Source organism: Brachypodium distachyon, chromosome 1 (genome assembly GCF_000005505.3).
Source record: "Brachypodium distachyon strain Bd21 chromosome 1, Brachypodium_distachyon_v3.0, whole genome shotgun sequence".
Lineage (NCBI taxonomy): Eukaryota > Viridiplantae > Streptophyta > Magnoliopsida > Poales > Poaceae > Brachypodium > Brachypodium distachyon.
In genome coordinates this window covers 40,382,821-40,664,642 of record NC_016131.3, presented here as the reverse complement: position 1 = coordinate 40,664,642, position 281,822 = coordinate 40,382,821, and the positions used below count along the sequence as shown (strand labels likewise).

The 281,822-nt window shown below is 45.7% G+C and overlaps 22 protein-coding genes, 3 long non-coding RNA genes, 1 other non-coding gene and 2 pseudogenes across 45 annotated transcripts; 12 read left to right on the top strand and 16 right to left on the bottom strand.

Moving 5' to 3' along the window:
- Positions 1-12,889: 12,889 nt before the first annotated feature.
- On the bottom strand, positions 12,890-14,418 carry LOC112271626. Its single transcript, XR_002964952.1, has 2 exons — positions 13,426-14,418; positions 12,890-13,126 (listed from the first exon to the last, which is right to left on the bottom strand). It is a non-coding gene; the product is annotated as an uncharacterized LOC112271626 (long non-coding RNA).
- Positions 14,419-21,239: 6,821 nt separating this feature from the next.
- Positions 21,240-23,358, bottom strand: LOC104581577. Of its 3 annotated transcripts, none has more exons than XR_729596.3 (4): positions 22,862-23,169; positions 22,450-22,566; positions 21,873-22,143; positions 21,240-21,734 (listed from the first exon to the last, which is right to left on the bottom strand). XR_729596.3 is itself a non-coding variant. In XM_024461270.1 (3 exons), the coding sequence occupies exons 1-3, from the start codon at positions 22,999-23,001 to the stop codon at positions 21,880-21,882; spliced, it is 525 nt and encodes a 174-aa protein (XP_024317038.1). In that variant the 5' UTR covers positions 23,002-23,358; the 3' UTR covers positions 21,743-21,879. The 3 variants fall into 3 exon arrangements, 1 of the variants encoding a protein (XP_024317038.1); XR_002964915.1 differs by lacking the exon at positions 22,862-23,169 and adding an exon at positions 22,696-22,783; XM_024461270.1 differs by lacking the exon at positions 21,240-21,734 and having other exon boundaries at positions 21,743-22,143; positions 22,446-22,566; positions 22,862-23,358.
- A 125-nt stretch (positions 23,359-23,483) lies between these two features.
- On the top strand, positions 23,484-26,249 carry LOC100845250 (protein FAR-RED ELONGATED HYPOCOTYL 3-like). The gene is made up of 7 exons (XM_010231564.1): positions 23,484-23,599; positions 23,837-23,880; positions 23,991-24,062; positions 24,183-24,245; positions 24,378-24,467; positions 24,602-24,655; positions 24,789-26,249. Exons 1-7 carry the CDS (start codon positions 23,491-23,493, stop codon positions 26,247-26,249), a joined length of 1,893 nt encoding a protein of 630 aa, XP_010229866.1. The 5' UTR covers positions 23,484-23,490.
- A 19,085-nt stretch (positions 26,250-45,334) lies between these two features.
- LOC104582199 lies at positions 45,335-47,251 on the top strand. The gene is made up of 3 exons (XM_010231563.2): positions 45,335-46,271; positions 46,361-46,537; positions 46,659-47,251. The coding sequence occupies exons 1-3, from the start codon at positions 45,399-45,401 to the stop codon at positions 47,040-47,042; spliced, it is 1,434 nt and encodes a 477-aa protein (XP_010229865.1). The 5' UTR covers positions 45,335-45,398; the 3' UTR covers positions 47,043-47,251.
- Positions 47,252-51,094: 3,843 nt separating this feature from the next.
- LOC100846690 (ERAD-associated E3 ubiquitin-protein ligase HRD1) lies at positions 51,095-58,094 on the bottom strand. The gene is made up of 8 exons (XM_014897797.2): positions 57,867-58,094; positions 57,151-57,744; positions 56,132-56,308; positions 55,902-56,051; positions 55,579-55,784; positions 55,313-55,454; positions 52,939-53,125; positions 51,095-51,485 (listed from the first exon to the last, which is right to left on the bottom strand). Exons 2-8 carry the CDS (start codon positions 57,681-57,683, stop codon positions 51,396-51,398), a joined length of 1,485 nt encoding a protein of 494 aa, XP_014753283.1. The 5' UTR covers positions 57,684-57,744; positions 57,867-58,094; the 3' UTR covers positions 51,095-51,395.
- Positions 58,095-61,244: 3,150 nt separating this feature from the next.
- Positions 61,245-64,544, bottom strand: LOC100846383 (protein FATTY ACID EXPORT 1, chloroplastic). The gene is made up of 6 exons (XM_014896816.2): positions 64,174-64,544; positions 62,381-62,579; positions 61,957-62,124; positions 61,731-61,777; positions 61,620-61,660; positions 61,245-61,539 (listed from the first exon to the last, which is right to left on the bottom strand). Exons 1-6 carry the CDS (start codon positions 64,342-64,344, stop codon positions 61,455-61,457), a joined length of 711 nt encoding a protein of 236 aa, XP_014752302.1. The 5' UTR covers positions 64,345-64,544; the 3' UTR covers positions 61,245-61,454.
- Positions 64,545-66,282: 1,738 nt separating this feature from the next.
- Positions 66,283-85,172, top strand: LOC100845882 (proteasome activator subunit 4). Of its 2 annotated transcripts, none has more exons than XM_024457341.1 (35): positions 66,283-66,647; positions 69,533-69,635; positions 69,728-69,840; positions 69,914-70,036; positions 70,974-71,075; positions 71,169-71,334; positions 73,199-73,315; positions 73,667-73,734; positions 73,817-73,918; positions 74,005-74,221; positions 74,457-74,684; positions 74,771-74,898; positions 74,991-75,108; positions 75,221-75,436; positions 75,494-75,664; positions 75,765-75,841; positions 75,920-76,137; positions 76,414-76,627; positions 76,738-76,817; positions 76,888-77,005; positions 77,082-77,252; positions 77,593-77,761; positions 77,841-77,884; positions 78,083-78,125; positions 78,199-78,344; positions 79,618-79,712; positions 79,872-80,767; positions 82,447-82,731; positions 82,813-82,908; positions 83,274-83,452; positions 83,736-83,817; positions 84,061-84,182; positions 84,280-84,372; positions 84,571-84,724; positions 84,799-85,172. In XM_024457341.1, exons 1-35 carry the CDS (start codon positions 66,487-66,489, stop codon positions 84,838-84,840), a joined length of 5,457 nt encoding a protein of 1,818 aa, XP_024313109.1. In that variant the 5' UTR covers positions 66,283-66,486; the 3' UTR covers positions 84,841-85,172. The 2 variants fall into 2 exon arrangements, with proteins under 2 accessions (XP_024313109.1, XP_003563925.2); XM_003563877.4 differs by having other exon boundaries at positions 66,284-66,647; positions 75,515-75,664.
- On the bottom strand, positions 84,886-101,409 carry LOC112269884. The gene is made up of 4 exons (XM_024457344.1): positions 101,277-101,409; positions 101,123-101,196; positions 100,803-101,031; positions 84,886-85,535 (listed from the first exon to the last, which is right to left on the bottom strand). Exons 1-3 carry the CDS (start codon positions 101,392-101,394, stop codon positions 100,843-100,845), a joined length of 381 nt encoding a protein of 126 aa, XP_024313112.1. The 5' UTR covers positions 101,395-101,409; the 3' UTR covers positions 84,886-85,535; positions 100,803-100,842.
- A 10,095-nt stretch (positions 101,410-111,504) lies between these two features.
- Positions 111,505-116,066, top strand: LOC100844634 (BURP domain-containing protein 11). 3 transcript variants are annotated; one of them, XM_010229438.3, is made up of 6 exons: positions 111,505-111,597; positions 112,309-112,425; positions 112,588-112,708; positions 113,280-113,453; positions 114,174-114,620; positions 114,922-116,066. In XM_010229438.3, the coding sequence occupies exons 1-6, from the start codon at positions 111,505-111,507 to the stop codon at positions 115,722-115,724; spliced, it is 1,755 nt and encodes a 584-aa protein (XP_010227740.1). In that variant the 3' UTR covers positions 115,725-116,066. The 3 variants fall into 3 exon arrangements, with proteins under 3 accessions (XP_010227740.1, XP_014753047.1, XP_010227739.1); XM_014897561.2 differs by lacking the exon at positions 113,280-113,453; XM_010229437.3 differs by having other exon boundaries at positions 113,280-114,620.
- On the bottom strand, positions 112,421-118,382 carry LOC112270198. Of its 2 annotated transcripts, XR_002962586.1 has the most exons (3): positions 116,247-118,382; positions 114,875-115,795; positions 112,421-112,761 (listed from the first exon to the last, which is right to left on the bottom strand). It is a non-coding gene; the product is annotated as an uncharacterized LOC112270198 (long non-coding RNA). The 2 variants fall into 2 exon arrangements; XR_002962585.1 differs by lacking the exon at positions 112,421-112,761 and having other exon boundaries at positions 114,721-115,795; positions 116,247-118,381.
- Positions 118,383-121,785: 3,403 nt separating this feature from the next.
- On the top strand, positions 121,786-131,358 carry LOC100845572 (uncharacterized WD repeat-containing protein C2A9.03). Its single transcript, XM_003563876.4, has 9 exons — positions 121,786-122,062; positions 122,881-123,048; positions 123,123-123,209; positions 125,485-125,619; positions 125,713-125,823; positions 127,467-127,558; positions 127,768-127,873; positions 130,359-130,445; positions 130,540-131,358. The coding sequence occupies exons 1-9, from the start codon at positions 121,919-121,921 to the stop codon at positions 130,951-130,953; spliced, it is 1,344 nt and encodes a 447-aa protein (XP_003563924.1). The 5' UTR covers positions 121,786-121,918; the 3' UTR covers positions 130,954-131,358.
- Positions 131,359-133,308: 1,950 nt separating this feature from the next.
- LOC112270197 lies at positions 133,309-143,206 on the bottom strand. Of its 7 annotated transcripts, none has more exons than XR_002962584.1 (7): positions 143,082-143,206; positions 141,854-142,139; positions 140,765-141,744; positions 139,452-139,659; positions 139,152-139,223; positions 137,110-137,223; positions 133,309-133,955 (listed from the first exon to the last, which is right to left on the bottom strand). It is a non-coding gene; the product is annotated as an uncharacterized LOC112270197 (long non-coding RNA). The 7 variants fall into 7 exon arrangements; XR_002962581.1 differs by lacking the exon at positions 133,309-133,955 and having other exon boundaries at positions 136,874-137,223; positions 140,765-140,863; positions 141,678-141,769; XR_002962582.1 differs by lacking the exon at positions 133,309-133,955 and having other exon boundaries at positions 136,874-137,223; positions 140,765-140,863; positions 141,678-141,744.
- On the top strand, positions 133,938-136,216 carry LOC112270196. Its single transcript, XM_024458052.1, has one exon. The coding sequence runs from the start codon at positions 134,522-134,524 to the stop codon at positions 135,962-135,964; it is 1,443 nt and encodes a 480-aa protein (XP_024313820.1). The 5' UTR covers positions 133,938-134,521; the 3' UTR covers positions 135,965-136,216.
- Positions 143,207-143,400: 194 nt separating the features above from the next.
- Positions 143,401-151,259, top strand: LOC100845271 (uncharacterized CRM domain-containing protein At3g25440, chloroplastic). Of its 7 annotated transcripts, none has more exons than XR_001405762.2 (7): positions 143,401-143,536; positions 143,616-143,964; positions 144,069-144,470; positions 144,578-144,594; positions 145,682-145,807; positions 145,904-145,992; positions 150,887-151,259. XR_001405762.2 is itself a non-coding variant. In XM_003563875.4 (5 exons), exons 1-4 carry the CDS (start codon positions 143,466-143,468, stop codon positions 144,767-144,769), a joined length of 1,014 nt encoding a protein of 337 aa, XP_003563923.1. In that variant the 5' UTR covers positions 143,401-143,465; the 3' UTR covers positions 144,770-144,814; positions 145,682-147,603. The 7 variants fall into 7 exon arrangements, 1 of the variants encoding a protein (XP_003563923.1); XR_002962390.1 differs by having other exon boundaries at positions 144,578-144,814; XR_002962393.1 differs by having other exon boundaries at positions 145,682-145,992.
- A 963-nt stretch (positions 151,260-152,222) lies between these two features.
- LOC100844963 (aspartyl protease family protein At5g10770) lies at positions 152,223-155,633 on the bottom strand. Its single transcript, XM_003563874.4, has 2 exons — positions 155,436-155,633; positions 152,223-153,726 (listed from the first exon to the last, which is right to left on the bottom strand). The coding sequence occupies exons 1-2, from the start codon at positions 155,530-155,532 to the stop codon at positions 152,471-152,473; spliced, it is 1,353 nt and encodes a 450-aa protein (XP_003563922.1). The 5' UTR covers positions 155,533-155,633; the 3' UTR covers positions 152,223-152,470.
- A 13,002-nt stretch (positions 155,634-168,635) lies between these two features.
- Positions 168,636-170,364, top strand: LOC100844330 (aspartyl protease family protein At5g10770). Its single transcript, XM_014896546.2, has 2 exons — positions 168,636-168,792; positions 168,910-170,364. Exons 1-2 carry the CDS (start codon positions 168,636-168,638, stop codon positions 170,184-170,186), a joined length of 1,434 nt encoding a protein of 477 aa, XP_014752032.2. The 3' UTR covers positions 170,187-170,364.
- Positions 170,365-182,376: 12,012 nt separating this feature from the next.
- Positions 182,377-183,324, bottom strand: LOC100844033. Its single transcript, XM_010231561.1, has one exon. It carries the CDS (start codon positions 183,322-183,324, stop codon positions 182,377-182,379), a length of 948 nt encoding a protein of 315 aa, XP_010229863.1.
- Positions 183,325-189,379: 6,055 nt separating this feature from the next.
- On the top strand, positions 189,380-192,032 carry LOC100843728 (aspartyl protease family protein At5g10770). Its single transcript, XM_010231560.2, has 2 exons — positions 189,380-189,559; positions 190,509-192,032. The coding sequence occupies exons 1-2, from the start codon at positions 189,397-189,399 to the stop codon at positions 191,777-191,779; spliced, it is 1,434 nt and encodes a 477-aa protein (XP_010229862.1). The 5' UTR covers positions 189,380-189,396; the 3' UTR covers positions 191,780-192,032.
- A 1,877-nt stretch (positions 192,033-193,909) lies between these two features.
- Positions 193,910-195,355, bottom strand: LOC100844655 (peroxidase 1). The gene is made up of 2 exons (XM_010229435.3): positions 195,070-195,355; positions 193,910-194,832 (listed from the first exon to the last, which is right to left on the bottom strand). Exons 1-2 carry the CDS (start codon positions 195,280-195,282, stop codon positions 194,077-194,079), a joined length of 969 nt encoding a protein of 322 aa, XP_010227737.1. The 5' UTR covers positions 195,283-195,355; the 3' UTR covers positions 193,910-194,076.
- Positions 195,356-207,502: 12,147 nt separating this feature from the next.
- LOC104582198 (glycine-rich protein 1) lies at positions 207,503-208,129 on the top strand. Its single transcript, XM_010231558.1, has one exon. The coding sequence runs from the start codon at positions 207,503-207,505 to the stop codon at positions 208,127-208,129; it is 627 nt and encodes a 208-aa protein (XP_010229860.1).
- Positions 208,130-208,140: 11 nt separating this feature from the next.
- On the top strand, positions 208,141-214,509 carry LOC104582197 (annotated as a pseudogene).
- A 549-nt stretch (positions 214,510-215,058) lies between these two features.
- LOC100843419 (protein IN2-1 homolog B) lies at positions 215,059-219,015 on the bottom strand. The gene is given in 6 exon segments (XM_024457957.1): positions 215,059-215,085; positions 215,188-215,264; positions 215,374-215,479; positions 215,582-215,679; positions 215,738-215,870; positions 218,926-219,015. Coding segments are annotated over 6 exon segments (531 nt in total).
- Positions 219,016-229,237: 10,222 nt separating this feature from the next.
- MIR7718 (microRNA MIR7718) lies at positions 229,238-229,792 on the bottom strand. Its single transcript, NR_126998.1, has one exon. It is a non-coding gene; the product is annotated as a microRNA MIR7718 (primary transcript).
- Positions 229,793-232,184: 2,392 nt separating this feature from the next.
- Positions 232,185-233,496, bottom strand: LOC112269838. The gene is made up of 4 exons (XM_024457169.1): positions 233,170-233,496; positions 232,979-233,053; positions 232,813-232,873; positions 232,185-232,697 (listed from the first exon to the last, which is right to left on the bottom strand). Exons 1-4 carry the CDS (start codon positions 233,364-233,366, stop codon positions 232,638-232,640), a joined length of 393 nt encoding a protein of 130 aa, XP_024312937.1. The 5' UTR covers positions 233,367-233,496; the 3' UTR covers positions 232,185-232,637.
- Positions 233,497-234,410: 914 nt separating this feature from the next.
- On the bottom strand, positions 234,411-236,666 carry LOC100844349 (epoxide hydrolase A). The gene is made up of 3 exons (XM_003563872.4): positions 235,981-236,666; positions 235,225-235,460; positions 234,411-234,888 (listed from the first exon to the last, which is right to left on the bottom strand). The coding sequence occupies exons 1-3, from the start codon at positions 236,560-236,562 to the stop codon at positions 234,639-234,641; spliced, it is 1,068 nt and encodes a 355-aa protein (XP_003563920.2). The 5' UTR covers positions 236,563-236,666; the 3' UTR covers positions 234,411-234,638.
- A 10,498-nt stretch (positions 236,667-247,164) lies between these two features.
- Positions 247,165-250,935, bottom strand: LOC104581576. Its single transcript, XM_014899204.2, has 8 exons — positions 250,689-250,935; positions 250,457-250,597; positions 249,917-249,997; positions 248,903-248,983; positions 248,773-248,811; positions 248,375-248,659; positions 247,774-247,968; positions 247,165-247,687 (listed from the first exon to the last, which is right to left on the bottom strand). The coding sequence occupies exons 3-8, from the start codon at positions 249,995-249,997 to the stop codon at positions 247,667-247,669; spliced, it is 702 nt and encodes a 233-aa protein (XP_014754690.2). The 5' UTR covers positions 250,457-250,597; positions 250,689-250,935; the 3' UTR covers positions 247,165-247,666.
- Positions 250,936-252,038: 1,103 nt separating this feature from the next.
- Positions 252,039-281,568, bottom strand: LOC100842507 (annotated as a pseudogene).
- On the top strand, positions 258,135-262,698 carry LOC100843852 (multiple organellar RNA editing factor 2, chloroplastic). 2 transcript variants are annotated; one of them, XR_729592.3, is made up of 5 exons: positions 258,135-258,564; positions 258,685-258,782; positions 258,866-258,931; positions 261,998-262,304; positions 262,384-262,698. XR_729592.3 is itself a non-coding variant. In XM_003563871.4 (4 exons), exons 1-4 carry the CDS (start codon positions 258,191-258,193, stop codon positions 262,141-262,143), a joined length of 684 nt encoding a protein of 227 aa, XP_003563919.1. In that variant the 5' UTR covers positions 258,135-258,190; the 3' UTR covers positions 262,144-262,688. The 2 variants fall into 2 exon arrangements, 1 of the variants encoding a protein (XP_003563919.1); XM_003563871.4 differs by having other exon boundaries at positions 261,998-262,688.
- Positions 281,569-281,822: the final 254 nt, after the last annotated feature.

The window sequence follows — 281,822 nt, the reverse complement described above, 5'->3', positions numbered from 1 at the left end:
TGGGCAATGGGTTGCCGCCATGAACTTGATCAGCGCCGGCCGACCAATGATCCCGTTGTACGGCAACAGGGTGTGAGCTACATCAAAAATGACCTTGCGGGGTGCCTCCATCTTCTCGATCGCCTCGATCTTCTGTGGATTGGCCTCGATTCCCCGGTGAGATACCAAGAAGCCCGGCAAGTGCCCCGAGTCTACACCGAACGTGCACTTCTCGGGGTTAAGCTTGAGCTTGATCCTGCGGAGGTTATCGAGTGTCTACTGCAGGTCGCCGACGAGCGAGTCCCCATGCCGCGACTTGAAGACGATATCGTCCATGTAGGCCTCGATATTACGGCCTAGCTGGAGTCCCAAACACTCGCGCAGAGCGTGCTGAAATGTCGAGCCCGCGTTCTTCAGCCCGAAAGGCATGCATGTATAACATTAGAAGCCAACCGGGGTGATAAATGATGTTTTCTCCTCATCTTCGCCTGCTGAAGCGATCCCCCCTTCACCAAGGGTTCGATCTCTATGCTTACTTGTGCTAGTCCCTGGATCGACTCACTAGCACACACAGTTCAAGATGTAATACCAAGATACAAAGGTCAAAAGTACTTTATTACATCGTATCATCCAGAACTTAAATTGTACTTACAAACTTGCATGACCTCTTAGGCCAGCATAAACAAATAATGTTCAAAACCATGACAACAATGTATCATGAAGCTGCAGCGGAAAGGTAGAGTAAAAGGGCATCATCTACTCCCAGAGGAGAGAGCATGTTGGAATGTAAGCACATGACCCATGACAAAATGACGAACCTCACTCATCGTCGGATCCACCTGCATTGTTAATTGCAGCCACTACGTGGTCAATACATTTGAATGTATTGGCAAGCTCACTAGAGTTATAAAGGACCTACCAAGTACATGCATAGTTTGGCTAGGTGGGGTTTGGCTATTTTGCATAAAAGCATCATTATTCAAATCCTATCATTTTTAGACAAATAGTTTTGAATTCTATTGGACACGGGGTAGAAACACCCATGCTCCTATTAACCTAGGCACATTGAGTAGAAACATCAATGCTCCTACCCAGTTCAAACCATTCATTTTATTAGGAAATTTGAATGAGTGAGACTTTCCTTACAGCTTCAATATCCAGTTGCTCATAATCGTCCGTAACCGGGGACACGGCTAAGTACTTAGTTTGACACTCTCGAGAGGTGGTACACTTTACCCACAAGAAATCGACGTGTTAATCCCTTGCTGTCCTCCAGATGGAGTAGCAACGGCATCGATTACAGGAATTTTCAGAACATATTTCCCCAAACCACCTGAGGGACGCGTTCCAACCTACACTGCTACATACCGATGTCACCTCGGATCCAGGTTCATATTTCTTACATCCATCCTGGCAGAGCCCATAATACCATGTGGTTGTACTGGAAGCTACTAAACAGGAAACTAGTCCAGTCTCTGGTTATCCCGGGTGGCATCCCACATTGTGACGTAGGCGCTCCCCGAATCGCACGGGGAGGCGACCATGGACGCTCCCGAATCACACGGAGAGACGACTCAGCGGGCCCCATAGAAATGGACCTAACGTCACGACATCCCAAAACTCAAAGCAGCCCACCCAGGACGGTTCATTGAATTACTTGTTTTGCCATACACTAGGAAAACTATATTTGTAATTCAATAGTATCACATTGTAATAATACCACCCTCGTATATTATCATAGCATAGCATTTTACTACTACGATGGCAATTGGTGGTGAAGTCATGGCAAAGGTATCATATACTACTAGGATAGATCATAGCTAGCATAGATACAATAATAATCCTGACAATGCAACTAATAAAATCTAGTGCATAATAAGATAATAGGGTAGATGATCAAAGTGAACTTGCCTTGATAGTAGTTGGAGTTCAAACACTCGTCACAATCGCAAGGTTTGCTCTCCGAGAATACTATACCATCAACAAACATATACACACACATAAACACACAATACAAACATGACAAAAGAATATGTATGCCATGATGCGATGCAAAACATGTGACGTGAGTTTGGTTTATTTTATTTCGGTGATCTGCTGATCCAATGCCTTGGGAATTAAACACATGTAATTAGGGTTTTTAAGAAAAAGCAAAAGCTAGGGTTTAAAACCTAAAATGAGGTTTTATTTGCATCTGCAAAACAATTTAATTCATAATATTTATTTCTCTGCCCCATTGGACAGAGGACATTAAAACAAAATTTTGGGCACTGGTTTCATTCAAAAAGGACTTCTAAATAATTAGCTATGATTTAAATGGCATAAAACCCTAATCTGTAATTTGAATGTGATTCAAATATTCAAATTTGAATTTGGACAGTGCCAAAAGATTCTACATTTCCTAAGGATTCCAAAAAGGTGTGGATCACTAAATTTGGCCAAACAGATTTAAAGTTGTGATCATTTGAAGTTACAGGGGCCTATCTGCAAAAATGCCTTTTATTAATCCGGGGAAATAAAATTACATTTTTATTTTATAACTCGGGTGCCACGTGGCGCATTCCTATTCGTTGGTACCGGTTCGGTTTAAATGAATAAAGACGTTCTAATCTACACCGTTGGAGACGGATGGACGGACGAGATCGATCGGTGGAAGCTCACCGGCGGGTTAGGGTTCCGGCGACGGAAACCGGCGGCGGCGCGGCGCGGGCGGGGCGGCGCGGGGGTGCTCCAGCGTCGGGGCGTGACGGGGAAATGGCGGGCGATGACGGCGCGGCACGGCGGAGACGGGGCCGCAGTCGGCGTGGGCTCGGGCGGCGCGGGTCGGCGCCTAGGACGGGACGAGCGGGCGGCGCGGTCGGCGGACGGCGGCGCAGGCACGGGCGCGGCCGCGCGGGGACGCTCCGGCGACGTGGGCGCGACGGGGAAGACACGGGGAGGTGCGGCGCGGCCCGGCGGAGACGAGGCGCGGTCAGGGACGGTCGGGGACGGCGCCGAGGACGAAGATGGGCGGCGGCGCGGGCACGGCTCCGGCGAGAAATCGGGGCAGCCCGGCGGCGCGATTGGATGGGGAAACAAGGGGGAAAGAGAGAGGAGGTCGCGGGGGTTATAAAGGAGTGCTCGGGCATGAAAATGGAAGGCCGGAGGAGGAGATTGCGGCGGCGGGCGCGCGAGGACGGCGGCCGGAATTCGCGCGCGTGACCGGCGGCGCTTTCCTTCGAGGAAGACGCAGCTGACAGGTGGACCCCACCTGTCAGCGACTGCGGGCGCGCGCGCGGACCGGGCGGTTTGGGCCGGTCGGGCGCGGTCGGACTGGGCCGGTTCGGCCCATTTTGGCTGGGCCGGTCTGGTTTATCCCTTTTTTTTTTCCTTTTAGGCCTTTTCTTTTTCTGTTTTTCTCATTTCTTTGATATCTTTTGTGTTTGAACTCCAAATTGGTCCAAATAAATTCCAGAAAATTTGTAAAATCATGTTCTACCATGATACAACTTTTTGGAAGTAGTTTCTCTTCAAAATAAAATATATAAAAATACATTTGCCCTATAAATGACTTTAGGGCTATATATCTGTTTGAATAAAATACTTTTTCAACTCCAATTAGTTAACCAAAAATTATGGGATAGCTTATATATGCATTAAACCCTTTTTATGCATCAACCCTATTGGTTTGAAAATTCAAAGGTTACAGGGATGTAAACAAAATCTCTTAAAGCCTTTTGTGATTCAAAATTTGAACTCAAACATGCAATTGTGGCATGATGCTCATGGATGCAATGCACATGTAATGGTTTGAAATTTTGGGATGTTACACCTGCCATCTTAATCTGATGGTAGCCGGAGAAGGCATCGAGAAAGCATAAAGACTCACAATCTGCTGTGGAATTTACTATTTGATCGATTCGGGGTACAAGGAAAGGGTCCGTAGGTCATGCACGATTAAGATCAATAAAATCTACACACATGCGCAATTTATTCCTAGCCTTAGGGACTACAACAGGATTCGCTAACCAAATAGGGTACAATACTTCCCTGATCGCCCCGGCATTCTTGAGCTTCTCCACTTCTTGCTGGATAAAGTTCTTGCACTTGCCGGCAAACCTTCTGCTTGACGGGCCGCGCGTCTGGCCGCACCGCCAACCGATGCTCGATCACCTCCCTGGGGACTCCAGGAAGGTCTGACGGCTCCCAAGCGAACACGTCAGAATTCCCCCGGAGGAAGGCGATGAGGGTGCTTTCCTATTTGTCGCTGAGGCTCGCACCGATGGAAACGGTGCGGGCCTCGTTTCCAGCTTGCAGGGGCACCTTCTTGACCTTGGCACCCTCCTCCTTCAGTTGCATGCCATTGCTGACGCGCGGGCTGGAGCGGGTGCTGCCTCCGGCATCCTGCCCGGGAGTGGCTCGTGCCTTCTTCTGTGTGGGCTGCTCACCCGCAAATGGATCCTCGTTCCCGGCAACGTCGTAGTCGCCGGAATCCGCCACTGCGGAGGTCTTTACGACCTCGCCCACGCAACAAGCAACGTCATTCAGGTCGCACTTGATGGAGAGTACACCGTATGTTGACGGCATCTTCATCACGCCATAGACGCAATGAGTTGCCGCCATGAACTTGACCAGGGCCGGCCGACCAATAATCCCGTTGTACGACAACTGGGTGTGAGCCACGTCGAAGACAACGTGCTCAGTCCAGAACGCTTCTCGGCACCCGAAAGTCACCGGGGGCGTGATTCGCCCCATGGTCTGCACCACTCCGGGGTTGATCCCTCGGAACGGGTCGGTGGGCTTCATCCGCTCTATAGGCAGCTGAAGCTTCTCCACCAACTTGGCGGACAGGAGGTTAAGGCTCGCCCCGTTGTCCACCAGAACCTTGGTCACCGTCACATTGTTTATGATCGGTGACACCACGAGGGGTATTACCCCTGATCCCAAGGGACGAATCGGATGATCGTCCGAGTTGAAGGTGCTCGGCTCGTGCGACCACCTCAACGGCTTTTGCGCCTCCACGCTGGGGAGGAGGGCGCAAACCTCATGAGTGAGCCGCTTCACGGCGGCGTGAGACGTGAGAGCGTACGCTCCCCCTTGGATGCAGGCGATGTCACGGGGCTCCTGGAAGACGGGCTCGTCGGTGTCGTCGCTGCAATCGTCCTCACGCTGCTCGGCACGAAGCTTGTCGCATCCCCGGGGAGGCCGGTCCACCGTCGCGGGCTTGACCACGACCCCCCGCGAGTTCTCCCTTGTCGCTGCCGCTGGCTGCGCCCCGGCCCGCTCCATTGTGGGGGTTGTTCGGGCAGTCTCGAGACAGTTGCCCGATATCCCGCAGTTGAAGCAGGCCCCGGCAGCTTGGTGTGGACGGGGCAGCGCGCGGCCGCCGCCGGCTTGCTCCCCGATGCTCCCGTCGACGCCGCCTTCTTGGTGGGCATCCGCGGCAAGCACTTGCTTCCCGCCGCATTTTCGGGAGCCTTTCTTCCCAGAGCCCTCGGGTGGGTTTGCCGCCGCTTTGGCAGCAAGCTCAGGCACTAGGCGCCATTCCTCGGCAATCGCGCATTTGTGCGCGAGAGCGTAGAGATCCCTAGTAGTTCGGATCCGGTGCGTGTTCAGATTCTCACGCATCTTCGGATCACGGACGTTGATGTCGTACGTGTTGATGATGGCGGCCACTTCCGCCTCTGGGACGGAGTAGGATGTTGGAGAACCTGTTGGTGAAGTCCCGCAAATGTCTCCCCCGGCTTCTGCACTACCGTGTCAAGCTCCGCCATAGTTCCCGGGTGCTTGTAGCCAGCATGGAACGCGTTCACAAACTGCTCGCGCAGGTCAGCCTAGGAGGCAATGGACACGGCGGGTAGGTTGAGCAACCAGGTCCTCGCTGATCCTTTCAGGACCATCGGGAACCAGTTGGCCCTGACCTTGTCGTCAGCATCGATAGCATGAATGCCCAATGTGTAGGTCAGGAGGAAGTTCTTGGGGTTCACGGTCCCGTCGTACGTACCGAGCGCTGGCGCTCGAAACTTGCGGGGCCATGTCACCTGGCGCAGCTCGCGGGAGAACACGGCGCAGCCGTCATCGGCGCCCATGGGAGTGTCTTCCTACTCCTCTGGACGCTGGCGCTCTACCTCGCGCCGGCACTGGCGCTGCAAGCGCTGGCGGAGATCTTCTTGCTGGCGGGCGTTCAGGATGCCTCACGCGTCACCTGGCGTGATGGTCGGTGACGAGTCCGAGTAGTCCTCGGGATCCTCGTCGCCTTGTCCTCCCGAGGGTGGAGGATGCTCTCCATGTCCCGGGTTCTATCCCCGACCCGAACCGGCCGGGCCGCCCTCACCTTGCGGCTGTTGGGCAGCGAGCTCGAGGAGTGTGTCCAACTCCTCCCTCCTCACGTCGTGCGCCGGCGTGCCTTGCGGCGGCTCGTAGCGCACCATGACACGCGCGGCGATGATGGCTTCCACTGGGGTCTGGGTGGGAGGCTGCCGGTTCTCCAACCTGCTGTTGTCCACTCGGTCGCCCGGTGCCCTCGAGTGAGAAGGCCGAGACCCTGCTGGCGTCGAACGCGACGAGCGCTGTGGTCATGACGCAGTTGTTGCTGCGCGTCCTTAGCCCGCGAGTGAGCTCGCTGGCTGGCACGTGCGACGTTGAGGTCGCCCGTGCGGCTGGCTCCAGCGCTATGCGCAGGCCCCCTCGGACGGTTGTCCATCGACGCCCGAGGGGGTGGCGGTGGAAGCTGCAGTTGTTGACGTTGAGGGGACCCCTGGTCCCCTTGACCTTGCGACGCGCGCGCAGAGTCATGGGATCGAGGGCGCATGGCCAGCGTGTCGCGCAAGTCGACCCGGGGCTCGTCTGCCTTCTTGGGCAGCATGGCGAGCTGACGTAGACGATGTCATTGGTGATATGGACATGCTAACCGTGGATACGACCTTTGGTACCCTCAATTTTATAATATTTGACAAGATTTATAATCAGGTGAATTCAGGTAGTAATTGTTTTCATTGTCATATTTATGAAGAGGCGGAGCTACTACTATCTTGTCTCGTTTTATTACGTAGGCATCTTGTCGAGCTTTTCAAGTCCAAGGTCAAGATGAGATACGATGGAGGCGAGCGGGAGGGCCAACAAGAATCAAGCATTCATACAGCTGAGAGGGAAGGATTTCAAGTGTACTTTCCAACAAATCAAACGGCACATGATTCGGAGCTTGCTAGAGAAAGATATCACGAATTAAAGTTGAATCCGATTCGGGTCCGAGCTGCCAGGAGACCCGAATTTGTTTTAATCACCCAGGCCGCATCCGGAGTCCAAATCAAGCAAACAAGTACTTGTTGAAAGGTAATTACAAGAACTTTCCAACGGATCTGGTCCCATCAAGAGATTTGACTCGTGCTGACTGTGACGGACAAAACAAGCTGAAGGATCTGTTTTTCTGTTTCCTAAAGAGTTGTAGTTTGTTAGGAAAGTTAGAGATAGAGTTGGATTTCGGACTCCTTATTCAAGGTGGACGAAAATATCTCTCCCTCCTCCTTTATATACCCCATGAGCCCCCCTAAGGAGCCTTGGGTTTTGTTTAGTTAAAAGTTAGCCATCGCTACTACTTCGTGTAATCGCGTGTGTCGGTTAGACCACCTGTTTTACCGCTTTCGGAACCCCAACTTATCATCTCGTTGAGACATTGGTTTGATATAGTATATTCGCAATTTTACATTGCATCCGCTATTTATCTTGTTCTTGCTTGTTCTTTGATTGCTTGCAGGAACAAATACCTTCGTGGTCAGGTTGATCGTGCCCCCGCGTGATCAATAACCCTCTGGAGCTGGTGTATCGATTGCTAAGGCGCTGCCTCCTAGGCCGTAGTCGGATCGTCAACGTCACCTCCTACCCAAATCGAGAGTTATCAATCTCATCGAAAGATCAGGCCACCCGCACCCGTATTACGTGGTATCAGAGCTTAAGATTGCTCGGTGAGATTTTTCCAGTTTATCCCTAGTTTAGATCTGTTTTTACCTATCGTCCAGAAAAAGCCAAACAAAAATTAGAATTAGTTACTTTGTCCTAAAACCAATCTGAGCCTTACAATTTTCACTTTAGTATTTGCATTGTTGAATCTTTGCTGCATTAGTCGTGTCGAGTTGCTAGATTAGATCGGATCATTTTTCAGATTTTTTTCTACTAGATCGAACTTGGTTTTGGTTTTCTTGTTCTTCGTGTGACGCAGGTTTCCTTCATCAATCTTCCGCCGCCAAACTTCCTGCCACACCTCCGCCATAATCTCCCGCCGCCACCATATCTTCCACCGAGTCCCTCTTCTAGTCCTACACCGAGTCTCTCTTTGAGGACAGTCCTACACCGAGTCCCTCATCGAGTCCTACACCGAGTCCCTCTTCGAGTTCTACATCGAGTCGGCAAGTAATAGTTTTCAGCCGCGAGTTCGAGTCCGAGTCCAATAAGGAGTGCTTTTGGAAAGTGTTTCATCATAGATCGAATTTTGTTTAGAGATCAAGTTGTTTGGAAAGTTGAAAAAAAAAGAAAGGAAAGAAAAAAAAAAGGAAAGAAAGAAAGAAAAAAAAAAGAGAAAGAGTTCGAGTCAGTTTCGGACCCGAGTTCGAGTAGAATTTTAGTTTCGGGTGGGTTTGACCGGTGTTCAGTAAAACGGGCGTATCTTTTGCGTACGAACTCGGATTTGGACATTCTTGGACTTTTTGGAAAGCTCACAACGAGGCGCATCAGGAAATATCCAGCGCGTTGCTCTGCACTTTGACCCTCAAATTCGGTTTGTAAGGTGGACTTTCGGAGCTTCCAAGTTTCTGCATCCGTTTGCCGACGTCGCTGCAGCCCGGTGTTTCTCAGTTTTCTCCACCGTCCGATATCCGTTTTGAGTGATCTTGCCCTTGCTGGAAAGCTTGTGTTGATACCCTTCTAACCCATATTTTTCCATATTTTTCTGAATTTTTCTTACTGCAGCCTTTGCTGTTCTTCGACAGACCGACGTACAGTTTTCAGGTCCTTCTTTTGCGTGAGTTTCTGGGGTTAAAAAAGAAAAAAAAGAAGAAGAAAGAATAAGAAGCCAAACAGAAGGCCACAAAAAGAAAAAAAAAGAAAAAAAATCACTGGGATTTACTTGTTGTGCCATCTTTCTATCCTACCTTCTTCAGTATCTAGGCTTAGATTATTTCTGTAATTCGTTCTTATCGACTCCAGCAGCTAGGACTAGCATTATTGAGCATATTTTCAACTTTGCATTGCTGATTTGATTATTTGCTATTCCTTGCTACTCACAAAAGCCTCCAAGCTCCACAGATTCTACACCTAGGTTGGTTTGTTATCGAGGCATCGATACATTTAATATTCGGAGGGCTTGGTCACGCCGCTGGCCATCACCTTCCTGTTTTGCATGGTAAGAACTTGTAAGAACTTGATTTTTAGCTTGAGAGTTGAGCGACTTGTAGCCACATCCTAGTAGTTGATAGGAACATATTACTGTGATTTGTTTCTTGTTTCCTACTAACCATGATAGGACTTACACGAAGCATGGCAACTAGACCGATGCTATCCCGTGACTGCGATGAGTGCTTTTCACCACGGCTATCCTCCACGTCTCTTGTTGATAATGCCACGGCAACGGTACAAAACAATCCTTCTAATACAATTAAATTGTGTGTACCTTTCTTTGAGGGGGAAAATGATGCTGAAACGTATATAGATTGGGAGCTAGCTTTAACTAAACAATTCACATGCTTCCATGTACTAGATAGTCGTAAGGTCCAAATTGCTAGTAGTAAATTTCGTTTTGATGCATTATCATGGTGGAGTGAGATAGTTAGAGAAAACAAAATACCTCACACTTGGATTGATATGAAGAAAATCATGAGAGAAAAATATGTTCCTCCAAGTTATGCTTATGAGTTGCGTTCCAAATTACGACGTTTGACACAAGATGATAAAACTGTTGATGATTACTACCATGAGTTCCAAATTTTAACCTTGCGATCTGGTTTAGATGAAACCGAACAAAAAAAAATGGATAGGTTTTATTGTGGGCTTAACTTTGATATTTCTTACATAATTGAATACGAAAAATATGACTCTCTATTGTGTTTGCTTAATCTTGCTCGTGAAGCGGAGAGGAAATTGGAGAGAAGGTGTATTAGAAACATGTTGAGCCTACAAGGTAATGATAAAGATGATTGTGTTCCTGAACTAAATATGACATGTGATGAAATAAATGAGATACATGTTGAATTTTCTGCACGATGTGAAATTGTTGATTTACATGCTGATTTGAGTGCACCTACTGCTGAAATTAATTCTTCTAATGATTTGATTTTACATATTAATTTTGATGTTGATGAGAATGAATCATGTGAGGAAATAACTAATGTTTTGGGAGAAGCATGTGATGTAGATAAATTTGGTTTAGATTGTGTCGAGTTAATTACACATGGAGTGATTGAGAACGATCCACCTAATAATTCTTTGTGTTCTATTAAACTTGATGCACCTATATATTTGTCACATGCAATGGATAAAGTTTCTGAGTTAACAATTTCAAAATCTTTTGCTGTTCATGGATACACAATTCATTTAATTGGACAACATCATGTGAACAATAACATTTTGGTGCATGAGATTTGCATTACTTGTGATAATTTTCCTCTCTTGGGAGAAAAAAAACTTTTGCACATGCTTAATCATTTTGATAGGACCTCCAATATAGGTGTTGATTATTAGCCAAATAGTTATTTACATGCTTGTTTGAATATTAGTGCTTTGACTTGCTCTAAATTTCAGCATATTGTAGTAACTAATTTGGATACTATTCATTACTATTCTCCAATGTTGGGATGGTGTAATGGTGAGCGGTGCAAACCAAATACAAGAAATCGTTTCACTTATAAATGCAAACAATATTGTCAATCTTCTTGCTGGAAAGTTATTCATCATGATTGTTTTACTAATTATCTCATGAGACTTTGTTATAAAAGATTAATTGTGCAAGAAAGGAGATGTATAAAGATGGATGACATATACATATACCATGCACACACTTTGTCTATTTTGTCAGTCTCTTTACAGCACAAACGACGCCGAGGACGGCTTTCCTTTCAAGAAAGGGAGGATGATATGGACATGCTAACCATGGATACGACCTTTGGTACCCTCAATTTTATAATATTTGACAAGATTTATAATCAGATGAATTCAGGTAGTAATTGTTTTCATTGTCATATTTATGAAGAGGCGGAGCTACTACTATCTTGTCTCGTTTTATTACATAGGCATCTTGTCGAGCTTTTCAAGTCCAAGGTCAAGATGAGATACGATGGAGGCGAACGGGAGGGCCAACAAGAATCAAGCATTCATACAGCTGAGAGGGAAGGATTTCAAGTGTACTTTCCAACAAATCAAACGGCACATGATTCGGAGCTTGCTAGAGAAAGATATCACGAATTAAAGTTGAATCCGATTCGGATCCGAGCTGCCAGGAGACCCGAATTTGTTTTAATCACCCAGGCCGCATCCGGAGTCCAAATCAAGCAAACAAGTACTTGTTGGAAAGGTAATTACAAGAACTTTCCAACGGATCTGGCCCCATCAAGAGATTCGACTCGTGCTGACCGTGGCGGACAAAACAAGCTGAAGGATCTGTTTTTCTGTTTCCTACTTCGTGTAATCGCGTGTGTCGGTTAGACCACCTGTTTTACCGCTTTCGGAACCCCAACTTATCGTCTCATTGAGACATTGGTTTGATATAGTATATTCGCAATTTTAGATTGCATCCGCTATTTATCTTGTTCTTGCTTGTTTTTCGATTGCTTGCAGGAACAAAGACCTTCGTTGTCAGGTTGGTCGTGCCCCCGCGTGATCAATAACCCTCTGGAGTTGGTGTATCGATTGCTAAGGCGCTGCCTCCTAGGCCGTAGTCGGATCGTCAACGTCACCTCCTACCCAAATCGAGAGTTATCAATTTCATCGAAAGATCGGGCCACCCGCACCCGTATCAATTGGTGAAGAAGCCGAGGATGCCGGCGGTCACCCGAAGTTCTCTGCACGCCCCCCTACCTGGCGCGCCAGATGTCGGAGCACGGGTCTCCGGCACCGGGGATGCTGGGCACCCCGTTGTTGTTCAGTGAGGGGCGAGGCGAGCGCTCCGGCGATCGCCGATGTCACGTAAGACACGAAGTGTAGACACTTGGATTTACCTAGGTTCAGGCTACCCGGAGGTGTAACACCCTACGTCCTGCTGTTTGTTCTATTCACGAATGTGTGTGTTCTTACAGATTCTCCCAGGGGTTTCCGAGGTGAGCTACTTGTTCTTCTTAGGAATTCTGCTATGAACGGGTGCAATACTACTTGCTACTGACTAGGGTTCGAACCCTTTGACTGATGGCATAGGTCCTCCTTTTATGGACAAGGGGATACCACAGGTGCCGATGCATGCAGCGTGACACGTTATCTACACTCGTGTCATTGCCACAAAACTTATTCTGCTGTAGATCCACGCTGGGCTTCATGCAGCGCCCAGGCCACTGTGCATTGTAAACAAAACAGTTCTTAGGGTAGCCGCTCTAGACTTGTTGGGCAAGACTAGCCCTGCCGATGTGACTCATGCCGGTGCATTAGATGCAGTGCGCCCGCTGTCTGGTCTTGTCTCCACTGCTCCGTCTGCCCCACCTGCAACCCCCGAAGCTCAAGTACCCGGAAGGTGCCCCGGTACCGTTGCCCGGCAAGTTGCGGGGTAGCGATCTGGTAGCTTCTCGGGTTCGCCCCTCCCGTGGAGCCGGCCTAGCGGGATCTCGTCAGTTGCGACCCACGCGTCCTGTACCAGTGGGGCCCCGTGGGCCACTGGTACGACACCTATGAATTCAAAATCCTATAAACCGAGTATACCCCTAATGTGTATAATCCTTTGGAATTAGGTCAATCTGGGATCAATTCTTAGAAATGTATGGTCTCAATTCTTATGAAACGAATGCTACAGGTAGGAAAAATTTCTAAGGGTTGAAACCCTGTAAATATCCTCTATATTTCCTACAAACCGAATGAGCTAGCCATGCCGTGTGCCAGAGAACTTCCGGAGCGATTAACCTAGCCCGAGCACCGGCTTCTAAATCCCCCAAGCGCCTCCTTGCGGGCATCGTTCGTTAGATGGTCTTGTTGGATTCGTTTGCTTTGACGGAAACAAAAGAGCATATCAAGTCCACGGGAAGATAACAAAAAAAAAACAGCACAAAAATAAAACCAAGCCGATGAATCTAAGCAGAAAAAACAAATAAATTAAACGATATTTGGGCCCAAAACTAAAAAAAAGGCTCCCAAGCCAGCCCACCACTGCTAGAGCTGCAAGTTTGTGACCCTCAGTGTACCCTTTGATCCTCTTTAGTTCAACCAAATGAACTAAAATTTTAAAATGACACAACTTTTTGAAACCTAGTTCATTTGTTTGAACTATAGAAGATCAAAAGGTACCTTGAAAGTCACCATGTTGCACCTCTAAGTCCACTGCCCCACACTGATAGTACCTAAAAATATCAGCACGAATCTCGCCACAGGCAACCTGGCAGCTTTATTAATTCATAATAACGTTGGGATACAGGTGATATTAGGAGTTGAGGAAAGATAAACATAGCGGCCTGGACGCAAAGCTCCCAAGTGCACAGTGGCGGATTTGAACCTTCCATGTCCGCATCAGAATTAGGAGAACATGAAACTTTTAAAAAAAATCTCATAAGAAAGTACATAAACAACAAAACAGTTTATCGTTGACTTCAATTCTGAAAAAAAAATACCAATTCGACATGTAAAACTCCAAAGACCGGGATCAGGATTGACAATATTCAAACCAAAAACGTTGCTACTTGCTTGAGCTAAAGAGGAAGGCGCTATTCTGACTTAGGACATGAGAAGTTATTTCAGGCGTAGATGTTCCTGAAGTTATTTCAGGGGTTGGATAGTGAGGGAAAAATCTATTAATTAGTTTCATGCCAGGGTGAAAATGACACATTCTCGCAAAAAAAATGAAACAAAATTTCTTCTGTTACTTTCTCCCCAGATTCGAACAAGAATGATAAAAATTGAAGTTTCCATAGCAAGATTGTTACTTGGGCTTCAAGATGTGGCTTTAGAGTTGATCGAGTCGGGCAGAGGCGGTTGCCATCGCCTGCTCGAGCCTGCGGCGCCAGCCGGCCCATGAGCAAAACCGGAGCCAGGGGCAGCCGAACAGGACCACTGGAGCATGATTAGGCGGGATGGAACAACGCGCGAGCGGCGAGACGGCGAGCAGTCCCTGCAGGCGAGGAGTCCCCTGCTGCCGTCTGCCGATGAGGTGGCGGCTAGGTTCCCTCTCTGCTGCCGTCGCGTCTCTATTCCCCTATCTTGTGCGCGAGCGAGCGAGAGAGAGGATCGATCCCAGGCAACGTGAGCGACCGAGGCTGCTAGAGACCGGATCGGATTGGGTTTTTTGGCCCATTTGTTCATCTAATTTCTGAGGGGCCGGGCCAAGCCCAAAACCTAACAATAAATAGGATGTCAATTTTCCCACGCCCGGACCACAGCACATGTTGCCGAGGGCCTAGCTCCACCCCTGCCAGTGCAGGCTCAGGGTGTGCGTTCGGTTTTTCGGTCGGTTAATATGTTCTTTTTAATACGGTTAGTACTTCGGTTAATACGGTTTGTACTCAAATCGGTTAGCGTTTCGATTATAACTATTCGATTTCGGTTCGGTTTAGGTTATAACCAAATTAACCAAAGTTGACACGAATTTGTGAGGAACATATAATTTTTTGGGTCATATATTCCAACACATGCACTGACTTGATGCGTTTCACTGGTTTTTTTTTTTAGCGCGAAGAAATTCCTCCAGGCTCCAGCGAATAACGTTCAAAAGGCTGTTGCAGCCTGCAGGTGCTAGAGACCAGCTTTCATTGACCTAGGAAGCCCAGATGCGTGTGGTCCTAAATTCCAAATGTATCTTTTATGGGCCTAAAGAAACTATGGCATTGGACCATTGGCAGCCTACTATTACCAGCACGGCAGAACACCAGAAAGGATCGTAGGTCCTCTTAAAAAAAACCAGAAAGTATAGTAGGTTTTCCGTGAGAGCTCTGCCCTAGCCGTCACCGTTGAAGATTTAGCGTTCCACTCGCTTCCGGCCGTCGTCTTGGCGCTGCGATGTGGGGGAAATCTCGGTTCATAAGAGTATCCAGAAGTGTTTGCTTATTTCAATTGTTTGTTTCCATTTGGCAGCACAATGCTGGAGGTTGCGAAGCCGTCGCAAATAAAGGTAACTCTGGTTTTTCCTCTGCTGTGGTGGTGCCTCAACGGACGTTGCTGCGGAGCCAGAGATTCTTAATCCCCGAGGGTTTAGTGTACCCGATCTTGTGGATCTTGGGTTTGTCTACTCGCAGATCCGTTTATACATATCTGCCTATTTTTTTGTTAGTGTGTCATGCTGCTTTTGTTGATTTTATCTTTTGTAATTTTGGAATACTTCTCTAGCGTTCTGATGAAGATCTTGCGGTACGACGACTTACATGTTTAGGCGATTATCCCCGAGCAGTCGCTGCAAGCGAGGAGTCCCCTGCTGCCGTCTGCCAGCGGCGGCTAGGTTCCTCTCTGCTGCCGTCGCATCTCTATTCCCCTGTCCTGTTCGCGAGCGAGTGAGAGAGAGGGAGGATTGATCCCAGGCAACGTGAGCGAGCGAGGCTGAGAGAGACCGGATCGGATTGGGTTTTTTGGCCCATTTGTTCATCGGATTTCTTAGGGGCCGGGCCAAGCCCAAAACCTAACAATAAATAGGCTCGCAATTTTCCCAAGCCCGGGCCACAGCCTAGGTTGCCGAGGGCCTAGCTCACCCTCTGCCCGTGCAGGCAACTAAGCACTAGCAAAACCGTTTTTGTTTCTCCGTCGTTTATGAAGCAGACAAGAAGAGATTAAGAAGGCAGACTTATATAGGCCAATAGACGGTCTATCATAACAAGTCCTTCTCCTTTATCTTCACTTCGTCTCCAAGTTCCAAGTTTGCTACTTTTGCCAGATCAAAACAAAATGAAAGTACAAGCGCTAGATTTCATCACACCTGATTTGGTGAGTTCGCTCATCTATTGTATTACCATTGTTTGTCAACATCAAAACAGGAAAAAAGAAGCAGCAGAAATTATGTGTTGTTCCGTCACCATCGTTCTATGCAGCTTCCCTCTTTCGTGGCCGTCCATCAGAGGCGGACAAATCCACACGCAAACCTACTTCCACCCCTCCCTTATATATACCTCGCTCTCATTCTCTCCCACGGGATATAGGCCCCTCTCCTCACGCCGCCTCCCCTCCCCTCGCGCCGCCGGCGGCCCTTCTCCCCACGGGTTGCTGTCGTCGACGAGATTCAGCGGATCCAAATGGGCACCCTGAGATCCGGTTGATCCAAACGGGAGCCCTGAGCTCGGGCGGATCTCGATTGCGGGGGCTCCTCACTCACATCAGGCGGATCTCGATCGACGGGGCTCTTCATCGAGATCAGGCAGATCTCGACCACGACGGCTCCTCCCCGCACTCACTGCTGCGATGGGTCCTACGCTGATCGTGATTCTTCGCATCTGTCAGGAGGGCGTTGTAGATCAACGCGCCAGCCAGGCCCTCGTTGCTTTCGACTGCAATCCAAAGGTGAGAATCAAATTTAATTCATCTAAATCTAGAACATATCTTGGGCCGGTTCAATGTTTATCGCAGGCTCCGTGCATCTGGCATGTTGTTTACCGTGCGGCCGTGCCAGCTGCTGCCAGACGGGCCCCGAAAAACACACTGGTCTTTGTAACGTCCAACAACAATGAATTGTTTGAATTCTGCTTTCTCTGTACAGTAAGCTTCGAGGAGAAGGCCCAGGAGAGGTACACAGAAACAGAGTAAAGAAGAGAGCGCGCGACAATGGCTCTTGATTCTGACGGCGGCGCCAGTGCCAAGAGGCTATGCGCAGACGAGGAGGGCAACCAAGGGGACCGCATCTCGGAGATGTTGGATGATCTGAAGCTGAAGATCCTGACCCATCTCCCGCTCAAGTCCGCGATTCGCACGGCAATGCTCTCCAAGGAGTGGTCCAGGGTGTGGAAGCTCCATTTGAATCAGGACGGTGGGAGTGCACATCCAATGATCCTCCACCACGACCTCGTCGCCCGCACCTATCCATCGCCAGAGCAGCTGCTCGAGTTGCTGGAGCAGCAAGGAGGGCGCCGTCTCCACAGCTTCTCCCTCATCGTCCAGACAAGCCTGATGAGCACCTCGTGCTTCAACCGCTGCCTGGAACTCCACGTCGAGCTGCGGAACTATTCTGCTCAGTGTAGAATCGTATTCCATTTCCCGATGTCGAGCAGGATCCTCGCGCGCCTCTCGCTCCGTGGCATCAGTGTAAGCCAGATCCACTATAAGTCCGCCCAGGACTTCTCCAACCTCGAGGTTATCCGTCTTTATGAGGTTGGCATCGTTGATTACGTCTTGATGAAAATGGTCTCCCTTTGCCCTGCTCTTCGTACTCTCGACTTGTGCTACTGCAAGGACCTCAGCGATCTTGGCAGGATTTTTCACTGCAGGAACCTCAGAACTCTCACTGTTGCGGAGTGTCCCAGAGTCCGTGAGCTGGGTATATGGACGTTTTACCAGCCGGTTTGTAGCATCCGCTCCTTTAGATACCGCGGCTCTTTCCTCTGGCCATTCTACCTTCCGAGGGTTGCCGTGCTAAGCGATCTTTGCATCTGCTACAATGTCGCCATTCCTGTTGATGTTTCCGGTCAATGGTTTGACAACACCCTATTCAATACTGCTGAACTCACCGTCCTCACCATCTGCAACAATGTCCTCCAGGTCTGCTCTTTTGCTTTACCCGGCTCATTTCATTTTGCATTGCAACTTAAATCTTTGGTTTCTTACTACTATTTTCCTGCCCCTTAGGCTGTGTCTTCCTTGACTGATGCCGGAGTACATGCTGGATTGGCCAAGGTAGCCAACTTTCAGAAACTGAAAGAGCTTCAGTTGATCATGTTTGAAATGAAGTCACTCAACCTTGCTGGCATCTATGCATTCCTCAAGAACTGCCAGTGTCCTATACTTGAGAGCCTCTTTGTGCAGGTAAACACATGAAACAACTTGTTGTGGTAATTTTGTTACAGGCATGTCTTTGTTGTGCTCTTACTTTATTCAAACGCTCCTTAACGATTATAATTTGTCGTTGCAGCTCCCAACTGAGAAATCTAATATGCCCGTAGTGGATGCTCATAATGATGTGATTGAAGAGCCGCCAGAGGATGTCTTAGAAAACCTTAAGGTCGTAAAGATCATGAACTTCAGTTGCGACCTCATTGCGGTGCAGCTGGTGCTTTTCTTTTTGAGGAAAGCTAACTCCCTCCGTGAACTGCTATTGGTTGCTCCGAATATAAATCAATTGAATGTGTCTGATATTCCTGATATTCAGCAAGCAGACCGCCTGCTTCTCAACGAAGCTTTGGCAAATGGCAAGTTAGTTCTCAAACCTGACAATACTACGCCCTATCCACTTCATTCAGAGGTCTTTGCAGAGCTTTAGTTGTCAGACAGCAATCGAGTTGTGGCCATGATTTTGTAGCGGCAGCTGGAATTATTTGTATTTCAAGTTTAGTGATGATGGTTATCTCTCGCATCAGATTTTAGTGGTGGCTTGAATTATATTTTATCCGTATGTATTTGAATCAGTTCCATGTCATCGTTCACAATTCATTAGGATTGTTTGATGATGAACCGTGTTTCAATTCTGAACTGACGTCTGGAATTATTATCTATTTGTAATAACAAATTAGTTATGATCGATCTTGGATATTTGTTCTCTTCTCATCTGGTCTGTTAGGTGTTGAGTATACAGTTTATGCAGTGACTTGTGGACATAATTCCCATAATTTGCTAGAAGTAGACTGATATAACATGATACGGCTTATGAAGTGTATGTTGTTGACCTACACATGTGTAGTACAAAACTAGAATTAAAGCTTTAAAACATGCTTCCTGTGGTATACACATGTAGTAGTACAATCCTGGAAATAGAGCTTTGTCCCTTGTGATATCCCTCGAGTGGAATAGAGAAGCAGCAACAAATTGCCATGTTTTCATAATACTTCATACTCTGCGATGTTAATGATTTTGTATCTTTAAAATTGATTTTAAATCTAGATGAAGCATAATGCAGGGGAACTTGAGATAATATTGTCGAATAAAAATAAAATGGAAGTACAAGCTAGATTAAACAGGGTGGTGTGGAGTCAGAGGTACCGCCAGAAGGAGCTTAATGGCCCTCTGATCCTAAATTTTTGACTCAAATTTGTCCAAACATGAATGTATCTATTTTTAAAAAGCGTCAAGATACATGTAATATTTCGACAATAATTTAGGATCAGAGGGAGTAGTTAATTTTGCCAAATAAAAATAAAATGAAAGTACAAGCTAGATTTCGTTGAGATTTTATGAGTTTGATGATCTGCTGTAAGATGTTCTAGCCTTGTCCTAAGTCAAACCTTTTAAATTTTGATAAAGTTTATAGAAAAATATATCAACACGTATAACTCTAAAAAAAATCCCGCCTTTTTCCCGCCTACCCGCGCAAACTCCCCACCGTGGGCAGTGCATTTGTGCCGCGTGGTGTACTTCGCGTCCCTGGAGGCAGTGGACCCGCGTGGTGCCGGAACCGTCACCGGAGTAGTCGCCCATCACCACCGATGTAGGCATTGCACCGCGGGGCGTCACCGGTGTAGACAGTGCACTTCGAAATCGACGGCGAATCGCGTTGCTCCTCACCCGCGGCGATGGCTCGACCGTGGAACCACGCTGGTGCACCGGTGCTCCTCATTCCGACCCCGCAGCCTCCTACTGGCGCGCGCGCCCTATAATAGAGTGTTGTTCGGTTTCAGAATATAACTACTCTTGGTATCTACGTTCATTATACATACTTATATACTCCCTCCGTCCCATATTAAGTGACTCAAATTTGTCCAAATATGGATGTATGTATGCATAAAAAGCGTTTAGATACATGTAATAAAAAGTCACTTAATATGGGACGAAAGGAGTATTTGATATCGCAGGTGTTAGTATAATTTCCTTATATCGTAGGAGAAAGATAGAACGTCTTATTTTTAAAAACAAACATAGTATTACCATTCTTCATTAAAAAATGAAAAAAAATGCGTTGCTATGTCACCATCTTTCTGTGATCATGGATAACATTCAGTCTACTCCCTCAGTTTACTCATTGGCAAGTGTGATTCTCAGGCAATGGGAGGCTATCAACAACAGATAGAACCAGAGCTTGGATGCGAACGCGCGTTTGCTCTAATGTCCAACAATTTTGTACCTACACGTTGAAGAAATAATATTCAGTCCACTTCGTGAAAATGAACATCAGGTCGACTTATTCATATTCTATTAATATGATGCGTAGAGTTCCAAAGTACCAAAGACGAAAAGAAGAATGGAAAACTCCTTTTTGTGTGATAACGTATTATCGAAGATGAATTAAAAATGGGCGTGGCTATTGAGCGGTTGCCTGTTATTTAAAGGAACCCCCTTAAATATCAGGCGCCTAATCTGAACCGTTTTTTCCAGATCAAACGGTCATATCGCCAAACCTTCTAGATGCACAGAACGGCCCCCCACCACCCCCCGGCCCGCCCGAGCTTTTTTGTCGTGAGTTTTGTTGGCTTCGGCTTTTTTGCCTGTGTTTTGTTTTGGGCTTTTTTATGGCTTTTTCTTTTAGAGAGCTCGTATCCTTTGTTTTGTTTCTCTGGTTTGCAGGCTCCTGGGCTTCTGGGCTTTAATTTGCACTGTACTTGTAGCCCCAACAGTCTAGAAACTACACTCCCGTCATGTTTGACCTATCCTTAAAATCCTGGTACATTTCCAAAGCCACTGGTTTAACGAATAAAGTTCTGGTATGTTTGGCAACTATAATTGCGCCAAGGACAAACTGTAAAAAACATCCCTTGCATTAAAAGGACACAGACACAGTTTAGAAATGAAGAAGCGGCGCATGGTTATCGCGAAAAAATGTAAAAGGGAAATTGAGAATGAACAAGAAAAAAAAAACCCACAAACCTCATGTTAAAAGCACACATGGGGCATGGGTGGATAAAAAATGGATTACTATAACTGTCTTGGTGAACCCACTCATAAAACCCCCTAGAAGTCCTCATATAGAGTTCAATGCCAGGTGATATATAATCCCTCATTTCAAAACGACAGTGCTGAACGAAAAATTCATGGTACAACTTTTTTTTTTCTTTTTTTCAGAAAGCAATAACTTTGACCCTGATCCTTAAAACCCCATTCTTCATCTTCAACTTTAGTAAGATCGTGCTCCCACTGGTGATACCAAGCACTCTACTTACGCTGTTCCATCCATGGGTGATAATGGTGTCCATTGCGCTTCCACTTATGAAACTGTTGTGTCTTTCTCCTATGGTGTTGTTGTAGAATAAAACTTTTCCTTCTCTTGGGATTTCTAGCCAGAATGTGACATCAGCAGGGATACCCTGGATGATAGTTCGTGTGGGGAGTTTACAACACACACAAAAAAAACACATGGAAAAAAAACCACATAGCAATGTCTGCGTCGGTCATCTTGGGTGCAACATATTGCTCCCTCTTTTTCAGTGCTTGCCTGGTGTTGAAATACTTGACTAACATGTCCATGTCATTGTTTGATAGAGCGTACATGTCTGTAAACACAGTTTTGTGTACTCTGTCACATCTATTAGAACTGACTTGGCGAACAGCTGCCAGTTTAAAAAAAAAAGGTGTAACACAAACAGAAACGAGTTAGCTGGGAAAAAATGAAAACAGTTTCTAAGAAATTTAAGAGCACCTGCAGAAACATAAAAAAAGAACACGCCAGAAACATATAGAAAACACACCTCGTGCTCATGCCAAGACCTTCGTATCATTATTTTCGTCGTAAACCTTGGCATTAAAAAGGCAACCATAACCTACAGCACTAAAATGGACTGAATCTCCAGCGCACAGATTCATGGTGTTTGCGAAATCCCTCCAGTAGGCACCACCTAGCAAAGTGCGGCCCTCAAATTCGTTGATGTATAGATCAAATTCGAACCCTGCGTCGTTCCTTATGATCAGGAAGTTCCTAGCATATGATTTTAGCGTCTCCTTAAAATAGCAGGGTACTGCCTGTGAAATTAAGTCAAAAACTGATGTCAGAAAAAACAAGGTAACAAATCAAAATCTTTTGTTTGTTTTCCTTTAGTTAGATAGATGGCACGACTAAAAATGCAGACAAAAAGCATCAAAAACAAAAGACCAAACAAACACTATTGAAAGTGCTGTGTGCTATGCAACATTCAGAACGAAAAACTACATCTGTTTTAGTAACCGTAAAACTAACAGAAAAGAACAGTTAACAAAATCAACCATGTCATGATATGCTTGGATGTTTATTGCATTTGATTGAAGCATTATCCAAGTGAGCATACATACAACAAAATCTTCAAACTCGGGAAGCAGACATATTTTGAAATCTCTTGCTCTCCTATCTGAATGTCGACAAGGCCCGTCTGCGTTGAGGCATACTGAACAAAAGTTGTCCATCTTCGGCTACAAAAATAGACATGAATACAAACCAGTTATGCGAGAATCATGCACCCCACCCCACCCCGCCCCCCCCCCAACCTCACAGCTTCCACACGCACACACACACACACCCGGCAAAACTCCATAACATACCTCAAAATATCCAAAAATCCGTTCTGAAGCCTAAAAACACTAGAAAAATGACAACCTGGGGTTCCCAATAGGTACGTAGAAAAAAAGACGCCCCACCCAAACACCCACCCCCGCTAGAAAAAAGATAAAACAACGCAAAGAGAAGGAGGGAGGAATCATCACTCACTGGGAGAAGCGTCGCCAACCAGCGCGAGGGAGAAGAACACCAGGGAAGGCGAGAGAAGACAAAAATGTTTGCGTCTCTTCGGATTGGGAGAAGAATGAAAAAGATGGGAGCACATGTAACTGAGCTCTTGGACTCCCCATAACCGGCCCAAACAATTTTGTCTCTTCCTCTTCCAATACCCAACCTAGCCCAGAATCAAAAGCCCGCGAAAAAAAAAACAGAAAAAAACAAACAAACAGGCCCAGACCCAGAACAGGCCCAGGCCGCACGTAGCCTCCTTTGTATCTTCATAAATGTCCGCCCCCCCCCGCCCCCCTGCGTTCTCACAAACCATTGCGGCGGCCGGAGCGATCAAGAACACCAGGGCACATTAAACAACCCCACCAGAAGAATCAAGATAGGAGATCAAGATATCTTGATCCAAGAAAGCAAACCTTCAGGCAAACGCGGACGAAAAGGCCACAGACGGGGATTCGTCCCACACAAGTTTGCCCCCAAAAAAATGTCGGAACCCCCATGAATTCTAGGCCAAAATCATCTCCCATCCACCCCCCCCCACCCCCCTTCCACCCCACCTAAACCCTCACCTGTAAGTGAATTCTCTGTTGGTGGATCTTTTGCAAGGACATATGAACAGCGAGGAAAAAGAGACCACAAAGATCTACTCACGCCTGGATGCGGACGAGACATCGTTCAAAAGAGTATCAACACTTGGGGAGGGGTACAGTACCTGCCAGGGTATGATCACATATCTCCCCCCCTCTCTTTCCTTGGTTACAATCTTCAGTATGAAAACAACCATGCCATCTAGAGATTAAAGGTCCAACAGCTAACATGAAGAACGAGTTTGAATCTGCAAAATTGATGAAGAAAACACAAAAAAAGAGTCATCAGTGATATACTCCATAAACCCAATAATGAGAAAGACATATGCTATATAGGGGCTGATTTATAATCTGGACATTTGTTTTGCAGGAATTTTGGATGCGTATGGTCCTTTCCTATTTAACAATTCTGAGGTAAAAAATCTCTAAGAAAAACAGTGTAACAAAAAAAGAAGACAAACCCTGATTACGATTAATAAAGACTACATATCAAATTTCTTGTTGACATGTATTAGCTGCTGCAGCTGCCAAGACAAGACTCTCTAATGCAATTGACAACTAGCTGCGCGCCCCAACAAAATCATCATGTGTATCAGGTTTGCAGGCTCGTTTTTGTAGCAGCTGTCATCACAAAAAAAAACATAGAAAAAAACAAAAAATCTGAGTCCAGATACAACAAAAAAAAAGCGCATTCATTAAGTTTCCTCTTGTTGCAGGTAAATGATAGCGAGCCAAATTTGTTAACAGGATCAAGCCAAACAGCGGTTGAAGACCTCATTGTAAGTGTGCATGTCATCTAGGAGGATAATAAACCAAGAAAAAAGAGCAGAAATCTAGATATGTAGATAACAAAATCAGAAAAAACCATTATGCTGCTAACTGTGTTATCGCTATCAATTTATCTGGTGTAGATGAATTTGTCACAAGGGGGCAACATGACATACACGCAAATGCTGCAAGGCATGGACACGCTGGGTGACCTAAGAGTTACTATTGCACAGGTACGACATGTGAAAAAAAATAGCATGGTCCAACCTTTTAGGTGGAAAACCCCCAAAAGAATTCTCCGAAAAGAAATTTCAAAATTAATCTAGTCCCTTTTCCATAACTGTTGTTCTTTTATTTTCTGTGTCAGAGTAATGTATGCCCGACGAGTGGTGGTATTTTTATTGAGCCCATGGGTGCAGAGGTAAAAAAGAAAAAAGATTGAACTCTGAAAAAGAGAAAAATAGAACATAAAAATCTTTGTCTGTCCACGAAAACACTCTAGAAATGAAAATCTGATATTTCTCCTTGATGTCATTTGCTGTTATACTTTACAGAATAAGATGTTCATGATAACTGGGAGGACTGAAGACACCTACCTGCGGACTGAAGAGGCTGGAAATGTTTCATGGCAGAGTGCATCATCAGAAGAAGAGGCAGGATCCCTTGACAAGCAATGGACAGAGCAGACTGGGAACATGGAACATTTGCCTGACAGACAAGGCATCATAAATCATGAGCATCAAAAAGGGAAATCAAATCAACAACAATTTCTGCATGTGGATGAGGAACCCAAATGGGCAGAGAACGCAAATAATACAGAGTTCAGATTAGATGGGTCAGACACGCATGGTAGCAGTGATCAAGAACGACAAGAAGACAGTGCGCATCAAGCACACAATGGAGAGAGCCCGCGGGACGAGAACACTAGTGGTCAGGGTGGGGGGGAGAAAGAGCAACTTGAAGAGATATTGAGTGAGGAGGATATCCACATATTTCTGGAAAATGAGCAAACAATCAGTAGTAGCCAGGAGGTGCGTGAAAGTCTTGTGCCACGCATGCGAATGCTCTTTGACACTGACAAAGAAGCTTTCGAATTCTATAACACATATGCTTCTGTGTGTGGATTCTCAGCAAAGAAAGCTTCAAATTATCACTCTCGCAGAATGAATGTAGACAAACCAACTAGATATACTTTCAAATGCAACCGTTCTGGTAAGGTTGTGGATAAACAAAAGCAAGCAGAAAAAAGAAGAGCTAAACAAATTAAAAGAGCAGAGGAGAAAGTAGTCCAAGGGTTGCAGCTCCAAAAGAAGAGGAAAAGAAACTTGCTCGAGGTGACTGATTGTAAAGCACAAATGGTTGTATCGCTGAGAGCAGGCAAGTGGGAAATCATAACTCTAGAGCTTGACCACAACCATGAGCTTAGCCCTCCTGATGAAGCAAGGTTCCTGAGATCACACAAACAGATGACGGAAGAAGAGAAGCTCATCATTCGTACATTCAATGCAGTGAAGCTGCCCACCAGAAAAATAATGTCTATACTAGCTTCGTATAGAGGAGGTATAAAAGCAGTGCCATACAACAAGAAATACGTCAGTAATTATAGAACAGCAATCAGGAAAGTAAACAGCAAAAATGACATGATGCAGGTGTCTGACTACTTCAGAAAAAGGCAAGCCCAGGATCCCACGTTTTACTGCGCAATAAAATTGGACAAGAACAGCACAGTGGAAAGCCTGTTTTGGGCTGATGGGAAAGCAAGGCAGCTGTATGAAGCGTATGGTGACTGCATAAGCTTCGACACGACATATAGGACAAATAGGTATAACCTCCCGTTTGCTCCGTTTGTCAGCATAACAGGACATGGCAGCAACTGTTTGTTTGCTTGTGCTATCCTAGAGAACGAGACAATTGAAACATTCAAATGGCTTTTTGAGACATTCATACATTGCATGAATGACAAGCAACCGGTGTCTATCATCACTGACCAAGATGTTGATGGGTTCGTTGCATGAAAAACAAAAAATTTCCTACGAGAAGTGCGGAAAAAATACAAGATAATATCTACTAGATGTAAGTAACAAGAGGGATTATGAGCATCATACCCTCATAGACCACAAAGCGTTACGATCACGGGATCGTTGTTGGCGTAGTGGTACTTTCGATGAGATCGATCTCAATGCCGAACGTACGGCACCTCCTTCATATCCACGCGTACGGCTTAATGTCGTCTCCTCCTTCTTGATCCAGCAAGACGAGGAGGAGAGGTTGACGAGATCCCGGCAGCACGACGGTGTGGTGTAGGATATGGTGGAGAGCTCCGCGGGCAGGGCTTCGCTGCGCACGGCAGAGAAGGAGAGGGGCTCAGGGGAGAGAGATCCAGCTGAGGGCTTGGTGTGTTCTCTCCCCCTGCCTCTCACCTCTATTTATATAGGAGGTGGTGGCCAGGGTTTGCCCCTCCTCCAATAAGGGGTTAGGGCCAGCCAAAGGAGTCCCGGAAGGATTTTTCCTTCTGCCCGGCCTCCCCACGTACGTGGAGTTCCACCACGTGGTGGAGAGCTCCACCGAAGGCTTCCTTTCTCCCAAATGGGCCTGCTTAGGCCCATTAGAGGATAATTAATTAGATTTCTCTAATTAATTACTACAAAGGTCCAATTAAATTTTCAGGAATAATCCGAAACATTTCAGAACCTTCCGAGAACTTCCGGAACCTTCTAGAATATTCTCGGTCAATACCGGAAAATATTCCGAACTTTTCCGAAACCCTGAAACAGCTTTTCCATAGATAAATCTTTATCTCCGGACCATTCCGAAGCTCCTCGTGATGTCCTGGATCCCATCCGAGACTCCGAATCAATATCCGATATCACCATCTATTATCTCATCGAACCCTAGCGACATTAAGCGTTAAGTGTGTGACCCTACGGGTTCGAGAACATGTGGACATGACCGAGACACCTCTCCGATCAATAACCAATAGCGGGACCTAGATGTCTATAATGGTTCTCACATATTCCACGAAGATCTCATCGGTTGAACCACGATGTCGAGGATTCAATTAATCCGGTATTCAATTCCCTTTGTCTCGCGATATATTACTTGTCCGAGATTTGATCGTCGGTATCACCATACCTAGTTCAATCTCGTTACCGGCAAATTCTCTTTACTCGTACCGCAATATAATATCCCCGTGAGTAAACACATTAGTCACATGCTTGCAAGCTCATTAGGATGTTATATTACCGAGAGGGCCCAGAGATATCTCTCCGTCACATGGAGTGACAAATCCTAGTATTGATCCATACAACCCAACAAACACCTTCCGAGATACCTGAAGAACACCTTTATGATCACTCAGTTACGAGATGACGGTTGATGTCCACAAAGTATTCTTCCAGTACTAGGGAGTGGCATGATCTCATGGTCTAAGGAAATGATACTTGACATAATAAAAGCAATAGCAATTTAAACTTAAATGACACGATCAAAAGCTATGCTTAGGTTTAGGTCTGTCCATCACATCATTCTCCTAATGATATGACCTCGTTAATAAATGACAACACATGTCTGTGGTTAGGAGATCTTAACCATCTTTTAATAACCGAGCTAATCTAGTAGAGGCGTATTAGGGACACGGTATATGTTTATTTATCCACACATATATTTAGTTTCCTGTTAATACAATTATAGCATGGATAATAAACATTTATCAAAAACAAAGAAATATGATAATAACATATTTATTATTGCCTTTAGGGCATATTTCCAACAGATGTAGCCATGAAGCAGGCTATATGTCAGGTTTTCACAAGTGCGACACACAGAAACTTTCTTTGGCATATAAAAAAGAAAGCAGAGGACAGATGCGCAAAAGCCTTTGCATCAAAGAAATATCTTCATGAAGAATTCAATGACATTCTGAACAATTCATTAACAGAGGAGGAATTTGAGGACTTGTGGACACGGATGATTGACAAATATGTTGTGCAAGACCTAAAATACTTACAAGATATGTGGTTGGACAGACGCAGATTTGTTCCCGTATACTACAAGAATGTTTTTTTTCCATTCATCAACTCAACTGCTAGGAGTGAGGGCACAAACGCTATATTCAAGGATAATGTGTGCTCAACTTATAGTGTGATAAGTTTCCTGGGTGAATATCAGACTATAGCTGAGAACATTGAGGAGAAAGAAAAAGAGCTTGATCACGTGACAAGAACAACTAACCCCTCATATATACACTGCTCAGAAATGGGAGATAGAGGCAGGCAAAGCATACAACAGAGCAATATTCTATAAGTTCCAGAAGCAGCTGAGATTTACAGAAAATATGCATATTGAAGAGGTTGTACGATTCGAGAAGTATGAAGTTTACAAGTCAAATTACCATGCAAAGATGGAATTCAGGTCTAGGAGGTATATTGTTGCTGTTGACATTAAAAATGAAGGATTTGCGTGTTTGTGTTGTAAATTCCAGAAAGATGGCATACTGTGTGCGCACATCCTGAAAGTGCTTGTACATCTCAACATACCACGGATCCTAGACAAATGCATCATCCAGAGGTGGAGGCCCAGGGATAGGAAAGTTGAAAGGGACAGAAAATACAATGTTTCATGCAGGGGCGGAGCTAGGGAAAAAATACTCAGGTGCACAACTTTGACAAGAACACAAATTTACATGCAATTTCGACCAAAAATCCCTTAGCCTGGTGTCCTGATGCTGCTAATCCATGGTGCACCATCAAAAATTAGATGTAGTTAGCACTAATTTTCTTTTCTGACCCTAGTGCCTGTGCACTAGGCAGCCTCCACCTAGCTACGCCCCTGGTTCCATGCGAGAGATACAACATACTCTCGCGCTGGTGCACATACATAAATAGCAGAAGGCGCGAGAGACAATGCAAACTACTTGATGCTTGTTGAGGAAGCAAAGAGAATACAAGAGAAATTGTACTCGAATGCTGCTGTGCGGGGAGTTGACAAAAAGATAGCTGAAGAAGATGTTGGAATAAATCCATGCCCCCCCCCCAGCATCAAAAACCCAGCTGTTGGAACTAAAAACCATTGTGGAAGGCATATTTACAAAACAGCAAATTACATGCAGCCATTGCGGGATGCATGACCACAACATAACTACTTGTTCAATGCTACATCTAGACAGGAGTGAGATTGAAAAACAGAAGAAAAGCAAAAAATCAGCGGCTGATAAAACTACAGGTTGACATATATACAGATATACTATATGTGCATCGTCTATTGAAAAAAAGATACTGCACAATATTATAGGGCTTTTTTTATGCATACATAACATGAAATTTCCCACAATTTTCAGGGGTGGCGCACGGTAAAGAGCCGCAGACGAAAAAGGTCAATAGGAGAGCTAGTGGTGCGAAGCTTACCACAAATGCTGGGGCGAGAAACAGCAGGAGCGAAGGCTCGGGGAACACTGTTCATGCTGAGGGAGCTGAGCACATCCTCAATAGAAGGACCTTGAAACAAGCAAGCCAATAATGGATATTAACAAGGTCAAACGTAACCCCAGGAAGAAAAAAGATGACTCCGCATAAAAAGAGAGGAAAGAAAGGGACAAGCTGCAACAGATTACTTACATTTGCTCGAGCCGAATACACATCACTGCTCCATTTATGAAAGATTTCTATTACTATTTGTTCAGGTGTTACCATACTGAGGACCTAGTATAAAAAACCCCAGTTTGGTTGATGTTGTGCCTTTTACATTTCATAAGAAACTTGTTCCTCGTTTTGACTGCAGCAGTCTGTCTGTTCACTCCCCCTCGTATGAACTATAAAACACAGCTCTACGTGCATGATTAGATCTTTTACTGAACATATGATCAGCAGCAAATAAATAGGGGGCAGAGAAAAGAAAGGAAAAAATAATTATACTGAACTTTTTCTTTGCACTATTAAGCAAAATTTATGACATCATTCTGCATGCACCAAGAAAGGAAAGGATTACAAAAACAAAACAACAACAATCCAAATCTGTCATTGCTGGTGTCGTTCGTTTCGCATCAAACAATACACAAAAAGGCTAGCACCGTAGAGTTCTGGAAAAAGCACAGACATGCTGTGTGGAAAACTTAAAAAAAACTCCTTTCAAAACAGCCATGTGCGTCCGGGAGAAAATGGATTCTTCACTCCTCTTTGATCGAACTGGTAGAACTCACACTACTGCTGCAAACCAAAAAGAGAGTAGAAACTTTCATTACAAAACCATTTGCAGCAGCAGTAATAAGCAACAACAAAAAAAACTGGTGCGAAACAAATACATACATCTTCAGAAAAAGTCGTAACCAGATTCTTTGCTTGACCTTCGATGTTGTATTTTGAGAACATCAAACGGTTAGCTAGCTTCACTCTGAAATTAGGGACATCTGATCTTGGAAAAACACATGCTTGATGGTTCCTTGGTGACCAAAGTTCCATAAATTTCATCACATAGATGCCGCAATCATCGCTTCTTGGAAAAAAAATGGTAGGATGACATAACGCCACAGGTTAAAAAAAAAAGAATTATGCTTCAAAAGTGGAAAAGGACTACTAATAAGAGAACAAATGCGATGATGCAAAACTCACGAGTTTCCTTGTGTTGGTACTTTAGGATACACTATATGAAAATCACTGAAAGGCTGTTGCTTTGCTCCACTCTCATTCCACACATCTATGAAGTTTGTGATCTGCCATGGAAATTGCGGAACAAAAATTTACGATGAGAAACATCTATAGAAAAAAGAACAATTAAAAAACAAAACAAAGGATATAAGAAAAAAAAATCATATACCATCATTTCCCTGATTTTGTGGTGGTAATCACTGTGCGCCCCCATAAGAGAGTCCAGAAAAATGAATTTCTCATCAAGCACATCAACAACAAATAGGAACCAGTGCGATTGCCACAACGATGGGAAACAAAGCTGTTAAAAAAGAGCCATAACCGCAGTTTAGAAAAGGAGATATTACATACGCCAACCACCCTGATGAACTGTCACATACAAAAAGCAGTGAGAAAAAAGAGAAAAGAGAAAAAAGAAAAAGAAACAATCATACAAGGTCTGTAAGGTGTAGAGGGTGAGCAGAACCAGCACCATCGAAAGAGTACAGAACTAACTCCTTCATATATTGTTTCCTCCCCTGTTTGCGTACTTCTGCAGGAAGTATTCGTGAAAAAAGAATATCATTGCATGAATCACTGAAGACCACTCAGAAAAACACAAAAGCAAAAAACAGGAAACAAAAAAAAATAGTAACAGGAGGTCAAAACAAAAACTGTAGAAACAAAAATGAAAACTTACACTGCTGCAGTGGAAGAAGCAGCGTTTCTTTGATCTGCCTGGATGATTCTCTCTAAATAATTGGCGACAAAAAGCATTGATTATGTTTGCTTCTACCCACCCTCCATTCTTCATCGAGTTGCCGAACGTTTGAAGCAAGACTCTCACATTGTCGATATTGAATGCAAGACGGCTGAAAACAGAAAAAAAAAACTAAATCATCTCCAGCATACAAACTATGTCAAAACAAAAAAAATGAGAAAAAAAAGAACAGAAATTAAAAACAAAAAAGAGCTTACTGTTATTATCTTCATTGCAGGCTAATATGACCATAGCCGCATAGAACCTGAACTCCGCTCTAGTTGGTGGTTTTGTCGTTACACTATCGTAGGGTGAGAACATGTATTTGCTGGGTTGTCAGAGCCTTTTAGGATTTGCATTTTCCTTCCCTGGTGGAGATGCGCTGGTGCCAAAGATGTAGCGTCTATCGTGTCTTACAGAATTGTAGTGTTGGTTTGATATGTTTCCAAGTACATTGCAGGTTTCATTGAATTTCCTTTCGCCTACACATACGACTTCAGGAGATAGCTGCACATGGAGGGCACAAAAAAGGGATACACCCCAAAATGAAACAATGAAAATAATAGGCTTGAATATTACAACCAAAATTACTGGAAACAAAAAATGTGCAACTCATAAAATTTGGACGGAAAAAAAAGAGTTGCACATCATCAAGCAAAATGATGTGTGTGACCCAAGACAGATGTTTGTACCAGACAAAAAAATGCGTGGAACTCATACATTTTACACGCACAGTTGCACATTCTCGAGGCGAAAAAGTGCAACCCCAGGACATGTATAGAGACAGAGACAAAATGTGCAACTGATACAGTTACAGATAGTAAAATATTGACCATGTAACCAAACTAAAAAAGAAAGAAAAAAAGAACCGAGACCCTCCTAAAAAGGCAGTTGAATACTCGTGCATAGATTCCATCTTTTTCAAAAAAAAAAATCCACTACAGTTGCGCATCACCAAAAAAACAGAGAGTGTGCAACCCGTTGGGAGATGCACGTGGAGATGAGCAAAAAAATGCAAAAATCGTATAAAGGACTACTACTAAAAGTAGTTGCGCATTCTCAAGGCAAGAGTGTACAACCCCAAAGCTGCTTAAAAATCTTGTCTGCATAAAAATAGGACAACTAAATGAAAATCATATAAGGTAGAAAAAAAATACTTCCAAATCTTGATAGTTGTCTGTATAATCCATTTGATATCTTGTTTCTCCTATGAACACTACTTCTGGTGATTCCTGTTGTACAAAAAAGTAATTAGATGCGATAGAAAAAAATGAAAAGAAAATGATAAGATAAAAGGCAAAAACAGAAACAGAAAGAACATATGGCCTTACAGATGTGCCCTCAAACAACTTGGTTGGTTTTATAGGTGACACTGAAATGGTTGAGTAGTAATCGCCATAGCTTTTTGGTTTCTGAGCACACTGTATGTGTAGTTCGCTTTCGCACTGGATTTTGCTTGAAGATAACTGTGGCCCCTGTGATTAAAAAAAGGAAGAAAAGAACAAAAAAACGAATATACATCAAGTTTGCAACATAATTTGGATTGAGGCTGGTATGGAACGGAAACATAGAAAAAAGATTATACCAAGCTTATTCCTTCTTTCTTTTTTGCTTGAGTGCCACGGTATTCGCTTCCGTCTTTATTACTACCATAATTCTTTCCCTGAAAAAAAAAGATCTAGACAAAATGAAACTTCGAAGGAAGATGGTAAACAAAACAAAAAGAAAGAAAAAAAGCAAAAATACATGAAAAAAGATGCAAATCAATGGATTCACTAAGTACCTGTTTGCAGAGTGCAGCATTCATCGTGCTAGGTTGTGCCATAGGAACATTATCTTGGTACTCCTGACCCACCAGCCTCCTTAATTCAGGTTCTTCGATGAAATTGCCGTTGTCATCTAGAAAATCAACCACCCTAAAGGATGGCATAGATTTATCATAGAAAACGTACTTCTTTTCCCCTGTTTGTAGAAAAAACAAGAAGGAAAAAAAGTAAACATGAAGCGCAAAAAACGACAAAAACAAAACAGGGAGTGCATTTAAACACGTGGTATATTGAAAAAAAACACGAGATACACACAAGAGAGAATGAGAAAACACTGCACACCTGCATTGCTGGAGTGTGGTTGACTATCTTTTGTGCTGCTTTTTAAGAAATCTGCCTGCAAACAATTGAAGAAAAACAAAATATTAATGAAAAAATCGCCCCAAAACCCCCAAACCCGCACCCCTCCCCACAAACAACCCCCCCCCCCCACCCCCACACACACACACCCGCAAAAAAATGAGCATATAAAAACATGAAATGGAAGTTTGGACTAGAAAACACATTACCTTGCTTGCTAAGGAGAAAATGGTGCTTGAAGTTATATCTGCATGTTTGTCTTCTTTGATTGGTCCATTAGCACCATCTGCGCTATCTGTACAACAGTCATAAAATGGATTCACGAAAAAAAACATAAGACGGAAAAAAAGATAAATACATGTAGAAGGTAAAACATCAACAAAAAAAAGAAAAAAATGTTGATAAAAAACATACATGACTTCCTCTCTACAAAATGCCTCGTTTCTAATTTTCGTTTAACTCCATTTGAATTCCCTTCAGTTTCCAAATCATTGTTAGTTGTTCCCTTTTGGGAAACCATATGCGCTAAGCTGGCACTATTTTCTGTGTTGCATATGGCATCATGCAAGTTTATGTTTGAGTGCTTCCCTTCTGATCCTTTCACTTCACTCTGGTCCCTGTCTTTTTTGCTCTGCGCAAATTCCAGCCTGACTGAAGAATTATTATCTGTACTTTCCAGAATTACAGCAATGAAAAAATAAAAAATAAAAAGAAAAAATAGATTAGCATGAACAATAAGAAAAATTAAACAAAAAAACCTAAAAAAACATGACATGGACTGAACCACAAAGATGGCCAGCGTGTAAAACAAGGCATACCTTCTTGTAAAACAAGATGGCATAAATGCCCATCCTCTAGTCTTTGCCTGCTGCTAGCATGTGTAATATCATCTCCCATATCATCATGTTCTTCAGAATAAACCTTCAAAGTCTTTTCCGATTCGGATTGCGCCTTAACAGAATTTTCTTCATGCTCAGAATTTGCTGCCACTTCTGTTTGCAAAAATGTTCTCTTGTTGCTCAAACAAATCTTTAGAACATCCATGACAAGATTTTGTGCCTTCACATGGAAGCTGTGATTTTCACCCACCATATATGACTCAAAGCAGGAAACAATCTCATCTTTAACCTGTATAAGAGGCGCGTGAATAAAAATGAAAACAAGTAAGAAAACAAAATACTCATATACAAAACAGGAAAAAAAAGAGAAGAAAAACAGGAACAGAAAAAAATATAAAAAGTGCAGATAAAAAAATCAGCTAAAGAACTTACTGTTGGGATGAGCTGCAAAGGTTCAATCGTACCGGCAGCCAAAAAAAAAGAATGGAAAAAAAAGGCATAGAACAACTTACTTTGCGAGCACCATACTTCCCGTTTTCTTGCAGGTCCATCTTGCTGAAATCCTTGATCAAATCTGCCTTCCAAACATAAATCCTTGGCAAAGTGCGTGGTAATTCCAGTGACCCAAAATCAAGATTATCCAGACATCGTACCTAGAACAAACAAAGGAGGCAGCATTGTCAGATGACACTGGAGGACAAAAAAAATGAAAAAACAAACACATGCATGGCGCGCAAAAATAAAAGTAAAAGGAAAAAACATATTAAACATTAAAACATAAAAAGAAAAACAGAAAGATACCAGAAATAAGGGCAGAAAATAACTAACCGCAAGATGGTATATGCATCCTCCAAGTGTGCTGGATAAACGAAGCACCTTCATCTTATCTTTTTGGTATTTGTGAATATAAGCAAGAAGCCAGTCGTGCACAAGGTTGCACCATTGCAGGTCCTTTATCCTCTCAATATCTAACAGAGCGACTAGATACTTTGTGCTTGGTTTAGTGCTTGATGTTGGGCATAAGAAAGTGGACAAAACAACAACAAGGAAACACCTCACGAACTGATCGCCGTCGACGCTGCTGGTCATTATCAGATCTCCAAAGAACTTGATGGTAGGCATCTCTGTATGACCGAAAAGAGCTAGAAATTCACTTTTCACATTCAGATCATCTAGTGGGATTGGATACTTCCCCAATGGAATGCCAAAAACTTCATGCACATTTGCTGCCCTAAGCGTGATTTCCTTTGAGTGAATTGAGATGTACTGCCCTTCAACATTTGTGTTGTCAGCAATGTATTGAGCAAAAAACCTAGGCACAACACATCAATCAAAAAAAAGCAGGCAACCAAACCCGCATCCCTGATCAACTTCTTCTTTTCCTCACAATTAGAGAAACTCTTGATGACTTCAAACAGGTAGCCAACATTACACCGACTTGAAGCCCTTGGAACGCGTACTTGAAAATCTTCATTTACAGGCTTGGCCCCCAATCTGGCACGCTGCACAAGCAAAAAGATATAACGAAAAGTAACTATAAAATCACAAAAATAACAGTGCAAAACAGGGAGAGGAGAAAAAACCAAACGTACTGGGCAACAGAGCAACAAAAATAGAAGAGAAAAAACCAGTAGTTGCAAACCTTCTTTTTCTCTTGCCGGCAAGTTTGCCTCCTTAACTTCCTTTTTAGACTTGCTGTGAGCTGAAAAAAAAGGAAAAAATATATAACAACGTCGAGCTTGGTAAAAAAAAATAGATTCCAACTTTGTATATAAAATCAAGTTAAAAAAATCGCAAGAGCATGAACTTGCATGTGGCCCGTAAAAAAGAAATATGCAACACACAGTTGCGCATCACCAAAGCCGGTAATGTGCAATCCACAATTTGGGCACAAACAAAAATATGCAACTCATGCATTTTGCGCAGCTGGTCAACCACATAGTCATAAAATGCTATGAAAACACCCCTCAGGACTAGTAAAAGTCACGGGCATGTGTTCCGTGCCTTTCAAAAAAAAAGTGACACATTGCCAAACCATTAGTGTACAACCCAGCTCTTAGGTGTAGGCGCGACTCATAAAAAAAACAAGGTTGCACATCGTGGATCCAAAGGGTTGTGAAACCCCATTGCATAATCGCAAAACAAAGGCCGTATATCAAAAGGAATGTGCAACTCAAAATTTTCGGGTGCCGCAAAAAAGGAAAAAAATACAGTTGCACACCTTGTAGGCGAGGGTGTGCAACCAGTTTTTTGGAGGAAAAAACACAGTTGCACAGAAAAAAATGTCGAAAAAAAAGAAGACTGTGCAACCCATTATAGATTCACTCGACCATGTACAAAAATACAAAAATGTGCAGCTCATAAAATATTCAGACGAAAAAAAAACCCAGTTGCAGATAATCAAAAAGCAGAGTGCAACCCCCACCATGACATATGTTGCATAACACACAACAACCAGTGTGCAACTCATATGTTACATATGACAATTACGCTTTCTTGAGGCTGTATTGTGTAACCTCCCCAGACCAGATATGCAATGACAGAGACAAAAAATGTGCAACTGATACATTTACACCTAGATGTATGCGCATGTAATTCAGCTAAATAAAACGCGTGACCATGTACCAAGAACCCCCAGTTGCACATAATCAAAAGCAGAGAGTGCAACCCCCACCATGACATACGTTGCATAACACACAAAAACCAGTGTGCAACTCATATGTTACATATGACAGTTACGCTTTCTTGAGGCTATATTGTGCAACCCCCCCCAGACCAGATATGCAATGACAGAGACAAAAAATGTGCAACTGATACATTTACACCTAGATAGCACAAACTGTTCCCATTGCAGATCCGCGTAACCACGTGCCAAGAACCAAAAATGTGCAACTCATAATTTTTCAGACGAACAGTTGCACATCATCAAAAAGCAGAATGCGCAACCCCCCATGACAGATGTTGCGTAACACACAAAACCCGGTGTGCAAAACGCATACATTTACGAACCAGTTGCGCTATCTCGATGCTATATTCTGCAACCTTCCCAGAGCAGATGTACAATGACATAGACAAAAAAATGTGCAACTGATACATTAACACCCTAGATGTAGGCGAATGTAATTCAACTGAAAAGAAAGAAAAACAAGAACTGAGGCCCTACTGAAAAAAAAAGTCAGCAAAAAGACTCGGTCATAGATTCCATCTTTACAAAATGGAATACAGTTGCACATCGTTGAAGGCAAGAATGTGTAACCCGTTAGGAGATGCACATGGGGATGGACAAAAATGCAAAAAAGCATACATTTACACCATGTGTTGTGAAAAACACCCCCGCCCCCCTCATGAGCACATAGCTCAGGGGCAGCTGCTGGAAAAAAAATATAAAACCCTAAGGTAGAAACAAACGGAGAAGAGGTAGACAGGTAATTTCATCCATGGGAATACAGTTGTGCATCAACAAAACCGAGTTGCGCAACCCGTGGGGAGATGCGCATGATGTGCAGTAAAAACACCCCACACTAGATAAATTGCATTTTATAGAAAAAATCATAGTTGCAGACCAGAAAACAGATTCGCATGGTGCATGCAAAAAAGAGTGCAACTAAAATACATTTTCGCACAAAAAAAAAAGAGCACACACATAGACAACCGACTTGGAATGCAAAAAACAGAAGAAAAAAAAGTTATGTGAGTAAGTATATCTCTAACAAAACCAACCTACGTGCACCAAAAAAAACAGAAAAACAAGATGCGAAAAAGGGCAGCTCAAAAACACTTGCTCCATTCCCAACACAAAAACTAAGCAAACAACTTAATTAGCCTAGTGTGGCATGAAACAGTTGCGCAAATTGCAGAAAAAAAAAGGGATAAAACTGTAGGAAATGACTAGTAAATTTTGTGGGACTATATTGTGATGAGCATACAGTCTAGACAAAAAAAACACTGCACAACTTACTTTGTTAGGGAGATAACATAACAGTTTCATCCTTTCATATAAACAATCTGCCTAAACCCAACTCAAAATGTATATTGATGGCTCTGAGCATATTATGTACCGTCCCCTCCCCTTATTTATGTAACACACAAATGATGCCAACAATTATACGCTGTTTCAATCCAATAACGTCTGCTCAGGTAGTGTCCTAGGGTTTCCAATCCAATAACGTCTGCTCAGGTAACCCTAACGCCCATGACAAGGTTGACATCGGAGAATCAAGAGATTTCCGGGAGTGAGGAGCACTTACTAGTTGCGGTGCTTGCTGTTGTTTCAGGCGGCGCTACCACTGCCGAGATCACCGACGGCGCGGGAGGGAAGAGGGTGGCAGAGACTGAATCTCACAACCCGCACCCACCAACTCCCATAACCCCTCCCCCCGCTCCAGGTTTGTGGTTGGGACTGTTGTGGTTGTTTGTCCCGGACAGAGAATAGACGGGAAAAGAGAGAAGATGGGAAAAGAAAGGAGTAGAAAACGAACATGAGGTGGCGCAGGCTCCAAAAATTCAAAAATTCAAACTCAGAAAAAAAAGGTGGGCCATGCATGCCGCTGAAACACCCCTCCCCCCATCTCCATTCATCTTTTTAAACCGAAACACGAAAAAAAAAGTAAAAAAAGCAAAAAAATCCAGCCCACGAAAACAAAACCGGCCCGGCCCACGAGACAAGCATACGAACGAGAAAAAAGACAAAAAGTGGGCCAGAAGCCAAACGCCAAGACGCCAGAAGCCGCGCGCGAAAACAGTCCAGAAGCCGCACGCGAAACAGGCCAAAAAGCGATAACGGAAAAAGCCACGTCCCTCCACGCCACACCCCCGACAGCACACATCTCCGCGCGTTTTGATCGGACGATTCAGCCGTCGACCGTTTTTTAAGAAGAAATCAGGCGCCCTTTGCCCAGCAAAACGGATTAAAAATTGGGCAAGTCAGTTCAAATTGCTTTCAGTTGCAATCCAAATGTGAGCATCAAATTTAATTCATCATCAAAATCTAGAACATATCTTTGGCCCATGCATGTTTACCGTGGGCTTCAGTTTGTTTGCCGTGCCAGCTGTAGCCAGACGGGGCCCCGAAAACACATTGGCCTTTATAAACGGCCTACAAGGCACAGTGCGCCTTCTCAATTTCCCTTTCTCTCCAACAAACAGTTTAGCTTCCAGGAGAAGGCACAAGAGAAAGAGAAGCGAGCGGGGAGCCCCCGGCAGTGGCGCTTGATTCCGACGGCGACGCCAGTGCCAAGAGGCTGCGCGCAGGAGAGGAGGGAAACCAAGGCGATGTATCGGACGGCGACGCCATCACGAAGAGGCTCCGGGTAGACGAGGAGGGCAACCAAGGCGCTGACACGGTGGCGCTCGAATCCGATAGCGACGACACCACGGAGAGGCTGCGCGCAGACGGGAAGGCCATCCATGGCGATGCGACGGTGGGGTTGGCGCTCGTATCGGACTGCGACGCCGGGGCGAGGATCCCGCGAGAAGACGATGGGGGGAGCCAAGACGACGACGACGCGGCAGCAGGGGCGATGAAGAGGGCAACCGGGGACCGCATTGTTGTTCACAGGTCCTCAAACTCACGGCTCAGTGGTGACACACACGCACACGAGGTGTTCGATGAAATAGCCAAGAGAAACAGAGCAAGAAAACAGAGAAAGACTCAGGTTTGTTCCAGGGAACGAACGCCCTTCATTTTTTTTGTGTTTACGCAATGAATGCTGGGTGTAGCTTCCTGCAACAAATGCAGCAGCTAGCTTATTACATGGGCAGGGACATACTCTGCTCCACACATGACTCTACAGTCATCAGGTCACTGTTGCCATCACCTAGACAGCAACACGATGGTTGCAACTACTCTGCAACTTCATCAGTTGCACAAGTACACAGCAGTGCAATGACTTGACCAAGACTACAAGTCTCTGCCCATACCTCAACATATGATGGCATGGTGACAAATAAACAATTTACACATTGACATGATTAACTTCTAACATTCACCCCCTTAATCTTGGCATGCTTCAGGAACACTCACCGTGTCAATTCTGCTTCTCAGCTCATGGAACTTCAAACGACCAAGGGACTTGGTTAGAATGTCAGCAAGTTGATCTCTAGTCGCAATGTATTCCACCTCAATTCTTCCATCTTCCACACATTCTCTAATGAAGTGAAAATGTGTGTCTATATGTTTACTTCGGTCATGGTGAACTGGGTTCTTACTCAGTGATATAGCTGATTTATTATCAACCAACAATTGCACCTCCACAGGCTCCTTTCTTGTCATCTCTGCAAGTAGACGGCTCAGCCAAACACCTTGGCAAGCAGCAGTTGCCGCTGCAATATATTCTGCTTCACAAGATGAAAGAGCAACAACTTTTTGCTTCTGTGATAACCAGGAAATTGGACATCCACCAAGGAAGTACATCACACCTGTAGTGCTCTTGCGATCATCAGTGTCACCAGCATGATCACTGTCACTATAGCCCAGCAAGCTCAGTTCCTCGCAGCTCTTGCGCACATAGCTACAACCAATGTTAAGAGTACCACGAATGTACCTTAAAATCTGCTTCACTGTTGCTAAGTGCTGGGTTGTTGGACACTCCATATAGCGGCTGACAATGCCCACTGAATATGTGAGGTCCGATCTGGTATTTACCAAGTATCGAAGGCTGCCCACAACACTTCTGTAGTATGTTGCATCGACCTTCTCACCTTCTCCACTCTTGCTTAGCTTTAGCCTTTGCTCCATGGGAACTTGACAAGCATTGCTCCGCAGCATACCAGTTTTCTCTAGTATTTTTGATGCATATGATGTCTGGCTCAATTTGATGCCTTCTTTTGATTGCTTCACTTCTATTCCCAAATAGTAGGACAACAATCCTAGGTCACTCATGCTGAACAAATCAAGCATTTGTTTCTTGAATTTTTTCACTTCATCAATATTTGAGCCGGTGACCACCAGATCATCAACATATACTCCAACTAGTAGCCGAGCACCTCCAGAGCTTCTCACATAGACATCATGTTCAGCTGGACTTCGGACAAATCCTAATGAAATCAGGCTTCTGTCTAGCTTAATGTTCCATGCTCTAGGTGCTTGCCTCAGCCCATACAAGGCTTTTCTTAGCTTGAATACTTTCTCTTCACTTCCTTTCTGCTCAAAGCCTGGAGTCTGCACCACATAGACTTCCTCCTCTAACTCCCCATTTAGGAAAGCAGATTTCACATCTAAATGATGTATCTCCCATCCTTCTTGAGCTGCAACTGCAATGAGTAGCCTTACTGTTTCCAGCCTTGCTACCGGTGCAAACACCTCATCAAAATCAATTCCCTGTCGTTGCACATACCCTTTAGCCACCAGACGTGCCTTGTGGCGAATGGTATTTCCTGCGGCATCTTTCTTGAGTTTAAAAACCCACTTCAGGCCAATAGGACGAACACCAGCCGGAAGTGTGGTCAATTCCCAAGTTTCATTTTCTTCAATTGATTTTAATTCATCTTCCATTGCAACCTTCCATGCTTCATGCTTTAAGGCTTCGGCATGATGTGTTGGTTCATCTTCTCCGAGCATATACAATTCTAGCTGTCGGACATGATCCATGTCAATAGGAGTCCAACTTGGAGATGTCTCATCATACAATTCATCAAGAGAACGCATTCTCAATGCACTTTGTGGAGTTTCAAATTCAGCAGCTTCAGACATTTCTGCCACACTACTTTGATTTGTGGCTATACTTCCAGCACTAGCCACCACAGCTGAATTTTCTGGAGTTCCCATACCCCCCGAATCTGGTGTCTGAGCTGCATGTTCTTCAGTTTGAATTTGTACTGGATCAGCAGAGGTGGAATTGTCTACTTCTGGTTCAGCGTGAACCACTAAGTATTCTTCAATATCACCATGCCTGGGCAAGCCAGCAGCGTTCCAGTCCCATCTTCTTCCTTCTTCAAACACTACATCACGTGAGACACAAATTCTCTTTGATGCCGAATCATACAATCTGTATGCTTTTGTGCCCTGCTCATAGCCAATAAACACTGTGGGTATACTCCTATCAGCAAGCTTCCCACCTGACGGTCCAGTTACCTTCACATGAGCCGTACATCCAAATGTACGCAAGTGCTCAACACTTGGTGTCCGATCACGCCAAGCTTCATACGGTGTCTTTCCAATGACACTTTTGGTGGGCGACCTGTTCAACAAATAAACAGCCGTCATCACTGCTTCTCCCCAAAACACCCCTGGCATTCCCTGACTCTTTAGCAGACTTCGAGCCATTGCCACAATTGTTTGATTTCTTCGCTCAACCACTCCGTTTTGTTGAGGTGTGTATGGTGCAGTGAGTTGCCTTGTGATGCCTCTTTCTTCGCAAAAGACATTGAATTCATTCGAGGTGAACTCACCCCCTCGATCAGTACGCAACATTTTCAGTTTGCTGCCTACTTGCAATTCTGCTGAAGCTTTGATCTTCTTGAATGCACTAAAAGCTTGATCTTTTGACTTTATCAGGACCAGCCACATATACCGGCTAAAGTCATCAATCATCAGCAGAAAATACCTGTTTCCAGCAGGTGTACAAGGTGTTATTGGACCACATAGGTCTGCATGGACAAGAGACAATTTTTTAGTTGCTCTATAGGATGCTTGTTTGGGGAAGGATGCACGTGGCTGCTTGCCGATTAAGCAGCCATCACACACTTGTCCAACGTGATTAACAAGTGGCAATCCTTTCACCATGTCATGTTGAGCTAGAGACTTGAGTGCTTCAAAGTTCAAATGCCCAAACCGGGCATGCCATAACCAGGCCCTTTCTGCAACTGATGCAAGCAGACACACAGGAGTGCTCATCTTTAGATTTATGGTGTACAATCTATTCCTCCCTCTTGGTACTTTCATTAACAGACGTCGATCTCTATCAAAGATCCTGAGGAAACCTTCTTCCAGAACCACTTTATAGCCATGCTCCTCCATCTGTCCAAGGCTAATGATGTTGCTACGCAGCTTGGGGATGTAGTATACATCAGTCAGGCCTCGGTGACCACCATTACGTGCAAGGATGAGCACTGTACCTCTTCCGGCAATTTCCACAACTGACCCATCTCCAAACCTGACAGCCCCAACAATGGTTTTGTCACGTTCAGTGAACTTCTCAATCGACCCTGTCATATGATTGCTTGCACCTGTATCAAGGTACCACTTATCTGATTCTTCTCCTGCATTATCTCCTAATTTTGGCTTCACTTTCTCCTCATTCAGAAACACTCTCTCCTCTTCTTCATTACCTTGCACTACAACGAATGTACTAGCAAGTAACAAAGCAGGATCCTCATCATGCACCTCAGCTCCTAATGCCTTTTCTTTCTTTGGATTAGGACATTCTTTTGAGAAATGGCCTTTTTCACCACAATTATAACACTTAAATTTTCTTTTCTTTTTCTCACCTTTTGCAGCTTGTGGAGGCTTCTCTGCAGCCTTGCCGCGGTTGGCACCGCGACTGCTACCTCCATCACTTCTTCCGCTGCTGCTCGAGGTTTCAGCACTGCCACTCGACTTCCTCGACGACCACGACTCCCACTGCTTCTTGGACAGCATCAGATGCTGCCCGTCGACGGGATTGCCGAAGCGCATACGCACACACGCTCCTCATGCGCCTTGAACCGGCCGAACAGGTCCTCAACAGTGAGCGTCTTCAAGTCGACATGCTCCAGCGAGGTTACCAAGTGCATAAACCTCGCAGGCGCAGCTTGGAGAATTTTCTGGACCACCGTCAGCTCCTTGACATCGTCACCGAGCGCACGGATGGACGACACCATCCTGTTCAGCCTCGTCGCGAACGCGTCCACCGCCTCTGTGTCCTCCATCTCCAAAGTTTCAAACGCCTTCCGCAAGGTCTGCAGGTTCGTCTCGCGGACGCGGTCGTGGCCGACGTTCATGACCTTGATCGCCTCCCACGCCTGCTTCGCCGTGTCCTTGCCGGCGAGGGATGGCAGGACGTCTTCCGGCACCCCCTGATAGATGGCGAGGAGGGCGTCGCGGTCCATCACATGGTCGACGTCCTCGGAGCTCGTCGCCGCCCAAACTCCGGCCGACTGCATACCTACACGCATCTGCATCGCCCAGAGTGTATAGTTGCTGCGTGTGAGCTGCGGGTAGTTGATGGACGCCCGGGACCTCATCGGCAGCGCCGCCGGCACCGGAACAACCATCCCTGGCTTCTCTTCCACATCAACCTTCTTCCCTTTCACCGCCGCCAACTCCGCCTTGGTCCCCTCCGCCTCCAGCCGCGTTACCTTTAACTCGGCCAGCGCATCCTCCAGCGCTTTCTTCAGCTCCTCCGGCGTCGTGGACATCGCCGCCGACCGCCGAGCCTAGCTCTGATACCAAATGTTGTTCACAGGTCCCTCAAACTCACGTCGCTCAGTGGTGACACACACGCACACGAGGTGTTTGATGAAATACCCAAGAGAAGCAGAGCAAGAAAACAGAGAAAGACTCAGGTTTGTTCCAGGCAACGAACGCCCTTCATTTTTTTGTGTTTATGCAACGAATGCTGGGTGTAGCTTCCTGCAACAAATGCAGCAGCTAGCTTATTACATGGGCAGGGACATACTCTGCTCCACACACGACTCTACAGTCATCAGGCCACTGTTGCCATCCCCTAGACAGCAACACGATGGTTGCAACTACTCTGCAACTTCACCAGTTGCACAAGTACACAGCAGTACAATGACTTGACCAAGACTACAAGTCTCTGCCCATACCTCAACATATGATGGCATGGTGACAAATAAACAATTTACGCATTGACATGATTAACTTCTAACACGCATCTCGGGGATGGGGGATGATCTGATGCTGGAGATCCTGACCCTTCTCCCGCTCAAGTCTGCGATTCGCACGGCGGCGGTCTCCAAGGAGTGGTCCAGGGTGTGGAAGCTCCATTTGCAGGAAGGTGGGGGTGCACACCCTTTCGTCCGCCGCTACCACCTCGTCGCCCGCATCGAACCATCGCCCAAGCAGCTTCTCGAGTTGCTTGAGCGGCGAGCAGGACGCCGTCTCCACCGCTTCTCCCTCATCGTCGAGACAAGCGTGATGGCCGCCTCGTGCTTCAACAGCTGCCTGGACCAGGTCGCCAAGTGCGCCGTCGAGGACCTCCACGTCGAGCTGCGGAACCGTACAGCTCGGAACAAATTCGTATTCCACTTCCGGTGGACGAGCAGGTTCCTCGCGCGCCTCTCGCTCCGTCGCACTAATGTGTCTCAATCTGTTGATTACCGGACCACGGTCTTCTCCAATCTCGAGGTTATCCGTCTTTACGAGGTTGGCATCGATGATGGGGTCTTGATCAAAATGGTCTCCTCTTGCCCTGTTCTCCGTACTCCCGACCTGTTCTACTGCAATAGGCTCAGCGATCTTACCTGGTTTTTTCTGGAGAAGAACCTGAGAACTCTCACTGTTGTGGAGTGTGCCCAAGTCCGTGAGCTGGATGTATGGCCGTTTTTCGAGCAGGATTGTAGCATCCGCTCCTTTAGATACCGCGGCCCTTTCCTCTGGATATTCTACCTCCCGAGGCTTGCCGTGGTGTTTAACGATCTTTGCATATGCTACAATGACGCCATTCCTCCTGATGTTTGCAGTGAATGGTTTGACAACACCCTATTCAATACGTCTGAACTCACCGTCCTCACCATCTGCAGCAATACCCTCCAGGTCTGCTCTTTTGTTTTACCGGGCTCATTTCATTTTGCTTTGCCATCACTTAATTCATTGGTTACTTATTAGCCCTGCCCATTAATTAGGTTGTGTCTTACTTGACTGATGCTGGAGTACATGCTGAATTGGCCAAGGTGGCCAACTTTCAGAAATTGAAAGAGCTTCAGTTGATCACGTTTGAAATGAAGGCAGTCAACCTTGCTGACATCTATGCATTCCTGAATAACTGTCACTGTCCTATTCTTGAGAGCCTCTTTGTGCAGGTAAACACATGTAATACCTTTCCTGAATCGCATTGCTTGTTGTCATTTTATTACATGCATGTCTTTGTTCTGCTCTTACTTCATTCAAATGTTTCCTAACGATTACAATTTGTGGCTGCAGCTCCCAACCGAGAAATCTTATGATGTGATTGAAGAGCTGCCAGAGGATGTCTTAGAAAACCTGCCCTTGCTGGATGCTCATAATGATGTGATTGAAGAGCTGCCAGAGAATGTCGTAGAAAACCTTAAGGTGGTAAAGATCACGAACTCCAGTTCTGACCCCATTGCAGTGCTGCTAGTGCTTTTCTTGTTGAGGAAGGCCAACTCCCTCAGTGAACTGCTACTGGTTGCTCCGAATGGCCAATTGAATGTGTTTGATATTCCTGATATTCAGCAAGCAGACCGTTTGCTTCTCGACGGAGCTTTGGCAAGTGGCAAGTTAGTTCTCAAGCTTGAAAATACTGCACCCTACCCACTTCATTCAGATGTCTTTGCAGAGCTTTAGTTGTGAGTCAGCGATTGAGTTATGGCCATATACATTGCAATATCATAGCAACAACCGTTTGGAGTTTTGGATAAGCTAGTGGCAACTTCTGAAGAAACTAATAGTGTGTCAGTATTTGTTCTGTCCATTCGGATATTATCAAAGTTACTGAAATGCATGGTATTCCAATGCCTGCTTACTTCTCCTGTTACTACTCACATCTAATGCTTACTTTGTAGGGTCCAGGCAAACATTTCCATACTTTGTACTCCTCCGATCCATATTACTTGTCTCAAATTTATCCAAATATGGATGTATATATTTTTAAAAAGCGTCTAGATACATATAATATTTCGACAAGTAATATGGATCGGAGAGAGTAACTCCCACCACCTTAAGCCAATTGTTTTTCTGGCAATAGATTTGTCATTTTTATGTCAGCTGCTGGGAGTTAATGGTACCGGTAGGATTCTTTTTGGTGTATCTGACAGAAACATGTACATAGTCACTGGTATGTCATGTTGTGTTCGAGAGTTTTCTTGGGGATTTCCCGTATGTGTGCGCTGCCTCTTTGGCCAGGAGATTTTCTCAGGTGGCGATTACCATGCTCCTAAGTTGAACCATCTACGATGCTGAATCTTGCTGTCAGGTTCATGTTTTTAGTCTGGAACTTGTGGTGCTTTGCAGAAAGGGTTTAGGGTTTCCACTTTTCTGCATTTTAAAATTTCTGAAAAATGGAAAGATAGAGTTTCGAGGGCCGCTGAGCCATCACCTCCAACTCCAAGGATTTATTTCCTTTCTTCCTGGATGGCCCGACCCCCGCGTCGCCCTCCTCTGGCGACACAGGGGAAACCCTAGTCGTCGGCCGGCCTAGGGGCCTCCTCCCTCCCTCACTCGCACCGCCGCCGCCGGAGAGGGTGCCGGCGAATCCGCGCACGCCCAGGGAAGGCGGCGGCGGGGCGTTTTCCTCTCTCGCGCGGGGCTGCTGCAAGTGGCGCGGCACGCGGCAGCGAGCTACGGCGAGGCACGGCGCGCGGCAACGTGCTGCGGGCGGCGAGGCGGCGCGTGTTGCAGCGAGGCGCGTGGCCGCGGGCGTGATGGCCAGTGGCTGCGGCGCTCTGGCGGCGCGTGTCTTGGTGGCCTGCTGGGCCGGCTCCGGCGGCGGAGGCGCCAGATCCGGGGAGGGCGGCACCAGAACCGGTGCTGGGCTGGGCCCCGATGACGTCATGCGTGGTGGGGGTCGTGCCTTTCGGCGGGGGCGCCGCTGATTTGGGGCTCGTCGGGGCTGCGGCCCTTCGGGCGTGTCCCCCGATCTGGCGACGGTGGCGCGTGCTCCGGTGAGTTGGGCGGCGTCGTGCAGCAAGGCCCGGTGGCGTGCGCGGCATGGCGTCGGCAGGAGCGGCGACGGCCTCCCCACGGTAGAGGCGCCCCTGTGGTGGCGGCCGGGAACTTCGAGCCTGCTCGAGGCCCATCTGGTTCCGGGGCGGGCCTGCTGTTCTTGACGCTGCTCCAGGTGCGCGTGGAGCCTGATGTGCTGGCGCCTTTACCGTGGTGGTGCCGGATCCAGGCAGCGGTGGGCTGGGTCCTCACCGTCCAGTCCCCGTCCCGGTGGTGGTGAGATGGTGCGCAGTCTCCTACTCCTCCAACGACGTGGATCTCGTTTCTCTAGGACGATGAGGCCACAAGGCGGATCCTTGTTGCGTGATGGGCGTCAGGGCTGACGGCAGGGTCGAGAGAAATCCCTGCGTGAAGCTGACGACGGCGACGCCCGCGGGCGCCGTCACCTCCTTGGAGGCGTCGTCATGGCGCTGCCCGTTCTTCCTCGCCTCGAGCACCGGGGGAAACCCTTTATTCGCTCTTCGGATTAGGCGGCGGCGGCACATCAATGTTGTTCTCCTCTTGGGGGCGCCGTCTAGGTGGTTCGTGGAGTCCTTGGTGCAACAGTTGGAGTCGGTCGGCCACCGCTCGGAGCTTGGGCTTCCGGGGCGCTATGTACGCCGTCGTTGAAGCTTCTTCTAGGTCGACGCCTCCTTTGGTCAGGTTCAGTCCCGCCGTTCTCTCGCCGACTCATAGGCGTTTATGGGCGGGCGGTGCGTTGGCTTGTGCCTTTCCGGAGTTGGAGTTGGTCTTGGAAAGTTTCCCTCTTCGGTTGTGACGCGGCTTTGATGTTCGGTGTATCGCCCCCTCGCCATTCTTGTCGGGAGACGATACAAGACAAGTCCTTATCGTTGTTGTTGTATGGTGTGTTGTAATCCGTGTGACGTTGCGTTTGTATCGTGTAGCCTTTTGGCGTTGTACGGCCATCTTGGCCTCTTGGCCACTTCGTGGTGTTGTAACTGGCTTTTGGCCACCTACTTCTGTAATCGATGATGCGCCCCTGAGTCGCATTCTTGAAAAAAAAATCCTTTCTTCACAGACAAGCGCCCTTCACCAAATTATGAAAGCCGGAAGTGTGGCCCGTACACACCTCGCGAGCACTCCACCTGCCCACCTAGCTGTATATACAGCTGAAAATGCAGGTGCCTAATGCCAGTGTATTCAAATGCAAATGTTATACTCCATCCGTCCCATATTAAGTAACTCAAATTCATCTAAATATGTATGTATGTATACCTAAAAAGCGTCTAGATACATGTAATATTTCGTCACTTAATATGGGACAGAGTGAGTATATACAGCTGCAAAAAAAAAAGGAAATTATCTAAATGAATCTATCCAAGTTGCAATATATCTTTCCCTTAGCTCTATGAAACACCAGATTGAGTTTCTCTTTTAAGATTTCCGTGCATCTGAGTAGATTTGGCTGAATTCTGAAAGTTAGAAGTCATTGCGAATCTTCCATATACTCCAAGCAACCGATGATGCAATTTTCATATGAAATTGCATCTGGAGATGACGCTTAATAACACTGGAATTTTGATGAACCGAGTCTTGAGGTATGAATTCCGGTGAGATATCTTCAGCAGGCAAATGCAGAAGGACACTCGAAGAAAAGGTGGTCTAGTCTCCAAGTGATGCATGCCACATAGAACACAATCATATGATTGGAGGTGAAAGTTTCTCTTATGAAGCATGGCTCTATTGATTAGGAGAAACCAGATAAATTGTTTGTGTTTTAGCTCGCAACATGATTTTTCATTTCCAAGTGAATGTGGCTTGGATAACAATGTGTTCAATAAGAGAACTATATGCATGAGATGTGGAGAATCCAGGCTGACTTCATGGGTATGACCACTGGTCATTTTCCTGAGTGATATTCAGTCCATCGAGAAGGTCATTAAGTTGATATATTGAGCATGAGCCTCGGTAGAGATAGACAGGCGGAAGATATTCTTAGGTTAATGGCAGCGCTTTGTTACAAATAGTACTCCTCTATCAACTTTGGGACTACAAAAAGAACACACGCACTCTCAGCTTCATCATGCCCGGCAGATTGTGTGAGATCATGGGCCATCCACTGATAGACATAAACAATGGAAATCAAAATAAACCGGAAAACTAACACCTTAATATCATGAACAACAACACCAGAAACAAAAGGAAATCAAAATAAACCGGAAAACTAACTTAATACCACAAACAACATCACTAGATAACGACGGATCAGTCTCCAGATTCTTCGATCACAGTCTGAATCTGGTCTGGTATCATCAGATAGAGAGCACACGCGAGCGCACGCGATCGTAATATATGGACATCTCAATATATTTTAATGTTTATATACGGAGTATTAAAATATGGACGTATCTATGTATTAAAATATGTCTAGATACATGTACTCCCTCCGATTCTAAACTGTTGTCGAAATATTACACATACCAGACGTTTTTTAAGAATACATACATACATATTTGGATAAATTTGAGTCAAGAATTTAGGATCAGATGGAGTAATATTTTGAAACTTAATATGAACCGAAGGAGTAATAATTTTCGAACCTTCTGTCGTTAAAATCTCGTTCCCGCGGCTTAATTCCCTTAAACCAAGCGGCGCAAATCACACTTTTGCAGCATCCAGTTGGAGAGTACGAAATAAATGGCATGAAACCAAAGAGTAGAGCTGTATAGAGGCGATTTTAAAAAAAACAATGTTTTATTCCGATGGCAGGTACGAAATTCCTTTATGCATATGTATTTGCCTAGTCCCACAGTTACTGTGAAAGTCATCGCCACAATATATCTGCATTTCTATCTTACGTACAATCCGTACTTGACAACAAGATTTAGGGTAAGCAAATTACCAGATAAAACAAACGAACAGCAGATGTTAACAGAGACTGATACCAAAATCAACAAGACATCACGTCAGTCACACCTCAGGTATTACCAAATCTCTATGTACATCCAGATCCCCGGCTTCCCCGTATTTACAACTTCACTCATTTTCCGGGTGCTTAGAACTGCCATTGTTAGTTGCTGATGGAGTAGCCGCTTGCTGCACCATTTGCAATTGGATGTGCAACATCTGGGAGAAGAAGTTGTGAGTTCAGTTGGCGATAGACAGTGCATCAAGGAAGGATAAAATATCACAAGATGTCATTTATTTATTTTCCGAGCAAGCGTGTCATATGATCTAGTTATTTCATCGCATTGGTAAGTGCCAGTTGTTAAACAAACATTTATCCGCAATGCCACAGATTATAATCACACAGCGATGACAAAGACCATCTGTTTGAAGCCCATGTACCATGTTTAGTCGTATACAGCTATTTGAGGATTATAGTTGCCCATAGAACAAGTTAAAAGAAAGATACCCGAAAGTTGCATGCTGTTCTTCAGGGTTCTCTAGAATCTCTAGAAAAAGAAATTGCTCTATCCTTCAATAATAATGAGATTTATGTATAAAAATGAGAATACTACTAACTCAAACCAAATTTAAGATAGGAGGAATAATCTATGCAGTATAATGAGAAGTACTACAAAAATAAAGACTCTTGTTTAGAACAGTGACACAGAATATTATCTTTCCTTTACTTCAATATTCCTATTTAAAATGGATCAACATAATGTATACATAAGCGAAGTAACATAAAACAAAATAGGAATTCGCAAGATGGAGAAAACCATTGTGGTTACTATAGGTAAGAGTAGCCCAAGATAGTAATGAACCAAATAACTAAAAATAGTAACAAAGAGTTGGCATATATAGCGCAAATCATATATAAGATGGTACTGAGTATCATGCAGACCACTTTAGTTGAATATCAAATCCATATGACAAGTCGCCAAATAAATGTAAAGGTAGTGCTTAATACTCCCTCTGTCTCATATTAAGTGACTCAAATCTGCCAAAATATGGATGTATCTACTATCTATACCCAAAAAGCGTCTAACTACATGTAATATTTCGTCACTTAATATGGGACGGAGGGAGTATAATTATCTCCATGTAAAATTTCAGATTCAGTTATTGGGGTTCTAAGAGAAAATGGGACGGGAAAAAATTACAGAAAAATTCTTCTTTGTTTCTTTCCAAACTCACGTGGGGTCCACTAGAATTTTTTTAGGATGATGCAATATGCCATATACTATATCCTCAGAAAACTTGAGATTTTCACATTGATTTGGTACTCAAACCAAAGATGTTTGAATAATAGTGCATGATATGGTTTGCACTAGATATGTTCACCACAGCGATAAACATAGCAAGGGACATATCTGGTGTAACAAACTGTCTGTGTGAAATCATGCAAACTCTCGCATGACTCCTTGGATCATTGATGCTAATTGAATGGTCTAGATTCAGTAAATGAACATAGGTTTCAGCTCTCATTAACAATTTTTGAGCATGTGCTTGTTATTCAGGAAGTTGTCTATCTGGGGACAGTGTACAACTTAACCACCACTCTTCCTCTAGTGTCATTACAAATACCATAGTAAGGTTGAAGCAGGTTGCATTAGGAAAAGACGCTTATTACCTCTATCTGGCTCCTTATAGCGTTTTCATATGCCTTTTGCAGGGAAATTTGAGGGTCTCTACTGCTTGCTATTGAACCAACTGGGCCATGTGAATAAAAAGGACGAGGTGCTAAAGGATTGCCAGTGGAACTGCTTGCTTCTCCTGATTGTGAAGTACTTGATGTGGCATGCAGAGGTGATGAGTACCTGATAATTGAATAAATGATACTTCAAGTTATACAACTATAATGTATAGGACAAAATTAAAATAACCTTGCTTCGTAGTCTATCGGTAGAATAATAAAAGCAGTCGAACACAGTGGCTAAGACAATCTTCGATAACTAAGTATTAAGAAAATGGTTAACAACCAAGTCCAAAGAAGCTATTTAAGCCAATATTAACTTGCTCCAAAAAAGGGGGAAGCTTGGCACTGAATAAAGAAAGTTCATTCAAACTTGAATTCAATAACCGTAACCGTAAGTCTTAAGGTGTTTCCAGGTTAAAAAGATCACAAGGAAATTTTAGTTTTTCTCCTAAACGTGCATTCATCTCTTTTTTGCCATTTTGCACTGCTTGGGTCCATGCCTCAGTGAGACAACACCGGTGCAGAAACAAAATAAAAATTGCACAACCCAAATGAATAAAAGGCTTAGTGGCAAAACGAATACTATCCCAAAGAGCATAGCCTATTTAGGAAAAAGAGCAAGTTCTGCCATCTTTATCCAGCATCCTCAACCAGCATCAACATAGCACAGGTAAATTTTGTAGTTCATGAAAAAACATGAAAAGTTCGCAAATATGAAGGATCTTCTTTGGATTGAGATCCACTCTCAACATCTTTAGGAGTTGTTGTTGTTGGGATTTCTAAGATTAATGTAGTCTTGGGGTGTTGTCGTTGCCAAGGAACTGGAGAAACCCAACAGACAGTTATTGAGCAATTCTTTGATCTTGATTTTATGTCTGCACATATAACACACCGGATATTTTTCTTTGGAGCTAGCTCGAAGGAGACATGGGAAACAAGGTCTAGATTATCAGACGAGAAGAAGAGAACAAATTTGGCTCACATGCATGTGCCCATGCAAATGCTTAGCGTGTCCATGGTTTGAACTTAAGGTAATCAGTGACTTCCTCCTTCTGAATTTATAGGTCGTTTTAGTCCACCCACCCCCCAAAGGCAGAACATGCATGCAGTCCAATCAGTTGGTCTAATGAAGTGAGCCTCCCGATTCTCCTGATTTTTTCACCTCATCCGATTCCTTCACCTTCATCCATCGTATTCTTCAGCGTGGAGAGCTCTGAAGGGCACAAGAGCTTTTAACATGGGGATTAGCTCACTCTCTCGCTGGCCGACAGTTCTGCGCCTTTTGCGGCACACGGTAAATTTCCAATTGGCCAGTTTGTAATCGGGTGTGATTTTCTTGGTATTCAGAAAAATTCTAAAACGACCTATAAATTAGAAAGGAGGGAGTACCACATAAATTGGAATGGGTGGCATATCCATGAAAATTTAACTTGAGAATTTGCAATTAATTGCAATGCGGGTGTGGCGACTGGAGGCGCCAAGGAACAGCTGGAGCTGGACTCAGACCATCTAAGGGACATCTAGACCCACGGGCAGATCGAACCGTCATTCGACGCGGCGGGAATGAGGAGTACCACCCCACTACCGGCAGCAGGGTTGTGAGATAGTCACCGCACCATCCTTGGAGGCTGAGACGCCGAGCCTCATAGCTTGGCTCATCGGCATCAACAGCCTCCCCAACTCCTCCCCGTCACCGGGTCTCGAGAAAATCCCAGACTGTCCTTGTCTGAGTGCACTGGTACTCCAAGTTAAGGAGGTAGTCACCAGAAACCAAGCACCGACGTCGTTATCAACAGTGCCATCGGCGATGATGCGCATGGTGTATTTATGGAAGCCAACCACTATGAAACGTGGTTTGGTGAATTCCCTGCTTTTGTAAAAAAAATATGTAGCTGGCGATATGTCCAGCCTAGTGGCGTAATGGAATAGTGATCTGTTCCTTCCAAAAACAACAACGCCGGCGATGATTGTGAGAAAGGAAGGGGGTGTTACTGCAAAAAGACAAACACTCATACAGCTCATGGATGTCAGGATGTGAGGCCCACAGCTCATACGCACCACATCAGCATAATATGTTGGGTCTCGCATATAGGACCACATAACGGTGTAAGGACCGTATTTGCAAGTACAGTGATCCAAAAGGGCATTTTCTGAGCTCGACGACTAAATCAGACCGTCAGGACAACTTATGACTAACGGCGCATTTCAATGTTAGATTTCTTAGCATAACTCATGGATCTCTAGCAGAATCATGCAAATTTTACATAATAAACTCTTCCAAATGCAACAATGATGATGAAAAATATACCTATTCAAAGTACTCGCTGGAGGATAAGCAAGAGATCTCCCATATAAGGATGCAGCTGAAGCAGCAGCCTCAAGTTTAGCTTGGTGCATGTTCACGTTCTCACTTGGTGCTTCTCCCGAACTCGGATTACCAGTGCCTGCAGCTGTTTTCCATGTATTGATAGAATCACATACAGAACTGCTTGCACAATGTAGTGCTAACTGATACACATTGTTAAGTGGGAAAGTGTGGAACATAAAACCATCTACTAACAAAAAGAAGCTCACCAGGCTGAGCTCCAGGTTGAGCTCCATGTTGTCGTGCTGATGCCGCACGTCCATTATCCGGCGGGATAATTGGAGCTCTACATGTGGGGCAAGTATGTTGGCGCTCTAGCCATGACCTCAAACAGTGTACATGGAACAAGTGCCCGCAAAGCAGCTTCTTTGCAGTGGTCATCTCTTCGCGACAAATAATACATGTTGCATCGCTCCTGAATATATATATATATGTATGTATGTATGTATGTATGTATGTATGTATGTATCAAAAAATCTAAATCACAAAAAAGTTCCATCAGAAACAGTACTAATGAAATAATGTGACTCACGCATTGAGCTCCTCTGTTGTAGCATCTGGAAAGCGTTCATTCATATTGGAAGTTATCTTTCTGTAGCGTACATAATCTGATATGCGAATTCTGAAATTGCGGAAGGTCTCATAGAGCTCACGAATCAAGTGCAGTGGGACACCGTAGTTCCTGATGGCAGAATAACAGATCAACCATAGATGTCCAAACTATAGTAAGATAAGGGCAAAGGTCATATTGAGAGAACTTACAGAAAGATTGCTATGAAGAAGAGCATATATAAAGACAAGTGCACAAGGTCACTGATGAGCTCCAAATAAAATGTATACACTGCCTTTTTCTCCCATTGACCTTCCATTAGCATGTCGCTGACATAGAATACATATTTCACGAATGTTGATACTGTGGACGTTGCTAGTATCATATACCTGAAACATGATTTGCACATGTCTGAGCTACTTTGTAACATAAACAATAATCTGCATATATTGAGAACAATAGAAGTATAACCTCAGGGAATAACATACTCCCTCCGTCCAACAAAAGATGTCTCAAGTTTGTCAAAATTTGGATGTATCTAGACATGATTTTGTGTATACATGCATTCAAATTTAGTCAAAGTTGAGACATCCTTTGTTGGACGGAGGGAGTATTAGACAATATGATTGTGAACTTGCCTCAAAAGGCTTGTCCAATGCTTTAAAAGCAACAATCAACAACGAAATTCAACGGCTGGGTAAGTCTTACTAAAGTTTAAACAATTTAAACATATGATTTGCACCATTTTGACTTAATATTTACTAACCTATCATCCTATTGATGCATCTTCAAGCAAAATACATATACATAGTACTACCTCCGTTCCATAATTCTTGTCGAAATATTACATGTATCTAGACACTTTTTAGGAATAGATACATCCAGTTTTGGGCAAACCTGAGACAAGAATTATGGAACGGAGGGAGTATATAACTAGAAACTCTAGCACAATTCATGCTTGCTTGTAGGTGTTCTGAAGAACATTAACATTTGCTTTTCAAGGGGTGTTATATAATCATTGCTTTCATGCAAGGTGGCCTTTTCATGGAACAATGCATAGTACTTTCACAACCCTTTCAACGAATTGGTCTCTAACCAAAGCATGTCTTCAATATTTAAGACCTAAGGCTTGATGTTTTAATTGAATTTGGTTTGATGGGTACCATTTGAAAGACGACGTGTTAAAAGTACGAGCACACTTCAGAGTAAAATTGGATTTGAGAGAGCTTACTCAAAGGAAAAGAAGATAGCGACAGATGCCTCACGCTTCTGTATCAGTGACCCCAGCGACTTGGACAGGAAGAGGCAGTCCACAACAAGAAGGAATGCCATAAAGGACACGATCCTTATGTGGGACAGCATAGGCACGGAGGGCGTGGTCTCAATGTACTCGACCCTCTTCTGTGCAAGCCAGTGCAGCGCCTTGACGAGGAGCAGGGCGGCGACCATGGCAAGGAAAGCGACAGAGAAGTCCTGGCGGAAGATGGTAACCGCGAAGAGGATCTCCACGACTTCCCTCCATGACTGCTCATTGAGCCGCTCGACCTCGGCCTCCCGGAGCGTGCCCAGGAAGAGGCGCTTCACGAGCTGCCAGGCGACGCACATGGCAACGAGGCCCGTGTTGAGCAGCAGAACGAAGCAGATCTTGGACGTGGAAAGGTAGACCATCGCCGGGTAGAACTGCTCCCGGCTGCTGAAGGCGTAGTACACCGCCGACATCGTAGCCAGCAGGCTGAACGCGGTGTACGTCTGCAACCGGATCATCTTCGCCACAGGCAGAGGACCCAGTAGAGCGGTACGGCGGCCGCCCTACCTTGATTTTTGCCTGAGTTACGAATTGGAGAAAATTAAGGAGATGAAACGGGCAGCTAAAGGAAGGGCGGAATCGGTTCGTGGGGCGATGGGAGGAGAAACGGTCGGGAGCGAGAGAGTAGAAGGGAGACCAACCGGCGGTGGTGGCGAGGAGGCTGCGGCGGCGCTCGGCAGCGGGATGGGCCAGAAGGAAGGAGGGATGGCGGCGCTCGCGTGAGGAGGAAGACGGGCGAGGGGAGGGGTCTAGGGCGCTCGGCGCGGCGGCGTGATGTCCAAACCAGGAGGGAGAAGGTGCGCGTGCGGACTGCGGAGAGAAGGAGGTCTGATCTGCAAAGCGGCGGCCAGCGAGATGTGCCGGCAAACTTTGGGGAGGTCGTCTGAAAACCGGTGGTGGCGTGTAGCTGACCAATGAGTGGTCTCCACGTGTTGGTAAGACGTGTCCTTTTTGGGTAGCGGCTCCTTGTGGTGACGTGTATTTTCTAAAAATAAAAAAAGCCAATATTTATATTATGTTTATAAACTTTTAACCATTTATATTGCATTAAGGAAAGATTACATCAGCGGCAGCGCATTAAAAAAGACAAATAAACCGTAAGTCGGCTCATCCCAACATGAGCAGTTAGGTTGTGATTGACCCGATTCCGTGATGCCCTTCTGTGATCTATCGATCTTCAGAAATTTAATCTCCTCGACAAGTCCAGCATGTCGTGATCTATCGCGAGACCAAGCCGTTATCATAGCAAGAGCTTGTGTGCGGGCCATACCCACCACTATACATAAGTCAGAGTGCTGACAGACAAGAAACATGCCCTTCATGCATGCTGAAAATATTTATGTGTATACTATGTACTTGCATCTTTTCATTTACATTTCCGGTGTTAGGTGAAGGTGACATGTATGTCGTGGCTTTCTTTATTCGATTTTTTCAATCTGCCTAGCTATCTTTTCCCACGCGAAAAAAAAAACCTGATCTCGTTCCTCCACGAAAATAAACATCCACTTCACGCTGTATGTCCAAATGGCCGGTTGAACGTGTTTTAAATTAAAGTAAGCATAACGATTAGCTTATTGAACTTTTCGAGAAACCAAAAACTCAGGAGGGAGGACATACATTCTGTCCAAGCAGCTTTTTTTCGAAGAGTAGATCATTCCTTCGGCCTCTATATCAATAAATGCACACATACGCTTAATTGAACCATGGTCTGCACACTGACGTCTAGATCACCACACGTACATAGAGATCAGCGGCGGTCGCCGCCCAGCAGCCGGAGACACGCCGTCTCAGTGCGCCAGCCACCACCCCTGCCGCCACCGCCATCAAGTGCCGCGGAAGATGGTGCCAAACTGGTGGTGGATGTGGCCAAACTTGAAGAAGGACAAGAGAGGATTGCAGGTGCGTGGATGCGTAAGCAGCATGATTTCAGATCTGGTTACTTAAATTCAGGTAGTTTGCAAGTTTTTAGAAGTATCTGATTTTATTATGCCTTGATTTCTTCATTTGACGTTGTGGAATATCCACTGTAATTGTTTGCTTTCTTTTGTGCAAACTGCCAAAAAGGTGACGAAGTGCAAACATTATGTTGGTGTATCAACATTTCTTCAGCTGCTCCACTACCCTCTTCTATTTCGATGATCTTTGAGTTTTTTTTAAGTAGATCTTGAGTTAGTTAATCAATCTTTATGTGAAGAAAATTTAGAACCGACTGAAAGGCTAACCATCTTGATTTTCTGGTGCTTCCAAGTTCGCATGAGAGATCGGCGCGGAGTCCAAGGTAAAACTAATGTGTCAACGGAGGGCAAGGAGGAGGATAAGCTTTGTTATCTTGCAAGGCACGCCGCACGTGTGTGTGAAGGAGCTAGCAGAGTAGAACCGGAGAGGGCTCTAGCTTGGAAGAAAGATAGAGAATGGCGTTATGTTCTTCAGGGTATGTTTGATTTTTCATGGCACATGTTTTAACCGGGCCCATTCACAAAAGAAAATACTTTGATCAATGTTTCCATACATAAATATACATCATTATATCCCTGTAGCAACACGCATGTACCTCATTAGTATGAGTAAATTATGAGAAAAGCCACAAAATACCAAAGGACAGGAAACAAACTTAAAAGAATACACAAAACAATGGTGGACTTACGAAAATTGAGGATTTATAATTCATGATGTTGCAGCAGGTAAAATGAGAGGATGAACTGTCCGTTTGGTGAACATATTACACCATTGGTCACTCAAATTGATGTCTGTACCCCGTTTCCTCGACGTTATCATTTTCTTGTGAATGATGATCATGTTACATGTACAGTTTTCTGAATATTGCTGGGAACAAGGTTGTCAAAATCGATCACGTGAACAAGGGATGACAAGGATTGACATGCGGCTTGAAATTTATAGAATCAATTCAACCTGTAGATCGCAGATTCTGTAGAACTGTTAGTATCAGACTCATAATCATGAACGATCACAAAAGCATGTAAATTCTCATTTACTTGTTACCGGTGCACATTATAATTTTCTAATCCATCCGTCTAACAAAAGATGTCTCAAGTTTGTTAAAATTTGGATGTATCTAGACATGACTTAGTGTATAGATGCATTCAAATTTAGTCAAAATTGAAACACCCTTTGTTGGACGGAGGGAGTATTTGGTTTTCTTTGCCTCACTCTAAGTAGAACATATTACTTCCTCTCTGTCTCATATTAAGTGACTTTTTATTACATGTATCTAGCCGTTTTTTAGGCATAGATACATTCATATTTAGACAAATTTGACTCATTTACTATAAGACGGAGGGAGTATTATTTGCAAATCGCACTTTTAAGGTATCAATGTATATACTCCCTCCGTCAAACAAAAGATGTCTAAAGTTTACCAAAATTTGGATGTATCTAGACATGACTTAGCGTATAGATGCATTCAAATTTAGTCAAAGTTAAGACATTCTTTATTGGACGGATGAATAATTAATTATTCTTGGAAACATCAGTTAAGTTCAGTATCATGTGAATAAATCTACCCAAGCTAACGTAATTTATTTAAATCCAATGATGTATTATGAACTTATGTAGTATTTGAAATCATATTTTATTTTATCAAAAATTGCATATAACCATGATTCTACGATATGGCCGGCCAAACCATAAAATGGTCTACATACCTTATAGTACAGTGTTCGAAAACTGGTGCACCCAAATTGTGGTACTCCTTCCGTCCAACAAAAGATGTCTCAAGTTTGTCAAAATTTAGGTGTATCTATACATGACTTGATGTATAAATGCATTCAAATTTAGTCAAAGTTGAGACATCCTTTGCTGGACGGAGAAAGTACAATATTTGGCATCGTTTGACACAAACCGAACTCTTGTTACCGAGAAGATGACCAAAATTTTGGTGCAAGATCTCAGAGTTAGTACTAGATGTTGGAAGGAAACAAAAACTTGGCTTGGTTCACGGTCTCACGGGGTCACACAGACCAAACAGGCCCGATGCACACTATCTGCTCAGTATCCGCGTATAAGGGTAATGCTGAGTAGAAATTCATGTAGAATCTAGGCAAATCTTATCTGCTCCGATTCTTCCATTAGGTAACAGAGGTACTCAAATGAGCTATGCTAGAACACAACTTATTATTTTTGGTGTTGTACAGTAAAATGAAATAAAAGACATCCTATGATCGGTACATTTACTAGAACACAGATTCGTCCGCCATAGGACTAAAGGCGACTTATATCACAGTAGCTGCCTTCTTCTTTGGCGGTGGATTTCCCCCAGCAAGTAAAACGTATGAGTAGAAGCAAATCATCGCGGCACTGGTGACATGAGAAGTTGTAAGGACAGAGGATGCTATGATCAGTTGAAATAGGGTAAGCAAGAGATAATGGAGAAATACCTGAGTGCAGCATAAAAGCCCCAGGGAAGCAGCTTCTTCGTCTGCGACAACAGTCAACTAATCAGAATAAGATTCATTAGTTTTTTTTTTGTAAGTGATAGTGTCACTTACCGTGGTGTATGCCTGACAATGCTTCCATGCTACTGCAGCAGCAACAGCTGAAAATGATGGCAGAGCAGGTTAATTAGCATAGGTTGTCCACATTTGGTTCTTGGCGTTTAGTAGCAGATTACCGGGGTCCAGGATAAAGTATTTATACAATTATCACTATTGACTGTTCAGACATGCATGCCTTTGTTAACTGGAATTTGTTAGGATGATGAGGAAATTAAAATACCTGCTTGTGCCAGTATGAATGGCAAGCTGGATTTTCCACTCCTCCAACCCTTGAGACTAAGCACAGCAAGTGCCAATATAGCAAGGCCAGGTGCAACACCAAAAGTAAGACTTACAGGACTCCTCCAAAATAGAAATCCAACAAGGCCCATGGAAAATAAGAATCCGCCTGAATTAAGGAAGTTGTAATCAGTATAAAAAAAAATCCAAATGGGCCAAGATCAGGCAAATGACCAATGAGGCATCATACAAGGATAACATAATATAAGAGCATTTAGCCAGCTTTCAAAAAACATGATGTAGTAGTATATTACAAAGAAGTATGTGACATACTGACATATCTACTGAGAGAAAGGAGGGCTAAGACAAAATAACCAGGTTACTTTTAAGACTCAAGTAATGAAGCAAGAAAGTTGAAATCATACCAAAAGGAATCCCGAGACAGAAGTCATGTATTATTGCACTCTTCTGTTGTGGAGCGACTTCCTGGACTGTACCTATCTCTTCACTAGCAATAACCGTCGTGTTTGGCTCAGGAATTTCATCTTCTGTGTGCACAGGAGCAGTAGCGTGATCAATGGGAAACCTAGTACATTTTGGCTTCATGCACATTGTAGTCAACAGCTGCAATGCCATAAGCTACACCGTCAAAAGAGGAAAAGATTTCTACAGAGATAAGTACAAAATTTGGACGAGAGTAGTGGGCGAATATGCCAGAATGTGCCTAGAAAGAAGAATGTCATGTTACAAGAGAACTGAAATACATTCTTGTACATGAAGAAAATTCATGGGGTACAGGTACAACTCAAGATTGTTTTGGTAAAAAATATGTCCTCCAAAGACCATAACAAATATGACAATGGAATATAAAATATTGCACAACTATCGTAGCATAGAAGGAGGTAAGAGCTGCTTCAACCTGAATGGTATTTGCCTAGGCGGAACCAAACAATCTATATAGGAATCCAGCAAAATGCAGCAACTTAAGGTACCCGGATCTGCACGTTCGATGGAGCTACTCCGGACGCCCTGGCGTTGGTCGATGTTATCCTACGGAAGCCCAGCTTTGATGCCCACCTGGTGCAAGGCTTTGCACAGGTTGTCTCAGCATTCAAAGCCCGCAGATCCCTAGCATGGATGGCAGTAGTCTAGCTGTATAAGTTTCCTTTTTGTTTTCTGCTCTTCCTTGTTGTTTGATAGGTTGGCTAAGCTGTGCTGTTTTACTTTTCTTTTCTTTGCCGTTTTTCCGAATTCTAAGGCCAGCACCATCTTGGTGTTTTCTTCTAATGAAAATGACATGCTCTCATGAGTGTTTGAGAAAAAAGAAAGAAACACCAACTTAAGATGAGCACCTGGTTTATTCCTCAGACACATAGCAACTGTTCCATGGACCATAGTCCAGAAGGATTGCTGTATTAGCTGCACCAATCCCTTCTAGAATTCCTAATTCATACAGCGTGACTGTTCGGAGAGATGGCCAAGTGCATGACTGGGCTACGTCCGTTTGACCAGTCACGCAACCGTGCTTGAGCTGAGGTTATGGCGTGCACGTACGTGGGGTCGTGCCTGTCATGCCCTAAACATCATCCCCTGTGATTTTCTATTATCACCCATGCTTCGAACTAACCAATCAACCGCCAACCCTTCATTCGGTGATGCTGAAAACTCAATCACGTGGTGCTACATTTTCGAGGCAAGTCTATCTAATGCCTCTACCTTGTTCTAATTTCTAAGGCCATGTTTGTTTGGGCTTCTGCTTCGGTTTTTGGTGCTTCCAACCCTCTAAAAAGCACTTCTCCCGTCTACACATGAAGCAGAAGCACGCCCGGCATGTACACTTACTTTCCTTATTAACTCTTGCAAACAAAACCAAGTGTCAGCGTGTCCCTCCAGGCTCCAGGAACATTGACGTTTGTGATTTTCTGAAATTCATGTAAGAATACCTGGCATGGTGTAGTTTTATATTCATCTAGCGTCAGGTTTCAACGCACCATTTTTCGCAATGTCTAGCAAGGGGTCTCTTTCTACTAAGCATTTCTTGGCGAGGACAATTCGCACTCAACTCCACCAAAAACACATGGTACACTCTGCAAAATCGCAGCGTCCAGCCTCTCTCCAAATTTTTAGAAACGTATACATTATCACAACCATCGAACCGTTGACAATTCTAGATCCAGGGAGCGACGGAGGCCAAACAGAGACAAGAGCGAGAACTCACCTTCGGGGCGACACTAGCGGAAAGGCCATGGAAGGCTCCTACACGATGAAGCGACGCTGCTGGGATCCTAGACGTGGAGAGCGGCGCGAAGCGGAGGATGGCGCCGCAAGGAGCCGGCCACCTCCTCGCCGTCCCCGGCGCGGCCGATCCGCGGAGCTGCGCCGCCGCCATGGGAACTCGCGCGTAGGGATCGAGGGGTTCTCTCGGAGCTGGTAGGAGGCGGGATGGCTTGTTCCTGGTTCTCGGTGGAGGCTGGTGGTGCGAAGGCCAGAGGAGGAGGAGTCGTTGGCCACTCGGCTACTGCTCCTGCCCTCCCCGCCTGCCTGTTTCCTTCCTCGGCGGCGACTGGACTGGCAAGTCGCAGGCAAGTCCCACGTGGGGCACGGAATGGAACGACAGACGTGGGCTAGATGGAGAGGAGCAATCGGCCCACGAGATGCAGATGTGCGTTTTTTTTTGTTTTTTGACAGATGGGTTGCGTTGAGTTTCCTATTGTCATGCGTCCCGTGCAATTCTTCATGTTTTATAATGAAACCAACATTGTTAGTTTTATTATGTGAAGGCTGGGTTCTGATACCTCGAGGCGAAGAAATACCAAGTGATTGTGAACGGAGGCTCTGCATACAAAGGCACAATTTGTGCTTGGATAATTGGTCTCAGTGGAGAGATATAATCAGCTCGCCAATCATAAACTTCCATGGGTGAAACCGGATTGGATATTATTCGGCTAAATCCGGTTCCGAATCCGATGATATAAGATATGGGAAGAGAATATACCTATCCGATCGGATACGGTACCGGAGATCGGATATTTTATTCGGATACCGTGCAAGCATAATCCGATGGATACGGATTATCCGGAATTTCAATCGGATTATCTCGCGATAACAAATAGGATATTATCCACTTTTTACTAAATTGTCACGTATGGGCCATGGCTAACGGCCAAAAGCCCACTTACTTGCCCATATACTAACTGTTGTGTCCTGGACTTGTTCACTTGTATGTGCTGATGGGCCATGGCTAACACGTTAAGATCTTCTGCCCCTCTCTCTTTGCCCATACGAACTGCCGCACTTGCTGATTCTGAAATGTGAAAAAACAAAAAACTGCTGCTGCCTGCTGGACTCTTGCTCACTTGTACGTGCTGATGTGCATGCACATCTGGCAAGATTTGCCAACTAGCCAAGTAAGACATGCATTGTGTGTCTCTGTGTGTACTGAGATGGTTGTGCTCATCTATTATTGGTTAATGGTTATTATTTCTATTTGCGCATTATCCGATCATAATTATTCGTTTCCGATCCAGTACCGCTCAGCTACCGTACCATATCCGTTTCTGACAAGTTCCGTTATATTCCGTATTCGTTTCCGCATCCGAATCCGCATCCGTACGGTCATTATCCTCCGAATCCGATCCGTTTTCACCCATATAAACTCCGGCGGCTCATTTTTGTGTTTAAGTTGTCTGTGCACTTGATTGTTACGTACGCATAACAACTGAAACACAAGAATGAGCCGCCGTTAGAATTGATGTTTTACGTTCGCTTGCGAGGACGGCCGACTGCATGGCCCGACGTGAGCTTGCGTATTTGCCGAGGTAGAGACCTCGTTCTTGGACATTAGTAGGAGAAGTCAGAGTCGCCAGATCAGGAGAAGTGTTTGTCTGACGACAGTAACTTCTGCATGCAACATCAACAACTATCTTCTTTCGGCTGCGCGTGTTGACTGAGTGTGGATGGCCGGGTCGGACAGTTTGATCTTTAGTGTGGTCATGTTTCATGACGAGCGCTATGGACATTTGTTAGTTTTTTTTCTCGGTATTTCGTAATTAACTGGACAACTCTATTCTTCTTGATCAATGGATCGAGTCGGAAAGGAATCGGTTTCGAAAAACAACGAGCGGCCGGAGTAATCAAACAACTTCAATTTACTCTCGGTTCCAGCCCTACTACTATATTCGATCTGCGGTTCAAAGAGAGTGCACAATTAATTGCACCCGGAAATATTCAGAGCATAGAATAAGAAAAAACTCGAGCAGTCCACCGTAGACCCAGTCCACCCACCACCAGGCCTGCGTCAGTGATACAGCCTGCCTTGCCTTGCCAGTGGAGCAGACGCAAAGCACCGTGGTCGCCGTAGTCGCCCTCCGGCCTCTCGGTCGTCGTCTCCCTCCCCTGCTCGTCTTGGAGGCGAAGAAAGAACGCGGCCACCCATAAATACCCTCCCTATTAAACCCAACCCCTAACCTACCACCCATTTCCGCTTCGACTCACAAACCCGTAGCAGCGATCCGACGGGCAGAGTGGGGGGATGCACCTCTACAACGCGTGGCTGCCCCCGGCGGTGGCTGATGCTGCGCGGGGGGAGGCCGCGGCGTTCGCCGGCGCGGTGCGCTCAGCCAAGGACGCGTGGCGCCCCGCCGACCCCGATTCCGCCTACGCCACGCTCAAGTGGATCTCCGTGTTCGACCTGTAATTATCTCGAACCCTTCCATCCGTACCGATTCGATTCGATTCGATTTGCTCGGAAGGTTCCTACGATTCCTCTGTTGTTGTTGTTGTTGTTTTGCTGCTGCTGCTGCTGCTGCGGGGAAGATTTAGGAGGGGTTCAGTGTTTAGCTGAGTGCAGACTTCTCGTTGGCGTGACGTGATTGCCTTTGGGTGGGGGAATCGTTGGCTGCACTAATCTCAAGCATCCACTCTTGGTGCCTGTTTGGCTATGTCGGCGATTTGGAGATACGGTTCATCTCACCAATGAAACAAAGAGTCTTTCACGGAGATTTTGGAGAATCAGGACAGCTAACTGGTGATTTTCGAAAACAGCTGTTGATGGCTTTGTGAAGAGAGCAACCTTTCATTCAGACAAAGAAATCATGCATACAAGAAAGGGCAGGGTAAAACACTTGTCACAAGGCTCATGTCATACAAGTAATAAGCCAACAAACAGAATTTGGAGATCTTCCATAAAATGGCAGTAAAGAAACAATGCTATGATGAAATGCCACTCCAAAGAATTGCTCAACAAAATGCCACTAAAATGTTTTCAAAGCTTTACTATCATATGATATATGTACATCTCTAGTCCTATAGGAGTATTATAGAGATAGGGATGTCAATTGGTGGTGGCGGTCCATCACCTTCAAGCCATTTATTTAGACTTCTCAACAAGGTTCTATTAATAATAAAACAAATTAGACCACCTAAAGCCCCAGTGTATTGCCCAAACTTAGCCTATGCAACATGCTCGTTCATTTACTACTGCATCCGAAATTTGTTGCAATTTTTTTCTATGCGAAGATTAGTATAGTGACACTTATAGTAAAGCTACCCCACTTTTGGTAGCAAACATGAGCACCATTTCATCCATTTGTAACGAATTGAAAACTCACATCTGAAGGGTTGGTGGACAGACTATCACCACCGAATGACATCTTTATAAGAGTAAGATAGCAGGTTGGATTGTTTGATTTGATATCATAACATATGATAGCACAACATTCTCGTTAAACATGTAATGCATTCTTTTTATTCCATAGCAATACGTGGGTATTTGCTAGTGTAAATAAATAATGGGAATGTTGCCAACCTCACCCTCTCATACAAAGGAAGTGCGCAGATCCGTCAGCCCTCTTATGCCATCTTTTCTTCGTGGAGTTGGTTCTTCCATTTATTTGCTCAACAAACAAAATAAACTCTGGAGCAACTCTCAACAAATTGAACATACCTTTTCTTCTTTTTGGTGCACCTAGATATGGTAGCTTTCTACTTTATGATATTTTGCTCCTTTATTTTCTCAACCAACAGAACATCCTCTTGTGTAACTCTCAACAAAGTGAACAAACATTCCCTTATGTTTGGAAAACAGAAGTCAGATTAAATTTTATATATTTGTAAAGATAATAAGATATAAGGTTGGAAAGAGATAACTATTATCTAAATGCTATTCTAACATGTTTATCCGTGAATATGTTGATGAAGTTAGTATCAATGCATGTGGCCACTTGCCTAGTTTTGTAGTACGTCCACTTTGTGAGTTTCCACCACTCCAATTCCAATTCTTCTCCCCTGAAAATGTATAATGCCCATATGCTCTTTCTTCTCAAAGTCACACAACCTTAACTTATCCATGGTTTTCTAAAAAGTTACTAAGCAGTACCTGGTGGGCCACCCGTGGCTGCAAAATGATCTTGGAGTCGGGACTAGATTGATAGAAGCTGGTCAACTGAGATCAAGGGGCTTGTGGGGTCTAAATGCACATCATATCACTAACTTTTTTTTTGCCAACTTCCCTACCGCCTATTTTCTGCCAATAAATGCATGTAAGCACATACCTCCACCCCCTAGCGGAGGAAATGGTGGTGTACTTTGATAAGAGGACTTTCGTGCAGTGTTGTGTACCAAATGCCACAATGGTGGCAGTTGTACTTGCATCTATATATTGTTCGACCAATTCATTTAGCCACTATCTTCTCTAACGTTCCAAGTGACAATGCATACAAATGAAGTAGTGGTCGCATTAAGATGGATTGAGTAGGTTCTGCATGCATGTGATGGAGAGCCTTGGTGTTTGCCAAACTTACAGAACAAGAAACATAGGGGCAGTCTGCATTTTTCACACGAGATTACAGAAGGAAATTAATGCTGGCAATGTGGTGGTTTATGACAACCCCGTTTGCCTAACCAGCATTACCCGAAGTGGCATAGTATGTTTGTTAGGGATAGGTACTAGGGGGCATCTGGTCGTACCATGCAATTACTGAATAACATCATATTAGGTAGTCATAAGATCCTATTGCTAAGAAGGTACCCCCTCCGTTCCGGTATACCGGGCTGTTCTCTGTGAAATCCTGATTTCAGATTATGGGGCCGATCTCCCGTTTTCCGTCGTTCGAAGCGATCCAGCGCATCCCATCCTCGTAAAAACTACTTTGCTTTAATTCTGGGAATAAGTAGGCATTGATTTTGATTTAATTAAGGGAAAAGCTAACCTACACGGTCCTCCTTCCCGAGAAAATAGCCACGTCTTGCTTCCTCTCCTCCAATCCAGCGCTAGGTAGTTGCATGTGGTAATTATGGTGAAAGCGGAGGGAGGCCAGGTGCTTCTAGCACTAAACGAGGCCACGTCTTGGTTATGGTGAAAAACAAGAACAGCCCCATATACCGGAATGGAGGGAGTAGCAATTATTTATGATTCGATTCTATTTGTTAGTGGCTAACCTGGAAAGTGCATCTAGTGCCCCCTAATGGGTTTTGGATGATTTATGACAAAATGTTTAATGTCTGATTTGGCAAATAACCAGGATTGCTGTTCATAGGAATTTAACTAATGTTAATGTTTGATTTTGTTATGGATTTAGTTTTATCAAAGCAAAGAGTGATGTTGCTCCTGAGGACATCCATGCTCTTGTAGAGCTTGGGTTTGCAGTATTTCATGCATCACAGAATAAGTTTGTTGTTCAGGTAATGTTCTGCAATTATTCATCTATCTGTGGTTAAGATGTTTTGCTCTTTGGTGATATCCACATTTTTCTTGGTACATAATTGGTAACCAGATAAAATGGGGAGGTTTGCTCATCAGGCTTCTCAAAAAGCACGTGAAGAGGCTTTCACTTGATGTGCAATGGAGGCCACTTTATGAGACATTGATAAGGACCCATTTCAAGAGGTACAGTTTTGAACACACTTTTTCTGGCATTGAAAGAAGTACCAGAAATAACAGACTGCCATGTTTGTTTCAGAAACATGGGCCCTGAGGGCTGGAAAGTAAGACAGCAACACTTCGAGACCATCACATCCTTGGTGCGTGCCTCTAGAACTTTCTTTCCTGAAGGTGCAGCTGCTGAGGTTTGGTCTGAATTCAGGTTCGGCAGCTTCTGCTTGGCCCCACATACTGCTGTTTTCTTGCCGCTTTGATATTTTTAATTCCTTGGCATTCTATCCGGTGAAAATGTGAATTGGTAAAAAACTCTGTCAAAATCCAAGCTGGAACTCATCTTGTTTGATCGACCAGCCCATGAACAGAGAGAAACTAGATAACCTTTATTTTTTTGATTATTTCTTTCATTGACCAGAAGGCCAGAAGTACGTGCATGCATTGTTTAATTGAGACTTTGCTAGCAATCATGGCAAACTAACTAACTAACAAATCATATCTTTTAGGAGATTTTATCCCCTAAGGGTGACACCTAATCAAATAGTTGATGCAATCTTATCTCAATGAATGTAGACAAAATGTAAGGATGCAATCTTTTCTAACCAGCTACCACAAACCTTACTATATCTTCTGAAACAGTTTATTCATGAAGAAATGGTGCCTAGTGTTGGGCCAGTTTTGGGGCTTAAGTGATTCAACTACGCATACATGGGAAATGCTAGAGTATATGCAACTTTAGGGAAAGTACCTCGCCCATGCAGGCTTGGAAGTTGGAACCCGTGATATCATATTCCATTTCTAGGCACTTCCAAGTGCTACATTTGTGCATAGATTAGGGGCTTAGATCTCATGCTTGTGCTAGTTTCGGGGACAAATATTGCAATTCCTACCATTTCTTTTCCATGATATGCTCAATAGGGAACATCCAAAAAAAGCAGCTTGAGACTTGTGTTATATTTGCACTCTTTTTGTTCCTTGCAGTGTTGTAATCAATGTTGTTGCTATCCACACTACTAGTATTGTTTAAATTTGGAAACTAGCACAAAATGTGTTAATTTGTTCCTTTCACCATAACTGGAAATTTTTGCTTGGCAATGTTCTTCCAAAATTGAACTTCCTTACCTGATACTGTATTGGAACCACAGGCCCTTGCTGGAAAATCCATGGCATAACTCAGCATTTGAAGGTGTTGGATTCCTTAGGCTGTTTCTTCCTGCAAACATATGGAACCAAGATCACTTTACGATGTAATTGGCGTGGGCAAATTCTGATCAATAAGCTTCTGTCCCTTATGTTACTGAACATCTATTTCTGTAACTAACTTTGACACTGTTTTATAGTGATTGGATTGCACAATGCCTTGACATTTGGGACTCAGTCACAAATTGTAACTTCTGGGATATCCAATGGGCTTCCATCATAGCACGTTGTATAAAAAAATCCAGATCCGTTGAATGGGAGACGTTTCTGCCTCTATTGTTTACAAGATACTTGAACATGTTTGAGGTATGTCATGGCTCTCAGCTTGAATTCTCAGGTACCTTTTTCAATGGGAAGATTGCAGGAAAGGCCCTGATAGGTTTTCTTAATATAGTGAAAACATATACAAGGTAGGGTATGGGAATGCATAAACAGCTATTGTCAGGGAGAAGAAAGAATTAGGCAACATAATCAGCCCAGCTAATATGGAGAGCCCTAAACTCTCCCTAAGTCTAAAGGATTGCAAACTGATCTCTCCTAAAAAGACATTTCCAGGATCTAACACTTGTTGTGACATTGTCTAGAATCTTCGCATTAGCTGTTTCCATATATACCACACAATAGTTGTAAAATATTGCCATGAACTTCTCTTCGAAGTTGCTGCGCCTGTGCAGTATCATCTGTCCAATGTCTTCAATGTCAGTCCATTGTATGCCCAGACTGCCCAGTTTATTCCGGTGTTCGATTAGGAGGAACCGTGCAATGACCTTGAGCTTGCTGAACACATGGACTTGGATATACATTTCAGGGAAGGGTTAGATTGGATAGTGCCAAAAACATTTTCATAGCTCTTTTTTCAAGGAGTACTTAGAGTTGCCCCAGGTGTAGGTTGAACTGTCATTGCTGTCAGCAAATTGGAGGGTTGTTTTAATTCTTTGTATGCTTGATGAAAAGCAAACATGGCAGTACCTATTGAAGCGTTACAAGTAACTGTATTTTCTGTCGCTCATGTTCTCGTGGGGATTGAAATATTCGTTCGTTGAAATTAAGATGCTACTTTTCCTGAAACAGATTAAGCTGTTACTAGTTTGATTTACTTTTGCATGTCAGATTCCATCCAAGTATTTCACTCTTGCATGAAGGTGGAATGAGGTTTTGTACAGAGGTGGTGGAATCATAATGTAGTATTTCTACAATAGGCATTGGCGATATAGATGATGCAGCTTGCTCCTGTTTGGAAAACATACAAAGTTATATGCTCCGGACGATTTTAAAGTAAATTTCCAAAGTATTATGCCAATAAGGTTACGTCGATACAAGTTGATATCAGATATACCGAAATTATCATTCTTCAAACATCTATAGAATAACTGGTCATTCACTTTTCTGATGCTTTCTCCCAAACAAAGGAACTACTACTTATTTACATTAAAAAATAAATAATGGAAAAAATTACACGGTGAGGACCAAGTGAAGGTAATGATTGGAAAGACAAGTACAAAATCACATCAAGAAATGTTTGTTTTGTGACGATTTCCCCTGAACAAAATATCTTCTACTTTCTTAAAATACATTCAAGGAGGAATAATGGTAAACAATTTTCCTTGTCTTAGAGGCTTGACCATATCTTGTCTGCAGTCTTTGTATCTGCCTGAAAATTCAAATTGCTAGCGCTTTGAAACAAAGGCCATTACATTCTATTCAGTGGTATGGAGGTCCATGTATCATTACTAGATTCACGGCTTTCTGGTGACTGTTTTTGGCCAAAATAAAGGTGCATGCGCTGGAATGCTATAGCACAGGAGCGCTGGAACAACCACAGTGTAGTACCAACCACACTTTGTGCACTACAGCCTACTCCTGAAGTACTATAGTGCTCTCTTCAGAATACTAAAGCGACTATAATGCTTTCTTGGATCTCATAAAATTTGACAACCTGAGTCAAGCTGTCTGTCTTTTCTTTCGTCGTATTGATATATGCCAAATGTTATTAATACTTAGGTTTGTTATGTGAATACCAAACAATATTTATATCAACGATACATTACAAAAGCTTGTCTTATGTTATTCAACCATCAGATTTAAAGTACCACTACATGGCAAATCCATTGAAAAAGGATTAAATAATTTCTTTGCAAATACATTGATATATTTCTGTCTTTGTGGTTAGGTTCCTATATCGAGTGGGAATGGGTCATACCCCTTTCCAGTGGAGGTGCCTAGGAACACAAGATTTTTATTCTCCAGTAAGACCAGATCACCTACCAAGGCAATTGCAAAGTCTGTTGTAAGTTATTTGTATCCCTTCAACTTTTTTTCTTCATCTGACAGGCTTATGGAAGATAATTTTTGCACTTCAGCCTCTAATATTTTATGTTTTTGGTATGGTAATAAACTATTCACTAGTAATGTGGCCATTTATGATTTTAATCACTTGTGTAGTTGATTAGCTAGTACAAAGTTTTGTATATTCCACTGAAGATGGTGTTACCATCCTTCTCGGTTTAGTTCATATGGAACAAACTTTCCAAAGGAAACATATATATGCTACATTACAATATTTTCTAAACAGGTCAGCTTGTTCCACTGTTTAAGGAAAGCAAGTTTGGACTTGTGTTAATTTTGTTCTTTGTTGCAGGTGTACCTTTTGAAGCCTAAAAGTCTGGCACTGGGGCAATTTGAGAAGCTCATAAATTTTCTAGAACAGTTTGTGTTCTGTTCTCTGTACTTTCTTTTGCTTGTTTACTGGCTCTTCATTTGGTTTTAACTTGTGTCTTCCTGGTGTTAGGTTCTATCATCCATCAAATGGGGGTCGTTGGACTTACTCATTGGAGCGTTTTTTGCGTTATCTTGTTTTTTACTTTGAAAGACGCCTTCAAGATGAACAATTGTAAGGGACCAATCTGAACTTGGGCTTCAGCTTAAAGGATCTTCTTATTGCCTACATTTTCATCCGATTCGATATTTTCACTGCAGTGACACAGTGGATGACAAAATTGAACAGTTTTGTCTTGGAAAGGAAGAGAGAGCTATTTTTGTCAGAGTACTTTTGAAATTACTGGATCGTGGTCAGTATAGCAAGGACGACTCTCTTGCTGAAACAGTATCCATTGCAACTTCAATCCTGACTTATGTTGAGCCATCCTTGGTGCTTCCGTTTGTTGCAAAAAACTTCCAACTAGCCTTAGAGACAGTAAGTTTTACAATATTTATGCAGCATATGTGATACTCCCTCTGACCCATATTACTTGTCTCATATTTGCCCAAATGTGGATGTATCTATGTTTAAAAAGCATCTAGATACATGTAATATTTTGACAAGTAATATGGGTCGGAGGGAGTATTATTTTTGTAGAGCTTGGCTGTCGTTGCTACCTACAAGAGTCGTTTTCTGTAAAGCAACCTAACAGCCTTATTTTTTCTGACAGACTACTGCCACCCACCAATTAAAGAATGCCGTCACATCTGTTGCATTTTCTGGACGTGCAATTCTTCTTAGTTCTGTATGTTCATCTGAGTTGGATGACAATAGCACCGTTGATACACTCAATGATCTTATCGTCACCTCCCTTTCAAATGCATTGCTTGGTATGGATGCCAATGACCCACCTAAAACTATAGCTACGATGCAGTTAATTGGGTCCATCTTTTCAAATGTAAGTCTTTTCTACCTTGTCTGCGCAAAACTGTTTTTATGGTGATGGTGTGTATTGTTTGGCTAATTATCATTTGGTGCTGATAGCTGGCTACAGTTGGTGTTAGTGATGATGTGCCTGCCTTCCTCCAATCCTCCGTTCTATCAGATTGGCTAGACGAATTCTTTTGTCGGCTATTTTCCGTGCTTCAGAATTTGGAATCTAGTAGTCCCATGTAAGCTGTCTCCTTTATTTGAATTATGATTACTACTACTGTATTCTTTTTCAGAACAAGGTAAATGACATTTTTTCATTTGGATTTGGCAGTACTGAGGGTTACCAAAGCTCAATCATGTCTGGAACTTTTCTCGTTGAGGACAGCCCACACTATTTTTGCATGCTAGAAATACTTTTGGGAAAGTTATCAAAACCTTTATTTAATCAGGTACTGCACTTTAGTTAAAAGCTCCAGTCTCCACCTCCTTGTCTTGAATTCAAATGGCTTAAACATGCAAAATTCCTGTCATGCTCATGCTTCCTGCATTTCCAATTGACAGTCCCTTAAGAAAATTGCCAAGTTCGTCAATGCAAATATCCTTCCTGGTGCTACTTCAGAAGTTGGACTTCTTTGTTGTGCCTGCATCCATTCTTATCCCGAGGAGGCTTCAGTCTATCTTGTAAGGCCTATCTTAATGACAATCATGTCTTCTTTTGAAGACACTCCAACAACAGGTTATGTTGGAAGAGAAGTTTCTAACAGTGTGGCTACTAAGGTTTGTTCAAAACATAAGATATTTATTGTTAGAGCTCTTACATGCATCACACACCAGTTGCATTGGATGCACATGCAGGCTACACTTTCTCCTGCTCTGGAAACAGCATTGGATTACTATCTAAGGGTTTTGGCTATATCCATCAGTTATGCCGGTCCTGTCTTACTCAACTATAGAGAAGAATTGAAGCACATAATAACATCTGCATTCCAGGCCCCTTCATGGAAGGTTTATATTTCCTCTACCTTTCATACATTTGGATAGACAGTATACCCATTATATACTACATTTTGAATGATGGATTTCCTTTTTTCTTTGGAACAACTAGGTCAACGGAGCTGGTGATCATCTCCTGCGCTCTTTGCTAGGAAGCCTGGTGTCATATTATCCAGTAGATCAGTATACGTAAGTTGAGCTTATATGTACTTTACTGTTTTCTTCATTTAGAAGAAGTTATCCAATGAATTCCTTCTATTTTTGTAGGCCATTTTCTTGTCATCCTATTGCTAATATTATTGAACCATGGGGTTGTTCAAAAGCTCATCCAGACAGGGAGCTTGAAATGCTTAACTTCCCTCCAAAGTGGCATGATCCCAGCCAAGATGAACTCTCTTTTGCAAATGAATTATTAGGGTTCCATTTTCAGTCAGCTTTGGAAGAACTTTTGACTATCTGCCAGGCGAAAGTTCATTCTGAGACAGGTATATATATATTCTAGTTCTGACCTCGGAGGCAGTCCTGTATGCTTTTCTAGTTTGGTTGTGCATGTAGAGGGTACTAATTGCTCACAGGATTTCTGTATAGAAGAATCAGTACATGTATGTTCATATGTTAGTCTCTGTACGCTGATCTATCTTGTCAGGAGGCTGATTACACCAATCTATGTTAATAATTAAATTGTGTGCTTAATTTTCTCTTTTAGTCCTCTTTCTGTAAGTGTCCCCTTGATATTTGGTTGTTTTGTTCTACTTTGGCAGGAGATGAGAAGGAGCACCTAAAAGTAACACTATTGCGCATTCATTCTGCATTGCAGGGTGTTATGTCGTGCTTACCTGAAATGCGTCCATCATATAAAGATGACAAGTCCAAGGTAGTAGAATCCAATTTCTTTATTGCGGGATCTTCTGGTAGCACTGTTGGCAGCTCAGAAATGCGTGAAAAGGCTGCAGAATTTGTGCACGTTGCTTGCAGGTCAACATTTATTTTTACTTTATTCGAGTTTACTAGCTAATCCTTTTGAAGCTTATTTTCTCTCATCCTTTGCTAATTTATTGTATCAGCATTTACGTTTCTTTATACAGGTACCTATTAAAGGAAAGAACTGATGATAGTATTCTCCTAGCACTTGTAGTACGCGTGATTGATGCTTTGGTGAACTATGGTATGGTAGCTATGCTTAAAAACTCATGTTCATTACTTTTGACTGTTTATGTGACAGTGTACTGCTGTAGGTAGCTTGGAGTATGAAGAATGGGCAAGTCATGTTCAGGCTTGGAAATTAGAGTCTGCTGCCATCATTGAGCCTCGATGCAACTTCATTGTTCCATTTCACGCTCAAGGCAAAAAGAGGTATGTCTGTCCTGTTTTCTGTAGTATGATCCCACTCCATTGATTGTGATCGAAGTTAATTTTTTTGTTCTTTTAGGCCTAGATGGGCACTTGTTGATAAAGCACACCTTCATAATACGTGGAGATGTGCACAATCATCATACCACAGATACCGTACAAATGCTGATGTATCTCCATCTAGTGTCATGATTAATTTGGTGACTGATCTCCTAGATCTCTCGCTGCACAACTACGAAACTGTTCGCTCGTAAGTTCTCTTTCTTTCTCTCTCACTGTATGTATTATATGTGACCATATAGCTGCAACTTTTGTTTAGGATTTAGTACGTACCATTTGAATATTGCCATATTAACTGGAAAAACTGTTGTGTGCATTCTGACTAGAGTACTTATTTTTCTCTCTATTTTGTAATGTGAACAGCATGCAGTTCTGGATACTGATTTGTTCAATGTCTTTGTTTCACTGATATTAACTAGGACCTTGTCACATAAAATGAAGTTTTGATCAAAGGATTGTGTGGCCATGCTGCAATGGCCTACTTTAGTTTGTTGGCGATGTTTCCATTTTTCTAAATTCTTTCAATGCAGGTATGCTGGAAGATCTCTAACAAAATTGCTGAAGCGCTGGCCTTCTCTAATTTCTAGTTGTGTTCTCATCCTGACCGAGAATTTGCGCGACTTGAAAGCCCCTGAACATGTGGTGCTTGGTTCTTGCAGCATTCTTGCATCACAGACTGTCTTGAGACACTTGACCACTGTATGTCTATTCACAGTTTGTATGGTTTATAGATAAGTCATCGCAATAATGTTGATAGCATTAACTTTGTTAAATGTAGGATTCTATTTCCCTCTCTTCATTTATCATGGGAATTTTGGAAAGGTAATTGGCAAGTACTCTAGGTTTCTCCTATCATTTCTGACAGTTTAGAACTATCAATATGTTTCGCTGTATATCTCACAAAAGAATATCAATATTTGGCACCCAAAAAATAGGGGAAAGAGAAGCATACGGTATGTTTTTGTCAAACAGGGCACCTGATCGATATCAATGTACTAAAGCTAATTCTTTTCTCTGTAGCTCTCATCATGAAACGCTGAAGTGTCAGAAAGCTATTACCGAGGTATATTTCTGTAAAAGAACAAAACTATGAGATAATATTTGCCACTGAAATATTCTGTATGTGATGTTTACAGCTCTTTGTGAAGTACAACATACGTTTCGCTGGAATATCAAGGAGTTTCTTCAAGAATTCTGAAAGTCAGTCTGACAAGCCAGGATTTCTCGGATTATTTTCTCAAATCAATGCTTTGGGCTTTGAGACTAACAGTCTACATTGGCGGTAAGAAATTTGCATATGCTGACCAAACGTTCGAGATCTTGAAATTTTGACCTTGAAATATTTTTGATCTTGCTGATGCAAATACGTCAAACATTCTCCATCTATTATTTTCTGGAGTTCTCTACTATCTTTTCACCATAGAGAATTTCCCAGTAGGTCTGTACTTTGTTATATTGACTTTACCCATCAACAAAGTCACCATGCCCACAACCTATGCTGCTTCATCCCGATAGATCCTCCTCTGTAGACTGGTCCTCATATTACCTGAAAGGTGTCGTATTGGAAGTCTCCAAAACATAACACTAATTTTTTATCATAACAAAACAAAATTGTGTATTGAGAAAGTAATTTAAGAGACAAATTTATGCACATGATTTTAAGTATCCAATCCAAATCACATGTCCTTGACATGCTAGCAGAAACTGAACTTTGGTTTTTGAATATATTGGTATTCGGAATTCAAAAGTTTGACTTTACCTATGTCTAAAAGACAGCTTGTTGTATCTTGTTCCTTGTAATAATATTATACTCCGTACTAACCTGGACAAAGTGAATCATCCGGCATGGATAAAAAGTTGTACCCCCTCCGACCCATATTACTGGTCAAAATATTACATGTATCTAGACGCTTTTTAAACATAGATACATCCATATTTGGGCAAATTTGAGACAAGTAATATGGGTCGGAGGGAGTATATAATTTGCTCATGAAATATACACAGGTTTTTCTATTTATCAATATTCTTGTTTACTTTTGTTTTGATTAACAGCCCACATAATATCGCAGTGCCATTGAGCAACTTGTATACAATTAACATATTGTTGATCTCTAATGGCTAGTCATAGGGTATACATTTTTTAAATTGAAGCTGAATAGCTGAGTGATTAAGTGAAAAGACCACTGTGCAGTGTTCTACCATAGCCCAAGTAGCGTGAATGCTACTAGAAGCTTGTTAGCTCGAATAAGTCTTGCCAGTTTGAAATGCATATTTTTCTTGGCTTCGTAACTTTGTCTTGTTCTGGCAAAGATTGCGAATCTGGCGATGCTTTGCTCCAACAATTTGCTCTGTATCAAGCTTTCTTCTTTGTTGATTTGTCCTTGGAAGTAGTCCATACATATCACTCCCAACGAAAATAACACTGAATCTACCTTTCGAATACTTTTTTTTTGAAAGAATTAATAATTTGATCTCATTTGTAACTATCATGCCAGTCTATCAGGATAGACCTAACTATCTTCCCAACCGTGTAAATATATTTTGTATACTTTCAGGTATAACCTGATGGCCAATAGAGTACTTCTGCTGCTAATTTTGGCATCTAGAACTGAGCCTGGCATATATTCACGAATCCTGGCAGAAACTGCTGGTATGGATAGCTCGCTCTCGTTGTAGTTTCTTTTTGTAACATGGAGATGAAGCATGCATTTCATTTTCATTTTTCCCATCTGCATCTTCGTAAAGATGAGATTTGGTATTTCATTCACAAGTTTGTCCTTCATTGTTTAGAAATACTGTTTTGTGTTAGGTCATTTCTTAAAGAATTTGAAGAGTCAACTCCCCCACTCGAGGATGCTTTCAATATCTGCTCTGAACACCCTATTACAAGGATCACCTCATAAGACATCTGTGGAAGATTCACAACCACTGGACCACCCCGAAGAATGCAACATGTTGGCCACAGGAGAAATTTTGAGTAACATAATCCAGGAGGAAGGATTCATGAATGACACACTAAACAGTCTCTCTCATGTCCATATTGTTTCTGATAATGATGGTTCATCAAAAGCGAGTTATGGAGCTTCATCTTTTCAAAGCGGATCTGATAAAGCAATCACTTACTTCTATTTTGATTTCTCCGCCTCTTGGCCATGTACACCTAGTTGGATTTCTTTAGTGGGCGGTGGCACGTTCTATTCCAGCTTTGCTAGGATATTCAAAAGGCTTATACAACAATGTGGAATGCCAGTAATGTCTTCACTTCAGAATGTGCTGGAAGAATTTCTGAGTTCTAAAGAAAGATCAAGGCAATGTGTGGCTGCTGAAGCTATGGCAGGCATGCTTCACTCTGATGTCACTGGGAATTTGGAGTCCAGCAGCAACTGGCTGATGCTTCAGTTGCAGAAGATTGTGTTAGCTCCATCCGTAGAATCAGTTCCTGAGTGGGCAGCTTGCATTCGATATTCTGTTACCGGGAAAGAAAGATCTGGAACTCGTGCCCCAGTTCTCAGGCAAAAAGTATTAGATTGCTTATGTACAGCAGTTCCTCAATCTGTAGCAACTAGCGTACTCTTCAAGAGATATTCTTTTCTGTCTGTTGCTCTAATTGAAATTTCTCCACGTAAAATGTCCCCAGAAGAGGAGCAGTACCATGCTAAAATTCTCAATGAACTGCTTGACAGCATGAGTCACTCATCTGCGCAGGTAATGTTAGATCACTTCAGCCTGAGTACTGTTGAATTGTATAAGTGGATCGCCTAGCCCTTTCCATCAGATCGGTCTTTTGGTTACGTTAGCGTGTGAAGCTTGACAAGTACCTTATTTATTTTGTCTTTATTTGAGTTTACATTATGTTTGCACCTAAAAGTATTTCTTTAATTTATGTAGCACATTCAATGCCTTTTTTTGTTCTGGAAGAACTTGTGTGAGTGTTCAATGTTGTATAGCACATCTTCACATTTAGGGTCTATGTCGATAGTATGCATATTTGCTTTACAGGCAGGTTCTAGTATTTGATGTTCCTGTAAACTGGGTCATGCTTATATTAAGGCTTGAACAATCTTCTGGTGTGATTGACAAATATGCTTATATTAAGCTTGACCTCTCCTCTGGTGGGCTGGCATAATTGTCAGGCCTGTCCACACTACTTTTGGGCTACGGAAGTATGCTTGACAAAGCTCCTTCTACATCTCAAATTGACAAAGTCCATGAATAGATTTCATATTATTAGTATTAGCCCTCGTATAACCCATAATCAAAATGCATCTTTTATTGTTAGTTGCAAGATTAAACTATGCATGCATCTGTCGTCAGGTTTCAATTTGTTTGGAAATAATGTGACATCAAATACGGTATTCAAATACAAGGTCAAGTTGTAAAGAAGAGAGATGCAAAAAAAGATGAATCAAATATTTTGTGCACTAGATACTTCCCATGACAATTGAAAAAAATGGTTGGCATGCTAGCTCTCAAACTGTACATGTAAAACGAGGCCAAAAAGAATAAATGGAAGGATTATAATATGTATAGAGCAAGCAAATCAAGTAATAAACGATGAAGGATTATAATTTTGTTCGTAGGTATACTAGTAGTAATTGGTGCAAGTACTAATTGGCCGGAGATAGTTAATTAGCTAGGCCTAATAACCTATGTGCATGCTCTTTAGAGTCTTAGTACAGAACTACGGAGGGGCAAAGCCTAGGCTAGAAGAAAAATGCCATAAGTTCATAAGGCTAAACTATTCCCTGCTGATTGCTAAAGGCCTCTGATGCTCTCCGTGTACAGCTCGACAGCTGCGTTCTCCCGTCCCCTTGTCTCAATTATGTTAGATCACTAATTCTTCATCTGCATGCATGGCCACAATCCTTGGCGATCTTGCTTTCTGCCTCGTTGAGCCGTCGGATGCAGACACGCACGACTTTACAATCCCATGGTGATGCTACAATCCGTACAATTAAATTTGTCAATCACTCATCACTAGCATGTATTTACTCAGACATTTGGACCTGTGCTTGATATCTATATAATAAACTGAGACTTCATATATTGTGACGTTTTATTGTTTGTGCGATTTTTTTTCGCCCCCCTCATCTTCAATTCCTGGCTCCGCCCCTGCCTGAGCCGCCACACTTTTCAGAATCAAGTCCTCTTTCAAAGGTTATATCAGAACCAAACTACCACACGTATATCACCATAAATTCCTTCTAAACTCCCCTTCCCACTTGTGCTGAACACAATGTAAGTAAAACTGGATGAGTTAATCTTGTCCTAGGGCTAGCTTGTTTGACAAGTTACCAATAAGAAATGGAAACCACATGTGTAAAGATATTAATAATTATTTAGGAAGAAAGCAGTTTTATTCATTTCATTTGTTTTGTGTCCAGGTAAGAGAAGCGATTGGTGTGGCTATGTGTGTTGCATGCTCAAATGTGAGACTGTCTGGATTGTCTGGGCCTGCATGTTCACCAGGAGAACTTTGTGGGGATGTAAGCATGGCTGAACAATCAGGAAATGAACATTGGTCTAAACGTCTGACAGATGGAGCTACTGAATTATCTGTGAGTATACAGAACAATATTCAGTCTAAGCAACTGGACTTGGCATCAGATTCAGGTGCTGAAAATGGCTTGGACAATAAAGACGAGGCTGACGCTAAAAGAATGGAAACGGTACTTACTCCATATATTTCTCCAGGTTGAAAAGTGCACTATTCCATTGCTTCAGTCATGGCTGATGCCTTTGTTTCACAGATTTTCCATTTCATGATTGCATCTCTGAAGTCTGGGAGATCTTCTGTTCTACTCGATGTTATTATTGCGCTATTCTACCCTGTTCTATCATTACAGGTATACAATATGGTAACGCTGCCATAGTGACATAACCCTTTCTTACATGAATGGCATTTTGCTTGCCCTCTTGTTTTTTCATGGTATCATGAGAGAAATAACAGTGAAGGTGAATAAATTTGTATTCTGATTTTCGAATAACCACATCTTAAAAGTGAAGTCGATTGCTTTTCTTTCTTAGGAAAATCTGAAGTTGATCATTGATATTAAAATTCTTAAAAGGTTATACTTTCTTTTGACCAAAAGACAAACATATTCACAAACTTTGGGTGGCTTTTTCTTTCTCCTCTGTTGCTATTAATTGTTAGAATTGCAAAATTTATTCTAGCACTTGACTGTCCTATTGTGCTTTTGGCTTCTTGCAGGAAACATCAAATAAAGATTTGTCATTGCTCGCCAAGTCAGCTTTTGAATTGTTGAAATGGCAGATTTTGCGACGTCCTTTTCTTGAAACGGCTGTTATGGCTATCCTTTCTTCAGTCAATGATCCTAACTGGCGAACCAGATCTTCATTGTTATCATATCTCAGGACCTTTACATACAGGTTCAAGTCCTTTCTATTCGCTGCTATTTTAGCTAGTATTGGAATAAATGTTTTAGGCCACAATGTGTTTTTCTTTGCTAGAGGTCATTGCTACAGACAGCACACTGATTTTTTCTTGTAGTGTAGCTTGTGAAATGTATTACGGAGTATGACCTATATTTGTCTTGCAGATCTCTAGTCTCTTGATGAGATAATGTTTCTTTAGTTTTCGTGTGGCTTTATGATTCTCCCAGTGATCTGGGAGCTAACGCAAAGTTAATACATTAACTTACCTTTATCACAGGCACACATTCATTCTTTCTGGCTCAGAGAAATCACAAATTTGGCAAACAATTGAGAAGTTACTTGTGGATAACCAAGTTGAGGCAAGTATATATGTTCATCTGACCTGTATTCACCAAACATTTTCATTGTCCCTATTGTGTTATTTAAGATATTAGTACGATTTGTACATCTGACACAAAACATGAACTATATCAATGTTTCTACGCCTAGCCTTTACCTGGGCTTGAGGCATGTACATGAACGAACTGTTTTTGCTAGAGCTCCTCTAAGTTTAGTGAAGATACCTGCTGCTAACTGTATGAATTTTACTGTTCTATATTCAGGTCAGAGAGCATGCTGCTGGTGTTCTTGCAAGCTTAATGAAGGGTATAGATAAAGATCTATCGAAGGATTTTCGCGATAGATCATATGCACAGGCCCTACGTATCCTTGATACAAGGAGAAGGTAAACTTTCTATTGATTCCGATATTACTAATTTTTTTCTTGTCACCATTTGTTGACCTTCTAACTGTCTAATAACCATTAATATTTTCACTTGCAGAACTCCCAAATTGGTTCACTCTGTTGCTACCATCCATGGTGCAGTACTTGCTCTGACGGCTTCAGTGCTTTCTGTCCCATACGACATGCCGAGGTACTCCCATGTAATTTTTACCTTATTTGTTGCTTCGATGGCATACATTTTCCTTGACAAGTAGGCTGTCCTGTGAGCATTTGATCTCTTAGGTTTTGCGCTAGCAACAAATCTGTTGGTAGTTCTATTGTTCCATTCTTGCATGCATCTGTGATACGTTTTGTGAGATGGACTGTGGCCTTACCCTGCTCTATGCAGCTGGCTTCCTGGTCATGTAACACTGCTTGCCCGCTTCATCCGTGAGCCGTCTCCCATAAGATCTACTGTGACAAAGGCTGTTGCTGAGTTTAAGAGGACACACGCCGACACTTGGAGCATCCAGAAGGATGCCTTCACAGAAGATGAATTGGAGGCAAGCTCAAAACCTTCCATTACTGCACAATTTGATGCTATTTCTCACAGTTTTGCCCTATTTTACGCATGCAGGTTCTCCGTGATACTTCGTCCTCGTCATCATACTTTGCTTAGATTCAAAGACTGATCTTTCAATACCGTGATAGAACATTTATGGATTTTGCCAGGGAGAAACTAGTTGAATCAGCGATAGAAAACATATTATGAGTTCCTAATCAATGAACCGCCAGTGGTGATAATAGTTGCATACTGTACAATAGTTACTTTCGTGAATAAAGTAGTTATACATCAAATACGACAAAAGCTTGTCAACTTAAAGGTGAAATATCCTCCAGCATCTATTTATTTTGGTAGTACAGGGATATATTTCTTCCGTGACGAAATATTACATATATCTAGACGCTCTTTGGTCATAGATACATCCATATTGGGAAAAATTTGAGTCACTTGATATGGGTGGGAAGGAGTCCGTACAAGATGCATGTGTTAAGTGCACTGCAAGTTCAACACACATTTTTGCCTTTACATATTCCTCGCGTTTCCCCTTTCCGTGTATTGTTTCTCTGGTCTTCTACTTTCGTAACATATACAGTTTAGATTTTGCAAGATCTCCCATAGTCCCATGAGCAACTTTGGCACTTAATATCTGCTTGAATATGTAACCAAATAATCGTATTATATTGTAAAAGCAATAATCGTATTAATCATGACATATCAGGTTAAAATGAGGCATCTTCTGCAAATTTGAAAATGGCCACCTGAACTATTGGATCCCGTATTAACGGTCTGATGGCCCACCTCCGCCTGTTCTGCAAATGACAAGAGTAAGAGACGTTCGTAGTAGATGAACTTGGCATCCGAAAACAATTTAGTTAAACTTGACTTAGATATACAAATACGCTATGACTTGAGGGCGTGTACAAAAAAAAAAACTACGGTGACGTCAGCTTTTTCTTAATTTTGCCACGCACGATAACTGTTGATGTGATAGAGAGAAGTGAAGAAAAGACATGAGCTTACTCTTAGCTAAAAAGATAATTTCTTCACAAGAAGGATAAGGCAGACAAAAAGCAAATTCTTTATTGTACAAGATTTCATCTTTTCTTAATATTTATTTAATTATAGGCATTTACTTGTAAGATATGACTTATTGACAACATGTTTGATGTCTTATCTAAATGTCGTAGAATACATAAGAGAATGCAGTCTTATCAACCGTTATACATGTCCTGGGGTATGCAAATACGGTCCAAACTACAACTTGCCCCGTATCCGGCTGACCTGGATGAGCTGACGTTGATGAGCAGGTGTTGCACACGCGACAAGGGGACAGTGTTATTTTTCCATATTACCTCGTAGAAATATTGTAATCTCATAGTTCGTGTATGTTCCAACGAGCATATCATGACATATGAGGTGAAAAATGAGAGATCTTTTGCAAATCTGAAATATCGACTTAAACGGGCACCCGTTTAGCCCTCCCATGCAACCTTTGACAGCGGAAAGAGAAAAAGATAAACCTGGAAATTGTGCGGGAAGTGATTAAGCGGGCTTTGGCATCGTCCGTATTGCGCGCCGTTGACATCCCTACCTGAACTATATGAACGGTCCGATTGCTCACATGGGTCCCTTTTGCAAATCATCCATGAAATTACAGGCTCTGCCCTCCCTCTCTGTCTTACTCTCTATGGATGGCATCCACGTCTCCGTATGATTGCAAGTCATTCCCATTCTCTCTTAGCGTGTTTGGTGGCATCAACGAAGGGATATGGGAGTTTTAGGAAGTTTCTAGGAAATATAGTAAAAGAAAAGTTTCTAGGAAACTAGACATGGAAAATTGATTTTTAACCTCAACCATTTGTTTGGTATGTGATGAGAAATACACATGGGAATTGAGGAAAATCTATTTATGTATTTGCTTGTTGGGAATTCACAGAGCGTAAGCTTAAGCGGGATAACATAATTACGGTGAACAACCAAGATCATTTCTGGCAAAAAGTTCCTTTTGAATTTCCGAATTTCGTGTTAAGTCCACGTTACAAGTCTAAACTAAACTAACCAGTGAGTTTACATTACTCTCTGAACTCTATATTGGTTAGAACACAACCTCCAAGTACTCATAGGTTTAAATTACACCCGTTGCCCAACCAAAATATGGTTTTCACATATATGACAGGTTTTGGTGGAGCCAACTAACTTTTTTGGAGAAAGCAAAGAAGCCATGTTTCTCAACCTACTTTTAAAATTTCATTTTCATTGGACAAACTATCAATAGAAAACATCATATTATGTTCGAGGATTAAATATTAAATTAAAAAAAGTTACTTGAAAATTTTGATTTTTTTACAAAAAATCATAAGTTTTAACTTTAGCCTATTGTTAAAATTTCAACGCATTTCAACTAATTATTGAGGAGAAAATGTGGCAATCAACTCGGTCAAAACCTGCCACGTATACAAAAACCATATTTGCTAGTTGAGGAGGGCGGGGGGTAACCTAATCCGTATGAATAGTTGAAGGTTGTGTTCTAACCGACATTAAATTAAGTTTAGAGAATCTATATATATATATATATATATATATATATATATATAATCTCATATTAATTGGAGTTGGTGGTGATGGTACGGTCGTCACCGTAGGTTAACTTCGTTAAAATTACAACTAATATGCCACTATCCGTTATTTTCTTTTCCTCCAGTTTTTTTTCACGATTTCTCCTACTCCGTCTTACAACCGACGTCACCACACCCGCATGCCGACCTCGACGGCACCATGATTTGCCTACACAGAAAATAAAAATAAATAATTTGCGATTTTGTTGATCCGTAGCAACGCGGGCACACGTGCTAGTAATTTTAAATTTGCGGTTGCTACGTTCGGGCTAACGTGGGCTCGTCCTCGCACGTTCTCCTCGTCACCACGCGCAAAAAGGATCTTCAGGCCAATTTACCCGACACCACGCGCGTAGCCTCGTCCTCGCACGTTCTCCTCGTCTTCTCAGGGCCGCTTCCTGTTTCTCCTCCAGGCACCGGCGCAGGGCTATCCCCAGTTCCCAAATCCCCCTTTTCCTGCTCAGTTCTCACGGTCTGGTCTCATCCACGGACTGCAGCAGCAACTTGGCTGGGGCTGGGCACGGGCAGCCCCGGGCGGCGGCGGCGGGTGCGGCCACGCGGCAGGACGCGCGGTGTGCCTGCCGCCGCTGAACACACGGACTAGCTGAACGCCCACGACTGCAGCACGCGGACCGGCACACGGCTTACGGCCGCCTTGGCCTGTGGCGAAAGCACGAGCACGGCTGCTGCCTCCGGCCAGAAAAATGAGATGAAGAAATTGTTGAATATCAGTCTGCTCCTGATTTAGATAACAGTGGGGAACAACATTGCAGGCAGCTTGCTGCTGCAAGTAGAACGAGAAATGGCATAAAAAATTGAGCAGTTCTCCAATTATTCATTCTATTAGTTATCTTTTGGTCATTAAATGTGATTTTTTTTTCTTTTTGAGCACCAAATCTTACCTGTCTACAACATGCAGATATTTGTGCACTAGGTATTTCTGTGAACAAGATAAATATATCATTATTGTGTCGTTGCCACTAATTATTCTTTATATATGTTCTCACTTGGCATTTGGATCGCACCCTCTTATGTTTTGGTCAAGCTCCGCCAGTGTCAGGATTGCACTATAAATTTAACTGTTAAAAGTGATGGAAACTAGAGCTCAACTCTGATGCCCCTCGTCTAAACTCCTAGAATTTTTCGCATCGTTGGCCGGGGTGAAAAAAAATGCTAGAAATGGCCCCCTCTCAAACGAAATGCTAAAAATGACCTGGCGGAAAGCCTAGAAGGTGCCACGTCACACGTTGTGCCAATGGCATTGGAGGAAAGTACTTAAATTCAATTACATTGGAGGAAGGGCCTTAAGTCCAATTGCATTGGCGGAATGCCTATGCATGGGCACTTTAGGGCAAACGGGCCCGCACGATTGTTCTACTTTTCGTTTTCTTCTTATACTTATTTGTTCTAATATTTGTAAATTTATTTGAATATACAAATGAACTCAGATCTTTATGAAATTTTGAAGGTAAGTTTAGAATGGTGTTACCCACCTGCAGTAAAATTTTCGATTATTTTGGAGCAACCTTGAATTAAACAAGATTTGAATTCAAATAAATCCCAGAATTTCTAAGTTTGCTCCAAAATAATTTAAACTTTTACCCTAGGTGGATAACAACATTTTAAATTTATCCTCAAAATTTTATAAATATCTGAGTTCGTTTGGATCTTCAAATAAATTTTAAAAATATCAGAACGAGTAAGTATAAGAAGAAAATGAGAAAGAAAATCAATCGGGTGGGCCCGGCTGCGCTAAAGTGCCCATGCATAGCCCTTTCGCCAATGCAATTGGACCTAAGCCCCTATTGGAGTTAAGCACTTTCCTCCAATGCCATTGGCACGAAGTGCTATGTGGCATCTTCCAGACCTTCTGTCAGGCCATTTTTGCCATTTCATTTTGAAGGTGGTCATTTTTAGCGATTCCATTGGAAAGGGGGCCAACTGAGTTTTTGCTTCTAAACTCCCATGTCCACCAACCAAAAAATGATTTAATAGGCCATATATATTTTCAGGAGTAGTACGTATAATAGATCCACCTCAACCGGCATGAATGGAGTATAACAAAATCACTGTTGATAAACATACCGACATAACTCCTTTGGGCCGGGCAACCTGACAGACGATAGCTTAAGCTGCAGTGTCTGTTATCTCCATATTAAACGACCTTACTAAACCTAGCAAGTCACTATTTCAAATTTGAATAACTACGAGCGAGTTCCACGTGGCGGATTGTTTAAAGACAATAAAAATCGAAGGAACTAAATCTAGTTCTTTCAACAAAAGAAAAATATGCTTGCTGCTTGAAGAAATTAGCGCAAATCGATCCTTTGTCCGCAGTCAGAAAGCGGATTGGCTAAAGCCCACATGCAAGACTGAAAGTTTGTCGACTCTGGAAATGAACTGTGCGCTTGGCATGCATGTTTTATTTTCATCTAGTATAGGTTCGGTAACAAAGGATTAATCACAAAGGGTCTTTTCTAATTTCGATTAGTGATGCAGTTCCCGTACTTCTCACGGTTTAGTAAAACTATGCTACATGTAAAATAGACCACACAAATTCCCTAAAAATAGTAAATTTGACTATACAAAACCAGTATTGCATATTACAACCCGTTTGGTAACCATCGTTTCATTTCATTTGGTAGAAATAAAATAAAACGAAATTCAATTTTTGATAAGATTTCATTTGGTTGAATTAGAATTCCTTGTTCAAAAATCATGTTTGTCTACCACATGGATTTGTAGAGTGAGAAACAGTTCCAGATAAATGATGGATTTTGAAGAGGAATTGGAGTTAGTCATAATGCAATTGCATGAAATTTGAGATTGAATTCTTGTGACCAATTCCATGCTAACCAAACAAGTTTTTTTTCTTTCTGAAATTCAAAATGAATTCCAAAATTCTAGACCCAAATGATGGGTGCCAAACGAGATGTTAGTGGTATTTGCCAGTAATTAATTTTATCTCAACTTTGATGGCAAACAAACATCACCATATCGTGCTTTGTTTTATGTGCTGATTTTTATTTTATGTTTGGGCTTTCTTATTTGTTCACATAAGGGTTCTACCTTCTCCTTTTGTTTCTTTCTTTTATCGAGGAAAACTAAATTCACGTTTTTTAAGGAAATATTACACTTGTTCTAAATTAAATTTGCACGGTAAATATTTGGAATTTTTAGGCAGTAATACTGTTTGCTTTTATTATATAAAATGCAGTTTTGCTAATTCTCAATTTCCTGAGAGATTCTTACAAGTATAATTTGATTCTTTTTTAATCTCTAATTAGTGTCAAGTGTAATTTTGTGTGCTAAGTTTTGCAACTGCAACTTAGCTTCAGTAATTACAAGTGTATTGTTTGTGCGTTTTCGAGTTGTATGGGCGCTGCAACTGAGTTGCACAATGGTTTCAACTATAACTTTCCTAATTGCATAACTGTCATTTGTTCAGTTGGAGTCGCACCATGGTTGAAACTGTGAATTCAGTCGCATGGAGTCTGCAACTGTAATTTTTTAAATCACACCCATAACATGGGTTTACAATTGTAATTGTTTCAGTTGCATCAGCAATTTTCTCCACAATGAGGTTGCAACCGTAACTTTGTATACTTTTCAGTTGCACAGTGATTGCAACTATAATTGTTCCAATTGTATGGTGGTTTCAACTGGCTATAATTTTCCTAATATCATTGTTGTTATTTTCTTTTGCTCACCGTGATTGTTGCTAAGATTAGGCAGTGGTGCAGCATAGGGGAATGAGCGTAGAGCTTCCTACAGAGCAAGGATATTTTTTCCATGTGTTTTCTTAGAGTTTCTTTCATTATTATTAATATGCTTTTCTAAAATTCCAAGTCATATCCAAGCAACATAAATTATAACCAAACTATTTTGTCACACAAATAAAACCTAATCCTGTTCAGCCCAAATAGCGGACACTAAACAAAGCCAACAAATCCAAATTTTTTGACAACATTGACCTAATTTAGTGGGATTTCCTTTTTTTACCCTATTTAGCAAAAGTTCTGCCAGTAATAACCCTGTTTGAGCTTTTAACATGAATCACCTATGTTCCGACAAGTGGATCGTGCCATCTAGTTCCACCCAATCGCCGTCAATGCTACCTAACCTGAGGAGGTTGTTGATCGCCAACGCGCCTCGGTCCTGGGACGTCTCATGGCCTTGCAAAAACCAACCTAATCCGTCCAATTCACGATCCGATCCATCAAAAGCCTGCAAGTCTAGGAGGAATATTAATGGTTTTGATTGCATCTAACTCCGATTCCTCCTCCTCTCCTAATCCAACTCCGCATCCGTCGTCATCATCTTCTTCTTTCTCTGTCTCTCCTGATCCATGAAGCTCCTGCAAATGGCGGTGCCCGTCGGGACGAAGCTTCGGCGTGAGGCTCTACTTCTCCGCCTACAACTGGGTCGTCTTCTTTAGATGGTGTGCCCCCAATCCATCCATCCATGCCTTGGATTGGATTTCTCTTGCTTCCTTCTCTTGGTTTTCGCTGGAAGATTAATTCTTGGATTCTTTGCAACACGCAGGTGTTGTACTATGCAGTCTCAGCTGTAAAAGCTTAAATGTGCACTACAACAAATATGTCTTGTAGAGACATTTTCATCGAGGCAATGTACTCTTTGTCTCTACTTAGAGACAATTTTGAGGCAGAGTTTCATGTAGATGCATTCTATGAGGCGCTATGGACAATGTCTTAAATATAGAGACACTACTTGAGACATTATGGTGTAGAGACATTTTTTGAAGCATTTAATAGATTGTCAGAAAACTCATGTAGAGACATGGTTTTGAGATACTTGAGGAAATGACCTTACGGTATGGTTAGAGACACTATTTGAGACACATATTATGTTGTGTAGAGACATTCTTAGAAGGTTTGAGACATGTAGCAGACTACTCATAGTAATTTCATTAGAAGTATAAGCAAGAATTGGTATCAGATTGAGATGGCTAGGTGAGTGTGTAGTTTTCCTTAAAGTCTTGAGTTCGAGGATTGGTTTCAATATAAATTTTTCAATGCATATTTTCTAGCACATCACTATAGAGACACAATTTTTTCAATGCATATTTCATTAGAAGTATAATGTCACGTTGAATGTAGAGACAATATAGTGTCTCTATGAAATGTCTAAAAAGTGTAAAGACACAATGCAATGTTTTTATGAAATGTCGTATTGAACGTAGAGACAGTATGGTGTCTTTATGCAATGTCTAAAACAATAAAGACGTTTTCTTAGTGTCTCATCACACATAGCGACACTGTCCCCCTCCCCCCCATGGGTTGGGTTCGGCCTGGGGGCGTCAGCTAACTTTCTGGCCCGCGCCGGCTAAAAAAACAATTTGGGTAGCACCCCTAAAAAGTTCCCAACGCACGGTAGCACCCCTAAAAAGTTCTCAAAAATTTCAAAATAAATTAAGTGGTTTCATAAGATATGTGTCCACCATGTCATAAAGTTTCAACTCTAAATTCATTATACATAGAGAGAAAGAAAAAAGACAAATGCAAACATGAATAGTATCAGAAATTTTGTCTTTTGTGTTTTTTATCTTTTTGCGACCTACTCACATTTGAATTTGTCTTTTTTGTTTCTCTATGCATATAATGAATTTTGATTTGAAACTTTGTGACATGATAGACACATATCTAATGAACTCACTCAATTTATTTCAAAAAAATTTAAAACTTTATCGTGCGTCCTATGCGTGGGAGCACTCGATATCTTCTCTGCCTCGCCCTTATTAATCCCCGAATCCCCAAATCCGTCTACTGCCTCAATCGATCTCCCTAGCCCACAGAGGCAGTGGAATCCCAAGAATCGAAACCATAATGGCCTCCAGATCGACAACCGACTGTTTCTCCTCAAATTAGTGGAATCCCAAGAATCGAAAGCATCGTGCGACATGTACTCAGCTTGGCCACCTCGTCGACAAACCCGCGCACCGCTTCTGTAATTGTGAGTACCTCGTCCGCGTGTCGCGCAGCACCGTACTAACGAAGTACACCGGGTGCTGCACCAACCGCTTCCGCGGTGCTGAGGTTGCCAACTCGGGGGTGGTCCCCAGGCCCGAGGCGGTTGTCGGGGGCCGCTCAGCCCCCAGCCCCGCAACCCCAGTCCCCGGAACGTCTTCCTCCCTCTCGGCAACCAGCACCGAGCTGACCACCTGGTCAATCGCGACCTCAGGTACTGCTTGAGTTCCCGGAACGCTGCTTCGGCCTCGGGAGTCTAGTCGACTGGACCCTTCTTCTTCGTTACCCTGAAGAAAGGCAGGGCACGCTCGCCCAACTTGGAGATGAAACGTCCCAGTGCGGCAACACAGCCGTTGAGGCGCAGGACATCTTTCACCTTGGGGGAGGCCTCCATCTTCTCGATAACTTCTATCTTGGTCGGGTTGGCCTGTATCCCCCTGTGTGAAACCAAGAAACCCAGAAGCTGCCCGGAGTTGACACCGAAGGTGCACTTATCGGGGTTCAGCTAGAGCTTGATCCTGCGGAGGTTGTCAAACGTCCCCCGCAGGTCATCAATCAGCGAGTCCCCACGCTTCGATTTGATGACGGTGTCGTCCATGTAGGCCTCCGCGTTGCGGCCTAGCTGGGGCCCCAAACATTCGCGCAGGCCGCGCTGGAATGTGGAGCCCGCGTTTTTCAACCCGAAAGGCATGCATGTATAACAATAGCAGCGAACCGGGGTGATAAACGCTGTCTTTTCCTCATCCTCGACCGCCATCTTGATTTGATGGTAGCCGGAAAAAGCATCCAGAAAAATCAGCAAGTCACAACCAGCGGTAGAATCAACTATCTGGTCGATACGGGGTACAGGGAAGGGATCCTTGGGGCATGCGCGATGAGACATGCGAAGCTTATTTCCTGCTTTAGGCAGTACTACAGGGTTAGCCAGCCAAGTGGGGTACAGAACTTCGCTGGTTGCCCCGGCAGCCTTGAGCTTGCCCACCTCTTGCTTGATGAAATCTTTGCGCTCTTGTGGTTGCCGCCGGATCTTCTGCTTGACGGGGTGCGCATCCGGGCGCACCGCGAGCCGATGCTCAATCACCTCCCTGGGGACTCCGGGAAGATGCGACGGTTCCCAAGCGAACATGTCGGCATTATCCCGGAGGAAGGTGATGAGGGCGCTTTACTATTCGGTGGTATGGTTTGCACCGACGGTAACGGTGCGCCCCTTGCCGCCGGCTTGGAGGGGCAGTTTCTTCACCTTGGTGGCCTCCTCCCGGAGCCCCTGCCCCTTGCCGGGGCGCGAGCTCGAGCCTGCGCCTCCCCGGGCGAGCTCTTGCGGGGTAGCACGGACCTTCTTCGTTGCCGGGGCATCGCCCGGCGAGCTGTCGTCCCCGACGGTATCCTCGTCGCCGGCGTCAGCTGCAACAGCGGCCCGGACGACCTCGCCAACGCACCAAGCCGCGTCCTTGAGGTCACATCGGATGGAGAGGACTCCATAGACGGACAGTATCTTCATCACGCCATAGGCGCAATGCGTGGCCGCCATAAACTTGATCACGTTGGCCGACCAAGAATCCCGTTGTAGGGCAACGGGGTATGCGCCACGTCGAACACTATGTGCTCGGTCCTGAACGCTTCCCGGGACCCGAAGGTGACCGGCAGCGTGATGCGTCCCAACGGGCGCACGATCCAGGGGTTCACCCCCCGGAACGGGTCGGTAGGCTTCAGCTGCTCCACCGGTAGCTGGAGCTTTTCCACCAGCCTGGCGGACAGGAGGTTAAGCCCCGCTCCGTTGTCCACCAGCACCTTGGTCACCGTCATATTGCTAATGATCGGTGAGACGACGAAGGGTATTACCCCTGAACCCAACTGTCGCGCTGGGTGATCGTCGGCGCTGAAGGTGATTGGCACGTGCGACCACCTCAGCGGCTGTTGTGGCCCCGCATCCGGCAACAGCGCGCACACGTCGCGGGTGAGGCGCTTCACCGCGGCGTGGGATGGGAGAGCGTAAGCTCCCCCATGGATGCAGGCGACGCCACGAGGCTCCTGGAAGCCCAGCTCGTCGCCGCTGGTACAGTCGGACTCGCGCTGCTCCTCAGCGCGCGCCCTGTCGCGTCCCCGGTTTGGGCGTTGCCGCCCAGCGCGGGGCTGATCGCGCCCCCCTTGGGGTTCATCCCTGCCGGCACCACTGCCGGCCGGCCTCGGCCCTGCTCTGGGGTCGTTCGGGCAGTCTCGGGAGAGATGCCCGATATCACCGCAGTTGAAGCAGGCGCCGGCGGCGCGGCGCTCCTCATGGCACTGCTCCCGCCGCTGCTTGATCCCCTGCAGAACGCGGCAGTTCTGCGCGTCGTGGGTGGAGTTGCTGTGGATGGGACAGCAGGGCGCGTCGCCCTGCTTCCCGCCAGACCCGCCACCCGGCGAGGCTTTCTTTGCTTGCCTCGCAGCAGGAGCCCCCGAGTCCACAGCGAGAACTTGCTTCCCGTTGCGCTTGCGGGAACCCTTCTTCTGCGAGCCCTCGCCAGGGCTTGCGGCAGCCTTAGCTGCTAGCTCGGGCGCTAGGCGCCCTTCCTCGGCCATGGCGCATTTGTGCGCCAGGGCGTACAAGTCCTGCGTCGTCCGGATCCGGTGCGTGCTCAGCTTCTCGCGCATCTTGGGATCGCGAATGTTGATGGCGAAGGTGTTGATGATGGCGGCCGCCTCCGCCTCCGGGATGGAATAGTAGAGGTTGGAAAAGCGGTTGACGAAGGCCCGCAACGTCTCTCCCGGTTTCTGCACGATAGTGTGCAGCTTCGCCATGGTTCCCGGGCGCTTAGAGCCGCCCTCGAACGCGCTCACGAACTGCTCGCGCAGGTCCGCCCATGTGGCGATGGACCTGGCGGGCAGGTTGAGCAGCCAGGTTCGCGCTGATCCTTTCAGGACCATTGGGAACCAGTTGGCCCTGACCTTGTCGTTGGCGCCAATGGTGTGCATACCCAACATGGTGGTCAGGAGAAAATCCTTGGGGTTGGCGGTCCCGTCATACGGGGCCACGTCACCCGCCGCAGCTCGCGTGTGAACGCGGTGCAGCCGTCCTCGGGGCCCAAGGGAGCGTCTTCCTGCTCCTGTGGGCGCTGGCGCTCTACCTCGCGCCTGCGCCGGCGCTCCAAGCGCGGGCGCAAATCTTCCTGCTGGCGGGCATTCAAGATGCCACGCGCATCGCCCCCGGAACGATGGGCGATGAGTTGGAGGACCCCTCCGGGCCCCGGTCTCCTTAGCCTCCCTGAGGAGGGGGAGGGTTCTCCCCCCGTCGTGAGGCGGGTGGCGCGTCTCCATGCTCTGGGTTCTGCCCGTGGCCGGAGCCTACCGGGGCGCCCTTGCCTTGCGGCTGCTAGGCGGCCAGGGCGAGAAGCGCTTCCAACTCCTCGCCCCACGTCTCGTGCGCCAGCGTGCCCTGCTGCGGCTCGTACCGCACCATGACGCGCACGGCGATGATGGCTTCCGCTGGGGTTCGTGCGGGGGGCGGTCGGTTTCCCGAGCGACTGCTTCCCGCTCTGGCCTCGGACGCCTCCGGGTGCGCAGGGTGCTAACTCCCAGGGGTTGCCTGCGACGCGGTGTGGCCCTGGTGCCGCTTCCGCGGAGCATCCTCGGCCCGCGACTCAACTCGCTGACCGGCGCGGGCGGCACCATGCCCGCTCGCGTGACTGGCCCCGACACCGGGGGCAGCCGGTCCCCTCGGCCGATTGTCAGCAGACGGCCGAGGAGGCGGTGGAGGCAGCTGCATTTGCTGCACCCTCGAGGGCTCGGGGTTCTCCTGAGCCCCCGACTCGGGTCGCACGTCGTGCGACCGCGTGTGTGCCGCTGGGGCTTCACGCGAGTCTATCTGTGGATCGCCAGCCCGCTTGGGGGGCATGGCGGCTAATCTCGTCGGCGAGGAAAGCAAGGCCGACGTCGATGCCGACGCCGCTGTCGGCGGTTACCGAGAAGCTCTACTCCCGCGCCCCCTACCTGGTGCGCCCGATGTCGTCGCACGGTGCTCCGAGACCGGGGGCGTGCGGCCACGGCCCCCTTTAAGGTTCGGTAGGGGCGTCTGGGCAGAGCCCCGGCGATCGCCGGCACGGCCGATGGGGCCCTGTGGGACCGGCGAGATGGAGTGCTACTGGTGCGCGCTAACCCAAGAACAAACACACGCACGTTTTTACCCAGGTTCGGGCCACCCGGAGGTGTAAAACCCTACGTCCTACTTGTCTGAGCTGGTATTAGTTTGGAATTGAGTGTTTACAAATGGCTGGGCAAGTTCCCGGGCTTCCTCTCAGTGACTAGGTACTCCTTACTACCCTTTGCCAATGCTGGAAGCTATGAGCTGGTCGAACCCAGCCCCGATGTCTACTAGAGCCAACTAATCTTCTGCCTAGCCCTTGCAAACGTCCCCCCCTGACCGTTGGCATGGGTCCAGCTTTCATACTCAAGGGAATGCCACAGGTGCCATGGTGCATGAGCTACAAGTGTCCAGCGGGGAGGCATACAACTCCCCCCGGTGAGCTGGTGGCGTGCATGGATGCCACCTCCGCTGCTAGGGGTCTAAAACCCTGGAGTAGGATTGGACAGTCACTGTTCCTTTGATCGGACGGGTAATGACCCGTCGGTCGGCTCGTTTACTGAGCCGTGCGCCTTACTCCTTGCCCTGGTGGGACCGCGCATCCCACGCCCGTCACGCGGCCTCGTGGCGCTGTCGACCTGGCCATTGGGCGCCGCGCCTGAGGCGGGGGCAGGTGCCCGGGAACCCCCTGTCCCGGCAAGTCGACCCCGGGAAGCACCCGGGCCCAGCGCACCTGGGAACCTCCCCCGGGAAGCAGCTTTCCGGGAGGTGCCCAAGCGAGAATGTTCCCCGAAGACCCGCTAGCCCCTTCCGGGCTGGTAGCTTGCTGGGCTGCTCATAGACGCTGCCCGGGATGAAATCTTCCCGGGAACTCGGGAATGGGGCCCACGCGTCGTGCAGCGGTGGTACCCCGGGTGCCACTGGTGCGACATATGGTGCCATCTGCGGGCAGTCGTAGTCCTTGTTCACCTGGTTGATCACGAGCTGGGAGTCTCCACAAACAACTAGGCGCTTGATGTCGAGGGCGATCGCCGCCCATAACCCGGCGAGCAAGCCCTCGTACTCCGCCGTGTTATTGGTGGAGTTTGGGAAATTGAGCTAGACAGCGAACCTCAACTGGTCCCTTGTTGGTGACTCGATGACGACCCCGGCGCTAGCTCCTTGGAGACTGAACGCGCCATCAAAGTAGAGGACCCAGCGGTCCTCATCCAGCCTGCCGGGCAGGCTGGTCTCCAGCTCATTCTCTTCCACGCTTGTTGACGTCCATTCCGTCAAAAAGTCCACCAGGGCCGTACTCTTGATGCTCTTGGAGTTGGTGAAGTGGAGGTCGAAATCCGACAGCTCCATCCTCCATTCGGCCACCCTCCCGGTGGCTTCACGGTTGGTGAGGGCTCACTCAAGGCAGAACCCCGACACCACCGTGACACGGTGCGCCTGAAAGTAGTGGCGCAGCTTGCGGGATGCAAGGAGAATCCGGGCGCACCGCTAACCGATGCTCAATCACCTCCCTGGGGACTCCGGCTGTTGCAGCTCCGCGTCCGGCAACAGCGGGCACACGTTGCGGGTGAGGCGCTTCACCGCGGCGTGGGATGGGAGGGCATAGGCTCCCCCATGGATGCAGGCGACGCCGTGAGGCTCCTGGAAGCCCGGTTCATCACCGCCAGTGCAATCGGACTCGCGCTGCTCCTCAGCGCGAGCCCTCTCGTGCCCCCGGGAGGGCGTTCCCGTCCCGCGCGGGGCTTGCCGCGCCCCCCTTGGGGTTCGTCCCTGCCGGCACCGCCGCCGGCCGGCCTCGGCCCCGCTCTGGGGTCGTTCGGGCAATCTCGGGAGAGATGCCCAATGTCGCCGCAGTTGAAGCAGGCGCCGGCAGCGTGGCGCTCCTCATGGCACTGCTCACGCCGCTGTTTGATCCCCTGCAGGATGCGGCAGTTCTGCGTGTCGTGGGTGCAGTTGCTATGGATGGGGCAGCGGGGCGCGTCGCCCTGCTTGCCGCCAGACCCGCCACTCGGCGAGGCCTTCTTCGCGGGCCTCGCAGCAGGAGCCCCCGAGTCCGCAGCGAGAACCTGCTTCCCCCTGCGCTTGCGGGAACCCTTCTTCTGTGAACCCTCGCCTGGGCTCGCGGCAGCCTTGGCCGCCAGCTCGTGGCCGATGGCCCTACACAACTTGCAAAGTAACGTACCCTAGATGCATGCAAGTCAAGGACACATGCACGCACGTTTTTACCCAGGTTCGGGCCACCCGGAGGTGTAAAACCCTACGTCCTGCCTGTCTGAACTGATATTGATTATAAATCAGGTGTTTACACGTTGCCGGGGGCAGGGTCCCCGGGCGCTCTCTCCTTTCTTACTGAGTGCTACTTACTATTCTTGAGCTAGAACTAGTAGGAAAACTAGAACCCAACTGAATCGACCAGAACCGAACCCCCTGACCGCTGGCGCTGGTCCTCCTTTTATACTCAAGGGATACCACAGGTGCCGCGGTGCATGCGTTACAAGTGTCGAACAGGGAGGCATACAACTCCCCCTCGGTGAGCTGGTGGCACGCATGGACGCCACCTCCGCTGCTAGGGGTCTAAAACTCTAAGGGTAGGATTGGACAGCCACTGTTCAACTGATTAGAACGGGTAACGCCCCTCCTGTCGGCTCATTTAATGCGCCGTGCGCCTCACTCCTCGCCCTGCTGAGACTGCGCATCCGACGCCCGCCACGCGCCCACGTGGCGCTGTTGCTCTGTCCGCTGGGCCCCACCCTTGTGGCGGACGCCTGCGCCCGGGAACTCCCCCTCTCGGCAAGTCGCACCCCGGGAAACGCCCAGGCCAACACACCCGGGAACCCACCTCCCGGGAAGCGGCTTCCCGGGAGGTGTCCAGGTGGGGATATTCCCCGAAGCCCCGCTAGCCCTTCCGGGTTGGTAGCTTGCCGGGCAGCTTGTGGCTGCTGCCCGGGACGGAATCCTCCCGGCAACTTGGAGACGGGGCCCACGCGTCGCGCAACAGTGGTACCCCGGGAACCACTGGTGCGACCGTATCTATCATCGATGGCGTCCTGTGTGTACGGCTCCCAGACAACCGCCTCAGGGTGCAACACGTCGAACTGCTCGTTGAATGATGGGTAGCAATTCCTGACCTGATCGTGTGCAAAGCGTCTCTGTAAAAAATAGAAGTTAGCTTCATTCATGGTTTATGTAAACTAATGTATGAATTTCACATTCGACATACCTTGCTCCGTGTCCAAATTTTCACGAAAGTAGGCAGGTCGATGTGTTCTAAGTCAAACAACTCCTGCTCAGCGTTAGGGTGATCACCCGTAACGTCTGGTCGGCCGATAGAAAACCTCTCCCACGACCAGAGCTGCAACAATAAAGGACATCCAAGCAGGGCTGACTTGGGCGACGCAAGCTGGCAAGCGTAAAACATACCTCGGTACGTAGCCGCTAAGACGGCCGAACCCCAACTCCTCTATGTGATGTCGTCACCACAAGTTGCATTCGCGATCTCCACTGCAATAGGGATGTAGCGTGCGCTAATGGTGGTGACGTGGTTCTCGGTGAACATCACCTTCCCGAGAAGCCACATTATATATGCCTCAAGGCTCCGAGTGATCTGAGGCTCAGTCATTTGGGTCTCTGAATATCCAAACTTCTGAATCTGCATGCAACAAAAACCAAGTGTTAGTAAACCCATGCAAGTATATGAGGTATGCTCTTAGATATATTAACTTAAAACACATCGATCTAACCTGGTAATTAAGCAAGCAATCTAGCTTAGGTCTGTGAGCCTCCGAGGTGAGTGGCCCGGCTCCGGCAAGAATACCTTGAAAACATAGGGCACAAATTAACACAAAGTTCCACATAGAGTACAAATTAAAACACAGGGCACAAATTAACACATACCTTGAAAGCGTATTGCCATACCCTCCTGCCAATCAGCTGGTGCCTGCAACGGTCCTATGGGATCACCCACCAATGGTAGTCCCAGCAGCATCGACACATCCTGGAGAGTAAGAGCCATCTCTCCCCAGCGAAAGTGAAACGTGTGAGTCTCGGACCTCCATCTGTCCACTAAGTAGTTCAGCAGCAAGTGGTCAATTTGTAGCCGTGTAGAGTTGAAGTCTCGTCGCTCACCCTCTACCATTTCCGCACGAGTTGTCTCAACAAGTCGTGCGAAAGGTAAAATGCCAGCCCACTTCAAACTGCATAAATAAAATGGACATGCAAGAGATGAATAAATAAAATGGACATGGAAGGGATGAATAAATAAAATGTAAATGGAAGGGATGATTGAATAAAATGTACAAGCAAGGGATGAATAAATAAAATGGACATGCAAGGGATGAATAAATAAAATGGACATGCAAGGGATGATTGAATAAATACCGCTGAATCCAGGCAGGGTGTATCATCTAATTTTCCTTAGGAGTGCGCGTGACAAGGGGCTCGACACTCCCAGGATGCGCCACCAATCGAGCAGCCCGATGCTTACTCTCAATCTCCGGAGATAGCAATGATACTCTCTCCATTTTGTACCTGCAACATTTATAAACATAGTTAGACATACAAATTAAAGTTAAGCATAGTTAAACCGAGAGTACATATTAAAACATAGTTGAACAAAGCGTACAAATTAACACACAGTTCCACACAGAGTACAAATTAAAACATAGGGCACAAAGTAACACTTAGTTTCACAGAGTACAAATTAAAACTTAGTTCCACATAGAGTACAAATTAAAACATACAGCACAAATTAACACATAGTTTCACATAGAGTACAAATTAAAACATAGAGTACAAATTAACACATAGTTTCACATATGCATGATAAGCCAAGTTTCTTCCTCTCCCTCATCGTCCACGTCTTCCTCTTCCACGGGCAATAGCTCCACCATTACCGAAAGTTGGACAATAAGTGTCCCTGTGGCCAAAATTGTTGCATAGAAAACATTGTCGTGACGGTCCTCCGGCTTTAAATTCATCCATATCATTTCGGATGCGCCTGGACGGGCGTCTGCCTGTGCCTGTCCGCAGTAGCCCGGGGTCAGGGATGTACCGCCTTTCACCAGGGATTACCTTGTTGAAATTGCCCATTGCAAGAAACCCTAGCATCTCACCCGTCCATGTGCTAAGCACAGACTCTTTCAGGTAATAGGGAGACACAAATGAGATTGCGTCCATCCCTAGCTGCCCGCAAGTAGCAAGTACATGTGAGCAAGGAAGGTGAAGCAACTTTGGTTTGTTGCAGGTGCACTCACACGTAGGCCACACTGCATTTCCAATCTTCACCTCCTATGTCCTCAATTCATTTCCAACGCTGAACTTCTCAGTTGGCAAGCACACCTCAAACCTATGTTCTTGATTACCGATGGCGACGACAGTATGAGCCCTAGGTTTTTCCATCTTCTCATCCATGGACTTCATAATCTTTTCACAATACGGTGTATTTGGGTTGTTCATGATATGCATTTTAGCTCTTTGGCGTCTTTCTCTCAAGTACTTCAACGTGCCATGGAAAATACCCTCGACGATGGTTGTAAGTGGTAAAGCCCTATTTCCCCTCAGGACAAAGTTGTATGTTTCTGCCAGGTTAGTAGTCGTGACGCCGTACCTAGCGCCATGTGTGTCGTGCAGCAAAGACCACCGCTCCAGAGGCTCGTGCTCTATCCACTGCTGAAAGTTTTTAATCTGCCTCCCAACCCTTCTCCTAGTGCCGGGTGGGTCAAACCCTGGCAAGTCACAAAGCCCAACAGGTTCTTCCTCAGATGGTCCTGTTCCAACTGCTGTCTGTGCAGCCATTGCTGCTACATGTGCTGCTACCGCTGCGTTTCGTGCCGTTGTCCTCTCCCTAACATGTGTTTTCATGAACTCATCAAGATAACCACGTATCCTAGTGTACTTCCATTGTTGGTTCTGTTTGCAGAGTTTCTTGAATAGATTCATAAGTGACATGTTCCTGAACTGCGAGAAGAAGTTGGCCCCCAAATGCCGCATGCACCAACGACTCTGCATGTCCTGCCATAGAGTTTGTTCATCAGGCCCAGGGTTTGTCAGTGTCCTTATCGCACTGAGTATGCCTGCATGTCTGTCATGAAGGATGCACACATTCGGCTTATCATGCACAACTGCTCTCTTGAGCTGCCTGAAAACCATAACCAACTTTCAGTGTGCTCACCCTCCCCGAAAGCAAATGCGAGCGGAACGATTTGATTGTTGCCGTCTTGACCAATGGCGGTCAAGATCTGCCCCCTGTATTTGCCAGTGAGAAAAGTGCCATCTACGCATAACACCGGTCGACAATGATGGAAAACTTGGACGCATACACCGAAAGTGAAGAACAGTCGTTGCAGCACCCTCACAGTTGGATACTCTGGGTGCAGGAAGTGTTGGATGTCGACATAAGTGCCTGAATTACGGGCTTGCAGTGTATGGAGGAGGCGGACAACAGAGTCGTACGAGTCGAAAAATGAACCAAATCTTTCCTCAAGAGCCCTCTATTTAGCCCTCCAAGCCTTGCCATAGAAATGTTGTACTTAAACCTTACCCTGACCTTATGCATGATGGCCTTCACTTCCATTGCTTTGCTCTCCACTATCTCCGTGTAAAGCAACCGAGCAAGAAGCGTCGACGAGAGGTTACGATGGTCTTGAGAGATACTGGGAATGACACATGTGTGCAACACCAAGTCACTCACAACCCAATCTATGTCATACTTAGGAACATAGCCATGCACCCTCCTGGGACAATCTATTTGTTCGCACTCCATTGTAAGATATTTTTGTGAAGAGACTGTTGTTTTGAAAACCCTTTGCGTGGACATTGCCCAAACAATTATCGCATCCTGCAGATGTTTCTTGTCAGGAAATCTGGCACCCTTCGCAATGTTGTTCTGATGATATTGCCATGCAGAGTCGTGCCCATCGTTCACGGTCATAGCTGAAGAGAAGTGCTGATTCCATGATGCAGGAATCGGCACCTACTCTTCGTCCGACTGATGACTCATCGTCATAAGAACTACGACCATCTGTATCTTCATCTTCCATCTCGTTCTGCAAGTGACCATCTTCTTCGTCTGCATCTGCCTCGCCAGTGTACTCATCCTCTCCTACTGCCCCGGAGCTCTGGCCTGATTCATAACCACCACTTCCAGCATTCGACACAGAGTTTGCATTGGACAAGTCATAACTTGATTCACCCTCGCCTTCAGCTGGATTGGTCTCATGAGCGACAACCTGGATTAAGGCGACAGGTGTAGTTCCCCTTTTCTTGCAACTTTCTAACCAGCGCACCCACTTTGATGTCCGGTCTATCAGCCTCAAAACCCAGAAAATATTTGAATTTGACTTGGTCCACAATGCTTGCACACGGACGGTGTATGTTACAGGATTGACCGCTAAACATCCTACCAACCATTCCTGCAACTGACTAAACGTCCATGTTTGAGGGGCCGCTAGATCCAACTCCACATACTTAAACTGACTCAGATCAGCTCCGTGCTCGGTTGTTAAGACAGTACCGGAACCGCAGTAAAAAACAAACTTCACTACACCGAACATCTCTGATGCCTAAAAACATGTTTAGACGCGTCAAATACTAAGCAATACGTCATATAAAAAATATTATGACGCGTCAAATACTAAGCAGTACGGCATATAAAAAGTATTATGACGCGTCAAATACTAAGTAGTACGGCATATAAAAAATGTTTAGACGCGTCAAATACTAAGCAGTACGGCATATAAAAAATATTATGACACGTCAAATACTAAGCAGTACGACATATTAAAAATATTATGACGCGTCAAATACTAAGCAGTACGGCATATTAAAAATATTAATACGCGTCAAATACTAAGCAGTACGGCATATTAAAAATATTAATACGCGTCAAATACTAACCAGTACGACATATTAAAAATATTAATACGCGTCAAATACTAAACAGTACGGCATATTAAAAATATTAATACGCATCAAATACTAACCAGTACGGCATATTAAAAAAATTAATACGCGTCAAATACTAAACAGTACGGCATAAATAAAATCTAACCTAATCAAAACATATTACTACCGGCCATACTATTTGGACGGGTCAAATACTAAGCTGTACGACAGATTTAAAATATTAATAGGTGTCAAATACTAAACAGTACGGCATAAAAAAAATCTCGTCTATCAAAACATATTACTACCGGTCATAATATTTAGACGCATGAAATACTAAGCAGTATGACATTAACCGTTGTCAAAAATAATGAGCACCACCAAACGCTAAAACATACTTCTGGCATCACCACCATTGCTCCAATCAAAACATGTACATTGAAGCAGTACACACGTATCCTCATAAACATCATGTGTCTAAGCAGTACACACGTATCCTCATAAACATATACATTATAGGATAAATACGTGAGAGATTAGGATTTACCCTTGAAGCGTGTGAACCCAACCTCGAGCAACCTCACGGTCACCGGATGAGCACCACCACCTCCAAACTCCTCCAAACCACCACCATTGCTCCAACTTTGCACCACAAAATTAGCTCCACATGGCCAATGAAAACAGTAGATCGAGGTGTCTTTGGGTGCCAACTAGGTAGGGGATGCGATTTTGTGGGTTAAATGGGATCAAAATGCACTAATTTGGGCTAGAAAATGGGGGCATTTGAGGAGGAAATGAAGAACACAGAAGAGAAAGCTGGCTGGGAGAACGAGCAGAGGAGGAAGAAGCTGGCTGGGCTACTCGGGCACGCACGGGAGGGATGGGAAGGGAAAGTGAAAAAGGAAAAAGGGAAAAGATTCCGGCCATGAACCCACCAGGCCGCTTTCGGCCACAGCGAGGCCGACTGGCCAGTCGGCCTGAGCGAAGCCGACTGGGCTTCAGTCAGCCTGGGCCAGGCCGACTACCTCGTGGGGGCCCCGCGGGCTGAGCAGGCGGCCTGCAGTCGGCCTGGCTGAGGCCGACTGGGCCTAATCGGCATGGGCCAGGCCGACTGGGCCCATTCGGCCTCGCCCAGGCCGAGGCCGTATTATTTTTGATATTTTTGAAAATGATTAAAAAAATCGTATTATATACAAAAAATTAGCGCTGAACGCATGGGTCGCGACGGCAAAGATCCCGCAGGATCGGCTTCCCGGGCAGGACGAGCCCGGGAAGCTTTCCCCCGTAAAGCCAACCAACAGGCCTACGAGAAGACACCCACTGGCAAGACCATCATATTGGAGGTTGTGAGTTCTGATTCATCGGCAACGTCAAAGCGAAGAGGGGTACCTTCCTCCAATAGCAACCTGGGAAGCACCATCCAGGCACGGTCAAGGCATGCAGTCCCCGCAACGTTCCCGGCTTGAGTAGTGGAGCGCCTCTCGGCAACCTTCGCTCGGGTTCACAAGTGGCGGCAGCGGAATAGTGAAGATAGGACATTAAATGCTCCGACAGAGTCTAGAGCGGCGAGTCTAGTCTTACACAGTAAGGCTACGGCGGTTACCCTATAGATCATTTTATTCATCGTGAGAAGTAGTTTGGGCGCTGTATGAAGCACAGCGTGGTTCAACAGTGGAGGGTTTCTTGATCCTTCGACACGCGTTTAGCTAACGTGTCACATGAAAAACACTGGCGCATGTGGTATTCCCTTGAGTATAAAAGGAGGACTAATGCCACCGGTAAAAGGGTTCAGATTTCGACCAATTAAGTAGACTGCAAGAGAGACAAGTAGAAAAGCCCGGGAACCCCCCGGCAACGTGTAATCCCGCCACATCGAATACAAAGCCTGAAGAAGTACGTAGAGGTTTTACACCTCATGGTGGCCGAACCTGGGTAAAACCACCGTGTTACACTTCGTGTCTTTGGCCACGCCAACGATCGCCGGAGCGATCCCCTTCGGCCTCCACCGAACCAAAAAGGGGGTGCACGGCATCCCCGGTGCCGGAGTTTCGGGCTCCGACATCTGGCGCACCAGGTAGGGGGGCGCGCGGAGAGTTCTTCGTGACCGCCGGCGTCATCGTCTTCATCCGCTCGCTATGCCGCCCAAGAAGTCAGACGAGCCCAGGATTGACCCGCGTGACGTGCCCACCGCGCGCACTCAGTCGCACGACGTCACGCGGGCGTCGCGGGATCACAGGGACCACGGGTCTCCACAGCATCAGCCCCAGCAACCGCCGCAGCAGCGGCCGCTGCTACCACCGCCATGCCCTCGACCGTCATGGACAACCAACCGAGGGGATCTGCAGCCCCCAGCGCCAGGGCCATCCGCACGAACGACGCCGTCGTCCGTCGTGTCAACCCGCGAGGCCACTCGCAGGTGGATAGGGAGCAGCACCATTTGCTCCACAACCTTTCTGCGTCGCACGCGACGCCCTCCGGATCTCTACCCTCTCGACGGGGGGCCAAGGAGATCAGGCGGACGACAATGGGTTGGGACACCCACCGCCTCCTGCCCATACGCGAGCAGAGGCCATCGTGGCCGCGCGTGTCTTGGTGCGCTATGAGCCGCCACAAGGCACGCCGGCGCAGGATGCATGGAGCGCCGAGCGGGAACGAGCCGCGGGCTCGGTTCGGGGCGAGGCCAGGACCCGGGGCATGGGGATCCGACCCGCGCCTTCGGCCCGCGCACCCCGCCCACCGTGGAGCAGATCAACGTTGATCCTGGTAACTACTCGGTTGATTCGTCACCGACCGTCACGCCGATCGACGCCCGGGGCGTCCTGAACGCCTGACGAGGAGAAGACCTGCGTCAGCGACTGCAACGCCGGCGCCAGCGCGAGTTTGAGCAAAATCAGGCCGAGGAGCAAGGAGACGCTCCGCTCGGTGTTGACGATGGCTGCGACGCGTTTACCCGCAAGCTGCGCCGGGTGACATAGCCCCGCAAGTTCCAGGCGCCTGCGCTTGATACCTATGACGGGACCGTGAATCCCAAGGACTTCCTCCTGACCTGCACGTTCTGCATGCATGCCATTGGTGGTTCCCGATGGTCCTGAAGGGATCTGCGAGGACCTGGTTGCTGAACTTGCCCGCCGAGTCCATCACTTCGTGGGCGGAGTTGCGCGAGCAGTTCGTGAACGCGTTCCAGGGCGGATACAAATGCCCGGGAACCATGGCTGAGCTGCACAAACGTTGTGCAAAAGCCGGGTGAGACGTTGCGGGACTTCACCAACCGATTCTCCAACATCTCCTACTCCATCCCCGAGGCAGAAGCGGCTGCCATCATCAACACCTACGCCATCAACGTCCGTGATCCAAAGATGCGCGAGAAGTTGAACACGCATCGGATTCGGACTACTAGGGATCTGTACGCCCTCGCGCACAACTGCGCGATGGCCGAGGAAGGGCGCCTGAACCTGAGGGCTTCCAGAAGAAGGGCTCTTGGAAGCGCGGCGGGATGCAAGTGCTTACCGCGGAGCCGGGGGCTCCACCAAGGCCTACGAAGAAGGCCGCGTCGGCCGACGCATCGGGTAGCAAGCCGGCAACAGCCCCTCGATGCCCCATTCACGCCAACGCCATGCAAGACGCGTAGGATTGTCGGATCCTACAAAACATCAAGGAGAAGCGCGAGCAACGCCACGAGGAGCGTCGAGCTGCCGGGGTCTGCTTCAACTGCGGCAACATCGGGCATCTCTCCCGCGAGTGCCCGAACAACCCCTGCAACGAGCAGGCTGTGGCGGCGCCGCTAGCGGCGACAAAGGGGAGTCCTCGGGAGGTTGCGGTCGAGGCTGTGGTGGCAAGGATCGGCCTCCCTGGGGACGCGACAAGGCTCGTGTTGGCGATCAGCACGATGACGACTACAGTGACAACGTCGACGAGCCCGGCTTCCAAGAGCCTTGCGACGTCGCCTGCATCCATGGGGGAGCTTATGCTCTCACATCTCACGCTGCGGTGAAGCGGCTCGCCCGTGAGGTGTGCGCCCTCCACCCCAGCGTGGACGCGCAACAGCCATTGAGGTGGTCACATGTGCCGATCACCTTCAACTCCGACGATCACCCCATTTGCCATCTGGTGTCAGGGGTCCTGCCCCTCGTGGTCTCACCAATCATCAACAATGTGACGGTGACCAAGGTCCTGGTGGACAACGGAACAAGCCTGAACCTCCTGTCCGCCAAGCTGGTGGAGAAGCTTCAGCTGCCGCTAGAGCAGATGAAGCTCACCGACCCGTTCCGGGGATCAACCTCGGAGTGGCGCAGCCCATGGGGCGAATCACGCTGCCAGTGACTTTCGGGTCCCGAGAAGCGTTCCGGATTGAGCATATCGTCTTTGACGTAGCTCACACCCCGTTACCGTACAACGGGATCATTGATCGGCCTGCAATGATCAAGTTCATGGCGGCGACTCATTGCGCCTACGGCATGATGTAGATGCCGTCAACGTATGGCGTACTCTCCATCAAGTGCGACCTGAAGGACGTAGCTTGGTGCGTGGGCGAGGTCATCAAGACCTCCGCTGTGGCCGACCCGGGCGACGTTGACGTTGCCGGGAGCGAGGACTCGCTGGCGGGCGAACAGCCCGCACAGAAGAAGGCGTGAGCTGCCCCCGGGCAGGTTGCCGGGGGCAGCACCAGCTCTGGCCCGCACTTGAGCAAGAGCAAGAAGCTGAAGGAGGAGAGCACCAAGGTCAAGAAGGTGTCCCTGCAAGCCGACAACGAGCCACGCACCGTCCCCATTGGTGCGAGCCTCAATGATAAATAGGAAAGTGCCCTCATCACCTTCCTCCGGGAAAACTCCGACGTGTTCGCCTGGGAACCGTCGGACCTTCCCGAGGTCCCTAGGGAGGTGATTGAGCATCGGTTGGCGGTGCGCCCGCAGGCCCGCCCCGTCAAGCAGAAGGTACGCCGGCAAACACAAGAACGGAATGACTTCATCAGGCAAGAAGTGGAGAAACTCAAGAATGCTGGGGCAATCAAGGAAGTGTTGTATCCCACGTGGTTAGCTAACCCTGTTGTAGTTCCTAAGGGTGAAAATAAGTTGCGCATGTGTGCAGATTTCACTGATCTTAATCTTGCATGCCCTAAGGACTCATTCCCTGTACCTCGCATTGATCAAATTGTAGACTCCACAACAGATTGTGACTTGTTGTGCTTGTTGGAGGCTTTCTCCGACTACCATCAGATTAAGATGGCGGTCGCGAGGACGAGGAAAAGGCAACGTTCATCACCCTGACAGGCTGCTACTGTTATACATGCATGCCTTTCGGGTTGAAGAACGCGAGCTCGACGTTTTAGCGTGCCATACGCGAGTGTCTGGGACCCTATCTAGGCCGCAACATAGAGGCCTACATGGATGACATCGTCATCAAGTCTAGGTGCGGCGATTCGCTCATCGACGACCCGCAGGAGACGTTCGACAACCTCCGCAGGATCAAGCTCAAGCTCAACCCCGAGAAATGCACGTTCGGCGTGTACTCCGGGCACTTGCTGAGCTTCTTGGAGGTACCCCGTAACTTTGTATACTTTTCAGTTGCACAGTGATTGCAACTATAGTTGTTCCAATTGCATGGTGGTTTTAACTGGCTATAATTTTCCTAATATCATTGTTGTTATTTTTTTTTGCTCGCCGTGACTGCTGCTAAGATTAGGCAGTGATGCAGCATAGGAGAATGAGTGTAGAGCTTCCTACAGAGCAAGGATATTTTTTCCATGTGTTTTCTTAAGAGTTTCTAAAATTCCAGCTCATATCCAAGCAACATAAATTACAACCAAATTATTTTGTCACACAAATAAAACCTAATCCTGTTCAGCCCAACTAGCGGACACTAAACAAAGCCAACAAATCCAATTTTTTTGACAGCATTGACCCAATTTAGTGGGATTTCCTTTTTTGACCCTATTTGAGCTTTTAACTTGAATCACTTATGTTCCGACAAGTGGATCGTGCCATCTAGTTCCACCCAATCGCCGTCAATGCTACCTAACCTGAGGCGGTTGTTGATCGCCAACGGGCCTCGGTCCTGGGTCGTCTCATGGCCTTGCAAAAGCCAACCTAATCCATCCAATTCTCGATCCGATCCATCAAAAGCCTGCAAGTCTAGGAGGAATATTAATGGTTTTGATTGCATCTGACTCCGATTCCTCCTCCTCTCCTAATCCAACTCTGCATCCGTCGTCGTCATCTTCTTCTTCCTCTGTCTCTCCTGATCCATGAAGCTCCTGCAAATGGCGGTGCCCGTTGGGACGGAGCTTCGTCGCGAGGCTCTACTTCTCCGCCTACAACTGGGTCGTCTTCTTCAGATGGTGTGCCCCCAATCCATCCATTCATGCCTTGGATTGGATTTCTCTTGCTTCCTTCTCTTGGTTTTGGCTGGAAGATTAATTCTTGGTTTCTTTGCAACACGCAGGTGTTGTACTACCCAGTCTTAGCTGTAAAAGCTTAAATGCAATTTCCGTTTTTCACTTTTGAGTAAATTCCAATTAGTAAAAATAATGTTAAATGGGGTCATCTGTTGTAATTATTTGCTAAATGAGGTAAAAAAAAATGGAAAGCTCACTGAATGGAGGCAAAGCTGTCAAAAACTAGAACTTGAGGGTAAAAATGGAATTCACTACCATAGAACCTGTCACAACCTCTTTTTTACTTTGGTGTCTGTTGGGAATGGCAAGTTGTTAGTTGATTGAAAGTTATTTCAGAGCCTATATTTGGATGAAAACCTTCTCAGCCCTCTTAATTGTACTTGCACAAATCAGAATGGATAGATCATATAGTTCTTAGTGTTGTCTTAGAAATAATTATTCCTCAACTAGCAAAACCGTTGTCTATATACCTGTGTACGCCTGTGATGTCTGTTATCAGATCTTACCGAATGTGATCACCCAGTTAATTATTACAGGTTAAACAATGAAGAGCAAGTTCCTCGTGGTGTATTGTTTATTAGAGAGAAACCGTGGCAGATACTGCATCAACGTCATACCAGACCCATGCATTCTGTTTTGTGCTATGTTTTGCAGGTGGCCTGTACGATTACACGTACCGTCGTACCATCTCCATCTGGGTGTATAAATAGGCGGTTTCACATGCAAATGCATAACATGGATGTCCTTGTGCCACTCATCTCACTCCTTCTGGTAAGTGCCTTGCATTAGTTTATTCTTGCCCAAGTTGGACATGATCGACCCGAGTACGTACATTCCGTGAATTGCACTAATAATCGTGCAAATGAGTCTAGAGCATGGAGTTTATTTTAACCCACGTTCCACTGAATGCACTAATTTCAATGGTGATTGCAGGTTGTTGGAGCCGGAGGAAGCAGAGCTAAGAAATCCGAGAATGCAGTGGGGTATTGGCAAAGCGTGCTTCCCGATACTCCCATACCCCAAGCCATACTCGACCAGCTAATACCTCTTGCAGGTTAAGATCTCACTCCCTCCCGTCCTCTCTTTGAACAAAATGCCTCTCTTCCACTGTTCCACAAGGCAGGGTGGAAAAAAACAGAAGCTCAGTTGAAGACTCAAAGTAGACTTTTTTTCCCAGAAGTTAATAACGTTAGAGCAAGGGTACTCCCTACTTTCCGAAAAACAATATATGTCTAGAGAAGTAAGTTTTTTTCAAAAAGAGGAATAATCCCGGTCCCTGCATTAAACGATGCACACAATCAATAAGTAAACATAGTGTCTAAAATTACCTAGCAAGCCCTTTTGTACCCATGGAAATCAAATGATTTCTTCCGTCTACTTTTCTTGCGTGCTGCAAGCTTAAAATGGTTTGCTTCGTTTCTGATGATGACTAATGTATGTGCACAAAAATCTCAATATAACGCATTTTGTGTGATTTGAGCATATTAATTATGCACAAAAAAACTATCTGTTGGTTGCCCCATGCATGCTTTGACTGCCTTGAGAAGTTCATTTTATGCAACCTGTCTTCACCACTAACCTACTGATAAGTATTATCTACATTTTGTTCGCCATATGTGCATTAGTGCGTGGCTCCCGAGACAGCACGGCTATTGGTTCTGGTAACCTTAAGTTTTTCAATGAAGTGCGGAAAATTGGACATGATTATGAGGGGGTCAAGTCAGAAGCTGGCCATGTTCATGTTGCATCTCCAGTTGAAGAGGGCTTAAAGGAGGTATCTGTGTCATATGGATCCCAAGGTAAAGTAGATCTAAAGAAGGGGATAATAGTGCCTAAGCAGAAATTCCCTAATAATTTGAAAAAACTATCAATGACACATCGGTCACAATATAGAGGGGAATTAGAAAAAATCGTTGCAGCACTTAGACAAAAAGTGGAGGAAAATTTAAAGGAAGTGTCGGTATCATATGGATCAAAAGATGCCGAGGATCTGAAGGAAGTCTCAGTGTCATATGGGTTAAAAGGTGAAAAGAGTTTAAAGAAAGTTTCATTAAACCCAAAGAAGATCATTGCAGCACATAAACCACACATAGGAGAAAATCTAAAGGAAGTGTCTGTGTCACATGGATCAAAAGATGCAAAGGTTCTAAAGGAAATCTCGGTGTCATATGGGTTAGAAGGTGAAAATGATTTGAAAGAAGTTTCAGTGTCTTATGGTGTAGAAGGTGAAAAGAATTTAAAAGAAGTCTCAGTGTCTTACGGAGTTGAAGGTAAAAAGGATTTAAAAGAAGTCTCTGTGTCTTATGGGGTAGAAGGTGAAAAGGATTTAAAAGAAGTCTCAGTGTCAAATGGGGTCAAAGGCGAGGGTATTCTAAAGGAAATCTCTGTGTCATACGGAGTAGAAGGTGGGCCGTATTTATATAGGGCAGAACAAGAAAAGAGTCTAACTAAAATATCTGTGCCATATGGAATAGAACAAGAAGGAAAGCTAAAGGAAGTCTCTGTGTCATATGTGTTAGATGAAGGCAAAGATGAACATTTATTGAAGCAAGATGAAGAGGATCCAAATAAAGTTACAATGTCATATGGGGCAGAACATGATGAAGATGATCCAAATAAAGCAACAATGTCATATGGGGCAGAAAATGATGAAGATGATCCAAATAAAGCTACAATGTCATATGGGGCAGAGCAAGAAGAAGATCCAACAATGTCATATGGGGCAGAGCAAGAAGAAGATCCAACAATGTCATATGGGGCAGAGCAAGAAGAAGATCCAACAATGTCATATGAGGCAGAACATGATGAAGTGGATCCAAATAAAGCTACCATGTCATATGGGACCGAACATAAAGAGGATCGGAAGAAAGTTTTCATGAGATATGGAACACATATAGAGGGTAAAAATAAGCGCTCCATCTTTGGCAACCTACTCCACAAACTAGATGGAAGTACATCAAGCAAAGGTAAGCATTTTTTATAATTCCCATGTCAATTTAATTTACTGGTTTTCATAGTGCGGTTAACATCTCTAGCTAGTTAATAAAATTAGATGACCAACCTGTATAACCAAGATGCCATAATATTGTACTATATAACTAAGAAAGGCACATAGTCTCGTGGAGATACAAGATAACAAAAGTGTGCAAAAGAAAAATGCTATTTAAGTTATTTAAATATCCAATGAAGATACTGCAGATACATATTAATCAATGCTTACCAGTTACTCCGTCCATGCGTTTAGATCAACATTACGTGCTGTTGCAGTAACAGGAGGGGAAAGCCACCATCACCACCATCAGGTCGACGCCCACACGCACAGGAACAGAAGGCAGCAGCAGGCAGACGTGTTTTTCTTCCACAACATGCTGCGGCCGGGTTCCATGATCACGCCGACCATCCCACCGACAACCTCTCTGCCGATGTTCCTTCCCCGCCACGTTGCGAGCTCCATCCCGTTCTCCACTTCACGCCTCGCCGACATCATTGCGATGTTCGCCCCGGCGTCACTCGCGATGAGAAGGGAGATCCGGTGGACACTGGACACATGCGAACACCCACGAACGCTCCCGGGCCAGGCCGCACGCTGCGCCACCTCCCTTGAGTCCCTCGCGGACGTCCCGGCGTCGCTTCTCGGGACCCAGGACATCCGCGCGTTCTCAGCTGCCAATCTGCCAGTCGAAGCCCCAGGCACGTCAGCGCTGCGCAGCAGGTACAACGTCACCGCCTTGCGGAAAGTCTCCGGCGAGTCAGAGGAGATCGTGACATGCCATGACCTGACGTACCCGTACGCCGTGTACTACTGCCACACAGCCAACCCGACGGCGGCCTACATGGTGACGCTGCAGCTGGAGCCCAGCGAGGAGGGTGGAGCCGCCTCGCAGCCGGCAGAGATGGAAGCTCTCGCCGTGTGCCACCTCGACACGTCGCAGTGGAGCCCGAAGAACCCGTTCTTCGAGCTGCACAGCGTCAAGCCAGGGGATGTGGCTGTGTGCCACTTCCTCACCAAGCTCAGCATCATTTGGGTCCGGGCCGCCGACCAGGGATCAGGCACACGTGCATCCATGTAGAAGGAAAGTTGAAACGCACGTGACGCGCGTGCGTGTTTTGGTGCAAACTCTCGGTACGGGTACTGTGTGACCTGTCGCAATTGTTGTACCTGTATTATATTATTGTGCTTTACATCATGTATACTACGTGCAGTAATGTAATGGAGTGTCCAACTGTGTCGCAACCAGTAGTGCGTGCAGTGAAAGTTGGTATGGCAAGTAGTGTCATGTACCTACAATGTGAGTCCAGATGGTACTTGCTAGTGGAGGACCATTATGTACTATGTGTGTGCGAGGCACAAAATGATATATTGTACTGAAGTTATTATATAACTAGATGATGCCCGGACTTGGAGTACGTAATTTGGGGACGATCGATAAAAATTTGGTCAATATAATGATGAAATAAAAGGCTACAATTCTACAAAACAATATTTAATTAAAATAAAACCTGATGAGCAACAATTAGAGAAAAATGGTATAAGAACTGTTTTATTTAGAATAGGAAACATAATCTGAGCTCTTGAATAGTGTTAGACATACCTGTATATATGCCATATAATAAGTCGTGTGACTAAACTGCAATTTTCATCTAGATAATAGAGAGTAGATCACTTATATAGTTCAGAAATTAACGCCACCAAACAAAGCATGTGTTTTGCTTCAAAAGTTTCAACAGCTCTTGGTGTCACCTGCAAAATTTTATTATAACTATTTCTGGGAGATGATTGAAACCATAGAGAAGAAAGACAGCTTACTACGTTATATTTTAGCAAAGTAGTGAATGAAACCAATTGGCAATGCAAGGTGATTCCGAAACAACAAGCAAATTCATCTTTGTCCATATGAATTATGTAACCGAAATGATCTGCTAGCTCTTCAGATCTACTACAAATGTGATAAACAACAACTGCAACAAGAGTGGTAAATAACACATGAGAACAGTATGCTACAGTATGACACGTCTTTCATAAAAATAATCTGACCTTATGAAAGCTTTCATGTCCTGCAGATATAAACCAATTAGCAACTGCGGGAAGGTAGCGGGTAAAACACAGAAGAACACCTTGTTGTGCACCTCGAGCATATATTATTTGAGTATAAAATAGTATATATCTAAGAAGAGTAGGTCATTAGGTCATAACTCATGAGATAATAGCACATATCCAAGATGAAAAGATGGAGTAAAATAAGAAAGTCAATACTTGGCAGTGCAACAACGTTCAGATTGGTTGATAGACAATACCTGGCGGTTTCTCACTTTTATGTTACCTGCGACAACAAGCGCACTGATGGAACAAAGCAGTACACGATATATATGATCGTATCATTCCAATTAAGTTTTCTACTTGCAGTAAAAAAAAATTCTACTTCACTGTATGTACTATGAAGAAAAACTAAAAATTGAATTGTTCTTGGTTCACAACCAACATGAACAGGGAGCAAAATAGCTTCAGAGTTGCCTCTTACCTTCGTATGCACCGGAACAATCTCATATCTGATTTTTGTATTTTGTTACCATTATCTACCATAATGACCCGCGACAACAAACGAACTGATGGAACAAAGCAATACACGATATATATGATTGTATCATTTGAATTACAATTTGTACTTCACTGTATCATGAAGAAAAACTAAATGTTGAATTGTTCTTAGTTCACACCCAACATGAACAGGGAGCAAAAGAGTTTCAGAGCTGCCTTCTTACCCACCGGAACAATCTCATGTCTGATTTTTGTATTTTGCCACCATTATCTACCAAAATGACCTGAAACAAAAACTGACTAACACCTTTGCCAATACTCCCTCCTTTTTACAAAAAATGACGCCCACGCTTTCCAAGGTCGAACTTTGACCAACGATTAGACCAATTGCATGTAGATTATATGTTACAAATTTAATATCGTTGGAAAGGTTTTTAAAATAGGAATCCAATGATATAATTTTTGTAACAGATAAATCTCAAATCATTAGTCTAATAGTTAGTCTAATTGTTGGTCAAAGCAAAATTTTGAAATGCGTGCGTGCCATTCTTTGTGAAATGGAGGGAGTATAAAATAACCAAAGAATAGAAAACACAGGAAATCTTGAACTCACTGTACCTACTTGCAGAGGGAAACCTAGTTCAACATGTCTTCTTCAAAGCAAATCTTTGGGGCAAATCATCAAACACCATCTGTGCAGGAGATGGAGAACCTGGAGCAAATAATCAAAAAATCTTCTGTGGAGAAAGGGAGAGAGTCAAACCTGGGAAACGTCTTGGGTGGAAGTGGTCGGCAGAGGAGTGCAAGAGGTGAACAACTATTGTAGGCAGGGCCAAGGCGGAGCGTGGTTGGTCGACCAATAGCTACACTACCCCCACGGGCGAATCGCGGCCGCGCCCTGTGGACCACTCCGCCACACCCTCCTGTGTCTCGCGTTGATCAGGCCCGCGCGCCACCATGCCTCGCCGCTGCACTCCACCGCCCCCACCCGCGCGAATCGACGGCGCATCCTGTGGACCTTGCCGGCGCACCTTCCTGCGTCCCCATTGAGCAGGCCATCGGCGATGGTGGAGAGGAGATGAGGAGAGCTCGGTGAGGAAGAAGATGAAGCGCAGGGGACGGCGGCAGGCGAAGCAACGCACAGACTAGATCGGGTTTTTCCCCTTTGCTGTTGCGTTTTCTCCATCGTATGGGCTGCGAACTTGGCCCAGGGCAAAGCCCATTCATACACGTGGACATCAACATTATCGGGACGCCTGCGCCAAAAATCTGACCAAGCCCGTCCCCTGAAACCAAAAAGAAGCCGGTGTGGCCCATCAATTCATCCAGCGGCGCTCCCTACTCAGAGGAGGACTAACGGGGACGTCGGATGAAGCTGAAAAGCAGCAGGGTCACCCTTGTCGGCAAGACAAACGAAATTTAGGGGCGACGTATTGGGGGTGTGGCGAATTGTTTGCGCCGGCGCCTCCCATGTGGCGATACACCGAACGCCATATGAGGGGCAGAAGTGGATTCTTTTACATAAACAAAATAAAGATCGGGAGGAGAGACTGGCGATGGCTGATTCATTAGTTTGCGCCATTTTTCGGTCTGGCTGGCGCCATTCATTGATAGAGTGTTCCATGTCAAGATGTGTTTGGGCTCTCGCGGATGAGCAGTTGGGCGAGCATGTGGGCGCTTCTCTGAGCCCTAATGCCAAAGAATGGGTTTTTCATCTCATGGAAACTGTGACACATGCTAAGTTTGTTGAGATCCTGCTGACGCTCTAGGCGAGATATGGTCTGCATGCCAGAAGGTGATCCACGACGAAACTTATCAGAACCCTGTGACTATACGTGGCCATCGGGCGTCCCGGCCCCAAATGGCCGCTCGTGGCCCAAGCGCGGCACCAAAGCCCAATCTGGCCGGCCCGACACGGAAGCCGACGGGCCTGGAAAAAAGCGCCCTTCAGACGATCGGCCCAAGCAGGCATGCGGCCTTTTTTATCACGTGGCAGCCTGAAATTGGGTCAAAAATCCTGTGCGGTGTAACTTGGCACAACAACTAACGTGGTCTAGTGATCAGGAGGTTGACAGTATTGGGCCTACCAATATTTATTTAAGGGTTGAGATGGAGTGTATTATATCTAAAAAAAGAAAAATAAAATTGCTAATCGGGCCGCCCGGCCGGTCTCGGCACAAACGGGCCAAGCCCGATGGGGCTTTCGGGCTTTTTTGAAAAGGTCGGCTCGATGGACGCCTATACCTGTGACGATTCATGGCTTCATTACCAAACTGAGATAGTGATGGCCTCTGTATGGGGTCCTCGGCACGGGTGCTTGAGGCAATTACTGATCTGCCAAAGTTGGAGGCGCTGGTGTGCTGCTAGGCCTTGTCTCTTGCCTAGGATCTTCAAGCCAGCAAGCTCTACATTGCTTCTGAGTTGCTGAAGTAATTAAAGGCATTCTCGGCGGGAATCGGTGTGCTTACAGTGCAATCCTTCTAGAGATCACCGTTCGGAGACGGGAGTTCGATGAAGTAATCTTTGCTCATTAAGGGCGGGCTTCTAACATAGATGCTCATACCTTAGTCAAGAGTTCTCTTTCACACGGTAGACATTTGTGGCTGATTAAGCGTTGGGATGATGCAATTGTACCTGTGTCTATTAAGTAACGAAGCCGTGTGTTTCCCTGGGAAAAAAAGATCGGGAGAAGAAGAAGACTAAACGAGATTAGACGTCTTTGAAGAAAGCTTTCATGTTCGACGGTTCCTCTCGTCTTTGACAACATATCTAGCGTTGAGAGATGGGGAACCACGGATTAACGTCTCTCATCTAGCTTGTTTTTTCTTATTAGGGTTGTGGGTTCTTTACGGTGGCATCTTGACGTGGAGATGACGTAGCCTCAAAGATTGTTGCATTCTCGTTCTGGTGTAGGCGGCACAACCTACTCAATGAAGTCAGTGGTTATCGTGGCTCATCTTTTGGTGTTTTTGGTCTTTTTCCTTTTCGATTCATCGACGAAGCAGCGGTTCCACCGCTTGCTTTACAAGGGGTGTGTCCCCAGCCATGCTGCGTTCAACGATCTTAAGTTTCCATTGTCTGAGGTGGATGACTGATGAGGCTTCTCAAAACCTATAAGAGTAGTCCAGCTTGTGCAAGAATGTTGTTCTGCAATTTCGTCACCGAATACAGAGCAATATCAAGATGGGAAGTATGGACCTAGCAGTGTTTATTTCGAAGAACCGTGATGAATTTTTTAGTTTTATCAAGGATCTTTGTTACTTTTGTTCTTCTCAATTATATCAATGTGGTGTACTTTCTTTTGGGAAATAAGCCAGATCGTTATACTACAAAAAACTAAGGGGACCTCCTGTGAGAGAGCGAGAAGCTGCATTTCCTAGATAACCAGTCCTTGAGCCATGTTGTAATCGACGGTGTGAGTAAGCACATCGGAATGTCTTGCACACCGCCTCCCATAGGACCCGTTGTTATTGTCGAAGTAGGCGATGCTTGATTCGTCATCGTCGTCGATGCCTCATACAACTTTTCTGGACCTCGTCCAAATGCATAGCTTGACCTTTCATAGTTGTTGTTGCTTCCCATGATACATAGTTAAGATTAGTTAAACAATTAGGTTGCTAATTAAATTGTCAGATTCTTTTAAACATAGACCCAGATACAAATCCAAAATGCCCGAATAAATGCACATCTAATAGCGATATATTAACTTTTTTTAAAATTAATCTGAATAGTTAATAATTTGTATGCAACAACTACTACGTCTAACGAGAATTTATAATTCTTTTATCCATGTATTCTTAAAAAATGTGATGATTGTATATATTTAAAAGCAACTCCGCTACTCTGATTGACACTCTGACCAAATTAGTTTTTGTGTAGGATGTGATTACAAAGAGGCCCAAGCTAAATCCAGATAAGTGAGTTGTGTTGTACCAAGGAAGCCTGTCTGACCTTGTCAACTTCAGCGGTATTAACAAGTGACGTGACTCGACGAGATTTGCTGTACAATAAAGAACTACATGCAATGTCGAAGCCGAAAAAATGGCATTGGGTTCAACATTGTTTGCATTAGTATAAATTTTCACCAATAAACAATGATAAAGACTAATGTAACGAAGACTTGCGATGTTTTATTGGGTTCATTTGAAACCAACAAGTGTATGCTGGCTCCGTCCGTGGCCGTGCAGCGCAGACTTTCGACTGCACGATCATAATATGTTCATCTCACTACTGGTAAGTTGACTGAGTATTTGTTGGAATCAACGTCATAAATTAGTCGTGGAAAAATTGTGTAGACAAATTAATTTGTTAAGTCAGATGAATTCTGAAACCACTACACGACTGCCGTAAGCAGTCTCCGCTCTAGTTTCTTTTTCACATGGGCCGAAGGCCGAAGCTGATCCATGCGATCTGCTCATCTGTCTCTTTTCTTTTCCTCTTTTCCGTCGTGAGCCCACCCCTGCGTCCTTCCGTCCCATCTCGCTGCCGAGCGCCCCAGCCCCAGCCCCCTCGCTCGTCTTCCTCCTCGCGCGAGCGCCGCCACCGCCGGTTGATCTCCCCTTCGAGTCTCTCGCTGCCGACCGTTTCTCCTCCCATCACCCGACGAACGGATTGCGCCCTTTAGCTCCCCGTTTCATCTCCTTAATCTCCCCCAATTCCTAACTGAGGCAAAAATCAAGGTAGGGCGGGGCCCTACCTTTGCCCTACTGGGTCCTCCGCCCGCGAGACATGTCTCATCATCACGACAACAATATTGAGATGGAGGATGATTTCGACATGGACGACCCAGTAGATGACCTTGCTGGAGATGAATACCACGAGCTGGAGGATAGGGATTCTGACTCTGACGAGGATGATGAGTATGCCCATGCTGTATGTACTTGTCGATTTTGTTGTTTCATTTGCAAACTAGTTGACAAGTACCAGTACTTCATGCGTGTACCATTATTCTTATGGTATTTTATGTAGGGCAGTAAATCTTCTTTAGCTAATTTATTCTTGTTGTTGACTTGTGACAGTATATTAAGCAATGAAGGGCTCAATAGACTTCGAAAATATTGAATTACTGTTTTGTTAAGTTGGGCATTGAGACACCGCACTTTCAATGGACATCTGCATCTATAGCTTTGTGTTCAATTGCCCTAAATGTATTACATACTCCACTTCATGTGCTTGGATATGTTTGTTTTTAGCCCAACCTCTTGATCTGCAAAATACTCCGTACTTGGATAGCCAAAATTTAGTTCAAGGTTCTGCTTGCCCATGAGTTGGTGAATATTGACAGAAATAATGAACTAGAGCGGACAAAGAAGCATTGGCATGCCAAAAAGTTAGCAACCCCATCCGAACAAAGTCCAATTTTTTTGGTATGACCAGTAAATTCGTAAGGTAGATTTTGTCCACCATAAAAATATACCTGTAATTCTCAAACTGGCATACCCAATGTTTTCTCTCTTTTATTTCTTAATTGTCATGAAACTTTATAGTGCAAATTAGTGCAGTCCAATTTGGCGAGACTGGAAGGTAATATTTTTCCCAGTAGTTCTTCAAATGAGTTCCAATTTATATTTTAAACACCAAGAGTGAAGATAAAATATGGCATCGAGTTTGTATCTGCATGGACCTTTTTTTCACTGTTTATGTTATTTGTATAGTCACTGGAATGCTCTAAAGAATATCTGTTTCTTTAGATTTATAAGGCATCCGACACATCAGCAGCAGAAGCAAGACGTGGAAAAGATATTCAAGGAATACCATGGGATGAGCTGAAAATCACCAGAGAAAATTACAGGCAGACCAGATTAGAACAGTACAAAAACTATGAGAACATACATAATTCTGCAGAAGCAGCAATGAAGGTATACCTTTTAGGTAACTTACTTTCTGTGGGAGAAACTATTCTTACATTGTAATCTATACTTTGGTAAAACAGGCATGCAAATCTACTGAGAAAGATGGAACATATTATGAGTTCAGAAGAAATACTAGATCAGTAAAATCTACTATCCTACACTTTCAGGTGAGTGCATATACACCTTTTTTTTGCGATGAACTTGCACCCCTTTTTATACAGTAGAATTAGAATATACATTCTTCATTTTAATAAAGATGGTTTGCTACCAATTATTACTAGACAAATAGTTATTTGAAAACTTATCCATTGTACTATAGAAATTTTTTCCAAAGCTGAAATGGTGTGTTAGTCCAATTAAAATTTTCTTTACTTATATGAATATGCTGCATCACAGAAATTTTGCTGTAAGGCTGTAACAATGTAACATCACAAGAAATTCTGTACCACAGTATCAACACGTGCCCTTTAGCCAGAAATCTGATCTATAATGTCTCTACAATGAGTGTAAGAGTGTTTATCTCTAGATAGCTATTGTTTTTTATGCATGGCTCTTCAGAAAGAGGTTTTGTCTAAACCTTATAAATTCTAACCAACCTACCCTCCCCCCATGGGGAACACGGGTGGCGGCCCAAACCCCCTTAGCTTCCACCCATCCTTATCGTCCCCATCCCCCCAAGCTAATGTTCAGTTTATATTGAGGAAGATATTATAACTTGACCAATTCTCACACGAATAAAAAAAAGAATCAACCTCACGTCCAGTGGTTGACTGGTATTTCATACGCATACATCCAAAATTGACATCAGGCATCAAGCACACTCGCAGACCATCAAGAAAACGAAAAGAGAAATACATCAGCCAATTAAACGGCAGTGTCCATTAAAAAAGTTCAGCGATTTGCAATTTTTTGTAACACGTAGGGGTGATCCCGATGAAGCGAATCTGCAAGTAGAGGTGAGGGATGTAGGACATGCACCGAGTCAATCTTGTTCAGGAGGGGAAACGCCATGGTGCAAGGTGAAGGGCCAGGTCCGCGGGACGGCGGCGGCTAGGCACCGCCTAGGGTCGTGTTTCCTTTTCCTTCTAGGTGAATGGGAGGTAGGAGACGGAGGAGTGTGTTTGAGTGACTAGAAGAGTAACACAGGGGGCGTTTTGTAAAATGTGCTTTAAGTGGACGGTGTGCATCCCGCCTAACATTTTGGCCTTGGCCCTCTATTTAGGATCCGACGGTTGTAAATGCAAGTTTTCAGATTTGCACTGGAATGGAGTTTTCACCTGATACTTCCCACTGATGGTTGGTTGTCCCTGTGGTGCTTGCGCAGCGGTTGTGGTCATGATCAGGTCTGCTGAGGTTTGGCTGCCGCTGCAGGCTTGATGGATGTTGATTGCTTTGTACTGTGTCTAGGTTCTATGGTCCCTTGGTCGTAGCCTAATTGGATGGTTGTACTCACCAGTCCCGGTTTCTCGCTGTGCTCGCAACTCTTAGGCCGTTTAGAGATGTTCTGGTTTTTTCGGCCACATTTCTCGGGCCATGCCTCAACTTCTGAGTTGTAAAACTCTTTCTTCCTTAATGAATATATGTGCAGCTCTCCTGCTTGATCTCTAAAATCCTAACCAACCTGCATCTACTTTTCGTCAGTTCCTTATGATTGCTTACATTGTACTCCCTCCGTTCCATAATTCTTGTCGAAATTTTACATGTATCTAGACACTTTTTAGGAATAGATACATCCATTTTTGAGCAAATTTGAGGCAAGAATTATGGAACGGAGGGAGTACAATGTACATGTAATGTTCAAGTTCACTAAATTAGATCGCAACTGTACATTTTTTTCATAATATTTCTGTTGATAGTTAGAACTGTTCAGTTGTTTAGGGGCTTACCCTCTTCTAACATCTGGTGACACAGATGGCAGTTGCCAGGGAAGGGTAGTCACAGACCCTGTCACTGACACCTGATATCTTTAAGTCCATGCCTGACTATAATTGTAGATTGATTTCTGTAGAAACAGTTAATTGAAGGGGTACCTAGTATATCTTCGATTATTGATTTATCTAAGCGGTTCTTCTGTGCACAAGTTACTAGAATTTTGTTAAATTTCAGCAAAAAATTCCAGCCACCTTCCACAGCCCTTGGATCTTCATCCAAGGATTGACTGCATGAAAATAGAGTCCACCAAGTGTTCCTTACGAAATTCTGGAGTCTATTTGGCATGGTAGCATCCATCCATTAATCACCATGCATACTATTCTTTGAGAAAAAAAAACTGAAATCATGGTTTAACCTGTTCTAGGTTCTATTTGTTTCATGATTCTGTGATAAGGTTCTATTAAGTAATTTCGTTCAATTGGTAAAATAAAACATGAAGTCTGGTGCTTCTCAGTTACGATGACGCTTGTTTGTTTTCCTTATTTTAATTGAGTTAAACTATGGTTTCAGCTGAGAAATTTAGTATGGGCTACATCAAAACATGATGCCTACCTAATGTCACATTACTCGGTGCTGCACTGGTCAGCCTTGACTGGCGTGGACACAGAAATTATGAATGTCCGAGGGCATGTTGCACCGAGTGAGGTAGGTTGATAGTTCTTGGCTAATTTTCCTTGTAGGTTGCATTTCTTTGCTCACTACCTCTATTAATGCTATTTTCATTTTTTTTTATTGCAGAAGCACCCAGGAAGTTTATTAGAGGGGTTTTCTCAGACTCAGATTACTACGATGACAGTCAAGGATAATTTGCTAGTAGCTGGCGGTTTCCAAGGAGAGCTAATATGCAAAGTAAAATTTCTGTATCACAGGGCCGGGCCGGCAAAATTGGGGGCCCTGTGCTAAACGCTAAATGGGGCCTCCTACCTCACTAGAAAAATATAGCTAATGTGTTACAATAACATATATAATATCTTACATACTCCCTCCGTTCCTAAAACAACGACAAGTATTTAGGAACGGAGAGAGTAGCATTTTACCTCCTACCTCACTAGAAAAATGTAACTAATGTGTTATAATAACATATATAATATCTTACATAGCAATTGGATATGTTAGAAATCATGCCTATTTTAACTCCTAGTTGCATAATGTTTATTTGAATTAAATCTTGCTCACTTTCTCTTTTATTAAGCTTTTGGACACCAGATTCATGCTTTCTAAAAGCTATGATTCAGACCTTGAATTCTTGAAACACTAGATACAAAAGATGCATAAAACAAAATTAAAGGCATATTGATCAACAAAAAATCAAACAGAAAGCAGATCTCAAATGGGTACCGGAAGTAGATCCTCCCAAATTGCTAATCAAGCCTGTTGCTAATTGCTTGCTGCTAGAGTGCTAGTGCTCTGCAGATCGATTGGGTAAGAAAGAATCTGAAGCCGCAGTCCTGCGCGATGGATGAGGAGAAAAACAACAACCGGACCAATTGGCCGTCGACGATTGGGATGATGGGATCGGACGAGGCGTTGAGGACGGCCAGACTGCAGATCGATCAAATAAGAAAGATGGCGCCGTCCCACGCGATGGAAGACGAGAAGACGCAGTGCGGCAGCGACGCTGGAGTCACGCGAGCGCTCGGGCTACCTGAATCCCTGATAAACGGGCTGGCTAATGCTTAATGGGTTACAGCGTAGCACTGTATAGCAGTAGAAATTTTGGGCCCCCCCAAAATTTGGGGCCCTGTTCGACCGAACAGGCCGCACTCCTGTCCGCCCGGCCCTGCTGTATCACATTGTTTTTGCATGCATCCTATCAGTTCTGGATATTTCTTCATCGCACATGATTCAGATAACCCAAATTTGTGGATATCTGCCTCTCGCCATGCCATTAACCTCACACCTTCATCAACCTTGGAGCTTCAGCCTGGACCGTCTGCATCCACCTCACTCCTCATCTCCTGCCCCCTGTTTGCTGCCAGATAAAACCTAACTTACTTTACGACCTCGACACTGGCCCCTCTCTTATTCATGGTTCTCACGGAACTGCAGTCACCCAACGTGAACCTCCTAATTCCAATCTGAAGGTCTGTGTGACCCGTGTGGCAGATACGATGGCTTGTATTTTGGGAATAAGGATTGTGTGAAAGCACTCTTTTTTTAGAAAAATCATTAATTTAGGTGCTATCTGCCATTGGTGATATACCTGAGAACACTATATTAAAGTTAAGCTTGTTACATATGATGAGGTCCCGCTACCTCTCTCTTGTTTGCTGGTGGCTATGTGCACAAATGTGCTGATAGCTATATTCTCGCGTACTTGCTAGTGCACCACCTATTTAAGTTAATTGATGCTTTGCAATTGCAAAAAAATTGAACTCGTGATACTACACATTACATTCTGTTGAGCTTGAGGTCGTGAGGATGCTGAAATCTCTTAGTGAGCTCTTGATTCTGATATTTCGCTGACGTTCACCTTTGTTAATGTGATACAGCACCTTGATCGGAAAGGAATAAGCTTTTGCTGCAAGACAACATATGATGATAATGCAATTACCAATGCAGTGGAGATATTCAATACTTCAAGGTAAGATCATACTGGTTTGTTAAAGATACAACATTGTGGAGCATCCTTAAAGGATTAGGAAACTAGATGGATAGCAGACACAAGATTACTCATCCTGGAACTTCTTCAGCAAAATGTCGGGAACCAGCTCATATCAACAACTGGTGCAAAATTTTCATTGGAAATTAATATTAATACTAATGTTTTTCTCTGGTCCATACTGTTTTCAGTGGTGCCGTTCACTTCATCGTTTCTACCAATGACTCTGGTGTGAGACAATACGACATGGAAAGATACCAGTTATATAAGCACTTCCGCTTTGAATGGCCAGTGAATGTAAGCTCTGTTATGCACATTACTGTTGACTTCTTTTGTTTTTTATTTCTTATTCCATTATTTGTTTGGAGCACTACTTCAATATCTTTTCTTTCTGTGTCTTCCTGAAATGATTCCTGAAACAAATTTGATACAATATAATAAAAATCTTATGAAGATGCTTTTTTGAAATAGTCTTGATAAAGTCATTTGCAACTTAATGTTGCTATTATGGTGTTGACAATCCTATTAAAACATGCACATATAATTGCTGATGGCAGTAGCAAACTAGGTTAGATAATACTCCCTCCGATCCTAAATTGTTGTCGAAATATTACATGTATCTAGACGCTTTTTAAGAATAAATACATCCATATTTGGGCAAATTTGAGTCAAGAATTTAGGATCAGAGGGAGTAATATATTTAACATTGTGCTCCCATCCTTGATATAATCCATACCTTGCTACATTTGTCTGTGGTTTTCTTTGCCGCTGTTCAAGGGATAAAGACAGTCATGGTATGTTATGAGTTATGACCGAAGGTAGTAGCTGTAATGATTAAGGAAACTTGTATTGCAAAGAAGCCAATACACCAGTACATGTACACACATAAGTGGGAGGAAATATTCAGGAAAGTTCTTATACAGCAAGGATATTACACAACTAGTATATACATGTCTTACACCGACCTGAATCTCATGATGGGTTACCTATGTTGAGTTGAGAGTGAATATCTAGTGCTCCCACCTTGAGGTGCTACGTACTACCAACGCACGGTAGCACCTCTAAATGCTACTCCCTCCGGCCGGAATTACTTGTCGAAATATTACATGTATCTAGACGCTTTTTACACATAGATACATCCGTATTTGGGCAAATTTGATACAAGTAATACCGGTCGGAGGGAGTACTAAATTTTTGAATTTTTTTTGAGTCGATAAGATGTATCTATAGGCTCACAAAATTTCGAAAGCAAATTCGATCCACACATAGAGAAACAAAAAGACAAAACCGACGTGAATAGTGTCACTAAAAAACAAAAGCAGTAAATTTTCAGACACTATTCATGGCTGCATTTGTCTTTTTGTTTCTCTGCTTGTGAATCAAGTTTGGCTGTGAAATTTTGTGGGGTTATATCTTGTCGACTCACTCAATTTTTTTCGGAACAATTTATGACTTTTTGGAGGTGTTTTCATGTGTTGGTAGCACGGTAGCACCTAAAGGGGCGGGAGCACTGGATATCCCTCGTCGAGTTTAGACAGGTAAAAGTTGTGAGGTGCTCGAGCCTATGCGTTTGTGAAGAAATCTGCCAACAGAAGCTTTTACTGAAGAGCAATAATCTTATCCTGCACCTGTGAACCAAATGTAGGAAGCATCAACACTGATATGCTCTGTGAGCTTGCTTCACCAGGTCTCGAGCTATGCTGATAGCACATGTATTGCCAAAACAAAAGAGTTTGTGCTGAAAAAAAAAGATCAAAATCCTCAAGACCATTGTAGCCAAGTAGCCTTTATTGTCAAATGAGCCATCACTTACAACTCTATATTCAAGCGAAGAAAGTGTTGTCTACTTCTTTGTCTTTCAAGCAATGAGAGAAGCACCTAGAAAAACATGATAATAAGTAAGAAAAGTGATAATTCCACCAAGATATCACATGTCACGAGATTAAGAATATGCACTAGGTACGAAATTTCATAATGGGTCATGCAGAAACAAACAAGACTCCCAAGAAGATTACGATAACCAGTAAGATCCTCAAGTGGCTCACAGGTGAACCCTGAGATCCATGTGGAGTCTCAGTAGTGCACAGATCAAGACAAAATAACTAGTTGAAGTAAAGACTAAAAATATGAGTGTCACTTGTGATAGATTATGGACCATGTGGCCTTCCATCTCGTTGTCTCCCTTCGTCTTCTGGTTGAGAAGGTCATTCTGGGTGGCCGTGGAGTTGTGGAGAGACCTGCTGCCCAGAGCTCTGGCGCTTGCACATAGTTTGAGGGAGAAAAATGGACTTTTTCCAACCCTAAAAAACGTCTCTTCATACGTAAATAAGGGCAAGGAAACAGAGATACTTGGGTTTTCTTGCTTGCTTTATCTCTGGTGAAGTACATTTATACAGAAAGAGAGGAAAACAGACTGAATCCTAATAGCTAGAATCTATCTTTAACTTGAAGGAAACTAAACTAATCAAATCACTAATTCAAATGAAATAGACTTGGTGGCGAATGCGATTGTTCCATTATTGACTCTTCTGGATGACGGTCACCAAACAGCCCATGCCATAGCCTTGGGCGGTTGTCCTTGTATAAGGCAGTGCTTCTCTCTAGGAATTCAGCTACATACTCGCTAATTTCGGTGTCAACTGATAAACCAACCGTTACATTATCTTTTCCACATCTATTTTCTGGATAATACGAGAACTAATTTCTTGTGTGTTAGCATCAATACAATTTACTTTTACTTTTTGTTTCAAAGTTCCAATTCCTGACTATCTAATGGGTGCAGCATGCGTCTTTGAGTCCTGATGGAAAGCATGTAATCATTGTCGGGGACGATCCAGATGCTTTGCTTTTTGACATTAATTCAGGAAAGGTAAATCAACATGCACATATGTTAGGTTTAAAGCATTTTACGAGTCTATCAATGTATCTTAAGTTAATAATATAAATGAATTATATCAAAGCAGGTTATTCATTCCATGAAAGGTCACTTGGATTTCTCATTCGCATCGGCTTGGAGCCCTGATGGCCAGACATTTGCCACTGGCAATCAAGACAGGACATGCCGGGTTTGGGATGTGAGAAATCTCTCGCAGTCCCTCCATGTCTTGAGAGCTAACGTTGGTGCTATAAGATCTATTCGCTTCACATCAGATGGTTGCTTCCTGTCAATGGCAGAGCCAGCAGACTTTGTTCACATCTTTGATGTCAAAAGTGATTATAATAAGAGGCAAGAGTTGGATTTCTTTGGTGAGATATCTGGTATGTCTTTCAGCCCTGACACGGACACACTATTGGTTGGTGTCTGGGATAGGACCTATGGCAGCCTACTTCAGTTTGGGCGCCTCTATAACTCCTCGTACCTTGATTCGCTATTATGAGGTCAAAGCAAACAAGAATTGTGCCTCAGTTGTGCCGGATTTCATCTGTTGCTGATTAGGTATCCTGGAGTTAACTTGGTCATTCGTTAATAATTCTTATATCCCGTTGTATGTGTACATAAGAAATGTATACAGCCATAGCCTGCTTTGAGGTAGGAGTCATAGGTTAGATTTCTAGGGCTAGTTGGATCCATGAATTTGGATGTAACTTGTGTCTGGCAGTTCTATTGTGAACATCTCCTGTATCGACCGGAACCGGATGCCTCTGATAGTTGCGATCCCACAGTCGTGCGGTGTAGTTTTGGTTGTGTTGAGCTGCTATACCGGAAAGGAATTGTTCAGTCTGCTGAATTCACAATACTTTGATTTTAAACTTGATACTCCCTCAGACCGATATTACTTGTCTCAAATTTGCCCAGATACGGATGTATCTATGTGTAAAAAACGTCTAGATACATGTAATATTTTGACAAGTTATTCCGGCCGGAGGGAGTATAATTTTTTTTGGCTCATCAGTATATTAGGTTTAATTTGTTTCATAAATCCGGACGTTGGATGGGATTCTGCTTCTCTGGCTAACCAATGAGCAACAAAGTACGGTCTTTCCAGCGTTATAGACACCGATGCAAAGACAGGTCGAATCAGTTTAGAGATCTTCATAAAACAAAATCAGCATAGAGATAAGTTATCTTTAATTATTTTTATTGGGCGATAATTTTTTCTTTTACCAAACAAATAAGACATCTCTTATTAGCCAAACGGGCGATAATTTTTTCTTTTACCAAACAAATAAGACATCTCTTATTAGCCATCAATCACATATCATTCTGGTCGATTGCCGTGTGTTTGGGGCACTCGGCAAAGCCTTGTTAGCTCTGGGTGAGGGCTTTGCGAATGTCACCCTACGACCGACACACACCTTAACGGGGAAGACCCACCTCGTGGAGTGTTTTATATCAAGTTTTGGCAAAGACTGTCGTGAGCAAAAGTATAGTATTGGGAGGAAAAAAACAAGGGACAGAGAATAAGGTGGCACATGGCCAAATTGTTTGCCAAGTGCACCGACCGACACTTGGCAAAGCACCGTGTGCCAAGGACACAAGGAGACGATATCTGTCCTCATTATTTGGCGAGAGCGGGCCGGCAACACTTGTTGGACAAGAAGAGGCACAATGGTCAATGGAACCCGGAGGGGTGTCGAGCCTAGTTGCAGAGTTCGCTCGTTTCGCCAATCAGTTGTACTATACTGACTTTGTCTACCGCGCAACTGCCGCGACAGGGCTCCTTCAGTGCTGTAGCCCGACATCTGCTGCGAGACTACCTCGGCAAGAACGCTACCGCTCCTCTTCTTCTTCTGCCTCGGGCTGCCTCTTCATAGAACTTGCAGGCTGCAGTTCCCCCCCACAGGTTAATGAACCAACATCTGCAGCTTCACACAACATACTAGAAACCCACGCGCACGATCTGGCATGCACTCGTAACGAAATTTCCTAATGTCCTGAAATCTCTAGGAGTTGCCCTGTTTCATTGCTGGGTTCGTTTAACCACGACGCATCTCACGACACCTAGGACATCTCGCCTCGTCATTTTTCAGACCAAAACTATAACCCTAAACTGCATGCAATCCAAGACTAAACATGCTTGTTTTGACACTCATATAGTGCATTGCGCGCTTATTTTGACATGCCTGTCCGCAGCACGCATCGGCATGACAAAGCTTCATGGAGGGTTTGCACAAGATTTTCACCGTGATATGGCATTCACTAGTCGGGTGTGTTGCCTCCTTGTTGTGTGTTTTATTTGTTGGTGATTCAACCTTGATTGGTATGAAAATTCTTGTCATGTCTTCTCTGACTAGACCTGGCAACGTCGGCATGTGTGTGCCTGTCTTTTTATTCTAAGAAACATCGATTACGGTGAAGACACGCACACATGCATGCCCGCACACCACCGCACACACGAGCTCACACAATGCCTATAGAAGACCGAAGTCGGGGAGCGTCTGGATGTTGACAAAGTCACCACTTGCACCCTCACTGTTGACAGGTACATTGCTTACCACTTGAAGGATAAACTGCTGAAACGACACACACAAGGTGCCAAACCTGGGATTTGATCCCTAATTGATTGAGGATATAACTATGACAAACCATCCAAGCAATGGTTGGTTCTAGTATATCTCCTTGAAGGCGCTTCGCAAGAGAAGCAATTTAGTCAGAGGTGCTTTTGTCTCATCTTGTGATCACGATCTGCAGATGTTGGTTACTTCATATATTCTACATGTAACTTGATGCTTTGGCCTTGATGCTTGACATCTTTAATAATATTATGACTTTGTACATCTGAAATACAGAGGCCAGGAGGTTCTAACCTTCCTTAATAAAATAAAATGTCAGAACATACTGATCGTGCAGTTTGTGTTTCGGTATGAGTAATATGCTTCTCCCTCCAATCCATACCAACCGCTGATTTGATTGGAGGTAGTACTTCATAACAATGTAGGAAGGAATTTACACACAAGTTAGGACACAAAACTGCTGTGAAATTGTGAGTTTTGGTGCAAGGAATAATTTTCTCATATTTTGACATGGAACATCGGCGGTATCCAATCAACTCAGAATAAACACGTTTTAGAGTGTTATTATTTTTCACGAGTAAATAAACGTACTTGTTGGGTCATGTTTGCAATAATAGGGAAGAATATGTTTCTGTTAGCTCTACACGTCGTATATGGAGATAACACTGAAAACATGGTATGCAATAAATTAGTAGTACCTCCTAATGCAATTTTGGAATATAAAAATTAATCAGTAGTTATTAATGTTTGCATATCTCAGGAAAAATGTGATGATGGATAAATCTGGTAACAATGAATTCAATATCCTTCCCTTGGCATTGCCATTAGTCCTCCAGGCCATCGCACTGAATTAGAGAGCCGGAGGGTGAGTTCGATGGCGAGATGTTTAGCTATTGCCACCAGAAGGCAGAAGAAGAGCCCAAGTCTGTCTTGCATACAGAGTACAAAGTCCATTAATACAAAAAATGGCTACGTTTGTAAGGCACAGCTAATTCAGCACAATAAACCTGGGGCATGTTTTGACCTCCACTACAAGTGTAACTGACAATGTACCATGAATGCTGGCCAGATGGGGCCCACAGTACAGATGCGACGTACTAGATTACCCAGCTTCTCATCCATCGCTGTGGGGCCAATTCCATGACACATAGGACAGTATGAAACACATCCGAAAAAAAAGAGAGGAAGGAAAGAAACGGATCTAGTCAAATCAAAACCGCAGCTGTTTTTCTTCCCAAAAGAAAATAACCAAAGTTGGTTCCAGGATCACAGAGATACTCTCGCTGCGGACTTCCATATTTGCATATATAAAGATTTCAACCATTATTGATTACTGGGGCCAGCCAGAGCTGCTAGCGTTCATATATGTAGCCCAAGAGCCGGCGGCTGCCTCTACCACTTCCTCTCCTTGACACCGCCGAGCTACGCCAAACGCGGTATCGCCTTCTTCCAGACCCCTCACTCCGCCCTCTTCCTCTGGATCCCCTCTACATGAGTAGTAACAAGAGCAACCTGCTCTGCGCCTTGGTGTTGCTAGCTGCGTGTCTCCGCTTGCTCGCCGGAGACCTGCTGATCGCTGCTCAAATTGGAAACGGCTTTTTGTGCCAAGATCCAATCGGGAGACCACCGAGCAGCCTCATGTTGAGCCATGACGAGCTCAACGGCACCAACGCTGCTGCTCCTGCCTTCACCCAAGAGGTCCTCCATGAAGAGGTGTTGTTGTCAGGTGATGATGCGTGCACCGGAGGCGAAGAAGGAGTGCTATTCGGTGATGAATATGCACGAGAAGAGGTAGAAGAGGGAGAGATCTTGCCAGTCACCGGTCAGGAGGTTGATCTCAGCGATCAAGATTGGGAAGAACATGGAAGTGTTGGCGATGTCCAGTGTCCAGAGTGCGGGAAGTACTTCAAGAACGACAAGTCCATGTTCGGCCATCTCCGAAGCCATCCAAACAGAGGCTACAAAGGTGCGACACCGCCCACCAAGCCGAGTGCGACACCGCCCACCAAGCCGAAGAAGCTACTGCCGAACGACGATGGAATTGCATCGCCGGTTGACAAGGTCAGGTATAGCCAGCGCGATCCCAATCTAAACTCGTACGAGGTACTGGCGGCCTATGTGATGCTCACGCTCAAGTCCTCCGACGATCAGGCAGCTCCGGTAGCACCAGATAATAAGAGGAAGTACGAATCAGGTGAACTAGATGTACCTGAAGAGGAATTAGTGATGAGCAAGGGTGGAGCAGATGTGATGCTCAGCAACCATTATGGCAGTTCAGCTGCTGACAAGCCGGGAGATGACGCGGTGCGCCGCAATAACCATGACAGTGCTGTTGCCGTGTTGGCAGGATCTGATATGGTGCTCCGCGACGAGCATGCCAGTTCCGTTGCAGGGATGAACGCAGTGCTTCACAATGAACATGGAAGCTCCTCCGTCGCAGAGGTCCCAAGGAAGGCGTGGAGGAAGAAATCCAAAGAAGGAAGAGAGGGGCATAGGAAGGAAAAGGGTGTGCGAAGTCCCAAGGAGAAGCGTCCTTACATCTGCAAGCATTGCCCAGCAGAGTTCCCAAGCCATCAGGCTTTGGGAGGGCATATGGCTGCACACAACAAGGAAAAGAGGATCCAGGCCCAGATTGAGCAAGCAGCAGATGAGGCACATCTGGGCAAGGTAGAGCAGAGCCTCAACAGGCAGGAAGCCAATTGCGGCAGCGACGAAAGCAGGCGAGCTAGTCTGCCACTGTCCACCAGAGAACTGCTCATGGAACGCTACAACACGTTATTCCAAGAAGGCTGGCAATCCAGGCAAGGCTACGTGAGACAACACATTGACAGCAAGGATGGCGATTCTCCAATGATAGCGCCGCTGGTCATTGCTAGGGATAGGCACAGGCTATTAGACATTGACCTCAATGTCGAGGCTCCTGAGAAGGAATAGAACACGCATCTTTTGCGTGTTTTAGGACAAAATCAGAAATAAATGCTAGCATGCTGTAAGCAAGCAAATTACCATGTATCTTGAGAGAAGCTTGAACCTGAACAACCAATATTTTGTGCTCTCTTTAAAGCTATACTTGCCAACTATACCAGGACATAATACTACATCATGGCATGTGGCCAAGGTCTAAACGAGCTAAGTTCGCTGCAGCTACGGATGCAAGCTGGATCCCGTTTCTAAGTCAATTCTAAATGCAAAGTCAAATATAAGCAGGACCCTGCTTGCATCCCTAGCTGCAGCACAGTCAGAACGGTTAATTTACTTTATGTACTTCCTCCGATCCATAATAAGTTTCTCAGATTTAGTACAAAGTACAAAGTTGTACTAAATTTGAGACACTTATTATGGATCGGAGGGAGTAGTTTATTTATAGGACCGGACCAATAAATTCAGCATCGCGGATCAGAATTACCTTGAGATCAAATTTCTCAAACAGTAGAAGCTTATTTTGCCGAAAGCAATATATATCATCCGGTAAAAAAAAACAATATATATCACGGCCCTTCGCATTATCCTCTAAATCAATTATAGGGCTATATCATACACTTGATTTATCAACCAATAGACATAGCACGGACAAGATTTTCTGATTTTGCTTATTTTTACAGTTTACATAACGTTCTGCTCAAATATATTAAAAAACCTCTTGCATAATACAAAATAGAATTCTATTCTTAAATACATTAATCTGCTACAGTTGTAAAGTCAATCAAATATGCAAGCGAATAATATTGTAAACAAGGTACAAACCAAATTGTATTTTAATACTCAAAACCTCGATATAATGTTCGGTACGAGAGATGTTGCACAGAAGATGCTATTAGAGAGTCGGGTGTACACAATTCACACTTTTTAAAATAAATGTATTATTGTGGTCGCCTTATTTCAAAGCAAATATGTAGGAACATAACGCGATAAATATTACAGGACACAATTAACATATACAATGAAATGTAAAAAGTTCTTGAACTCGCAGCTTAATTTTCTCATTAACCTGTGGTACGGAAACTACATGCTGAACTGATATGTTCACGCATAACATAATGCTTGTAGTATTCCCTAATGACCAAAGTAAAACAACTTACCTACAGGAACATGTTTAATGAAAAACCTGAAATTCTCCACGTGTACCCTTGGGGAAATGAAGTAGAATCAAAATAATGTGAGACCATGCAGGCAGTCCTTCTGGAATCTGCACCCTAATATAAAAAAGGGAATTTTGAGGATGTTACATAACAGCTTAGGAAGATTGAATTTGCTCGCATATAATTCTTATATGATTTTAATTTTTTTGAAAAGTTATTTGGATACATGTTGTATTTTGTAGGAAAGAATATCCTATGATTATCTAATATTTTGTCAGAATTTTCCTGATTTCTCTGTGTTTTCCTTGTCTCTGTTATAGGATCAAACATGTGGCAACAAGAAGAGGGCACAAACAGAAGTGAAAAAAGAGAGAAGGGTATTTTTAAAAAGGGCGGAGAGAAGATTAGCGGTCTGATGAGTGGCAAAAAGTAGATTAACATTAAAGCATTTATAAGCCTTTTCAGTACATAGACAGCTCCAAAAAATATATCAAATAATGAAATAATTACTTCTTAACTTGGTATTTCTTACATATAGATGCAGCTAGTTACTAAATACTAAGTCTGCTGAAAAGCGAAATTAGTGTGCAGAAAACACAAGGCTTCAAGATGATCAGATACTTGAAAATCACATCCATGTATTTGTCTCGAAAACTACTTTCACTATATGATATTTAGTTTATTGATCCCTGTAAGAAATAAATGAACAATGTCGCACCAGTGGCACCCGGGGTACCACCATTGCGCAATGTGTGGGTCACCTCGCTTGCTCCCCGCAAGGACGGCACCCCAGGCAGCGCGGTGCGAGCTGCCCGGGAAGCCACCAGCCTGGCAGGACTAGCCGGGCTGCGGGGGTTGCCCCGGATGGCAGCGTGAGGGTTCCCGTCAGGGCGCCCCCTGGGAAGGTCACTTGCCGGGGAGGGTGTTCCCTGGCGCAGGCGCTTACAACAGGGCCGGCGCCCAATGCAAGCAGAGTATTGGCACCATGTGGCCGCCCGGCAGGCTCCTTTTGTGCAGGGTTGGTCAGGGCGTGTAGTATGGCACAAGCAAGCATTAAATGCTCCGACAGAAGGGTGGTTCCCTGTCTAGTCAGCCCACAGTGAGTGGCTCGTAGTGAATCTAAGGCACGTACCGCCCTAGCTATAGCACTTTGCACCATGCATGCATGCCAGCCCAGCAAGGGCAAGCTGCTTAGGGTCTTTGCTCAACACTTGTCCCCCATGCACCGAGGCACCTGTGGTATCCCCTTGGGTATAACAGGAGGACCAACGCCATTGGTCGGGGGGTTCGGTTCTTTCTAGATTACACTCCAGTGGAGTTTGAGTAAGGGTCTTTAGCCCAGAAGTAGCAAGTAGCCACTTAGCAGAAAAGGGGAGAGAACGCCTGGGGTTTCCCCCGGCAACTTGTAAACACCTGTTCATTGGCTAATACAAACTCAGAAGCAGGATGTAGGGTTTTACACCTCCGGGTGGCCCGAACCTGGGTAAACAGGTTTGTGCATTGTACGCTCGTCATTGGCCTCGCCGGCGATCGTCGGAGCGATCCCCAACGCCCACTGCCGAACCAAAAAGGGGGTGCCTCGCATCCCCGGTGTCTAAGCCCCGGGCTACGACAAACAACATATAAAATCATAGAAATAGTGGTCAAAGTTATGTTCTGGAAATAATGTCAATGTCCGAAAAACCACCTTTTAGGAAGCTGGCGGAGTAATAAGTAAAGGTACCATTTGCCTCTGTGTCAAAGTGCAGTGTAGATGCAAGTGATTTTCCTGTAGTTGTGGTAGCAATCCTGACCAGGTCGCATTTCATACAAACTGATTTGAAGATGAACAGTGTACTGTTCACGCCTGGTCAAACCAAGTGCCCATATCGTTGCCATACTTGAAGTACAAGGAATGACTCAGATACTAACTATTTGATGTATTCTTTCAGAACTCTCAGCAACTAAAGACATAACTCACCGTGACGTCATTTTCCATTATTCCATGAGTTGAAAAGAAGTGAAAAGTGCAAGACGAGAAACTTTTGTACTAAACTCCTTACCATACTTCGTGCATTTTGAATCCTGGCCATACTCAACGCGCCAATACAGGTGTGTGTCCATCAGTCTTATACCTGTATGAACGCAAATAGAATAAACATAAACAGCAGAACATGCTCTGTTTCATTAAAAAGACATGTTTACACACACTTAAGCAACAAGAGAAATAGCCAACAACTAATTAATGAAAATTAGAAGGCAGCAACTTATTAATGAAAATAATAATAACAGAAGTGCACGTGTCCAATTCAATTTTATACGGAAACACATGGAGAAGGCTGGTGTAAAAGAATAAGACTAACCATGGCAGCATGGACATAAATCTTCTCTCAAGTGTGAGTCGTTTTTTGTCCAGGGGTTTACTACCCAAGAGCTTGATGATAATTCGAATATTACCAATCATTGCTTCGTAATTGGCGCGCTACTTGTCATATGAATTAAAATCCTTAGGCTTCACAGAATGCCAAAGAAGATACTTGGCAACAGGGCTATCCTTGTGAATGCTCCCAGCTGGTGAAATATGACCAATCATGACAGTGTCACCGAAGCTCAACAAGCAGTCAACAAAAACAATTGAATGCACAGTCTGTGACTTGCACTGTCATTAAAAATAATTAGAATCATCGATGTAAAAAAACAGTTAGAACACCATTAATAAATTAATTTATATCATTAGAAGGACCAACAATATAACAGGAGTGGAGTTCTATTGCTAATTTCAAATTAATATTGTGCTAGCTGAAGATGTGAATGTTAAGCCAAACAATTCAACCTGTATACTGTGATGTGCATTAGTTACTTTTACAGCAAGCTTACTTACCTTCTAATCTTGCTTGGTTTGCTATCTGTCCCAAAAGAAAATTGGTCAATTGCACTTTCCAGTTCCGATCGGCTTGTAACATGTCGGTTGTATAATTTTTAAGAAAAGATGATCTTGTGCATCACCATTCAGCATCATAAGCATATTGTGAAATACAGAGGTCCTCCATTTGAGGAAGGCGGACTGTTCCTTGTTTTTCTTGAATTTCAGTCCCATATTGGACTTTACTGCATTTTTGGACCTCATTAATTACATGGTCTGCTGGAATCTAAAAGCAGAAACACAGAACTACATACAACTAGAAATCACATATGGAAGGAGATACCACAGGCTAAAAAGAGGCTCTGATGGAATCCCAGCTTTGGAGGCTCGCCTGTACGAAGGCACTGCTCAGACTACCGCAACACTCGAGGCCTCCGGACCCCTAGTTTCAGCTGCAGTAGACTAGCTGTAAAGTTTCTTGTTCTCGTTTTTGGCCCTCTTTCGGTTTTTCTGTTTTTCATTTTCTTTTTCTTTTTCAGTTACTGTTTTCTGTTCCCTTGCTTTGTTTGTTTCTTCTTGTGCCTTGTAAGACTCGCGCCATCTCGGTGCTTTATTCTAATGAAAATGATCCACCCCTAGGGGCGGGTCCCACAAAAAAAAGGGAAGGCCACCAAATTCAGACACTCTATCACACATGCTTGCAAGGTAACAAAGGGCAAGCACGCCGTTACAATCCAAAGTAAAGATATTTTTGGAAAGCCCTGCACAAAAATATAATTTTATATGAAAGTTTTACTAACAATAGATGCATACCTGTAGAACTATGCGTGAGGGATTAAATGGGACCTTGCTTCAGGGAGGTCTTCTCCCAGCCCATGATATTCTCCCTTATCCTCCTCAGCAATTTGGAACCTGTCGCAAGTAGAACACAGATGGTGTATGACAGTTTATCTGGAAAAAAACATTACCAGGCAGTACATCAAGTGATCAACTTCCTTATGACATATTCAACATAAGATCAATTATTTCCTATTAGTGGGCAACAATAACAATTGTACTGCATTCCATCTGCTCTAAAGACCGTATTGTATTAGAACAGCTTCGAAAATGCAACTGGGACAACCATTTTCGTTATACATTATTACTCCCTCCGTCCAACAAAAGATGTCTCAAGTTTGTCAAAATTTGGATGTATCTAGACATGACTTAGTGTATAGATGCATTCAAATTTAGTCAAAGTTGAGACATCCTTTGTTGGACGGAGGAAGTACTATATTTGCAAGATATAGTTAAAATGCAATGTTGTGGAAGTATTTTCTTAAGAAAAGTCTAGTCACATTAGCATGGATACCATTGTTAAAACCAAAGAGTACGAAAATACTGCCCAATAAGTAACTGACATGTGATGTGCTCCTGGTCCTCCATGCCAAATTCTCCGAGGCAAGAGTACTTTCTTTTTCCGAGAAAATGCAAAGTTTGCGCCTTGATGCATCGATAAAAAGAATACATAGTTACAAGCCTAAGATCAGGCCATAACTAGGGGTGATCATTCAGTTCGGTTTTGAACAATTTTGTGACACATTATATAATTTTGTTTTATAATATTCAGAATCAAATGAACCCAACTAAATTTCTAATTTTATTTTATTTGGCTTTGCATACATCAGAAATGACAAAATAAATAAAATTCAGTGTAACAGTAGTATAGCAGATGCAGCTTCAGTACTTTGCCTTGTTGTGATAGCAGCCTCATTTTTAGTTGTTGGGGTAGGTGCACGCATCTGTTGAGACATCTGATAAACATAAGTAGATAAATCGCTGAAATAATAAATACACAAGTCATTGAGATGAACATACATAGGTTTTCCATGTATAAGATGTGAGGTTTTGCAGAATACAAACCTTGTTGTGAATTTTCAATTTTGATACTCGAGATTGTGGTCAGCCAAGAGATTTAGAAGATGCCTTGTGCAGCTGGTGGCCGTCCCAGGGTATGACATGCATGTAAATCTTGAAAGAGTTAGGCTTCCGATCTTGATTATATACTCCCTCTGATCCTAAAATCTTGGCGTGGAATCTCTGGTGCTGTCTTTTTAACCTTGACTAGAGTCCTCGAACCCAGGTGGGTGGGTTCATAACCATGTGTGCCCACCATTGCACCTCGGGAGACCTTCTCAAATCTCTCGCGCTGTCATGCAAATAGTACATGTTGCAGCTACAACATTTACGTGCAAGTTTTTTCTTGTGGAACAAAAGCATAAAAAGTAGAGGAGTACATGCATGCATCGGAAACTTTGATTGGTTCGGTACACCAGTATGTCACAACCAACCAAACTACACTGAACAAATTAGTGTACATTCATTAAACGAATCAGGGGCGGAGGTAACACCCAGGCCAGCACGGGCCCTGGCCCCCCCTAAGATTTGGAATTTGTCGTCAACCCCCTTCATAACCTTTATATGGTTCGGTTCTTTTTATATACGAAAATTAGGCTCGCCCTAGCCCGAATAACCGACCACGCAAGACAGACCATGACCAATGGCTGTAAGACAAACATACAACCGGCACAACAAAACAACTATCATCCTAGATGCCGTCGACACATGTGCACAGGACACGAAACCTACCAAAGCCTCTGCCACAGGTGATGTTATATCCAATTTGTTTTTTTATAAGTAAATTAGCAGGTGCTCTGCTATTGCATTAAGAAGGAGTAGAAACTTGTGTTACAGAAAGACCACATAGGTCAAACGTTGCAATCCAGAAGCCAAATGCACAAACTTGTGTACAGCTTAGCCAAATGCACAAACTTATGTTATTACAACATTGCATATTTTTTTGAGTTGATTTGTGTGAAATTCTATTTCGCGGAAGGCGCATTACCAATTCCTAATTCGTTGATCACCGAGGGCGGGGATGCTGTAATGCCTGCCACTTCAGGAGGCCCGTCAATGCGAACCTAAATGGATTGCGGGCTGCACATAATCATCAAAGTTCTTGATTCAGTTAACCCCCTTCCCCTTTGCGGCTTTGTCAAACGATGAACTGGAACGCCGCCGGCGGAAACACAACTCGATATTTAAAATCAAAGCAAAGAGTACAGAAAGCGGAAAAGCTGCATATACGAACCGATCGAAGACGAGGGGAGCAAGAATGCGACGAGCGGCGGGCTCGCATTCGGCGGAAGGCGTTGATGTGGGAGGAGGCGTCGAGGTCGAGTTTGCTTTCGTGTCGCCCCGCGGCGTGGCCACGACGGCAAATAACGGCGGCAGGAGGAGACAGAAACTAGCAAAACACGGCCCTAGCAGCAGCCGGGCCGGAATAACCGCTTTTATGGCCGGACTAGGAAGGAGGCTCGGCCAGAGCCGTCGGTTCTGATTGTCCGGCCTTTTGGTCGGTAAGGCAGAGATATAAGGCCCATTACAAGCCCATTTAAGAATTGCTCCCCCAGTTGCCTAAAACCCTTGGGCGTTCTTCCTGCCGCCGGAGCCCTCCCTGCTCCGCCCCGCCGGCATGGCGTCGCTCGTGCCCCGGCTCCTTCGGCGCCGGACTCTGCAACCCGCCCAGGTTCTACGCTCTCTACGGTACGTCGCGTCTCCGTCTCTCCGCAGTTCCGTTAGCGTCTTGTATTTTGGTTTGATTCCTCCATCTTCTCCTGATAAGTGATTCTTGGATGCGATTGCCCGACGCGAGCTCCCCACGTCCTGCCCCATTGCTCCACTGTTCCCCGGGGGATGCTGGGTGTGTGTTAGCTGCACGAAGTTGGTGGTTTTACTCGCCTGTGAGGTACGGGAGCACGGCGGTGACGCTGAACACGGACGGTGGCTTTGCGCGGTTTTCGGTCGGAGACTCGGGCACGAGGCAGAATGGGGGTCAGAAGCAGCCGCCGGCGAATAAGAAGAAGATGTCAAGGAAGTCCAAGGTCAACCAGCTCAAGTGGTTCCGACTAAAGGCTAAAAAGAAGATGAAGTCGCCAAACCCCGAAGTCAGGATAAGATACAAGCTTGAAAAGGTCGCTTAATTTTTAACATGTTGCTACTTTGTTCCCTTTCTTATGTAATTTTAGGAGAAATGCTTAAATGCTGCATTGTCAATTTGACATGTGAATTCATTCAGGCTAAGAGGAAAGAAGAGTGGCTCATTGAGAAACTTAGGAAGTATGAGGTCCCGAGGGTTCCGGAGCCAGTTCATGACCCTGAGATTCTGACTGAAGAGGAGAAATTTTACCTCAAACGAACTGGGGAGAAGAAAAAGAACTATGTCCCTGTTGGGAGAAGAGGGGTCTTTGGCGGTGTTGTTCTAAACATGCACCTCCACTGGAAAAAGCATGAGACTATGAAGGTGGTCTGCAAGCCCTGTCGGCCTGGCCAAGTGTATGAGTATGCCGAGGAGCTGGCGAGGCTCAGCAAAGGGACAGTCATTGATATTAAACCCAATAACACAATTATCTTCTATCGTGGAAAGAACTATGTGCAGCCAAAGGTTATGTCACCTCCTGACACTCTTTCTAAGCAGAAGGTAATCATCCTGTACCGGTCAACCTGTTTGTTCTCTCGGTATTGTACATGAGCATACTACCTTTTACTATGTTCAATTGACTGACCTTATGTATCCATGCTACATAGGCCTTGGAAAAATATAGGTATGAACAATCTCTTGAACATACCAGTCAATTTATTGAGCAGCTGGAGAAGGAGCTTGAAGATTACCAGAAACATGTCATTTTATTTAAGAACCGTGACAGAGCTATTCCCGAGAAAATAAGTAACAAAGATGCTATTGTTGATGACCTCACAACTAGTTCAGATACTGAATAATCATCTTCTTGATCAATCGACACCTCAGGTCTTTACGCAATGAAGGTTTGATATGATATTGCTACTCTAAAATCTTAGGCCACACTTCCAAACTTTTGAAAAGACAGGTATCGGCAAATTTTTGGTTGCAGCCACAGAGACAGACCACGGTTGTGGCACGCATCCCACCTTCCGTACTCATTTTTTAGGCAAATTTTGTCACAAATGCGGCGACCTATTTGGCTGCCACAAATAATTTGGCTTGCATCATTGCGGCACAAAACTGTGGTATATCGATGCCACAAAAATGTGGCTTGCCGTACTTGTGGTACAGAAGTTTTGTATATGGTCGGCTGGTCACTACAAAAAATATGGCTTGCCATACTTACGGAAGGCAACCAAACAATGCATGTAGATACGCAACTTAATTGTTCATATTAAATACAAATTCTACCCTCAGATAGGGTGCAATGAAAATTTTATAGCTTGCTTTGATACTTGGATTCAGGTAGGATGAATAGACATAGCATTTTCATGACTGTTAAATCTGTTATACTCGAAATTAATAGTCCAGGTATTGGTAGAAAAGCCATTTCTTTACGTCCTGTTATCTCTTGGTTTATTATTGGACTAGAGGTCCTACAATTACCCAAATGGAGTTAAATGATCTATACATTCATCCAATGGAAGATCATCACTTAAAGCATTTTGTCTTCATAAGGCTGGTAGATAGTACAAAATTATTTTTAATTCCAGCTAGATTTTGTGCTAAAATATAATGTGATTTGTTTTATCGAACTGTTTTCAGGATCCTATGATTATTCCGCTACCTTTTTCTTCTGGGATCCTTTAAATTGCCTTCCACCGTCTTCTTTATATGATTTTAAATACGTGGGACTTATAATTTTGTAATGGACCTTGTGTTCTGTGTAGTTTTCTCAAGCTTGCTCTTAAAATGGAAAAGGAACAACTAGTTGTTCAAGCCCTGAAGTAGTGCTGCAGCACACTAGGAGGGATCAAGTACCATGAACATAATTGTTTGATGGGTCACACTGCAAGGTAGTAAAGTTCAGACTCTGCATTTCCAAACTACGAACTTACATCAGTTATGGATGCTAGTGGGTGAGATGAGTCCTATTTGCAACCTTGCATCAGAAATGGGCTTCCTTGGAGCTTCAAGCTATTAAAAATCAATTTGGGTGTCTACTGGAAATGGATCTTCTCAACGGCTCAAGTGGAAACCAGTAAGTTCTCACCCAGATCTCCACGAATTAGGTCATAGTAGCATACAGCAGATAGTTTTTTTTAGAATGAAATTTCCTTTTGTTAGGTTATTAGTTACTAATATCAAGAGTTAAGTTCAAGTCTTCAAGATCATCTGAAATGTATAATACTTGTGAACTGTCCAGCAATTGGACCAGCCTAACCGTCGTAGTGGACTGACCAATAAGCAGTATAGATGAAATATTATCTTTGGGACTTTTTTGGTAACATCTTGGGGACTTTAGTTGGAAATTTCCCTGTAAAGTAACAAGTAAACAAGAAACATTGAAAGCTCATGGCTTAGAAGAAACCGTTTGTACTCTTACATTTCTGGACAAACTAAGTTCAGGATAGAATGACGTTGAAGCTTCGAAATTCTTGGTGCTGTAAAAAAACAAAAGAAAACTTTAGAATGAGCTACTTCCACCACATAATTAGCCATTGACATTGCGAAGTCATCTCGAAATGTGTGAATTGATCCAAAGTATTGATACTCTGTAACCGGCACTTGGCAGGTTGCCTCACCTTGCAGAGATTATACAGTAATCGGCCCTGTAACAGATTATTTTGTTATTTGAAGTCAGTATTTGTAGATATATATGCGTATAGCGTAGCAATAAGTGTCACAGCAAGACTTTTTGAGCAACAATTAAATAGTGTACGTACTTCTGCTGAATCAAAAGAAACTGCTTGTACATGTCAGTAATTTAACACAACAATTCGATGATTACTTAAAGAGTTCAAGTTGCACAACTTAAAGATAGAGCGACACCACCACACTACAGCAACAACAGTTTAGAACCTTCTAGAACAGATTAAATTTGCAATAACATGCAGAAAAAGAATTAGAGAGGAATGACATTAACATGAGTACATAAATACCAAATACAAGACATGCAACTTTTGAATGGCCTTTTAGCTAATCATGGCTGATTATGCCTAGTAATGGACCTGTTAAACCTGGTTGTACCCAAACATGGTAGAAAATACTAATATACTATTACTAACCTTCAAGTGTAAATCTAAAGGCTAGGAAAAGGATGGGAGTTCAAAAGGAATTGATATGGTGGAGTTGTGGTTGTTAACAGATTCGAACTTCTATTGAAGATGGACTATTGTACATGAAGTCTGAACAGTGAACAAAATAGTCTGTTGTGTAGCATTTGATGTAAATTTTACAATGCAAAAAGATTTACCTAAAACGGAGCTACGGATCAAAATTATAAGCTCTAGAAGTAGGCTAATCAATGTAAAGGTGCTGTAAAGTTCTGCCGGAATCATGTCGCAGTAGAGAATCGGCAAAGATGATTAGCCTACTCTAGAGCCTATAACTTTTGATCTGCAGCTCCGTTTTAAGTGAATCTTTTTGCATTGTAAACTTAGATCAAACTCTATGCAATAGACTATTTTGTTCACTGTTCCAAGTTCATCTATAGCATTAGAAGTTTGAATATGTTAACAGCCATAACTCCACCATATCAATTCCTTTTCAACCACAACCTTTTCCTAGCATTTAGATCTATACTTAAGGTAGTATTTGTACAATGTTTAGGTACTGTTATATTGGTATTCATGCTTTGTATGTTCTTTCATTTGGAGTTTGTTTGGAGTTATCGAACAATGTGTTTAGTATTGTTATTCATTCTAGTGTAACTGTTCTGAGTGTTGTGCGGTTCAGGAAGGATACACCAGCCCCGAAACAAGCAAGTTATGCCTTTGATCATATAGACACCCATATTTGCATATGCTATGTTGTTGATTAGAAAGTTGTAGAAATGCACTTGTAGGTTTATTTTTGTACAAGTAATTGCAACATGCGTTTGCAACTTGTTAGCTACTCCCTCCGTTCCTAAATTATTACCGTTGTTCTAGTTCTAGTTCAAATTTGAACTAAAACAACGACAAGAATTTAGGATCGGAGGTAGTATATTCCCAGTAGCAGGCTTATAGGTCTCGTGTCATGCCACCAATTACCTTAGGCCATTATTGTTCTCAAATTGTTGCTTAGTATTATATTGGGTGGGAACAAACTTGTGTTGGAAAAGTGTTTTCGACTGGGTGGAATTTTATGTTGGTGACCAGGTTGGCTTTCTGCAAGAGTTGTAGACCCCAACAACAAAACATTCAACTCTTTTTTAGTGGAGCCCAAAGGCTTACCGTACAACCACTTACTAATATGGCTCTGGCTTAGTTAAGTATCTTGCAGGTAACCCTTACTTTGGTATCGCCATTTGGATAGGGGCCAATGTGCTCTTAGTTGAGCGGGCGATGCTAGGATAGGTATAGGAGGCTGCTAGTAAAAGACTTCGTCACATCATTTCCCGGTTGCGCACACTTGTCTTGCAATGACAAAAAGGAGTGATGTGTTAGATGAGGAAAGTGTACAAACCTCTCGAGAGTGTCCATCTGATCGATTAGTCGTGCCCTTGAATACATGCAATTTTTGAGCCGTGAAGTCTGGAAAAGTTGGGGATCTTCTAAGTTTTGTTTATAAAAAACAGAAACAGTATCTACAGACGGGTCTGGGATTAAGGGATGACGCCATAGTGCATAGCTAGGTCTTACGAGAGTTGTATCCATATATGACCATATGTATATTTCAAAACTATATTGTATGAAATTCTTATAGTTAGAGTTTTCAAAGAAAATCTTAAGATTTGGTAAAAAAAAAGGTCTAGTAGAGCCGTATCCACATATCACCATATGAGTATTTCAAATTCCAAATACTGGCTTTTGCAATAGAAAACCCGGAAGCTTATTTAGGCCCTATCCTTTAAGCATGTACTTTTTTCTTGATTTTTTGTTACGCCTTTCTCTAAAATTAATAGGCCAGGGGTTTCCTTCCTAATGTATGGTCAAAAGATTTGGAAATCTACAGCCTACAGGGAGCACTTATAGGCTCTGCATGCATGTGGCCACATGAGATTTGTTTTAAGATGTCCAAGCTTATCTCATACTCCTATTTGCATGCTACCAAGAGCTAGATGTTTGTACATAAACTGTCTTTGTGCCCCTTTGTAGCTTGTACATAACTCTTTCCCCCTACTGATGCATCAAGATGGCAAGCTTTTGTGCTTTTATGAAAGAAAGAGAAAGAACTTTCAATCTGTTCTATTTTGAAACTTCCTTTGGTTGGAAATGAAAGAAGATAGTATAATAGGTCCAAACTGCTCAATTATGTTACATTGCAACGTACCCACACAAATTGTTCTGTTTTTCCTTCTTTGGATAATCATGTTGTGGTGTACGATGTTCTACCAAGGTGTCAATTGGCAAATAATTCTATTAGTAAGCTAAATGTCAAGTGCTTAGATAGAGTTGACAAGAGACTTGTACAAATCTAAGAGAGCATTCAGTACATTCTTTTTCTTGATCAATTTGACAAACATGAGATGCTACAGGCATTGCTGATTGGCAGCAAGTGTTAAAACAAGAGGTCATACAGACATCTTGCATAGTTTCCTCTTGGCCACATTCTATGTACCAAGCTGGAGGCCCACACACTTCTGTCCATTTTTTATGCTCCAGCTGTTTGGCCACATTTTGGAGCGGGAGCTCAAAACCCTATAGCAGAGTTTGGCCAAACTGGACCTGGTTTTTTATATTTTACATTTGATCTAAATACTTAGAAGTTCATGCCCTACAAATCGATTTTGAACGATTCCTATTGTCGTTAGTCAGTTAATTAGCATCAAGATCCATAATCTTAGAAAGTAATCAGTCATGATGTTGAACTGATCATGGTGTAACGTTTTGAACCATCTGCTTTGCGTGATACAGATACCTTTTAATTTCTTTCTCCCTTGCGGGTTATTGTGTGTTTAGCCAGAAAATACCGTGTTGTCTGAATTAAACATTACTTATGTCGATTTTGTTCTTTCGTAACTAATATAGTATACACTAACATGCTATATAGTCCATGAACAACATACACGAAAACTCCTTTTGGAGCTCAGGCAGTTTTCTAAAACTTTGAAAATTATATTTATAAGTTTAATTTTTTTTCAGAAATATGATACATGTATATATGAATGTATACTGCTTGCCAGTAAGATTTGATTGAGAAATATTTTCATTTGTGGGCGAGCTTTGTAATATGAGTACCTTCACGCTTTGCTGAAATGTAAGGGGCTATTGTTAGGATTCCCTTTCTTAATACCATGACCAAAATGAACTCCGGCTTCTATCATCTCTTTCAAATTGATGATCCAATATCTTGTCATTTTTTCACACGTCCTTTTGTTTATTATTTCTATCCTACCATTACATTACGGAATCTTTTTTTGAAGATTAAGAATGATCTGCTACGCGAAAAAAACAAACATGTGTATCTAAATAAAGAGTAATATCTGCTACTCCCTCGGACCAATATTACTTGTCTCAAATTTGCCCAAATATGGATGTATGTATGTTTAAAAAGCGTCTCATGTAATATTTTGACAAGTACATCCGGCCGGAGGGAGTATTATAAATCCACAAATTTGTCTTTTGTGTAGATCACATTTAAAAGAATTTATTCATGAAATTTTACACATGCGTAATATGCATTATTGTTTTCAGAATTTTTAAAAGCTTCTAAATATCATTATCAATTTTGTTAAAAAAATTGGGCTCCAAGGAACCTGAGCTCGAAAGGGCATGCACTCATGAGCAACATTCCTCTAACATGCATCCCTAGATTTAGTTACAGTGTGATGTACAAATTTACTGCCTCTGATCCTAAATTGTTATCGAAATATTATATGTATCTAGACGTTTTTCAAGAATAGATACATCCATATTTGGACAATTTTGAGTCAAGATCAGAAGAAGTACTTTTCTATTTTGCTGAAGATGTTTAATCTAGTGCTGGTACTGATTGTGCACTTGTGACAGAGGAAGCTGGAAGACGTGGTACTATTCTAATCCACTGGTGCTCTTGCACACCTTGTTTATACGTAACTTGTTTTTTCAAGAGCATTTGGTACGACAGTTTGAGGTCAGCCGGATGGCCGTTGAAGAGCTGATTTACAAACTATGTTTGACAGTTTGAGCTTAGCTTATGTTGAAGTGACGACGTATTGGTTATTTTGGCTGCGAAACGTGGCGTGTTACGTCATAAACTTTTGTTGCTTTTTTAGTATACCCTCTCATCCTAAATTGTTGTCATGGTTTTAGTCCATAACAAAAAGTAGCCCTGGGTTTTCCATGAGTCAATTATTGACGGCTGCACCATCCAAACCAATTCAAATATATCTGTTGTCCTGTACTCCCAAGTTTTCATTTTAGGTTTTGTTACGAACGTGTAAGTTTTAATTATGCAAAGGGCACGGCAACAAAAACATTCGTCAATGGAAAATGGAAAGCCAAAACAAAAATGAAATGTTGGTTCCTACACAGTGGTGCAGCGGTTCCCTCGTTAAAGCCATTAAATCTAAAAGTGCGTGCAGATGGATATTTGCTACTCACTCCTGCTACGTATCTTGTGAAAACTCTTTGTCCAACGAAACCCTGAAAACTTTCACTGTGGGCTGTTGGGTTAGATCAAAGGTGGGATTCCCACGGGTTTGAAAATCTGAAAACCAAGTTGTACTTCCTTCGTCTTAAAATAAGTGACTTAGGTTTGTATAGATTTTTATATAAATTCATGTCACTTATTTTGGAACGGAGTGAGTATTAAAATTGAGATACTTATTATACATCGGAGGGAATAATCACTATCCGATTTTTGAGAAAATTGCACTGTAGGTCCATTAACTTGGAAGGATGTACACCATGAACTTAGCAAGTTGGTTCAAATTAGTCCAAATTGACGAATTTGACCCAATCTACGTCATGCTTGCTGCCGACGTGGCCATGCGAGATGTTTTTCACAATTTTGTGATTTTGCAATTATGCATTTACCCCCACCCCGACCAAGTTAATGTACCTGGAATGCAATTTCCTCATGATGTTTCATAAATTCTGCTACGGGCTGGCGTGTGTTAGCTCACTGTCAGGTACGTGTATGCAAGGAACGTATGTTTGTACCGATAATTAGATTAGCCGTGCAAATGTGTACGACGGTGCCCAAATTAGTGAGGATCTCTGGGAGCATCAGACGGCTCGGGTGAGGAAACCATGGTTCATCCAACAATTTCCGATCATAAAGAATGGCCCAAATCTTGAGGCGATTGCATTTAGTTTTTCGCACGTGTACTGAACAGAAGAAACCCAGACGCCGCAGTTTACCTATGCTTCAAGTTCAAATATTATTTCACATCTTGCTTTATTACCTTCACCAACATAATAGTATCACCGGTTCACCATCATTTACCCTCTTTCACGTGTATATATATAGAGGCTAGAGCAACAATTCCATCTTCTTTATCATCTTTTACATGATTGTATCTGCAAGGAAGTTTGTTGACGTGCCCTGCTCCGGCGGATAGGCAGCAAAAGAAGCATTGCTGCCCAAGTTAAGTTCATCCGAGAAATTCTTCAGCTGCAGCCGCCGGCCGCGAAGCCGATCCTGGAGCCTTTAACATCGTAAACGACGCTGAACGTCTGTTGCTGTGTGTTCCCGATGATGGCCGTGCTGTCGGTGGGCGCGAAGGCCAGGCACGTCGTGGTCTCGTTCACGTCAACCAGAACGTTCCCCGGCGTCAGCCTCAGCGTGGCGCCGCCTGCGAAAGCCATGTTGACGGCCGGCACGGGCAGCTTGGCCACCTGGCCCTTGAAGCATGTTTGGAGGATCGAGTACGCCGGCGCGCTGGGCGCCGCCAAGGCCGCGCCCACGGCTTTGCTCAGCGCCGTGTACACGGGCGTGGGCAGACGCGTGATCACCGTGCCCGAGTCGATGATCGTCGGCAGGCTGCCGTACTCCGACGAGGGCACGGCGAGCGGGCTCCCGGCGACGGACATCCCTGCCAGGCTGACGAAGTAGAGAGATGCGTCGAGGGAGCTAGACACCATTGACGTGTACGAATATTTCCCCGGGTTCTTGTTGTCCGAGTTCGACCCGAAGGACAGGTACCCTGCCGATGCCGCCGCCGACGTCGGCAGACAGTAAGCGAAAGAGTTGCCGACGCTGGGCGCGAGCTGGGAGAGCAGCGAGAGCTTGTTCCGTGCGAGGCCGATGAGCCCCGCCGCGCGGCCGAAGAGGCCCACGTTGTCTTGGCCGCAGCCGTAGTAGAAGCCCGGGAAGCTGCCGGAAGAGCTCAAGGACACGGTGTCCTTGCTGAGGTAGCCGAAGGAGAAGGAGCCGTCGCCGTAGCTGGCCTGGTATTGGCAGACGCCGGAGCCCGAGCAGGAGGAAGGGTTGAGCGTGGCGGCCTGGAGCTCGGCGCACTGCGGAGCCGAGCAGGGCACCGCGGCGTAAGTGCTCGACGCCCGCGGGTCGTAGAGCGGGCCGGCTTGCGGGTGGCACGACACGGCGCAGGGCGCGCACTGGAGCCACGTTAGCGACGACCCCGAGTCGACGACCATGACGTAGGTGGTCGTCGGCGTGCCGAGGCCGAGCCGGGTGATGTAGTTGCCCACGCCGACCGACGCTCCCGAAGCCAGCGGCACCGAGGAGGCGGCGACCCAGTCTTTATCCTTGGTGGCGAGACGCGAGGCGAGCCCGGCGATGCGCGCCGCGTCGTGGGTGATGAAGGCGGAGAAGGGGAGGTCCGAGGAAAGAGGCGCCGGCGAGCAGGGGCTCTGCGGGTGGTGCAGCGTCTGGTGCAGGCCCGTGCTGTTGAGGTGCTGGAAATCTGCAATGGATTAACAACACCTGCGTCACTTTCTTCAGATGTTTACTATTTTACTGAGACTTTTATTTTGACACCAACCATTTTACTGAGGTTTTAGTTACGATTCTATATCCACATTTTTATGATTTTCGCACGGATCACAAATCAATGTCTTTCTTGATGCTTGATGAGAATGCACAGATATGTGTATGCATCTATATTTGCACAGTGAGAATTCAGATTTTGTGTGTGGTAAAATATGGTTTCTGTTTATTTTTTATATAGGGATGAGGGATCCCACCATAAACTTATGATTGCTAGCCTCACCATCAAACTCGCAGCTTTGCCGTGCCGCCGTGAGCCGGCCGCTGATAATTGTGCCCCATATTCCGGTCGATCGTGGCACGCGACCGTGACGGACCACCGAAACGGAAGAACTGCTAGCTAGCTAATGTAATGGTGCATGGCATGTCACCCTCCATCGTGCCTCTTAAGCACACACAAGCAAGCTTATCTAGCAAGGAGGCCGGAGAATCCGGCCTAACACCGTGTCAGTCTCTGTTGAATTCTGTCACAACCCGTCAACCTTGTGATCCGCTCGTAACCAAACACCAAGACCTTATCACCCTGTTTATATTTCCGTCAGTGATAATGGAAAGGGGGGGAAACCCCAGGTGGAAAAGACCTTATCACCGTGTGACACCCTGTGATTCTTTTTGTTTGTTTCTCCCGGAATCTCAGTTGTTTTCGTTCTTCTCAAAATGGTAATTTTGACACTGTACGGCTGAATGTCCTCTGCCACATATTCGATCAATCACTCACAGGTTACCAACTAAGTTGTATTTTCTTATCTCCGTTTTTGAGAAATTCGGATGGATTCTAGTAACCCAAAAAGTCCAACGTAGGACGAAACCCGTCAAACAGAGTAAACTAAATTGATGATTATTGTACAGTTATGGGAGAGAGAATTGGAATGGTTCACGCTAACGTCTTATTCATCATAATATAATATCAGTGCGGCAGTGCCACTGCTCCGGCTTGTTTTGTGGACATTTTTTCTTTACCTAGTACAGTACATAACTGGTACTACATGTTTTTTGAGTATTGAAAGAATCATAAGAGGAGCATCTAAAACCTAGTGAAATCCAAAGAACCTATCCGTGTTTTATTTTGAAGGAAACCTGTCGCTGGATTTGTGGCCTTGTCTTGAACTCTTGCGTTTGTGTTTGCAAAATGAACTGGTATATACGAGTATAATATATTTTTACAACTCTAGCTTTGCATGAACACACGTACGTTAATACGCCTGGTGAGTAATCTATCAAATAGGAGGCTAATCAGCTTGCAAAATTCTCCCTATCTGTTCTATGCCATCTATAATTGACTATATCTAATCCATGGCCTGTTGAGTAATCTATCAAATTTGTTCTTGACACGGAGAGAAGCCAGCCGGTCCTTGCAAATACTCGAAAAACAAGTGATTGCAGAGGCATAGATACCAAACTGTTGGTCCACCCAACGTTCGAAAATCAAAATCGTCGATCAACCAGGACTAGCAATTCCATCTACTTGTCATGGACGGTTAATGTTAGATTCTACAAAATTTACTGTTTCACTATAGGCCGGGCATCTTAACGAAAACTAGAGGTATCTAGTGATGAAAAGTTCAACAGACCAACTGAGAAAGCAGAGGAAATGAGGGTCATTGATTATTGAGTACTAGGGGATACCATTAATTTGTGAGCTGCAGATATTGGTAATCTTCCTGGTAGGAGTTGCGGCGGGGAAGAGGAGAGAGCAAGCAAGAAGGAGAGGAAGCAACTTCATGATATGTTGCCGTCTTTCAGCTTCTACAGTTCTACTTCTTCTCGAGGCCGTTCGGGGTGGTTCAGTGGTTGTTCTTGTGGCCTTTATATAGAGAAGATTCTTTTTGGTTTTTGCAAGGAATTATACAGAGAAGATTCTATGTGTGTGTGTGAGTGAGTGGCTGTGAGAATCTTGCCAGCAGCTTTACACAGAGAGTTTATCATGGTCGATTTATTTGAGATATCACCCAAATTCTTAATTTTTGCAGGGGGCCTAAATGATATATTGGGGTAAAGGAATACATGTTTAGTTTTTTCGAGAAGGAGAGGATCTCCGGCCTTTGCATGAATCAATGCATAAAGTGTTACAATTCACGGATTGGATGGAGTAGAGACAAAAATCAGCAAGCAAAATAGAGTGCATGAATCGTCTATGTATTGTATAGTCTATTAGTGGACTGTCATCCAGTCCTGTTGAACATACACTGACTAACCATCTTTAGTCGGTTGCATCTAGAAGCCATCCTGCTGATCAATAGGAAAAAAGGCATGACCACAAGCGAATCAAGTGGATAACCTGTAAAAAAAAGAGCAATTATAATCCTGTTAAAAGTAATACTCCCTCCATTTCACAAAGGTTGGCATATTTTGTTTCGTTAAGACAAACCTTTGACCAAGAATTACTCTATTAGTATGTAAGTTATATGATACGAAATCATGATCGTTAGCAAAAACTTTTAAACACGAATTCATTGATATAAATTTCATGTACGAAAAAACACATATCAATAGAGTTTTCGTTGGTCAAAGCCTTGTCTTAACGAAACAAATTACGCCAACCTTTGTGAAATGGAGTGAGTATCATTTCAAGTCTAGATATAGCCCAACAAAAACACCCACACGGATTTGAGCTTTTCTGAACCTTTGAGCAGATGGTCCAACTAGAGATCTGTGACACCACGTTGGGTTGTCAAGAGTTTCATTCACATCATCCAATTACTTTCCAGATATCATATTTCAATTTTTATGTTTTGGAATTAATAAGCAGCAAACGTTCTGCCTTTCGTCTCCTGGAGCGAACGCTCTGTTGTTCGTCCAATCATGAAGAACATTGCTATAATCGTGTCACGTGTCGTGGTGGCAACTTGCCCTGCATAAGTGACAACTTTGGTTCTAGAGTAGTGTAAATTTCAGAAAACCACGGTTTTGGGGGCAATCGTCTAGCCGAGTCTCAGTTTTTGCTAATTTGTCAGCAGAACCACTCATTTTCGGTCAGACTGTCTCAATTAGCCCAAAACACGGATTTAAGCCCATTTGGCAAGATTCCTGACTGGTTGGCCCACCTGTCAAGTGCCATGTCGGACCTGACCCGACCCGACCTGGTAACCCGTATTTAACTCCCCTTGGCCCACTTCTCCCGATAAACCGTATTTTCGGGTCAGTCGTGGCACCTGATGGGTGGGGGGCACCTGTAAGGAATCCCGTCAAACTGGCTTAAACATGTGTTTTGGGCTAGTTGAGACAGTCTGACCGTAAATGTGTGATTTTGCGGGCAAATTAGCAAAAGTAGGGCTCGGTGAGACAACTGCCCCAAAAACCTGTGGTTCCTTGAAGTTACTCTTACTTCTATGATGGTGACAACTATAGTTATGTGCGGCAGCAAAATTAACACGTCGTGCGGCAGAGAAAGGGAGCGGACGTTCGCTCCCTATGCTTCCTTTATGTTTTCATGTCACATGGAATGGAAGCTTTAAACTTCATAAAGTTTGTTACTTAGAATTTCAATCTCACATTCACACTACAGAACTGAAATTTAGTGGATTCACATGGACTTGCAGACGAATTACTTTTCAGATTATTGTCAAGGAGAAGTGTGTAGGCGGGTCCCATGAAGTTTAGACAAATAGTTTCATGAAACTTTAGTGTTTTAAATTTGAAAATCATGTTCAGACCATAAAATTTGCACGTGATTATTTGAAAATTTTGGAGATGAGAGATGGCGCATGGAACAATGAAGGAATTACTGTGCATACTGATACGGCGGTAAGTTTGTGCGTGGATCTAACTACGAGCCATCTATCCATCGAGGATTTTGTAAGAATATTTATGTGGCCAATGTAAATTATGGAGTGATTCTAATAAGAAAAGATTAGTGTGATGGATGCTAATTTAATTGATTAGAATTATGGGTTTTAATTCCTTCTTTTCTCCCTCTATTATATCTTCACAACGATATATGTGTATGTGTCAGAGCAAGTGCACGTAGATGCATGTATAAATGAAGTACTGGCTGTCTGGCTAGGCTAAGCTAGTAATCAATTAGAGATTACATGCATCGGATGGGCAAATACAAGTGCACGTGGGTATACATGTGAAGGGATGCATGGAAGCGTTGTAGCTTGCATGCAGCCGGGAGCCGCGTAGTTATATAGCGAAGGAGTTTAGCACGTGAGAGATTAAGCAAAGCGACGGCAAGCCACGTGCAAATGCGAAGAGACGTTCTGCTGTTTCCAAAAGATGCATCCGTTGTTTAACAGATGCGTCTGCAGGTGGAGACGCCGCGTCGCTTGGTGGCATATAAATATACGGCCATCGCTCAGGCTATCTCATCGTTTCTTCTGCATGGCAACACAAGTATTACTCGCAGATCAAGCGCTGGCCATACGCCGTAAGGCTGTTCTTCATCCATCAGAGGAGCATGTGAAGGGAAGAGGTAGAGAGAAGAAGAACGTACGACGACGATGACATTAATCTCGCAAGGCCTCGCAATGGAGCAAGGTACACTCGGATCATCATTTTTAAAGTCTCTAGGATGTTTCTGTTGAATCATTGGTATTGCAAAAGATCCGCAAATAAAATTCTATTCCGCATACAATTGGTATCAGAGCATGGTTGTGGCAACACTTTTGATTCACATATTATAGTTGAGAATTTTTGATCCGTTTTTCCGTCTCTCTGTTAAAGATTGGTTGCCATATATTGGACTGATCTTTGCACTCATGCTTCTTATTGGAAAATATATAGAAGGGTTCCTGACCCATTATATGTGTATATGTTTGTTGCCGTTTCACAACATTGAGTAGTAGCACATGTAAATGATCAGATCTCCGGCAAAGTCTTGTACAAAATGAGATTCTGGTTCCTGTTCATATTATTATTGGACATGAGAAAACCAACACGTTGGTCTTATTGTTACATGAAATTATGCTGACTAAATATTTATTGAAGAGCACGCTTGTTAGTCACCAAAGTGTCCTTGCGTTGTATATGGTTTGAATATTAGTCGTGCAGATTGTCTTGATGCTAATAATTGATGGTTTGGTTCCGCTGATTAGTTGTTACGCTATGCGATCACCCAAAGGTGGCCATTGCAAGAATAATTAATAGCATAAAAGAGACGAACAATATACTTGAGAGATATATATTGTTTATCCAAAGATAATGTGTATATTTTTGCTGAAGTGTGGCTACGTCTGTTAAAGTATTAGCATCACTGTTAGTTCAGTTTTATATTTAAGTTTCATCCAAAGATGTTCTTAAGCATATGCTTAAATGTTCTTGTTCGAATTAATGAGTGAGCACATTAATTTGCAGCCACTGCCAAGGTTCCAGTGAAGTTCAATGGGCTGAACTATGCCGAATGGGCTGAAAATGTCCGGTTCCAACTAGGAATCATGAACCTAGACAAAGCAATAATTTTGGAGCAACAACCCGCAGCGCTTGCTGATGAAAGTACTGATGATGAGAAGAGTCATCATGAAGCATGGGAGAGGTGTAACCGACTAAGCTTGAATTTTATGCACATTATTCACAGTTGAGAGTTTTCGGTTGCACCGCTTATGTTCACGTTGATAAAAGTGCAGGTGGAACACATTGATGAAATTGTTGACAACGATGATGCTCAGGTTGATCATGGTAATGATGATGGAAAAATGATGATAATAATGATGATATTGTTCCACCCTCACCACCTGTTTTGCAGCAACCCACATGGTCTATTGCAGCTGACAGCCCAAAAAGGAAAAAAGGTCCACGTCCACGTTTAATTGAAGAGTGTGATTTTGTTTATTATGCTTTGAGTTGTGCAGAACAGGTGGAGCATGATAGTGAACCGGCCATATATAATGAATTTGTTGTTTCCGACGACCGTGTGAAGTGGTTGTCTGCCATGCAAGAGGAGATGCAATCTCTTGAGAAGAATGGCACATGGGATGTTGTGCCCTTGCCTAAACAAAAGAAGGCCGATCGCTGCAAGTGGATTTTCAAGAGAAAAGAGGGTTTGTCTCCTAATGAGCCTATGAGGTTTAAGGCAAGGTTAGTGACAAAAGGTTTCAGTCAAATACCAGGTATTGATTACAATGATGTGTTCTCTCCAATGGTAAAGCATAGTTCCATTCGTACGTTCTTTGGTATTGTTGCTATGCATGATCTTGAGCTTGAGCAGTTAGATGTGAAAACTGCATTTTTGCAGGGAGAGTTTGAGGAGGAAATATACATGGACCAACTTGAAGGGTTCATAGTTCCTGGTAAAGAGGAGTTTGTTTTCAGTAGTTCTCAGTATGACAGTTGTGTCTACATTAAATTTGTTGATGGATCACCTATATACTTGCTGTTATATGTTGATGATATGTTAATTGCTGCCAAGAGCATGAATGTAATCACTACTTTGAAGGCACAACTAAGTAGTGAATTTGAGATGAAGGATCTTGTTGCTGCTATGAAAATCCTAGGTATGGAAATCAAAAGGGACAGAAAATCTGGATTGCTATTTCTTAGTCAGCAAAGTTACATTGAGATAGTACTTCACCGTTTTAATATGCATGATGCAAAGTGTGTCAGCGTTGTCAGCGTTGCAATGTCCAACTTCTGATGAAGATATCGAGTATATGTCACGAGTTCCCTATTCTACTGCTGTTGGTTCCTTGATGTATGCCACGGTTTGTTCACGTCCTGATTTATCACATACTATGAGTTTGGTCAGTCGTTTCATGGCTAATCCTGGTAAAGAACATTGGAAAGCTGTTCAGTGGATTTTCAGCTACCTCGGTGGCACATCCAATGCTTGCTTGAAGTTTGGCAAGACTGATGAGGGACTCGCTGGCTATGTGGATTTAGATTTTGCGACTGATTTGGATAAGAGGAAATCCCTCATAGGTTAAGATGGTCCGTGAGAGAACTAAGCACATTGATGTAAATTACCATCTTGTTCGCGATGTTGTTGCACAAGGTAAATTGAAGATATGCAAGATCGGCACTCATGATAATTCTGCTGATATGATGACAAAGCCTGTTCCTATTGCTAAGTTTGAGCATAGCTCAAACTTAGTTGGTATAACTGTTTAGCCCCTAGTGGCTGTTGGCGCCGAAATTGTTTTCTTTGTTGATTCAGGAGTTGTTGATGTTCATGCTAGAAGGAGGAATTTGCTATAAGGAGGAATTTGTTTGAAGGTGGAGTTTGTTAGATTTTGATCCACATTCCCAGGGTCGAAAGTTCTGGCCCAACTTCCGGCCATTCTAGGCGCCGGAAATTCTGGCCCAACTTTCGGTCGAACCTCCGGTTGCTCTTTGTTACTTTTCGAGAAAATGCGAAACTTGCTGCGGAACTTTCGGATATTCAAGAATAAGCAGAACTTTTAGCTTCCAACCGGAACTTCCGGTGTGTCCGTTAAGAATTTTTGCCCGAATGCTCCTGTTATATATACCCCTTGTAAGCCGCCGTTTTGGGAAGAGTTGAGTTCGTGAAATCTCCCTGGCGGTGTAAACACTCCCATATCATGAAGTTTCGCTGGCTGGCGCCCGTGGTTTTTCCCTCTCGTTGTTTGAGAGGGTTTTTCACGTTAAATCCGTGTGTCCTTGTGCTTTGATTTCTTCGTTGCTTGTCGCATTCATAACACTTTGGATCAAGTAGGAGCCGGATCACGGTGGCCCTGAGGAGGGTGGCTGGTTGTGCTCTGAGCTGATGGAGCTAGGGAGCAACAGGATAGCGGCGCTTTCTTCGCCGTCGACCTCTAGAGTAAAGAGAAGACGCTGGTGGTCTACCTCAGGGACGAGGAAACAAGGCATGTCAGGGACACGTGCTGGTTCACAGCTGAGATTTGTACCAGCAGATGGTGTTCCGGACACAGCAGAAGCAGTACATGTGGACACAGGCCCCCGCCGGTGCTATACGAGATAGACTGGGTGTTTAGCTGAAGTATGTTCCTCGACTCTGTTAATTGAGCTGTAAATAAGGTAACATGTGAATCTCTAATTCTCTATACAAAGATGCAATGTAAGATTTCCTTTTTGGTATTCTTCTCTTGTTTGAACGAAAATAGAACTTTAGTGGTTAATCGTCTAGAAAAAATATGCATTCTGGAGCATATATATCTTGCAGAAGTAAATCGCCCAACTTTGCTGCTTCATGTGCGACTTTTAGTTTCACTAGCTAAGTGGCTGCGCATTGCTGCATCGTTCAATATATTATTCTAAAGCCCGTTTGGTAACCATCCTTTCATTTCATTTGGTAAAAATGAAATGAAATCCAATTTTTGATAGGATTTTATTTGGTTGAATTGAATTCATTGTTTAAAAATCATGTTTGTCTACTACATGGATTTGTAGAGTAAGAAACAATTCCAGAGAAATGATGGTTTTTGGAGAGGAATTGGATTAGTTATAGTACAATTCCATGAAATTTGAGATTGAATTCCTGTGGCCAATTTCGTGCCAACCAAACAAGTTTGTTTCTGGAATTCGAAATGAATTCCTGAATTCCAAGCTCAAATGATGGATACCAAACGAGCTATAACAAATAATTGTACACAAGGAGTTCTATTTGTATATGCGTATGAATTTGTTAATTTGAATGGATTTGGGGTTCCTAATTTTGGAATCAAGATGATATTAGATTACATTCGATTAGGTGTGGCATAATTATTGGAATGGTGGAAGATGTACCATCACCACCAACTTTAAGTTAATAGATTGTAAGATAAGAGTAAATACAAGGTGGCACGAAAATAGATTTTCCGTAAGATAAAAGACTAGGTACAAATAAATATGAGGATGTGAATTCTAGATGTAATCCTGTTTTGCCCACTCAATTATTGATAGTGTCCATATAAAACCTTGAACTACAAAATCGGGCATTGGACCCCTCACAACTTTCCAATTTGTCTACTTGGACACCCCATGTCTGTTTTGCATGTGTTTTTCCCTGTTTGAGTTGCCATGGCAGCACTTTGATTCGGCTGACTGCAGGGGCAGGCCCAGGATTTTGACACTGGGTATTCAAAATTGTTCTGAAATTTACCGGTCAAAATTGTTCCGAATATTCATTGGTGAAAATTTTGCGTCTCTAATCGAAAGATCCCTGATGTGTTGTCCTCTTGTGTGTAGTGTAGTGCGTGTGTGTAGCTGTTCCACGGCGGAAGTGCCGAAGAGCGGAGCATTAGCCAACCAACCTAGCCGGCCAACGCCCAAAAAGGGGAAGCCGCGAGGAGGCGGAAGAGAAGTCGCTAGGTTGTTGGATTGAGACATGTTTGTTTTGGGATTTAAAAGCAGGCGAGGAGGCTCGAGGCATCGATCGAGGTAGTACGAGATTATGAGTATCTAGTAGACGGTCTGCTTTTCAGCGATCTAAATTCCTACTTAGACCATTGAGCCAATTTGAAGGAAGGAGGAGATAGATGACTAGCCCATTTTAGGGCTCAATGCTTGAATACATTGAGTTTTAACCCAAAGTATTTTCTACATACATACATATATAGTACATAGCACATATATTCATTTTTTGCAAAAATATCAAGGGTATTCAAGTGAATACATTTGAATTGAGCTGGGCCTGCCCATGGCTAACTGCCATGCTGGCCGAGTGGAGGGTGTAGTTGTTCCGTACGCTAGACGAGTGGAGGCCGTATTCCTTCCTTGTTGTTCTTGAATTCCATTCCCATATAGGAGTTTACTGCATTTTTGGACCTCATTAATTAGATGGTTTGCTGGAAACTAAAAGCGGAAACACATAACTACATCTACACCTAATAATAAAGGGAGGAGTGTTTCCTTCGTCGTCGTCCGCCAGGCATATTTCGTTTTGCCCCCTCCGGTTTTCAAGAATCAACCCACGGTCCGCACGTGTCGTTTCTCCCCAGTCGGCCAGTCCCCACGAAACAGATCCTCCACAAGAGAAGGAAACTCTAGGCCTTTAGAAAATCCTCCGCCACCGTCGCCCAACCCGGTGCCCTTGCCGTCACGCCGCCCAATCCGACACTCGCTCACTGCTCCGCGCCATCCATCCAGCGGCCTCCTGCACTTTGTGACGCCCGATGCCCGCGGCACAGAGGCGGACGGCAGCGCCGGTGGCCTGAGAGCCGAGCGACGACGGCTGTGTGTGTCCAGCTCCTCCTCTGCCCACCGAGCACCACCTGTACCCTCCCCTGCTCCTCCTCGCCTCTGTCCGCTCCCCGTAACCCTCCCGCCCATGCGCCCGCGGAACAAGCACATCAGCTCGTCGCCCGCCTGGCCTCACACCACTGGCTAGGTGTCGTCAGCGTCAGCGGCGGCGGCCTCCACATTCTCCGCCGACCTGAGCGTGGTGCTGCGAGCGCTCTACGCGCATGGGGAGCTACCACATGTGCTCTGGCTGCTTTAGTCCTCCCCGGAGCCACCCGACGAGGACGCGCGAGTGGCGCTCTTCCACCTCTGCGACTGGCGCCGCGCCGCATCGTGGAGCACGGGTTGCGCGCGTGCCTGTCGCATACGCCACCTTCGGGCTCCGCCTCAGGAACGCCATGCTCGTCCGGTTCGGTGAGTCGTGGCACGCGTGGAGGGTGTTCATGAAACTCCCAACTGGGATGTGAGTCGAGGTCAAAGTGTTGAATGCACTCGTGACTACGTATTCCAAGTGTGGTGATGTTGAGGTTATGCGGAAGGTGTTCGACGGATTGAATCTCATGAAACGCGATGGTTGATGGACTTTCTGAGAACCATGAATGTGAGGCTGGGCTGGAGTTATAGAGGATGGTCAAGTGGAGCCGAATCTCATGACGATAACCAGCGGGACTGTGGATTATTGTCTGACCTTGATTTCGCAAAGGAAATATGCATGCATTAGCTGCAAACAGAAGCTTTGCCTGTAACTCCTTGATTCTGCAACTCCTTGATGTCAAATTAAATTTTTGTTCTTTCTATAAACATGAATTTTTATGTGAAGGTGTCTAAGAAACATGAATTTTTATGTGCAGGTGTCTAAGAGGACGTGGCAACGCACGGGCACTGTACTATCTAACTAGAAAGCACATATGAAAGGAGATACCCTCTGGCTAAAAATAGGTTATGATGGAAGCCCTGCCAATGCTTCTTTCGGTGGAACGACATTCTTAAACTTATTGATACTTTCAAAAAACTGGCAGTCCGCACAATCAAGAATGGTGCATCTATCATCTCCTGTTAGGATAACCGGAAGGGAAATGCCTTGGAACATCTTTGGTCCCATCTGTTATCTTTTGCCATTGATTAGTAGAACGCCCGTGCGTTGCCACAACTTCTTAAACATATGCACATGTAATTCACGTTTGTAGGCCTGTCGCGCACCCACATGTGGTTAGCTAGAACCACAGGTGGCAGCCGGGAGTGGAAGTGAATGATACGAGGACTTGAGAGATATAGATATAGAGAGAGAACGAGAGATTAAGAAGAATAGAGAGGGTTACCTGGATCAATGACATGGCGGGGTTGATCGACGTATGTTACGGATTTGAGTGAATGTCTGAGATTCAGTGCGGGTGCGACTTTGCTAAGTGCCTCTTTGCCGAGTGTCCCCAAAAGGCACTCGGCAAATCAGCTGCCTTTGCCGAGTTTCTTGAAAAGACACTTGGTTCGATCTTCAAATATGAAGGTTTAAACCCTAAGTTTATAAACTTCTTCCGAGTCCGTTTATTTTGTGAATCATTCATGTAACATTTTCAAATTTGTGTAGTGGCTTGTGCTATTTACCCAAGCTTATTGATACATGCATTTTACATCATCATTTTTTTATCATATTAGCTCATTATTTGTCTTATTTCTGTCTTATGTGTGTATGTGTGTGCGTGCGTGCGTGCGTGTGTGTGTATATATAAGGACCTCTCACAAGAGCTCGTGCATGCCAACTTAACTATCAGGTACTTTCGTTTCTTGGAACGATTCCTTCCATACATGAGAATATGATGCTGCCTAAATCAGATGTGTTTGTTACACTTAGGAATGATGGACCTAGCATGGATGAGAGGGACAAGCACTGGAGCATGATTACGCATGGAGAATATGACAACAAGCGTGTGAGGATTGAGATCATGCCGCAACGGAAGATTTCAGAACTTTGAAACCACCAAAGGAGAGATGAAGACGTGGGCGACATATAGAGTTTTCCAATTCATATTTTCGTCCACGTGAAGATATGGTGCTGCGTCACCTCAAGTTGGGCCAGGCCCATGTAAACCGACCTACAGAGGGTTCGGCCCACTTCCCAAGGCTGGCCACATATTGTTGGAAATATGCCCTAGAGGCAATAATAAATTTGTTATTATCATATTTCATTGTTCTTGATAAATGTTTATTGCCCATGCTATAATTGTATTGATTGGAAACTCAAATACATGTGTGGATAAATAAACAAATACCGTGTCCCTAATACGCCTCTACTAGATTAGCTCGTTGATTAAAGATGGTTAAGGTTTCCTAACCATAGACATGTGTTGTCATTTAATAACGAGGTCATATCATTAGGAGAATGATGTGATGGACAGACCCAAAACTAAACATAGCTTTTGATCGTGTCACTTAAGTTTAAGTTGCTTATGTTTTATTATGTCAAGTATTATTTCTTTAGACCATGAGATCATGCCACTCCCTAGTACCGGAAGAATACTTTGTGGGCATCAACCGTCATCTCGTAACTGGGTGATCATAAAGGTGTTTTTCAGGTATCCCAGAAGGTGCTTGTTGGGTTGTATGGATCAAGACTGGGATTTGTCACTCCTTGTGACGGAGAGATATCTCTGGGCCCTCTTGGTAATATAACATCCTAATGAGCTTGCAAGCATGCGACTAATGTGTTTAGTTGCGGGGTTATTATATTACGGAACGAGTAAAGAGAACTTGCCGGTAACGAGATTAAACTGGGTATGGCGATACCGACGATCAAATCTCGGGCAAGTAATATATCGCGAGACAAAGAGAATTGGATACTGGATTAATTGAATCCTCGACATAGTGGTTCAACCGATGAGATCTTCGTGGAATATGTGGGAACTATTATGGACATCCAGGTCCCGCTATTGGTTGTTGATATTTGATCATGTCCACATGTTCTCGAACCCGTAGGGTCACACACTTAACGTTTCATGTTGCTTGGGTTAGATGAGATAAATGATGATGATATCGAATTATGATTCGGAGTCTTGGATGGGATTCTAGACGCAACGAGGAGCTTCGGAATGTTCCGGAGATAAAGATTTATATATGGAAAGTTGTTTTCAGGGTTCTGGAAAGTTTGGAATATTTCCCGGTTTTGATCGGGAAGCTTCTAGAAGGTTCCGGAGGGATCCGGAGGGTTCCACCTTGAGGCCCACCTATCCCTGGGCTAAATGGGCCTGTGAGGGAGCACCCTGGCCTTAATGGGCCGAGGGGCTAGCCCACAGGGCCCATGCGGCCAGGAGGAGAGTCCTGGCCGCGGGAGAGTCCTGGCCACGGGATAGTCCTGGCCGGCCACGCCTCCTCTACCCCTATATAAATAGAAGGGGGGCAAGGGAGAGAGACACCCCAAGCTTTCAGTTGGATCTCTCTTCCCTGAGCCCTCCTCTGCTCCTCTTCTCACGCGCACGGCGTAGCCCTGCACGTGAGAATATTCACCATAGTCACCACGCCGTCGTGCTGCCGGGATCTCGTCTACCTCTCCCTCTCGCTTGCTGGATCGAGGAAGGAGGAGATAACGTGAAGCTGAACGTGTGGATACCAAGGAGGTGCTGTCCGTTCGGCACTGAGATTGATCTCATTGAAAGTTCCACTACACCAACAACGATCTCGTGATCGTAACGCTTAGCGGTCTACGAGGGTATGATGTTCATGATCCCTCTTGTTACATACATCTAGTATATATATTCTTGGGTTTCTTCCGCACTTCTCGTAGGAAATTTTTTGTTTCCTATGCAACGAACCCAACACATATCCCTCTATATAAACCCATTCTAGTTCATCGTTTAGACGGGGATTTTGTTTAGTTTAAGACCCATTGCTAATCTTCGCCACAGGCACGACAGTCAAATCGACCTCCTGTACTACGCACTTGCAGAATCCCACCTATAAAGCTTCATCTTTATTCGCAATATCTTGATTGCATCTATTGTTCTTGCTTGTTCTTCGGTTGCTTGTAGGATTGATCCTTCGGGATCAGGTTGATCTAGCTCCGGCGTGGTCAATAACCTCAGAAGTTGGTGTAGCGATCGTTAAGGCGCAACGTCTTGCACGTTTGTAGTCGGTTCGTCAACGTCGACCTCCAACCAAATCGATAGCTATCTCCTCGTCGAAAGATCGGGCCACCTTTACCCTATCAATATATATCATCTTATACTCTCTCCGTCTCATATTAAATGACGAAATATTATAATTATCTAGACGCTACTTGAGTATAGATACATCCATATTTTGGCAAATTTGAGTCATTTAATATGAGATGGAGGGAGTACATGTTTTTAGATGATTTGGGGATTTTCCTATAGCGACGGATGAAACGCACTCTGCAGAGACACCGCCACACGGCAAAATCGCCATCGTTTTCATTTGGAGAAAATAAAGCATTATTCGATCCCCCTATTCGATCTCATGCATCGATCGCACCCCGCTCCCTTCTCGTGGCCATCGCGTCAACAAAAGTACATCATGATAGGACACATAAATTCTTAATCCCCCCAAGGCAACGACAATGTTTCTACTCAGCTCCTCCAAGGTGCAGAACTCTTGCAGACCACACCGGACTATTTTATTATTTGTTTATCGTAATTGTATTTGTCATGCTTGATATATAAGCACACGTACGTGGGTACGTAAACATGCCTATTTAAGGATCCGAATCACCGGGACGACGTAAACCTCCTCTAAAGTTGAGCAATGGCGTCCCAACGGTCAGCCCTGTACTTTTTGCTCGCGTTCCTTCTTTTCTGCGGCCCTTCTCTGGCCGCTTCGCCACGCTACCTCTCCGTGAGCGTGGACTCGGTGCTAGGTTCCCGGGCTCAGGCCCCCTGCTATGATCCCGACACATATGAAGGTATCTGAGAATTGTTTCACCAGATAGGTCCTGCAATTCACTACAACATGCCCATTTTTCAAATGCTTCGCTTGACCACAAAACAGTAAGTAATGTAACCAGTGAAACGTTTCACAGCCCCTACTTCTGGGAACAAGCTCTCGGTGCGTCCCTCTTGCGGCGGGACGAAGCGCGACATCCTCGCACACGACAGAGACCGGCTTCGCACCGTCCGCGAGAGGTCGTCGTCCTCCTCCTCTTCCGCCATGCCTCCGGTTCCAGTCACCTTCCCTCCTATCATCCCACTGACACCAGGCCCCGCGCCAGCCGCGGAGGCACCGGCCACGACCATCCCGGACCACACGGGGACGAACCTCGACACGCTGGAGTTCGTCGTGGTCGTCGGCTTCGGCACGCCGGCTCAGACAGCCGCCATCATCCTGGACACCGGCAGCGACCTGTCGTGGATCCAGTGCAAGCCGTGCTCGGGCCACTGCTACAGGCAGCACGACCCGGACTTCGACCCGGCCAAGTCATCCTCCTACGCCGCCGTGCCCTGCGGCACGCCAGTGTGCGCGGCCGCGGGCGGCATGTGCAACGGCACCACGTGCCTCTACGGCGTGCAGTACGGCGACGGCTCGTCCACCACCGGCGTGCTCTCCCGCGACACGCTCACGTTCAACTCCTCGAGCAAGTTCACGGGCTTCACGTTCGGGTGCGGCGAGAAAAACATCGGCGACTTCGGTGAGGTGGACGGGCTGCTCGGCCTTGGCCGTGGCAAGCTGTCGTTGCCCTCGCAGGCTGCCCCGTCCTTCGGCGGCGTCTTCTCCTACTGCCTGCCGTCCTACAACACCACGCCGGGGTACCTCAACATCGGCGCGACAAAACCCACCAGCACGGTCCCCGTGCAATACACGGCGATGATCAAGAAGCCGCAGTACCCGTCCTTCTACTTCATCGAGCTCGTCTCCATCAACATCGGCGGCTACATCCTCCCCGTGCCGCCGTCCGTGTTCACCAAGACGGGCACGCTCCTCGACTCCGGCACGATCCTCACGTACCTCCCTCCGCCGGCCTACACCTCGCTGCGCGACCGGTTCAAGTTCACCATGCAGGGGAACAAGCCGGCGCCGCCGTACGAGCCCCTCGACACATGCTACGATTTCACGGGGCAGGGCGCGATCGTCATACCCGCGGTGTCCTTCAACTTCAGCGACGGCGCCGTGTTCGACCTCGACTTCTACGGGATCATGATATTCCCCGACGACGCCAAGCCGCTCATCGGCTGCCTCGCGTTCGTGTCCAGGCCCGCCGCAATGCCCTTCAGCATCGTCGGCAACACGCAGCAGCGTGCGGCCGAGGTGATCTACGACGTTCCATCACAGAAAATTGGTTTTATCCCGATCAGTTGCTGATTTTGAGTTTTGGTTGATAAATGAGTGAACACTGCTATCGTCCATTTGTTCGTATCTCTGTACGTAGTGTCGTTTTCGTTTTCCGATCCGGTGTATGAATAAGGGGGTGTGGCGATGCGTGGTTTTGTTGCTCAGTCGACTTTTATGTATACCGTCTCTGGTGTACCTTTTTGCCTTGGCTGGCTGGGGTTCGGGCTGTCTAATTTGCGAAAGACATAACGTTTTTTAGGAAAATACTGTAGGCCAAAAGCCTACTGTGAATATATTAAAATGAAGGGAGAACAGTTAATATGTACAAATTGAAAAGAAAGGAAACTATCTAAATCTATCTATCCAGCTCTTGAAATTAGCTGTATGCATGGTAAAGCAAGTTTAACTCTTCTTTGAAGATCTTCGTGCATCTGAAGAGGATTGGTTGAATGCCCTGGAAAATAAAATCATTTCGAATTTTCCATATGATGTAACCAGAGTGGGATTTTCGATGAAAAATAGTTCCTTCAGCTTGTTCTGGAGGGCCAAAAGAATGTTGTGAACAAAATGGTGATGGTTAAAGTCTCGGCTGATGTATTTCCAACATGCCACAACAAATGGGCATTCAAGGAAGAGGAGATCTCTGGTCTCAATACTGTGACTCCCACATAAGACACATTCATACGCGGGGTGTAGCATAGCTCTAGTGTTTAATCAATTGATTAGAAGCAAGCAAATAAAGACTTTGTGCTTGAGCTGGCGGCATGATTTTCAGTTCCATGTGAAAGTAATCTGGATATCAAGTAGGGTTTTTATTTCCGTGCCCTTCCTTCCTTAGCTGTACTCAGAAATACCCATGCCTCAAAACTGAGCTCGCTTCTACACCTGCCTCTTTGGCGATTCCTAGCAAATGCCTTACGGAGCACTTCCAAATGGTCAAGCCCCTTTGACCGTTTGCTTCCGACAGGTCTGCCGCGGGCAGCGCTGACAGGTGGGGCCAAAGCGGCGTTCTGATGTGTGGGGCGATGAGAATGCAGCGCAAGCGGGCAGGGGCTTAACGGGTCCGGTGTCCTTATATGCGGGCCAGGGCGCGGCATGACGGGTGGGGGCGGTCGGCTGAGCTTACATGTGGGCTGACGCTGGAATGACAGGTGGGGCGGGCGTCGATGGAGCTGACATGTGGGCCGACACCAGGAATGACAGGTGGGGCGGTTGTGGGAGCTGATGTAGGAGGTGTGTGAAAGTTTTGACAGGTGGGCCGACGCACGGTTGACGGGTCGGACGAGCATTTATACAAAAGTACAAAAGACAGCCATTCCATATATAGTGGATGAAAGTTCATATATTTATAGATGAAACTAGTACTAGACGATACTAAAAGTACTTTGCATAGATATTTAAAACTAATAGATCATCTACTCGGAGTCGGAATCCAAGCGGATGATCGGCGGAGGCGGCGGGCTCTAGCACTCGAGCGACGGCGAGGCTGGCTGGCCCAGGGAAGGCGACCCCTGCTCCGCCGGCTCATCCTTGACCTCCACGAAGGGCGCCGGCCTAGGTGGTGCAACGAGCCCCGGTGCCGGTGGCAGCGGCGCATGTAAGCCGACCTGAAGCGCTGAGACGTAGAGGGCGTGGTCGAGGTCTGGCCACATCCCGAGCTCATCGAGCTTTGAGGCCTCCTCCACCGCCTGCAGCTGCTCGGCTTCCTCTTTGGCGGTGAGGGGCTCAGGCAGTGCGTCCTCCTTCAACGCCTCCAAGGCAGCGAGGTACCGCGCCTCCTCCTCGTCAGCCTCCTCATTTGGCTCCAGCAGAGCCGAAGCATCGTCCTCCTCCTCCTCCGTAGGCGGCGGCGGACCAAGCTCCGCCGTCGTGAAGAAATAGTTCCGCCGGCGGACGTCGTGCTCCATCTGGAACCAAAGGTCCCAGTTAGGAGAGTCCGCGGCGAAGGCAGGGTGGCGGTAGATGTTGGGGGGCAGTGCCGCCCGACGGTGCCGGATCTCATCGCGGCGCGCCCTGCCGGAGGCCGGCACCGGAGGCACCGGAACCTTGGCTGGGTTGAGGTGCCAGCCGTGCGGCAAATGGACGTCTGGCCATGGCACAGGGGCGCTGCGCTCCCAAAAATCCCGTGCCATGGCCACCGTGAGGTACATCTGGTCGCGAACCCTAGACGGGGTAATGCGGAAGGGCGACGGGGTCGGCGCCAGCGGCGAGCGTCCACCGCGAGCGTCCACGGAGAGCTCCCGACGATGACCCGGCCTCGTGGTCGTTCCTCGACGGCGGCCAGTAACGCTTGGGGGGCATGGAAGCTCTAGGGATTCGGCGGTGGAGAGTGTATGGGGAAATGGGGACGACGGGGACGATGGGGACCCCGTTTATTAAAAAAAGCCGGTGTTTGGCTGACGGGTTGGGATAGGGAAGAAGGACAAAGGGTTTGACTGCTTGGACCAGCAGGACCGCACCGCCTGGCTGATGAAAACCCGGGCCAAAATTGCGGCCCAAAAGCGTCCGGACGGACCACAAAGTTGAGTCGGTGTGGAAATGCGTTGCCCAGACAGCCCAACCGGGCACTTAAGGCATTTGCCTTCAATTATTTTGGACAATTTTGGAGAAACGACCCACATTGAACTACCTCCAAGTTGAATTCTGATTGCAGAAATGGAATCCAAATGGAAAGTTGTGCAAGATGATGAAATTTCAACTTGATTTGAGAAAGTTGACATTTGTTGACCATCGAAAAAACAGCTACTTACATGCCCTTTGCTATACCTGGGCATGGGTGGCCCGGCCCGGCCAGACCAGCCCGAAGCCCGGCGTCCTGGGCCGGGCTCGGGCCTCATTTTTAAGTCCCAAGCCCGGCCCGAAAGCCCGAAATGACAAAAACAGGTATTTTTTTAAGAAAAAATAGGTATAAAAAATCATTTATTTATTCCGAAAATAATTATTTTAATGATTAAATGGACTATTTTTGGGGTTTCGGGCCGGGCCGGGCTCAGGCTTCAGGTTTGACCGTCGGGCTTTTATGAAGCCCGGCCCGAACCCGGCCCGGCCCGAGGTTTGCCCAGGTATACCCTCAGCACACCCAAATGGACAATTTTCGAGGGAGCTTCAAACTTCCACTTCCTCCAAATTGATATCTGATTGCACCAATGGTAACCAAATTGTGTTGCAAGTTCGAATCAAAAGAAGCCCAAGTTCATTATTTGTTTCGTACATACGAATCAACCGATGCATACAAGGGATCCCATCACACAAACCCTCTAACTAACAATGCACACACAGGATAGAGAATACAGCACGCAGCAGCATCCACAATGAGACAAGCTACATCTTTTTTCTCCTAAACCTCAACTCTGCCCTGTGAATCTTGTCCTTAATCTTCCCCTCTGTCTTCATTCTGAAAATCACCCCCCTCAACTCTTCAATTTCCTTGTGCATCTTCAGATTCTCTTCTGCGATATGTCTAATGAAAGTCGAACACTTCTTACATTGTTGGTCAAACACCTTCAGTTCATCAGAAACGACGACAGAGGCCAAATTAAAGAAAATAGAACAAAATAATGGGCTTTACCAAAGAGGAGCGGAACTACTGACCGGTATTGTACATTGCGGTGGCGTGGATGCCAACGCATCCGTAAGCCGCATGCCCATTGGACCCGGGATCACTGATGTCCACCATGACGTGGCCCTCGACGTCCGCCTCCTACCTTCCCCCCGCCGCCTCTACCTTTGTGGCCACCCGCTACAATGGAGTTAGGGTTAGGGATTCGAAAGGAGAGCGGGGAATGAAATAGGAGGACAGATGGATTTGGTGTGAGGGACTTCTTTGTAATACGTATTTGGCACGGTGTCTATTTTGGAAAACCAACAATAGCTGTGCCGCGTCGCGTGCCTAGTGGCCTCATCCATCACCCGCCCTCCCCACCCCTCCCCTCACCGTGACCTAGCCGTCGCCGATGCCGCGACCACCATCTTCCTCGGCAGGCAAAATAGAGCCACGAACACGCGTGCAACCCATCTATCTTTGCGAACTAGGATCCATATTTCTTTCCCCCCACGGCTGTCGGCAACAATTTGCAGCCTGAAGCTGCCACCATAGTAATTTCCCAAATTTGAGCTCCAGATCCGTCCCCATGAGCAGCTCTCATACAGTTCACAAGGTGATTTCCCCCCTCCCCACCCCTGTTCTTTGCCGAAAGAAGTTCACTATTGATTTGTCCTGTGCGAAAGTGTTTGCAATTCAAAGTTCTGTAATTTTACTATAGGATGATATATGATTTGAGGATCCTAATGTCCTGTTGGCCTTGGAGCTTGGCGATTCTGAGAATCGGGCTGAGGAACAGCGTTCCTTTGTGGAAGATGTGCTGGATGAGAAAGATGCTTTGGTTAAAGAGAAATGTTCTCGGGCATCCATGGTCAGCGAGGAGAAGATGCAAAAGAAGAAGCTAGCTGATGAGAAGATTTTTCTGGAAATTGAACTAGCTTACCAGGACAAAGTGATAGAGGACCTCGACAAGCAGCTAGAGGAGATGAGGAATCAACAGAATAAAAACAAGAAGAAGATTGAAGAACTGACAATTTGTTTTGCTGCATCTTTTAGTGCCGCATTGGCGTTCGGGGCTATGTTATTTTCTTTAGCTGAGAAGTTGTAGAACAAATGAGTATTTGTATGACTGCATGTTGCGGAAGTGTAGTGAAAATGTTTGTGTATGTACTATTAGAATGATAAGTGACTCTTGATTTCAACTATCTGTGTTTGATCGCATCAATAAAATAGTTATGAACATAAAAGGAACGAGGAAGCTGCTCTGAAATGTTCGTACTATTAAGCCTATGGAGCAAAATTGAGCAAGGACAAGAACTTCAGATAAACATATTGCATTGAAGTGATGACACGTAGGGAAGCACATTGCAAAATAGTCTTACATTCATAGGGGGTTAACATTCGGGCAGTTGAAACCAAACTAAAATGGAACAAACTTAAACTAACTTAAGCATCCGACCTAACTAACTTAAACTCCATTCCTTCAGTTGTGGTAGCTGAGAATGCAGCATGCCACAACAATGCCGACTATAACTGCTCCTGCAGTTCCCAACCCCACTACAGCAGTTGTCCCGACCGGCGTCTGGAGGTGCTTCTGCGTAGCAGCTCCTGCTTCGGAGAGCACCTGGATGAGGTCCACATCATCGCCAAGAAACGCAAGCAGCACGTGATGCCCCTTGTTGTTGCCAATGAAAACAACGTTCTCGTTCGGACCAAGTTGCGCGCCGGGGCTTTTACCCTCCACGTCACGGCCAACCTGAAAATGAAAGTTCGGAGTGCCGTAGGTGGCGTGGAAGAAGCGATGTGTCACGCGAAGGTGGTGGCGGAGGTAGCAGGCATAGCCAGCGTGCCGGCGGCCGCCAACGTGGCGGCCGTGACGACGTACGAGGCCGCCACGGGAGCTAGGCGAACTTGTTGTCCCCCGACGTTGTCGAGCATCACCAAATCATGGGGGCACGCCTTCTTCTTCGCGGAGGGCGTAGCAGCCTTGGCGGGGCCACGTACCTCCGGCGCAAGCTCCTTCTTCTTGCGATGGCCAGCGGCTCCAACTGCCAGTCCTTTGCGCCGTGGGCCGGCCGCTTCAGCTTCGGCGACGAGGAGGACCGCGGCGATGTCGAGGTCCTCGGGCCTCGTTCTAGCTGGGAAGACGGCGCGCGCGGCCTGCTTAGGAACCCTAACTAGCAATCGGTGGAGGAGACCAGCGGGGGAGCCTTTCATTTCATTGCAGGGCAGGATTTCGGTCGACATTGCGAGCTAGGGTTTGAGTTGGCGGCGGCGGCAACGCGGGTTGGGCTTTGGGATGGGGAGAAGGGGGCAGAGGAGGAGGGGATAAGAAGGGGGATTTTGTACTATTTTCTTGCGGGAGAAGAGAAAAGGGAGAAAATGGAGGGCCCGGCTATGGCTTCTGTTCGAAGGAAAGCATCTCCGTCAGCTTGAGCTAATCGGCAGCGATGGAGGTTTAGTCAGTGTGTTATGTTCTGCAATTGTAATCAACAAGGAGAAGAAGGAACCTTTTCTGATAGTGGAGCCAGGGGCCATTGTGGCCGGCCACAGGAGGCAGTCGGGTCTTTTTTAAAATTGGCCGGCCATTGGTTGTGTGCTCGGGTCTTTTTTAAATTAGGCTCTCAATTGCAGGGCAGTTAATGTCCTTCCGTGATGTGATTGTTGCCTGGAGGGGTTGTTTACCTTCCTGGTTGTATGCACGGGCAGTTTCCATCCACGGTAGTTTGTAACGCGAAGATTTGCATTAATATTCCCGCTCAAAGCCTTATATTAATTAACTTTATTAGGCTTTGTATGCAAAACATGGATGTCCGGTCGATCGGCATGCACGCATGAGAGGCTGCAATGAGGCTGCACTACCGCGGATATGGATTGCATGCAAGACCGCAACTGCCTCATGCATGGCAACGGGCGAATATGAACAATCCATGCTAGCATTGGCACGGGCACACGCACGCATGCGCATGGCAACTGCCTCATGCATGGCAACCGGCAACACGGAGGGGGTATATCCTTCGTGGCAAACAAGAGCTGCACGCTGCCGCACGCACAAAACTAACTAGCCTAATGCCGTGCCCTGCACTGCCACGTAGAAACATTAAACCGTAAATAAGCAGAATTAATCAACCAAAACATAGAGTCAATCAATGCTACCACACTTACAAGTACATGCAATGTTAAATCGTGCTTTGAGAACGAGACAACATTTTGTTTCGTGCGTGATTAGCCGCAAATAAACTATCGGTGAAAGTGACATCAAATGAGTGTAAAATATAGTGTTACCAATCCTACGACGATTATTATGTCCAAGAAACTTGGAATGACAGTTGGAAATTGCACCTATTTGGGTCCTCGCAAGTGGGATTTCTCCTTTCGGGCATTTTGAAAAAACACAATAATATGAAATGTGAATTCCATCATATAACTTACTCCAAATCAAGTTAAACTTTGCACCATGTCCACACATGACATGCAGAAGCACCATGTCAAATTTTGTTCACTTCTGACATGGTTTGCTATTTTTTGAAATCTAGATTCACTCAAATTTGGAAGTTTGCTACCAGATGTGTGAGCAATATGTAGAACAATGATCCCAAAAGATTTACATAGCCTTATGAGTTCATCTCTAGTGTTTTCACCAAGTCTCAGAATTTCTGGACTTGAAAAACTATATTTCGTACATTATTTGAATTTCTGAGGATTTCGGGCAGAAAATGAAGAATTGATGAAAATGGCCACAATTGAGTGTACACCGAATGCAACAAAGCTACTTCTTAACCAAATATGTCCAAGAAACTTGGAATGACTGCTGTTTGGATGGAAATTGCACCTATTTGGGTCCTCACAAGTGGGATTTCTCCTTTAGGGCATTTTGAGAAAATACAATAATATGAAATGTTATTCCGAAAATTCTGAAAACTTGCATGGGCTCTTTACTTGTCATTTGTTACCACCACAAAAAAAATTCAGATCAAAATCATTTGTACACCATATGGTTGTTGTTGCAAGTAGCGCATGACCATAAGAGGTTTTAGAAACTCTAGGGGAGATGTTGGAGATTCAACCAACATTTGTGAATTCCATCATATGAATTCCTCCAAATCAAGTGAAACTTTGCACCATGTCCACACATGACATGTAGAAGAACCATGTCAAATTTTGTTCACTTCTGACATGGTTTGCTATTTTTTGAAATCCAAATTCAGTCAAATTTGGATGTTTGCTACCAGATATACGAGCAACATGTGGAACAATGATCCCAAAAAAATTTACATAGCCTTGTGAGTTCATCTCTAGTGTTTTCACCAAGTCTCAGAATTTCTGGACTTGAAAAACTATATTTCGTACATTCTTCGAATTTCTGAGGATTTGGGGCAGAAAATGAAGAATCGATGAAAATGGCCACAATTGAGTATACACCCAATGCAACAAAGTTACTTCTTAACCAAATATGTCCAAGAAACTTGGAATGACTGTTGTTTGGATGGAATTTGAACCTATGTGGGTCCTCATAAGTGGGATTTCTCCTTTCGGGCATTTTGAGAAAATACAATAATATGAAATGTTACTTCGAAAATTCGCATGGGCTCTTTATTTGTCATTTGTTACCACCACAAAAAAATTCAGATCAAAATCATTTGTACATCATATGGTTGCTGTTGCAAGTAGCACATGCCCTTAAGAGGTTTTAGAAACTCTAAAGGAGATGTTGGAGATTCGAATAACATTTGTGAATTCCATCATATAACTTTCTCCAAATCAAGTGAAACTTTTCACCAAGTCGACACATGACATGTAGTAGCACCATGCCAAATTTTGTTCAATTCTGACATGGTTTGCTATTTTTTGAAATTCAAGTTCACTCAAATTTGGCTGTTTGCTACCAGATATACGAGCAACATGTGGAACAATGATCCCAAAAGATTTACATAGCCTTGTGAGTTCATCACTAGTGTTTTCACCAAGTCTCAGAATTTTTGGACTTGAAAAACTATATTTCGTACATTCTTTGAATTTCTGAGGATTTCGGCCAGAAAATGAAAAACATGGATCTTTACACAATTGAGTGTGCACCCAATGCAACAAAGTTACTTCTGAACCAACTATGTCCAAGAAAATTGGAATGACTGTTGTTGGGATGGAATTTGAACCTATTTGGGTCCTCACAAGTGGGATTTCTCCTTTTGAGCATTTTGAGAAAATACAATAATATGAAATGTTACTCCGAAAATTCTGAAAACTTGCATGGGATCTTTATTTGTCATTTTTTACCACCACAAAAAAATTCAGATCAAAATCATTTGTACATCATATGGTTGCTGTTGCTAAGAATGTTGCGGTGTAAATTTACTCAATTTTGTATTTTACCCATTAACATGTGGGTCCGTTTCCTTCCCTTTTATCCGTGGAGCAGCCGACCAGTTGCTCATTCTTGCCTCTTGCGATCCCTTCCATCATATTAAACCGCAACGTTCACCCACTTCTCCACTCACCCGGCCACCCCTTTCCATCTCCACTCTCATCTCACCGCACCGCCGACCGAAGCCATGGCCATGAACAAAAGGAGTGCGGATCCGCTCGAGGCTGACGGCAGGGAGGTTAGATCTAATTTTCCCTTTTCAAATAGAATGCGATTTGTCCTTTGTGTTGTTCTGAATCTACTCTCCCTCAGGCACACGTGCATCCTCGAGTCTTTGGTCTAGAGGCCCCCGCTAAGGTACCACTGCTTCCCATCCCTTTTTGTCTCCTGATCTTTGTGGTGATGCATCGATTAGGGACCACTTTTAGGGTTTTGTCCCCTTTCTAAATGTGGATCTTTTCCTCGTACCCCACATCGAATCTATCCTATTTTAGTAAATTTGGATCTGTGTTACCATTTGAGAATAGATTCTTGTCCCTTTCTAAATCTTGTGGGTTTCGGGTCCATTTGATAAGAGAATATTTTCCCATTTCTAACCCTAGGGTTTTCTCCCCTTCCTAATTGCACAGCTAATCTGGAGGGTTTTTTCCCCTGAGGAGTACGGAAATATGGACGAAAGGGAGAAAACTAAGGCCTGGAAAGTCCTCGTCAGGCAAGAGCTGGTAATTTTGTTCTTCCTGTGTCCCCTATATCCATAGTTGTAGTTTGTGTTAGTTAGTTATAGTTTGTGTTGTTTAGTTGTAGTTTGTGTTAATTAGTTGTAGTTTGTGTTGTTTAGTTTGTAGTTTGTGTTAATTAGTTCTAGTTTGGATTGATTAGTTCTAGTTTGGGTTAATTAGTTCTAGTTTGGGCTAATTAGTTGTCATTTGGGTTAATTAGTTCTAGTTTGGATTAATTAGGGCGGATAGTTTGGGCTAATTAGTTGTAATTTGGATTAATTAGTTCTAGTGTGGGCTAATTAGTTTCTTTCAAATTGGCCCAACAGGATGCAGGTGGCAAAGCTTGTGCCAAAAAGCTTTGGCGATTCATCAGCCCCTACCTGTTTGTCCAGCTGTGAGCTGAGGCCAAGGAGGTTGTATGGTCTGAGTTCACGGGCCACCTGAAGTGGCTCGAAGCCTAGGGCAATCAGGGGGAGATTGAGATGATCGCCGAGCATGAACTGAACAAGGTCAAGATAGTTCAACCAGACATGAAGGTAAAAACTGCCTCATAGATCAATCAGTTTGCATGCACGCCTTTTAATTTTGTAGGAAGCAAATCCACATTTTGAATGATGTGATTCATCTTTTACAGGCATGCATGGATACAGATCCTGCTGACCAACCTGATGTTGAAGAAGACGATGATGAGAGCATCAAGGAGGTCGCCACTGAGATCTATGATCTCATGGTTTTGGGAGTCTAGAAGCCGATCGTATCTCAGAGGTTGAGCTGCCCATTCTGTAGCCGGTTCAGGAACGTGGCATTCTTGAGCGTGCTGCAGCACGTAGAGTCCTACCACAGCCAGCAGGAGCCAAATGCTGGGGGCAGAAAGGGCAAACACACGGGCCTAAATTGGTACCTGAGGGCCAACGTACCTGCCCATTTCCAAGACATGATGGCTGCAAGAGATGCGAAGATGGGCAGGGTGTAGGCCCCTTAGTTGACATCAGCTTTATCTATTCCAAGTGATGTAGTATGTCTGGGGATGTCCCCTTATACTTTGTCGGTTTGCCGTTGTGTTATGCTACTTATTCTAGGATCCTCTGTATGATCCCATCGTACTATGGTTTGTTGTGTGTTATCTGTTGGTCCGCCACTACTTCTGTTATACTGTATTTTATGGTCCTCTGTGCTGGTCCTCTGTGTTGTGCTTTATATTTTGTGTTATATGTTGGTCCTCTATGCTGTGCTACTTCTGTTGTGCTGTGTTTTATGTTGGGATCTAATATCGAGGCTTTTCTGCTCAACTACAGTGTTTACAGATACAAAGCTAAACTCACGGTAGATTCCATGACATGACAGATTCAAATACAAATTCACAACTTCAAATACAAAATATAAGTTCACATTCTTTTCTTACTCCTTGTGTTATTCGCTGGATTCACCTTCTTGCTCCTTGTGTTCTTGTGAATATTGCTATGTGTAACCTCTTTCTTGCTTCTTTTGGGCTTCACCATGGGAACTGGATCTGGCTCTGCGTCTGCCTCTGTCTCTAGAGGTGGTGAGGGTGTACTTCCAGTAACAGATTAAAATGTATTGTTGATTTCTATTTCTTCGTCCTCCATAGCTTCAAATCCATCCCGAAATTGTGCTTCGAAATCATTAGCAGATGTTTCAATTCCTTCATCTTGGTCAATAGCCCTTTTTTTGCCATTCTCCCTGCTTATTCTTGAGCTGTTGACAATAGATATACCGATTAAAGATATAAATATTGATGCATGGACAATTGGCTTAGGAAAAAGAGGAGTGAATGTAAACATACCAATTTGTTCTGACAACTAAACAGAGCTCAGGGTCATCTTCGATGTCTTGTAGATCCTCTGCAACCTCTTCAGATGCCTCAACATCCTCTGCAACATCATTATCCTCTTGATATGCCTCATCATGGCAATGTTCTTCTTCTTGAGGTGCTTCATGATCCTCTCCATTTTGTGCATCCCAGTGCTCATCTTCTCCAAAAGATGGGTCTACTGGGTTTGTACATAGCCTAGCTATGTGCCCTAGTGGTCCACACCTTTTGCACTTATGTCTTCTAGGCACACCACCCTCTGCACTTGTTCTTATTCTGTTCTTCCTTGGCCTTCCTGCTAGTCTAGTCAAAACTGAAGCGTTGAGCTTGAAACATGGATCCACGATGGTCCATTGGTCTTTCCCCAACAGTGCATGTACATTCTCAGCATATGTTGCCTTAAACTTGGCAACAAAGAAGTAATCAGAGACATACTGATCAACCTCACCATCTTCACCACCAATGCTAGTCATGAAGAACAGTGCATGTATGCATGGCAGCCCTCTGATCTGCCATTGCATGCAACTGCATCTCTCACCTGCTAAATTCACTGGATACCTCCATTCCCTACTGTTACTGTCAGTATAGGTCACATCAGTCTCAAGTGTTGCTCGTCTAATGCATTTCATCCTCAATCCTCTTGACCCGGCATGCAATGACTTGATCACAGATGGGATAATGACATGGCCAACATATTTGTTTTCTGCAATTCTTTTACGCAAATCCATCTTCATCACGATCATCTTCCTAATCTTATCAAAAGCTTACTATATCATGAGACCTTTGAATGACTTGATCCTTGCATTGAAGCACTCTGCAAGGTTGCTGGTAACATAATCTACCTTGCAAATCTCATTGAACTTGCTCCTTGACCAAACCTTCCCATGATGGGCAGTCATGTACTCTTCCACTAATGCATTTTCTGCATATAAAACTTTCACGTGGTGCTCATGCTTCCTCAAGCTGCAGGTGTATGTTGCTGGCCAAAGGTTGTCAGTATAAACTTTATCCCTGAATTTCTTGGTGAAATTGGCAGTTAGGTGCCTCATACATTCCCTATGCTCAACTCCAGGGAAAACCATTTCCACTGCAGTTTCTGAACCCTTACAAGCATCTTTGTGTATGTCCAATCCTGGTGGATGACCAATAATGTTGCGCAAGTTCTGCAAAAACCATATCCAACTCTCCTCTGACTCTACCTCCAACACACCAAAAGCAACTAGAAAAAGCCAGTTGTGTACATCAACTGCACATGCAGTTACAAGTTGTCCTCTCCATCTTCCATTCAAAGCACTGGCATCCGTAGCCAAATATGGCCTGCAGCCATCTAGGAACCCTTTCCAACAAGCCTTGAAACATACAAACGCCCTCCTGAAGCATTCCTTCTCCTTCCTCTTTGATTTGTAATTGTACTGAACAGTGTGCTTGTCAATCTCCACCACACTGCCTGGACTAGCCATCTCAACTTCAGCTTTGTAGGTGTATAGCAAGTGAAAACTATCATTCCATGGACCACTAATGCAGTCTAGAGCAATTTCCTTAGCATAAAAAATCCTCATATAAGGTATGTTCATCTTATATTTGTCAAATAGCTTCTGGTGTAGTGCTATAGGGCCAAGTGTTGGTTTTTCTCTCAGCCAATCCATGATTGCATCTTCCACCCACCTGGTCTTTGGTTGTGGCCTTTGCCCCTCCAGGTGGACAAGTGTGTTCATGTTGGTTGATTTTAATCTGAAATAAATAACAAATAGAAGGAGCACACATAATTATGTCAAGTAAGAATATATAACAAATTTAAGGCAGTGACTTTATAAAAGCTCATTACCTAAATCAATTTGCATTTCGGCATACAGGACGCATGCATCCTCCACCTGCACCTCTCATAGGGGCAGTGAATTGTGAACCTACTTTGCTCACTCTTCTCAATCTCAAAATAATTTTGACTGAGAATGCAATATGTAGTAAGTGCATTCCTACAATCAACCGTTGTTTCGAATATTGTTCCTGGAGTGAGCTGAGGATTTTTCCTGTCCCACTCCAGCGTAGGCATGTCCTCGCCGTCATATTCGTCAGCAACCAAGATGTCAGTGTTCTCCTCTTTCTCTTCATCTTCAGTGTCATCAAATCTGCTAATTTTTTTTAAAATAATACGATTTTTTTATTTACTTTAAAAAATAATATGCATTTTTAAAATTTATCAGAAATAATACACCCTCGGTTTGGGCCGGGCCGACCAGGACCCGTCGGCCAGGCCCAAGCCAAGGAGCGCTCGTCGGCCCGCCCCAGGCCGACCACAGGCCTGGCGCCCACCCAGGCCGCCGACAGGCACCCGTCGGCTAGGCCGAGACTGATCGGTCACAGCGTGGCCGACGGGGTGCGGGTCGGCCCGGGCCCTGGCTCCTTCCCTTCCCTTCTCCCGTGCCTGCGCTAATCAGCTTTGTGAAAGCTGATTAGTTGCATGATCCATGCAGATTAATCTGCTGGTGCGCGTAGGGACGTGGGATGTATTCCTGCTGGAAGAATTATCGTGAACACAGTAATACTGAAATTAAGTTGATGTGCTGGTTACAGGACCACGACACGTCTAAATTAACATACATTGATACAGAAATTAAAGATAGCAGATACAATTAAAACACAGTACTACCACTACCGAGTCCACCTAGGCCATTTTCCAGTGTCGTCGCCACGTTCTTCTGCAGCCTTTGCCTGGGCGGCCCTTTCTCTTTGCCTCTCCCTTTCTGCATCACGAGCATCCTTGCGCCTTCGTTCCTCCTCTTGCATGCGAAGCGCTTTCTCCCTGTTTTTCCTCAGTGCCTCATCAAAGTAACGACGTTGTTCCTCCCTATATTCTTTGAGCTCTCTCTCTTCCTCCTCTTTCTGCTGGGCTGCAGCATTTTCTGCACGCTCTTCCATGTGGAAACGCTGCCATGCCAGTCTTGACCTTGTGTTAATCTCTTCAACCACCCAATCTGGTTGCTTCGTGTCAATCCATCGATACCACATGCATAGGGGCGAAGGAGACTACAAATTACAAATAAATCAAAAACGACACACAACATGTTTAACCACACTTATATTTACTTACCAAAGGTTTATCGTAAGGCGAAACCGGGACAGGTGGATCATACTCATGGTTCGCACACATGAAAAACTTCATGCCGAACTTGTCTGAAAAATATGTCACCTCCTTCACCTTGCAGGGCGAGTAGGTTCCTCCGAGAAAACATCTAGCATTGCCTGTTTGGGAGAACATAATCTCATCCTCATCATCTCGTCTAGGGATGGCCTCGTCAGGTTGTGCATCATCATCTACATCGATGACAACAGTCGCAGCAAGGATTGTCTGGCTGTCATTGCCTGTAGGTTTAGATGGTCTGGACCTATGAGGAGTGCGGGCGCGACCAATTTAGCAGAGTTAACCGAAGCCGTAACGACCTCTCCCGGTTGCTTCCGCCATTCTTTGCGTGGCTGAAGCACGTCAACATGAATTTGACCGAAACGCTTTTCAGCATTAACACCAAAGAATTTGCCCAGATGTTCGTCGCAGGTTAGAGGCTCAATGATTTTTTCAAATCTGTTGAAATATGTCAATTCAACAGCATCTTCCTGGCTCTAGGGATATGAAGCACAGAGGGAATCACACAAATATGTGAATATTATGTTGTTTTTCTACCACCTTCGGATAGAAAAATGTAGACATTACATGCGGTTTAGTGCCCCACAGTATTCTAGTTTTCATGTGAACTGCTAGCCGAAAAGCAGTCGTTGGATCAATCCTATTCGATCAAAAATAGAGCGTGCAGTTAGGAGGTCTCAAATTTAGAGACCGTTGTAAGCTATCACGGGCCCAAATGGCCCAATCGTATGCCTTCTACCGAGTTAGATAGCACATAGCAATGCCATAGGACAAGTCGCTTACCCGTGTGGAATCCACAACGATTCCTTTGATCCCGACTCGACCCAATCTTCTCCATTTGCGGTAAGCTGGGCGGCGCTAGACGAATCCATTGCTTTCTCCGCGTCGTATGAAGGAAACAACAGAACAAAGCAGCTCCCCTGTAGCGTGCGATTTAGCTGCCGTGGATCCACGAGGCGCCCCACAGAAGGACGCGAAAGAAGCAGCTCTTCGGTCATGTTGGGGAGGATGTGCGGAGGCCTGCTTGGGAGACGCAGTTTGGGTATGGTGGGGAGTACATGCGGTGCGTCCCAACTTCCGTCTCGCCGGCGAGACGGAAGGGGGCGTATTTGGGCGGCGTCACCGGTGCACGTAGCTGCTCGGGTCCTGATTTGGGGTGGGGGAAATGGGTTCAGATAGATTGGAGACCGACCCCACCTGCTAGTATTTGCGTCGGCCCACATGTCAGCTGAGTCGACGCCCGCCCCACCTGTCATTCCTGTCGTCGGCCCACATGTAAGCTCAGCCGACCGCCCCCACCCGTCATGTCGCGCCCTGGCCCACGTGTAAGGACTCCGGACCAATTAAGCCCCTACCCGCTTGCGCTGCTTCCTTGTCGCCCCACACGTCAGAATGCCCGCGGCCCCACCAATCAGCGGTGCCCGCGGCCCACCTGTCGGAAGCAAACGGTCAAAGGGGCTTGACCGTTAGGAAGTGCTCTGTAAGGGCATTTGCGAGGAATCGCCAAAGGGGCAGGTCTAGAAGCGAGCTCAGTTTTGAGGCATGAGTATTTCTGAGTACAGCTAAGGAAGGAAGGGCACGGAAATAAATACCCTATCAAGTAATATGTCCCATGGCGATGTGATGAATCGTGGTTTATTGCAAGAGTATGACAAGAGATCATTGTCTAGATTATGCTCAACTTGATTAAGGCAACATTGAATTGCAAGAATTGCATGTGAGCTTCAACCAAGATGGGGGCATAAAATTTTGACTTCTGTTAGAGATTTGGTAGATATCATCCACAGAGATATCCCGATTGATGGCAAATGAGAAGAGGTGAGGCCAGAGATCCTTTTGGAATATATGGTAGTATGAGCACCATGGATAGATGATTTAGAAATCAGTTTAAATGAGCCCAGTTTTAGGATGGAGTCCATGTGAATAATGGTGTTCCCAAACAGTTTCACCCATAATAAATCCACTTTGTTATAAAACTTATGCATATTCTTGAGCAGAAGGCCTCGATTCTGAATATTAAGGTTGACGACCCTGAAGCCTCCTTTGGATTCAGGTTGACACACATTCTCCCATGCAGCAAGGGGAGTGTCGTGGAATATTCACGGCAGATGTCATAGGGGGTGGCTTACGATGGGTGAAGCTTGAGGTTTAGAATCGGCGATGGAGTAGAGATCAAGGGAACACGTACTCAGGTTCGGCCCCTCTTCGTAGAGGTAAAGGCCTACGTCCTTCTTTGCTTCTTTATTAATATGGCGAATACAGACTACGACATAACTTGAGAACTATGAGTCTATTGAGGATAAATTGATCATTCCAGCTAGGGAGAGTCCTAATGGCCTTATATATTCGGCCAAGCTAGGGTTACAAGGTCTACCTTTGGTATGCATTGAATATATAAATCATAAAGAAGGACGAGTGCTCCTTTCTCATCTTGTACGACCAGTATGCCTCCTCGTGGACGACCCTCGTCCTTGCTGATCCGGCCCACCCCTAGCTGGTCCGGTCGTCTATTTTTGGGTAGTTCTATTAAATATATCTTTTAATTTTGGGTATTTTCTCGTCATCATCCAGCAGAGTTTGGTGTCAACCCAGGCAAACTCTTTTTTACTGGGCCGGGTATATACCGACAAGTTTTGAACCGTTGGATATGCTCTGAGATCCGTGCGCCAAAGCTTTATTCCCTTTGCTCCCCCACGTGATGTGCTCTGCTACACGGGTCGCAGAGCATATCCGGTTGGGAATGTGCCGGTATATACCTGGCCCGGTAACAAAGCCATTCTCTATCAATGACAAACTCTTTGGTCTTGATGAACTTCTGAAAGGCATAACACACAAAAACCATCTAGGAAAAGGGTGCGCCTATTAACGAGTCTGAGTGTGTTGTTTGTTGTGTTTTTGTGTACGTTATTGTTTGTGTACCGGGTTTTTGGTTTGTGGGCTTTTTAGGATTGGGCTCCTATCCAGCTGTGTTCCTGCTGCAGCTTTTATCCTATAGAGTCAAGGGCTTTTGGTCTCGTTATAAACAAAAATAAAACTCGCAAAGAAAGTAAAAGAAAACTGAAAGAAAAGAACACACAACGAACCCGTAATTTGTGGTGAAAAAACACCGGGATTAAATTAAAAAAAGGAAAAAAGAATAAAAATCATGCAATCACCACCCCCCTTCAATCTGTGGTATTTTAAAATCAACGAATTAAATTGATTGAAATCCGAATTTACTAAGTCACCTAAAAATACGCATGTAAGACAAAATCTTCTTAAAAAAATCTAGTTGCGCATGCTATAATACGATGTGCAAGTCATCCGCACAGGGGCTCAAAACAACTTTAAAAATTCCCTAGTTGCACATGTCTTAATACAATATGCAAGTCACCTCCTGTGGACAATACTAATTTGCGCATGCGGAGAAATCATATGCAACTCGTGCATTAAAAAAGCTAAGAAATGTCAACTCATCAAACAGGTGCACCCCCCCCCCCACACACACACCCCCGACAGAACCCTTTGTTGAATTGCACATATTGATACATGGCATCCAACTCACAAAACCCCTAAAACATCCTTTGCCGAGTTGCGCATATTGATGCGTGTTGTGCAAGTTGCCTCCCTATTCAACAATACTAAGTTGCGCATGTAGAGAAATCATGTGCAACTCGTACATGGAAGAAGGCTAAGAAATGTCAACTCATCAAACAAGTGCACCCCTAAAAAACCCTTGTGTTGAATTGCACATATTGATACATGGTGTGCAACTCACAAAATCACTAAGACATACTTTGCCGAGTTGCACATATTGATGCGTGTTGTGCAAGTCACCTCACTATTCGACAAAACTAAGTTGCGCATGGGGATAAATCATGTGCAACTCGTACATGAAAAAAAGATAAGAAATGTCAACTCATCAAACAGCGGCACCCCTAACGACCACTTGTGTTGAATTGCACATATTGATGCACAATCGCAAAAATCCTAAAACATCTTTTGTCGAGTTGCACATATTGATGCATGTTGTGCAATTCGCCTTCCTATTCGACAATACTAAGCTAAATCCGTTTCATTTGAATGGCCAAAATACAAAAAGAAACAGTGCTCTGTCAATTTTCCATCCAGCCCTCCCCACCCCCTCTTCTCTCGCCGGCCTCCGCCTCCGAAACTAGTCCCTCGAGAAGAAGAAAACGATCGCCCGAACAGAAAGGCCCAGAAAACTAACCTCCTCGCCACCTCCTTCTCATATAGACATGTTGAATGCACTGCCGGCGGGGGGCCAACAAAAAAAGTCCCAACCCCCGCGCTGCTGTGAAGGAAAAAAAACACCGTGTTAAAGCGACCCAGTGCACCGTGCTCCCTTCTCATGGACATAGCGACAATTAAAGTACACCACGGTAGGACAGAATCATACTTAACGCCCCATACTTAATTCCCCCGAGGGCCACGACAAAGTTTTTTCGACAGCCCCTCCAAGGTGCAGAACTCTTGCAAGCCACACCGATCGACCTATTTTGTTTCACGTAATTTTGTCACCATGCGGTCATGCCTGATGTATAAGCCACGCACGTACCCACGTATACATGCCTATTTAAGATCGGAATTAGTTACCGAGGTTTCATTCACCGACAGGGACTCGATGGACCTTTAAAGTTGTGTAATAATGGGGTCCCAACGGCCGGTCCTGTACTGTTTGCTCGCGTTCCTTCTTCTCTGCGGCGCTTCTCTGGCCGCTCCGCCCCGCTATGGCTACCTCTCCGCAAGCGTGGACTCGGTGATAGCTTCCCGGGCTCAGGTCCAGTGCTATGATCCAAACACATATGAAGGTATTTGAGAATTGTGTGACCAGATATATAGTTCCTGCAATTCATTTCTAGACACATCGTGCTACACTACGGAGAGAATTTCATATTTGCCACTGAGAATTTGTCCATATGGTTAAATGCCATTAAGAATTTACCTGTTCCAAATATGCCATTCAAATTTTACATGAGGTACAAATATGTCACTACCGTTAGTTGACCGCTAGTTGACCGTTAAATCAATTTCATATTGACCGAAGTACTCCTGGTCCACAGGTCAGAAAAAACAAAAAGAAACAAGAAAACTAAAATACCCTCTCGGTCTCTTCTCCCTCTCTCTCTCCACAAATTATGATGAGTTTTAGTATATTAATTTTCTGAATTTATTACTACCTCTGATCCTAAATTCTTGACTCAAATTTATCAAATATGAATGTATCTATTTTTAAAAAATGTCTAGATACATGTAATATTTTGACAAAATTTAGGATCGGAGGGAGTATGAATTTTGTGATGTTAATTAAAATCAAGTGAAGTGCTATTGAAATTTTACATTTTTTCATGCTAAAATCATTATTGGTGAAACTTACTCCAAAATGGTATTATGGGCATCCTAAAAACATTGAATAGTTAAGTTTTCTAAAATGAGTAATTTGTTGTAAACGGAACATCAACATATTACATAGGAGTAAAATTGTCTTTTCATCTTTTACTTAGCGGTCAACTAACGGTAGTGGCATATTTGTATCCCGTGCAAAATTTGAGTGGCATATTTGAAATAGGAAAATTCTCAGTGGCATTTGAACATACATGCAGATTCTAAATGGCAAATATGGAATTCTCTCTGCACTGCAACATTGTGCATTTCTTTTCACGGGCTACATGTCCATTTTACATATGCTTTGCTTAGACAGTTAGCGTGAAGCACAAAGCAGCAAGTAATGTGATTACTGAGATGTACAATGTTACACAGCCCCTGCTTCTGGCAACAAGCTCACGATACGCCCCTCCTGTGGCCGGGTGGAGCGTGACATCCTCGTCCACGACAGAGCGCGCCTTCGCACCGTCCGAGAGAGGTCGTCGTCATCATCAGCCATGCCTCCGGTTCCAGCCATCCCCATCCCTCCGTTTATTCCACCGACGCCGGGTCCAGCCCCAGCGGAGGCACCGTCAGCGACCATCCCGGACCACACGGGGACGAACCTCAAAACGCCGGAGTTCGTCGTGGTCGTCGGCTTCGGCTCGCCGGCCCAGACATCCGCCACAATGTTCGACACCGGCAGTGACCTGTCGTGGATCCAGTGCCAGCCGTGCTCGGGCCACTGCTACAAGCAGCACGACCCGGTCTTCGACCCGGCCAAGTCGTCCTCCTACGCCGTCGTGCCCTGCGGCACGACAGAGTGCGCCGCGGCGGGCGGCGAGTGCAACGGCACCACCTGCGTCTACGGCGTCGAATACGGTGACGGCTCGTCCACGACCGGCGTGCTCGCCCGTGAGACGCTAACGTTCAGCTCGTCGAGTGAGTTCACCGGCTTCATATTCGGATGCGGCGAGACCAACCTCGGCGATTTCGGTGAGGTCGACGGGCTTCTCGGCCTTGGCCGTGGCAGCCTTTCACTGTCCTCACAGGCTGCTCCAGCGTTCGGCGGCATCTTCTCCTACTGCCTGCCGTCCTACAACACCACGCCCGGGTACCTCAGCATCGGCGCGACCCCGGTCACCGGCCAGATTCCCGTTCAATACACGGCGATGGTAAACAAGCCAGACTACCCGTCCTTCTACTTCATCGAGCTCGTCTCCATCAACATTGGGGGTTACGTCCTGCCCGTGCCGCCGTCCGAGTTCACGAAAACGGGCACCCTCCTCGACTCCGGCACGATCCTCACGTACCTCCCTCCGCCCGCCTACACCGCGCTCCGCGACCGGTTCAAGTTCACCATGCAGGGGAGCAAGCCGGCGCCGCCGTACGACGAGCTCGACACCTGCTACGATTTCACAGGCCAGAGCGGGATACTCATACCTGGCGTGTCCTTCAACTTCAGCGACGGCGCCGTTTTCAACCTCAACTTCTTCGGGATCATGACGTTCCCGGACGACACCAAGCCGGCCGTCGGGTGCCTCGCGTTCGTGTCCAGGCCAGCGGACATGCCATTCAGCGTCGTCGGCAGCACGACGCAGCGTTCGGCCGAGGTGATCTATGACGTCCCAGCCCAGAAGATTGGTTTTATCCCGGCCAGTTGCTGATTTTGAGTTTAGATCATATAAACGAGTTGTGAACACGTGTCATTTCCGGATTCAGGTGTATGAATAAAGGCATCTCCAACCACGGTTGATACTAAATTTGTTCTTTCCTTCTTTTAATATATTTTTTATTCATTTTTTTATAAACCCGCATGTCACTTTTTTTCTATCTTGATATCCATGTATAGAGCTGCAATTTTGTGACCCATAGGGTAACTTTTGACCCTCCATAGTTCAACCAAATGAACTAATTAAAGTTTTAAATGAAACAACTTTTTGAAAAACTAGTTCATTTGTTTGAACTAAGGAGGGTCAATGGATACCCTGAGGGTCAGCATGTTGCACCTCTAACCATGTAGTACCTGTTATTTTTTCAAGTAACCACTACTTGGTATTTATCTATCCTCCACATTGGCCACTAACTTCTTGGTACCCGTATAGTACCCCTTGTTAAAGATGCATGTGCGGTGATGCGCGTTTTTGTTGCCCAGACAGTTTTTATATATTAATCTAAGTATTAATTCTTCCAAAGGAGATAGGACCGGGATGCAGACGGGATCCAACGGCCCTCTCCTTCATCAACATGTTACCATGCTAAAAATGCATGTTTCAAATTTTGTTGTTTCTAGACGATGTTATATACTCCCTATGTTTCTAAATTGTTGTACATTTGGTTTTTCCTAAGTCAAACTTCTCAATGTTTGACCAAATTAATAGGAAAACATAACAAGATTTAGGGTGTGTTTGCTTCTTACCAAAGTTTGTCTCACCAAAATTTTGACAAGCTATGCTACTTTGGGAGTAAATTGTTGAGAACCATCACATTTGGGGCAGAATAACAACTTAACCGCCACTTTTTTTTTTTTTTTTGCAAATAAACATAGTTTTTGGGCAGTGTTCACAAATACTCCCTCATTTTTACAAAGGTTGGCGTATTTTGTTTCGTTAAAACAAGCCTTTGACCAAAAATTACTTTATTAATATGTAAGTTATATATATGATATGAAACCATGATCATTAGCAAGACAAATCCATTGATATAAAATTCATGTATGAAAAAACACATATCAAAAGAGTTTTCACCGGTCAAAACCTTGTCTAAATGAAATAAAATACACCAACCTTTATGAAATGGAGGGGGTATCACATCCTCGTCTCGCCTTGTTTTGTCAGCCGTTCTGATGTGTGGGGCCATGTTGTCCGTGCTAACGTGGCTATGGGGGACGCCAGCGTGGACATGCCCAGATCGTTTCTAACCGACCGAATCAGACCGGTTCATTTCATTCAGTAAGAGATATATAAGTCCACATTAGAACAGTGAACTAACCACAAAATTTAAATTAGTGTAAATTTCACAAAACCACACCTTTTGTGATAGTTGTCTCACAAAGCCACGGTTTTTTGTAACAGTCTCACAAAACCACAACTTTTGAGGTAGCTGGTCTAAAAAAACCCTAATCTTGGAAACTAAGGTGTTGATGGGGTTTCCGACAACTCGGGGCCACCGCCACGTCATTTTTCCTGACTCGTTTTCGACGCCACTTCATTTTCTACCCAACCAAACCTGTTAAGGCATCTATTACCCCTGTTTCGGGCAACCCCCCCTCCCCCCAAATTCCGCTGGCATCGAAAATGGGTCAGGGAAAATGACGTGGCATCTGACTGGTGGCCCCGAGTTGTCGGAAACACCGTCAACCACCTTAATTTCCAAGATTAGGGTTTCTGAGACCAGCTGCCCCGAAATTTGTGGTTTTGTGAGACTATTAATTAGAAACAACCCCCCCCCCCCTCCCGGCGGCGAACTCCAATACCGGAAACACAACTTTCAACCCCCGACATAACAAAAAGATGGCTTTCACAAATCCTGTTTTGGTCCCGCAAAGGCTTTGCCATGAGTCACGTGACGTGCCAGCCAGCGTTTGCGAAAAAAGCTATGACGATAGAAGGCTCAAGCCAAAGCCATTGCCGAGAGCAAAAGGGGATTTGTAAGCTTTCTCCCGTAGAGTGCGCGTACGGATGCGAAAGCCCTCTTTTGGTAACGTCAGGAGGTCTTTTGGTAACGTCTACGGCTAATTTAAATGGTATGAATAGTTGGAGGTTGTGTTCTAACCGGTATTGGAGTTCAAGAGGTAATTTAAACCCCGTGGTTAGCTCAGAGTTGTAATATTGGCTTATCTGTTGCACGAAGTGATGCAGCCAACTAAAGAGTAGTACAATTAACAACAGAAATCCAATTCACCTCTTCACAACACACGTTGTTCCATGCCACAATAATTCGCTAGGAAAGCTAGCTTCTCTAGCTAGTTGAGGACGTAGCACTTCTTCCTGATCTCTCCCTGAACCCCGGTGAGGACACCGACGTTGCCCATCTTGATCATCGACTCGCTGAAATCCTTGAAGAAGGCGTCATCGAACTTGCCGGTGGCAACGCGCCGGACGTACTCCCTGGTGGTGGCATCGGTGAGCAGCGCGGCGTCGGAGCGGAACAGGCCCCTCCGCTTGGCGACATGGCGGTAGTAGCTGCCATCGAAGGTCTTGTAGCTACCGGGGTCCATCTCCGAAAGCGTGCTCCCGTCGTTAACGCTCCTGCACTTCATCCTCAGCTTTTCAGCGTACTCGCTGTCCAGCGATGGGTCGGCGGTGGCGTTGTAGAGCCGGTCGGCGTACGACGGGCAGTGCGCCGTGCCTAGCGTGTGGGCGCCGGAGAGCACGACGAGGTCCTTGAGGTCGAGGCCCTTGGAGGCGAAGATCTTGGTGAGCAGAGGGATGTCGCCGAAGGCCGGGGGCAGCTCGTCGCTGGCCTCGGCAGCGTTAGACGTACGTCCGTCTCTCCTTCCCAGCTCCACGGGCCACGAAGGGCCCTTTGCTAGCACCACGGCGTCGCGTGCCATGAGAGTGAGGACGTCGGCGCAGGAGACGACGCCCGGGCAGGCGGACTCCAGCTTGGCCTTCACTCTCTCCACGGAGCCGAATCCTCGCAGGCTCCTGTTCGGCTTGGCGTCCCTCTCTGCCAGGTTGCCCTTGGTGGAGTCGATCAGCACAGACGCGTCACAGCCCTGCATTTTGTGTTTGACATGTTTGGTAAGCATATATAGTTAACTACTATTCCCTTTTATCCTAAATTCTTCACTCAAATTTGCTCAAATATGGATGTATCTATTCTTAAAATGCGTCTAGATACACGTAATATTTCGATAACTATTTAGGATCAAAGGGAGTACTTTAGATCATATGATCAATGAATGAAGAATGAATGAATGGCTAAGTATTTAGAATAATCGACATGTACTTACCCTGACGAAGCAGTCGTGGAAATGGAGCCTGAGGAGCGGGCCGGCGAGGCTGGGTGCGGCGGAGATGATCTTCACCATCTCCTCGCGGACTATGGCCTCGACGTTGGGGCATGACTTGCTGTAGTAGCCGATCTCCAGCTGGGCCACAGTTGAGGTGGCTGCGAGAACCAGGAGGGTCAGAGGAAGCAGCAAAGACCTGATCATAATGGCCATGGACCTTAACCAGTTAGTTAAAGCCTGAAGAGAGCAAGCGATCGTTATGTGAGAGCGCCTTAAGATAAAATGGATGGATGGAATGTTTCTTGCAATTCCCTGTATTTATAGATGTGCTGGGACTGCATGTTACGTAGACCTCGGTGGATTTCAGAATGACACCCTGTTTCTGCGAATGCAAGCATGTGATGCTAACTTCCACCTCAATTCAGCTACCATTATTAAGAAGAAATACACGTACAGTACATAACTACAAATCAATTATGCATTGAGGCATTTACGGGCGGCTAGAATGCACCGGTCAGCGGAAGAAAAACTAAATTAGACTCTGGCTACGCCCGCCAGTTCAGGACCGCGTCCATGAGAAGATGGCATGTATCTGTATCATCCATTTCCGAGTTATCTTCAGCGTCCAGGGAATAAAATTCCATGTGCCTGGCCAATGATTAGGGCAGTGCGCCGTGTGATAATAAAATTCTGATTGAGGAGGAATTCTTGGGTACAGGAGGATACAAAAGGTACGTCGCGTAACATACGTGAAGCTTAAGAAAGATGCATGTTCTCCGGAGCATTGCCCGGTAGGTTGACCGTGTCCATTTGGCCTTTTGCGCGTCAACAAGACAGATTCTTCCCAGTTCCCCTACAAACAGAAGCTCTTGCTTTCAGTTTTATGTGAACGCAATGAGCATGAATTCGTTGATTCGTAATCCTGTGCTTGGCAATTTTTTGAGCCGTAACATATGGAACAAGTTTGTTTTTCAGGAAACGTGCATCGAAGTAGAGCGTCCGCCTAAGGCGTAACGATGAATAAATATGTGCGCTCCTTGCTAATCATGCAGAGTAGTTCCAATCCTTGAAGAAGCATGACTGAATGGCCTCAGGCGTTTGTTCACTGATTGATTTTAAGATTCTGTTTTTCCCGGTCAAACAAACCATGCAAGCTCCGTTTGTCATCCCAATTTCAAAACACCACCAGTTTTGAAGTTTACTTCGTTTTAGAGTTTGAGATTTATTTAAGTCTCTAGTGTTTTTTTTATTTTTCGTTTGATGGTTTTTGGGCCTGTCTAAAACCACTTTTAGTTCAGCCCATGGGCCTTAGTTGTGTGGCGTGGGGGCCTGTCCCACCCAAGTTGCATTAGAGTCACCCTATAAAGGGTTCTTGGCAGCCGTCGTCGTAAGGGGTTGAATTTTCGAGATTAAGAATAGATCAGAAAAGTCCCAATGTTTTGGGGCGCATATTGTCGTGTTTGCTTGCTGATCTTGAAGACTTGATGTTATGCGCTGCGGTGGAGTTGATTCTAATCAGTTCCAACGTGAGGAATTGAAGGGATTTGATCTGGATTACTTCAAATTGATTTCGCTCTGTTGCTGATCTGCTTGTTCGTCGATCGCCGTGAAAGATTGGGCCTAAAACCCTTTTGGATCACGTTGATCCTTATCATCTTGGTATTAGATTCGTCGGGTTTCTCACGGCGATTCTCTGCTGAGAATTATCTATTGGGAGTCCTTGTCCGATTCCGCCTAGGAGTCCTCATCCGGTTCCGCCTAGGAGTCCTCGTCCATTTCCGCCTAGAAGTCAGCGTCCGATTCCGCCTGGGAGTCCTTGTCCGAGCCGGCGCCCGGGAGTTTTTCGTTTTGGACACCTTGTCCAAGTTGTATTCCTTCTGGACTCCTTGACCGACACCCTAGATAAGATTGGATCCCGATCTGTTCTAATCCTCCCGATCTGAAGATTGCCACCTTCCCACTGCAGATTTTCTCCTTCTTGTTTGCACGCGATGGTGACGTCCAAGACCGGGGAAAATTCCGTCGCCGCTACAGTTGAGCCGAAGGAACTCGCTCCACCAGTTTTTGCGGAATTTGGCTCCCAATGTCCGGGCTGGTTTTGACAGCACTTGCGATTATATTCGTCGAAGTCATGCTGCGTTGTCGGAACAGATTGCGCAGTTAGCTACCCGGATAGATGCATTGGGCGATGCTCCTGCCCGTGCACATCCTCACGACGTGGTTCATCGCCGCCCTGCTGAACAACAACATCGTCCACACGTGAGCTACGCTGCTGATGGAGAACTTGAAGATGATGTACCAGAACAGCGTCCGTTTGTTGCTCGTCCTGCAGGCGTTCTTCGTGGATAACCACCTGTTCGTGATCAAGTTGGTCATGCTGTTCGCGTTCCACATGATGATGGTGGTTTTGGGCGTATCAAATTGTCCATACCTCCGTTCTCGGGTGATCGTGGACCGGAAGATTATTTAGAGTGGGAGATACGTATGGATCAGTTTTTTGCTTCCTATCATTATAGTGAGGAAAGAAGACTTCAACTTGCTGCAGTTGAATTCACCAGTTATGTGCTGATTTGGTGGAATCAGATTCTTCGTATGCATACTCGCCCATCGTCGTGGAGAGGTATGAAAGACCTCATGCGACATCGCTTTGTTCCTGAACATTACAAGAGAGATATGTACAATAAATTGCAGCAGCTCACTCAAGGCACAAAATCTGTGGATGAGTACTACAAAGAGATGGAGTTGCTGATGATCCGTACAGGAACAAGGGACGACCCGGAGGTCACAATGTCTCGATTCTTTAATGGCCTGAATAATGAGGTGCAAGATCCTGTGGAGATGGTTAGCTATTATGATTTTCAAGATCTTGTGCATCAAGCTGAGAGTGCGGAACAACAATTCAAGCGACGTCAAGCTATAGCTCCTGAAAATTCCTGGCTTCGTGCCCAGACTGAGGCTGTTGGTTCTAGTGCTAAGCCGACACCTTTGTCACGCTCCAATCATGTTTCTCCCAATGAGGCACTAAAATCTGGAGTGTCCAAAGCTGCACCTAGTACACACTCGACCTCTTCCATCGACTGTTTTACTTGTGGAGGCCGAGGACACATGAGGCGTGATTGCCCTAACACAAAAAGGGTGATGCTTACATAAGATGGTTATGTTTCTGCTAGTGATGATGACAAGGTTGATGTGCCATCTGGTGTGGAGTCGGAAGATCATGATAACTTCTATGTGTATCCCTAGGATACTGCTCCTAATTGCACTAACTTGATGGTGCAGCGTGTTCCCGAAGATCGCATAGAAGGACAAGAACAGCGCTGGAATATATTTCAAACCCAATGCACAGTCCAGAACACCGCTTGCAAGTTGATTATTGATGGTGGCAGTTGCACCAATATTGTTAGCAAGAGTTTGGTGGATTCTTTTTCATTGCTTACATGGAAACACCCACAGCCACATTGTGTTGAGTGGTTGTATAATTCAGGGAAGCTGAAGGTAACACGTAAGGTGCGCCTGAAATTTTCATTTGGTACTTATGAGGACACGGTGGTCTGCGATGTTTTGCCTATGGATGCTTGTCATGTGCTGCTAGGCCGTCCGTGGCAATTTGATAAACGTACCACACATCAGGACAGATCCAATGTTTATTCTTTGTGGCATCAAGGGAAGCGTCATGTGCTGCAACCTATGCTTGACAAAGATATTAAGGTGGCTACATTTGCTATGAAGAAGAAGGTCCAACAAGCCAAATTGAAACCGAGGACGGTTTCCTCTCAAGTTGGGGGGGATGATGAGGGGAAGATATCTATTACTCCTGCTATGTCACCAACTCCATATATTCTGAGGTTTGGATCTTTTTGCGTTCAAATTTCTTCGAAAGATGAGGTAAAGCCCAATTTCAGAACGCCGCCAGTTTTGAAGTTTACTTCGTTTTAGAGTTTGAGATTTATTTAAGTCTATAGTGTTTTCTTTATTTTTCGTTTGATGGCTTTTGGGCCTGTCCAAAACCACTTTTAATTCAGCCCATGGGCCTTAGTTGTGTGGCGTGGGGGCCTGTCCCATCTAAGTTGCGTTAGAGTCGCCCTATAAAGGGTTTTTGGCAGCCGTCGTTGTAAGGGGTTGAATTTTTGAGGTTAAGAATAGACCAGAAAAGTCTCAATGTTTGGGGGCGCATATTGTCGTGTTTGCTTGTTGATCTTGAAGATCTGATGTTATGCCCTGCGACGGAGTTGATTCTAATCAGTTCCAATGTGAGGAATTGAAGGAATTTGATATGGATTACTTCAGATTGATTTCCCTCGGTTACTGATCTGCTTGTTCGTCGATCGCCATGAAAGATTGGACATAAAACACTTTTGGATCACGTTGATCCTCGTCATAAACGGCCAGATTTTGCCCAAGCGCCTCATCGGACGGCCTGAGAGAGCTGGAGAGGGGCTCAATTTTAATGTCCTAATAAATACACCCATTACTCGATCCACTTATTACCTGCTGTTTTTCGTTTCGGAGTTGCTTGCTCGCTGGTTCAAATTTCTATGGTGTCAGCATGTCTAAACATGTTGTCATACTAACAATTTGGAAATTAGCCAAACCATCAAATTGCAACATAAAAGCAGTGGTACAATATAATTATAAAAATAGTTCAAACGCAGACAACATGCATCATTCATTCCGCTGGCACCACCACCACGACAACAAGTTTTGCATACACTACCTCTAAATTTCCTGCACAAGTGACAGGAAGATATTGCAAGGCTTATAAACAGTTCCAGAAACAATTCACTGAAATAGTCTTGTAATTATTTACAAATTAGAAAGTTTTTTTCTTTTTAGAATGGAACAATCTATGAAGAGTTTTTGTGAAAGTACTGTTGTGACTGTCAATAAACTTCATCCTCTGGCTTATCCTCTTCACTTCCCACCTATCAATCTAGAAGATAATTCACTGCCGGAATCTTTCCTACAATATTCATTCAAAAAAATGTAAAAGATAATTCAATAAGACACAAACAACTTCAAAAAACTGGACCAGAAAAAATAAAAGCACCCGTGAACAGAATTGTGCCCCTGTGACTATCAGATAGTCTGCCATCAACTCGCATAAACCTGGACAGTCCTTGGGGTGGTTCCACTGGCTTGACATTGCTTCAACTTGCGCGTCCTTCTTTTGCTAGCCATCCTTGATTTGTCTTTTGCTTCGCAGGGGTCACCTTATTCTACCTGAAAGTCGGAATTGATGCCAGTATGGTTAGTGTCAATGGAACAAACCAGGGATGACCTCTCAATTAGTAACAAAAAAAAGCTCACCGGGCTTGACTTGGTTAGCACTGTGCAAAAATGCATATAATATTCAGGCACAAACTCAAAGAGGAGACATACATTTTAAAAGTAACACTAACAACCGCCTGTCTCATGGCACAAGGGAGGCATGTCCGACTGCTCAACTTTGCGTATATGTGACTCAAACCCCATATCGGGCATTTGATCAGCTTCATCAGCGACAATCTACGATGTGGGTCGGGTTGGCCCGATCTTTCGATGAGATTGATAACTTTCGATTTGGGTAGGAGGTGACGTTGACGATCCGACTACGGCCAAGGAGGCAGCGCCTTAGCAATTGATACACCAACTCCAAAGGGTTATTGATCACGCGGGGGCACGATCAACCTGACCACGAAGGTCTTTGTTCCTGCAAACAATCAAAGAACAAGCAAGAACAAGATAAATAGCGGATGCAATCTAAAATTGTGAGTATACTATATCAAACCAATGTCTCAACGAGACAATAGGTTGGAGTCTTGACGACGGTAAAACAGGTGGTCTAACCGACACACGCGATTACACGAAAGTAGCAAAGATGGCTAAACTTTATCTAATCAAAACCCAAGACTCCTTAAGGGGCAGCAACACTAGAAATAAGTTCTAAAAACACAACAGAGAATAGCAATGAACTTTTGGTCTGTAAGAATCATCACTAATTTACTATGTGAAAAACCTGTTGGATGCATAACCATTTTGCAACCTACATATTTGATACTTGAAGAATACACATCATGTTATGTGTGGTGTTCCTATAGAAAAAAAAACACGTGAGCTTCCCCACTGCGAAATTAATGACAGTGGTCATGCAGTTCTTGCGGTGTATGTGGCAAGTTCCATGTTACAGAAAATTCTTCAGACACTTCATAATGAATAATTTCCATCTGCAGTCCCCACACAACTACAGGGTGAGAGACTGCCCACAAAGATCAGTTGTTAATTCTCTATGCATCATACCAAATTAGTAGAAGTAGCACCCATGTATACGATAGTACACACTGATACATATATTCATAATACCAGTCCAGCCATGGATGCATCATCAGAATGTAGTAGAGTCCCCATCAATGCTACAGTAGGTGAGAAGATAACTTGGTATTGCATATAAGCACAACAGAGTGCATAAAACATAACGAGGTACACCAGACACAAAAAGACTCCTCCAATTCATAATAAGTGTCGCTGATTTAGTACTCCCTACGTCTCATATTAAGTGACGAAATATTACATGTATCTAGACGCTATTTGGGTATAGATACATCATATTTGATAAATTTAAGTTACTTAATATGGGACAGAAGGAGTACAACTTTGTGCTAAAGTTGTACTAAATCAGGGCCACTTAATATGGATCGGAGGAGTATCAATCAGTATAATCTTCTTTTAGATTGAAGAAGCACTAAAATCCTAACGAAAAAACCAACTTGGGTGCTCCACCGTATGCAGAATTTTCCAGCGATACCAAAAACTGAATAATTAGCTCAGAGCTTACGCACAAGGTAATAATGACAACCTGCATGAAAAGAGTTAATGAAATGAGGATTGCAAAACGGAAGGGTAAACAAGCATAGCCACGAAACCATTGTCAAAAACGGCAGTACCAACAGATAAAAGGACCCCAGATAAAAACCCCAACCAACAAGCGGCAAGACCACACACACCCGGCGTATTGCTCCGTAGAGAAAAAACAGATGTGCAGCGACAACAGAGAAATCTGAACCAGCACAACCGAATCCAGAACCAACCCTAGGCAAAGAAGCGGGGTGCCAAGGCCAAACTAACGGGAGGAAGAAAGCCCATTGCAGGCAGAGTATATGAGGACAAACGTATGGCTTCCTCTCATTGATCCATTATTGCATCGCTATGAGGACGACGAATAGTAATATTCTACACATTAATTCATTACTACATCGTCGCCGCCGGTGTGAGCATTAAGCATTAAAAGAGTTAAAATTGAAGCGGATCAAAATGTAACACCTGGAAAAGTGTTAGGAAACCTAAATGGGGCGGACGCACCAACTCAAAGCTTCATTGCCGCCATGAAGGCGTTCATCCTTGAATATGTGTGCACAATCTTGTGCTTCAAATTTTATGGAATCCTTTGCCTAAAACCTTGAACACCTGTATAGAGGAAGTGTAATCTAAACCATCCCATTTTTCTATGATATTTGTACCATTAGGATGTTCTAAGATACTTTTGATTGTTCTTTGGTCGAGATGGACAGGCGCAGTGTACCATTCGGAGTTTTTAAGATACTTTCTATTGTTCTTTTGTCAAGATGGACAGGCGCAGCTAAGTGCGCCTCCATGTTCTATTATTAATATACAACATGTGTATGGATGAGGATTATGGTGGTGTACCCATGTAGGAGTTGCATGTTGTGCTCGAACAGAAAAACACGATCGGATCGATGGCCAATCAATTGGGTGACGTGCCGAGCGTGGTAGTACTTTGTTTTCCGAGGAAAGGCAGGCATTTCCATTAACTCAGCAGGCATCACCAGCACAACACGGATTGCATCACTCGGGAATGAATCAAGCCATAGAGCATGTTCGGCATGATCACCCCTCGAGCCAAACGCCGCCAGCACATGCGCTTGTGGACTTCTATTTGTTTCTGACCTGGATTTCTACCTTTTGTTCCTGTAGTCGACTTTTCTTTTTGTTTCTCCAGTTCCTGCTAGTGTTTTTGCAATTGATTTATAGCTATCATATAAATGCCCTTAATAAAAACAGTTTGATGATAACAGGAAATTAACCTCTCTGCACTTGTCAACTCTCCTTCTCCTACTTGCTGTCTAGGTGGTTATATCCATGACTGGCATAAATATACGGTGTTAACCTAGCGTTGTGGTTGAAGTTGTTCCCCTCCCGTCACGTGAAGCAAAAGAGGATCAAATGACTTTTTCAAGAACCTTCTTGATTTAAAGCTTACTGGGAAGATAATTACAGGATTATCGTATATCTAATGGGTTTAGCTGAAATTCAGAGAAATCCTGATAAAATTACGATCAGAATCAAGGCTAGGAAAATATGCGTCACACATGAGATGTAGTGAATAAAATTATTGGCATGCCGCGTGGCTATCTTTTCTATGTAGGCCACTACTCCATGGGTTAGGGTTTCACAGAGCTACCACCTCAGGGGTTCGCATCAGTTTGTCACTAATCTAGGGGCAATAACTATCAGTTTGCCCAAATCTCGCGGATTAGTGCATTTGACAGCAAAACTGACAAGTTGGGCCCGCGTGTAAGGTCTTTGCCATTTAGAAAAAAACACTGACTTTTTCCTTTTTCTTCTTGACCCGTCTTCCTTAAGGGAGCAGCAGCACCCAGACACGGGAGCCACAGGAGGCCACACGGGCAGGCGGCGTCGGCCGGCGGCTTCTTCTCCAGGCGCGGGCGCAAGAAGGCCGCGCGGCCACGGGGCAAGAGCACGGGGAGGCGGCGCGGCAGGCGGGGAGGCGGGCATGGCCGCACGGGGAGGCGGGCGCGGGCACGGGCGCAGGGAGGCGGCGCGGCGGCGCGAGCAGGCGAGCGCGGGCAGGGGGCAGGGAGAGTGCAGTCAAGCCTCCTCGAGACCACGCGCAAAGTCACCTGCGTCCGAAGCGGCGCTCTGCGCCATGGGCCTCGTCAGCACCGGCGAGGTGGCCGGAGAAGGGGAAGAAAGGGGAAAAGGAAATTAATGAAAATAATAGGGGGCTAAATGGATAAATTGGATGCCACGTTGGATCTTACAAGTAGTCCCAAGTTGTCAGTTCTGCTGTCAAATGCACTAATCCGCAAGATTTAGACAAACTGATAGTTATTGTCCCTAAAGTAGTGGCAAACTGATGCAAACTCCTGAGGTGGCAGCTCCGTGAAACTCTAGCCCCTATAGTAGTGATTTTGTGAAATTTACTCATCTTAAGAAGTTCCCATCGCTGAGTAAAAAGGAAAGCGACAAAGCATTCGACTCCACATACGAAGTTTTGAAGTCTGTTGTTGTTAAAGAAGCTCAGAGGAAAGATGAGGAATAGCAGACGAGCGCTAATGCTTGAAAAAAGATGAAGCTCAGAACAAAAGTGTGTGGGGGAGGGGGGGGGTGTCTGATGAAGAGGTCGATGTGGCGTTAAAAAGAAAAAAAAATCACCTATAACAATCTCAAAGTTTCTTTCGTTGAAAATTTAAAGACGTTGAGATGAAAGTCATATTCTTCTTGTTATTGGTGTTGGAAAATTGTTCATGTGATCAACCCTCATTTATTCGTTCATGGCATTGATAGTAGCAATACAAAATCCTAAAAAGTTCTAGGATGTAGGTCAACTTGTCTTGGATGCTTTGATGACTTACTAACGGGAAGTCAAGGAAAAACACGAAATAGATCATTGGTTGTGGAATTGTTCTAACGGTAAGTACATTCATAACTCTATTTATATTGCGTAGGAAAACATGTGTCTGGCTATAGAATCATGCAATTTCTGGTTAGAAAAATGCGTCTAACCGTAGAATTCTGCATCATAGATTCTTTCTATGTAGGCCACTCCATACCTGCTGACACAATGTTAATCCCAAATGATGCCTTCACCACTTCTAGAATTAACCAGCATGAAACAATAATTAAATAAACTGCTAAATGCTGCGGAACGCTCCTGAAGCAAAGTGTTTGATGTTCTCCTTTGTAAGAGCTCAAAGCAAACATGGTATAGCAGGGTGGCAATGGTACCTGAGCATGGCAAGCCCGAGGTAAGTATCCCTTCCCCCTTTCTGATTGGCAGCATTTATTGGGTTTTTTAACACTTCTGTTTCGTACTTGTAAATTTTAAAAGTGGCGTAGGGATCCTTTGGGACTTCCAGTGTGTCACCAGGCATGAGGTGGACCACATACAAATTCTATGAAACAGAATTGTACAATTAAACGCATAGTTTTCTGACCAGAAATAGCATAATTCTAAAGTTGGGCACACGGTTTCCTACCCAATATAAGAAGAGCTATGAAGGTACTTACTATAAAAACACTTCCAGGGCCAGCGATATGATTTGTGTTTTCTTTGACTTCCAGTTACTAATACCAATCATCAGAGCATCAAAGACAAATTGACCTAAGTCAACATCCCCCATAGTTTTACGATTCCGTGCTGCTTCCATCATCGTCATGAATGAACAAATGTGGGTTGATGATAGCAACAATCTTTCCAATGCCAACAACAAAAAAATCAAATTCATCTCAACGTCTATAAATTCTGAATGAAAAAAACTTTAGTATTGTTTGGGGTGGACAATTTTGCTTTTTTACGCCACATCGTCCTCGTCACGAGAAGCATCAACTCTGGTTTGTTGTCCATCAGCATTGTCCTGCGCTTCATCTTTGTTAGAAGCATTAACGCCGGTCTACTGATCCACATCTTTCTTCTGAGATTCTTTATCAATAGCGGACTTCAAAACTTCATACCTGAGCCAAACGCTTTGTGCCTTTCCTCTTTACTCGGCGATATGAGCTTCTGAAAATAACCATGCAACATGCCAATAATTTTATGCACTACTTATCGTGTGATGCATAGTTTCTCAGCTTTGATTTTGAGCATAGTTTGATCAAGATTTCTCTAAATTTCAGATAAACCCATTAGAGATCCAATAACTTCTCTACTTTGCTTCCCGGTAAGATTCAAATCAAGGTTCTTAAGGGAGTTCTTCAATCCTCTTCTTTGCTTCAGGTGAGAGGAGGGAACTACTTTAGCCACAACACTAGGTTGACACCGCATATTCACACCGGTCATGAGTGTAACCACCTAGCCAGCATGTATGAGAGGGAGACATGACAAGGGATGGTTGATAACCGCGAGATGGTTGCATGAAAAGAGAGTATGGACAATTGAGTATCCCAAACATTAAGAGATTAGAACATTTCGTTATTAGCCAGTTGAACCCATAGATATAAACTGGATAAGCATACGATATGAAAAAAGATTATATAATTTAAATACATAGAAATTATCATCTTGCTAATTGGATGATGATTATATAAAATGTGTAGGGAGATTAATGCCTTCCCCTTTTGAAAGGGATAACTGATAGATTGATGGAACAGTGGAGGGATTTGAAATACATAATTAAAAGTGTCAGTTATAACAATAAGCCGGATCATAAGATGCGATGAGCATCTCACCACAAAGAGACGGCCAAGGTGGTCAGCAAGCAAGAGCACACGAGACAGAACGGAGGAAGAGTCTAACTTTGCAGCAGCCCTAACGATTGGCAGACCAGGGAGCACGAGAGCACCGGGGGATCAAGGAGCACGAGAGCACCAACGGATTGGGGGAGGGGCAACGAAGGTGAGGCGGCGAGACGAGCGGAGGTAATGTTACTACTAAAGCACAGGCGGTAGGGGGATACTTCTGAATGCTCAGGGGGAAGCATAGAGAGGTAATTTCTCTCCCTATGGCCAGAATGCTTTGAATTCTCCCCTCTTCGGCCCATTCCAAGAAATCAGGGTCAACCAATACACTCGCTGTATCAAAACAATCAAATCAGCATATATGCAGCATCTTATTACTTATACTGAGATATTCACAAAAACATTTAAGAGTATAAACTACATGAAAAAAGATGTTCACTCATTCATGAAAAATATTCATGTATTATAGAAAATTTATTCATATATATTTTATATAATTGTTTATGCGAGGCAACATTAAAAAATAGTCAATACAACAAAGGATAATTTTCATCTATTAAAAAATAGTCAATAAAACAAAAGATAATATTCACCTATTAAAAAATTGTCATAAACATGTTCATCATGTTGGGAAAGTAATATTCATCTATTATTAACAGGACAAAAGCAAAAAATAGGTGCATTTTGTATTTTCCAAAACCTCGTCATATATTTGATCCCATCGAGATATCTTTGCAAGGCAGATAATTTTCTCTTCAAGATTGGCACATCTCTTTGTGGGAGATGGTGGAATTTTCTCATCTTCTGTTTTGCTCTTAAGTCACTAAAATGAGAAATCCATATAATTTTCTCTTCAAAATTGTCACATCTCTTCATAATTGACCAATTTGCTTCAATGGCATCATCATTCACTCCATAGGCGTCTAGGCGGCTAGGGCTGCACTTTCCTATCGATCGATCGATGGATCCGGCGTCTGGTGGTGTTGGTGGCGGCCAGGAGATCAGTGGCGGCGGGGGCCTGCCGGCAAGTGCCGCGGCAGGGCAGTTGTTCCCCGCGGCAGGACAGGCGGCTGCCGCGGCAGGGCAGGGGATGCTGGCGGCAGGAGGTGCGGCAGGTGGTGCGGCCGGATTCGCTGCTGCGGCAGGAGGCGCGGCAGGAGGTGCGGCAGGATTTGCTGCTGCGGCAGGGCAGTCCGCTGCCGCGGCAGGTCAGGGGATGCTGGCGGCAGGAGGTGCGATGGAGGCCGTGCTCAGGGAGGGTTCGATGGAGGCAATGCTGCTGCACAGGGAGGTTTTGGTGGAGGTTATCATGGGGGCAATGGTGGGGGCTTCCGTGGAGGCAATGGTGGTGGCTATGGGAATAATTTCGGTGGTTTTCGTTCTGGTTATGGTGGAGGCTATGGTAATGATTTTGGCGGTGGGTATGGTGGCGGTGGATATGGGTATGGTAATGGCTATCGTGGAGGTCGGAATTTTCGCTTTGGGCAGTCTCGTGGCCGATTTTCCTACCAAGGACGTGGGGGTGGTCGACGTTGGGGTCGTGGTTTTCAGCAGGGTGCCGGAGGGCAGCAAGGTGGTGGTGAGATGATGGGGGCGGAGATGGGTTCCTCGGTGATTGCTTCTGGGCAAGGAGGGACTGCGGCAGGGATCGCTACCGCGGCAGGGCAGGTTTCTGCCGCGGCAGGAAAGGGGGCGGCTGGTGTTGTTGTGGCCGGCGTGGCTGGGCAGGTTTCTGCAGTGGCAGGGCAGGCGGTTACCGCGGCAGGGCAGGCGACTGCCGCGGCAGGGCAGACGGCTGCCGCGGCAGGGCAGACGGCTGCCGCGGCAGGGCAGACGGCTGCCGCGGCAGGGCAGACGGCTGCGCGCAGGGCTGAAGGTTGCCGCGGCAGCACAGGGGGCTCCGGCTGGCTTGATGGTTGCTGTGGCAGGGAGACGTACTGCTGTTGCCGCGTCTGGACAGGCTGTTGTGGGGGCTGGTGTTTCTCAGGGTTCTGCCGTGGGTGCTGTGGCGGCAGGACGGCTTTCTGCCGCGGCAGGATAGGGGGTGAGTGCTGGGAGTAACGATGTTGCAGTTGCTAATCCTTTGGCTAAGGTTCGGTGTTTTCGGTGTGAGCAGAAGGGACACTACTCGTCGATGTGCACTGCTGTCCTTTGTGATTTTTGTGAGAAGGTGGATCATGTCTCAGCTGAGTGCGAGCTTCCTCGTTTGACTAAACTTGCCGTGTGGTCCTGTGGTACTCTGGCGGATGATTTGTTTTACTTTGAACTTCCTGAGGAGGCGGTGGTGGTTCCTAAGGCTGATAGTAATAGAAAGGGGCTGATTCAGGTTGAGGGTGGTTCGATGTCACAGGAACGGGTTGTGGCGGAGATGCAAAGGCTCATTCCGGTATCTAACTTTCAGTGGGAGGTCACGGCTCAGGGGATCTCTGATTTTGTGGTTTTGTTTCCTACACGTGGTGAGTTGCAGAGGCTTGTCAGGGTTGGTGTGATCCAGGTTCCAAATTCAGAGTTGAGGTTCAGGGTGGATGAATGGACTTCATCTTCGACTGCCTCTTTTGAGTTTCAGGATACGTGGGTTCATGTTGGTAATGTTCCACGTGATCTTTTTAATTACAGGGCCATTTGGGGGCTAGGTACTTTGTTGGGTACTACAATTGATGTGGATATGCCTTTCTCTCGTCGCCATGGTGTGGCACGGGTTCGTGTCAGTGTTACTAATATTTCTGCTATTCCGCCGGGTACGGATCTTCGTCATGAGGGTCGTGGCTATAGACTCTCCTTTCTGGTGGAACCTTCAGAGGATGAGGCTATGAATGATGATGATGATGGTGATGATGGTAACAGGGATAGGCGTGATCCGGATAATAATGATGATATGGATGATGAGGTGTTAGATGATATGAAAGATCTTGATAATAAAAAGCGGGATGAGGAGAGGAGATCTGGTAAGCGTTCCAACCCATCTCAGGAGTTGCCGGTTGGGAATTTGGGAGGTTCGTCGTCTGCTCCACCGGTTATGCGTGGTTTGATTTTTCGGACGGGTTGTGCTACTGGTGTGGGCTTTCTTTCTCCGTTCAAGATGTTCCCGGAGCCCATTGTGTCGGAGGTGCTGGTGCCATCTTCTTCGGAGTTGGAGGTGCAGGTGGCACCTCCGTCCTCGGGGCTTGGGATGACTGAGGTAGTGCAGGAGGCACCACCTTCGGCCGTTCTGTCCTGCTGCTCACCGGCAGCTAAGGTGGTGCAGGAGGCACCACCGGTGGCTGCTTCGGCGTCAGCAGTCGTGGTGGTGCAGGAGGCACCGCCGGCTGCGGCTGTGCCGGCTGTCGTGCTGGCTTCTTTGCCGGCTGCCGCGGTACTGCAGGAGGCACTGCCGGCAGCGGCAACCTCGCCGGCAGCGTTGGTGGTGCAGGAGGCACCACCGGACGCTGTTTCTTTGCCGGTTGTCGGGGTGGTGCAGGAGGCATCACCCGCTGTGGCTCTCTGTCCGCTGGCGGAGCAGGTCGTGCACGAGGCGCCACCGCCCGCTGCTGCGTGCCCGTTGGCGGCGGCGGAGGTGCAGGCGGCGCCTCTACTTTCTGCCTCCGATTTTGGTGTTGTTGATGTGCAGGTGCGGGTGGCCGAGGGAGAGGTCGTGAGTCCGCGAGCCGAGTCGCCGGTTCGTCGGTCGCCGTCTCCGTCGTCCGTGCTGCCGCAGTCTGTGTCGCCTCCCTCACCGTCGGAGTCGAGCTTGAAGCTGGACTCGCCGGTGGAGTTTCCTCCATTACTGTCCTCGGTTGCAGGCCATTGTGATGGGGGGGGGGGGGGGGGGGGGCGATGACAAGGTGTTGGCTGCACCTCAGGGGGGTGCGGCTCCCGCTGTTGGAGCGCGAGGGAGCCGTCGCAAGTACCCGCCGCCTTCGCGTTTCAGCGCGCATCTAGCGGCCCAAGCTGATTCCGATGAGGCGATGATCAACAAGGCAATGCGACTTGCTAAAATCCGGAATCTTGAAGCTGAAACAGGTATGAATGTGGAGCTTGAAAATTCTATTCTTTCTATTTCTGATGATGATATTGCTTCAGACATGTCTAGTTTAGGGGTTTCTTTAGGTACGGGTGCTAAAGAAATTTCTAGGACTATTCATTTGATTAAAAATAATGAAATTGACCGGTTAGCGGCTAATTTACATGTTCTGTGTGCCAAGAAAATTGAGAGGTTTCCAGATACTTCTAATTGTCTTTTGTTAGATTCGGCATAACAATTATGTCGTGACTTGTCTGATGAGGAGGAGGAAGAGGTCCTGTGTGAGTCTCTTCCTTCTCGCTCTCGAGGGGTTGTTGTTGGAAAAAAGCAGACCAAGGTGGGGCGTCCACGTGGTCGTGCTTTAAAAATTAAAAAAACAAGTTGTTACCTCATGAAAGGAATGTTCTGGAATAGCAGAGGTCTTCGTGACTTGGCTAAGCACGGTTTTTTGGCGGGTGTTGTTTGAGAGCATAATCTTGATTTTATTGTCCTCATGGAAATGGGACGATCATACTTCTCAACTGGCTTTCTTAATCATATCGTGGGTGGATTAGATTTAATTTGGCACTGTCTCCCACCGAAGGGTCGTTCAGGAAGTATGTTGTTGGGGTTAAATGCGAATTTACTGGAGGTGCTGTCTGTCGATGCGGGCGACTTCTGTGTTAAGTTTAGCCTCAAATTGAAGTCTGACGGTTTTAGATGGGTGTTGGTGGCGGTTTATGGGGCTGCTCAACCTCAGTTTAAATCTGTTTTTTTGACTAAGTTGGTACAGTTCTGCTCGTCTGAGACTCTTCCTTTGGTGGACGGTGATTTTAATATTATCCGTAGACAGGAAGAGAAGAGTTCCGATGCCTTTCAGGAACGTTGGCTCTTTCTTTTCAATGCGATCATTGAGAGTTTGGACCTCCGTAAGATTGAACTTTCGGGTAGGCAGTTTACTTGGGCTAATAATCTTCCCATCCCGACTTACGAAAAATTGGATCGGGTTTTAATGAGTACGGAATGGGAGGCTAAATTTCCGCTTGTCTCGGTGCATGCTTTGTAGCGGTCTCTTTCTGATCATTGTCCCTTGTTGTTAGATTCTGGGGATGCTGCTCATCTTGGTAATCAGGCTTGTTTTAGTTTCGAATTATCTTGGTTGCCGAAAGAAGGCTTTTTCGAGACTATTGCAGCTGAGTGGAGGAAGGTTTCTCGGGGTCTGTCCGCTATTGAATGTTGGCAAAATCATATTAGACATATTAGACAATTTTTAAGGGGTTGGGCTAAAAATCTTAGCAGTGTTTTTAAGCTTGAGAGGGATCGCCTTTTGCGATTGGTAGAGGAATTAGATGTGCGGGCTGAGCTTGGTCCCTTGTCCTGTGATGATTGGGCGGCTAAGCGCCTTGCTGATGATCAGTTAGCGGCTTTGTATCGTGATGATGAGTCTAAATGGTCACAGAGGGCGAAAGTTAATAGTGTCCGTAATGGTGATAATAATACGCGTTACTCTCATTTGGTTGCTAATGGGAAGCATCGTAAGAAGCAAATTTTTCAGCTTGAGCAGTCGGAAGGTACGATTGTTGGTGATGAACAGCTGAGACTGTATATCACCAATTATTACAAGCAATTGTTTGGTCCATCAGAGGCTAGTACAGTTTCTATGGATGAATCAATGTTGGTTGACCTTGAGCGTGTTAGTCCGAAGGAGAATACCATTCTTACCGCACCATTTTCGGAGGAGGAAGTGCGTGAGGCGATCTTTCAGATGAATCCCAATAAGGCTCCGGGTCCTGATGGTCTCCCGGCTGAGTTTTATCAAATGTTTTGGGCGGTGATTAAGGATGATTTGATGGCTCTTTTTGCTGACTTTCATACTGGATCTCTCCCAATTTTTCGTTTAAATTTTGGGATAATCACTTTGTTGCCAAAGAAAGAGGATGCTTCTCAGATTCAACAATATAGGCCTATATGTCTGTTGAATGTTTGCTATAAAATTTTCACGAAAGTTTGTACTAACCGAATTAATGTTGTGGCCAGTTCGGTTATTAAACCTACGCGGTCTGCCTTCATGTCTGAGCGGCACATTTTGGAGGGTGTAGTCGTGTTACATGAAACGGTTCATGAGTTGCATACCAGAAAATTAGATGGGCTGATTTTAAAAATTTATTTTGAAAAGGCTTACGATAAGGTTAGATGGTCCTTTCTTCAACAGGCTCTTAGGATGAAAGGTTTTGATGAGAAGTGGTGTGCTTGGATTGAAGATTTTGTGAAGGAAGGGAGTGTTGGTGTCAGAGTGAATGACAAGATTGGGCATTATTTTCAGACTGTGAAAGGCAGCAGGGGGATCTGTTGTCTCCAGTGCTTTTTAACATTGTGGCAGATATGTTGGCAGTGCTGGTAGAGAGGGCTAAGGGTATTGGTCGTTTAAATGGGGTTTTCCCGCATATTGTAGATGGAGGTGTGTCGATACTCCAGTACGCTGATGATACTGTGATCTTTCTTGAGCATGATCTCCAACAAGCTAAATTTTTAAAGTTGCTCTTATGCGTTTTTGAGCAGCTGTCGGGGCTTAAGATTAATTTTCATAAAAGCGAATTATTTTGTTTTGGCCAAGCGAAGGAGTGTGAAGACCAGTATACTCAATTATTTGGGTGCGGGGTGGGTTCGTTTCCTTTTCGTTATCTAGGAATTCCGATCCATTACCGTAAGTTGATGAATAAAGAATGGAAAGGTGTCGAGGATCGTTTTGAGAAGAAGCTAAGTTGTTGGAAAAGAAGGCTTTTGTCTAGTGGTGGCCATCTTACGCTTATTAATTCGGTCTTAACTAGTTTTCCTATGTTCATGATGTCCTTCTTTGAAATTCCAAAAGGGGTCTTTAAAAGATTGGATTTCTATAGTTCGAGATTCTTTTGGTAATGCGATGAACAAAAAAGAAAATACAGATTGGCTAAGTGGGATATCCTATGCCGGCCTTGTGATCAAGGAGGTTTGGGGATTGAGAATTTCGAGATTAAAAATATTTGTTTGTTGAGTAAGTGGCTATATAAGATTCTTTCGGGTGAGGGGTTGTGGGTGGAGTTATTGCGGAATAAATATCTCTACGCAAGCTCTTTGTCCCAAGTTCGAATGAGGGCTTATGATTAACCTTTTTGGAAGGGATTGCTGCGGATTTGTCAGTTTTTTTTTCCTCATATTTCTTTTTTGTTAATTGTGGAGCCGATGTTTGTTTTTGAGAAGATACATGGTTTGGTGACTCTCCTCTTAGACGTCAGTTTCCATCTCTTTATAGGATTGCTTTTAACCATAAGGCTTCGGTTGCTGAAGTGTTGGGGGCGGATCCTCCTAATATTGCATTTCGTAGAGCAATTGTTGGGGATCGTCTGGTGGATTGGTTGGAGTTGTGTCATAATCTCGAGTCTGTAAATCTTGTGCATCAAGCGGATTCCTTTACCTGGAGACTGAATTCTTCTGGGTCATATTTGGTGAAATCGCTGTACAACTCGCTTATTGATAATGATTGCCAATTTCGTCAAACGTTATTTGGAAACTTAAAGTTCCTCTTAAAATAAATTTTTTTGCTTGGTACTTATGTCGGGGCTGGTGCTTACTAAGGATAATTTGGCCAAAAGGAATTGGAGTGGTAGCAAGAAGTGTGTTTTCGGTGATCAAGATGAGACCATTCAACATCTTTTTTTCCAGTGTCCGATGGCGCGTTTGGTGTGGCGAACCGTCTTTGTGACATTTAATTTACCACTGCCATCTTGTGTTACTAATATGTTTGGGCGGTGGCTTAAGGGTGTTGAGAAAAAATTTGCCTCGCTCATCCTTGTAGGGATGTGTGCGATATGTTGATCTATATGGAATTGCAGAAATGATTTGGTTTTTCATAACAAGAGAGTGGCTAACTTCTTACAGGTCGTTCTTCAGGCATACCATTGGCTCCATATGTGGTCTCTACTGCTTCAGACAGAGGCTCAGAAATGTATTGATTCTGGGTGCACCGTTTGGAGACGGTCGCACGGGAGTTATTCAGCCGGTTTGGATGGCACACAGGTCTTAGGCTGGAAGGATTTTGATGTTTTCCTTTCACTCTATGTAATTTTCCTTTGGTAACCAGCTACTTGTTCTTTGGATGATTTTGGATGATGGATGATTTTAATAATATATGGCTGTGTGCATCGATCGATGCAGAGGCCGGGGCTTTCCTCCTTTTCGAAAAAAATCATTCACTCCATATTTGTGCAAAGTGTAAAATCTACACTAACTTTATAAGGTCATTAGTTACATCTTACCTACCATAAGGCAACAGTAGTATTGTCACGGTGTTCACAAAAATTACATAGTACTAGCCATTGTTTCTTGGAAAATCAACGGGTCATATAATTTGGGGAGTATCCTTAAATTCCTCCAAACATAACATTAAAATATGGCACAATCTCGTTTCGCATCATTCATAATTACCTAGATGTATTTCTGAACGTTCAATCTGCCCTTGGTGATATCACAGTTCTTGATACCAGAAAAGAAAATCTGAAACCTTACGACAAATGCCAGATATGCAGTACCTGTGCAGAAAGTAACATCACAGCAAGATAACATGTCAACCACAATTCTTTCTAGTCCTTTATCAAAGGAAATTAAAGGAATAACAGCCAGATGTGGCATACCGAACTGAACTGGCCAAGGAAGAAACGACCATCTGTAAACTTTCCCAGGGCAGCTTATGTTTTATCCAGCCCAGCAACTAATGAAAGTATAATGCATGAGAGATTGGAATTATAATATGAATAAAAATTGCGGCCTGTAGAACAAATTGTTAAACAAGTTACAGGTGTATAGCTATGCTCTTTTACCAGTTTCCTCTGACACATCTCCCTTGGAGAGTATGGATGAGTGTAATGCTTCGTTAAACTCATCTGTATACACGAGTAGCTCCTCAGCAGACTGCTGTGCAGAATCCTGCCAATTTATGAATGCAAAAGTAAATAACACCAAGAAATTGCTGTACCTTTGTACAAGCATCACGCTCATGATGGTTGAACATATTAAATATGTGCATACTTCAGTAAGCAAAGTTGGGCCTTCGAAATTGCTATCAATGTACTTGACCCAATCCAAGCTCTCGCCTTTCACCTGGTTGTCATGCTCCAGTGAAGGCACTAGCAGAAAAATAAAGGTAAGTGTGCATGGATATCAGAGAAATGATGAACTGCAAACAGAGCAAGATATTGTGCCCGTGAGGAAGAACTAAGATTAGCCAAACCTTGTTCTCTGGATAAACCTTCTCCTTGTACCTAGTTGGCCTGTCTGCCAGATCATTCAGGACTAGCTTAATCTTGTCCTGCAAACCCTGGGCAATAAATCATATAAATAGAAGATTCAACTTTGACCATTTATCAGTACAAGTCCAGTGAAAGCGTGGACTGCAAATCAAGCAACACACTAGAGATGCTACCTTGTAGTTCCTGGTAATCCAAGCACGCACGTCCAGGAGAAGAAAAAGGGAAAACAGTTTATCCCTAGATATGTGCGTAAGTGATAAACCACGAGATATATCTGCAGTGCAGATTTCATTTTCCTGTTAGGTTAAAATTGACCTGGTCGTGCCCTTGAATTGGAAGAATCAGGATGTCTTTGTTTCAGGGGTGAAAATAGGCTTTGACTGACGGCAGGGGAGATCACGTCTGCCTGAAGCTGAATGACTACCAGGACCCTCAAAGGATTTCCCGGTGTACATATTGCAAATCAGACACGCAGAAGCAGACAACTTTCTTGTTGTTTGGAGATTACCTTCAAAGGAAGCAAGTACAGGTGTTCTTGTGTTTACTCAACAAACGCGTTGCAGAACATAATCCAGAGAAGCTAATTTCAACAAACAATGCATATGCTCATCCAATGCAATCAGAGATGGTACAACAGTAACAGCAGCAAGAGTAACAGCAAAAAATAGAGGTGAGAGCCTTGTGTACCGATGCAAGGAGGTCCTGTTGTCCAGCGTGCAGCATGCAAAATCGAATCAAATCCTAGGCTCTCAACTCTCGCATAGCATAGGCCTTACTCATACTAGTTTTAACGGCTCAAGTACAAGGATGTTTTCTATCTGACCCAGCTGGGCCGTTTCTACAATACAAGGAGTATCAAACTTTATAAAATTTGTCAAGTTTCATCAAACAAAATATAATATCAAAATATATGTCACGGTGGAGGTGTTGATATTTTTTGCTATAAATTTGGTCAAACTTTACAAGTTTGAAAGTCAACAAAAATTACACGGCTTGTATTTTGGAATGGGAGGAGAACTGCTAGACCTGTTCTTAGATTCGCCTCTGGCCTCATCCCACATGAAAAAGAAATATAACATTGTCCATCAGTTGCTTGGCATGTTTGTTGCTTCTCTAAATGGGTCAGCATAATTTCAGATAACTTTACAAAATTATAAAGCTTAAAATTTGAACAAGGGGTGCAGCTTAGACTATTGTTTGCGAACCAGGCTCGACACTTGCCCATTTAACAACTGTTCTTAGGTTCAGTGGTATGTTAATGAATTGGTGGATTACAACAACCGGACTTTCTCAATTAGAGACTTAAGAACAGAAGAAAAGATGGGGAAATTCCACCATCTCCCAAATAAAGATGCGGCAATCTTGAATAGAAAAATTATCTACCTTGCAAAGATATCTCGGCGGGATCAAATATGTGACAATGTTCTGGAAAATACAAAATGCACCAATAGATGAACATTACAATCCTAACATGGTGAACATCTTTAGTAAGCTTACTTGTCGTAGCCCGGGGCTTAGACACCAGGGATGCGAGGCACCCCCTTTTTGGTTCGGCAATGGGCGTTGGGGATCACTCCGGCGATTGCCGGCGAGGCCAGTGACGAGCGTACAATGCACAAGCCTGTTTACCCAGGTTCGGGCCGCCCGGAGGTGTAAAACCCTGCGTCCTGCTTCTGATTTTGTATTACCAATGAGCAGGTGTTTACAGGTTGCCCCCCCCCCCCCCGGTTCTCTTCCCTTTTCTGCTAAGTGGCTACTTGCTACTTCTGGGCTGAAGACTCTCACTCAAACTCCACTGGAGTGTAACCTAGAAAGAACCGAACCCAACCCCCCGACCGATGGCGCTGGTCCTCCTGTTATACCCAAGGGGATACCACAGGTGCCTCGGTGCATGGGGGACAAGTGTCGAGCAAAGACCCTAGGCAGCTTGCCCTTGCTGCGCTGGCATGCATGCATGGTGCAAAGTGCTGTAGCTAGGGCGGTACGTGCCTTAGATTTACTGCGAGCCACTCACTGGGGCTGACTAGACAGGGAACCACCCTTCTGTCGGAGCATTTAATGCTTGCTTGTGCCATACTCCATGCCCTGACCAGCCCTGCACAAAAGGAGCCTGCCGGGCGGCCACGTGGTGCCAATACTCTGCTTGCATTGGGCGCCGGCCCTGTTGTAAGCGCCTGCGCCAGGGAACACCCTCCCCGGCAAGTGACCTGACGGGAACCTTCACGCTGCCATCCGGGGCAACCCCCGCAGCCGGCAAGTCCTGCCAGGCTGGTGGCTTCTCGGGCAGCTCGCACCGCGCTGCCCGGGGTGCCATCCTTGCGGGGAGCAAGCGAGGCGACCCACGCGTTGCGCAATGGTGGTACCCCGGGTTCCACTGGTGCGACAGTAGCCCCTGGGCGTGGGCCGGCAACGCCTGTTCCCGGGCGAAGTCATCCTTGGTCGGTTGCCGGGCTATGCCCTTAACCGACGCGTGGGTCCCGAGTCGTTTCGGGTTCCCGTTCATGTGCTGCTCCTAGGGCTCTGCCGTTACAGGCAGAGTGGTGGGGCCGAGATTTCCGCCCTAACCTCCCCTTAACTGTGGGTGGTTAAGGCCATGTCCCGCACTCCCCTTCTTTAAGCGTAGTTATCCCCAGCGCACCCGTAGCGTGCGGATGCGACCGTTGCTCAACGCTGGGGTGCTATAAAAACCCACCGCTGCGCTGAGGGGCAATCACTTAGCCCCCAGTCCTTCTTCCTCATCCCGATTCCTCCTTGCGTTCCTGAATCATGCTAATCGCCGCCCACATTCCTCATGGCGCCTACGTCCCCCAAGAGAGGGAAGGGTTCCAAAAGCTCTACGGTCGAGAAGGGCGAGAAAGCCCCCAAGAAGCCCTTGTCGGAGAAGGACCAGAAGAACCGGGAGATGAGGGCCACGCGGGCCTTCTTCAAGCCCGGCTACAACGGCGAGGGGGTCGACAAGATCCGGCACGTGTTGCCTCCTCGTTCAACGAGTACGGCGAGACGCTCACCTTCCCCGCCGGCGGCGACCACCAGGACAACGACTTCCGGGTGTTCGGCCGCTTCATCCTTGCTGGGTTCGTACCTCCGTACTCCCTCTTCGTCCAGGCTCTCATGGCGGCATACCAGCTGAAGGTTGCGCAGCTCCACCCCACTTCCCTCTTCCTTCTCGCCGTCTTCCAATTTCTCTGTGAGGGTTTGTCGGGGTGATGCCATCGGTGGCGTTGTTCCGTCATTACTTCTACCCGCGCGTCGAGCAGTCGGGAGCGATGTCGTCGGGGGTCTCGTTCCATGCCCGCGACAAGATGAAGTCAGAGTTCATCGTGCAGAGCGAGAAGAAGATCGAGAAGGAGTGGCGCGGGAGCTGGTGTTTGGTTCGCGTGGATGAGCCCGACGAGTTCATTAATGTGCCCACCGAGCTGCCGGCGAGTAACGGTAGCTGGCAGGACCGCTACAGCCGAGACGCGGAACTCCTTCCCATCATCCAGAAGATCAAGGCCCTGCGGCTAGCGCGGCTCACCGATCTGGATGTGGCGCGCACCTCCATCAGCCGGCGCATCGCGCCGCTGCAGCTGCGGTCCCGCCCTGCGTGGATGTACACAGGGCCCGGCGACACCACGCGCCCGCAAAGCGTGGGTGTGACGTCGGAGGTGATCCAGGAATGGGTGAAGGGAATCACCGGCGAGGACGTTCCATTCACGGAGCTGCCCCCAGGGGCTCCATCCCTTCACGACGGCGTCGCGGGCCTTCACGACATCATCAACAGCTACCCACCCTGCAACGAGTGGGGGCTGATGTCCGATCCCCTAGTCCCAGCCTCGAAGCCTCCGCCACCCACAGCCCGTGGGAAGCAAGTGGCCGAGGAAAGCGAGGGGGAATCGGATTCTAGCTGGCCCGGCGACGAGTCCTCCGGCGACGAGGCCGGCGGCATTGCCGGAGCCCGGACAGTGGTTCTACACTTGCTCCTGGAATTGACTCGTGGGGTGGATCTTCCTGTCCTCGTGTGTTGCGCTTTGTGTTGCCGGGGACTCGCACGCCTCCTGCCTCCTAGCCCCCGGGCACAGAACGGTTGATACCAAACTTGGGTGTGAGCACTTTTTCGTTCCCAAGACGCTGCTGTCGCGTGGTGCGCGTTGCGGGGGACCTAGCAACGCCACGACCCCGTGTCAGAGTGATCCGGCAACGGGATTTCTGTTTTTGAGGCTCCGCCAGCCCCTGATCACAACCAAGGATGGAAAAGAGACTTCTGTGCACCTAGAGCAAATGACAGAAGAAAGCACATGCAATAATCGAGTCAACTTGAAATTCAGAGGAAATCACTTATCTTTATTCGTAGAAACTAGCGGATTACAATCAAGGGTTGCCCGGCTACACTAGTTCGAGAGGCATGCTGCAGCAGCATCGCCCATAGGTCAGGCTTCGCCGCTTCACGGGTAGAACTTGCGCAAGTGCTCAAGATTCCAACTGTTTTGCACCGGCAAGCCTTCTTCGGTTTCCAGCCGGACAGCCCCCGGCCTGGTCACCTGCACTACCCGGAAGGGGCCCTCCCATTTCGGAGCCAACTTGTTCCCGGCCTTCGTTCCTTGTATCCAGCGCAGGACAAGGTCTCCGACCTCGAGCTCCCGGACACGGACCCGCCTGTCATGATAACGGCGGAGTCCCTGCTGATAGCGCACAGCTCGTACAGCAGCCCGGAATCGAAGTTCTTCGATGAAGTTAAGATCGTCAACCCTCTGCTCGTGTTGGCTATGCTTGCCGTACGCGCGTATCCGAGGGGATCCGTGCTTGAGCTCGAGGGGCAGCACCGCTTCTGCCCCGTAGACAAAGGCGAAAGAAGTTTCACCCGTTGCCCAGCTAGGTGTGGTCCTGATCGACCACAGCACGGGCTGGAGTTCTTCAACCCAGTGCTTCCCGTGGCCTTTGAGCTTATCAAAGGTTCTCGTCTTGAGTCCCCGCAGCACCTCCGCGTTGGCTCGCTCCGCCTGTCCGTTGCTCCTCGGGTGAGCAACAGAGGCGAAGTGGATCTTGGTGCCCATGTTCTCGCAGTAAGCTTGGAACACGACGCTTGTAAATTGTGTGCCATTATCGGTGATGATGCCGTTAGGCACACCAAACCGGCACACAATGCCCTTGAAGAACTTGATGGCCACCTGAGCGGTCACCTTCCGCACTGGTTCCACTTCCACTCACTTAGAGAACTTGTCGATGGCCACGAGTAAATACTCGTAGCCGCCAACCGCTCTCGAGAACTTGCCGACGATGTCCAGCCCCCAGACCGCGAACGGCCAGGAGGATGGAATGATTTGCAGGGCTTGTGCCGGCTAATTACTCTTCTTTGCATGGAACTGGCACGCCTCGCATGTCTTGACTAGTTGCTCGGCATCGGCTAATGCTGTAGGCCAGTAAAAGCCGTGCCGAAAAGCTTTGCCAGCTAAAGCCCGGGAGGCCACATGGTGCGAGCATGTGCCTCGGTGTATGTCTTCCAGAAGCGTGCGGCCTTCGTCTTGGGGCACGCAGAGGAGCTTTACTCCATTTGCACGCCTCCGGTAGAGATCCCCGTCTACCAGAGCGTACATCTTGGCTTGCCGGGCTACGCGCTCCGCGGCAACGTCGTCTTCAGGGAGGGCTCCCTTCTTGAGGTAGCGGGCGATGTCCACCCCCCAAGGCGGGGTTTCCCTACTCATGCATGCCGACACATCAGCGGCATGGACCTCCGCTGTTGCAGGGTTTCCTTCGGTTGCCGGCGAGCTTCCCGGGCAGCCGGCTTGGGAGTGACTGAAGACGCAATCTGCCTGTGCCAGAACACTCCCGCCGGGACTTTCCGGCGCTCCGTTGCCCACTTGGACAGTTCATCAGCCGCGAAGTTATCCTTGCGCTTGATGTGCTCGAATCGCAAACCCTTGAACTTGCGTTCCAGCTTGCGGACTTCATCCACGTACGCTGCCATCTGCGGGCAGTCGTAGCCCTTGTTAACCTGGTTGATCACGAGTTGGGAATCCCCGCGAGCAACCCCTCGTACTCAGCCGTGTTGTTGGTGGAGTTGGGGAAGTCGAATTGGATGGCGAATTTCAACTGGTCGCCCGTAGGTGACTCGATGACGACTCCGGCGCCAACCCCCTGCAGGCTGAACGCGCCGTCGAAGTACATGATCCGGTGGCCTTCGTCCAGCTTGCCGGCCAGGCTGGTCTCTAGCTCCTCTTCTTCTATGCTTGTCGAGGTCCATTCTGCAACGAAATCAGCCAGAGCGGCACTCTTGATACTCTTGGTGTTCGTGAAGTGTAGATCAAACTCCGACAACTCCATCCTCCACTCGGCCACTCTCCCGATGGCTTCACGGTTGGTGAGGGCCCGCTTGAGGCAGAATCCTGACACCACCGTTATGCGGTGCGCCTGAAAGTAATGGCGCAACTTGCATGATGCAAGCAGAATCCCCAGCAAGAGCTTCTGCACTTGCGGGTACCGTGCGCGGGCGTCGCACAGCACCGTGCTGACGAAGTACACAGGGTGCTGCACGAGTCGCTTGCGTGGCGTCGACGCCGCCGGCTCGATGGCGTTTCCCGGGTCCGAGGCGGTTGCCGAGGCTGACTCAGCCCCCGGCCCCGCAGGCTCAGCCCCCCGGAGATCTTCTTCTCTCTCAGCAACAAGCACCGAGCTGACCACTTGGTCAGTCGCCGCTAGGTAGAGCAGCAACGGCTCACCCGACTTGGGGGCGACGAGGATTGGCGGCGACTTCAGGTACCGCTTCAGGTCCTGGAACGCCGCCTCAGCCTCAGGGGTCCAATCAATCGGGCCCTTCTTCTTCATTACCCTGAAGAAAGGCAAGGCGCGTTCGCCCAGCCTTGAAATGAAGCGCTCCAGCGCGGCTACACAGCCGTTGAGGCGCTGAACGTCCTTCACCCTGCGGGGAGCCTCCATCTTCTCGATAGCTTCTATCTTCTTTGGGTTGGCCTGAATCCCCCTGTGTGAAACCAAGAAGCCTAGAAGCTGCCCCGAGTCTACACCAAAAATGCATTTCTCAGGGTTCAACTTAAGCTTGATCCTGCGGAGGTTATCAAACGTCTCCCGCAAGTCATCAATAAGCGAGTCCTCGCGCTTTGACTTGATGACGATATCATCCATGTAGGCCTCAACGTTTCGGCCTAACTGGGGTCCCAAACACTCGCGCAATGCACGCTGGAATGTTGAGCCCGCGTTCTTCAACCCGAAACGCATGCACGTGTAGCAGTAGCAGCCAACCGGGGTGATGAACGTCGTTTTCTCCTCGTCCTCGACTGCCATCTTGATTTAATGGTAGCCGGAAAAAGCATCCAAAATACACAAAAAATCGCAACCGACAGTGGAATCTATTATTTGATCAATACGGGGTACAGGGAAAAGGTCTTTGGGACATGCACAATTAAGATCAATAAAGTCTACACACATGCGTAATTTATTTTCCCCCTTGGGTACTACAACTGGATTCGCTAACCAAGTGGAGTACAGTACTTCCCTGATAGCCCCCACAGCCTTCAGCTTGTCCACTTCTTGCTTGATGAAGTCCTTGCGCTTGCCAGCAGATCTTCTGCTTGACGGGGTGGGCGTTTGGACGCACCGCAAGTCGATGCTCGATCACCTCCCTAGGGACTCCAGGAAGATCCGATGGTTCCCAAGCGAACACATCGGCATTCTCCCGGCGGAAAGTGATCAGGACGCTTTCCTATTTGGCATCGAGGTTTGCACCGATGGTGACAGTGCGCTCCTCGTTGCCAGCCTAGAGGGGCAGCTTCTTCACCTTGGCGGCCTCCTCCTTGAGCTTTTGGCCCTTGCCGGGGCATGAGCTCGAGCTTGTGCTTCCCCCGGCAAGCTGCTGCGGGGTAACACGAGCCTTCTTCGCTGCGGGGTAGTCACCCGGCAGCGAGCCTTCGCTTCCGGCGCCTTCGTCACCAGAATCGGCTGCGGCGACGGCCTTGATGACCTCGCCAACACACCAAGCCGCGTCCTTAAGATCGTACTTGATGGAGAGGACTTCGTACGTGGACGGCATCTTCATCACGCCGTAGGCGCAATGGGTTGCCGCCATGAACTTGATCAGCGCTGGCGGACCAAGGATCCCGTTGTACGGCAACGGGGTGTGAGCCACATTGAACACGAGGTGCTCAGTCCTGAACGCTTCCCGGGACCCGAAGGTAACCGGCAGCGTGATGCGCCCCCTACGATCCCGGGGTTTACTCCCCGGAACGGGTCGGTGGGCTTCATCTGCTCCAACGGCAGCTGAAGTTTCTCCACCAACCTGGCAGACAGGAGGTTTAACTCCGCTCCGTTGTCCACCAGCACCTTGGTCACTGTCATGTTGTTGATGATCGGTGAGACCACGAAGAGAAGAACCCCTAACCCCAGCTGCCGGGCTGGGTGATCGTCAGAGTTGAAAGTGATCGGCACGTGCGACCACTTCAACGGCTGCTGTGCCTCATGTCCCGGGTGAGGCGCTTCACCGCGCTATGGGATGAGAGAGCATAAGCTCCCCCATGGATGCAGGCGACGCCACGAGGCTCCTGGAAGCCAGGCTCGTCGCCCTCACTGTAGTCGGACCCGCGCTGCTCCTCAGCACGAGCCTTGTCTCGTCCCCAGGGAGGCCGCTCCCTGCCGGCGCGGGCTTGGGCTCGACCCTCCTAAGCTTCCTCTCTGCCAGCATCCCTGCCGACCGGCTTCGCTCAAGCTCTGGGGTCATTCGGGCAGTCGTGGGAGAGGCGCTCCTCGTGGCGCTGCTCGCGCCTCTACTTGATGCCCTGCAGGATGCGGCAATCCTACGCGTCATGGGTGGCGTTGGCGTGGATGGGGCAGCGGGGCGCGTCGCCCGGCTTGCAACCAGACCCGCCGACGGACGAGGCCTTTTTCGCAGGCCTCGAGGTAGCCCCCGGTTCCGCGGCAAGGACTTGCTTCCCGCAGCGCTTCCGGTAGCCCTTCTTCTGCGAGCCCTCAGCGGCACTCGCGGCAGCCTTAGCTGCAAGTTCGGGCGCCAAACGCCCTTCCTCGGCCATGGCACACTTGTGCGCCAAGGCGTAGAGCTCTTGCGTCGTCCGGATCCGGTGCATGCTCAGCTTCTCACGCATCTTGGGGTCGCGGATGTTGATGGCGAAGTTGTTGATGATGGCGGCAGCCTCCGTCTCTGGAATGGAGTAGGAGAGACTGGAGAAACAGTTGACGAAGCTCCGCAACGTCTCCCCTAGCTTCTGCACCACGGTGTGCAGCTCCGCCATGGTTCCGGGGCGCTTGTAGCCGCGCTGAAACGAGCTCACAAACTGCTCGCGCAGGTCAGCCCAGGAGGCTATGGACCCGGCGGGCAGGTTGAGCAACCAGGTCCTCGCTGATCCTTTGAGGACCATCGGGAACCAGTTGGCCCTGACTTTGTCGTCGGCGCCGATGGTATGCATCCCCAACGTGTAAGTCAGGAGGAAATTCTTGGGGTTCACGGTCCCATCGTACGTTCCAAGCGCCGGTGCTCGGAACTTGCGGGGCCATGTCACCAGGCGCAGTCCGCGGGTGAACGCGGTGCAGCCGTCCTCGGCGCCCATGGGAGCATCCTCCTGCTCCTCTGGGCATTGGCGTTCTGCCTCACGCCGGCGCCGGGGCTCCAGGCGCTGGCGGAGGTCTTATTGCTGGCGGGCGTTCAAAACACCCCGCGCGTCACCCCGCCTAACGGCCGGTGACAATTCCGAGGATCCCACGGGATCCTCGCCTCCTTGCCCTCCCTGCGGGGGAGGGTTTTCTCCTTGCCCCGAGACACGGGGCGCTTCTCCGCGTCCCGGGTTCTGCCCTCGACCTGAACCAGCAAAAGCGCCCTCGCCTTGCGGCTGCTGGGCAGTGAGCGCAAGGAGCGCGTCCAGCTCCGCACTCCACGCCTCATGCACCGGCATGCCTTGCGATGGCTCGTAGCGCACCATGACATGCGCGGCTATGATAGCCTCCGCCGGGGTTTGGGCGGGAGGCTGCCGATTCTCTGACCGGCTGCCCTCCACACTGTCCCCCGGTGCCCCCGGGTGAGTAGCGCGAGATCCCGTCGGCGTCACACGCGACGCGGTGTGCTCGTGGCGCAATTGCCGCTACGCGTCTTTGGCCCGCGAGTGGACACGCTGGCCGGCGCGGGCGGCGTCGTGGCCGCTCGCGCGGCTGGCTCCGACACTGGGAGCCGCTGGCCCCCTCAGCCGATTGTCCGCCGACGGCCGAGGAGGCGGAGGTGGCAGCTGCGACTGCTGCTGCACCCGGGAGGGCTCAAGGTTCTCCTGGCCCTGCGACGTGGGCTGCACGTCATGTGATCGCGTGTGCGCCGCTGGGGCACCACGTGGGTCGATCCGAGAGTCGCCAGCCCGCTTGGGAGGCATAGCGACGGGTTCTGTCGGAGGAGGAGACGAAGCTGATGTAGCTGCAGACGTCGGCGCCGGCGGTCACCGACGAGCTCTCCTCACACGCCCCCTACCTGGCGCGCCAGATGTTGTAGGCCGGGGCTGAGACACCGGGGATGCAAGGCACCCCCTTTTTGGTTCAGCAGTGGGCGTTGGAGATCGCTCCGGCGATCATCAACGAGGCCAATGACGAGAGTACGATGCACAGGCCTGTTTACCCAGGTTCGGGCCACCCGGAGGTGTAAAATCCTACGTCCTGTTTCTGAGTTTGTATTAGCCAATGAGCAGGTGTTTACAGGTTGCCAGGAGAGCCCCCGGGCATTCTCTTCCCTTTTCTGCTAAGTGGCTACTTGCTACTTCCGGGCTAAAGACTCTCACTCAAACTCCACTGGAGTGTAACCTAGAAAGAACCGAACCCAAGCCCCCGACCGATGGCGCTGGTCCTCTTGTTATACTCAAGGGGATACCACAGGTGCCTCGGTGCATGGGGGACAAGTGTCGAGCAAAGACCCTAGGCAGTTTGCCCTTGCTGCGCTGGCATGCATGCATGGTGCAAAGTGCTGTAGCTAGGGCGGTACGTGCCTTAGATTTACTGCGAGCCACTCACTGTGGGCTGACTAGACGGGGAACCACCCTTCTGTCGGAGCATTTAATGCTTGCTTGTGCCATACTCCACCCCCTGACCAGCTCTGCACAAAAGGAGCCTGCCGGGTGGCCACGTGGTGCCAATACTCTGCTTGCATTGGGCGCCGGCCCTGTTGTAAGCGTCTGCGCCAGGGAACACCCTCCCCGGCAAGTGACCTTCCCGGGGGCGCCCTGACGGGAACCTTCACGCTGCCATCCGGGGCAACCCCCGCAGCTCGGCTAGTCCTGCCGGGCTGGTGGCTTCCCGAGCAGCTCGCACCGCGCTGCCCGAGGTGCCGTCCTTGCAAGGAGCAAGCGAGGCGACCCACGCGTTGCGCAATGGTGATACCCCGGGTGCCACTGGTGCGACTTTACTGAACATATTTTCTACATAGATAAAGATTATCTTCTGTTGTAGTGACTATTTTTGAATATTTCTTCGCAGGAACAATCATATAAATTATATAAATAACATTTCTATAATACACAGACTTTTTCTCATGTACGAGTGAACATCTTTTTTCATGTCGATTATACTTTTAAATGTTTTTCTGAATATCTTAGCATAAGTAAAAAGACGGTGACCATATTGGTTGACCATGATTATCTTGGAATGAGCCAAATAGGAGAGAGTTCAAAGGGTTGCGGCCATAGGGAGAGAAATTACCTCCCTTCCCTTCCCACCCGAGCATTCAAAACTATCCCCCTACCGTTAGGGCATTAGCGGTAGCATTACCTCCACTCATTTCACCACCCCGCCTATGATCCATCGGTGCAATCGTGCTCTCCGATCCGCCTATATTTAGGGCTGCTGCAAAGTTAGTCTTCAGTTCCCCTTTCTTCTTCCGTTCTGTCTCATGTGCGCTCTTGCTTGCTAACCACCTTGGTCGTCTCTCTGTGGTAAGCTTTATGTTCTTGTTTCCAAGTTTGCATTTTCCATACCACACTATAGCTAAAACTTTTAATTATGTATTCCAAATCCCTTCACTGCCACATCAATCTACCATTACTTCAACCTATCAAATATTCATTTCGAAACGGGGAAGGCACTAATCTCCCCACATGTAAATTATATGACCATCTTCCAGTTGTCAAGATGATATTTCTATGTAATTAAATTATATAATTTGTTCTAGTAGTGTATGATCATGAAGTTTATATATATATATGAGTCCATTTTAAATCGCTCATACTCCCTTTTCATAGCATCCCAGTTAGCAAGATGATACTCTCATGTCCTTCATAATTGTCCCATAGCGGCAATGGGCCATCTGGAATTAATGGCGTGAAGCCTAGTTTGTGAAAATTTAATATTGTGAAGCCTACTTGTGCTCTCTGAAATTCTTTTCATATTAACTGGACCTATGTTTTAAAATGCAATAGAGTAGATCTGCTACTACAACCGGTTGTGCACTGCTTGTTTTTCATTAGTACTTCTTTTTCCTATTTTTTGCACACCAAGACATGAGCTTCAACTGGACTACAAGGAATCTTGTACTGCTTTCTATGTCAATGTAAACTTCTACACTTCTTGGTCTGAAACTGTGCGGTCCCAAATGCACTACATAATTGAAAATGTTTCGGCTCTGGTGTTCTATTTGTTTCTGGACTTCTATCAAAGTTATTATTTTGTGACAATAAATGTTCTTCTAGACATCAATTTTTTTTCCTGCTCTGGATTTCTACCTTTTGTTCCTTCAGTCGACTTCTATTTTTGTTTCTCCAGTTCCTACTAGTGTTTTGAAGTTGATTTCTAGCCAGCATATATATGCCCTTAAGAAAAGTTGTTGGATTACGTGAAGTTAACCTCTCCACTTGTCAACTCTCCTACTTGTTGGCTTGGTGGTTACAGCCATGACCGATGTCAATATGCAGTGCCAACATAGTGGTGGCCGAAGTAGTTCCCCTCCTGTCACCTGAAGCAAAAAAAGAGGATCGAAGGACTTCCTTTCAAAAACCTTCTTAACTGAAGCTAAATGGAAAGCAAAGTAGAGAGATTACCAGATACCTAATAAGTTTAGCTGAAATTCAGAGAAATTCTGCTCAAGTTATGTTCAAAATCAATGGCTACAAACTATGCATCACACAAAAAACAGTGATAAAATTATTGACATGTTGTGTGGCTATCTTCAGAAGCTCCCATCGTTGAGTAAAGAGCAAAGCGGCAAATCATTGACTTCATGTATGAAGGTTTGGAGTCCGATGTTGATAACGATAATTAGAAGAAAAGATGAGAAGCAGCAGACCGGTGCTGATGCTTCGTACAAAGATGAAGCTTATGGCAAAGATAAGGGAACAACAGATCAGCATTGATGCTTGTGATGATTAGGACGATGTGGCTTTAAAAAAAAATTGTTCACCCCAAAAAAATTAAAGTTTTTTCGTTCAGAATTTAAACACGTTGAGATGGAAGTCAGATTTTTCTTGTTATTGCCATTGGAAAGATTGTTGTTGCCACCAACCCTCATTTATTCGTCTAAGGCGATGGTAGAAGCAGTAGAAGATCCTAAAAAGTTTCTTGTTGTCCTAGATAAACTTGTCTTTGATGCTTTGATAGCTGGTATTAGTAATTCAAAATAAAGAAAAAACACGAAGCAAATCGTTGGCTATGTTTTATTGTTCTGACCGCAAGTACATCCATAGCTCTTCTTATATTTAGTAGGAAATGTCTCTAATTGTAGAATTATGTTAATTCTAGTTAGGAAATAGCAAAATTCTATAGTTAGACACACTGTTTATCTAACCAGAAATAGAAAAATTCTAGGATTAGAAACACAATTTCCTACCCACTATGATAGAACTATGAAGGTACTTACGGTTAGAATAATTCCAGGATAGTGACTGCTTCGTGTTTTAATTTGAATTTCAATTACAAATACCAGCCATTAAAGCATGAAAGACACGTTGACCTAAATTAAAATCCTGCAACTTCTAAGGATCCTATACTCGTACCATCGCCATGGACGAATAAATGACAGTTAATGGCAGCAACAATCTTTCCAACGCTAAAACAAGAAAAAACTAACATCCACGTCAACGTCTTTAAATTTTAAACAGGAAAACTTTAATATTGTTCGTGGCGAAATTTTTTCTTTTTTACGCCACTTTGTTCTTATCATCAAAAGCACCGGCATTGATCTTCCGCAAAACATATTTGTCCTAAGCTTCATCTTTGTTTGAAGCACCGGCGCTACTCTATAGCTCCTCTTCTGAGTTTCTTTATCCACGGCGGACTTTGTACATCGAGTCAAATGCTTTGCTTCCTCTCTACTCGAAGATTGTAACTTTTGAAAATAGCCATGCGGCATTCCAATAATTATATCCAATACTTCTCGTGTGATGCATAATTTTTTGCACTTGATTTTAAACATAATGTGATAAAGATTTCTCTGAATCTCAGCTAAACTCATTTGATATCCGATAATCTTTCTACTTTGTTTCCCAATAAGCTTCAAATCAAGAAAGTTCTTAACATGAAGTCCTTCAATTCTCTCTTTTGTTTCAGGTGACAGGAGGATAACTAGTTCGTACACAACACTAGGTTGGCATCGCATATTCACACCAAACCAGCAAGTGAAGAGGGATATTTGACAAGTGCTGAGAGGTTGAAGTCCTGTAATCAAACGGGTTTTATTAGGGGCATATAGACATGCTGGGTACAACTCAACTAAAAGAACATCGGCAGGAACTGGAGTGACAAAAATAGTAGTATAGATGATTATATAATTTACATGTAGCGTGATTAATGCCTTCGCCTTTCAGAAAGGAATACTTTGAGGTTGATGGAGCAGTAGTAGATTGAAGAGTAAGTGGAGGGATTTGGAACATATAATTGAAAGTGCTACTTATAATGTCAATCCAGATCAAAAGATATGGAAAATGCAAATTTGGAAACAAGAACAAAAATCTCACCACAGAGACGCCCAAGGTGGTCACCAAGCAAGAGCGCAACGTGAGACAACAGAAGATTATATTAACTGTAAGGGAGACCCATACAGTATAATAGGATCCTAAATTCGCATCCGTGAGGATTTGAACTCAGGTATTGGGATTGTACACCCACTCCCCCAACCAAGTGAGCTAGGCTCACTCCCTAAGATTATACTAACTTTGCAACAGCCGTAACGAGAAGAAAGGGGAAATAAGAAACTAATCTTGCGGCAGTCCTAAAGGTCGGCAGATCAGAGAGAACGAGATGAGAGGACCAGCGGATCAGAGGTTAGGGCCGCAAAGGTGAGGCGATGAGACAAGCGGAGGTAATGTTACTACTAATGCTATAACGGTAAGCTGATACTTTGAATGCTTGGATGGTAAGGAAAAGGAGGTACCTATTTTCGCAACGCCTTGAATTCTCTCGTCTTCAGCCCATTCCTAGAAATTGCGGTAAACCAATTCGTTGACGCTCAGCACATTCCAAGAAACGGCTCGAATCAATCAAATCAGCATATGCACCATATTATTACTTATACTGAGATATTCAGAAAAAGTTTAAAAGTATGAACGACATAACGTGTCTGCTTCTTTTCTTTATTTTTTTCTTGCAATCTTTTAATACAAAGAAACAGCACTACACTTGTATATACACACACTAGAACCAACACCTACTCGGACTCTATGTCTAAACACCCACAAGAACACTATTCTAATAGACCTAAAAAAACCTGGTACTATACTGGTACCGTACGGACACCACCTTTACTTAATCCCTAGTCTCTAATTCATTGAGCTAATCAATCATATCCTGGTTAGAACTCGGACAGAACTAGTAGTCTAGTACATGTACCGTGTACAAAACCAATTTAGGCAAGATTATTCCAACAGTCCAGAACAATTACATAGTACTACCTATTGTTTTTTGGAAAATACGAGTCAAATTAATTTTGGAGTAACCTAATATTCCTCAAACTTAACATTAAAATATGGCACAATCTCATCTCACATCATTCATAATTACCTCAATGTATTTCTGAAGGTTCATTCTGCGCTTGGTGAAATCATAGTTCTTGATACCAGAAAATAATAATATCTGAAACCTTCCGAAAAATGGCAGATATGCAGTGTCCACCCTGTGCAGAAATTAACATCACAGCAAGACCACATGTCAACCACAATTATTTATAGTTCTATATAAAAGGAATTAAAGGAATCACACATAATGATGTGGCATACTGAACTGAACTGGCCAAGGAACAAAGACCATTGGTAAACTTTCCCATGGCAGCTTCTATTTTATCCAGCGCAGCAACTAATGAAAGTATAATGCATGAGAGATTCCAATTATAATATGAATACAAATTGCAGCCTGTAGAACTTATGAAATGAGTAAACAGGTTACAGGTGTATACCTATGCTTTTTTACCAGTTTCCTCTGACACATTTCCCTTGGGAGTATGTATATGAGTATAATTCTTTGATAAACTCATCTGTATATACAAGTAGCTCCTAAGAGGACTGCTTCGTGTAGAATCATGCCAATTTATGAATGCAAAGGTAAATAACACTGAGAAACTGATGTGTCTTTGTACAAGCATCACGCTCATGATGGTTGAACATATATGCATACTTCAGGAAGCAAAGATGGGCCTTCGAAATTTCTATCAATGTACTTGATCAAATCCAAGCTCTCGCCTTTCACCTGGTTGTCATGCTCCAGTGAAGGCACCCGTAGAAAAATAAAGGCAAGTGTGCATGGATATCAGAGAAATGATGGACTGCAAACAGAGCAAGATATTATGCACGTGAGAAAGAACTGAGATTAGGCACCATACCTTGGTTTCTGGATAAACATTCTCCTTGTACCTAGATGGCCTGTCTGCCAGACCGATCACGACTACCTTAATCTTGTCCTGAAACCCTGGGCAATAAATCATACTCCCTCCGATCCATAATAAGTGTCTTTGATTTAGTGGATCGGAGGGGGTACAAATAGAAGATTAAACTTTTGTCACCTATCAGCACAAGTCCTGTGAAAGCGTGGACTGCAAATCAAAGAACACACTAGAGGTGCTACCTTGTAGTTCCTGTTAATCCAAGCGCGCCGTGTGTATGGGCAGTGATATGCAACATACAACCTCCAGGAGAAACAAAAGAAAAAGCAGTTTATATCCCTAGATATGTGCACAAGTGATGAACCACGAGACATATCTGCAATGCAGATTTCATTTCTTAAAATTCACCTGGTCGTGCCGTCGAAGAGCGGAGGGGGCTCGGAGGTGGAGGCAAGGGAAGCGTGTAGATTTTCTTTCGGGGAGCTGCACACGTCAGATTGAATGATGCAAGAGATTATGAAATCGAGCAATTTCATATTCTAGATCCAGATTCCGGAACAGCACGAGCGCCAGACTCGAGAGATTGTTGCGATACTCACATGACCGGTGGTGCAGCGGTTGTTGCCACGGCGACGGTTCGGGAGGAAATCCTGGCGGCGGCGGCCATGTCGTGGCGGTGAGCTGCTGGTCGCGAGCGGGGGACTTTTATATATACAGGACGATTGGGGGACGGAGAGGGAGATGAGGAGGCAGGTGTCAGTGGTGACGAGCGGCAAAGGACAGCGAGCGAATTCATGGCGGCAGTACAGGTGGATTGGATTCGAATCGTTCACGTCGATACACGCGCTCGGTGGAGGTTCAGGTCAGATCACTCGGCTGGTCGGCCTCACCTGGATGCGGTGCAGCCGTGCAGGTTCCGGGGTGCAACCACACGGTTACAACGCACGGACCACACAAGACAACCAGAAAGACCGATGTCTTGAAGATTTGTACAAAGGAATATCCAATAAAAAAAATTACAAGTTAATTTTTCGAGACCTTTTACCAAGTCAAACAGTCCCCGCCACTAATTTTCCCGCCGTCATGGCGTCGTCGAAGAAGGCTGGAGCGCAGCCGACATTCCTAGATTTGAGGAGCACCATTGCAGAAATTACTGTTTTTCGAGCCGATGAATTGGACTAGCACACACGAGGAGCAGGAGACCGGACCATAATGGTGCGTCGGCCAGAAATCTTTCCCATGACACCAGATCTCGGCGCCACCATCTTCATTCACCCTAGTTGACAAAGAAAAAGGACGCTACCAACCACGAACCACAAGCCACTCTTCAAAACACGAAAAAATTATGTGCAAGAGTCGAATCTGCGACCACAAGAGTGGACACAAAACAACCACTACCGTGAACTGAACTAACCGGAATTAGGGACTGGGGAGACTAACAAGCCACCTGCTTCCCGACGTCACTGATCGGAACGCCTCCGAGGTGGTGGAAAGAGCAAGGGCAAAATATTCTGATGCGATGTAGTCTCTACCACCAATATGCCACCCACCTCCATGAAAACCTAAATCTACCCTACCTACAGACCAGAGTAGAAGCACCGAGGTCCCCATCCTCACCCGTCGCCGAAGCTGGAGATGGGGAGGGCGAGGACCCCAAGCCTGGCCGGTGGCGGAGTGGAAACGAGCACCGCGCTCGCGTTTGGTAGAGAAACCGAGCGGTTCTCAGCAGTTTGCGGCTGGCAAACGGTGCCAATTGTTGTTTGGCGTCATAGACACTAATCGAAAATTGGGTACACGTTTCCCTTGAAATCCATGGAATTTAGCAACAAAAATTTGTGCATATAAGGGCAAACATCCACACAAAGCATGGATCCAGTATTCATATGGTAGAAATATGCATGCTACAAGATACATTGAACATTCCACATGACACAAAGAGTGAAACCACACACTGAGATAGTTTCATATAATGAAGTTTATGAAACACAGTGAAGAAATAGGCTCAACATCAAATCACACAATGTTACAGTTTTACCCTCTCCGATGTTTGTTCGCTGAAATACCTCATTCAGTTGAATTTCTTTATGAAGCTGATTATATGCGCACTAACTTCCTCTGGTTTTTCTTCATTTATGAAGTGCCCAACATCTTTCATTATCACCACATCATCCAGTAATGGGACATACTTCTTGAGGCCACCTTTGTTAATAAAATCTTGTATGCCTGGGGTATGGTATGTCAAATCCAAATCTCCAATCACGAACTTCACTGGTACCTTTATCTCAGCCCCCGTCCAGGGTGATGTTAGCTCCCATGTCCTATACACAATCCAAATATATATGGTGGTAAGATAACACTTAGTTGCGCAAATCCGCTCAAGTTACCGTCCTTTTCCCGTACAACCATTTCTTTTGGAGAGATAAAGTAAATTGTTGCTTTATAACATAAATTTTCTTTTGGGGAATTATAACATAACTTTGTAGTGTTATATCAATGCCTTTCTCCATGGAAATTAGCAACCATGCGTATAGAAGAGTCAAATTCCTGTACTTCGTATGTTATTTTCGAAATCTGCCAACACCTCAGAAGTTATTTTTACTAAAATTAGTATTCATCTCAGAAGCTGTTGTATTAAGTCCATAGCAAGTGCTTACTTGTTCAAGGCACGGTAGTAGTTCAATCCTCCGGTGAAACCAGTCTTGTCAAACTGGGTTGCATAGTACTTGACATCCTCCTCGGTGATCCAGCTCGGCAAGGGCACCTCGTCATCTGGTGACCCCCACCCGCTCTTTGGGATGAACAGCGGGCCGGGAGTCCGATAAGTAAAGAACTTTCTTAGGACCAGATCCGTGCCTAGGCGGGCGAATTCTGCTTCAATTGCTCCAGGCTCCTGCATATATATTAGAACCGGCTCCATCATATTGTTTTCACATGCAATGCAAATCCAGCAACAATTTATATGGATTAAAAAGCAATGGCTTCAGTCGTGGCCTCGCTGGTTAATTCGTTCCTTACGAAACTAGAAGAGAATTAAACAGTCCTATATTAGTATATGCGACAGTAAAAGAACCAATTTGCAGAATAGTCGGTCATCTGGAACCCGAGGGAATGCGACGGTAAAGTGATATCTACATCCCACAGTGACCCTACATGCCACCGAGTCTCGACAATAACTTCCAAGAGGCCTAAGTCTTCGTTGACGGTGCTTATTTAACATGGGACAAAGCGCCGGGAGTAGATTGTTTTATAGGGGCTTTTTTTTTACTTCTATTAGGAGATAATTCCAAAAAGAAAAGAGAACAAAAAAAGCAAAATGTCACCTTGAAAGAACACGGAAGGGGGATATAGCAAGCTAAATTAGTCACATCTGCTTTCCTTGCATCAAGGGGTTTTCAGATGGTAGCACGTACCTGAATGCGGCAGACGTAGTACTCATCCCCGAAGAGCGCCCTGAGCCCATCGACGGGCTTCCTGGCGGGGCTCCGCGGCGTGAAGGCGACGCTGAGGGCGACCATGGCCCTGACCCTGTCCGGCCGGAACAGGCAGAGGCTCCACGCCGTGACCGCGCCCCAGTCGTGCGCCACCACGAAGACCGGCTGCTTCTCCTCGCCGAGGGAGTCGATGAGCGCCACGAGGTCGCCCACGACGTGGAGCGCCGTGTACTGCTCCTCGGGGGCCCCGGGGGGCGCGTCGGAGCCGCCGTAGCCGCGCATGTCGGGCGCCACGGCGCGGTACCCCGCCGCCGCCAGCGCCCGCATCTGGTGCCGCCACGTGTACCACAGCTCCGGGAACCCGTGCAGCAGCAGCACCGCCGGCGCGCCCGCGGGGCCGGCCTCCGCCACGTGCAGGCGCACGCCGGTGCTGAGGCTCACGTCCCGGTGCGTGATGACGCCGTCGTCGGAGGCGGAGGCAGCCATGTCGTCTTGGTGGCGGTTGTGCGAGGGAGGGAGTAAGCAGGAGCAGCAAGTGAGGCAGAGATTGAGGATGCACATAGATCGATCAGAAGGACAGGGACGGGACAGCGAGCACTTGGGCGATTTATGCTGTGGCGTACTGCACGAATGTACGATGTGCGCGTCCTTTTCTGGCTTGCTAACAGAGCCGTTGTTGGGGAATAACGTGTGCTGTGCGTGCACACTTTTTATCACGATGTAAACACTTTCCCGGTTTGGTTTTTGCATGATAGGATTCTTTGCTGGCCTCGTAAGAAATGGACAAAGCAATTAAAGTTTCAATAAGAGTTGGTCAAAAAGAAGTTTCAATAAGAGCAATGGACAACTAAAAGGCACTCTTTTTTTTTGTCATTTTGGATGGCGCGCCGAGGCTAGACTTGAGGATGGCTGATTTGTCGGTCTCTTGTTATCTTTTTGAGTTGTAACTTTGGATGATGATATCGTGTTGAATTTTAATAATATGGTGTCTATGTGCATCGGTTGATGCAAAGGTTGGGGGCTTTCCTTTTTTTCAAAAAAAAACCGGAAAATATATGGAACCAACATTCTATATTTGGCCTTACAGAGCAAATTGCACGCCCCGTCAACTCGGCACAAGAATCAAATAGGGATGAACGAGGGAAAAAGGAGGAAGGAGAAGGGATAAGTCACACGATGCTGAAGTCCAGCTCGATGATGATTGGCAACCGACAAGGGCAATTGAACGAGAAGGACGGTGCATGGTAGTATTGAATTGATGCGGATACCATTTTTTTAAATAACATCTAGCTTTATTCAAACACGAGAACCATTACATGTACAATTCTTTGGATTATAGACTATAGAAACTACAAGGGTAACTCTTATAATTAAAAACTATAATAAAATCTCTTAAAAAAATATTCTCCATGATATCATACTTTGCAACATGAAATTTTGCTGAGTTTTCAACATAGAGACTGCAATTGACTATAGCAGAAACATCGTTACTAGTATCTCTGCACGAACTTGACTACCTTTAAAGGTTTCGAAAAGCCTCTTGAACGTACTACCATTTTTATTGTTCGAGTTGTTAGGGAAAATGTTGAAAATATATTTTTCAACGTTTTTCCTTACGTTAGGCTCCGTCGGACTTTAGATATCGGGTAGACGGAGGCTGTAAATATTTTTGTAAATATTGCGTGATCCAAGTCTTGCACCCAATACTTTTCTGCCTTTTTTTTGCTACAAAAATTAGAGACAACAAAATGGGATGGACTCCGAGCGTTCTCGGGCCATCACCCCTCTCAGCCGTCCGATCGGATTTTTTTTTGCCACCTCCGGCCATCCAAACGCACCTGGGCCTCGCGGCTGGGCTTCTCCAGTTGGGCTAGACGCTGCTCCGCCAGGAAAATCGATGGCCGCTGGTTAACTAGGCCGTTTGGGTTTTTTTTTCCATCTCCGGCCGTCCAAACGCACTTGGGCCTCGCGGCTGGGCTTCTCCGGTTGGGCTGGACGCCGCTCCGCCAGGAAAATCGATGGCCGCTAGTTAACTAGGCCGGTAAACGACCCATTTCTCGCGTCGCCTGGCTCCTCGGTCCCTCCTTCGCTTCTCCTCCTGTTTTGCCCAAATCTTTGGGCGCGGGCGCGCGGGCGATGCCGCCCGGCGGCCTCGGTGCCCCAGTCCCCAACGGCCCAACCCCAACCCTCGTGCGCTGCCGTCGCGGAGACGGACAGGCGCACCGTGGCGCTGCAGGAGGTGAGCAGGCGCTCCCGTACAGAAACTGCCGCCTTCAAGATGGTTTTCAATGCTATGGTATTGGTACCCCTCGACCTCCAATTGCCTACGATTTTTTGGTCTCCCATCTATTTATACTTCTTTTCCATCTTTGCTAATCCCATCCTTTCCACTTCCCCTGCCGGCAGCCATGATTGTTGCCTAGGTAGGTTTGTTTTTCCTATGGATGTCAGCTTAATTTTGTCTTAGTACGGTAGCCATTTGTATGGTTATATCTTTCCGATTTTCATACAAGTTATACATCATGTTTAGGCAGGAAAATTACTCTCTGATGCAAGAGGTTTTGTTTTGTCATGTATGGATAAATACAATCCAGCTTTGAAGTTGTTTTTCTTCTGGAACATGCTAATTCACCTGCTTTGTTGCTGTGTTCCCATAGGGGTCATTGGGGGAGGGTTCCAGCTGGTTTGGTTGATTGCAGGGAATTAGCTTTATGTCTTGCTTCGATATTACCACGGCGGAAACTGTACAGACGGTTGTGACTCCCTCTTCAGGCGATGGCAAGGCAGGCGGCAGAGGTGTTCTCTCCAAGCATAGACAGAAGCTCAAAAGTTTATTGCCAAATGATCGTAATCGTAAAAGAAAAGCAGATAAGGCATTGCCGCAAAAACTGAGTGAACTTCTTGAAGAGTGGCCATTTTTTTTAACAAACCAATTTAATCATCCTTTTGTATGCATCTATTTTTCATTCATACTCTGATTTACATAATGTTTTAGCAGAATCAAGAGAAGGGACTGATTCTAGAAGAAATTCAACAGATGATGATAAACATATATTGAGTGAAATAGATTCATTCACTCACCAAACCCTTGAGTGTATTCAAGATCAAGAGTAGACTGAGTTTAGAAGAAATTCAGCGGACGATGATAAGCACATGTTGAGTGAAACAGATTCATTCACTCACAAAACCCTTGAGTGAAACAAACGATGATAAACACATATTGAGTTTTGTAGTTTATTTCAGCTCCCTCCTGAAAAGGTGCCAATTTTCGACTTATAAGATCCATTTACCCAAGATATTGGCCATGTATTTTTACTGATTTTCAGGTCGACCTGATTCCCCTTCAGGTGTTAAGCCATCTTGTGATATCCTGCCTAAGGTTGTCCATACTTATTGGTGGAAGATAGTTGAAGGTATGCTTACGAGAATTGTCAGTTGCAGAGAATGCACCTCTCTGTTGTCGATCAGTAAGGAATAATTTTCCTAATAGCAAACTTATGATTTTTTTTGTTAATCACTGCTTCCTCGTAGAATTACTTCCGTCAAGAATTATGTAATTCTGTGAGTCATTGTCCAACCTTATTAAAGGTGGTTAAAAAATCAAGTATATTTCTTTAAAAAATATAATAATGTACTATTGCACCATATATCAATTTTATGTCACTTGGTAAGTGCTTCTCAATGCATACTACGTCTATGTTTGCTCTTCAGTTGATATTACAAACAGGTTATGAATCCCTCATGATACTATTCCCTATTGTCAGCTTTCACGAAATGTAAGTCAGTCAAGGTGGATAATTGATGATGAAGGAAGGGGGGAGCATCAGTTGAGGTAAAACACACTGCCTCCCTCTCTCTGTCTCAAGAGTCAAGTCCCAACTCAAGAAGAGAGACAGTTGAAAACTGCTACACCCTTTTGTAGGACATTATTGGAGATGTACGTACCATCTGCAGATGTGATGGCTTCAAGTTTCATGCTTCTGGAAGAGAAAATATCTATGTAAAATGTTGTAGTTTGGAACTGCATTTGTTTTTGACCGAATTGGAACTGCATTTGTTGGTATTCGCTATGCTGAATGTCTCATATCCACAGGTACAGATGCTTAACTTGGATCTGGTCAGTGGTCACCCATTTCTAATTTAAGTATTGATTGCACGATCTATTCCATATGCAAGTGAAGTTGAACAAAGTGCCGAGAAGATTAAAATAGCTCCGAAAAGAAATATGTAAGGAATCAAATTGACACTGGAATGCCATTGCAGCGGTTCAGTTGCACACATATTGCATATGATGTGCTTATGATACGGTATTTTGTAGATCAGAGTTAGAAATCTGAAGTTACTAGACAGTGAAATATGGCCCATGATACACGAAGGAGAAGGAAACCGTTTTAATTTGATGTCAATATACTTATGCTGAAATGATACTATCAGTTGGTTCTTATTTTAACATTGTTTTGTCGCATCACATTACTGGCTTCTGCTGGTTCTTATTTTTAACATTGTTTTGTCGCATCACAACACAAAATAGCCTGCTCATCCAATACTTGAGCTCATCTACCATGGGAACACTATATGTCTGCCAAAAGAATGCAATGCTTCCTTTCTTTACCTTAATTTCCATGCCAAAAAAAATAAATACTCCGTAGGTATTTTCATGGTCCCTATGCTACTTTCAAAGTCATGTATAGTCGCCTATATACTCCCTCCGTCCCATATTAAGTGTTGTAATATTGCATGTATCTAGAAGTATTTTAGTATATAGATACGTCAATATTTAAACAAATTTGAGTCACTTAATATGGGATAGAGGAAGTATTGATCCAACAAAATAATATTCTTATTTCAAGTGCTTTATCGATCACTTCATTTTTTATTACATCCAAACTTGTCTTTCTCAACTATTCTTAACCAAGGGGACAGCGCGGCAACACGCGCTACCATGGTCTAGTAATAGTTATGGCAGGTTGGGCTCAAAGATGCTCTAAAGCATCTAAGGGATATGGTCAAGCTCAAAAAGAAAGACACGAGACACAAGCCTTCTCTTAAGTCTTAACCGAAAGATGACCACTTCACAAGAAGATAAGACAATTCCCCTAAAAAAGAAGAAGATGACCACTTCACAAGAAGATAAGCTCATGGGGTTTTCTGGGAAGATTTCTTTTGCAAATTGGGAGATGGAAAAAAGGAGGGAGGGGGGACAAGAACCTGGTTGCTGCCCGGGCTACAATCCCCGCCATGGAGCCAAGACATCATCTACTCTCCTCTCTCTTTGGTGTACCCACTCCGGCCAAGCATCGGGATCTAGCAGCGGTGGCGGAGAGCAATCGAGTGCGGGGGAGAGGAATCGAGCGCGAAGAAGCACAGAAGAGAGGAGCGATGCGACCGAAGCTTCTTCGACGGGCAAATTGAGGGAGCAAGAACCGCCAGGACCTAGGGTTAGGGATTTCTTGCGTACGTTTGGGGAATTGAGACAGGGCTAACGACAAGCTGAGGACGAGCCGGCCATGGACCGTGGGAAATAAATTCATTATTAGTATGGAGAAATTTGCAAAAGAAATCTTCCCAAAAAAACCTACTTATTTTCTCAAAATCCACATCAGCGGCCACGTCATCGGGCTCACGCGGAAATACGAGATTTGGACCTCTGATGTGCAATTTCAAGTAAATGAACCAAATTGTTCCCACCTGCCAAGTTTAAGGACTTCCAATGCAGTTTCTTCTATATTTTGGTATTAGTTTTAAGATATGATCGATGCTGATAGATAACCTATTTTATATCATGGTTTACTGGGTTTTTTAATAACTAGGAACACATAAGAGAAGGCAACATTATCTACTGGAGTATTGTGCATGCCCTAGGTATCCACACTTTCGCAAGAGAGTAAACAAGAGATAAAATAAATAAAAGAAATTAAAATAAAGCGGAAGATCCTTTGTGAAATTCATCAACCACCACGGTAGAGTTTGTCTGCTGATGCGAGAAAGGAACTAGAACTAAAACTGAAGAGCAAAGCTAGTAGCCGTCCGGAGACAGCTCACAGCACATGCAAATGCAGAATTTCAGATAAAATGAGTATTAGAAGCCAATACCAATTATCAATTTTCAGTGCGCGGCCGATGGTAGGTCAACAGCGAGCGTAAATCCAAAGTGCAAATAGAACATAAAGCTACAAACGTGGATCGCGTCTGATTCCCGCATGTTAGCCGGATAGTTAATTAAGTATAGTACTAACAAATTTGAAGCATGGACCGCGTGAGTTGATTAGTAAAAGAAAAGTTAGCAGGGAGGAGGAGGTGGGGAGATAAGTTCGCTGTCGGGGATTAGTTGGGACTGTAGTTTAAGCAAAACCGACGAGTAAAGATTACAGCACGAGGAAGACGAGCTGCTCTCGAGGAGGCGCTGTGCTTTACTTGCCCCTACGTTGCTCCCTCCGTAATAAATGTCATGTATTTAGTATCCGTACAAAGTTAGTATTCCCTCAGTCCAACAAAGGATGTTTCAACTTTAACTAAATTTGAATGCATCTATACACTAAGTCATGTCTAGATACATTCAAATTTTGACAAACTTGAGACATTCTTTGTTGGATGGAGGAAGTATAACTTTTTAATTTTGTATTAAATAAAAGACACTGTCGGAGGGGGTATATAAGTAGAACTTGCATCATTACTGGTCAGCCATTTACACGAAACAGAACCAAGTGGCATTATTTTTTCAATAAAAATATATGATAAAATCCTTTATCTTAACAGAATTATCACAGAGGTCCGACTATAGCACGATCGATCAAGAAATACTTATTTCTGAGTGAACAAGCTCTTGCTTGTATCAACATGTCTATGTATTTAAAAAATACACGGAAAAGTTGCATGCTTGTGCTAACAGAAAAGGTACGCCCTCGATACATAATAAGTGTCTCAGACTTAGACTTAGTACGAAAAATTGTACTAAGTCTGAGACAATTATTACCAAGTATGAGGTGTACTAAGTCGGAGGCATTTATTATGTATCGGAGGGAGTACGTTGCTATGAAAATCTGAAGGTCCACGTGTTGAAAAGTCCACTATTTGGTCTACAAGCCTGGGCTTTCCTACATCCTGCATTTTCTTTTGACTTGTCCACTTGCACACTAAAATTGCGCAATTTAATTAGTATTGATTGTGTAACTTACTTGCTATTTTATTTTTGCAAAAAAAGACAGTATACAACACAACCAAAAGAAATTCAACCATGTACCGATGTTGATGTATTTTTTACAATCATAAAGGAACTTGAACATGAGGTTGCACATTGCTGGCGCGTAAGTTTCACATATATTGTGCAATTTTAATACCAATACACGTGCAATTTGTTTTGTTTAAATTCGTTATGTTTCTACTATTTCACTGTAGTACTTGATGAGTGATGTGGGTCGGGGTGGCCCGATCTTTCGATGAGATTGATAACTCTCGATTTGAGTAGGAGGTGACGTTGACGATCCGACTACGGTCTAGGAGGCAGCGTCTTAGCAATCGATACACCAACTCCAGAGGGTTATTGATCACGGCGGGGCACGATCAACCTGACCACGAAGGTCTTTGTTCCTGCAAGCAATCGAAGAACAAGCAAGAACAAGATAAATAGTGGATGCAATCTAAAATTGCGAATATACTATATCAAACCAATGTCTCAACGAGACGATAAGTTGGAGTCTTGACGACGGTAAAACAGGTGGTCTAACCGACACACGCGATTACACGAAAGTAGCAAAGATGGCTAAACTTTATCTAATCAAAACCCAAGGCTCCATGGGGGGCTCATGGGGTATAAATAGGAGGGGAACTAGGTGGTTTTCGGACGTCCTTGAGGGACTCCGAAACGGCCTAGGAATCCTCCTAAAACACAACGAAAACATCTAAAAATTGGCTGGACCCTATTACATGGCCTTAGGCCCAATAAAGCAAGGTTATAACTCTCATCTTTGGTCCATAGATACCCATTGGAGGGGGAATCCTTCACTTGGCCGAAATCCCATTGATGAAGAGGATGCGGCCTTCTTCTCATCTCTCGTTATGGCGGTTTCAATGTTCTGAAATCATCACTTGAGTTAGCTCTCGCCACCTTGCTGCCACCTCCATGGTTTGCTGTCCAACGTTAATCCTTGAGGTGCAAGTTAGGTCCTTCATTCCTAAAACACATAAAAAAACCCATCTTAGGCAGCAGCATATTCTCATTAATATTAAATAATGTACCGAGGAACGAAAATACCTGATAATTTAGTTGTCGTGCACGAGCTCTAGTAATTGATCCATGTATCTCCGGTACTTGAGGTGTAGGTGCTGTAGGAGCTGTAGGAGCTGTGGTTGTATCATTACTTGGAATGTCCTCGAGTTTGCTTGATTCTGAGGAAAAGAAAAGAAAAGGCCTCATCAAGTTGATAAGCACATGAAAATACCATAGAAATGAAACGAGTTGGGCCCAAAACTGAACAAGACTCCTCAAGCCAGTATACTACTGCTCCACACAAACAATTAGGCAATTCCGTCATGATCTCCGCGCACATGATCGACGACTTTGCCTTGCTGACTGACTTTACCATGTTGACTGAAAGTTGTTATTTCTCAAGTGACCAAACACTAAGCAAAACTGAATTACATAAACAACATGCATATTACAACCACTTGTTTATCTTATTTAGCAAGATGTCCTGATTTCCAAACAGATAAGGAATACAAAATTACCTTGATTCACTTAGAAGACGAGAAAACTTTGACACGAGTATTTGAAAAATGACAGCATGCACTCCTAGAAAAATATGGCAGCACATAGCCCGCGGTCTAAGCGAAGAATTAGTAAAAAACAACTTCGGCACTACCTAGTACAAGGCGAAATCTACCATTTTCGTTGCAACACATATCTCCACTTCGATGATCTCCGGACAATTGTCCAAAGACTGACGAGCCACGAATCATGTACTCTGTTAGATAAACGAAATTCTAAGAAAACACTGTAGGTTAAAAACGCACTGCATAGTTTTATATCCTTATACTTATACAAGCCATTCCTGCTAAGTTATTTATTTTTCACGCATGCAACCATGCCACATCACCAATTTGTTCACACCTACTATACTTAGTGAGGATTGCATCATTAAATATATTATTTTGCACAGGCATGCATGCAACTATACTGGGCATGGCCGGCCCGGCCCGAAGCCCGACATCCCAGGCCGGGCTCAGGCCTCACTTTCCTATCTCAAGCCCAGTCCGAAAGCCCGAAATAACTAAAAACGGGTATCTATTATATACTAAAAGTACATGATGGAGCAATAAAAAAAAGACAGAGACGCTAGAAAATCCTAAAAAAAGCAAAACATACCATTGGGTTCGCTAATGGAACGACAACTGACGCTTAGGATCTTCGATAGGATCCGTGTGGTAGTTCCGACCTGAGTCTCCCCCTTTCCGAAGACCTTCCCAACCCCTGACCCCTTCCCGTTCCCTGTCTCTCTCCCTGACTCACACCTCCGCCCCTGATCGCCGCCATAGGCATCTCCCAGAAGAGTCGGTGCTCTTCCGGCCCTGGCCCCCTGCTTCATCTCAGTTGCCAATCTAGACAAGTAGCCCCCCGCCCCCCCCCCCCCCCCCCCTCCCAATCCTTGGACCTAATCCTCTTGCAGCAGCGGGCAGCTCCAATTGTATTCTGCCCTCCGGTCGTTTCTGTTCAGATCGGTGCAGAATGCACTTTCGTCGGATCCGATTGCTCAACCTCGCAGTCCTCTGCTGTCAACTTCTCCCTCATACAACACAGTATTCTTGAGGTAGACTTTCTTCCCATGGTTATGGCAGCAAAATTTCAGATTACCTTTTTTTTTTAATCTCAAGTCATGACCCGTGGATTGTTGTTACATGTTTATGTAGAGATAGTGTTGCATTGATGCATTATATTAGCAGTTTCTGATAACCAAATCACCTGTCTTAAAACTAAATTAACAAGTCACGGCCCCCATCTACTTGGTGTTCCGGTGTGCTTTTGGTTTTTCTTTCAAGCGGAGGAAGAAGATGCAGGTTCGAAGTAGCAATTGCAATGTCAGTTTCATCTTTAGTACTCTTTATTATATATACACAGTACACTACCAATTCTCTTCCTTGCCTAGAGACACGGCTACCAAAAGATCTCAGAATAAAACAAGGCAGGTTTGTGCATTTTCTTCATTGTGGTTATGGCATCTTCAGTTGGTAAGATTTTTTTTTCTAGAACTAGCCCCGGCAATTAAATAAAGATTTAAGGTGTAAGTCATCTTTTCCACTTTCAAGTGATTCCACTTGAGTCATGCGTGTTAGCCGCCGACTCCTGAGCCAAGTCCGCGTGCTTTTTCTCCCAGTTCTTACACTGGAGTTCAGCAGCGTCCTTGAGGGAGTTGGCCTGAGAGGTTTGGTCTGCGGCAGGAATAATGATGAGCACTCGAACCTTCAAATATGCGACTCATAGCAAATAAAATGCAAGTACTTACTGTGTGCGGCCGTCAAATCTTGCTGACACTTCTCCAACTCTTTGCAGAGCCGCGCCGAAGGAAATGCCGGGTTACATACGTGGCGCCCTATGTAACCCGGCATGTGTGAACTGCTAAAGATTCAGATGCATGAAAGGCAGGGTTACATCGAGGCGGTGGCGATGTAACGCGGCCTCCGCAAGAAAGGAAACGCCGGGTTACATTGGTCGCGTCCTATGTAACCCGGCATCTGTGAACTGCTAAAGATTCAGATCTAGGAAAGTTCGGGTTACATCCCGGCGATAACGATGTAATGCGGCTGCCGCGCCCAAGGAAAGGCCGGGTTACATACGTGGCGCCCTATGTAACCCGACCTGTGTGAACTGCTAAAGATTCAGATGCAGTAAAGGTAGGGTTACATTGAGGCGATGGCGATGTAACGCGGCTGACGCGCCCAAGGAAAGGCCGGGTTACATACGGGACGCCCTATGTAACCCCGCATGTGTGAACCGCTAAAGATTCAGATTCAGGAAATGTCGGGTTACATCGAGGCGATCCCGATGTAACGCCCCTATGCCATGGAGCTCCGCCTTGATGACCGACGACCAGGCGGCGAGCACATTCTTAAAATTAGCCCAAATTTGTTTTACATGGTGGCATGGAGGTCAAACAGAAGATTATCTAAGAATTTTCAAGAAATGTGAAGTTAGAATTTTAAAAAATTGATAATTTTACAAATCTTCCATTAGCCGGCTTCACTCAGCGCTGGTACAATAGGAGAGTCGTCATCTTCAGGCAGGGCGTCAGTGTAGATGAACCTGAGGAAGACTTTTAAATGTTGCAGGCGCAATATCCTCCAATGTGATGCTTGACATCGTAGCCTCTGCCATGGCTTCGAATCTTTGGTTATGGCATCACTGCCCAACTTCAAATTAATAAAGACAAACCGGTTCAACAGCGTCAGGAACTGAATACGATTACAACCCAAGGCAACAAAGCCAACAACACAGGAAGTTCAGAGCAGCACTTGCTCAAACACGCTAGACTAGAGATCCAGGCAACAAAGCCAACAACACAGGAAGTTCAGAGCAACACTTGCTCAAACACGCTAGACTAAAGAAGAAAACGGGAACTAGGGGATCACTGTGTGGGTGGGGGAGTCGTTGGCGGGTGCATGTCCAACTCAGCCTTCACCACTCCGGATTCTGTTCCTGCAGTAAGATGAGAAACACAACAGTTCATATCAAGGGAAAATATAGGCTCTACTGTATTTTCCAAACAGCCCTTTACTGCTTACCAACAAGTCATCGAGGTATTTTTTCCTTTTTTCATAGTCATGCTTCAGCCAAAACCCCGTCCGAGCAACTGGGTCATGCAGTATCCGCAAATACAAATAAAACTGAGTGTTTGAGCAATGCGCTTCCATAAACGCCCCTGCAGCTTTTATGTCCGCTACCTCGGCAGGATCCAAGGATATGGGTTTTGCCTTTTTCTGCTTGGACACACCCACTGAACTTGTTGAGCGTGAGGGTGAGCGCGAGCGTGTTGAACCTGAGCTGATTTGACGCTCATGCTCAATGAAAATTCCACCGAATAACGCAATATACTTTTCAACGAATTCGAACTCTGAGGTTGGATTGTGGGATGCAAAATTTCATTTCAAGTTAACAAACAAAACAAACAGTGTACCCGCAAAAGCTCTACCAGACGAAGATAAATTTCAGTATACTGGAAATGATTGGGCTCTGATTCTACTTGGTCAATTAGATGATCAATGAGAGGCAAGATTGTATGCAAATGAACCCTGTTACTTTATAAATGAAATGCCCAAGTTCAAAACAAAAAAAACAGTGTACCCGCAAAAAAAAACAGTGATCGAGCAGGAGTGGGGCAAATACCTTATATATAAATGGACAGATCTGATGTTGATATGCTTTATATCTTTCACCAAACTGATGAAATTTTGTCCTAACCTTTGGTTGAGTCACAGGAACATAGCCGTTGGTATTTCCAAAACGTTCATTCAGTTCCGCTGCAGCAGAGTTACAATACACCCTTTTGTTCGCCATAAATTTTTCTCTCTCAGCCATAGCATTAGGACCAGTGGCCAAAGGGTCCAACAAAAATAGTTCTTCACTTGTCGTCCAATGATGGGTTTCCCTCATACTTGCTGCTGTAGAACTCTATATATCAAAAAACAGAGGCAATATTAGAGGCAATGCATTAAGTTTGTTTTCTTTTAGCAGAAAAAACAGTAAAGAAGTTGGGAGTTAATATCAGCTGAATGATTCCATACCAGAGTCCTATGATTTCTGTCCATATTTACCGGACACCTCTAAATATCAAAACCAGTCATTTGGTGGCAATGCATACAGTTTGTTTTATTTTAGCAGAAAAAACAGTAAAGTTGAAAAAAAGAAACAAACCTCGCCGTTCTTCCTCAGCTGACTGGAGCAAGTGGAAGAACAGGAATCGCTCACGCTCCTTGGCTGAATCTGTTGCTTCAGCTGTGTCAAGGTCATATCTTCATTAATATGAACAAGCAAATACCAATTATGGTCTTATAAAAGTGAACGGAGGGAGTATATTTTATTAACTCGCAAGTTTAATTATTATATTAATTGGCATCACTAGCTAAATAACTTCTACTGCTTTGACAGAAGTGAAGCTGGAACTGGTATATGTGGGTAGGTCCAAGAAAAGAACCTTCCTATATATGAAAGATCGCATATGGAGTAAGATTCAAGGCTGGAAGGAAAAAATGCTGTCAAAGGCTGGAAAGGACATCTTAAAAAAAGCCTGTGCACAAGCAATACCTGTCTTTGCTATGACTTGTTTTGATATAACAAAGAACCTATGCGAGGAAATAAATAGTATGATAAGTAAATATTGGTGGGCACAGCAAGACAAAGAAAGAAAGATACATTGGCTCAGCTGGGAAAAACTAACCAGATCAAAGAAAGAAGGGGGCCTGGGATATAAAGACCGATATACCTTCAATCTTGCTATGCTGGCGAAACAAGGATGGCGACTGCTTACAAATCCAAACACTTTGTGTGCAAAGGTTATGAAGGCAAGATACTATCCTAATTCATCTGTTTTACAAGCTGAGTACCATAATGGAAGATGAAAATCTAATCCTCTCCATTCCAACTTTTGGAGATGCTGATGATACATGGGCTTGGCACTTTGAAGAGAAAGGCTTTTTTACAGTCAAATCAGCTTACAAGTTAAAGTGTCAGCCAGAGGAAGCAGCTTCGAATGGGCAAACACAAAGTCTAGATCCTAATGAGAAGGGGCATGAACCTAGAACCTATTTGTCCAGTTTGTAACAGAGTGAACGGATCTTAGATTGCACCCCCCTCAAAATCAAAAGGGAGAGAGAGAGAGAGAGAGAGGAGAGGAAGACTGGAAGAAAAATGAAATCAAAAGAAACAAACCTTGCAAGCTTTCTGCCGATTTGATTTCCTTGTTACCCCGATGCGAGCCTTCCGCTCCGGCTGCCTCCGAGGCTTCTTCATCTGTGAGCAGATTTGGTAAATATACAAGCGGAGGCAAGCTTTCTGCGCTAGCATCAATTGTGATTAGACCGTGGGGATTGCGCTGCGATCGAGGGGAGAGAAGACCGCTAGCTCGTAGCTGGTGCTTCATTACTCTCCGCGAGCCTGCAACGGCAGCCATAGACGCTACTCGTTCCTCGCAACAGACAAGGAAGAGGAGGCAGCTTTACCGTGTGTGGGACCCGCTTTGACCCGTCCCTCGATCCTCAGCGTGTGTGTGGTAAATATACAAGCGGAGGCAGGCTTGGGTTGGCAGGAGGATGGGCAGGTACACGTTAGTGATCAAGGGTATGTTTGGTTCTTATTCAAAGTTTGCCCTACCAAAATTTTAGCAGCCTGTATTAATTTGGTCCTTGTTTTCACACATGTTCTTTGTGGCTGGAAAACGGAAAGCCCTTAGGATGCTGCAGCGTAACGGACATGACCCGCGGCGGTGTGGCGGTGCGCCCCTCCCTTCCTCTCCAGGGGGCGATGTGCCCCTCCCCTGCCCCATGGCGCCACCACGAAACCCCATGGCGCCGCCACGACCTGCCCCTCCCCTCCTCTCCAGACCGCCACGACCTGCCAAACGAAGTGCAATGTGATTAACCATGTAGTCACCTACGGGCAGAGAAGGAACTATGAACTCGTCTCTCGCAAAATCTGTACTAACTCTAATAGAGTAGGAACTCAGACGAGAAGGAGTGGAGATCGGCTTGGCGGCCGCCAAGGATGTGCTGGACCTCGACGACCATGAAACGGCAAGGGAGCGGGTCGACGGGGCAGACACTCGGGTGCAGCGTAACGGCCCCCTCCTCTCCAGGCCGCGATGTGCCCCTCCCCTGCCCCATGGCGCCACCACGAAAACCCATGGCGCCGCCACGACCTGCCCCTCCCCTCCTCTCCAGACCGCCGCGACCTGCCAAACGAGGACGGGGACGAACCTGTTGACGCGGGTGGTGGCGGGAGGAAGAATCTGGGAGCGATGGTTGCTCCCTGCCGTGGATAGGGGAGTGCTCGGGCGCCCCGATCTGTAGGGGAGAAGGGGGGTGGAATTGGCAGTGGAATCAGGGACGCCGAAATTTCGTGGAGATGATTGGGGATCTGCTGGAGCCTGGTTTTTGAGCTTTTCCCCCTATAAAGGTTATAGGAGAGGAGATTGGAGAGCTGCTGGACTTGCTGTCTACTGCTGCCACTCTCCCGTCACTGAGCACCACGCCCTCACCCCGCGCGCCACGTGCTTGGAATCCCCTCCCGTTGCTGCTTCGCCTCCTGCAGAAGGCTTCACGCACGGGGGCCGGCGGAGCGGAAGACTGATATACAGAAGGGGTGGCTCATGAGGCTAGAGTGGTGGCGCGGTGCCGGAGGAGATCAAAGTGAGGTCACCAGACTGTACAGGCGTTTAGCCAGATATACAGAAGTATACAGGTGCAACTTCAACACAACACAAGTATACAGAAGTTGGTAGTAGCACTGTAGCAGGCGTTTAGCCGATATACAGAAGGATACAAGTGCAACTTCAACACAAGTATACAGAAGTACTGGTGCTAGGTATATATTCCATAGAAATTAATTTAACAGCTTTGTTTGTTTTGCCTTCGTATCATTTTCTTTTCCTTCTAGTGCGGCCTCCAGCATTTCTCTTTGCTTCTATTTTTTCTTCACTCTGGGGGTAGTCTTGATCAGAACCATACACAAAGTCTTTTTCCCTATCGATGCCTCTTATCCTTTTGCTTCGCAACGTAGAAAGTGCATCCCAAACCGGTGGTAACCCCCCTCCTTCGGGGAACCACAGGTACTACAGCTTGGTGCACCACAGGTACTACATCCTGGGGAGCATTGTTAGGCGATGTATCCCCACGTGCATCCACAATGCTTTGGTCACCTTCTTCCTCTTGTTTCTCCATAGAGGATGCAGTGGAGGGCACCACAGGGGAATTCATGGTGTCCTGGTTGACACCAACTACTATCTCGTAATCTGCTGCCACAAACATGAGGAAACACATATCAAAAGTTATGATAATCAGACACTTGGAATTGGGTTGTCAGGAGTTTTGGTAATCTGTGATTTGAACTCAGAGGATTTATAAGCTTTCTGGAATACCATGCAGAACTTCACAAATAAATAAAATTGTGTAGAAAGCTAGGTTTCCTGTACCATGACCATTTTTTCCATGTGTGTTCGTCCAAGAGACGAGAGATTAGGGGTGAGTGCTGATCAGATACGAGGTAGAGGTCATCACCTTCGTGCACCTCAGGTACTACAGGGGAATTCACGATGCCGTGGTTACCACCTGCGCTCTGCCCTGGATCTGAAACCTCTGTTTATGCAAATGTAAATGGATAAATAACAGCAGCAGCAAGTTGGGGTAGGGACTAATTTAAATTAAGGGGATAGTTGTGCACTACCTGTGGTGGCACAGTCATCCCTTCTATCTAAGGTGAGCTGGTCCTGAAGTGCTCCTGCCAAAGACGTGAGGACATGAATATCAGAAGTCATGCTATTTTAGAAGCTCGCTACAATGAAAATTGGAAAAAATTCCTTACGATCCTGTAGATGGACTGTACCATTTTCTTTGACAACAGTGCAGTTTGAGAGGGGGTTAGAGGCAGGATCAACATGATGAGAAATAGTAGAACCATCTCTACATGCGCTCTGCCCTGGACCTGAAACATCTGTTTCTGCAAATGTAAATGGATCAATAACAGCGTATTTACCACCTGTTTCTGTGTGGTAGCTCGATTGATTTCCGACAGGTGAATTTACCAAGGATCCCTCCAAACTTACATCTGCCGCGAGATCGTTCTGCTCTCCTGCACAAGCAGTAGCGCCAACTGGAGGGACATCGGCTGATTTTACCGAACTTACATCTGCCGCGAGAATATTCTGCTCTCCTGCACCAGCAGTAGCGCCAACTGGAGGGCTTATTTTTCTTTTTTTTGAGGAACCAGCTTGAGATTTTAGATTAGCCTTCTCGATGCACTTCCTGAACCTATCACTACTTTCCAATTTCAGTTGTAAAAGGTCCGTAACATGATCAAGGTGTATGAAGATTGTGGTTCATGCCCCTTCTCTTCAAAGTGCCAAGCCCATGTATCATCAGCATCTCCAAAAGTTGGAATGGAGAGGATTAGATTTTCATCTTCCATTATGGTACTCAGCTTGTAAAACAGATGAATTAGGATAGTATCTTGCCTTCATAACCTTTGCACACAAAGTGTTTGGATTTGTAAGCAGTCGCCATCCTTGTTTCGCCAGCATAGCAAGATTGAAGGTATATAGGTCTTTATATCCCAGGCCCCCTTCTTTCTTTGATCTGGTTAGTTTTTCCCAGCTGAGCCAATGTATCTTGCTTTCTTTGTCTTGCTGTGCCCACCAATATTTACTTATCATACTATTTATTTCCTCGCATAGGTTCTTTGTTATATCAAAACAAGTCATAGCAAAGACAGGTATTGCTTGTGCACAGGCTTTTTTTAAGATGTCCTTTCCAGCCTTTGACAGCATTTTTTCCTTCCAGCCTTGAATCTTACTCCATATGCGATCTTTCATATATAGGAAGGTTCTTTTCTTGGACCTACCCACATATACCAGTTCCAGCTTCACTTCTGTCGAAGCATTGCGGGGGAGATGGATGGAAGCCGGGCGTCGCTCGCGTGGGGAGGGGGGGGGGGGGGGAGTGAGAGGGAGCGTGAGCTGCTCGTGGGCGCTGGAGCCGAGGAAGGGAGGCGGCGTTCGGAGGCCGGATCTGTGATTAGACCGCGGGGATTGCGCTGCGATCGAGGGGAGAGAAGACCGCTAGCTCGTAGCCAGTGCTTCATTACTCTCCGCGAGCCTGCAACGGCGGCCATAGACGCTACTCGTTCCTCGCAACGGGCAGAGGAGGAAGAGGAGGCAGCTTTACCGTGTTTGTGGGACCCGCTTTGACCCGTCCCTCGATCCTCAGCGTGTGTGTGGTAAATATACAAGCGGAGGCAGGCTTGGGTTGGCAGGAGGATGGGCAGGTACATGTTATTGATCACGGGTGTGTTTGGTTCTTATCCTTTGCCCTACCAAAATTTTAGCAGCCTATATTAATTTGGTCCTTGTTTTCACACATGTTCTTTGTGGCAAAGCCCTTAGGCAGAAGATTACTTACGATGCTGTTCAGAAAATAGCTGTGTTAATTGTTGAAATTTAACATCTGCTTCTTCCGATCCAGAATAAGTGTGTCAAACTCTGTATACAACTTTGTACTAATTTTATACTAAATTCGATACATTTATTATGAATCAAGAGGGAGTAACTTTCTTAAATCAGCACCTCGACTTTACAGGTATTGCCGTTCAAGCCTAGGATAGTTGGCTGACTATTGCCAATAAAGTGTGTGTTTGAAACCTTGAGTTTGTAGGGCCGGTCAAAATCAAACATCCAACTCCTAATCCTTAAAATCAACAACTTGGCCTTTCTATTTCCGGTCACAAGTGACCTTAGTGATTGCCGGCATGGCCACGGTCAAGCATTTGATTGTTGACTAACTAATGTTTGTTGGGTGGATTTGTCTGGTCAGAAAATTACAAAATTGCCACTTTAGTTTGATCGATGGTTTAGACTTCTGATTGGTTTAATTACGCATGAGTGGGTTATATTCTAGTTGCAATCACCAGTTAATCATGGTCCCAACCAAGATATTGAATGTGAGATTTCGCTCCAACGTTACAGATTCGGATAGGCACCATTTTTCGGTAGCAAGTGTGGCAATATGAGTTAGTGTCAGCCAATGTTATTAGGCTCAACCAGGGCCACATGCCCACGTCAACAATTCGGGATTGTAAACCTTCTCACGAGCAATATAGACCGGAAATATAAAAGAAACTCAGAGTGCTGATTTCAAGGATTGGAAAGTGAAGGTTCGATTTCAACCATCTCTAAAAGGTTACGGTTTAAAATTCACTTTATATCCTTTAAAAAATATTACATAGGAAACACTCGAAAGAAGATTACGTAGAACACCATTAAAAAATCACGAACAACACCATTCAAAATAATAATAATAATAATAATAATAATAATACTAAGTACTCCTACCAATATAACCTCCTTCATTGTAAATCACTCTAACAACTTATTATGCATTAATTATGTATGCATGCATGCTTTCGCACGCGCTTTCATCTTTGTTTGTTACCACTATGAGATATTGAGATCGAGTGACCATTGCACGACTAAAATCAACTCTGGCCGCCTCCTAGATCGGGAAACTGATCCCCTTTCTTCACCACTTGGTACTTTAGCCCCTTCTTGTCGTGGGAAGCATCGATGGAGATCGTCGAGCCTTGACGGGCTTCTTCGTTGATTAGCATGTCCGAAATAGTTGTCGTCACGTTTTTCTGCACCCACATCTTCACAGGCCTTGCGCCATACACCTGCGATTCATGGTTACCAAAAACACACAAACAAATTAAACTACATGAGTAAATAAATAAATAAATAAATAGTAGTGGTTGTGGTAAAGTAAAACTAGCTAGATCTTCATTTGTGTAGTGCTGATGTTGAAAAGACCAAAAGCTCTACTTACAGGATCGTGTGACTCTGACCAAATGGCGTCCAAGGCCGCGTCGGTTGCAAATAGAGAGACACCCTTGTTGGCTAGCCCGGCGGCGACACTCTCCATTTGGATTTTTACGATCTCCCGTAGTTGGCTATGTGAAAGCGGCTCAAATATCACGGTTTCACTGAGCCTGCTAATAAGTTCGGGCTTCAAGCGTCTCTGAACCTGCACGAGAGTGTGCGTATATTGCAATCAGCAGCCATTATATTCGTACGTCTGAGGCTGTAGCTAGCATTTGGAGAACGCAAATTAATTAACCTGTTTCATGAGAAGATCATGTGCATCTTTCGTTGTGTTTTCTTTAGCCTCTCTTGATGACGTTAGATGCTCTGCTCCTAGATTTGAGGTCACGACGATGACAGTATTCTTGAAATCCACGTCGTATCCTTTGCCATCAGTCAAGATACCATCATCAAGGAGTTGAATAAAAACCTTGAATACCGATGGATCTGCCTTGTCCACCTCGTCAAAAAGGATGACACTGTAAGGATATCTCCTGGCTTCCTCGGTGAGTAGTCCTTCTTCTTCATACCTTTAGAAAGTCAAATGAATTGAGTGAGAGACGAGGTAATTAATTAAGCAAGGATCCATTTAGAAATTATAAACACATGCAGAATTAAAATGTAGCTAAACCTTCGAGGTCCCCCAATGAGATGCGACACAGATCCGCTCCCAGCATACTCGGACATGTCAAAACGGCGCAACATCTTCTTGTTGTCAAATATCTTCTCCGCGAGAGCTTTGGCAAGCTGTGTCTTCCCAACACCAACCGGGCCTAGAAAGAGGAAAGATGCTATTGGTTGGCCGGATTGACCAATGCCGACCCGGGAGCGTAGCACTGCTTGGGCAACCAAATTGACCGCTTCATCTTGCCCTACAACTCTCTCATGCAGTTTCTTCGGTAAGCCGATCAACTTGTCATTATTCTCTTGATCAAGTATGGTGCAAGGAATTTTGGTCCATCGGCTCACAACCTTCAAGTAAGATGAGAGATTATGACGACAAGAACATCACAAGCTAGTAGTATATGATTGGGAATGGTTAGTTACCTGCGCAACATGACCTGTGGTAACAATTTCCGCCTTGGGTGCATTGACAGAGTTGCTGTTTTGTTCATCTTCAACATGTTTTTGTTTTTCGACATGCAACTTGACGCCAGTGCATGCCTCGTCAATCAGATCAATTGCCTTGTCCGGAAATTGGCGACCTAACAAAACAACAAAACCATCCACTTAATTCCATATCTACTCTAATCTTTCCAAATTTTAAAAATTATAGAGTAGTACTCAATTCCAATACAATTAGTAGCATATTTCTTGCATACAGCTGCACAATTACCACTAGATTTTCCAAAATTCGAAGTAAAAAAGAAAACAAGGAGCACACATGTTCTTGCTAAATAAAATTGTTAATTAAAAATAAAACGGAGCAACACATGAGTATCAGTAAATACCGGTAATATATCGGTCAGCGAGGTGTGTAGCGAGGTGTGTGGCAGCAACAAGAGCATGGTCATGAATCTCCACGCCATGGTGGTCTTGGTACCGCTGCTTGAGCCCCCTTAGGATGGCGACGGTGGCCTCGACGCTGGGCTCCTCGACGGCAACCTTCTGGAACCGGCGCTCGAGCGCGGCGTCAGGCTCAATGTACTTGCGGTACTCCTCGTCGGTGGTGGCGCCGACGCAGCGGATGCAGCCGCGTGCCAGTGCCGGCTTGAGCATGTTGGCGGCGTTGACGGTGCCGTCCCGGTTGTCCCCGGCGCCGACGAGCATGTGCATCTCATCGACAAATAGGATGACCTTGCCGGCCGACTCCTCCGCCCGCCTGATGGCGCTCCTGAGGCGCGCCTCGAACATGCCGCGCCACTTGGTGCCCGCCACCATCGCCGCAACGTTGAGCTGCAGGACGCGCGCCCCGGCGAGCGCGGCGGGGACGTCCCCGGACGCGATGCGCCGCGCGAGGCCCTCGGCGATAGCCGTCTTGCCGACCCCGGCGGGGCCGACGAGCGCGGCGCAGTTCTTGGTCCGGCGGCAGAGGATGCACACCACGCGGTCGATCTCGGCGTCGCGGCCGATGACCGGGTCGAGCGTCCAAGGGCGCGAGCTGTCTGTAGCTGCTGCCCACGGGCTGCTGCTTGGCGGACCTCGCCCAGAACATGACGGCCGTGGCAGCGACGGCGGATGCTCCGGCCAAGACTAGCACGTTCTTGGCCAATATCGCTTGCCACAACATGTCTCGACTTTTCCTTCTAAAAACACTTTTGACAACTTTTCGTACGTTCCGCTAGCTGCCTGTATCAGCTGCATATATATGTATGAACCGTGCCGTCGAATCAGCTGTCACTTGTAGTATCCGACAAGGAAACGGGACGGAATGGAATCCGTAACCGATCTTGATCTTTTTTTTTTTTTTTGAGAAGACGTAACCGATCTTGATCTTCATGTTTCGTTGTGCTGCAACAAAAAAAAAGTCCGTCGAGGCCCACCCGGCCCATTTGGGATCCATAGTAAAACCCATCACCGTCATACGCAGCTAAGAAAGAACACAGTGTAGCCGCCGCCGACGCTGCTAGGGTTTAACGAAGATGGCCGCCGGCGCCGCCGCCGGAGCCCGGAGGCTCCTGTCCCGACGCGCGTCCTCCTCCGTATCCGCCCTTCTCCGCCGCGGCCCGTCCGTGGCAGCGGCAGTACATGAGCCGCTGCTGCGCCCGGCGGTCGTGGCCCCCCGCCTCGGCTTCCTCCGCGGGATGGCGCGGCGGCCGGGCGGCGACGGGTACTCCCCGACGCGGTCTGGCGGCGGAGGAGGAGGGGAACGCGCGCCCACGGAGATGGCGCCGCTATTCCCCGGGTGCGACTACGAGCACTGGCTCATCGTCATGGACAAGCCCGGCGGGGAGGGCGCCACCAAGCAGCAGATGATCGACTGCTACATCCAGACCCTCGCCAAGATCCTCGGAAGGTACACCTCTACTACCCTCCCTCTCATCCATGTCTTCCCCTCCCCCCCATTTCGTGTCACACGCATGACTGCTGAGAGATAGGGGTAGCTAACTTTTGTTTCGGCTTGTCTGTGATGCAGCGAGGAGGAGGCCAAGAAGAAGATTTACAATGTCTCGTGTGAGCAGTACTTCGGTTTCGGGTGTGAGATCGATGAGGAGACATCCAACAAGCTGGAAGGTTTATTGTTTGTTACCAAGTATTGCTCTCTTATTCCTTTTTAAAGAGGATGTACATCTAATGCACTGTTTGATATGTTATAGGCATTCCTGGTGTTCTGTTTGTGCTTCCCGATTCATATGTTGATCCTGAGAACAAGGACTATGGAGGTAGCTTTTTTTCTTTCAGGAGATCAGTTCATCTTTTCATATCTAGGCCTATGGTTGTTCCTCATGATAAGTTCTAGCTTGTAGAATGATTCTTTAGCATTCAAATCACGATGACATTTTTTCAGACCCAACCTAGCCCCTAAATGCTCTAGTCCATATTGGCTAGCCTATGACTTGGACAAATCGCTGCTTTGAATGTTAATGGACTAAGAAAATATGTCTCCCTGGCCGATCAGAAACTCTGTAAAATGTGTTTCAGTAGCACATTTACCACCCGTTGGGGCTTTTCTTCTTTGAAGCCATTAATCTATTTTAGAGTTCTTCTCAAGTGTCTGTTCTTCACCAAACTTGTACTGCAGTCCATCTTGGCAAAGTGAGGAAGTCTACTTGGCAATGTCTTGCTTTGAATGCTAATGGACTGAGAACAATGTCTCTCTAACGGTTCAGCACCTTGGTAAATGAGGTTCTGATCAGTGGAGATGAGACATCAATTAACTCATTTAGGGCCTTTTGATTCTCTTTTGCATTTAAATAGTGGCCATTCTTTACAAAAGGTTTCTCTAGTCCATCTTGGCAAAGCTGTGACGTCTTAAAGGCAATGTCCTGCTTTGAATGCTAATGGACTAAGAAAAACTGTCTCTCTAACGGTTCAGCTCCTCGGTGAAATGAGGTTCTGATCAGTGGAGATGAAATATTAGGACACATTTAAATCAGTTCATTATGATGACAATTTTTTCAGACCCGAACCTAGGCCTTAAATGCTCTAGTCCATATTGGCAAGCCTATGAGGATAGGCAAATCCCTGCTTTGAATGTTACTGGACTAAGAAAAACATGTCTCGCTAGCCGATCAGCAACTCTGTAAAATGTGTTTCGATAGCATATTTACCGCATGTTGGGGATTTTTCTTATTTGAAGCCATTGATCTATTTTGGAGTTGTTCCCAACTGACTGTTTTTTCACCAAACTTGTACTGCAGTCCATCTTGGCAAAGTGAGAAAGCCTGCTTGGCAATGTGTTGCTTTGAATGCTAATGGACTAAGAACAATGTCTCTCTAACGGTTCAGCACCTCGGTAAAATGGGGTTCTGATCAGTGGAGATGAGACATCAAGTAACCCATTTGCTGCCTTCGGAACTCTTTTGAGTTTAACTAGTGTTCATTCTTTACCAAAGGTTCTTTAGTCCATCTTGGGAAAGCTGTGACATCTTAAAGGCCATGTCCTGCTTTGAATGCTAATGGACAAAGAAAAAATGTCTCTCTAACGGTTCAGCTCCTCAGTGAAATGAGGTTCTGATCAGTGGAGATGAAACATTAGTGACACATTTACCGCCTCTTGTAGGCCTGGGAATGGTTTAGGTATAACCGGGTTTTAGTGGGTGGGTTTTGTTTTGGGCTTAATTGGTTCAGGTGTAAATGGTTTGAGATCCCAAATGGTTCAGTTTTGGTTTTGGTTCACAGCGAAAATAGGTTAGACTAGTTGAGTTTGGGCCGTAACAATTCAGTCAGAAACTGAAGAAATTCAATGGTTGTGAACCGGCAGTTTCCCCTGGACCCGTCGCAGCCACACCTCCGCGGCTGCCGCCACACGCCGCCGCCCACCTACGGCCTACCTGATCCGTCCCGGAAGGAGCTTGCCTACAGTCCATATCGCCGCCGGCCACTCGTTCCCGCCGGCCGCAGCAATCCATCCGCGACGAGGCCGTCCCGCCCAAGCGGCCGCGCGCCTCGCCCTTGCCACCGCCCGACCAGGTGCTCCAGTTCCTCGTCTCCTGGCCTCGCCCTCACCGTGCCGCGTGAGTGCGTGACAGGGGCGCCGTCTCCATCGTCTCCCGCTCCTGGCACCACGCCGAGTCCGCCACCGTGCGTCCCGTCGTCGTCCGCAACATCCTCGCGCGGCGGCGCTTCTCCAACGGCGAGGGCCGCCCCTGCTTCTCCGACTTCAACCTCCTGCCTCTTGGGTGGGCTGGCTCCGCCTTCCGCCCCCCGGGCCGCCGCCTTCGCCTTCGCTGCCTTCCCAGCGCTCTGCTCCCTCTCCCTCAAGCGCATCACCGTAACGGACGCCGACCTCGACCTCCTCACCTGCTCCCTCCGTGACCTCCGGACCCATTTGAGCCAATGGTTTCAACCTACAGATGATCCTTTGCTTTAGTTTGGTTCTGGTCTAAATATCCGTGGGTTTGGTTTTGGTTTGGTTGATTGAACTACCGAATGGGTTTGGGTGAGGTTTGGCTGCTTGGTTGATTAGTACGGGTTTGGTTCAGGTATGGTCTAGTTTTCGACCCACTGCCAGGCCTAGCCTCATGGGTTGTTGCTTATTTCAAGGTATCTATTATTTTTGAGTTTGGTCAGTGACTATTCTTCACAAAACTTGTCTTGTAGTCCATCTTGGCAAAACGGAGAAGCCTAGTTGGCAATTTCTTGCTTTGAATGCTAATGACTAAGAACAAATGTCTCTCTAAAGGTTCAGCACCTTGGCAAAATAGGTTTATGATCAGTGGAGATGAGACATTGATGATATATTTCTGTCTCTTTTATCTGTTCTGAGAATTAGTTGCCATTCTTCGCCAAGCCTGTCTTGTTGTCCATTTTGGCAAAGCAGCTGAGCTTAATTGGCAGTAATGTCCGTGCCCGTCAATAAAGTGTGTCACAGTCTCACAGATCAGATCAGTAGAGATGAAACATCATAACCATGATTGTCGTTCACCAAATTTCACTGAGCTTAATTAGCTATTATAGCATTTTCTTGTGAATCACATCTATGATGCTGTTTTACTTCCATTGTGGGTTCTATCTGAATTACAGTTATTTCTGTATGTTGTCAGTTTGCAATTCCTTGTTTTAAATGCTAACGGACTTGAAGCAAAACCCTGTCATTGGTTCTGCACTCGGGTACAGTAATGCTGATCAGTGGAGGCAAAACCTCAACAATGCATTTACAGCTATTATCTTATCCTGTCTAGCCTATATAACATTTCAATGTCTTTGGATTAATCTAGGTTGTTTAGATTACCCTTATAGGACTAGAAGCAAAATATTCATATTCTCCGATCTATTTGATTTTGCAGCTGAGCTTTTTGTTAATGGAGAGATTGTCCAGAGGTCTCCGGAGAGGCAGAGAAGGGTGGAGCCTGTGCCTCAGAGAGCATCAGATAGGCCTAGGTACAATGACAGGACCCGCTATGCTTGGAGGAGGGAGAACCAACAACGGTGATGAGCTGAGGTGATCAATCGAAGACTAAATAACAAGCCCCGGTGATTTCCCCGTCCAAGTTAAAATGATGTTCTCACTGTAGTGTGTGGAACATTTGCTGCTGATATACACAACCAAGATAGAGAAAGCAGTTTGGTTTTTGAACTAGGAACAGCTTGATGGTAACACCTTTTATGTTATTAGCTTTTCCTTTTTGATCTGAAGTTGTCCCGCTGATTTAATATGGCAAACAATTTACAGCTGAACCACTAGTGGGTCGATTTGAGGCCTCTGTCTGACCCCCTACATTCAGAAGCAGATGCTGGCGAGATAGACGCACGATTCTTCAGACTAGCACTCAGCACAACATCGTCAACCTGAACAGTCGAGACAATCACCGTGCAACTCAAGAGCTTAGTAGGTTTTACTTCCTTTGAGGTTGTCCATGTAAACTCATAACTATGTCATGTAAGCTTGTTCGGCCAGAAGAGAGTGTATGCCTGGACCAAGATCCACAGATTTCTCTTGTCCTGACAATAGTTCACTGTACTTTTTGGTTTTCTGTTTCTCTGTGTTCTTCCTGTTGCAAGTTTGGTCATTGGTCGATTAGGTCGCAGTTTTCTCTCTTATTATTCGGGAATGGATGTTACCGCACATCTGCTTCTGATGTAGCATCAGTTAGAAATAGTCTTGAACAAGGAACGACCTAATTGGTGATATGTAAAATACCTAAATATTACCAGGCAGGGCTTAGAAACTCTGAGAATTTTAAGATATTTTGCACGATAGTTGTTTCCAATCTCAACACCTATTTCATACTAAAAGTATATGCAGATCAACCAGAAAAAAAGTAGAAAATCTAAAAAAAACAAGTACTCCTTCCGTCTCATATTAAGTGACGTTTTTTAGGCATAGGTATATTCATAATTGGACAAATTTGAATCGTTTAACATGGGACGGAGGGAGTGCGTTAATCAATCATAACCGTGATCTTGATTGAAGAAAATTACCCACCAATACCATTATGCAACCATCACCGTTAATAGTCCGACTTTTGAATTTCATAGATCTAGAACATGGTCCATCTTGAGAAACAAACAATAAGTTTATATTAAAAAATAAAATGGTAGAAATATGATAAATTTTAAAATGGTCAAATCAAACTGACTTCACGTAACCTCGATAGGCGGTGGGTCATATTTGGTATCTTAATATATGTAGATACCATAATTAGTATCTTAATATTGTCATTGCACATCTCCTAGCCAGACGCCACAATAAGTTTTTAGTTACACGAAGTCTAGCGTATGTGGCATGTTTCCCCAAGTTCACGGACCGTAACTTTTGATTTCTAAAATGTAATGACTAAATTGAGAGTCGAAACAAAATTGAGTGACCGTCAGTGCATTTTACACTTTATACAGCGGCCTATCCGGTGAAAATAGCTATCCGGTGCAAACTCTATCGAAAATGGATCGCCACGCATAAAAAAGCGGATGACCGCCAAATTGAGTCGCTGCATTGGGACGTGCTTTTGGGGCCAATTACTCCTGGCTCCCATCTTTCGAGTTGTGTTGCCTGAGCCCACTTTGTTTGGATGTAATGGATCATATACACTACCCTTTGGGTTGCCAATGGTCTCTGAGCATTTTATGGACGGCCAAATAGCTCCTGTCGACCATCTTTCAAGTGAGTCCGCGCTGAGAGGGCGTCTTTTGCCTGCAAATGGATCTGAGCCAGACACTTGCACGAGAAAATATCTGTGAAGCATTTTCCAACCTGGATGCAAAAGAACAAATTGATGGTGGCCGTTACTTGTCCTTAGTCGGTGTGAGTGTGATTATATGGGTGGGGCCCACAACTTATCCATGTCAGCATCGAAAAAGAACAGAAACGGGACATGTTTGTCATACAACTTATCCCGTATAAGGAACCATTCCCAGTGAGGAAAGGGATCTCAAGCGGCGATCTCATCTGCCCGGACTACAGCGCCAAGCCGCCGGTCCTTGCCTCCTTCTTCTGCCGCTTCAAGCGATGGGAAGGGGTGGGGACCCCGGTGCTCCGGCCTGTGGTTAGGTTGGCATAGTATTTCTTGAGGAGTTGCTTCTATGGAGCAGACGGCGCCGCGTCTGAATAATTTGTCTCTGCTCTTCCTCCATCTTGGTGTCGCTCTAACCTGTGGCGTCGAGGGGCAGGTGGCCCGGTCATCTTGCCGATCTTTGGATCCGGCGAGATTTGTGTCTTATGGTTAGCAGTCGGCACTCTTGCGGGTAGCGATCGTGTTGGGCGTTTTTGTTGTGTTTGCTGTCTTACAATTGGATGTGTGGATGATGGCAGGTGGCGGTGTTCCTCTTCTTCGACTACGTTGGATGAAGTTGATGGCGTCGAGTTCTGGTGACCACGGGGAAGATCCCCGGCCGACGTGCCACAAAGTCTCGGTGTTGTTGCTTGCGATGGTTCGGTTCATCGGCTCGGAAAGCATCCTTGTATGCGAAGGTGCTCTTCTAGATCTTGGTATGGCAATTGTTTGCCCCTTTTTTTCAGCGCTGCCATGATGGCGTTGGAGGATGTGGGTGGATGACGGTTCGGCGAGGCACAAATTTCTCCAAGAGTGGATTTTTGGTTTCTTCTTGCAGGATATTTTGTGCAAAGTTGCTTGACAATCATATTTGTCTTGTGTTGTGGCTATCTATACCAATATATTAAATTGCAGTTGGTGGTGATGATACGGTCGTGGTACGTCATGTCACTGAAATTACGTCCAATATGCCACCTAATACCCCAGGTCCTGAAGCCGTCCGTCTTCGTCCATCCTCAGCGGAAGCCCCCTCCTCTCGATCTCCCGGACGACACGAGTGCAAGCTTCCGTCCTCCTCAGTCCCCACACGAAATGGATCACCCGCACGAGAAAAATTATTCCGTAGCAACGCATGGACAATCTGCTAGTCTATACAAAAATATTAAATTGGAGTTGGTGGTGATAGTACGTACGGACGTCGCGGTACGTCACTTCATCAAAATTACGAATCTGCCACCGCTATCCCCACGCGTCTTTTAATCCCGGCTCCCGCGGTCCTCAAGCGCAGAAAAAACACGTACCGCCCAAAAAGAAAAAAAACCAACAGAGCCCTCCTCGCTCCTCTCCTACGAATCTCACCCCCACCCATGCCCGATCCGGATCTCGCCGCCGCCCTTCGGATCTCGCCAGCGCCCGCCCCCGCTCTTGGTCGCCTCCACTAGCTCGTGCGTGTCGGCGGCGTCCGTGTGCGGAAGGCGGCTGCGGACCTGCGGCTCCCCGCGGGACTTGGACATCGATGGGATGAGCCTGATGCCAGGATGGCGGTAGCCTCGCGCAAGGCAGCAGGGACCGCGTCGGCACAAGCCACCGGTGGTCCTCCCGATTGGCAGTGGCGTGCGGCGATTAGTGACCGGACACGATGTGTGGGCGGCGAACGTGCCGACAAGGCTACGAGAGGGCGCAGGCGGGCAGCGCATAGGCGTACCGAGCGGCAAGTGGGAGCAGGCAGTGTGCGGGAGCGAACGGGCGGCGGGAATCTACAGGCGGAGGCAGGGCGCACAAGTGGGCGGCCGCTCATGGCGGCGCGATGTTCGGTGGCGGGATGAATCGGGACGGGGAGAGAGCAAATTGATGGTGGGCCGTTACTTGTCCTTAGTCGTTGTGAGTGTGATTATGTGGGTGGGGCCCACAACTTATCCATGTCAGCATGGAAAAAGAACAGAAACGGGACATGTTTGTCATACAATTTATCCCATATAAGGAACCATTCCCAGCGAGGAAAGGGATCTCAAGCGGGGATCTCATCTGCCCGGACTACAGCGCCAAGCCGCCGGTCCTTGCCTCCTTCTTCTGCCGCTTCAGGCGATGGGAAGGGGTGGGGACCCCAGTGCTCCGGCCTGTGGTTAGGTTGGCATAGTATTTCTTGAAGAGTTGCTTCTATGGAGCAGACGGGGCCGCATCTGAATAATTTGTCTCTGCTCTTCCTTCATCTTGGTGTCGCTTTAACCTGTGGCGTCGAGGGGCAGGTGGCCCGGTCATCTTGCCGATCTTTGGATCCGGCGAGATTCGGGTCTCGTGGTTAGCGGTCGGCACTCTTGCGGGTAGCGATCGTGTTGGTTGTTTTAGTTGTGTTTGTTGTCTTGCAATTGGATGTGTGGATGATGGCAGGTGGCAGCCTTCCTCTTCTTCGACTACGTTGGATGAGTTGACGGCGTCGAGTTTTGGTGACCATAGGGAAGATCCCCAGCCGACGTGTCAAAAAGTCTCGGTGTCGTGTGGCGGTTGTTCGCCCTTTTTTTTCGGCGCTGCCATGGTGGCCTTGGAGAATGTGGGTGGATGACGGTTTTGCTAGGCACAAGTTTTTCCAAGAGCAGAATATTTTATTTTATTTTTTTCTTGGAGGTAATTTTTGCAAAGTTGCTTGACCATCATAGTTGTCTTGTGTCGTGACTATATATGTAGTCTCTGGTAAACGGATTGTGGAACGTGGCTGCTTCAAAAGAAAAACTTATCTCATATAAACAAGCACTACTGCTAGGACGGCCAAAAAGCATTCTAGAAAGAAAAAAGACGTCCAAAAAAATACGCAGGTTTTTACCCAAGCAGCTGTGTAGATTTTTTTTTTACCGAAAAGACTACGCGTACGAACAGCTCTTAAAAATTACCGAAGCCGTTATGCCAGCTGGCATGGCGCCGCCGCCACTAGAGAATAGAGATCGCGTGATGGATCTTCCTTCCTTTCCATATAAGAGCGGCACCCGGCCATCGATCGCAGCACCACACCTGGCCGATAGAAGCACCGCCCGCCACCGACGATCCATTCGCAAGCAGCCGCGCGAGCGCCGCCGCCTCCACCATCCGCAAGCAGCAGGGCGAGCGGCGAGCCCCGCCGCCTCCACCATGTCAAAGAAGGCGCTGCTTCAGGAGCTGCGGAAGGCAGTCAGAGCGATCTATGCGTTCGCCTTGGACAAGGGTGCGAGAGCTGCGATCCAGGCTCTGGCGCAGTGGATCCGGAGTCCGGCGGTTGCTCCGGTTGACACGCCGCCGACGGTGCTGCCCCAACCCCCGGAGATCCTCTACCAGCCTGCCGCCGAGCTCGGGCTTCCCACGGTCATCCGCGCCGCGCCGGTGGAACCCCGGCTGGGTCCCGTTCTACGATGCGAGGTGACGCCGACGCCCGACGCCGACCCGACCCCGGCCCCGACGCCCGACCCCAAGCCCGAGCCGAGCGGGTCGAGGACTCCGGTCTCTACCGCATGGTCGCGGAGCAAGCGCTGCTGCTCGTTCTGGCGTACCTCGCGAACCGCTACCCGAGGCGCGGCAATTGATTTCTTCGTCCGCGGTGAGCTCCCGGAGCAACTCCTAGGCGCTGCAAGGTTCTCGCCAAGTAACAAGGTTCTCTGCGGACTCTTTGATCGATTCTTTTCCAAAACTCGTGCCGCCCATTTCGCATGCATTTGGCAGTTTGAACGATTAACAGGGCACTTGAAAAACTTGTTGGTTTATCATTCACATCGATGCTACTAGTTCTTTGGTGATTATATGGGTTTTGGTGATTCGGAGCATTATATTCGAACCTTTACTGCTACTACGTTCTTTTCTGTCTGGTTGGTGTATGTGCAGTAATATTAGTCCATGGAGCCTGCCCTGTTTTATCTGCAGCTTGCTGATCCATGGAGCGCCGGCCCTGTTTCGGAGCCTGGCCGGCCGCTTCCATGCCGCCGTACGTACGAGATGCGTTTCTTCTTGTTTGTTTGCGATGGATGCCGCGCGCGACCAGCTGGAGGGCCTTTCTTCAAGGACGCCGGCTGCCGGCCGGTGAAGAGCTCGATCGCTCGACGGGTATGCATGCATGCAGAAGGAGGCTTAATGCCGCCGCCGTCTTGGGGCTTGGGCACGCACGCCGGGACCACAAGGCAGAGGCATGCATCCTGCTCCCACGCGCATGCATCCGGCCGGCCGGTCGATCGAGTACAGCGCCCGCCTCCAAGGAAAGCGCACGCCTCCGCAAGTCCACAGGAAGCTCCATGCATGCCGCCGCAGCAGCGCACGCCTCCAAGAAAGCACAGCAATGCCGCCGCCAGCCCCTGCAGGACGAGAGAGCACCGCGCGCTGCGCATCATAGCCGAGGCAGCGACGACGTACGTGCCGCGCGCTTGCCTGCTGCTCGCGCGCGCGTCTTGGCAAGCCCCGGCCGTACGTCCAGACTAGTGCTGCATGCCGGACGAGTTTAGTCATTAATTATTTGACATCTCTAGCTCGACGTACGTACTGCATGCATGGATTCTACGGCGACATGCGTACACATACGTACGTCCTTTGTCACGCTGACCCAATGGTTACGTCAGCGTACCTGAAAACAACGGACATGTACGATCGACGGCCGCCGGCGCATGCATGCACGCACGATCTGATCGACATGCCGGCCCCGTTCGACGGGCATGAAAGCAAGGCGGCCCCCGTGGTCACATACATGCATGCATGTCTCCCGCGCGCCGGCCGGCAGCCTTGTGCCGTCTTGGTGTCCTTAAAGAAGCGGCGCCAGGCGAGCGCGCATTGCTAAGGGCAGAAAAACAGCGTCACTAACGGTCGCGGCCATCGTTACTAATTTCGTGTTACTGATGATACCCGCGACCGTTACTGATGTACATATCATCAGTAACGGTCACGTTTCCCCATCAGTGTCGGTCGAGCGACCGACACTGATACATTTTCGATATTTAAAAAAAAATTAAAACCATAAAAAATACACAGGAAATATACATAATAATATATACAGCACAGAAAAATGTAACTCATCACAGAAAAATACATATAAAGCCGCATCACATCACAGCACGTCACATCACATCATTTAAAGCCAAATGTATATAAGCCCCATCATTTAAAGCATATAAAGAATACAATGTATCTCACTTCATGACATTGATTACAAAGTGTCAAAATTTCATAAAAGCATAATTACAAAGTGTCAAACTTTCATAGAAGCATATAAAGAATACAAATGTATCTCATTTCAAGCTTGAATCTATTGTCGTGGGTGAACCCTAAACACGACTTGTTCCACGCGTTTGAAAAAGTCCTCACTAGGCTTGATGACCTCATTGTTTATGAGATGGGTGAACTCCCTTTGAATGTTATGGACGACCCATTTAGGTCGGTGTCTCATTGTCATTCGGGACCGCCAGTACTCTTCCATCGGCGCGACTGACCCGTTCCACTCAGGCTTAAACATGCTGGCATTCTCCATAAGGATGTGACAACAGTAGTAGCCACAGAACACACTGCCGGGCGGCTGTTGCTGGCAAGGAAACCTGTGGTTGTGGTGATGCTCGTCTTTATAGCCTTTACCAGCTAGTATTCTCTTGGTCGCCACTTTTCAGGCAGTGTTAATGAGTGATTTGATGGGTTTTCAAAACCGACCTCGAACACCCTTCTTCGGAAGTAGTGCATCGAAGTAGTACACCGCGGACCAAGGCAAACAAATGAGTATTGTGACCCAATGGTCTCTGTTTTCAAAAGAAACAAACTTTAGTATCTAATGGTGTATAAGAAAGACTGAATTAGAAAAAATAAATGGTTCCAAATATAAAATTCAACTTACTCCAAATTAAGGAAGAAGAGGATGAAGTCGTCGTCCGCGTATTTCTCGAGACATGCCACCAAGTATTTAGATGCCATGGTTCTTGAGGCATCCTTTTCTGGCTCAAAACCGATGTCACCGTAGTTGTCTAGAATGGCTACTTTTTTGACCTCCATTCGCCGCAGTTCTCTTATTTGGTAGGCAGACCAGAGCCTTAAGAGGTTGATATCAAGCTTTTGGCGGTTGAAGAGGTGGAACAGTTCGTTGAAGTCCACACCAAAGGTGATAGGACGTTCCTGAATCTTTCCGGTTTCTTAGTCAAAGAAGCCATAGTTTTTTGGGATTCTAACATTGATCTATTGGGCATGCTGTTCAGAACCAACTGATGCTTGCATGTAGAACTGATGAAGCTTTTGCATCTCTCTGGACACAGCATGCAGGGAATTTTCGGTGACCATCGGTCTTCCAGGATAGTAAATAAGCACCCGGTCGAACTCTCTAGCCACAAAATAGGATTCGTCTTCGAATCTCTGGCCTTGATATGGGTTCTTGATGAGAAGTTTAGGCCTATTGTCCTCCCAGACTCCAGTTATGTCAGGCACATAATGCATCTCATCTTGAGTGATATTGGAGGACTCCTTGATGGTCTTGTCGCCGCGCCCCCTCTTTTTATGCCTCCTCTTACTGTTCCATGCCTTTTGCTCCTCTGCCTTGTACTTGTCATCGATCTTGCGGCCACCCATGGACTCAGCGGCACCCAAGAGAGAGAAGGTAGGAGGGACGCTTCCAGCCTGTGCCGACCCTGTGGTCTGGCTATCTTTGAGCTGTGCAGGCATCGACATTGCCCGCTCTTCATCTCCGCCGGCATCGATAGGAGGAAGTATCCTAGAGAAAAGGCCGAGCGGCGATTGAGAAGTACTTTTGTGGGCGGAGGGAGATGGAGTTATAGAGGGCCGGCGCTGGTTGTAGAGAGATACCAAGCTCCTAGGCCCCATAATGTGGTAGTTTGGACAACCGCCTAGGATATCCATGCCTTCCTCCGGAGGTAGCGGGATAGCATAATCCCGATGGTCGTCGACGACGGAGTCCACCATCACACTCACTTGTGCGTCGTTCATGAGAATGCCGTGCACTAGTGGCGGTGATTGTCTGGGCATCAGGCGGCCAATGGTGCCTACAGGTTTCCCAGGCTTGTCAACGTGGATATGACACTTCAGCGGTGCCTTCGTGTAACAAGAAGAAGGCATATGTGTGTAAGATCTTTATTCATGAAGGTAAGGAGTGAAAAAGAGTTTGAAAAGATTGCTTACAAGGATGTTGTCGCTCGGACCCGGATCGTTATCCCGGATGCCCTCGCTTGGGTCCGTTTGGCTAGCGGGGGGGTTGTCCATGCTAGGAGCCGCGGTGTAGGTGTCTTCGTCCTCCATACGTGTGTCGGAGGCAGCGCTGCTTCGCGGGGGAAGAGGAGGAAGAGGAGGAAGGAGGTTCCTCAAACCTTCCACTCCTCCCCCAAGTATGGCGTCAAGGGCGGGGTGGTCTTTGGCCAATGTCGACACCAAATGATGGACGGCTTGCACTGCATATTCCCGCGACACCTCTTGAGACACGATAGATGCCTGCTCTCGCGCCTCCGCCTTAGCTTGTTCTATTATCTCAGCAGAAGCGGGGAGCTTTTTCTGGACCCTGCTTCGCTTCAGAGCAGGCAGGAAATAATCATCCCAGCAGGCCCCTTCGCCTTCTCCTAGAACACGGCCCGTGTGCTCCGCGTTTTGCAAGCCGGCGGTCACAGCCGACTCACACCTCTTGCTCTGCACGGAGTTGTCAGAGGTTTCTGACCTCTTGCTCTCCTCCCATTTGTGGGCATTTTCCTGTTATCATATAAGACATGACGTGAGTCTATATGGATCAGGAGCGTCATAATTAACGCCGAAAACAAATAAATACACGTGAACCCTTACCGTAAATTTTTTAACAGGCGGCTGCATTGGCTCAATGCCCGCCCACTCCTCGGGGTCATGTGCTGACATGCATATTCTCTAGCACGTTGGTCCTCCAGCATGTCATGCACTGGAGGCACCCTGCCTGCCACCTCGAGAATTCGGTCCTGCTTGCACCAGACCTTCTTCTTCCCCTCTTTCCCTGCACTCGCTAGCCTGTGGTTCAAAAGCTTCCTCAAGTGCAACGCTCTCATGCGTTCACTCTTCGCAATGAAGGCAGGGTCAGACGATTCCTTCTTGAATTTTTCTCATTCGGCCTCATTAGTTACCGACGGTCATTTCTTCTTGATGATCTCGTAGGCTTTGTCCATCCACTTTCTAGCGGTGGTTTTCCAATTAGCAAGTCCATTGTGGACTGCTATGTTGACGGCCGCTAGGAATCGCTCGCGCCACTCGTCGGTGACTTGGAACCTCCTTGCAACGTCCGCGATGCACGTGTTTCTAACGACTTGGGAGATGTCACTCCACTCGTCGGTGATCTTGCAATACTTGAGTGCAACGACTCCATAGGTCGTTGCGAAGGCCTTCTGTGCCCTCTCAGACGACTCCGGGCGGCCTCTGTCAGAGTGCCGGGTGACCACGTAACAGAACTCCTTCACGTTGTGGCTCCCCCTCGGCGTCTTCTTCCTTTGCTTCTTAGCGGGAGTTTCAGAAGGCTGCGGGTTACTCTCTTCCACCCGTTGCTCGTTGTCGTGCACTTCTGAACGAGAGCTACCTGAGCCAGAGCTGGCAATTTGCTCCTCTTGCCCATTTCATACCTATGCCATCAAAACCATCAAATATATATCGGCCAAAAATTTCGGCATGACCTATGCTAAAAAACTAGCAAATTTTCTCTACTAGGAGTTCGAAACCTGCATAAAAAACCCACCCGCATATGTACCCCCTCGGCACGATTGCCGGCCCCTTCTCCAATGACCCGACACGATGGTCGGGCCCACATAAAATAGCATCTATATCCCAGCATGTATATCCCAACTTATATAGCAACCGAATCATAAGATAACATGTATATCCCAGCATGTAATTTCCTAGGGCTAACCCTAACCCTAACAACAGCAACTAATTTGCTAACACTAATCCTAAATTACTCTAACTCTAACACTAACCTAAATCAAATTAGGGTTAGCACTAGGAAATCAGAGGAGAGGGAGGCAGAGGAGCGCGCACCTAGGCATAGGAGGAGGAGGATGGCGTCGGGGGCGGCGGCAGCGGGCTCGGGCTCGGCGCGGAGGAGGAGGGCTCGGGGGAGGAGGCGTCCGGCGCGGAGGCGGGGTTGACGGCGGCGTCGGGCTTGGCGCAGAGGAGGTTGACGGCGGTGGCGGCGCGGAAATCCGGCAGGGCCTCGCCCGGGGAGGAGGAGCGCCCACTACTGGTCTGCTAGAGGAAAGCGACGCGCAGGCGAGAAGTAAAGGGCTAGGGTTTCGGCCGCTCGCTTTTATATGCTGAAGCACCTCAGTGGCGGTCGCGTAATCTCGCGACCGTTACTGATGATCACCCACACATCAGTAACGGGCGGGAGGCTCCGCAACCGTTACTGATGTGCTCACATTAGCAACGGACGGCAGAGCGACCGACCGTTACTGATGGACAGTAGTTGACCGTTACTGATGTTTGAGGAATCAATCCATGCATTAGAAACTATGTTTAAGGAATCAATTCATTCATGCATTTGAAATTATGTTTGAGGAATCAATTCATGCATTTTTCTAGTACAAATTTCACACATAATTTCATCACATGCATACAAATTTCAAAAAATTCATCACATGCAAACAAATTTCACACATAATTTCACTTAGTACAAAGTTTGCATTAAGATTCAGTACGAGTACATTTTTACAATGTGACTACTAGTGCTTCTCCTTCCTTCGGTAAGTCATAACTTGACTCCTCTCAGAACTGCTTCTGAGGTAGGGTTTTTGTGGTATTTTTTCGCTCTCGCTCCCATCACATCTTCTTTTCCTCGTTAATATCATGCGTTCTGCTTCGTCATCATCTGCGGCGGTTGTCGGATCATGGAAACCTTCGTAGTCTTCTTGTGAAGTAACTCCGTCCACTCCAACAATGCTTCTTTTCCCTCTTCTTACTACGACGCGGCCTTTATTTGCCGGGTCGTTTATGTAGAATACCTGCTTGCATTGTTTAGCAAAGACCCATGGTTCCTCTCTTGCCGGAATTTTTCTCACGTCAACTTGTTCACGAGGGATCTCAGGAGGTAGCACCATCGTCGTGAACCTGTGACTTTCTTCTTTTTCACCTTTGGTCCATCTTACACGGAACATTGAGATCTTTGTGATCGAGTACTCCAATTTCCAGATCTCCTCGATAACACCGAAGAACACTTTGGTTTTGCTGTTGTCGTCGGTCGCGGTCTCAGAAGTCATGACTACACCACTATTTTGATACGTGCTTTTACGGTCCTGAGACGCAGTGTAGAAGTTATAGCCGATGATTGCATATGATTGCCAAGTAGAGACGTGGTAAGCAGGTTTCCGTGACAAACATGCAACCGTCTCTTCTGATAGATTGGTCGTCTCCCTGCCGTACCAATAATTCTTCAGCCACGCTGCGAATGTTTTATTGTGCTCCTAGTGGATCCAGACTTCTCATCTTTTAGGGTTTTTATTTCGCAGTTGTTCCATGTGGATTTCCTGATAAGACCGGCAGCAATCGACAGTTTGCAACACAACCAAATGTGCTCTTTCAAAGTCTGCTTCCCTTCCTCTTCCATAGACATTAAGGTATGTCTGTCCAAGGCCACATTCGCCAACGAGCTTGCCCTTGTGCCGTGATTCGGCAACACCTATTGATTTCTGATCGGCCAACCAATCCGTGCAGAACTCGATGCACTCTTCTGCCCTAAAGCCTTTCACGATGCTACCTTCCGGACGCGATCTGTTACGAACGTACCGCTTTAGAATCCCGTTGTATCGTTCAGGGCCATACATGTTATGCAGGAACGAGGGCCCTAGGGACAGGATCTCATCGCATATGTGGATCATTAGATGGACCATGATATCGAAGAATGATGGAGGGAAGAACATCTCGAGCTCACAGAATCTGTATCATACTATCTTTCAGTATCTGGCACGTCTAACGGTGATTGACTTCTGCGAGATGCTGTCAAAGAAAGCTTCATGATTGTCTCCCTTACGTGCGGCTCCATGATACCTCTGATTGCGACTGGAAGTAACTGAGTGAGTATGACATGGTTGTCGTGGGACTTCATGCCAGATAGCTTGTGACTCTTCATGTCAACTAGATGCTTGATGCTCGACGAGTAGTTCGATAGGACTTTAATGCCCTGCAGGCACTGGCACATCCTATGCAACTCGTCTTTGTACGGGTTGTAACATGCAAGACGACACCGCGTGGTCACCGTCACGAAACCATTCTTGTCGGCCGCCGACACTTGATCTTTGCCCCACAACTCTTTCCTGATAAACATGAGTTCCAGGTCCTTCCGTGCGTTGGGTCCATCTTTCGTCTTCTCTGGAATGTTCATCAGCAACCCCAGCACGTTGTCGCATACATTTTTCTCCACGTGCATGACATCTATGCTGTGGCGGCATTCTAAATGTGCCCAGTACTCCAGGTCCCAGAATACGGACCTCCTTTTCCACACGATGCCTTCAGGTTCCTTATATTTCTTCGCAGCAATCTTTCCGGAGACAACCTCAAAATCGTTCACAATTCCGAGGATTTGCATACCAGACTTCTCCTTCGGCGCTGTCCCGTGCTTCGTCTTCCCATTGAACCTTTCCTTGTCATCCCTCAAAGGGTCTTTAGCATCCAACCACTTTCGGTGGCCCATGTACACAATTTTGGATGAAGCGGGCAACTTCTCCGATGGCGTGTTTTCCCCGCACTTTGTACAGGCCTTGTAGCCATGTGTCACCTGGCATGAAGTATTTCCATTCGCGGGGTAGTCATGCACGCACGTCAGAAGCGCTGCTCTAATCATGAAGTACTCCCTCTTGTTTGCGTCCCAAACCACTCTGCCAGGATTCCAAAGCTGCTTCAGCTCATCCTTCACTAGCTGCAGATACACATTCAGGTCAGCTCCCGGCTGCTTTGGACCCTGTATGAGCATGCACATGTGGATGTACTTTCTCTTCATGATTAACCATAGAGGAAGGTTGTAGACAAACAAGATCACTGGCCATGTGCTGTGCTTGTTGTTCATGTTTCCGAAAGAATTTATCCCGTCAGTGCTGAGACCGAGCCTTAGGTTTCTGGGCTCTGCCCCAAAATCTAGAAATGCCGTGTCCAAATTCCTCCACTGAGTCCCATCGGCAGGGTGTCTTAGGACCCCAGCCTTCTCCACACGGTAGTGCCTGTCAGGATCGAATGCAGCTTGCGCCGGATCGTGATAGACGAGATACCTCGCATCCTTAACATTCTGCATCCAACGTCAACTCAGCCACCTGTCGTAAGATACCAGACAGTCTTTGCCGGCCTGCCCTTCATCACTTCTTCCCCATCGTCTTCGCCAGCTCTGGCGTTTTTCTTCTTGTATCTCGATGCACCGCATATGTGGCAGCTCTCATGGTTCTCGTACTCTCCAATGTATACCATACAGTCGTTTGGACATGAATGATGTTTCACGCAATCCAATCCGAGCGGGCACGTAATCTTCTTCGCCTCGTATGTGCTCTCGGGCAACTTATTTGGCTGTGGAAAAACTGAAGCAAGGTAACTTAACAAGCCCGTGAAGCCCTTGTCTGACTAGCATGATGCTGCCTTCAGCCTCAAAAGTTCGAGCATCACTTCGAGCACGTTGTTTTCTTCGCCAGCTCCATCATACAAGGGTGTGTTTGTGTCCTCCAACAATTTTTTGAACTGAGCAGACTCTGCCTCATCTTCGGGGTCCTCCAGCTGGTCCCGTAGGTACAGGTCATCTAGCATTTCGGCAATCCTGCCACATGGAGCTACTTCACCTTTCACATTAGCCTCCTCATCGACCCTTGTTTCTTCCTCGGACTCATTCGCCAGATCATACCGCAGGACATCATCATCTTCGCTACCGCTACCGACATCAACTGCATCCTCCCCGTGACAAGTCCAGCGAGAATAACCATCGACAAAACCCGATGCCAGCACGTGCATCTGAACATCTTCAGGCTTCATTATGCATGTGTTTCCACATTTGCGACATGGGCAACGCATCATCAAAAGTCCTTTTCGTTCCATATCACCTTTCGCGACTCCAAAAAAGACCGTCCATTCGGTTATCCATCGAGCATTGATTCTTTCCTTCGCGCACATCCAAGAACGATCCTTCGATCTACAACACAATACACAAAAAAACAAAAAAGCAAAATAGTTAGCCTAATCATTGACAAGGAGATTAATCTGCTAATTAACCGGAGCTAACTAAAATTTTGAAATTAGAGACATTCGGAGAGAAATTGGAGGCCGGCGAGAAAGATCAGGAGGGAGAGAGAGCACGCAAGCGAGAGGGAAGCTCCGGGCGACGAAGAGGACGCCGCATTTTGGCCGGCGGCCGTGGAGCTCAAAAATTTTATATTGGGAAAATTCGGAGAGAAATTGAGGCCAGCGAGAGAGATCGGGAGGAGAGAGACATCGGGAGGGAGAGGGAAGCTTAGGGCTCGAAGATCGGAGCGCGCCGGCCGCCGGAGCTCCAAAAATGGAGCTCGGCGGCCATGGCTGCTCGCCGGCCATGGGGCGGCGCCGCCAGCGCGGGGGGGAGGGAGGAGGGCGTACCTGGGGTGGTCGCCGAGGCCATGGCGCGGTCGGGCGGCACCACGCCGTCGCCGGAGAGGAAGGGGCCGCAGCTGGTCCGTCACGACGCGCGGCGCGACCAGCTGCGGCTCCGCACAGCGTACTTAATACGCGAGTAACATTAGTGTTGGTCGAGGTTTCCTCGACCGTTACTGATAATCGTGTACACATCAGTAACGGTCGAGCTGGTCCGACCGTTACTGATGCCTGGTTCATCAGTAACGGTCGCCGCTTAAACGACCGCCACTGATGTAACTCGCGAGCTATGAGTGTTCATCAGTGGCGGTCGTGTCGCGCGACCGCCACTGATGTGTGGCTGGGCGGGGACGGACGGTGCCCGCTCGGTTCATCAGTAACGGTCGTGGCCGCGACTGACACTGATGTTCTTTATTAGTAACGGTCACGCTGGACTCGTTACTGATGTTGCGTGGCATATAGACCGTTTTGTAGTAGTGGGAACGGTTAGTTACGTGCGCAACATGACCTGTGGTAACAATTCCCGCCTTGGGTGCATTGATAGAGCTGCTGTTTTCTTCATCTTCGACTTGTTTTTGTTTTTCGACATGCAACTTGACGCCGGCGCATGCCTCGTCAATCAGATCAATTGCCTTGTCCGGAAATTGGGGAGCTAACAAAACAAAAAAATCATCCACTTAATTTCCATATCTATTCTAATCTTTCCTAAATTTAAAAATTATAGAGTACTCAATTCCAATACAATTAGTAGCATATTTCTTGCATACAGCTGCACAATTACCACTAGATTTTTCCAAAATTCAAAGTAAAAAAAAAACAAGGAGCACACATGTTCTTGCTAAAATTTTTTGTTAATTAAAAATAAAACGGAGCAACAGAGAGCATCAGTAAATGCCGGTAATATAGCGGTCAGCGAGGTGTGTGGCAGCAACAAGAGCATCGTCCTGAATCTCAGTTCGTTTATAGTACGTGGCCGTATATTATGATGTCCGATTTGCAGCAATAATTAATGTATTGTTTATGTTTTTGCTGATTATAGACTACTTGTTAATATACAAGAGATACATGTATAGGCTACAAAGTTATAGTTCATTGTAGATCCTCACAAGTTACTCTCACATGCAACATTTAAATAGTATTTTAGATCTTAGTAACAAGACAAATAAACGAACTGTTGTAGCAGCTGTTACTTAGCATGAGGTTGGCTTTTCTCTCTCCTCTTAGTATCAGCTCTAGTATCAACTTGTTGAAAATGCCCTTAGCTGGCTGAATGACGTGTGGGCCTCGCTACTTCCTAACAACAGCATACAACCGGGGCAGATTTGGAGAAATTGCTTTGTTTCGAAATATCTTTATCCCAAGTCAAAATTTGTCAACTTGACAACGGTCGCAAGTTTTGGCAAAAACAAACAAATGTACACAACACAAAATCTAATCTATTACCCTTTTTTTACCAGTATCTAATCTATTACCGCTAGGACTAGATTGCTTTTGTTTTGTTTTACGTATGCAGATACCTTTTTCTACGAAATCGGTGGAAGCTGAGAAAGTTTGAATTAATTAGAACAAGAGTAAAGTCCATTTTGAACCATCTGCTTGTAGAGGTCGATCACATCAAACCCTGACCTGCAAATCCCTGAAGTTGGCACCGTCAACTCTTCAATCCTGATCATTAGTTGCAAATAAGGGTATCACAGACTAGGATTGCTGATGTGGCTAGGATCTTTGACTAAAGCAAGCCACATGTACAGGGTGGGTCCCGCACGGGCCTTTCAATACAAACGCGGCTTTGACTACTTCTCATCTATGCTCCATCCATATTCCCTGTTCATCAAATTTTATTGGTGGGTCCCACAGCTTCTTCCTCCTTTGGACCAGTAGATGTATATTCTGGGCATGCGAACCCCGGGCAAATCAGACCGGCGAAAAGGGGAAAGGCCGCCGTGCTGGCGTTGATTATCCGGTTCGCCGCTGCCGTAGCCTATGAGGCGGCCGGGAGCATCCACAGCGACGAGCTCGAACGGTACCTCCTCCAAGAAGGCTAGCCATGGCCGCCGACGGACGAGCTGCTGGCCGGTGCACGTAGTCATCCATGCTGACTGGGCCAGCGCCGCGTGCAGGTTGCACATGGCCGGGACGAGGCTGGCCTTGAGCGCCTCGCTGTTCGTCGGTGAACACCTGGTTGCCCAATGCCCATGGCCGGCCATATCGGACAGGCTGGCCTTGAGCACGTAGTCGACAGGAAGTAAGGCTTGATGTTCGTGGTCAGTGGTCACCCATATCAGGCAGGGGCATAGTTGATTTTGATGCAACTCCTCCTCTAATGCAAAAAAAAAAAGAGTGCTTGTAGTGGTTGACATGTTTGGCTACTCAGGGCACGTTGGACTAATAGTGGGACCCAATTGGTGCTACGTTTTTGGATACACTGTTTTGGCAACTAATGACCGGTATTGAAGAGTTGGGGGTGCCGACTTCAGGGATTTGCAGTTCAGGGTTTGATGTGGTCGACCTCTACAAGCACAAGGTTTAAAATGAACTTTTAAAATGAACTTTACTCGAACAATCATGTACAGATATTAAGAAACCGAACGTAGGGTTCGCCCTCCCAAAGTTCTTTCCTAGGCTGTTTTTTGTTTTTTGTTTTTGTTCTCTCTCCTTCTTGGAGTTGTAAATAACTCTTTTGTTCTATCTTAATCAATGAAATGCAGCGCTGCTCCCGTTTCGTAAAAAAAAAGAAACTGAACGAGTAGGTACGTTCTTTGCCGATTCAAAGTCGAAAGCAGCTCAGAAAGAACACACTATGCCTTCAAAAAAAAAAAGAACACAGTGTAGCCGCCGCCGACGCTGCTGCTAGGGTTTAACGACCCGTCTCATCTTGGCCAACAACCCGGTCGTGCAATTTTTTCGCTAGGTGAGTCAGCTTCTCCTTGTCCTCTTGATCAAGTGTAGTGAGAGGGATTCTAGTCCATCGGCTCACCTTAATAATTTGGACAATATTATAAACAAATCGCACGAAAACAATAGAAATAAGATGATCAGGAATTACTAGTAATATTTAACTGTGCGACATGGCTCGGGCCAACAGTTAGCTCCTTCTTTTGGTGCAGTGATCATAGGGCTGCATTGGCCATTTTTCACTTGTCTGCTTGCATCTTTGTCGTAGCGCATGCCTCGTCAATAAGATCAATTGACTTATCAGGAAACTGGTGACCTCGCAATATCGATTTTTGAAAAAAGTTGCACCAATTAATTGTCTTGCGAATAATCATCGACGCTTGCACTGCACTAATCCACATACGATTAGATTAAATTCTTGGATTTAACATACCGAAAATATAGCGGCCAGCGAGCTGTGCAGCAACGACAAACGCGTCGTCCTGGATCCTGAGCCCATGGTGATCCTGGTACCGCTACTTGAGCCCTCGCAGGATGGCAATGGTGGCCTCGACGCTCGGCTGCTCGACGGCCACCTTCTGGAACCGGCGCTCGAGCACGGCGTCCGGCTCGATGTACCAGCGGTACTCTCCGGTCGTGGTAGCGCCGACGCAACGGATGCGGCCACGGGCCAATGCCGGCTTGAGCATGTTGGCCGCGTCGCCGGTGCCGTCCCGGGTGTCCCCGTCGCCGACCAGCACGTGCATCTCGTCGACAAACAGGATGATCTTGCCGTCCGACTCCTCCGCCGTCCTAATGGCTTCCTTGAACCGCTGCTCAAACATGCCGCGCAGGCGTGTCCCGGCGACCATGGCTCCCATGTCGAGCTGCACGATGCGCGCCCCGGTGAGCGCGCCGAGGACGTCCCCGGCCACGATGCGCTGCGCGAGGCCCTCGACTATGGCCGTCTTGCCGACCCCGGTGGCGCCCACGAGCGCGGCGCAGTTCTTGGTCCGGCGGCAGAGGATGCACACGACGCGGTCGATCTCGGCGTCGCGGCCGATGACCGGGTCCAGGGCGCCGGCGTCCAAGGCCTTGAGGATGCCGCCCGGCAAGGGGTTTTTGGAGGAGGCACGGCGTGCGTGGAGGTATTCCTCCAGGAGCGTCCACACGGACCAGGTCAAAGCGGCGGTGGCCAAGGCTGATGCTCCGACCAACACCACGCTTCCCAGGCACGAAGACAACAACATCTTTGGAAGTGGATAAGAATTAATTGGTTGCTCGATTCGATTTGTTTTGTTTAGACCGGCAGCACACACACAGTACATACAGAGGAAATTACACTGCGGGTTCATGAACTTGACAATGATATTCAGTTTCATCCATTAACTTGAAAACTCCTCAAATGACTCATTAAACTTGATAGCTTTGCCCATTTTAGTCCAAATGGTCAGATTAGGGTGAAATTCGGTCATGATGGCATGTGACGTGGATCTGGCTGTTC

Bases quoted from the DNA above. Each gene is read 5' to 3' on its own strand.
- LOC100844330 (XM_014896546.2), top strand. From the start codon at position 168,636: ATGGCGTCCCAACGGTCAGCCCTGTACTTTTTGCTCGCGTTCCTTCTT. The intron at 168,793-168,909 runs GTATCTGAGAAT...AACGTTTCACAG, and splicing joins TGATCCCGACACATATGAAG to CCCCTACTTCTGGGAACAAG.
- LOC112270196 (XM_024458052.1), top strand. From the start codon at position 134,522: ATGAGTAGTAACAAGAGCAACCTGCTCTGCGCCTTGGTGTTGCTAGCT.
- LOC104582199 (XM_010231563.2), top strand. From the start codon at position 45,399: ATGGGGGATGATCTGATGCTGGAGATCCTGACCCTTCTCCCGCTCAAG. The intron at 46,272-46,360 runs GTCTGCTCTTTT...CCCATTAATTAG, and splicing joins TCTGCAGCAATACCCTCCAG to GTTGTGTCTTACTTGACTGA. The intron at 46,538-46,658 runs GTAAACACATGT...TTGTGGCTGCAG, and splicing joins TTGAGAGCCTCTTTGTGCAG to CTCCCAACCGAGAAATCTTA.
- LOC100846383 (XM_014896816.2), bottom strand. From the start codon at position 64,344: ATGGCGGCGGCGCAGCTCCGCGGATCGGCCGCGCCGGGGACGGCGAGG. The intron at 62,580-64,173 runs GTGAGTTCTCGC...ATGGCATTGCAG, and splicing joins CCGCTAGTGTCGCCCCGAAG to CTGTTGACTACAATGTGCAT. The intron at 61,778-61,956 runs GTATTTTAATTT...CATCATTTTCAG, and splicing joins ATTCATACTGGCACAAGCAG to CTGTTGCTGCTGCAGTAGCA.
- LOC104581576 (XM_014899204.2), bottom strand. From the start codon at position 249,997: ATGAAGAAGCCTCGGAGGCAGCCGGAGCGGAAGGCTCGCATCGGGGTA. The intron at 247,969-248,374 runs GTATTTGCCCCA...GTGTCCAAGCAG, and splicing joins TCTGTCCATTTATATATAAG to AAAAAGGCAAAACCCATATC. The intron at 247,688-247,773 runs GTAAGCAGTAAA...ATCTTACTGCAG, and splicing joins AATACCTCGATGACTTGTTG to GAACAGAATCCGGAGTGGTG.
- LOC104581577 (XM_024461270.1), bottom strand. From the start codon at position 23,001: ATGGGGAGTCCAAGAGCTCAGTTACATGTGCTCCCATCTTTTTCATTC. The intron at 22,567-22,861 runs GTGAGTGATGAT...CTATTTTTGTAG, and splicing joins GGTTGGCGACGCTTCTCCCA to CCGAAGATGGACAACTTTTG. The intron at 22,144-22,445 runs GTATGCTCACTT...TTAATTTCACAG, and splicing joins GTTTGAAGATTTTGTTGTAT to GCAGTACCCTGCTATTTTAA.
- LOC112269884 (XM_024457344.1), bottom strand. From the start codon at position 101,394: ATGGCTCTTACTCTCCAGGATGTGTCGATGCTGCTGGGACTACCATTG. The intron at 101,197-101,276 runs GTATGTGTTAAT...TATGTTTTCAAG, and splicing joins TATGGCAATACGCTTTCAAG to GTATTCTTGCCGGAGCCGGG. The intron at 101,032-101,122 runs GTTAGATCGATG...TGTTGCATGCAG, and splicing joins ATTGCTTGCTTAATTACCAG to ATTCAGAAGTTTGGATATTC.
- LOC100845882 (XM_024457341.1), top strand. From the start codon at position 66,487: ATGCACCTCTACAACGCGTGGCTGCCCCCGGCGGTGGCTGATGCTGCG. The intron at 70,037-70,973 runs GTTCGGCAGCTT...TTGGAACCACAG, and splicing joins GAGGTTTGGTCTGAATTCAG to GCCCTTGCTGGAAAATCCAT. The intron at 76,628-76,737 runs GTCAACATTTAT...TTCTTTATACAG, and splicing joins TTTGTGCACGTTGCTTGCAG to GTACCTATTAAAGGAAAGAA.
- LOC100843852 (XM_003563871.4), top strand. From the start codon at position 258,191: ATGGCCGCCGGCGCCGCCGCCGGAGCCCGGAGGCTCCTGTCCCGACGC. The intron at 258,565-258,684 runs GTACACCTCTAC...TCTGTGATGCAG, and splicing joins CTCGCCAAGATCCTCGGAAG to CGAGGAGGAGGCCAAGAAGA. The intron at 258,783-258,865 runs GTTTATTGTTTG...GATATGTTATAG, and splicing joins GACATCCAACAAGCTGGAAG to GCATTCCTGGTGTTCTGTTT.
- LOC100844349 (XM_003563872.4), bottom strand. From the start codon at position 236,562: ATGTGCATCCTCAATCTCTGCCTCACTTGCTGCTCCTGCTTACTCCCT. The intron at 235,461-235,980 runs GTACGTGCTACC...ATATATATGCAG, and splicing joins ACTACGTCTGCCGCATTCAG to GAGCCTGGAGCAATTGAAGC. The intron at 234,889-235,224 runs GTAAGCACTTGC...GATTGTGTATAG, and splicing joins TACTACCGTGCCTTGAACAA to GACATGGGAGCTAACATCAC.
- LOC100845250 (XM_010231564.1), top strand. From the start codon at position 23,491: ATGAACAGCGAGGAAAAAGAGACCACAAAGATCTACTCACGCCTGGAT. The intron at 23,600-23,836 runs GTATGATCACAT...TTTGTTTTGCAG, and splicing joins GGGGTACAGTACCTGCCAGG to GAATTTTGGATGCGTATGGT. The intron at 23,881-23,990 runs GTAAAAAATCTC...TAGCTGCTGCAG, and splicing joins TCCTATTTAACAATTCTGAG to CTGCCAAGACAAGACTCTCT.
- LOC100844634 (XM_010229437.3), top strand. From the start codon at position 111,505: ATGAAGCTCCTGCAAATGGCGGTGCCCGTTGGGACGGAGCTTCGTCGC. The intron at 111,598-112,308 runs GTGTGCCCCCAA...TATGTTTTGCAG, and splicing joins TGGGTCGTCTTCTTCAGATG to GTGGCCTGTACGATTACACG. The intron at 114,621-114,921 runs GTAAGCATTTTT...GTGCTGTTGCAG, and splicing joins TGGAAGTACATCAAGCAAAG to TAACAGGAGGGGAAAGCCAC.
- LOC100843728 (XM_010231560.2), top strand. From the start codon at position 189,397: ATGGGGTCCCAACGGCCGGTCCTGTACTGTTTGCTCGCGTTCCTTCTT. The intron at 189,560-190,508 runs GTATTTGAGAAT...AATGTTACACAG, and splicing joins TGATCCAAACACATATGAAG to CCCCTGCTTCTGGCAACAAG.
- LOC100844655 (XM_010229435.3), bottom strand. From the start codon at position 195,282: ATGGCCATTATGATCAGGTCTTTGCTGCTTCCTCTGACCCTCCTGGTT. The intron at 194,833-195,069 runs GTAAGTACATGT...CACAAAATGCAG, and splicing joins TCCACGACTGCTTCGTCAGG to GGCTGTGACGCGTCTGTGCT.
- LOC100845572 (XM_003563876.4), top strand. From the start codon at position 121,919: ATGTCTCATCATCACGACAACAATATTGAGATGGAGGATGATTTCGAC. The intron at 122,063-122,880 runs GTATGTACTTGT...CTGTTTCTTTAG, and splicing joins ATGATGAGTATGCCCATGCT to ATTTATAAGGCATCCGACAC. The intron at 127,559-127,767 runs GTAAGATCATAC...TACTGTTTTCAG, and splicing joins GAGATATTCAATACTTCAAG to TGGTGCCGTTCACTTCATCG.
- LOC112269838 (XM_024457169.1), bottom strand. From the start codon at position 233,366: ATGAATTCGCTCGCTGTCCTTTGCCGCTCGTCACCACTGACACCTGCC. The intron at 232,874-232,978 runs GTGAATTTTAAG...TTTCTCCTGGAG, and splicing joins CTCTTCGACGGCACGACCAG to GTTGTATGTTGCATATCACT. The intron at 232,698-232,812 runs GTAGCACCTCTA...ACTAAATCAAAG, and splicing joins GGATTAACAGGAACTACAAG to ACACTTATTATGGATCGGAG.
- LOC104582198 (XM_010231558.1), top strand. From the start codon at position 207,503: ATGGATCCGGCGTCTGGTGGTGTTGGTGGCGGCCAGGAGATCAGTGGC.
- LOC100844033 (XM_010231561.1), bottom strand. From the start codon at position 183,324: ATGAACACACTTGTCCACCTGGAGGGGCAAAGGCCACAACCAAAGACC.
- LOC100845271 (XM_003563875.4), top strand. From the start codon at position 143,466: ATGGCGTCGCTCGTGCCCCGGCTCCTTCGGCGCCGGACTCTGCAACCC. The intron at 143,965-144,068 runs GTCGCTTAATTT...GAATTCATTCAG, and splicing joins TAAGATACAAGCTTGAAAAG to GCTAAGAGGAAAGAAGAGTG. The intron at 144,471-144,577 runs GTAATCATCCTG...CATGCTACATAG, and splicing joins ACACTCTTTCTAAGCAGAAG to GCCTTGGAAAAATATAGGTA.
- LOC100846690 (XM_014897797.2), bottom strand. From the start codon at position 57,683: ATGATCCGGTTGCAGACGTACACCGCGTTCAGCCTGCTGGCTACGATG. The intron at 56,309-57,150 runs GTAAGCTCTCTC...ATCATGTTTCAG, and splicing joins GCTATCTTCTTTTCCTTTGA to GTATATGATACTAGCAACGT. The intron at 55,785-55,901 runs GTGAGTCACATT...ATATATATTCAG, and splicing joins ACAACAGAGGAGCTCAATGC to GAGCGATGCAACATGTATTA.
- LOC100844963 (XM_003563874.4), bottom strand. From the start codon at position 155,532: ATGAAGTTGCTTCCTCTCCTTCTTGCTTGCTCTCTCCTCTTCCCCGCC. The intron at 153,727-155,435 runs GTATCCCCTAGT...AATCCATTGCAG, and splicing joins CTGCAGCTCACAAATTAATG to ATTTCCAGCACCTCAACAGC.